Source organism: Tursiops truncatus, chromosome 10, assembly GCF_011762595.2.
Source record: "Tursiops truncatus isolate mTurTru1 chromosome 10, mTurTru1.mat.Y, whole genome shotgun sequence".
Taxonomy (NCBI): Eukaryota; Metazoa; Chordata; class Mammalia; order Artiodactyla; family Delphinidae; genus Tursiops; species Tursiops truncatus.
Window position 1 is genome coordinate 14766903 of NC_047043.1, and position 243793 is coordinate 15010695.

Genomic DNA, 243793 nt, shown 5'->3' on the forward strand with positions numbered 1-243793 from the left:
TTTTCCCATGCTTAATGTTAATTTGGATATCTTTTCTGTGAAGTACCTGTTGAAACATTCTCAACATTTAAAAAAACTTGGTGGCTGGCTCAGTTTTTTGTAGGAGTTCTCTCTGTATTTGGTACTTCATTTCTTTGTCAGTTATATGTGGGGCAAATATTTTCTACTCTGTGGTCTTCTCAGAATGGGGTCTTTTGATAAACTTAGGCTTTTAATTCTAATGTCCCGTTTATCAAGGTTTTTCATTTTGGTTAGTGTTTTTAAAAACTGTCTGTGTAGAAGATGTTATTTTTGAGAATGTTTATTATTTTAACTTTAACTTTTTGATCTATGGACCATCTGGAATTAACTTCTGTACAAGGAGTGGGGTGTAGGTAAAAATTGTTTTTTCCATGTAGATAGCTAATGGGCCCAGTACTATTTATTCAAAGTACCATTTTTTCCTCACTGTTGTATAGTGATATCTCTTTATAAATCAAGTGGCGTTGTGTGTGTGCATCAGTTTCTAGAATCTCTGTGCTTTTCTGTTGGTCTATTTAGCTATTCTTCTGACAGCACCACTCTGCCTGGATTTTAGAATAGGCCTATCAAGTTTCACAAAACTTCAGAGATTTTGATTCCTTTGAATTATAGTTCAATTTAGGAAGAATGGTTATTTTTGAAATACTGTCTTTGAGAGTCTTCCAGTCTGTGAATATGGTGCACTTCATTTGTTTTGGTATTCTTTAGTTTCTCTCAATAATGTTTTGTTGCATACATGATCAAAATCAAAGTTCTTGTTTTGTCGTATAAAACTCTTTGTAATAGGATCTCAAGGCTCTCTCCTGCCCACCTTATTTTCTGCCACTTCTCACCATCCACGTGTTTTTCCAACTTCCTCGAACTTCCTAAAATGTCTAGACTATAAAAGGCTAATTCTTAGCTCCTTGCTTTTGCATATGATTTTTTCCGTATTTCTCAAAAACTTCCTTCTCTTCTATGCCTGGCAGTTTTCTTGCAATAGTTTAAAACAAAGCTCAGCTTCCATCATCTCTGTTAAATTTCCCCTTCCAAAGTAAATTGCATTGCCCTAAATCCATTAGTAACACTTTTTTCTTATCACTCTGTGCCACCAGTACCTAGTACAATTCTCAGCTGAGCAAGAGTTCAGCTATTATTTGCTGACTGATTGGATGTGTCCCCATTTAATCCTAGTCAATTCATGTACCTAGACACACTAAAACAGAGAGAACTCCATATGCCTTCAGGTTTCATAGAGTCTCAAGGCTACCTGGTACCCAAAATAAGCTAAGAGAATAGATAACAAGTATACCTTAAAACCCACCTTTCAAGAAAAATATAAAAAAACTCTTCTTGCTATGTTTCTAAGCCTCTTATAGTTTAGATTAGCAACATTCAGTGTGTACGCCACAGACCAACTACATCAGAATCGTGTGCAGTGATATATCAGGCCCCACCCCCACCCCAGGCCTGAACCCAGACCTGAGTTGGAATAAAAAAGGGGGCTGAGAGTCTGCATTTCTGACAAGTGTCTGAAATGATACTCATGGGCATTAACTTTTGAGACTCATGGACCTAAAAAATGGCCTTTTGGTCATTCTTTCAAATGGCAGCCCTAGATCTTCAAGCAGTTATTCTCTGGGAATTATGGCCTTAGGATCTCTCTCTGACTTCCATTCCCTCTGAGAGGATGTACAGTAATCTGAAACTAAGCTTCTAGAATTAGAGCAGTCTGAAGGATTTAGCAGCAGGCGGTTTCAGTTGGAAACAGAGCATACATACGGATCTGTCACAGATCAGGATAAGGAGAGGCATGAAGGAAACTATGTCTCTACTATGATTGTGGAAATCCTCCCCACTGGATGCCAGCCCAGGTGAAAGGTGGTTGATTATTCAGTTCTTACTCATCCTGCTTAATGACTATGTTTCCACCTGTGTTGCCAATGGACATGGTCCAGAAATTGGCATTGACAGTTGACACTGCAAGAGAAATCAAAGAGCAATCTCTGAGGGTCATGGCTGGCCATTTGTGGTGGTTCATATAAAAGGCAGAGGAAGCAGTGTGTGAATTTCTTCCATCTAGGGCGTGGTGGCCATCTGCATTGTGTGGACATTCTATACTGAGATATGGACACTTTTGTTCTGTATTTTTTCTCAAACCTAGAATGAGAAAACTCATTTTTTGTCCTCTTTCCACCTCAACAATGTGAGCCACTCTGTTGTGCCCCAGAGCTCTGTAATTAGAAAGGCCCCTTGTTGTTTGGCATGTCCGATGAGTTAATGGCAGAGAAGGTCAGTCTGTGACACTAAAATGCTGATCTGCAGGGAAATGATGAGAACTCAGCTGACTTACATGTAAACAAAGTCAGAACAAAGTAAAGCCCCTCCGTAACCCTGAGTAGAATAGAAACCAGAAGAATATTTCAGCCTCACTTAATTTTGATGCGGGGGCTATTTTATTTCTTCATTATAAATACCTCTCCACACTCTTTTTAGCTTCCTGAAGTTTGGATGCTCATAGATGGATGTATGACAGCAAGGGGGCGGGGGAAACTGCTGAATTTGGAACCACAGCGTTGTTGGAATTATTGGGAGAATGTAGTCCCTGGGACATATGCTGAGACAGTAAGGGCTGATCCATTTCCAGATGGAGCTCTCACATCAAAACCACAGAAGGACTGTGATTTTGATTTCACAACTAACAAAGCCTCATTTCACATCCAGCTGCCCAAGGAACCTGTTCCAAAACAGATTTACAAGAGGGCCAACAAAGACCGCGAAATAAAATGTTTCTAGGCAAAGACCATGTAAGAAAATACATAAAAATTCCTCATACTAAAGACTACTCTCATTGTTAACAAGTCAAATGACTCAATAACACTCGAGTGATGCTTCCATTGCTTGTTGAAGATATATACTGAGAAACACAAGGATGGTTCTACTTTAGAGACAGGTAATAGTAAGGTGCCAAGAAAAGATGTAGCTTCCCTGAAAGTTCTCTGAAATTCTGGGCATGATGGAGCTTCAGAAAAATAGTGATAACATAAGTAATATTGACCCCATACTTCCCTATAATATTAAAAGTATTCCCCTGGGGTTGGAAGACACTAAAAAGTGGTGAGTATGAAGGTTATAAAGTTTACCCAAAGCCAACTGCATGGTTCAAAAATCCCTAAACTGTAAGATATCAGTAAGGTCGAGAGAGCCCGATGCTCATGAAATCATGAATTGTCCAAGGCCAAGTCCGGGACAAAATTCGGTCACATGGAATGATATTAATATTTGCTCACAGTAGACTCTTGGTTCTCAAAATATTGTGAAAGCAAATATGTCAGTGGCACTAGAGGCAATTCTCTGATCACTGACAATATTCATCTTAGTAAAGGTATGATGGAACTTGAAATTAATTTGTTAATTCCATATCTGAAACAAAGGTGAGTTGAATGTGAGTCCCAGCTGCTGTGAGCTGGGATATAAAGCTGCATGATGGGTCATTTGATGCCTAATGTACATCATAATCATGACTCACTAGCACAGTGAAGGCACTGGTTCTCAACCCTGCTGGCACATGCTGGGGAACTTTAAAAAGTACCGAATCCTCCCTCATCCCCGGTTCTTATTTAATAGGTCTGGAGTGTGCCTTGGACATCGGCATTAAAGCTCCCCCAGGTGATTCCAATGAACTGCTGAGGCTATAAACCACTAACCCATTGGTGTAGGTCATTATTTCTCATCTTTGGCTACTCATTAAAATTACTTGAGAAACTTTTTAAAAAAGCACAGTGTACCCTGGGCCCCATCCCAGACCAATTAAATTAGAAGAGGGGCACTTCTGAATATAGATATTTCTTAAAGGTTGCCTAAGTCTTTCTATTGTGCAACCAGGATTGAGAATTACGGGTAGAGGGTTAAAGCAGGTTAAATGCACCTTAGTAGTTTTCTAATTTAAAAACCGTATAGTTAATTCTGACCTGTAAAAACAGTCTTTCTTCCTTTTCAGAAATCTAATATATATCATATATATGTATATATAAAGATAAACATATCTTAACTATGGATTAGAACATAGAGGATATAAAAGAAAAATGCACGGTCTTGCCTTCAGAAGTGATAAAGAGGTTGCATTAAACTTGAATGTTTCCATCAGAATTCCAACACCAGAAAAATACTGGCAGAAAAGACAATGGAGGTTTTTTTTTCTAATTTGTAAAACTGGGAAAGATGATTTTCATCTCAGGTTCTGTGAGTAGAAAATCCCTTCTCCAGGAGACACTGTCATTCAGCTCTTCAGATCCTATTGTACTAGAGAAATGCTGATGTGCTAGATAGTTTTTTCCTTTCCAAAGGAGTTGGTTATGAAACATCTAAAATGAAGCATGAAACAAAAGAGAGAGTTAATTTATAATTGCTCTGTTGAAGCATTTTGTGCAACTCTTGGCAGATTGGTGACTCCATTTGCAAATCTCAAAATTTGAAAGTCAGCAATTCTTATGTGCATGGAGTCATTATGCTCAAGGATTGTGTCACTGTATTTGCAAATTCCAAGTAGGTTTTGAATAAATGAAAGAATGAATAAAAGATCTTTTATTTATAGTGTATGGACCAAACACATCATTAGGTGCTTTTGCAATCTTTTCTCCATATGATATAATACTGATAACATTTCTGTGATTCAGAAATTTATTACACATGCTTTAAAAATGAGAAAACAGAAGCTCATAGAAGTTGCGGAACTTTCTCAAAATTATACAACTGTAAGGTATCACAGATTGGTTTGATCTCAAGTCATTCACTCCTTGAAGGGCCAGTTTTCATCAATATCTCTAAAAAAAAAAAGCTTTCCTTCAGCCAGAAATAAAGTCCTTATTGACACTCTCTCTCTACATATGCAACAGTTGGGAATGGCTTTCTATACGTTTATTCAGTTGGTTGTTACTGCACAATATGTTGTTCATTAACACGAGCTCATGGGCCTGTGGCCTTCTGCTGGTGCTGATCCTTTCACTATTCCAGGTTCTGTTGGATCTTCCTAAAATGTGTCACTTAAAATCTTCGTCTTAGTAGGCACAGGATGGGAAATAAGACAGATTTCCACTTTGGTGATTTAGTGCTTTCCAGGACCCATTATCATTGGGAAAATCAGGTGCCATTGTTAAACACTATATTACAGAAAAAGGTCAACTTTTAAAAATCATTTACTAGTTCCTCCCAAGAGCAGTGCTCAGAAATAAGCTAAGCAAGGCATCAAATAAGTGAATAGTATTGCATTGAGGGTCAAAGCCAAGTGTTTAGTTCTATATCCTCAGTACATAGCAACATGCCTTCCATGCAGCAGGCAGTTGGCAAATGTTTGTGGCAATGATAGTGATAGAGATTTGAAGGCTTATAATATTACCTGCCTATACAACCTCTGTTTCTTTTATTCTGTTTTTTATTTTAATCTCTAGATATATGCATGTGCACAGAGATGTGACATTATGGAGGAGAAGAAAAAATTCTGTTGATAACTGTTACCTTGGAAAGAAAACCTCACTGTTCATGACGGGGCTTATATTCAATGACTTTAAAAGGAATCTTTGAGTAAAGGATAAATGTGATCACCTGAGAATAGCCGTGCATTTCTGGAAAATGTCTCTTCTGATCTCTATGCATTCCCACCATATTAGTTTCCTGTTGCTTCTATACCAAATTACCACAAGCAGTGGTGTCAACAACCCACATTTATTATCCTACAGTCTGTGGGTCAGAAGTCCAACATAGGTCTTACTGGACTAAATTCAAGGTGTTGGCAAAACTGTATTTTTTTCTGGAGGCTCCAGAGCAAAATCTGTTTCCTTGCATTTTCCAGCTTCTATAGAATATCTGCATTCTTTGGCTAGTGGCCCCTTCCTGTATCCTCACAGACAGCAACATCACATCTCCCTGACCCTTCTTCCACCATTGTCACATTTCTCTCTGACCACAGCCAAGAGAGGTGGAGGTGGATATTAGGTTGGACATACCTAGATAATTCACGATAATTTCTCCCTCTCAGGGTCCTTAATTAATCACAACCTCAAAGTCCCTTTTGCCATGTGGGTAACATATCCACAGTTCCAAAATGTGGTCATGTATGTGTGTGGGGGGGGAGGGGAGCATTATTCTGCCTACCACACCCACTCCTTCTTCTGTGCTCTCTAGCCCTCTCTCTCTTTAAAAATCTTTTAAAATTTGCTGTGATGCTATGAGGAAAACTAGACATTTGCTGCCGCCAAAAGTGTCATTATTGGTAAAATGAATTCTGAGACTCCTAAGTATCTCTTAGTTATCTAGATTTGGGGACTATGGGAAGTTTGAAGAGTGAGTCCCAAAGATAGATAGATAAATAAATAATAAATAAATAGCGAAAATGAAAGGAAAAATATGATAAATGTTATAAGGGTGATGGTGCAAAGTGCAATGAAAGTATTTCACCAAGGCACTGAGGATAGCTTTCATTTAGTACATTATTATTCATTTAGTATTTCTTTTAGTATTCATTTCAGTAGTATTTGCTTGATCATAGGTTATGGCATATTTTCAAGATTTGGCAAAAATAACAATAAAGGAGATGGAAATAGTCATAGGCAGAGGCTAGAGGAGACAGATATAGATGGCTGATTAATGAGATTTCCTAGTGTTCTCATTGCCCATATGCTAGAGTGACTCATGATTAGTGAAGCTCAGGAGAGAAAACTTCAGATCACAGTAATCTTTCTGAGCTTAGTGGATTTCCTAAAATAAGATCATTTTGCATAGGTAAAGTATATGTAGTAGGTGGATTGTAAAAATGGCTCTAAATTTCCACTGCTTTTTGTATCCAAACCCTTTGCAATATGACTTGCATTTCCTCCTATCAAGAGGTAGGGTCTGTTTCTCTAACCCTTGAATATGGGCTGACCCTATGACTTGTGTTGGCCAAAAGAGTGCAGCAGAAGTTTGTGCCAGTCCAAGAAGCCTTAAATAATTCCATTTGCTCTCTTGGAAAACTGCCACCACCATGAGACCAAATGTAGACCACATGGAATAAAGCTGAACCAATTTAGTTGTCCCAACTGAGGCCCAAGATGGGTGAAAGAATTCAGCTAAGAGCGGCAAAGAAGACCGCCAGACCTGCAGCTGAACACAGTTCAGTAAGTGAGCCACAGCAAGCCCACGCAGATCAACAGAACTGACTGATCAGTCCGTAGACTCATGAGAAAAAAAAAGGTGGTTACTTAAAGGCACAAAACTTTTGGGGTGGTTTGTTACATAGTGGTAAGTAACTAATGCAACATATATAGTAGTCAGTGTTTTTTCCTGAACAAATGGTATGAATTTTAGAGAATAACCTCTGCTTCTCTAAGTGCAAATAGGTGTGAGACTGAAAAACCATACAGTCGACTGACTTATTTTCCATTCAACAAAGATGGAGTAAACTTTGGGGTAAGAAGTGTTTTCTGCCATGCAAAGGTAAACTTTTCCCTCTTAAAACCAAAGAAATTTTAGAGAGATCACTACCCGCTAAGTCTCTTTGGAAAGAGATGTCAGACTTTCTGCCTCCAGCCGTTATGGATTAACAGATTTATCCTCACATCATAAAAGTCTAGAAAAGGGGAACAAAACTAGAAAAATGAACAAGATATATGAAGCAACTGTTTCAGACATTAGACAAAAAATGAAGCAGGATGGTGATCCTGAGAGAAGAAAACAAGCAAGGTGAGCACTATGATCATCCCAGAAAACATAGCAGAAAGCTTGAAGTCACTTTCCAGACCATAATACAGGAAGGTCTACTCTAGATCTAGAGTAAAGATAACTCTAAACCTATCATAACAACATTTAAAAACAAGTTTTGAAAGTATCAAGCTGAACTGCAGGTTACTTCTTGCCATAACTAAGTCCAAATTCTTTAAGAAAAAACAGCAAAATTAGCATTCAACAATGGGAAATTCACCATGTTCAGCATCTAATAAAAACTATTACAAATGTGAGGAAGTAGGAAAATGAGACTAGTGACAGAGAAAAACCAATAAATAGAAATACAAATCACAGAGATTATGGAATTAGTAGACGAAGGATTTTAAATAGCCTTTAATGATATGCTTATGCTCTTTCAATTTAAAGAAAAAACATGAGCAAAACAAGTGATAGAAAAGCACAAACTCTGGTCATGAAAAAATACAATATATACATTTAAAAATATCATTCAGTTGTATTAAAAGTAGATTAGACACTGAAGAAGAAAAAATTAGTGAACTTGAAAATCTAGCATCAGACACTATCCAAACTGACATGAAGGAAAAAAACCACTAAAATAATAAAAAATAAAAGAACTTCAAGTGATCTATAATTGAGCCTAATTGGAAACCACAAAGGAGAGAAGAAGGAAAAATGAGTATACTGTTCTAAGTTTCTTGCATTATTCCTGAGGTGGCACATTATTTGAAAGTTAGCCGTCTTTGAGAAAGAGAAATATTGTATGATATCGCTTATATGCAGAATCTAAAAAGAAATGATACAAATTAACATAATTACAAAACAGAAACAGACTCACAGACTTAGAGAGTGAACTTCTGGTTACCGGGGTGGAAGGGTGGAGGGAAGGGATAGTTAAGGAGTTTGGGGTTGACATGTACACACTGCTGTATTTAAAAAGGATAACCAACAAGGACCTACTGTATAGCACAGGGAACTCTGCTTAATGTTATGTGGCAGCCTGGATGGGAGGGGAGTATGGGGGAGAATGAATACATGTATATGTATGGCTGAGTTGCTTTGCTGTGCATCTGAAACTATCACAACGTTGTTAATCGGCTATACTCCAATATAAAATAAAAAGTTAAAAAAAAAGAAAGTAGGCTGTCATAAGTTAAAGATGCAAATGACAAAAAAATTGAAAAAATAAAATGTTATTAGTGTAGATTAAGTGGAATGGAAAAAACATTCAAGTAATCCAACGGAAATCAGGAAAAGGAGTAAAAAGAAACAAAGAACGAATGAAACAAAAAGAAAAAAATAGGATGGTTGATATAATCCCAATATTGTAGATAATTGCACTGAATGTAAACAGTCTAAACATTCTAATTAAAAAGCATGGACTGTCAGGCTGGATTAAAAAGCAAGATATGGCTATATGCTGTCTATAAGAAAAAACACTTCAAATATAAAGATATAGATAGATTAAAAGTAAAAGATAGAAAACAATATAATATGCAAATACTAATCAAGAGAAAACTGGAATGGCTATACCAACAGTGACCAAAGTACACATCAGGAAAAGAAATATTAGCAGGAATAAAAGGGAGCATTTCATCTAGGAATCAGTTCATCAAAATAATATAAAAACTTTAAATGTTCATGCATTTAAGAGCTTAAAAAAATACCTGAAGAAAAATCTGACCAAACTGAAATTAGCAATAGACAAACTATTATAGCTGGATATTTCAACACTCCTTTCTCAGTAGTTAATTTTTTAAAAGTAGTCATAAAATCAATAGAATATGGAAGACTTATAAAACATAATCATTAAATTAACTGAATCAGCATTGCTGATGGGAATGTAAAACTTTCCAACCATTTTGTTAAACAATTTGGAAGTTTCTTACCAAGTTAAACCTATACTGAATATTTAACCCTCAGTTCCACTGGTAGGTATTTACCCAAGAGAAATGGAGAGAAACATATCCTTCCGAAGATGAGTACCTGAATGTTCTTAGAAGCTTTTTCACTATAACCCCAAACTGGAAGCAAGTCAATCACTAGGTGAATGGATGAACAATTTGGGGTGAATTTCTACAATAGAAAACTACTCAGAGATAAAAAGCAAGATCCATGCAACAGGATGGTTTAATTTCAAAAACTTCATGCTACACAAAAGAAGCTGGATCCGAAGGAGCGCACATGGTATGCTTCCAGTTATGTGAAATTCCAGAAAATGCAAATGACAGAATGCAGATACGTTTTTTCCTTGATATTAAAGAAAGATGAGGCGCCTTAGTGCAAAGGGATATAAGGAAACCTTTTGGTTTTATGGAAATGTTCTATACCTTGATTGTGGAGGTCTTTACACAGATATGTACAATTGTCAAATCTCCTTGAACTATATACTTTAAATAGGTGTGGCTTACTGCATGGGGATCATACTTTAATATAACTGATTTTAAAAAATGATGTCAGTTTCTCATCCCATTCCCATTTAGATGAATATAACAGATACTCAGTGTATTAATTAGGAAATAATCTTTAAGAAAGAGCATTCTGTGGAATTCATGTCTGGCTAGGTGAATTGATGTCCTGAAATTTTTAATTAAAATTGGCACTGCCCTCCTCTTTTCTGAAGTGGGGATGTGAACACAAATGAGTTTCAAATAGAAAGGAAATCCACAGTCATTATAGATCCCTTTCTTGATTAAGAAGATAATGCAACAAGGGACACAGATGAAGCACCCAAATGCAAACTGACTTCTGTTATTCCTGAATGTTTGATGAATGAAGCATTGTGGTTAGCTGGATATCCTTAGCTAAACAGATAGCTAAGCTCTAACTCAGTGCTTTACAACTCTTCTTGTCCATATTGAACAGGAAGAACAAAGAGAGGAAACTATGGGTAATTAATCTAAGTGATGCTTTTAACTGGGTTCCAAAGTAGCAGAGAAGAATATTTTAGCAAAGGGGAGATAATAAATCTAGTTTCAGACATAATGAGTTTGAGATGCCTGTAAAATCTTTAGTTGGAGATATCCAATTAGCAGATGGTAATACAAGCTCGGAGCTTTAATGAAAGTCGTAGGTACTGCTGGGGATATAGATGTGTACAGGGAGATTGGGAGAAGAGCAGAAGAGAGAAGGGCAGGTAAGAGCGGGGAGAGGAGAGAAGAGATGAAGAAAGGAATGGCTAATGTCTATTGTGGACTTGTCTTTCAAGAAGTTACATAGTTAAAGGGAAGAGAAAGAAAGACTTGAGGAGAGCTAGCTAGGAATGAAATATACCAGAATATATTTCTCTGTTTCTCTACATCAATTGGATGGCCAACAATTAAATCCTCTTCTGACACTAGCTGGAGTTAACATCAGCCTCCACAAGTTTAAAGGATCAGTTCCACAAGACTGCCCTAGCTAAATGCACTTCTGTTCAACTTGGCTACAAATTCAAGTGTTCCCCATGGTACCCCCTACCCCTTCAGATTTGATAATTCACTAGAATGCCTCATAGAATGCAGGAAAACATTTAAGTTTACCAGGTTATTACAAAGGATTCAACTCAGGAACGGCCAAATGGAAGAGATGCATAGGGCACGGTATGGTGCGATTGGGGGTGGAGCTTCCATGCCCTCTCTGGGCACACCACCCTCCCACTTCTACATGTTCACCAATCCAGAAGCTCTGAGTCCCATTGTTCAGGAGATTTTATAACCCAATCTCTAGCCCCACTCCCCTTTGCTCCCCTCCCCAGAGTTTAAGGTGGGGTGGGGCTGAGAGTTCCCACCCTCTAATCACATGTTTGGTTTTTCTGGTGATCACCCCATCCTGAGACTCTCTAGGAAACCCACCCTGAATCACCACACTAGCAAAGACTCAGGTGTGTTCTAGAGGGCCTCATTATGAATAACAAAAGACACTCCTATTACTCAGGGAATTCCAAGTGTTTGGGGTGCTCTATGCTAGGAACATGGGTCAAAGTCCAAATATATACTTTTATTGTACCACAGTATCTATTAGCTGAAGAATAGGAACCAGCAAAGAGAAAGAGGTATATGATAGAATAGGAGAAATTAGAATTGTGTGGTCTCCATGGAGATAGAAATGTGATAAAGAGCATGACCCAAGTGGCAATGTTGATTTTGAAAAGAGGAAAGAGAGATACAGATTTGAAGAACACAGAAGACATCTGGTTGGATTCAGATTATCCACCTATCTATCTATCTATCTATACATGCGCACATACACACACATCACTTACACTTGAAGTTTGATGACAAAGATATTGAAGGAGGGGCTTGAGAGAACAGGAAGACTGAAGTCAGTTCAGAGGCTTGCTGTGCAGCTTTAGCTGTCCTATGACACTGAAAGCCGTAAATTTGTAGGGTCCTCATTTTATAACATTCTACAAATTCCCCCAGCAACATTGATGACCCAGAAGCAAGAGGAGGGACGTTGAATGTTCGACTACTGGTTTATTGGGAATTTTATTTTGGATTCACTGTCATACCAATGTAAGGAGAAATTTTCATATGACGTTTTATGTTTGAAACTCGTCAGGTATTTATTGATTAGGATTCTGAAGATTGCAAAGCAAGGTTATAAATTCAGAAGACTTGGTAAGCACCTTTAGATTTAAAAGGAGGAGTATTAACTGATGGGGGCCTCTTCGGAGCTAGAGGAGGACAAAAGGCTATTGAGTTGGAAGAATACTTTTCAAGATAGATGCTCTGGCCAGAGGAAATTTAACTGGAGAAGGGCTTTAAATATGTTTAAGGATGCAGGGCTTTGAAGAGCAGGTTCAGAATGAAGTTTATGTGAAAGAAGGGAATTGTGGATGATAATGGACTGTCAAAATCTTATAAAAGTTTCCTTTTTAGATTTCTATCCCCATTGCACATTTTCAGGGCTACCTCCTCTTTTCCTTCTCACTCAGCACACTGGGACAGTGAAAGAGGCAGAGATGGGAGTGTGGGGAGGGGTTGTCATAATTTCTTTTTTGACCCTAGAGCTCAAAATAAACAACTGGGACAGGATGGAGGAAAGGAAATGGGCTGGAGTGGGAGTGTAAAGGACCCGGCGAAGTGAGATGCTGGGGGTGAGTTCTCAGTCCTAAAAGAGATGAGTCAAAATGGTGATGGTGGCGATTTGTGGTCCAGGCATTCCGAAGTCAGAAATTGCCTTAGGCTGGTTGTGTATGTGTGTATCCCAGACTGACTATTCATTCTTTTTATTTACTCCCGTGGTAAAAATTTATTTAGAGCATTAAAATTTTAATGTCACTGTTTTCAGGACTTAGGTCGGTTAAGTGGTGTAGGGGTTCTGGTCACCACTAAGCTACATTTTTTCACTGATGTACTCTATGGTCACTTCCAGTTTTCCATATTTTGACCTGTCATTTGATAGGAAAAAAATGCTCGTGTGTGTGTGTGTGTGTGTGTGTGTGTGTGTGTGTGTGTGTGAGAGTGACTGCTGAATGAAGCTAATCTTGCGAGGCTGTGATCTGAATTCAGTTTGGTTGTCATTTGAATCGTGTTTTGTATGAGATGTACTTCTGAAGCGAACAGGGCCCTCGGGGTCATATTTTCTTAAAACATTCACTCCCATTACATGCTTTTGTGTCTGAAAATAAAAATACAGGTTATGTGTATGGGAATGAAAACAGTTATAGTGAAATGCATCTTATTCCTGAAGGACTTTTCACAGATATGAACTACTTATTTTGTACAATTCAAGTTGACTTTTTTCGACTCCATGAAACAGTAATAGAGTTTTATGCCTTTCTATAGCCATAATATAATGATGGCCTGAAATAGAACAGAAATTCCCATAAGGTGTTAAATGAATCAAAGCCACTTTCTGAATTGAGGTTCTTATTGTAATCTTTAAAATGTAAATATGAATGTGTAAATAAACAAGAGGCAGACTCTTTGGAGTATCCTCATTTATCCTGCTGCTGTCACAATTATAATCCTTAGCAGCTGATTAATGTGGAGGAAGACATATGTAAATTGAAAAAGTTGTCTTTTACCATACTGTATTAATGTCTCTCTACCTAGTAATTTGGTGAAATAATTTAGTGAAATGCATCCACAGTAAATAGGTTTCTATTCCAACCTAATGCTCTTTTCCATCTTAACTGAGCATAAAATTATATCTTCAAAGATCTGCGAGAAAGGAAGGCTTGATGCCTCTTGAACAGTTCAGTGTGACATATGGTTTTAAATGCAACAATTTTATCTGTAGCACACAGTATCTGTAAATTTGAGCTAATGTTCCTGTGAAAACAAGAAGGGATTTATGCCCAAAAACTAAAGGCAAAGAAGAAAAAATCTTCTTAGCTACCATATGTAGAACACTGAAAACTGTATATAAATAGAAAACAATATTGACATTTATGTATCTATAATTTTTTAGAAACATGTTTTTACATCTAGCTGTTTTATTCAAGCATTAATGGTAACAGGGATCTTAAATACAAATTCTTACAGGAGTCAGGCAGGTCATATATACTAGTAAAGCAGGCTTAGTGAGGATTAAGTGAATCTGAGAGGACTGCCCTGTCTAAAGCACAAAATCCAGTAGGCAGTTGCCTTGGACTACTGCTGGCTAAGGGTAGCTAGATCTCCCAAATTTTCAAGAAATGTCCCATAATTAAATTTTCTGTGAAATCTCACAATCATGTTGGCAACAGGGTTTTTGTAAAAAAAAAAAAAAAAAAAGACGATTTGTTTTAAAATAGTTCTATAGGTCAGATTTGGTATGTGGAGCTGCTGATTTGTTACCCTGATATCTGATGCATGTAGTTAAAAGAATAAAAGTGTAGATGGTGGGAGAGCATAAAGTAAAGGAGGAAGGGAAGGAGGAAGGGGAAAGAAACGGGGGGAAAGTGGAGAGAGGAAAATAAAATTTCCAAAATATACTTAAAGATTTAATCCTATTCTCAATAAACAAGATTACCTAAATTACTAATTCAATACAAATGAAAATAAGGCTTATTAAAAGACATATACATCTGATTAGACTTTAGATCCTTTTCTTTCTGATGAAATGTATACCTGGTAAAGACTGACAGCCTTGGGAAGACTGGAATTGATTTTGTGTATTGTGTGTGATAGGGATCAAGATTTATTTCTTTCAATGTGGTTGTAATATTGACTTAGAACCATGTGTTGAAAAGATCATCCTTTCCACAATGCTCAATCAACCATGTCACCTTTATTGTAAATCAAGTAGATATATAGATTTTTCTGTCTATCATCTATCTATTTCTAGACTCCATATTATATTTCATTGTTTGTTGGAGTATTGTGACAGTACCACAGTGTCATAATTACTGTAGTTTTATAATAAACTTGGTACTGTAAGTCTTTTTACTTTGGTAGGGTTTTTTTCCTAAAATGTCTTGGCTATAATTGACCTTGTATATTAACATATAAGTTTTAAATTGTCTTGTTAATTTCCAAGGTTCGGCTTCCTTAAGCCTGTTTCACTGTGGCCCTCTGCAGGCATTAGACTCCCCTGGAGTGCTCTAAAATGCAGACTCCCAGGCCATGATGCAGGGCTGCTGAATCAGAATCACCTCAGCTAGGGTCCTAGAATCTTCATTTTATATAAATACCATTAGATGATTATGCACAGTGAAGTTTAAAAACCAGGACTCACATTTGGATTTGATTCTAGCTGTTTCCTGTTGCTTACACATCCTGATTCAGGGATACCTCTTCTATACAAGGCTGATACCATTTCTTATCTGGCAGAGCAGTTACTAATATCAGGTACTGTGAAGCAGGGAAGTGGTAGAAGAATTATTTTGTAAATAAAGATACAAGACACACTTGTATTCTCCACAGTAGTCTTCTCTATCTGCACCCCCCACCCTTTTATTCTATACAGCTTCAACTTCAGTCCTTCTGGGTTTTGTTGAAATACTCGACATTTATTCTTGGACACTTAAAGTTTCTTCTCTTTACACCATTAAGCATTTTATTGATTAATTTTCACCTTTGTACTTTCTCCAAATCTATTTTTTCTGTAACTTTCTCATCTTCAGGGTATTTCAGGTCTAAATGTTGACCAAATAATTCACTACACTATAATTTATAAAATATTCCCTCTTGGGTCAGGGAAGTAAGAGGTTTTATTGCAGCTCAGTTCCAAAAATGGTAGACAGAGCCTGGATGTTTAAACAGGGCCTGAAGCAAGGTTTTGCCAACCTTTCGGAGGCTGCATAACAAATATTCTTTATTTGCTTCTTCAGGTGTTGGAGTTAGCTATAGCTTCCCGAAGGTCATCTCTTAGCCTTCACTCCCTGCTACCCACACCAACATTTATGAGTCCCCTGTGAAAATGAAAATCAGCCTAGGAGGCATCATACTAAGCTATAATCAGCTAATACCTCACTTTTCAATTAACACTCTAGCAGGGATTATTTGAAAGTCAGCTGAGAACAGGAACAAGGGGGCAGGTTGGCACTTGTAAAACCTGGTTAGAATAAAATGAGAGAAGCATAAAGAAGAAAGGAAGGAAATCTTTATAATTTTGCTTAAAGCTAGTGAGTGGCCGTGGCACTTCAGATTATTTGGGCTATACCTTAATTTGCCAACCGAGGGTTTAAGGTACCCTGTGTTGAAAATTTGATTTTTAAAAGGAATCGGGGTTTTCCCTAAGACACCCTTGTCCTAGGGGACAAGGAAAGCTACAGATCATTTACTTTCTCACCTCTTGTTACATAATGTTATTATGCCCCTACCAGTGTATGATCACATTATACAGAAAGAGGAAAAATATCTTATAATTTTCATGTTATCTTTTATTTGCCCTGTGCTTATTGCCAATAAATCTCAGAGTAAGGGGTGCTTAGGCCAACAATATTTGTGTGGGGATTGGTATTATAGTGGACTGCCAGGAAGGAAAACATTGGGCAAATTACACTCCATTTTAAGCCTGACTCTTAATACAAAAATATTGAATTTTTTTGTATTTGCATCTCCTCTCCAAAAAAAACAGTGAGTTTGTTGCCCTAATTTATTTTTTTTAAAAATTAATTAATTTATTTTTGGCTATGTTGGGTCTTCGTTGCTGCCCGCGGGCTTTCTCTAGTTGTGGCGAACGGGGGCTACTCTGTTGCGGTACGTGGGCTTCTCATTGCAGTGACTTCTCTTGTTGTGGAGCACAGGCTCTAGGCACGCGAGCTTCAGTAGCTGTGGTGTGCAGGCTCAGTAGTTGTGGTGCACGGGCTTAGTTGCTCTGCAGCATGTGAGATCTTCCCAGACCAGGGCTCAAACCTGTGTTCCCTGCATTGGCAGGTGGATTCTTAACCACTTATTGCCCTAATTTCAAAGTTACTCATGTGGTCATATTGTATAACCCATCCTTACAACTTCTGCCCCGAATAATTTTTTCAGTTTATTTACATTTTAATATAATATTTGGTACAAAATGATATATGACATATATGTATGTATGTAAATATCTATATGCAAGTTATAAAGTCTGATAACGTAATAAACAACTGTAAACCCGTTATACAATCCAAGTGTTCAACAGTGTTCCTCTTTATCTTCACCCACCCTCCACGGTTTTCCTTTTGTCTTACACAAGAGGTAACTAGTACCTTGAATTTTTTTTTTTTACATCTTTATTGGAGTATAATTGCTTTACAATTGTGTGTTAGTTTCTGCTTCATAACAAAGTGAATCAGTTATACATATACATATGTTCCCATATCTCTTCCCTCTTGCGTCTCCCTCCCTCCCACCCTCCCTATCCCACCCCTCCAGGGGGTCACAAAGCACCGAGCTGATCTCCCTGTGCTGTGCGGCTGCTTCCCACTATCTACCTTAGGTTTGGTAGTGTATATATGTCCATGCCACTCTCTCGCTTTGTCACAGCTCACCCTTCCCCCTCCCCATATCCTCAAGTCCATTCTCTAGTAGGTCTGTGTCTTTATTCCTGTCTTACCCCTAGTACCTTGAATTTTATATTATCATTGCCTAGCCTATATTTGTAGTTTAAGCATATGTTTATAGGTATCCCTAAATAACAGATTTTTTAGTTTTTCTTGTTTTTGAATATTACATTAAATATATCACATTGGATATCTTCTTATGAGAGTTACTCTTTTTCCCTTTGCATCACATCACTAAAATCCACTCACGTCATTGTCTATAGCTGTAGTTCAGTCGTATGTATTTCACTGAATAACTATTTCATAGTTGATTTATTTATTCTCTTGTCAAAAGGGAAGTATTACTTCTAGTTTGTGGTAGTTGTTTTGAATATATTCTGTATTTCCTGGTGCACATATGTGCAGGAGTTTCTCTTGTCTATATACCTAGGACAGGGTTCCTTGATGGTGGACCTATTGTCATTTGGGGCCAGATAATTCTTTATTGTACAGAGCTGTCCTTTGCATTGTAGGATGTTTAGCAGCATCCCTGGCTTCTACCCACTAGATGCCAGTAGTGCCTTTCAGTTGAGACAACTGAAAATGTCTCCATACATTGCCAAATATTCTCCAAGGATCAAAATCACTGACCTAGAAATACAACTGTTGGGTGGAGATCGGGTGTGTGAATATTCATCATTACAAATTGCCAAATTGTTTTCCAAAGTAATTGTAACAATCTAGTGTCCCCTGACTTTCTTGTTGATTCACTTCCTCTCCAACACTTGGTGTTGTCAGATCTTCTGATTTGAGACAACTAAATAGGTGTAAAATTGTGCCTCATTATGGTTGTAATTTCTATTTCCTTGATTGTTAACTAGATTGAGAACCTTTTTACTTATATATTGTCCACACTTGTTTCTTTTTCTTAGTGGTCTTTGCCTAGCTTTCTGTTGGGTTTTCTATTTTATTGATTTGTAGATATTATTTATGTGTTCTGAATACTAATACTTTGTTTTTTAAGTGAGTTGTAAATATCTCTCCTAGTTTGCTATTTATTTTTTTTCATTCTCTTTATGAGGCCTTTTGATGAACAGAATTTCTTAATTTTAATATAATTGAACTTACTATTTTTTTCATTCATGGTTAGCCTTTTTTGCCCCAAGATTACAAGTAAATTTGTCCTTGTTTTCATCAAAGATTGGCACATAAATAGAATAGCTTCTGCCTGAATACCTTTCTCTTGGATTGTGCATTCTGGGGGAAACCAGTTACCATGTCTTGAGGACGCTTAGCTGGCCCAAGGGGAGGCTCACATGGAGGAGAACTGAGGCCTCCAACAAGCAACACCAACACCAACATGCCGGCCAAGTCAGTGAGTCCCTTTGGAAGTGGATCCTCGGCCCCAGTCAAGCTTTCAGATGACCACAACATTTTTATTTATTTATTTATTTTTTGCGATACGCGGGCCTCTCACTGTTGTGGCCTCTCCCGTTGCGGAGCACAGGCTCCAGACGCGCAGGCTCAGCGGCCATGGCTCACGGGCCCAGCCGCTCCACGGCATGTGGGATCTTCCTGGACCGGGGCACGAACCCGTGTCCCCTGCATCGGCAGGCGGACTCTCAACCACTGCGCCACCAGGGAAGCCCTGACCACAACTTTCTGAGAGACCCTGAGCCAGGACCCAAATTCCAGATCCTCAAGTTCCTGAACCTCAGAAACTGAGCAATATAATAAATATTTATTGTCATTTAAAGCTAAGTTTTAAGATAATTTGTTACACAGTAACAGGTAACTAATACAGCTCGCCTCTTTGTTTGCTAATCTCTGATTATGAACACATTACTTGATTTCTTTGGTGAGATTTTATAGGTTCAAAATTGAGAAGACTTTCTTTCAGAGTGGGTGTGCTTTCTGCCTGTGGCTTTGGTTGCCCATAGCTGGAAACTTCTGTTTACCTTGAAAGCCTTCAGCCAGTTCACAAATCTTAGACTTGACTTTCCTACTTTGCTTTTGCCCAAGACTCAGTCCCCAGCAGCAGTGCTATGATCCTGATCCATCCTCAGGTCATGCCTGTTCCTTGTGACCCCTGATTACTGTCCCCAGTTATCCACTCTAATTTACATGGCAGGGGTTAAGGAAGGAAGCTGAAAATCTCCACCAACTCAAATGCAAACAGCAGTGTTTTGAAGACTGTGTCCTGGGTAAACTATAGTAGAAGGAGGCCTTCAGAGCACCTGGTCAGCCATAGTGCTAGAAGCAAATAGCCAAAAAGATTGTGCAAAGGCTTTCTCACCTAGAATAAATACATAAATATAAATATATATTTTTTAAAAATAAATATTTATTTAAAAATAAATAAATAAATATATAAATATAAATAGGATTGGAGCAGACTGCTTCTTTCCACTGCAGAGGTGTTCAGTATCATTTCATCAAGGGCTATGTGGCTCCATATGATTAAGTTGAGACTCCTTTTAAGCAACCGTTGACCTGTTGATAGAAATAAACTGGTTGAGTTTGGATATGCCATCAAACATGGGGGTCCTTAAGTTAGACATAGTTCTTCAGCCTTCCCAAATGACATATGATAAATTATTTAACTTTCTAAGTGCCAGAAATTCAGGGCCCTTAAGCAATGTTAGTTTTACCAAGACAAGATTTCTAGAAACTACTGTCCTGGGAATCTGATGATGGGTGGGGATTACCTCTGGCAATGACTCTCTCGCCTCTCTGGGCCTCAGTTTCTAAGTCTATAAAATGTGGAGATGCTTTAAGATGACTGTTAAGATCTTTTCCAGCTCCCATATTTTTGAAAATATCTATGGATAATGTATTTTGGCAGAAGAAAATGGTATATAAAATAGACTCCTCTTGGCCACCAAACTGCTGAGAAGACCAAGAAATAATGAGATTTATTTTCTAATTCCCAGTTACCAAGTTCACATTTCACATTGAATTACTCTCAGCCCTTGAAGACTCTTTCGCTACCAGTAAAAAGGCCTCAGATATGGTAGTAGTTTTGAAATATGTACTTAGTTATTAGTAAGCACATTAGCAGGAAGAAGTTTAAACCTGTCAGAGACAACAGGAATGAGACATTTTGAGATGAGACAGGGAGAAGAAAGGTGGCATTAAGAGAAGTGAGAGGACAGCAAGTTACACTTTGCTAAATCACAGTCTCGTTCAGGGGCCAACTCTGGCTTCAGAAAGGGCTTTTTGCCAATTAAAATATTGGCTCTGTATGTATGCGTGTGTATATATACGTGTGTGTGTGTGTTTCGTGTATGTACGTATGTATTTATAAGTAGTAAGGATTAATAGACAGTTTTGAGGTGGCGTTGTCAGAGGCATTCTTCACTAAAATAATGATTTTCTTTCATCCTTTCTAGGCAGAGTGTTTGCTGCAAAATGAAGATGATGAAGCAACTGGAATTGGTATGTGCCAAGAGAGGCTTTGTCTTTACTTGCTTGGGTACGTCATTCTGTAGCTGGCAGCCCCCGACCATCCTCCTAGCTGTTGCCCCTGAACTGTGAGCCTTTTGCTTTGAGTGCGTTCCTCCAGGTACCTCGCAGGCCTGCTGAAGGGGTCGGTGGCAAACTGGAAGATAACCACGCAGCATTCATGCGCGTGGTCCCCTTTGGCATGTCAGTCATATGCTGAATGCATTCACGATGACTGGTTCAATTAAATACGCCTTCATTTATCTAATACAACCCACAAAGGCCCTTAATTTTGCCACTTCCCACATCAAAACCAGGAAGCTGAAGAAGGAAGATTGTAAAGAAGGTTTCACATTAAGGATTCTGGTGACAACAACCTGGTGATTTTTCAGTCAATCAGGATTTTTTTTTCCTTGGGAGGAAATAGAAAATAGGTGGGTAATTATTTAGTTGAGCTTAAAATGTTTCTTCTGCATGAGTTCCAGAGAAAATGAAGATGCTCTTGTTATTAGCAAGGTAATGAAAGGAGGGCCTGAGGTTTCAGGTAGGTGGGGGAACTTGAGAGGCGGTGGAGGCCAGGGGAAGTTTTTCAATTGCGGTGTTAAGGGAAGGGGAAAATGAAGGAAAGAGAAGGTGAATAAGTGGTTTTTTAAAACAAGACTTACAGCGCTGTGTGGCAAGCAGGCTAAAATTTACTGAAGAAAATCAAGTTTAAAGTTGCCATTAGAAGTAGTGAATTGTAAATGTATCATAATTATGGCAAATTTGATTTGTTCTTCATGTGAAATATTACATAGCCTAACACCATAAAAATAGTCTTTGATCCAATGAAAGATATTCAAGGAACAGAGGAAAAGAAATCCAGTATACCATTAGACTTACATACATCTCATTAGGTATTTCCTTGATGACCAAAAACTGGATTCAGGTTTCTCCTTCTAGGCAAACCCTGGATTCACTGGGGAAGATGCTAGGATTCAGGTATTTGAGGATAGAGAATTTAAAGTTACATATTTGTTGAGATAGATTATCTATCTCTAACATAAAAAGGAGACATTTGTCATATTATGATGACATATATTTCCCCTGAGTCTCTTTTTTAATATTAATGTTAGTGCACAGAATTATGAAATGTTAACATTGAAACAAAGCAGCCCATCTGGTCTCACAGGTTGATTGACTTGCTCTATTTCTGTGTACCTGTCTATACTTAAACTCTTCTGAGTTCTCAGTTCATTTGTAAATTGATGAAGATTAGATTGGATGAAGTCTTAGGTTCTTCCTCAATCTACAATTCTGACTCTTATCTAACATATTTAATTGAGTTTAAGATACACATTTTTTTCACATTTTAATATCTCTAATATTGAAGTGTATCTTACAGTAGAAATTTCCTAAACACTGTATCATAATCAGCAGGTTTTTCTTTTCTTTTTTGAAGGTATGTAAAATAATGGTGCTTATAACAATTAACGTCATGTTAGATTTGATGGAACGTGATGTATAATTGAGGTATAAACCCCGAACATTCCAAAGTCAGCTAATGTCATCATCCATCAGCCAGCCATTCCAAAATCCACTTAGTTCACATTATGGGGCATCTTTGAGAGGTGTATGGAATTTTGATTCCAGAAGAGAATTTAGCTGATGGGTGTTTCACAAAGAAAATCTTCTTTTCTTTTCTTTGGATATTTATTCTAGAATAATCCATTTCTCTTTATATGAAACTATCCTGTTCCTTGGTTTTGTTCAAAAGTCAAGCCCATTTAATTCCTGGCTATGCTGGTATAGGAATGTAAAATAGGTAATGAGACAGTTCTTTTCTATGGCTAAATTTACTTATTTTAACAGTTAATTAATTCAAAAATGATTTGTTGAATTTCCATGTATCATGCTATCTACTAATGATAAAAATAGTAAACAGGATTCAACCTCCAACCCTTCTCCCCTCCCCGGAGGTCATTCGGGGGTGGGACTGAAAGTTCCAACTCTTTATTTAATTCTGTGGTTGCTTGTGTCCAAAAGTCCCCTCATTAGCATAACAAAAGACACATTCCCAGCTCCCATCACTTAGGAAAGTCCAAGGTTTTTAGGAGCTAAAAATTGTCCAGGGATAATGGACAAAGACCAAATATTTATTTCTTATTATAAATCACAATATCACAATAATAAAAGTGCATTAGTAATCAAAATAGTTGAAAACATGTATAACTAGTTATTGAGCAGGGGTACACAGAGAAAATAATTTTATTTTTCTCTAATTTCTGTCTTTTAACATGGCTAGTCATATCTCTAATTTATTCCTATTATTTTTTGAGGTGATTCTTAGTTTCCTAGTCATTTTAGATTTTAAGAATATTTAGGTACATATTGCTCACTTTCAGAAAGTAAAAAATTCTCAACAAGTTTAAATAAAAATTCCAGTCCCTTATCTGATTTGATTTGAGAGTCTTTCTTTTCATGGTTTAGGCTAGACACATGGCTCTGGCCTGCAGTAGGGAACAAGCCATGAACTCAACTTTGGATTTCTTCCTTCCTCTTTCAAGCCTTTATTTAGCTGCTGTTTTTTGTAGTTCTATCTTGGCTGATAGGAAATGGCCAGTGTGTTCTCCATTATAGCAAGCTTCTAAATACTGCTTTCTCGTGTATAACATTTTTTTGAGTTCTTCAGCCAATATCTCCAAACACTGTTCACTGAGATTGTTCCAGATCATTGCTTCATGACATGGGTGATGTACTTTCCAGCTGACCAAGAGTGACGTCCTTTTAGCCTCTGTCCTGAGGGATCCATCCTGTTCGGATCCCCACTTCCCCAGAAGCATTTTTTAAAGTTTGAGTCCATCAAGACAGCTCAAGATCACTTAGTCTAAAAAGAAATTCATTCCTTGTTTTCGTGCCAGACTATGGGTACTCTACTCCCCAAGCCACTCTCTCTTCCTTGTCTTGCCATAAAAGGCAACTGCAGCCAGCCATTTATCTTCTGATTTTTCCAGATGGGCAGCAGGTTCCAATACTTATTTTTATGGACACTGTCAAACTTCAGGAACACACATAAATTCCTCCTAAATGGCAAGCGCTCCCAAGGCCTCCTTCATCAAAATTTGATGCACTGAGTAAGGCTAAGAATCTGCATCTTGAAAGTATCCGATTTGAGGGTGTGATCTGGTTTCTTTTGCAGACATTCAAAGCCTCAGGGAGCCCCTCTTACTTGGTTAGTGGGGAAGACCTTCCTTCCCTTCTTCATATGCATTTTTCCTGGTAACAGCACTTGTTATTAGGTGGATAATTCTCCTTCCACAACTTATCTCCCTCTCCAGGCACTCCTATCTTTTGCTTATATAGAGTGGATGGGGAAGGTGTGAAGGAAAAAAGTTCCCATCTGATCACTTCTTAGGAAACCTTTGAGGTTAACTTTTTGGCTGCTTTTTAGAACATAGAGAGACTTATTGACAGAGATATTCAGATATTCTGGCCATCATGGCAGACCATTGGAATGGATTCAGACCATGGTGTTAAAACATCATTCTGGAAAGGCCTTGATGATCAGGATCCACTATCTATTTGCTGGATCATTAGAAAATCAGGGAGGTTCCAGGGAAGAGGCCAAGGTAGTGGAGTGGTAGAGCTAAGGGAAGTGTCTGTTTACCAACTGCCCAGAAGTATGTCTATATTTTAGCTACTAGGTGAATATCAGCCCTTCCTACGACATATTATCCTTGGGATTGAAGCTTGAGCTATAGTCTCCAAATAATAAGAAAAGTCTTATTTCACATCTCATTACATTTGAGTTATGATGGAGCCAACATCCAAAAACATTTTTTGATAAATGTAACTGAGTTAAGGAATGAGCCTTCGAAAGCAGAACCCATAGAGAAGCAGAAGGCATAAAAGGAGAGGAAAGCAAAACATCGTGATAACCAGAAAATAAGAGCTTTATCTTAAAAGCAGGCCATTTGTAGTGGAGAAGATGAGACTGAACGTGAAGGGAACAACCTTGTGTTGATCGATGACCTTCATAAGAAAATTCCTAGGAGGGTGGTGAAGACGAAAGCGAGAGAAAGGGCATGAGAGAGCAGAGGAGGGGGAACGAGGGGATAAAAGTGGCAGATAGAGACAATGCAAGTGTGGGGTTATAAGGATGGAAAGAAGCTGGATGGTAGTTAGAAGAACATACAGAGCAGGAATGTTTGCTTGGAAATTTGCTGTTGTTGTTGTTAATAACTTCAGCATGTTTGAAGGCAGGAGAGTAGGAGCTGATAGACAGTAAATAGGTGTGATTGTGAAGAAAATGTGGAGCACAGCTCCTCTGCATCTGGAAGGACTTTATCAAGAGCTCACACAGATGGAGGGATTGGCTTTCTGAAAGAGGAAGTTTTTCTGCCCTATAAGACTGGATGATGGGTGTGAATAAAGAATGAGTGTGAGCAAAAGGAGTATTGTAAGCCAGTAGACTGCCATCTTCTGAGTCAAGTAGAAGGCAAGAAGGTCACTGAGAGTGACAGAGTGAAAAGAAAGAGAGAGAAGGTCTAGAATATTCAGCAAAGGGTAGAGGAGAATTTGTAGAACTGAATCATCAGGCTGTGAAGTAGGTTCCAGCTTCAGTTGGACACTGGATTGTTGGTGGGGCTCGTGGCTCTGAACAGACCTATATGTTCTGAGGTTCAGGAAAAGGAATGTAGAGAGATGGTGCATTTGATCCAGGGAAAGGAACTGCCATGTCTGGGTGCTTAGGCATGGCTAGAGTGAGCAAGGAGAGCACAACAGAACGGAGTGTCTATAGCTCAGGCATGGGCGTGAATCCACAGAATGGACAGGCAGAAGCATGAGGTTCCGAGTAAACGGTAGGCTCTGCTTAAGTAGGAAGCAGATCATCTAACTGTTAAATGAGAAGAGGGCTTGACATACTGGTTCTTCTTTTGAAAGGGAAATGGGTTCCACAGGTGTTGAGGACCTGGAACGCCTCTCTGAAATGTAACTGATATGGGAAGTTGGGAGGGAATAAAGTCTTCACTGGTTTGGCTTTTGATCTGAAATAATTTCAGCAGTGCTATATGCTAGGGAAATAAGGAGGAGCAGCCCTGGAATGGACAAGAACAAAGCCACATGGACAGATGCAAATATGTGTGTGTTCACTTGCTTTTGAAAGCAAACATTTTGTTTTCAGCAAACAGCTTGCATCTTGTGCTTCCTTGATTTTTTTTTTTTTTTTAAAGGAAATTACACACACAAAACAGCCTGTCACTGGTGGCTTCCCAGAGAAGGAAGAGAGGCCCTTGAGTGTTTTCCAGTAACCAGCTCCCTAAGCTGGTTCTCACACAAGAAAGAAACTCAGAGTAACAAAAAGTGCCTGTGAAAGGTTCTTTTAGACTAAAATTTGGTGGAGATTAAAAGAGGGCAAAAGTTCAAATGAGAAGGAGCCACTGCCAAGTAAGCAGGAATCTCAGCCAAGGGGAAGGAAAAGGAGACGCTGGTTTAAAATGCAAGTAACCATGGCAAGCCAAGAGTTCAATGCTAGAATCTAGTTAAGAAGTAATATCACACAGAGCCGTGATTGTTTATTCAAAGCAGGCCATGAGAGAACAGTTGTCTCCAATGGGTACTCTCACAGCTTGGATTCAAAATTATAAGTGCATTTTTAAAAGTGTCCAGCGCTTCTCTCTGACCCATTTGGTATTAAGCAAAAAGAAAAGAAAGCACAAAGTTTATTCTCAGTGTCTCTTGTGGGTTTAAGACAGCTTTACATATGGAAAAGCATTTTGGTGTCAGCTGTTGAACTGGTTTCCTGCTATTCTGCTTTCAGTTGCCATTGGAAACTCTGCCTGACCATGTGGTAACATCACCCATTTCCCAAGGTTCAGAAACCAATGCGCCTCTGAAGGGAAGCAGAACGTTTCTTTACACGTACGTGTTGTGCTTTGCTCCTGTTTAAGAGTGAGAAGGGCTTGCAAACAGCTAAAGGACTGTGAGAATAAAGATGAGGTGTTGAAATACAAGATAAAGGTAAGCCTGATGTAATGAAACCTGATAAAGGTAAGCCTGATGTAATGAAAGAGGCTCTGCAATGACCAGAGACTCACCTTCACATTCATGCCCATCCTTCCCATCTAGATGGTCCATTTGCTGTCATTAACACTGTGTTGAGTCAAGCAGAGGCTTCCATCCTTCCTGTGTCAATGAGATGGTTATCAATACAGCAAGGGTTTTCAGAAGCGGGAAGGTACCTGAGCTTCTGAAATTTATGCAAAACTTCGATGTCATTCTGCATGTGTGATTTTCTGGGGGAATCTGTCAGTCATTTTCCTGAGATTATCAAAATGGTCCGTGAACCAAAAAGTATTAAGAATCAATGAACTCAAGTATCACTAAATAAAGTATGTTGGCTGCACTCAAACATATGGAAAGAAAGTAATTAATAGTTTCAATTGTTACAATATAGTAATATGGGCAGTGCACTGGGAAAGCTTTCTCCCTGGTTAATGGATACAAAATGACCAAGGAGAGGAAATTTTCAAGAGGAGATTGACTCACTGCAGGAAGCTGAGAGAACTGGTGTTCCAGTCCTATCCAGGCAGGAGGATCATCTCCCAGCTCTCAGAGAATGTGTCATATCTATATTCTGCTCTTTTGTTAAGTCTTGAGCCATTAGGGAATCTGAGAGCTGCAGGAGAACCTATATTGTCAGGAAAGGAAGACGTGTATTTCAGAGCTCAAATGGAAGGGCAGCCTAATCATGTGGTCTCATCAAGGGAAGTAGTCCAGCAACATGTTCTAGCACTTAAATCATATAATCTGGACTCAGACTGCTTAGGTTTGAAGTCTGGTCCATTAAATATAGTAGATATTATCTAGTAGATAATATCTATAGTAGATAGTAGATATTATCATATTACATATGATCTCTGTGCCTGAATTTCCTCATCCTTAAAGTGGAGTTATAATAGTATAGTTGATCCTCATTGTCTTAGTCTACTCAGCTGTTATTATAAAATACCATAGACTGATTATCTTAAACAAAAGAGATTTACTTTTTTTTTTTTTACAATTCTGGAACCTGTAAGTCCAAGATCAAGGTTCAGGCTGTTTTAGTTTCTGGTGAGAGCTTTCCTCCCGGCTTGCAGACAGCTGCCCTCTCACCATGTCCTCATGTGGCTTCTTCTCAATAGTTATAAGCTGGAGTGGGGAGCTCTGCCATGTTTCTTCTAAGGGCACTAATCTTATCAGATCAGGGCCCCACCCTTATGACCTCATTTAACCTTAATTTACTTTCTTGGATGCCCCACCTCCAAGTCCAGCCACACTGGGGGGTAGAGGTTCAGTATACAAATTCGGGGGGAACACAGGCATTCATCCTGTGCACTCATTATTCACCGATTCCATGTTTGTGAATTTACCTACTCTCGCTACAATTTATTTATGACCCCAAGATCAATACTCATGGCATTTTTGTGGTCATTTGCAAGCATGCAAAGAAAGGTGAAAATTTTGAGTTGCCCAGCATGCACACTCCCAGCTGAGGTTGGACAAGGTGATGCTCTGACTTGTTTCAGCTCTCATACCATAAACAATTGTCCTTTTTATGGTCTATTTAGTGCCACATGTTTAACATATTTGTGCTTTTATTGGTGATTTCACTGTTTAAAATGACCCTAAACATAGTATTAAATGCTATCTGGTGCTTCTAAGTGCAAGAGGGTTGTGATGTGCCTTATGGAGAAAATATATGCATTAGAGAAGCTTTGTTCAGGCATGAGTTGGTCTGAGTGCTATTGGCCATGAGTTCAATGTAAATTAATATCATATATTAAATAAAGTGTCTTTCAACAGAAACACACATAAAACAAGATTATGTATTGACCAGTCAGAGAAAATATTTCAACCAGATGCTTTCAGGAACCTAACCCTTTATTTCTCCTAGAAACATCAGATCAGTATTGTAGAACATAATGACCATGAATAATGAGAATTGGCTGTATATGACTATGAGGATTAAGTAAGTTATATATAAAGTCCTTATGAGACTGCTTAGTTCAGGCTGCTGTAACAAATAGACTGAGTGGCTTAAACAACAAACATTTCTCTCATTTCTGGAGGCTGGGAAGTCCAAAATCTCAGTGCTGGCTGTCTCTGTTCCTGCTCAGGACCCTCTTCTTACTTTGCAGATGAATGCCTTCTTGCTGTATACTCACATGTTGGTGAGAGAGAGATCATCTCTCTCATGTTTCTTCTTATAAAGGCACTGATCCCTGTCACAAGGACTATACCCTCATGACTTAATCATCTCACAAATTTCCCACCTTGAAATACCATCACTTTGGGAACTGGGGCTCAACATATGAATTCGGGGGATACAAACATTTAGTCCGCAACAACTGTCTAACTCATACTGAGTAATCAGTATATGCCCTTTATTATTATTTTCTCAGAACTAGAATAGAAATATTACTCCACAGTTGGAACAACAATTAAGTGTTAATACTTGTTCAAAGTGTTATATCATCAGGATTGATAATACGGCAGAAAGAGAATTTATTAACTGCTGGATTGTCTACCCCACCGTTTCAGCAGAAATATCCAAAGATGCTAAAATTCTAGCTGTAGATATGGCTCAGGTTATGTTACTCATTCTTTCATTTACATCATCTGTCAGACATTTACTCTGCATATTTGTGTAGTGAGGTAAGTGCTGTAAGCGTACCAAAATGAATAAAACTTGTGTATAACTAAGTAAGTAAATAAAGATGTGGTATGAGCAGTGGCTTAATAGGAATGCAAAGAAAACATTAAGGGAATGCAGAGGTGGGATCAATTCCCTGTTAGTTCTCTCAGCATTTTTCTGAGAATTTCCTGGTCTTAACCTAACTCCCAGGGTGATATTTGTGATGCATTAGAAGGGGGGAATTTTCAGCTTCAATAAGGCCCATGGGGTGAGGCTGGGGGGACGAGGACCAAGTTGGCCATCACGGTCTGTTAGAACTCCATCTTCTGCACTGATTAGACTATCACACTGTCATCAACATACTTGGTGGATTAGAGCCCAGATTCTGGAGGAAGACAGCCTGGGTTCAAGTCCTATTTTTCCCACTAGCAGCTCTGTGACCTTGGGCAAGTTACTTAATTTCTCTGGGTTCCAGTTTCCTTAATATATAAAATGAGGATAATGATAGTGCATTCTAGCATTGCTATGAGGATTAAATAAGTAAATATTTGACAAGTACCAGAACAGTGTCTGGCATATAATATACTTTATTTCTATATTTAATAAATAACCAGATCATCATCTCTGAATGTCCTGTACCAGAAATATCCTAGTGGATAAATAAGATGATTAACAATCAGTTGTTGAATGAACGAGTGAAAAGTAAATGACCTTCGGGAAATGCCAGTAGGAAAGAAAATACAAGGAAATGATTTTAAAAAGAGCTAATTTGATAGTTAAGATATTTTCCATTGCTGCTTCCCTATACGAAAGCTTCTAATGTGCCAATTCCATTAAAATAAAGTCCAAATCTTATGGCACGGTATATAAATTTTTAAAAGATAGGGTTTGCAGTAGTAGTATGTAAACCCCTATATCTCAGTGGTTTAGGAAAACAAAAGTGTCTTTCACTAGCAAAGTCTGATGAAAGGGTTCTCATCCAATTATTGAGAAATGCAGGCTTTGTTTATCTTGTGATGCTACTGTCTCATAGCACCATGATGATGAAGGAGAAGAATGGAAAAGGAACATTAACTCTTAAGTGCCATGGTCCAGATGCATGTCATTTCTGCTCACAGCCCAGCACTCAGAACTAGTTGTATGTCCCAAATGCTGCCAATGTGGAGAGGCTGGGAAATGTAGGGGCACATGGATATCCAGTGAGCAGTGTCTGTGCCACAAATGGCATACAAGGCCCTCAGTAGTCTGATCCCAACTATTCCCACCATGTCTTTCGAACGAAATGAGGTCTTGAGGTCTCATAACAGTATCGAATAATCACAGGATGTATACAGTAGACTTTCATCACAAGGAAGTTTGGTCGTGGCCTGAAGAGAGTGTTCTCTAGACTCCTTTTTGGTTTTGCGGGGAAGACAAATATAGAATGGGACTCCTGCTCTCAAGTTGCTTACAATGTAGTTAAGGAAGTATGGAAAGAGAGTTAAGAGGAAAAGGCAGTGTAGGATCAATTGCAACTGAGTGCAAGAGACGCGGTAGCTTGGTTTTGTGGAAGGGCCTTGAGGTTTGGAATCAGACAGTCCTAGGCTCCAAAGTTTACTAATTGTATTATCTTAAGAAAGTCACTTAACTTCTAAAGATATATATCCACATACATACTGTAAGTGTACACACACACGCACACACGTCCTTAGTAACTCAATAAATAGTAGCTATTATTGTTTGTTTTTCTTTTTGTGTAACAAAACATCTTTGATGAGAAATAGATTTTTTTCCCAGGGTATGCAATAACATAGGTTATACTACTTATTCTTTTTTAAACACCTGTTGAACAGCAGCCCCAAAACAAAGGTAATTGAGTCTGAAAGAATTCTTCCACATCTGGTCAGGTTCTAAGCCTAAGCTTAGAAGACCTATCCTGCTACATTTCTGGGGAATGTAAGCCTACAAAAGCTACACTCAGCAAGATTATAGCAGCACTTGGCTGGGGTGCCCTGCAGTGGTAAGCAGCCCTAGAGTTCGTGCCTCACCCCTGCTGTCCACTGGTACCCACACCGCCTGCAGGACCCTCGTGGAGCCATGCAGTGGACTGGGGACATGGGAGGGCATGTAAAATAGGAAAGTAGCCCGTGCACTTTCCATTGCAGCCAGTGCCTCCTCACTTCCCAGCCTACTAATCCTGGGTTATGGGGGACTTCTTTTTCCCAAATCAATTGGCTGAAGCTTTCTGAGTCACAGATTACTGAATTATTTCAAAACTTATGAAATGCAGGGGGGCGGTTATTATCTGCTTGGCTCTCCGGGTCATTCTGATTTCCAAAGTCAATTCTGAATAGCGGATGTCCCATCTCTTTTCCAGAGCCCTGTCCATCATAGACCCTGGGAACTTACAGAGGGTGTTGACAGATATCCCCTATATATCCTGACCCATGAGGAAGGGGCTCTGGCTGAATGGAGCTCACGCTCTCTGGCATCACACTATTGATTGTCACAGACATCAGTGGATCCCTTTTTATTTTGCAAATATCACTACTGTTATGAATAAGAATATCATCTTACCATTTCCCTCAAAGCACAGAAGCAAATAGAAAGGAAAAATCCCATAATTTTAACTGCATAAAGCCGTCTGGGGCTCTGTTCATCAGAGAATTCAATTCTGCTGAATAATTCTCCATAGGCACGAATAATAAAAGAGGGGATTATTACCCATCTGTTTGCCCTCTCGGCTTTTGTCCAGCCCTTATTGTCTCCTCGGGCTGGATCCATCTGATTGCTTTAGTGACGCAGGAAGGCATCACCAAATATGAACACATTCCCAGGCTCTGGGAGCCTCTCATCGCACTGAGGTGGAGTGACACAGAGTGTTTTGCCTTCGAGCATTTCAGCAAACTGGGGCTGCAATAAGATATTTAAGGTCAAGGCCATGACATCTGTGGCTGGGAAAGGGCCAGCAGAGATCATTTTTATCTTCTGTTGCACACATGCAGTCTATTCATCACCAGGCATCAAGATCTTGACAGAGCAGCCAGGGAAAGCACGGGGAGAAGGGCTCTCATCTCAGCTGTCAGGGTTGCTGTTTATATTATTTTGCCTTGTTTTTCCCTACAACCTAACATAAAGCTTTCTCAGGCTTGGGCAAGACTTTGCAGGGCCTTTTTTTTTCTTTCTTTCAGGAAGACAGATTTGAACAGGAGTTGGGCAAAGGAGGAGAAGGACTTTGAAGCATTAATTATTCTTGACCTCCAAGTTGTATAATCCAAAGGCAGTACTTTTAGGGAAATAGGCATGGTTGCCAAATTTTATAAACCTAATAAGAAAATAAAATAATTTTTTATATCAAACCACTTCCACTTGAACCCCATGTGAAAAACCTATCCATCACTCTCTTCTACCCTTTTAGTCTTTTCAATTTGTGCAGAATTATAGATGATGAAATAGATAGTTTCAATTAGAATAAAAACATTTTCGTTGGTGAAAATCACCGTTTACTTGTTTTGTGACTTTTAATGAATCCTGTTAGAGAGTGGAAATAGAAGCTATACTTGAATGCTTTCAACTTACACTCTTAGACCCAACCATACAAATGATGGTAAGAGAACCACTGTGGCGTCAGAGGGCCTTAGTTCAATTCTAGGCTTTGAAACTAACCACCATGTCTTCTTTACATCTTAGGGCTTCATTTTCCTCACCTGTAAAATGATACAGCTGGGTAAGATTGTTTCCAAAGTCCCTTTTTGCTCTCAAAGTCTCTTTTTCTTGAGGGTATTTGCTTCAAGTGGCATTTGCACTAAGTATTAACAGTTTCTCTGTATTGGTTTTATGGCTACTCTATGAAATAGAAACATGCTTATCTTTGTCTTCAGGAGTGTAATAGAGGCTAAAATGGAGAAAGTGACATGACCTTCACCTTTTAAAGCCGTATTATCCTGACCAACTTCTGGGTTGCGCTCCTAATCTACTTTTGATTATGTCTCTTCTTTCACTAAAGACATGGAAATAAGAAATTCAGAAAGAAGATGCCTATTATGATTTCACACACCCTCACTTTTATTTAAAAATGTATTGCTATCATGCACTTACTTTGTAATTTACCGTTAATCTCTGTGACACTACCGTGATCAGGATTTCAGAACATTTTTGAAAGATGCATTGTCTCCTACTGCTTTTGTACAGTGAGCTGCACTTTGCTGCTATCCACTTTCAAGGTTGCTGAAGCACACTCATAATGGGTTATCATGATCCCAGATAAAAGCAGCCCAGCAACACCAGCTTACACATCCAGGCTTTCCTTACAGGGATCTTATTTTACTTTTCATACTCAAAGAACTGGCTGCACCCTGCACTTTTTCAGGGTCCAAGGGAAAAATATAATGAACTATTAAGATCTAGTGTCAGAATTCAGCTCCTCTGAAGTCCTGGGTAGTAATACTACTTTTGCATTTACATTTCTAAGGACAAAGGGGAAGGAGTTGGTAATTGACATTTATTAAGTCCTATCTCTCATATATTCCAGATGCCATGTTAGGTGTGTTGAAAACCTTTTCTCATCTAATCCCTCCCAGCTACCTGTGAGGTAGGAAGTATTCTGGCTGTACTACAGTTGAGACCCTAAGGCTTGGAGATACTTTGGAAATTACTGAATATTAAGTAAGGATATATAGAAGCAAGACTGGAACCCAGATCTGTTTATCAAATCTATATGGTGGGTTTGTGATTTTTCCATCCTTTTAAAAACATTTTTAAACTGTTTGCTTTGTATACATAATACATTTCATAATCAATTCTTTCAGGATCTAATAGATTGTTTTCATTTTCTACCATGCAATCATCAGCAAATAAACAAAAAAACACGTCTTTTGGAGTTTGATGTTCCCCTGTCTGCCACTTAACAAGGAGGGCCAAGATTCTGCAAATATTTTTATAGATCTGACATGGGGTCTTTGCAAGCCAACCATAATGGGGCCTAAAATTCATGAGTCTGAAAGTCCTTCCCTGCTACAAAAGCATCTATTTGCCCTGCCTTTTCATCAAGCAAGGGGATGTAGTTCTTATATACAAGAGGTACTGGTGGCAAATAACCAGGAGAGTCTTGTGAACATGTCTAGTCAGTTGAAGAACTCAATTTTTAAAATCTTCATAAAGAAGGTGAGATTTCAGGATTTTATTCTGTCATGGATAGAGTTACATGCGTGTGTGTATATATGTATATAAATGGAAAATACAGATTGTGAAAAACACCAATTTACTTAGAAACTATGGAAATTTCTTGCAAACTCTAGAGAGAGGAAAGTCAACACCAAAGGCAGTCTGCAAGCTTCACGCAGGTTGAAAATACTGAAGGTCACATGTGGTCACATGTATGTCATTTTACCAGATGTGCACATTAGTGCAAACGTACATCCTAAGCAATCCCTATGGCAGGGTGCCCTGGGGGAGAGAAACTTAGTCTGTATCTAAGGAAACATCCTTAGCTCGTGACAGCAAATGCTGATATTTAATGTTCCTTTTACTTTTATTCAATTACAAGAGACTTTAGTCCTAAAATAGAGAGTCCTGAAAAACACCCCCCTTCTAAAAATTAATAGTTTTAAAATTCTTAACAAGACCTCATATTTCTAGGGAACAAGCAATTCTTTGCAGGTTTTTCATCATGTTATGTTCTAGTGCTGGAGCACTTGTCAGGATCCTGTAGCTTCTTATTGTTGCTAGTCACACTTCAGATACAAGTGACCCTCTAAAACCTGAAGTTATTTAAAGGTTCAGTATCTGGAAACGATTCTTGTGAACTTAATATGTTTAATTTTTCTCCCTAGCACACTCTAGTCGTGTACCTGGGGTTTTTTTAGAATGGAATTATTGGCGTTCACATTCAAGTGAGTATACAAAGGAAATGTTCACTTCTTGCTCTTTTTCTTGGAAAAGATGATAATGAATTGACCAAAAAAAAAAGATATAAAGGAAAAATGCCAGATCTGTTTAAATCCAAATTCCTTTTGATACTGGCATATGCTATTCTTTGTGCTGAAAACAAGAAATCTCAATCTTTAAAATTTTGAAGGTAGTTTTATTAACAGACAGATTATCTCACAGCAGAGGTCCTAGCTCACATATAAGAATATAAAGCCTGCCCAAGAATTCAATACATAACATCTCATCCTTAGTTTCTTTGAACATGCAGTTCAGAGAGAAAGGTGCTCTGTCAGTAGTTCTAAGCCCTTGCTTCACATGAGAATCCCCTAGGGAGGGTTTGAAACCTACCATTGCCCAGGCCCTCCCTGCCCCCAAGGTTTTGGTTCAGTTTTACTGGGGTGAGGCCCAGGCTTTTTATTTCTAAAAGCTGCCCAGGTGAGTCTCATATGCAGCTAGGCTTGAGAACCACTGCAGCTTCACACAGCTCTCATCAGTGGAGCAGAAGACACACACAGGAGCCAGAAATGTCTAATCATCTGGAGGAAGGGGGTAAAAAGGAAAGAAAATGTTAGTTGGGTTTGAGCTAACCAACAATTATTAGAAATAATTATGATTTATTCTTCCTACTCCATGGCAGGGATGTGGCATATTGGGAAGATCCTGACATTGACATTGAGCAAGTGACCGGGATTCCAATGTCAGGGTCATCCCCATATTTCAGATTCAAAGCCTCAAAGACAAACTTAGTAGATTGTTGCTTTAATGATGCTATTTCCCATATCAGTACATGGAACGGTGAGAGTGAGGTCAATTTCAAGCTGGTTAGAGCCGGGATTCAGAAGTAAAATATAAAAATAAAAATTTAAAAAATTCTTAACCCCCTCCTTCCCCTTTATGGCTTACCATCACCACCACTCCCCACTCCCCACCACTGGCCCACAATTGCTGGGTGCCTCCACTTGTGGTTCATCTTCATCTTTTCTTTTTCCTTCTTTTTTCATCTGTAGCCATCCTTTCCTTGTCCTCCTTTAACCTTCTCATCCTGGTTAGGAAAATGGCTGCATTTCTTATCCCATCGTGGATCAGTGTGCTGCTCTCCTTCCTAAGGGTTCTTTTAACCCCAGTTTTAGCTGCCTTAGACTAGTTCCTACTTTTTCTGCTATCCTTTCCTACTTCTAGCTCACAGGGCTAGGTCTCCAGTGTTTCCTCCTATTCAAGGCCTCTGGCCCAGTTGTTAAATTTTCTCATATAATTCTGAGTGAATAACCTGAGGAAACCCAGTATTCTTATCTAGGAGTTTGGGTACCTGGAGAATTAGGGACTCCAAAACAAAACATGTTTGTAAGACCAAATCCTGACCCTGTTTCTTGCAAAATATTAGTAAAGTGGGAATAATATCTGTGTAAAAGCTGTTATAGAGATTACGATGAAATAATACATTCCAAGTAGCCGGCATACATTAACACATTTCAACTGTTGACATCTGTCTCCTCTGTATTCTTTAAGGTCAGGGGACTGTGATATGGATCTCATCCAGATTATTATATTTAGTGTGTCAGGTTTGAAACATATGGGATATATTCCTATAATCTCAAAGAAAGAAGAATGTGAATTTTTTCTTGTTTAAATTATTCAGGATTTTTTTACAAAAATTTTACCTGTATTAGTATAATTATTATTGAAAAAATACTGGGGTTCATGAATTTGGGAATAGACATTTTTATAGGTGGACTGTAGGGCTTCATTTATTTTAATGGAATATAGATTACATTGAGGATGTTAATATTTGTTTCATGAAAGTTCCAGGTTACTTCCTGCTTTTAAATAGATTTATTTTTTAGAGCAATTTTAGGTTCACAGCCAAATCAAGCAGAGAGTACAGAGAGTTGGCATTTACACGCTGTCCCTACACTGCATCACCTCCCCACTGTCACTATCCCACATCACAGTGGTATGTCACTGTGATGAACCTCCACTGACACATTATCATCACCCAGAGTTCATCCTTTACATTAGGGGTCACTTGTCACATTCTGTGGGTTTTGACAAATGTATAATGACATATCCACCGTTATAGTATCATTCAGAGTAGGTTCACTGCCCTAAAAATCCTCTGTGCTCCACATATTCACTCCTCCCTCCCCAAACTCCTAGCAACCATTGAGCTTGTGACTGTCTCTGTAGCGTTGCCTTTTCCAGAATGTCATATATTTGGAATCATACAGTTTGTAGCTTTCTCAGATTGGCTTCTTTCGTTACTAAGATGCATTTAAGTTTCCTTCTTGTCTTTCCATGGCTTGATAGCTCATTTCTTTCTAATGCTGAATAATATTCTATTGTCTGGATGTACCACAGTTTATTAATTCACCTACTGAAGAACATCTGGGTTGCTTGCAAGTTCTGGCAATTGTGAAAAGAACTGACATAAATACCCCTGTGCATATTTTTGGACATAAGTTTTCAACTCATTTGGGTAAACAGCAATGAGCACGATTGCTGGATCATAAAACCTTTATTTTTGTTGTTTGAGAATTTATTGTCACTGTCATTTACAACACGGGAGATTAAATTCACTTTACAATCACAACAGAAGTTTCAATCAGATACATTCAACCCTCAAGTGGGATGCTGCAGTCGACAGTTGGCTAATTAGATCAATACAAATGTCACAATTTCAGAGACTTTTGCTGTATTGAATGGTATGTTTCATGCTATGGAGGGATCCCAGTGAAGAAATTCATTGTTCCAGTTCTCATGTATCATGGTTTTCAAAATGTTATGCCCCAACCCATATCCAATACTATGCCCACTCAATCCCCACTTTAAATGTGAATGATTTGAGCATATCTGCTAAACTAATAGGGCAAGTCCAAAGAAAGGTATTTAGAGTGAGAGACGAGGATAAGAGATCTTGTTTTGGGGAAGAAGGATCCTACGTTAATGAGCTTATTATAATATTTCATTATAAGAGAGGAGAAGTGATTCTGAATACAGCTTGATTGCTGCCTCCCAGATGTGTTTTGCAACCTAGCTCTCTGGATGCATATCAAGGGCAGTGGAGAGCAGAGACTGTATATTAAAGCTGAAATGATTTTGTTTTATTTTTTCTAAGATAATTGCAGAACAATGAAGCATAAACAGTCTTATTTCAGGAACTCTAGACCAGAGTGTAACCAAAGAGGAAAGAACATGCTTCTCTGCTGAGCCACAGATAACCCCATAGACTTATCAAAACAAGCCACCAGTGGGCGGTAGAGCCTGAGAGTGTGTGGGATCTGTGAGTGCCAGTGTTAACCACCTATTGGATGGAAGGATGTAGTGGTTACCAGGTAGAGTGGCAGTGGAGTAGGGCACAGCAAAATTGTTTGAGAGCACATGTGTACTAACATTCGAGAATCCTCAGCTAGTGAGGCTTAGAGGGAAGACAACATTCTAGGCGGCATGTGGAGCAACAAGAGAGAAGGAGCCTGGGTCCCTGGGTCCCTCATGAAGCCACCCCACAATACTGGCCCCAGCCATCTCTGTGCCATTCAGTGAGAAAGAAATAAAGTTCTCTCTCTCTGGCCAGTGTTATTTTGTATCTCTGCTAATTGCAATAGATCTTGCATCCTAGTAATACCCCTCTTTCTTAGGCCACCTCCCCAGAGTACTCTCATGCAACCTCCTGACCTCCCCTGCACATCCTCCTCTGCAAAGCCTATACCCCAGTTATTTCCTAAACCCCCCTTTCCTGTGAAAACGTACATGTAATTTGACAAACTCACTCAGATCTCTGTTTAGGACATTCCTTAAGAAATGTTATAAGTGGTTAATATTATTTACATTTTAACAAAGGTTTTTATTGTATTAGAAAAAGGGTGATGAATGGTAGAGAGGCCAGGCATGGTAACTGAAGTATGGAGGCGATCCTTTCGTGCATTAAGACCTATAGCCATCCTTTAAATAACATTTTGACTCCCTCCTCTCCGCCCTCCAACACACATACCATTTCACTGACATATATGGCTGCCCTTGGGGGAACAAATCCACAGCAGTCTCCCACAAGTACCCTTTATAGCAATCTCAGTATATTTCCTAGAGTATGACTAACCTGAATTGTGTCCACTCTGAAAACTAAATATTTCCCAAGATGTAAGGCTAAAAAACTAAACATAACAAAGGAAAAGGCATTCACAAGGTCAATACTCAGGCGTGTTCAGGTAAATACAGTTACAAATAAGAAGCCATTTAATTTAAACCCAAGTCAAGGTAGAAAGTACATGCCTGCTGGCTGCGTCTTCTTGCTGTTTCCACATGCACTTGGTGAGCCACTGCTCTGAACGACATACGATTCCTTGAACAGTGTCTATCACACACATCATGATTAACAAATATTATTGAATGAGTGATGGATAACTCTGCTATGTGAGCACTATAGTTACTAGGTAAATCTCCTCTTGTTAAGCTTCTTATGCATTTCTAGTCCCGAAGAAACCCTGTGTATAAGACTGGCATGGAAAACATGCCACATGGAAAAAAAAATTAAAAAGGAAAGTTAAGGGAAAAAGGTGGGGGAGAGACCCAGAAAATTATAAGGAAGACGAAATTGATAACTCGCTTTTCTCATTTAGCACTATATTCCTAGAATAACAACTTCTTTACTCAGCAGCAGCGTTTATTTGAAAGCACTAAACCCAGTATGAGGATTCAGAAGGTGGGACAGGGCAACAGTGGGGCCTTGAAAGTATTTATTTCCTCCACAAGCCGGAAAACACAGACACAATTGCCGGAAATTTCTAGCAGCAACTTAGGATGTAGTGGAAAGGATTTCTGAAGGATCACAGGTAACCGTGACAGGCTTCAGGTAGGTGGGATGTAATTTTACATGCTTGCAGTGGGTGCAAACAGGAGGAAGGCGCCAGCTTCAACTTGTAAGGCTCACCAAGCATGCTTGGTTCAAAGGAATGGGTTAATTTTCTCTTGACTGAATTCTGCTTGCCTGATGCATTGTTTATGATTTACTTTCATTTGCTCAACTTCTTCCGGTCGTATCCTCTGGAATTCTCTCAGATGCTATCAGTAGACGGTTCTGACCAGTGAGCAGCCATTTGTTACAGTATCTCAAGGAAAAACATACCTGTACCTACTCTGTGCACACTCACCCTGGCAAAGAGTGTGTCCCTCCTCTCGTGAGAATGTTCTCACGGGGTTCCATCCTCACTGCTTCATGCAACAGCCTATTCTCAACTTGAGTCGTGGCAGCAGATCAGTGAATGTTTAACAACTGGCTCTAAGGTGGAGGGGGGACCCCGATTTGTAGCGTTTGTCAATTTTGTGGTGTAAATACACTTACCATGACCTCTTTCATGTACCCGTAAGAGGCACAGAGCCCAGAGTAGGAAAGAAAAGTGTACAGTCGATTCTCAGGAGTCAGAGCCAGCGGCCCCCGCACACCACTGCAGGTGATGGTTCATCACCTCCCAGGTCCCTCTTGACACCCACTTTCAAACACCAAGATTTCTTTTAAGACTATAGACCTAGTAGGGTCTCCTGGCTGGTCTTCCTCACTATAGAATTCTCACAGTGGTTAATATATATTTGCTAAGCCTTCCAACAACGTTGTCTCTGATCCTGCTATGGAAAGTCACCATTGTAGGCACACTGCCCCTTCCTCTGCTTTCCCTTCTTACTCTTTCCTTCCTCTTTAGCTCTTTTCCACCTCTCCCCACTCTACTGCTGCCTTCCCTCCTACTAGTCCCACAGACATTTCCCAGGAACTCCTGTCTTAGTGTGAACTGTCCTTTATTTTTTCTTCACCAATTCTCCACAATCACCTAGATCTGAAAGTAATCTGTCCCTCCTGATCCCAGCCCTTGTCCAAGGAAATAAGTGGCATTCTTGGTACTCAACTTACAAGGTGAAAAGAAGGATTCAATAAGGGAACTCCTTTGTCCCTACTGCCTTTTCTTGGCTACAGTTACTTAATATTTCTAAAATCTAACTTATTTTTTACAATATCTCTTATTTTTTCATGTCGTTTTTTTTTATCCCTGATGCTTTCATATACTGATTTTCAGGAAAGGCACCGAACTTTCCTGATGAATTAAGCACCAAGTTCACAAGAATTTTTTCCACTCTTCCCTTGTCATTATCCTAATAAGTTTCACCAACCACTTACTTTTTTTAAAAAAAAAACATCTTTATTGGATTATAATTGCTTTACAATGTTCTATTAGTTTCTGCTTTATAACAAAGTGAATCATTTATACATATAAATATGCCCCCATATCTCTTCCCTCTTGCGTCTCCCACCCTCCCACCTTCCCTATCCCACCCCTCTACGTGGTCACAAAGCACCGAGCTGATCTCCCTGTGCTATGTGGCTGCTTCACACTAGCTATCTATTTTATGCTTGGTAGTGTATATATGTCCATGCCACTCTCTCACTTTGTCACAGCTTACCCTTCCCCCTCCCCATATCCTCAAGTCCATTCAATAGTAGGTCTGTGTCTTTATTCCCATCTTGCCCCTAGGTTCTTCATGACATTTCTTTTTTTTTTTTTTTTTTAGATTCCATATATATGTGTTAGCGTACAGTATTTGTTTTTGTATTTCTGACTTACTTCACTCTGTATGACAGACTCTAGGTCCCTCCACCTCACTACAAATAACTCAATTTCGTTTCTTTCTATAGCTGAGTAATATGCCATTGTATATATGTGCCATATCTTCTTTATCCATTCATCTGTTGATGGACACTTAGGTTGCTTCCATGTCCTGGCTATTGTAAATAGAGCTGCAATGAACATTTTGGTACATGACACTTTTTCAATTATGGTTTTCTCAGGGTATATGCCCAGTAGTGGGATTGCTAGATCGTATGGTAGCTCTATTTTTAGTTTTTTAAATACTGTTCTCCAGTGGCTATATCAATTTACATTCCCACCAACAGTGCAAGAGTGTTCCCTTTCCTCCACACCCTCTCTAGCATTTATTGTTTGTAGATTTTTTGATGATGGCCATTCTGACCAGTGTGAGATGATATCTCATTGTAGTTTTGATTTGCATTTCTCTAATGATTAATGATGTTGAGCATTCTTTCATGGGTTTATTGGCAATCTGTATATCTTCTTTGGAGAAAGCTATATTTAGGTCTTGTGCTCATTCTTGGATTGGGTTGTTTGTTTTTTTGATATTGAGCTGCATGAACTGCTTGTCAGTTGCTTCATTTGCAAATATTTTCTCCCATTCTGAGGGTTGTCTTTTCATCTTGTTTATGGTTTCCTTTGCTGTGCAAGAGCTTTTAAGTTTCATTAGGTACCATTTATTTATTTTTGTTTTTATTTCCATTTCTCTAGGAGGTGGGTCAAAAAGGATCTTGCTGTGATTTATGTCATAGAGTGTTCTCCCTGTGTTTTCCTCTAAGAGTTTGATAGTATCTGGCCTTACATTTAGATCTTTAATCTATTTTGAGTTTATTTTTGTGTATGGTGTTAGGGAGTGTTCTAATTTCATTTTTCACATGTAGCTGTCCAGTTTTCCCAGCACCCCTTATTGAAGAGGCTGTCTTTTCTCCATTGTGTATTCCTGCTTCCCTTTGTCAAAGATAACGTGACCGTATGTGCGTGGCTTTATCTCTGGGCTTTCTATCCTGTTCCATTGATCTATCTTTCTGTTTTTGTGCCAGTACCATACTGTCTTGATTACTGCAGCTTTGTAGTATAGTCTGAAGTCAGGGAGCCTGATTCCTCCAGCTCAGTTTTTCTTTCTCAAGATTGCTTTGGCTATTCGGGGTCTTTTGTGTTTCCATGCAAATTGTGAGATTTTTTGTTCTAGTTCTGTGAAAAATGCCAGTGGTAGTTTGATAAGGATGGCATTGAATTTGTAGATTGCTTTGGATAGTATACTCATTTTCACAATGTTGATTCTTCCAATCGAAGAACATGGTATATCTCTCCATCTATTTATATCATCTATAATTTCTTTCATCAGTGTCTTACAATTTTCTGCATACAGATCTTTTGTGTCTGTAGGTAGGTTTATTCCTAGATATTTTATTCTTTCTGTTGCAACGGTAAATGGGACTGTTTTCTTAATTTCACTGTCAGATTTTTCGTCATTAGTGTGTACGAATGCAAGAGATTTCTGGGCATTAATTTTGTATCCTGCTACTTTACCAAATTCATTGATGAGCTCTAGTACTTTTCTGGTAGCATCTTTAGGATTCTCTACATATAGTATCATGTCATCTGCAAACACTGACACCTTAACTTCTTTTCCAATTTGGATTCCTTTTCTTTCTTTTCTTTTTTCTTTTTTTTTTTTTTTGCAGTACATGGGCCTCTCACTGTTGTGGCCCCTCCCATTGCGGAGCACAGGCTCCGGACGTGCAGGCTCGGTGGCCATGGCTCACGGGCCCAGCCACTCCGCGGCGTGTGGGATCTTCCTGGACCGGGGCACGAACCTGTGTCCCCTGCATCGGCAGGTGGACTCTCAACCACTGCACGACCAGAGAAGCCCCCTTTTATTTCTTTTTCTTGTCTGATTGCTGTGGCTAAAACTTCCAAAACTATGTTGAATAATAGTGGTGAGAGTGGGCAACCTTGTCTTCTTCCTGATCTTAGTGGAAAAGGTTTCAGTTTTTCACCATTGAGGATGATGTTGGCTGTGGGTTTGTCATATATGGCTTTTCTTATGTTGAGGAATGTTCCCTCTATGCGTACTTTCTGGAGAGTTTTTATCATAAATAGGTGTTGAATTTTGTCGAAAGCTTTCTCTGCATCTATTTAGAAGATCATATGGTTTTTCTCCTTCAGTTCGTTAATATGGTGTATCATATTGACTGATTTGCATATACTGAAGAATCCTTGCATTCCTGGGATAAACCAGGAATGGTGTATGATCCTTTTAATGTGCTGTTGGATTCTGTTTGCTAGTATTTTGTTGAGGATTTTTGCATCTGTGTTCATCATGATATTGGCCTGTAGTTTTCCTTCTTTGTGACATCTTTGTCTGGTTTTGGTATCAGGGTGATGGTGGCCTCATAGAATGAGTTTGGGAGTGTTCCTCCCTCTGCTATATTTTGGAAGAGTTTGAGAAGGATAGGTGTTAGCTTTTCTCTAAATGTTTGATAGAATTCGCCTGTGAAACCTTCTAGTTCTGGACTTTTGTTTGTTGGAAGATTTTTAATAACAGTTTCAATTTCAGTACTTGTGATTGGTCTGTTTATATTTTCTCTTTCTTCCTGGTTCAGTCTCGGAAGGTTGTGCATGTCTAAGAATTTGTCCATTTCTTCCAGGTTGTCCATTTTATTGGCATAGAGTTGGTTGTAGTAATCTCTCATGATCCTTTGTATTTCTGCAGTGTCAGTTGTTACTTCTCCTTTTTCATTTCTAATTCTATTGATTTGAGTCTTCTCCCTTTTTTTCTTGATGAGTCTGGCTAATGATTTATCAATTTTGCTTATCTTCTCAAAGAACCAGCTTTTACTTTTATTGATCTTTGCTACTGTTTCCTTCATTTCTTTTTTATTTATTTCTGATCTCATATTTATTATTTCTTTCCTTCTGCTAACTTCGGGGGTTTATTGTTCTTTTTTCTCTAATTGCTTTAGGTGTAAGATTAGGTTTTTTATCTGAGATGTTTCTTGTTTCTTAAGGTAGGATTGTATTGCTATATACTTCCCTCTTAGAACTGCTTTTGCTGCATCCCATAGGTTTTGGATCATCGTATTTTCATTGTCATTTGTCTCTAGGTAATTTTTGATTACCTCAGTGATCTCTTGGTTATTAAGTAGTGTATTGTTTAGCCTCCATGTATTTGTATTTTTTATAGATTTTTTCCTGTAATTGATATCTAGTCTCATAGCGTTGTGGTCGGAAACGATACTTGATATGATTTCAATTTTCTTAAATTTACTAAGGCTTGATTTGTGACCCAAGATATGATCTCTCCTGGAGAATGTTCCCTGAGCACTTGAGAAGAAAATGTATTCTGTTGGTTTTGGATGGAATGTCCTATAAATATCAATTAAGTCCATCCTTTTTAATGTGTCATTTAAAGCTTGTGTTTCCTTATTTATTTTCATTTTGGATGATCTGTTCATTGGTGAAAGTGGGGTGTTAAAGTCCCCTACTATGAATGTGTTACTGTCGATTTCCCCTTTTATGGCTGTTAGTATTTGCCTTATGTATTGAGGTGCTCCTATGTTGGGTGCATAAATATTTACAATTGTTTTATCTTCTTCTTGCATTGATCCCTTGATCATTATGTAGTGTCCTTCTTTGTCTGTTGTGATAGTCTGTGTTTTAAAGTCTATTTTTTCTGATATGTGAATTGCTACTCCAGTTTTGTTTTGATTTCCATTTGCATGGAATATCTTTATCCCTCCCCTCACTTTCAGTCTGTGTGTGTCCCTACATCTGATGTGGGTCTCTTATACACAGCATATTGTTTTTGTATCAATTCAGCCAGTCTGTGTCTTTTGGTTGGAGCATTTAATCCATTTACATTTAAGGTAATTATCAATATGTATGTTCCTATTACCAATTTCTTAATTGTTTTGGGTTTGTTATTGTAGGTCTTTTCTTTCTCTAGTGTTTCCTGCCTAGAGAAGTTCCTTTAGCATTTGTTGTAAAGCTGGTTTGGTGGTGCTGAATTCTCTTAGCTTTCGCTTGTCTGTAAAGCTTTTAATGTCTCCATCAAATCTGAATGAGATCCTTGCTGGGTAGAGTAATCTTGGTTGTAGTTTTTTCTCCTTCATCACTTTAAATATGTTTGCCACTCCCTTCTGGCTTGCAGAGTTTCTGCTGAAAGGTCAGCTGTTAACCTTATGGGGATTCCCTTGTGTGTTATTTGTTGTTTCTCCTTTGCTACTTTTAATATTTTTTCTTTGTTTTTAATTTTTGATAGTTCAATTAATACGTGTCTTGGCGTATTTCTCCTTGTATTTATCCTGTATGGGACTCTCTGTGCTTCCTGGACTTGATTAACTATTTCCTTTCCCATATTAGGGAAGTTTTCAACTATAATCTCTTCAAATATTTTCTCAGTCCCTTTTTCTCTTCTTCTGGTCCCCTATAATTCGAATGTTGGCGCGTTTAATGTTGCCCCACAGGTCTCTGAGACTGTCCTCAAGTCTTTTTATTCTTTTTTCTTTATTCTGCTCTGCAGTAGTTATTTCCACTACTTTATCTTCTGTGTCACTTATCTGTTCTTCTTCCTCAGTTATTCTGCTATTGATCCCTTCTAGAGTATTTTTAATTTCATTTATTGTGTTGTTCATCACTGTTTGTTTGCTCTTTAGTTCTTTTAGGTCCTTGTTAAATGTTTCTTGTATTTTCTCCATTCTACTTCCAATATTTTGAGTCATCTTTACTATCATTATTCTGAATTCTTTTTCAGGTAGACTGTCTGTTTCCTCTTCATTTGTTAGATCTGGTGGGTTTTTGCCTTGCTCCTTCATCTGCTGTGTGTTTTTCTGTCTTCTCATTTTGTGTAACTTACTGTGTTTGGGGTCTCCTTTTCGCAGGCTGCAGGTTCGTAGTTCCCGTTGTTTTTGGTGTCTGTCCCCAGTGGCTAAGGTTGGTTCCGTGGGTTGTGTAGGCTTCCTGGTGGAGGGGGCTAGTGCCTGTGTTGTGGTGGATGAGACTCTATCTTGGCTTTCTGGTGGGCAGGTCCATGTCTCGTCTTGTTTTTCGGGGGTGTCTGTGGACTTATTATGATTTTAGGCAGCCTCTCTGCTAATGGATGGGGTTGTGTTCCTGTCTTGCTAGTTGTTTGGCATAGGGTGTCCAGCACTGTAGCTTGCTGGTTGTTGAGTGCAGCTGGGTGCTGGTGTTGAGATGGAGATCTCTGGGAGATTTTTGCCATTTGATATTACATGGAGATGGGAGGTGTCTTGTGGACCAGTGTCCTGAGCTTGACTCTCCTACCTTAGAGGCACAGCACTGATGCCTGGCTGTAGCACCAGGAGCCTGTCATCCACATGGCTCAGAATAAAAGGGGGGAAAAAATTAAGAAAGAAAGGAGAAGATAAAATAAAAAGTGAGGTAAAATAAAATTATTTAAATAAAAAATAATTATTAAAAAATATTTTAACGTAATAAAAAAATTTAAAAAAAGAAAGAAGAGAGCAACGAAACCAAAAAACAAATCCACCAATGATAACAAGTGCTAAAAACTATATTAGAAAAAAAAATACAGAGACAGAACACTAGAACAAATGGTAAAAGCAAAGCTGTACAGACAAAATCTCACACAGAAGCATACACATACACACTCACAGAAAGAGAAAAAGGGGAAATATATATATATATCATTGCTCCCAAAGTCCACCTCCTCAATTTGGCATGATTCGTTGTCTATTCAGGTATTCCACAGATGCAGGTACATCACGTTTATTGTGGAGATTTAATCCACTGCTTCTGAGGCTGCTGGGAGAGATTTCCCTTTCTCTTCTTTGTTCGCACAGCTCCCAGGGTTCCAGCTTTGGATTTGGCCCCGCCTCTGCGTGTAGGTCGCCTGAGGGTGTCTGTTCCTGCTCAGACAGGATGGGGTTAAAGGAGCCGCTGATTCGGGGGCTCTGGCTCACGCAGGCCGGGGGGAGGGAGGGGTACGGATGTGGGGCGAGCCTGCCGCAGCGGAGGCCAATGTGATGTTGCACCAGCCTGAGGCGCGTCGTGTGTTCTCCCAGGGAAGTTGTCCCTGGATCACAGGACCCTGGCAGTGGCGGGCTGCACAGGCTCCCCGGAAGGGAGGTGTGGAGAGTGACCTGTGCTCGCACACAGGCTTCTTGGTGGCAGCAGCAGCAGCCTTAGCGTCTCATGCCTGTCTCTGGGGTTCCTGCTGATAGCCACGGATCACGTCTGTCTCTGGAGCTCCTTTAAGGAGCACTCTTAATCGCCTCTCCTCCCGCACCCCAAAACAAAGAGGCAAGAAAAGAGGGAAGCAAAAGTCTCTTGCCTCTTCGGCAGCCCCAGACTTTTCCCGGAGTCCCTCCCGGCTAGCTGTGGCGCACTAGCCCCTTCAGTCTGTGTTCACACCACCAACCCCAGTCCTCTCCCTGGGATCTGGCCTCTGTAGCCCGAGCCTCAGTTCCCAGCCCTGGCCTGTCCTGACCGGTGAGCATACGAGCCTCTTGGGCCGGTGAGTGCCGGTTGGCACCAGTCCTCCGTGTGAGAACCTCTCCGCTTTGCCCTCCGCAACCCTGTGGCTGTGCTGTCTTACGCAGCTCTGAAGCTTCCCCCTTCCGCCACCCACCCGCCCGCGAAGGGGCTTCCTAGTGTGTGGAAACCTTTCCTCCTTCACAGCTCCCTCCCACTGGTGCAGGTCCCGTCCCTATTCTTTTGTCTCTGTTTTTTCTTTTTTCTTTTGCCCTACCCAGGTACGTGGGGGGTTTCTTGCCTTTCGGGAGGTCTGAGGTCTTCTGCCAGTGTTCAGTAGGTGTTCTGTAGGAGTTGTTCCACGTGTAGATGTATTTCTGATGTATTTGTGGGAGGAAGGTGATCTCTGCGTCTTACTCTTCCTCCATCTTGAAGCTCCCCTCACCACTTACTGTTAGAAGCACACTTCGGGCTTCTCACCCTCATATATTATTTATTCTAGTCAAAATGAATTATTTGTTTTTATCATATACATGCTTTATTCTCTGCCAACTAAGTGGTTATGGTGGTGGTTCTTCATTTGGCCCCTACCCCAATCCACCATCCACCTCAGAGCTGTGATCCAGGGAGCTGTCCCTCCTCACTGTGTAACCTAGCTCCCTTGCTCCCTTGCTTCTTGTTGGAATCTACAGATGGGAGTCACGGCAGGGGACTGAGGAGTAGGAGGAAAGAGATGGAGGTGAGGGGGAGGGGCAGCTTAGGGTATGAGATTAAGAGATACAGACTACCATGTATAGAATAGATCAGCAACAAAGATATATTGCCTAGCACAGAGAATTAGAGGCATTATCTTGTAATAACTTTTAATGGAGTATGATCTGTGCAAATACTGAATCACAATGCTGTTTGCCTGAAACTAATATAATACTATAAAGCAACTATACTTCAATTTAAAAAAAGGGACTGGGGTGTTTTCCCCACCTGCTCCCGTCCTGCTTCAGCATCATGGCTCTTGTAGTGGCTGTATCCCTCCAAGACTACAGCTCTGCCAGGGGGTCCTCTCTCCATGGCTCCAATCTTCAATGATTCTTAGAACACTCTTTCCTAGGTGTGACCTCTCACTGTTGTGTGTCCTTGGGCCCCTCAGCATCCCTCGTTCATCCCTTAATCCTGCTAGCACCTCTATAAACAGTCCCTATAAATAGTGACTCAAGTATTCCCAGATCTCCATCAGATTGTGCTTTAGGCTTCCTACAAGCATCCCCACTACTATAGGACCACAACTAGTATCAATTTCCATCTGGGGTTTTCCCTACCGAATTCTCTCCATATGAATATTTTATCTATCTTTAAGTATTGGAAGAAATGCCAATTACTATGTAAAGTAATATTCCCATGTATCTCCCAGTAAAAAGTATTCAATAATATATCTGCTCTCAGAATTCTCAAGGCATTTAGCCACAGCTCTTAATAGATGTACATAATTAACCAAAATAAAAAACAACACATGTCATATTTCTGTCAAATTTGAGGGTGGAATTTAATTTTCCTTCCTAAAGTATCAGTTCAGTGTCTTTCAATAAGTACCCCTCGAACATTGGTTGATCAATGAACAAATTATTCATGTTACTATCTTTCCTTTCTCTACCCCTTATATTTTGCCTAGAGCATCTTAACTACTATTAAGCATTCCTTTAAAGGTTGACTTTATACTGCATTTTCTATTTATTTCCTCTCTATCTCACAAACTACATTCCACTTTTATAGTTCAGTGATCACTTTTATAAAGTTGATTATTAAATTTCTTACATTTTTCTTTCGTGGCATTAGACTTGTATTTCTAACTGCCAAATTACCGTCACTGTATGTAGGCATCACTACCTTAACATCCCAACATTCCATGCTGAGGTAATGATCCTGTTCTTAAAAGCAGCTCCTTAGCCTGGTTTCTCCACTTCTGAAGGTCATCTGTATCCTCCTGTTACACAAAATCAGAAACTTGGAATCATCTTAGAGTACAATTTCTCCTACTTGATTCTTCCTCTGAAAGTTCCCTTGAATTACAAAAATATTTTCTATAAGTACTCCAATCACCGTAATTCACTCCCTCCATTTATTTTTGCAAAAATTATTACTATATTCTAAAGAGTCTTCATATTTCCCATGTTTTCCTTATCACAATATCCGGATCTCTGCTATGTGAGAGCTAGAATAAATATCAGAACCCAAGTTCACCGCCTTTATTTTACAAAGAGAGCAATGGGGTCAGGAGGGGTCAAATGACTATCTCACGCATCTGGGTACTGTGGAAAAGCTGCGAGCGGAGACTGTCTCATGATAGCTACTGTGGCATTTTTTGCAATATCTCAGGATTCAACTTCTGTCCTCCCACCAGATTAATGTTCATCCTTGCTGACCTATTTGTATCATGCTCTTGTTATTACTACTTGCTTATTGTAACTATTCATGGCTTTCAGTAGTAAGACTTATCTAATTTTATCCATTAGATAAGTCACTCTGGCATTCAGTTGCCTACACTGCAGCTCCACACTCCACTTTTAGTCTTTTTTTCCCACTGCCCCCAATGCACCTGTGTGTGTAAAATTAATGCTTATCGTATAGTTCTTTTCCTACTAAAGTCTCTGCTTTTCTACCTCCATATCTAAAATTTATGACTTTATCCTCTTCCCTAATTATCTCTGAAATACATTATCAGTGCTGTGTTCTCCATTATGCCTTTTGATATTCCCTTAACTGGGAATACTAACTCACCTAAACATTGCGTCTACGATTTGTTATTGAAAGTACTTAATGCTCCTTTGTAGAATAATCGTAAGCATATTTGTGTCTCTTTCCATTTCCCTGTCTCTATTTACTTGCCTTTATGTCTTTCACACCACTAGATCCAAAACTTCATACAAAAGGAACACTCAGTGTTGATAAATTTTAATATTTTTGATAGCCCAAGCCATTGAATTTAAGTGTTTCACATACCTTCTTATTTATTTCAACACATTAGTATTTAATCTACATTTTTAAGATGCATATCTCACAAAAACAGTTGAATATAACTTTGAGTCTGAGGGGTGGTGGCACCATGAAATTGTGGTACAGAATCTCCCACCTTCAATAAACAAAAGCAAAAAATAAACAGCCCTACAGCAAAATTTCCATCAGTAGAAAGAAATATGGAAAATTATAAACTTCAAAAAGTGATGACCAGTGAAAGGAAAGAAGATTCTGGTATAATGACCAAGTTGACAGGATTCCCAACCCTGCTCCTACCTCAGGAAATAGGACTAAGGATATAGGAAGTTACAGAAATCCTGAGGATATTTCTGAATACTCTGACTTGAAAAGAAGTGGGCTAAAGGGATGAGTAGATGTGCCTGAGAAAATCAAGATAAACACTGAGTAAATGCTCTACAGACTACATCTGGACCTTGACAGAAACAGGAAGGCCCCAATTCTCTTGCTCCAGCATATAGTGCTAAGTTGGGGGAGTGAGCCAAAGCCCCAAAGAGTTGAATTCATGCCAAGCTGGGTGGAATGAGTCTAATAAAGGACATCTGGTGGGATCTCAGCAATAAGAGTGAACTTGGGAGCTCAGCAAAGATTGCAGTCAGCCTCAGCTGTGCTTTCCCCTTCTCTACATCCTGCTCTGTATGCCCTCTAGTTCATAAGGGAAGACGAGATCCCAGGTAAAGTGGGAATGATGTCCAGGTAAAACCACAAACACTATTTCAGAGAAAAATTAAGATCTGAACAAAGGTAGAAAAGGAAAGGAAATGGTTTGAGAGCTATGAAATTATTTTAAAACCCACAAAAATCAAAATTTGTAAGTGTAGAAAGGCATTTATTTTGAAAGGTAACATAGATATGACTTCAATATGAAAAAATATGCAATCCAAGGAACCAAGGCAGAGTCTCTGCTGGTGCTTTGTATCCATTGAGTAATCCAATAAGGATATGGATTCAGTAACACAAGGAAAACACAATAATACAGAAAAAGATGAGAATAAGAAGAAAGGGGATGTTGTAAAGAAAAAAAAGTAAGATAAAAAAGAAATAATAAACTAGAAGCAGCAAGAAACAGAAAATTATCATGGAGATAAGCCTTTATTTATTCATAGTAGAAGTAAAGAGATAATAAGTTTAAAATAATTAGAAAGGCAGTAGATATGGAAACTATATCCACCATAGAGGTGATTGATATTGCTGAAGTGAAGACTCCAACCAATAGCACAGATAATAACCAGAGATATAATACAGGAAAATTTACCTGAAGTAAAATCATGACTGAATCTTCCAGTTGGTAGGATGCATCATTACCAAGAAGAGTTGATATAAAGCTAGTAATATAAAAAACATTTAGTTAAGTTATTGAATAACAGAGGACACTTTAAGTTTCCAGAAAGAAAAAGCAAGTAACATATATGTGGGAAAATCTGACTGGTCTCACAATAAATACTCAGTTTCTAAAATAATATAACAAAATCTCCATTATATCAAATCAGTTTTCTCTTCAGATGAAAACAACATAAAACAACATAAAAGTATTTCCACACATGAAATAACATGTTCATTGAAACTCAGCAGCAATGAAATTTTTTTTGAGAAACCTACTTCAAGATTAAATGCAACCAATTAAGAGGTGAATCAAAATAATACAGAAATTAAGAAAACCATGATAATAGGACAGGAGGTCAAATAATTCATTTAATATAACTCTAAGATAAAACCACTGGGTAATTATTATTACCACAGTTATATAATAAACTCTAAATATTATAAAAGCAATAAACTCAGAGGAAAGGAGGCATAGAGGTTACTAATTGTAAAATATGTAAATTAAATCCATATTGACTGTAATTTATTGATGGATTTAATAATGTTTTTCTTAGAGGAATCTTTTAGTATCTATTATCTCATATGATGAAAAAATTCTGAATTTCTACAATTATTTAATTTACCCCAGTTGCTTTTTCTGTCACTAAGGAGAATATATTCATTTGTTATATAAAACTAAACAAAATGAATGAAGTGAGAAGGTATGAAAGATAAACACTACCGTGCTCCATCTTCAATGCTCAGTCCAATCCTCCAGTATATGAAGTCTTCCTAGACCAATACGTCTTTTACTGGTTTGTTGTATCTACTCTCTTACAATCCACACATTACATGCTACATAATGTAGTGCCTATTCATATGTTTAAATGAACCAATTGCAAAAACACTCGCTAAACTGTAAAATACAATACAAACATCACGGCAACATTTTGAGCAGTCTTTTGGCACTGCCAGAGTGAAATTAAGGACAGCAATTCCAAAAACTGGAGGTAAGAGTCAGAAGCTGAAGAAAGCAGGGACTGGAGGCCAAATCTAAACCCTTACAGTAATAGTGATGGCAGAGGTCAAACGGAGATGATATATTCTGGGTTAACATAAAGACCTCACATCTAGTAATTTCTGGGCAAATCAGTTTCAAGCAAGCAGTGTTTGATAAGCAAGTGAGCAATTGTAGTAGGTCCAGAATTCACACAGGAAACCTCCTGCTACTCTTTGAAGAAAAAAAAGCAAAGCAAAAAATAAGACCTAAGACCAAAAACAAGACCAAAAAGACCTAGGTGGATAGGTACAACTCATAATAGTTTTGAAAGCAAAGTTCGTATATAAAATATTGTTTTTATCTCTGCATTCATGTTGTTTCGTATGTGTTAGCCTGAATTCCCCAATTATTTTCAAGATTGCAGTCTACTGAGACTGCTGGATTTAGGAAGAATACTCAGTTTATCCTAAACAGCCAGAGTCTGACTGAACTTTTTAAAAAACCCCTTTTCCTACTAACCTTTACCAATATGATTATGATTAGTATTAATGCTTTACTAATAGCAGATAGCATGTATTAAGGGTGTATGCACTAAGCACTTGATTAAACATTTTAATGTATATTATCTCATTTAATAATCACAATAATCCTATGCAGTACATACTGTAGTCACATTTACTGCACAAATAAGAAAGCTGAGGTTGAGGGGATTTAAACAACTTGGCCATGACCATACAGACCATTAGTGGTGATGATGTGATTCTATTTCAAGCCTCCCTAACTCCCAAATTCATGTTCTTTACCAATATACCATTCTGGCTACACAATATTTAGTATTTGAATGTTATTAAGGATCCTGGATTCCCAGGTTATCCTGCCATGGTAATCTGCTTCTTTAGGTGTGCAGGGAAACATGTCCAGAGGACAAAGCCAGTTAAGGCTTTAGTCTCCAACCTCAGTAAAATACCTAGTGAACTCATAATGGTTCTGCAGATGACTCTTCTTGTAGAGGCTAAGGGTCAAAATAGCCTCCTTCTTCCCTTCTTCCTGAGTCCATCCACTTACTGTACCAAAGCTGAAGACGTGAGAGTCTAGAGGAAATGACCAATTAAGAGCAAGACTGTCAGAAACTCATGTTTTCTCTTCTTGTTCTCCCTCATTTCCCCCTTTTTGCTCTGCTTGTTTGGTGACTGTATTTAATCTGTCTCATTATTAAAGATATCTTCTAGCACATTAAAAAAAGAGCAAAACAGTTTGACTTTAAGATGTCAGTTGTTGATTTTGGCAGAATAACCAGGAAACTTGTTAAGCACAAAAATGCCAACATCAACCTATCGAAGGGTATTCTGCCAACTGTCTATTTCAGGGATCATTAGAAGCCATTTGGTTAGATGATAAGGGAGGAAAACTTCCAGGACTAAGAGAAATGGGAGCAATTTTATCCAACAGGTGAAGGTTCCCGACAGTTACTTATGAACTCATGAACCTCAATGGTCCTGGAAGGCAGGAATAGATTATTTTAATTTTTCTGGAGTTGATGACATTAGGAACATATTGAACATGTGACTAATAATATTTTATAATAGGAAAATGAAAGGGTTCTGTTCATGTATAGCTTGAGAGGGAGATCCAGAATGGCATGACATTCATCTGTGTAGAAAATTCATGTGAGAGATAAAAACTGACTTCTTTGCCTTTATGATTAATAAGAAAAAGATTTTCAAAACACTACTTTTTTTCCCCCAAAAGTGACATAACAAAGAAAGAAATAAGAGAGATGAACAAGGCAAAAGAGAAAAGTTAGGCAACTCCTGAGAAATCAGTTTATTGGACTAAAAATCAGAAATGATGCTAAATAAAGAAAAAAGAAATGAAGTCTCATAAATCAGAAAGGAAATATCACTGTTAGCGAGAAGCATACGAATGAAACCTCTAGTGCACAGAACAATGAATCCCTCACTGTCCATATTTCAAGCAAAACACAAGAGAGTGAGGGGGGGAAATGATAGCAACACTTGCAGCTGAAATAACTCATGAAGGGATAAATTCTTCTCTTTCTCCATGTTGCATTTTCTCATGATATTCCTCTTGGAAGTCAGCAGCTCTTTTAAAAGAAGATACTTGCAAACACTGACCTAGCCTTGCACTGAGATGTGTTTGTCTATCTCCACAGTTCTTCTTGGATATTATTGAACATGCCCATAGATTTCCTTCTTCACTTTTTTATCCACAACTGAAGTGCACCCACCTCTAAGCTTCCAGAAGCCCATTCTTGCATCCATTAGGACAGATCTTCAAAAACATTTCTCAGTGAGTGGGTGACTGACTTATGGGAAGATGATGTAATGTATTTATCTCCTATGCCACTTCTCTGATGATTTTCAAAGATATATTGACATATTAGTAGTAGTCTGTTTAGCATCAGTAGAAGCAAGAGCAGCAAACACTCTGTGTACTCCCCCACGACACCTCATTCTTATGACATGTTTCTGCTATTTGAGTTATGATCCCATTCGTAAGTTAGCCTCAAATAGGAGATTATGGGTTTCTTTTTTTTCTCCTTTTTTCCAGTGGGCTTAAAGCCAGCAGGGAATCTTGATTAAAATTCACCATAAGGCCCATTTGTTTGCCATTTCCCTTCCCCCCAACTTCCACATCCCTCCTACCCTGCTGTGAACTCTTTGCAGTTGCAAAGGAATGACCCCTCACTGCCACGTTGAGGTGCTCAGTCCAGGAAAACATTCCAAGCAGCTGCTGTCTGTCCAATAAAGATGACAGATATTTACCATCTCTGGATACTCCTCCAGGTAGTTTTATACTCATGATTTGTTTTATTCTGTGTTTTAGGAAACAAGGTTTCTTTCCTCACGAACAGGTGCAAATACTGCTGACATTTATAACACTTCTCAGAGACAAGGATAAAGAGAAGGTCTAGGCTTACACAATGTTAGTTCTTACGAGACCAATATCAGAGGATATTTTTTGAGGTGGTTGCTCTTGGTGGTTGCCGCATTTTTCTCTCTGTCCCAGTGAGACATAACTATGCCAGAGTCATACTTCATGTTCATCTATAGGAACATCTGGCCCATGTCTAACATTTAATTTCCGCACCATTAGAGTCAAACAATACATGTACATCAGTAGATAATGTAATGCATTATCACGCAAGGCAGAGAGTAGCAATTTATTAGCCTAATTTAAAATAGCCTTCAGCAAAAAATTGTGCCTCTTAATTCAGAATTCTGAATGAAATGACATGTTTTCCAGTAAAATTCAAAGGTATATACCCAGACATGCTTGGAAAAACTTTCCTGCATATATTATCTTCAGCATTATTCAAGGATCAAACATCAATTCTGTTTTTCATGTTCTAAACCAATTTCATCCATAATAACAAGAGATAACAGCCTTAGGAGAAGAGGAAAAAAGGAATTCTCTGGAACATAAGTAGACCCCAGATCTTTATTTCTTAGAAGACACACCTTGAATGTGTAGGTTACTCAGAATTTCTTTGCATATACTTAAAATCACAGAAAATTGCTTGCTTTGAATGTTGCTTGCATGAATTTTGCTTCTGTTTAAGACATTTTCATTATTATTTTAGGTTTATAGACAATGGATATGTAGAGTCTTAGTTTGTCTTTGTGGAAAAATATTGTAACTTTTATAAGGATTTAGATGATGTAATCTTAGAAAGTAGCTTAAACTATGCAGCCTGAAGAAATTGTTATTATTAAAACAGACATATTCAAATATCTTCTCAGGTCTTATTAATGAAAATCATTGTTTAGTTTCTTAACACGAATATCTGATCTAGAAAGATGTGTAGTACCTGTTAACACCAATGGAAAACATTTCCATTCCTCTAAAGGTTATAAGTGGAAATAATAGTATATACTTATAGCTTGTATATGGCAATGTAAACACTGAATTCTGTGACGCATCCAAAGCATGGTCATAAGGCACATTGCAGGTGACAATTCAGTCTCAAAAGAGATGGGCAAAATTTGTCATCTTGGGGTCCTCAGGTAGTACTTACTCTGGTATTGAATCTTTCACAAATGATGTGCAAGGCCCATGGCCAGTCCCTGTGACAAATGCATATACCCCAAATTTCCATGAGTTCAGAGATTAATGAGGGAAGTAACAAATGCACATACGTAATCAGAGTACATAACATAGCATGCTAAATGCCATAAAATTGGAAAAAGTGCTTTGGGAGATGAAGAAGAGAAGAATTATTTCTGGCTCTGGGCAACAGAAAGCCTTCAAAAAGAGTTAGTTTTGTGAATAGAGAACAGGTTGGCATTTACTAAATATGTTAAATGCCAAGACCCTGGCCCTTCAAGAAAGTTACTTAGACAATAAGTCAGTCATGCTTTACCAGAATTAATATGCACCACCCCGCACCCAAGTTCCCATACCTTACGATCAAGTTTTCTCCTGATAATGCAGCCCCTTAGCTTGGATTCCACAGTTAGATTAAAAGTATTTGCTCTTCCTCAGCTGTTGAGATCTTCTATTTGAAACCTATAATATGACAAATATTTTATTCCCTTTATTCCACTCTGGCATTGTGATACGTGACCAATTTGGCTTGGTACTGCTACCACCTAGCCTATGACTAGTGTGGGGAGAATGCAGGAACCATCCAGGACAGCGATGTTTTGCCCTAATCCCTGACTGCCTGAACTAATAATTCCAGGGAACCTGGACATATTACTGTGTGAACTTCGAAAACCTGGTGTTACCCTTTATAGTCTTTGAATCAGTTTGTGGCTTCATTACTTTACCCCAGAAGGCTTGAATTTATCACAGATCTAGAACATTTGTCAACAACCTCGAATACCTAATCCCATGTGCCTTACCCTAAACCTGACCCCTGACACAGGGGCAGATATGCAAATTGGGTTCCCCAATCTTCTGTCGGGAAGGGGGGAACTTCCTGCCCCCCCTTCCCTTCTTTGGTTCTTTGTGGCTCGTGAAATAAAATGACATGAGACATATTAGCAGAAGAAAATCAAATTTAACTTCGTATGTACAGGCATCCTATATACATGAGAAGATCAGAGGCAGAAAGGTAAAAGGAGGCGTATATGCCATCCTGAGCTAAGGAATGGGCTAAGGGCCTGGGAAATCCAAGGACAGGAGGGTCATTCACAGGATGATAAGAAGAGCAGATGTTTAATAGTTAGATGTTTGTCCTGCCAGATAGATGGGTCCGCTTAGATAAAATTTATCTCTGATCATAATTCTTTTCTGGGAAGTTTCCAATATAAACTTCTCTAAGTAGCTAAGGGAGGGTCAGTAGTTTCTCTTGAGCTTAAAGGGACTCCACTACCTTTAGCTCAAAATAATCCACATGTCAAAGTAGACATCTTGGGGAGGCCTGTTCTGAACCCCTACACTTACAAAGATTTCTAAAGTTGGAAATGTATAATAACCTTGGGTTTCAGCTTTCTGTTACGCACTAGAATAAAGGTAATAGAGTAAAACAAATTTAAAATAAGTGTAAAATTTTAAAAGTTAAAATCCATCTCCCCAATCTCAATTCCCCAACCCCAGACATGTTCCCTAGAGATAATTACATTTATTTTTATTTATTTATTTATTTACATTTCATTTGTGAGTTTAATCTATTTTAACTTGAAAATTTGAAGTAATATTGAAAAGACATAATAACACAGACTTGTACTGCTTTAGCTATTCACTAGCTATTCAGAAGTGCTTATTGTTCTAGCTAATGACAGATCCTAGGAAGGGTTTTTTTTTTTAACATCTTTATTGGAGTATAATTGTTTGACATTGTTGTGTTAGTTTCTGCTGTATAACAAAGTGAATCAGCTATACATACACATATATCCCCATGTCCCCTCCCTCTTGCATCTCCCTCCCACCCTCCCTCTCCCACCCTCCCTCTCCCACCCTCCCTCTCCCACCCTTCTATGTGGTCACAAAGCACCGAGCTGATATCCCTGTGCTATGTGGCTGCTTCCCATCTAGGTATCTATTTTACAGTTGGTAGTGTACATATGTCAATGCTACTCTCTCACTTTGCCCCAGCTTACCCTTCCCCCGACCCCCTGCCGTGTCCTCAAGTCCATTTTCTACGTCTGTGTCTTTATTCCTGTCCTGCCCCTAGGTTCTTAGAATCTTTTTTGTTTTTTTTAGATTCTATATGTATGTGTTAGCATACGGTATTTGTTTTTCCCTTTCTGACTTACTTCACTCTGTATGACAGACTCTAGGTCCATCCACCTCACTACAAATAACTCAATATCATTGCTTTTTATGGCTGAGTAATATTCCATTGTATATATGTGCCACATCTTCTTTATCCATTCATCTGTCGATGGACAATTAGGTTGCTTCCATGCCCTGGCTATTGTAAATAGGGCTGCAGTGAACATTGTGGTACATGACTCTTTTGGGATTATGGTTTTCTCATGGTATATGCCCAGTATTGGGATTGCTGGGTAATACAGTAGTTCTATTTTTACTCTTTTTAAGGACCCTCCGTACTGTTCTTGATAGTGCCTGTATCAGTTTACATTCCCACCAACAGAGGGTGTGGTTCCCTTTTCTCCACACCCTCTCCAGCATGTATTCTTTGTAGATTTTTTGATGATGGCCATTCTGACTGGTGTGAGGTGATACCTCATTGTAGTTTTGATTTGTATTTCTCTAATGATTAGTGTTGTTGAGCATCCCTTCATGTGCTTGTGGACAGTCTGTATATATCTTCTTTGGAGAAATGTCTATTTAGGTCTCTGCCAATTCTTGGATTGGTTTGTTTATTTTTTGGATATTGAGCTCATGAGCTGCTTGTAAATTTTGGAGATTAATCCTTTGTCAGTTGCTTCGTTTACAAATATTTTCTCCCATTCTGAGGGTTGTCTTTTCATCTTGTTTATGGTTTCCTTTGCTGTGCAAAAGCCTTTAAGTTTCATTAGGTCCCATTTGTTTATTTTTGTTTTTATTTCCATTTCTCTCAGAGGTGTGTCAAAAAAGATCTTGCTGTGATTTATGTCATAGAGTGTTCTGCCTAAGATTTCCTCTAAGAGTTTTATGGTGTCTGGTCTTACATTTAGGTCATTAATCCATTTGAGTTTATTTTCGTTGATGGTATTAGGGAGTGTTCTAATTTCATTCTTTTACATGTAGCTGTCCAGTTTTCCCAGCACAACTTATTGAAGAGGCTGTCTTTTCTCCATTGTATATTCTTGCCTCCTTTATCGAAAATAAGGTGACCATATGGGCATGGGTTTATCTCTGGGCTTTCATCCTGTTCCATTGATCTATATTTCTGTTTTTGTGCCAGTACCATACTCTCTTCATTACTGTAGCTTTGTAGTATAGTCTGAAGTCAGGGATCCTGATTCCTCCAGCTCCGTTTCTCTTTCTCAGGATTGTTTTGGATATTCAGGGTCTTTTCTGTTTCCATAAAAATTGTGAAATTTTTTGTTCTAGTTATGTGAAAAATGCCATTGGTAGTTTGATAGGGATTGCATTGCATCTGTGGATTGCTTTGGGTAGTATAGTCATCTTCACAATGTTGATTCTTCTAATCCAAGAGCATGGTATATCCCTCCATCTGTTTGTATCATCTTTAATTACTTTCATCAGTGTCATAGTTTTCTGCATACAGGTGTTTTGTCTCCTTAGGTAGGTTTATTCCTAGGTATTTTATTCTTTTTGTTGCAATGGTAAATGGGACTATTTCCTTAATTTCTCTTTCGGATTTTTCATCATTAGTGTATGGGAAGGCAAGAGATTTCTGTGCATTAATTTTGTATCCTGCTACTCTGCCAGATTCATTGATTAGCTATAATAGTTTGCTGGTAACATATTTAGGATTCTCTACATATAGTATCATGTCATCTGCAAACAATGACAGTTTTACTTCTTCTCTTCTGCTTTCGATTTCTTTTATTTCTTTTACTTGTCTCATTGCTGTGGCTAAAACTTCCAAAACTATGTTGAATAAGAGTGGTGAGAGTGGGCAACCTTGTCTAGTTTCTGATCTTAGTGGAAATGGTTTCAGTTTTTCACCATTGAGAATGATGTTGGCTGTGGGTTTGTCATATATGGCCTTTAATATGTTGGGATAAGTTCCCTCTATGCCTACTTTCTGGAGAGTTTTTATCATAAATGTGTGTTGAATTTTGTTGAAAGCTATTTCTGTATCTATTGAGATGATCATATGGCTTTTATCCTTCAGTTTGTTAATATGGTGTATCACATTGATTGATTTGCATATATTGAAGAATCCTTGCATTCCTGGGATAAACCCCACTTGATCATGGTGTATGATCCTTTTAATGTGCTGCTGGATTCTGTTTGGTACTATTTTGTGGAGGATTTTTGCATCTATGTTCATCAGTGATATTGGCCTGTAGTTTTCTTTTACTGTGAAATCTTTGTCTGGTTTTGGTATCTGGGTGATGGTGGCCTCGTAGAATGAGTTTGGGAGTATTCCTCCCTCTGCTATATTTGGGAATAGTTTGAGAAGGATAGCTGTTAGCTCTTCTCTAAATGTTTGATAGAATTTGCCTGTGAAGCCCTCTGGTCCTGGGCTTTTGTTTGTTGGAAGATTTTAAATCACAGTTTCAATTTCAGTGCTTGTGATTGGTCTGTTTATATTTTCTATTTCTTCCTGATTCAGTCTCGGAAGGTTGTGCTTTTGTAAGAATTTGTTCATTTCTTCCAGGTAATCCATTTTACTGGCATATGGTTGCTTGTAGTAATCTCTCATGATCCTTGGTATTTCTTCAGTGTCAGTTGTTACTTCTTTTTCATTTCTAATTCTGTTGATTTGAGTCTTTTCTCTTTTTCTCGTGATTAGTCTGGCTAATGGTTTATCAATTTTGTTTATCTTCTCAAAGAACCAGCTTTTAGTTTTATTGATCTTTGCTATCGTTTCCTTCATTTCTTTTTCATTTATTTCTGATCTGATCTTTATGGTTTCTGTCCGTTTGCTAACTTTGGGGTTTTTTTGTTCTTCTTTCTCTAATTGCTTTAGGTGTAAGGTTAGGTTGTTTATTTGAGGGTCTTCTTGTTTCTTGAGGTAGGATTTTATTGCTATAAACTTCCCTCTTAGAACTGCTTTTGCTGCATCCCATAGGTTTTGGATCATCGTATTTTCATTGGCATTTTTCTCTAGGCAATTTTTGATTTCCTCTGTGATTTCTTCAGTGACCTCTTGGTTATTTAGTAATGTATTGTTTAGCCTCCATGTGTTTGTGTTTTTTTTTTTTCCCTGTAGTTAATTTCTAATCTCATAGCATCTTGGTTGGAAAAGTTGCTTGATATGATTTCAATTTTCTTAACTTTATCAAGGCTTGATTTGTTACCCAAGATACAATCTATCCTGAAGAATGTTCCATGAGCACTTGAGAAGAAAGTGTATTCTGTTGTTTTTGGTGTTTTGTTTTTGTTTTAATTTTTCTTGCAGTTTTTTATTGAAGTATAGACGATTTCCAATGTTGTGTCAGTTTCAAGTGTGCAGTACACTAAGTTATATATACATATATATATATAATTTTTCAGATAGTTTTCCCTTGTAGGTTATTACAAAATATGGAGTATAGTTCCCTGTGCTATACAGTAAGTCCTTGTCGGTTACCTATTTCATATATATAGTAGTGTGTATATGTTAATCCCAAACTCCTAACTTATCCCTCCCCCCACTCTCACATTTCCCCTTTGGTAACCATAAGTTTGTTTTCTAAGTCTGTGGGTCTATTTCTCTTTTGTAAACAAATTCATTTGTATCATTTTTCAGATTCCTCATATAAGCTATATCATATGATATTTCTCTTTTTCTTTCTGACTTACTTCACTTAGTATGATAATATCTAGGTCCATCTATGTTGCTGCGAATGGCATTATTTTGTTCTCTTTTATGGGTGAGTAGTATTCCATTGTGTCTATATACCACATATTCTTTATCCATTCATCTATCAATGGACATTAAGGTTGTTTCCATGTTTTGCTATTGTAAATAGTGCTGCTATGAGCATAGGGGTGCATGTCTCTTTTTTTTTTTTTTTTTTTTGCATGTATCTTTTTGAATTAGGGTTTTCTCCAGATATATGCCCAGGAATGGGATTGCGTCTCCCTCCCTCTCACCTTCCCTATTCCACCCCTCTAGGTGGTCACAGAGCCCAGAGGTGATCACCCTGTGCTATGCAGCTGCTTCCCACTAGCTATCGGTTTTGTATTTGGTAGTGTATGTCTGTCCATGCCACTCTCTCACTTTGTCCCAGTTTACCCTTCTGCTGCCCCGTGTCCTCAAGTCCATTCTCTAGTAAGTCCATGTCTTTATTCCTGTGCTGCCCCTAGTTTCTTCAAGACAACTTTTTAACTTATTTATTTATTTTTAGATTCCATATGTATGTGTTAGCATATGGTACTTGTTTTTCTCTTTCTGACTTACTTCACTCTGTATGACAGACTCTAGGTCCATCTACCTCACTACAACTAACTCAATTTCGTTGCTTTTTATGGCTGAGTAATATTCCATTATATATATGTGCCACATCTTCTTTATCCATTCATCTGTCAATGGACACTTAGGTTGCTTCCACGTCCTGGCTATTGTAAATAGAGCTGCAATGAACATTGTGGTACATGACTCTTTTTGAATTATGGTTTTATCAGGCTATATGCCCAGTAGTGGGATTGCTGGGTCGTGTGGTAATTCTATTTTTAGTTTTTTAAGGAACCTCCATACTGTTCTCCATACTGGCTGTATCCATTTACATTCCCACTAACAGTAACACAATCATAGTAGGGGACTTTAACGCCCTACTTTCACCAATGGGCAAATCATCCAAAATGAAAATAAATAAGGAAACACAAGCTTTAAATGACACATTACACAAGATGGACTTAATTGATATTTATAGGACATTACAATCCAAAACGAACAAAGTACATTTTCTTCTCAAGTGCTCAGGGAACATTCTCCAAGATAGATAATATCTTGTGTCACAAATCAAGCCTTGGTAAATTTAAGAAAATTGAAATCGTATCAAGTATCTTTTCCAACCACAATGCTATGAGACCAGATATCACTTACAGGAAAAAATGTGTAAAAAGTACAAAAACATGGAGACTAAACAATACACTACTTAATAACCAGGAGATCACTGAAGAAATCAAAGAGAAAATCGAAAAATACCTAGAGACAGATGACAATGAAAATATGATGATCCAAAACCTATGGGATGCAGCAAAAGCAGTTCAAAGAGGGAAGTTTATAGCAATGCAATCCTACCTTAAGAAACAAGAAACATCTCAGATAAAAAACCTAATCTTACATCTAAAGCAATTAGAGAAAAAAGAAAACCCCCCAAATTTAGAAGGAAAGAAATAATAAATATGAGATCAGAAATAAATAAAAAAGAAATAAGGGAAACAATAGCAAAGATGAATAAAAGTAAAAGCTGGTTCTTTGAGAAGGGAAACAAAATTGATAAACCATTAGCCAGACTCATCAAGAAAAAACGGGAGAAGACTAAAATCAATAGAATTAGAAATAAAAAAGGAGAAGTAACAGTTGACACGTCAGAAATACAAAGGATCATGAGAGAATACTGCAAGCTACTGTATTCCAATAAAATGGACAACCTAGAATAAATGGACTAATTCTTAGAAAAGCACAACCTTTTGAGACTGAATCAGGAAGAAATAGAAAATATAAACAGACCAATCACAAGCACTGAAATTGAAACTGTGATTAAAAATCTTCCAGCAAACAGCACCCCAGGACCATATACGACAAACCCACAGCCAACATTGTCCTCAATGGTGAAAAACTGAAACCATTTCCACGAAGATCAGGAACAAGACAAGGTTGCCCACTCTCACCACTATTATTCAACATAGCTTTGGAAGTTTTAGCCACAGCAACCGGGCAAGAAAAAGAAATAAAAGAAATCCAAATCAGAAAAGAAGTAAATCTGTCACTGTTTGCAGATGACATAATACTCTACATAGAGAATCCTAAAGATGCTACCAGAAAACTACTAGAGCTCATCAATTAATTTGGTAAAGTATCAGGATACAAAATTAATGGACAGAAATCTTGCATTCCTATACAGTAATGATGAAAAATCTGAAAGAGAAATTACGGTAAAACTCCGATTTACCACTGCAACAAAAAGAATAAAATACCTAGGTATAAACCTACCTAAGAAGACAAAAGACGTGTATGCAGAAAACTATAAGACACTGATGAAGGAAATTAAATATGATACAAACAGATGGAGGGGATATACCTTGTTCTTGGATTAGATCAATCAACATTTTGAAAATGACTGTACTACCCAAAGCAATCTACAGATGCAGTGCAGTCCCTATCAAACTACCAATGGCAGGCTTCCCTGGTGGCGCAGTGGTTGAGAGTCCACCTGCCGATGCAGGGGACACGGGTTCGTGCCCCAGTCCGGGAAGATCCCACATGCCGCGGAGCGGCTGGGCCTGTGAGCCATGGCCGCTGAGCCTGCGTGTCTGGAGCCTGTGCTCCACAACGGGAGAAGCCACAATGGTGAGAGGCCCACATACCACAAAAAACAAAAAAACAAAAAAACAAAAAAAAACTACCAATGGCATTTTTCACAGAACTAGAACAAAAAATTTCACAATTTGTATGGAAACACAAAAGACCCCGAATAGCTAAAGCAATCTTGAGAAAGAAAAACAGAGCTGGAGGAATCAGACTCCCTGACTTCAGACTATACTACAAAGCTACAGTAATCAAGACAGCATGGTACTGGCACAAAAACAGAAATATAGATCAATGGAACAGGATAGATAGCCCAGAGATAAACCCACGTACATATGGTCACCTTACTTTTGATAAAGGAGGCAAGAATATACAATGGAGAAAGGACAGCCTCTTCGATAAGTTGTGCTGGGAAAACTGGACAGCTACATGTAAAAGAATGCAATTAGAACACTCCCTAACACCATACACAAAAATATTCTGTTTTTTTTGAATGGAATGTTGTATAAATATCAATCAAGTCCATCTTGTTTAATGTGTCATTTAAAGCTTATGTTTCCTTATTTATTTTCGTTTTGATTGATCTGTCCATTGGTGAAAGTGGGGTGTTAAAGTCCCCTACTATTATTGTGTTATTGTTGATTTCCCCTTTTATGGATCTTAGCATTTGCCTTATGTATTGAGGTGCTCTGATGCTGGGTCCATAAATGTTTACAATTGTTTTATCTTCTTCTTTGATTGATCCCTTGATCATTATGTAGTGTCCTTCTTTGTCTCTTGTAATAGTCTTTACTTTAAAGTCTATTTTTTCTGATATGAGAATTGCTACTCCATCTTTCTTTTGATTTCCATTTGCATGAAATATCTTTTTCCATCCTCTCACTTTTTGTCTGTATATGTCCCTAGGTCTGAAGTGGTTCTCTTTTTTTTTTTTTTTTTTTTTTTTTTTGCGGTACGTGAGCCTCTCACTGTTGTGGCCTCTCCCGTTGCGGAGCACAGGCTCCAGATACGCAGGCTCAGCGGCCATGGCTCAGGGGCCCAGCTGCTCCGCGGCATGTGGGATCCTCCCGGACCGGGCCACGAACCCGCGTTCCCACACTCTCAACCACTGTGCCACCAGGGAAGCCCTGAAGTGGTTCTCTTATAGACAGCATATATACAGGTCTTGTTTTTGTGTCCATTCACCCACTCTATGTCTTTTGTTTGGAGCAGTTAATCCATTTACATTTAAGGTAATTATCGATATGTATGTTCTTATTAACAATTTCTTAATTGTTTTGGGTTTGGTATTGTAGGTCTTTTCCTTCTCTTGTGTTTCCTGCCTAGAGAAATTCCTGTAGCATTTGTTGTAAAGCTGGTTTGGTGGTGCTGAATTACCTTAGCTTTTGCTTGTGTTTAAAGAGTTTAATTTCTCCGTCGAATCTGAATGAGATCCTTGCTGGGTAGAGTAATGTTGTTTGTAGGTTTTCCCCTTTCATCATTTTAAATATGTCCTGCCACTCCCTTCTGGCTTGCAGAGTTTCTGCTGAAAGATCAGCTGTTAACCTTATGGGGATTCCCTAGTATGTTATTTGTTGCTTTTCTCTTGCTGATTTTTGTATTTTTTCTTTATATTTAATTTTTGATAATTTGATTAATTTGTTTCTTGGTGTGTTTCTCCTTGGATTTATCCCGTGTGGGATTCTCTGTGCTTTCTGGACTTGATTGACTATTTCCTTTCCCATATTAGGGAAGTTTTCAACTAGAATCTCTTCAAATATTTTCTCAGACCCTTTCTTTTTCTCTTTTTCTTCTGGGACCACTATAATTTGAATGTTGGTACATTTAATGTTATCCCAGAGGTCTCTGAGATTGTCCTCAATTCTTTTCATTCTTTTTTCTCTTTTCTGCTCTGTGGTAGTTATTTCCACTATTTTATCTTCCACGTCATTTATCCGTTCTTCTGCCTCAGTTATTCTGCTATTAATTCCTTCTAGAGAATATTTAATTTCATTTATTGTGTTGTTCATCATTGTTTGCTATTTTGTTCTTCTAGGTCCTTGTTAAATGTTTTTTTATTTTCTCCATTCTATTTCCAAGATTTTGGATCATCTTTACTATCATTACTCTGAATTCTTTTTCAGGTAGACTGCCTGTTTCCTCTTCATTCAATCTGGTGGGTTTTTACAACTTGCTCCTTCATCTGCTGTGTAGTTCTCTGTCTTCTCATTTAGCTTAACTTACTGTGTTTAGCGTCTCCTTTTCACAGGCTGCAGGTTCGTAGTTCCCATTGTTTTTGGTGTCTGCCCGCTGTGGCTAAGGTTGGTTCGGTGGGTTGTGTAGGCTTCCTGGTTTGGGGGGGAGTGGTGCCTGTGTTCTGATGGATGAGGCTGGATCTTGTCTTTCTGGTGGGCAGGAACGCATCTGGTGGTGTGTTTTGGGGTGTCTGTGAACTTAATATGATTTAGGCAGCCTCTCTGATAATGGGTGAGTTTGTGTTCCTGTCTTGCTAGTTGTTTGGCATGGGGTGTCCAGCACTGGAGCTTGCTGGTCGTTGAGTAGAGCTGGGTCTTGGCGTTGAGATGGAGATCTCTGGGAGAGCTCTCGCCGATTGATATATGTGGGGCCGGGAGGTCTCTAGTGGACCAATGTCCTGAACTCAGCTCTCCCACCTCCGAGGCTCAGGCCTGACACCTGGCTGGAGCACCACGACCCTGTCAGCCACACGGTAGAGAAAGGATAAAGTTCTGAAAAAACTCAGCCTTTTCTTCTTTTCAGGAGACCTTGTTCTTCTGTAACTGTGCTTGGGACAGATGACTGGATGTTCTCGACTGCAGGTCCTTTATCCTTTGGGGTTCCAAGTGGGGCTGAAGGTGTAGGCAGGTCTAGCAGAAGGCCCGGGGTCATGCTATCCCACCTCTGCTGGGCCTGGAAAGTTTCGTACCAACTCTTCCAAGCTGCAAAGCCCCATGAGAGGGAAGAAAGTACTTCTAGTGTCACCAACCGTGTCTGTTTGTCTGAGGCACAGCACTTCTGGTCGCTGAGATGAAGTTTGCAGCAAAGAGAGTTTGCATTGGGAGTGTGGGGAAGGGTGATTGGGAAAAGCAGATAATTACATTTAAGTGTTTCTAATTTTAGTTCTTATAGTGATTATAATTATAAGTACTAGGCTTTCAATAGCTTATAAAGACTCCTTTCTAGAAATAAGAGGAAGTTAGTTCACTTACTAGAGTCTTCTCCTATCTGCATTCCAATTTATATTATATTATTATTTTAAGTTCTTCAAGTTATTACCTTCATGATTTTAAATGATACTGGTTCTTCAATTTCAAAATTATCTCCACCATGTACGATTGCTTCTTTTGCTTGATAAATATTTACTGAGTGCCCACATTGACCAGATACTGTGTTAGATTCTGGCAACAAAATGTCTAAAACAGACATAAACCCTGTCATTATGGAAATTACCACCTAACGAAAGGGCAAAAATCAATCATTGATATTGTAAACAAATAAATTGCAGTGATAAGTAGTACCCAGAAGTTAATAAAGTTACTGAGAATTTACATTAAGGAGGTTTCAGATGGCTTCTCAGAAAAGATTACCCTTGATAAGAGATCCGAAGGATGAGTAGGATTTAACTATGTGCAAAAGGGTTAATAGGAGCATTCCAGGCAGAGGAGCAGCTCATGTAAATGCCCTGTGGCAGAAAAGTCATGGAGAGTTTGATATGCAAGAAGTCAGTGGGACTCAGTGGAGAAAGTCAGGAAGAGCAGAGAGTTAAGACAAAAAAGATAAATATAGTCTGGCCATGCAGAGCCTGAAAGCTTTATTAAGGAGTTTTGCCCTTTTCCTAAGAGCAAGGGAAAGGCACTTAATGGTTTTTAAGTAGAGGCAAATCGTTATCAGAATAGAGTTTCAAAAAGTTTACCCGGATTATAGTTTCATGGATATAAATAAATGAGCTGGAGTATTTTTTTTCCATCTAGCTTTTACTTCCGTCAGTCTTAACCTTGCTTTGAAGTTGCCAAGATTTTTGTTATTTGATTTACTTTATTATTGTGAGCCTTCCATGTTTTCCCTATAGGTTCAATATAAATGTTAAAAACAATAAAACTATCTAGTACCCTTTTACCCAACAATCCCACTCCTAGGTATTTGCCTGAACACAAATGAGTACATACAACTACCAAAAACTGTGGAAGATGTTCACAGCAGCTTTATTCATAATAGTCAAAAACCAAAACAAACTCAAACGTCCGAAAGGAGAATGGCTAAATTGTGGTATATAAGTGAAGTAATATATTATATATTACGCATCAATGAAAACAGAATGAACTACTGGCAAACATGATTATAAGAATGACTCGGGCTTCCCTGGTGGCGCAGTGGTTGAGAGTCCGCCTGCCAACGCAGGGGACGCGGGTTCGTGCCCCGGTCCGGGAGGATCCTGTGGGCCTTGGCCTCTGGGCCTGTGCGTCTGGAGCCTGTGCTCTGCAGTGGGAGAGGCCACAAGAGTGAGAGGCCCGCATACCGAAAAAAAAAAAAAAAAAAAAAGAATGACTCTCCCAGCAAAAGAAGCCAAGCACAAAATAATACACACCATAGGACTGTATATAGATGAAGTTCAAGAACTGACAGAACTAATCAATGGTGATAGAAGTGGAAATGGTATTTACCATTTTTGGGGTGGGAGGGGTATGACTGGAAAGGGGCTTAATGTTAACCTTCTGGGGGCACTGGAAATGTTCTGTATTTTAATCTTGGTAGTCATTACTTAGATGTATACACCTTTAAAAATTCATTAAATCTTATAAAGATTAGCCAACTTGATGCTCATTAGTCTATATATATTCTACCTCAACAAAAACGTAAAAAGAAAAACAATAATTGGCATTTATGATGCTGATATTGCAAATACTCCAGATTCAAGCGACCCATTTGGCACATATTCATGTGTATGTCTCTAAGGAGACTTTTCCAAGGGTGAAGGTCAGATTGATTCTTTCTTACCTTATAGTCTATGATTTTCTCCAAATCATGCCATACAGACAGTGTACTTTCAAAGTCCTTGCATGTCAGAAAATGTCTCTATTTCACTCTCTCGTTTTCTTAATTGTTTTTAAATCATTTCCCCTTAGAACACTGAAGGAATTCTTCCATTGTTTTCTAGAATATGGTATTTTTAATAAATATTCAAGTTATTCTGATTTTTATAGCTTTTAAATTTTCTTTTGAAAGCTTTATGGTGCTTTCTTTTACACTTGAAGTTCAGAAATTTTGCAATAATGTGTGTAGATACTGTGTTAGATTTCTATTACTGCTTAACAGATTACCACAAATTTAGCAGTTTAAAATAACACCTGTTTATTACTGCATAATTTCTGTACGTGAGAACTCCAGGAAAGGCTTAGTTAAGTCCTCTGCTCAGCGTCTCACAGGCTAAAATCAAGGTGTTCATTTGGCTGCATTCTCATCTGGAGGCTCGACTAGGGAAGAATTTATTTCCATGGTCCCTCAGGTTGTTGGCAAAATTTATTTCCCTGATGCTGTAGAATTCATGGAAAGTTCCTTCTTCAAACATAGCAACAGAAAAAGTTTCTTCTTCTAGTCTCTAAGCTCAGGGAAGTCCTAAATCCACTTTTAAATAGCTCACTTGATTAGGTCAGGCCTACCTAGGAGACTATTCTAGATATGGATACCTCAACTCAAAGTCAGACTGTTTAGGGACCTTAATTATTATCTGCAAAGTCCCTTCACCTTTATCATACAGTGTAACGTAGCATGGGAGTAAGAGCCATCATAGTTTTAGGTTTTAGTTTCCTCCCCATACTCAAGGGAAGATTATAGGGGGCATGTACAAAAAGGGGTGGGAATCTTGGAGGCCATTTTAAAATACTGCCTACCACAGATTTTTTTTAAATTACTTTTTATTATTTTTGATACTCATTTTTATATCCCCCAAATTTGGAATAACCTGAGCTCAATAACTATTTGCTGAATAAGTAAACAAACAATGAATTAATACACAATTACTTTGTATCCCTTTTCAGATCTAAAGATGTAGTTCTTTCTTCTGCTCAGAGAAATTTTCCTGTTACATCTTCAACAATTTGTTTTACTTTGTCTTTGAACACTTTATAAAACATATTTTATATAAATATTACCCATGTTTCAGTATTTTCTCTCATGTTTTTCATCTCTTTGTGGTTTTGCTTTATGTTTTTAGATATAAGTGCAGAGAGGGATAAACGTTTCAGAATATTTCAGATCAGCAACTTAAATAACTTGTGTCCAAATTATTATTGTTATCCTCTTCAGTGTTTTATTTTAGCAGCCATATGTATCATTTCCAAGAACAGTTTCTAGTGCTTTGATTCTGTTCAATTCTGGATAAGATGGTTTCTCAAATCTCTCTTAGAGTACTGAAATAGTATTTTTTAAGTTCTGTTTCCCTCCTGAATTACCTTTTTCTTTCCAGAATCAATTATTCTTTTCTATAGGCCCTATTCTGTTGATTTTATAAGCCTCATTGTTGTTTGACTCAAATGTCTGGTGACCCATGGTTACCCATTCATATTTATTAGTGAACCACAAAGTAGTTTTGATATAGTGGATGGTCCATGACTTTCATTCTATGTAAGACATTCATAGTCCCAGCATTCACAAACAGCTCCCATCTCTTATTATTCACTGAAAGTCAAAAGCACACAATTTAGAACTTAGCATCAATTGAACATATATTAGCAGGTTACCAGAATGGTTTTCCTCTCTCGCTATGCTGTCTGCTTTCCCATTAGTCTTTCTTGAAAGGGTGGGCTGACTGCAGGCTTTGTGTGCATGGGTAAGGTATGCATTGCAGCATGACTGACTTTAGTTGTACATCAAAAAAATACACACATTGGAGGAGCCAGCCAATATGAATTACTCTGAGGACACATTATCACTTTCCCCTCCTGGTCAGATTTGTCTTTTAAAAGATCTCGTTTGTTGGAAGGTTTAATCTTGGCTTTAATTCTTTTTCATGTACCAGCACCTACACCATGGTCCCTAATTCTCCCCTGACAGACAGTTCAATTTCCTAAGTAGCAGCTCTCTGGATGTATCACAGGATGGACATGATTGTGAGTCATGCTGTATGGGTTTAAGTGGAGCTATGAGTACCAAGACATTACTTGCCCAGTTGTTTAGTAGAGAATATGTTAACTAATTCCTTGGTAACTACCCCACAGCCCACTTCTGCTCTCACTGCTTGATGACTTTGAGCATACAGCATCTCCTTTCTCTGCCAGAACGAAGGCCTTCCATTGCCATTGCAGACTTCTGTGCCTCATCTGTCTCTGTTCTTTGCATTAGTAGTAAGCAAAATTACATTTGCAAAATCCTTTTGCCACGTAACTTAATCAGAGATGTCCTATCATATTCAAGGGCACCTCTCACAATTAAGGGAAGGGAGATATACATGGACATGGGTAGAGAACTTTACCTTTAGGCAAAAAAGATGTAATTGAGGTCTGTTTTTCCTAGGTTAAATGAATGTAATATAGACACTTAGGGAAATAAATTCTTTATTTTTTCTATTATTAACCTAAGGGTCAATCTGAAGACCCTGATTCTCCCACTAGGAAAAGCGAAATGAGTCAAGTTGTATTTATAAAGTGTCTACTATAAGCTAGGCTTCATGCTGTACATATTATATACAAGTTCAATTGTATCATCCTGATATAATTATTATTACATAACTTATAATTTTATAATAGAATTATATCTTTAGTATTTTAGTTTCACGGGAGGCAGGGAGTCCATTGGGGGGAATGTCTAAAAAGGTTCCATAAGAGAGCAATTTAAAAAAATTAAAAGTTGGGAAATAATGGTTTAGGGAAATAGATTGACTGCTCGTTCTTCAGATTATCTTCTTAGATATTATTGCTTGCATTAGTGGATTTGATAGCTGTGGAGCATTAGATTGTCTACTCTGACCAAGAGTACAATTGGCCTGTTACCAATGGAAAACAAATACTTACTATGCCCAAACGGATATCTGTGGAGGGAAACATTTGACATTTCATGTGAAAACTGAATTGTGACCCAAATGCCACTTCTGCTAGAAGGTGACAAAGTCTGTAGACCATGCTAAGATTCTGCTTATGATCGACTCAAAATTACTTTATATCATATAAATACATAGGTGGTCAAGGGTCCAAAATTCTGTTTCAAACAGCATGGCAGAATAATGTTAGTCTAAAAGTTACCTGCCTCATAAGGAGCAGTGGGGGGATCCTCATCCGTTTATAGAACTAATACATACATTTGGGCAGTACTATCCTTTCCCTCTTTTGTATGTGCTTTAAAAGAGTTTTACTTGTTTTTAGAACATCTACTGAGGTAATAGCTTCAGATTTAGAATAATTAAATTATAGTCCACTTTTCTAGCAAGAATCAGGTTACAGTTTGGGTGGTCTATTAATGTCACTCCTAAGAGGATGCAGGGATGAATTAATGCAACTTCTTCCTATCTGGTCTGAAATTTTACTCTACTTGCAAACTGATAAATAAGCCTGTTACTCTTTCATAAATGCTGCGAGAAGACACAAGACTCCTGAGTCAGAGAGAAAGGGCTTCATTACTTACAAGAAAGCAAGAAGCATAAGCACCAGCAAGTTTGCATCCTTTTCCCCTTGGGCCTCATGGCCCACAGGGGTGATGCAGAGAGCCCAGATTGGGAACCTGCTCTTTTATAGCAAGCAGTAAGCAAGACTGCTCTTTGCCTCATTTCCTCTACCAAGGTTGTTCACTGCAAACACAACACTAAAAAATGGTGAGATAAAGAGTGATTAGGGTCTTGAATTCTTTGCATACTCGGAAAGACAGTAGAAGCAAAAGAGACCTATAGGGGAGTATCCCCGATATCTCTCATTTGGACTTCTGCATACCTTCAGCTCAATGAGATGTGTTTCTTCAATAGCTACTATGGATGCATTTCATTATTATACCTAATTCCGTGTTCTATTCCCTTTATTTCCTCTGGGCTTTCTCTAAGTTGGGCAGAGGAACACCCTGCAAAGAATCATTGCCTAAATAGAGATTACATTATTCACTTTGTGAAAAGATGTTAGCAATGTTAAGAAAGAAACCAACTATATTTATGTTGTATCAAAATTTTGGAGCACTGAGAGATTAGATAGAACATGTTTTCAGATTAACATCAGATAATATTGTAAAGAAGATCTCTAATTGCATGGGAAGTTGGACAAGGTAAATTTTAAATTCTCAACTTTGTGTTTCTTTGATATTGTGCAGGGTCAGTCCCCAGTATAATCTTGCAGACAGTTATCTCTCGTCCTTTTCCACTCAGTCTTTTGGAAAATCATAATGTTACTTGGAAGAGAGTATTTGTTGACACCAGATTAAATTATTGGAATTATCGTTTAATCTCATCATGCTACACTTTCTCCCACAAATAGAACAAGTTATGAGCCCTATTTTTCTATAGAGCACTAGAAACTTTTATGTTCAGTTTTGTCTTTAAAGAGATTTACTAACAGCATAAGCATAAATAACTAGAAAAATAACCAGAAAGAATGTCTCTCTAAGAAGCAAAGGAGCGTGGGGAAAGAATTACAATAGGTTTTATGTAACCCCATGCAACATCTGTGCACTAAGGCATAGATATTTTGTGAGGTGTGTGTTTGAGTGAGAAAGGAAAATAGGGCTCTTTGGATCCACTGGAGAATTTCTGTTTAAACTAAAATACGTGAGCTTGTTGCTCAAGACTTATATTGACCCAATACTCTTTATGGCTTTTGCATTTCTAGGATGATTTTTTTGCACTGTGCCACGTGTGTATAAGTTCTGGTGAAGTCAGGTGATCAAATACTGTGGTTTTATTCAGGTTGATTTTTGTAGACATGGCCTCATATAGAAGTGTGCATTTGTTCTTGCAATTCAAATTTTGTCTTCTTTCCATGATTTTATAACTACACTGAGCTCCTGTTTAGAAATTCTCTGTGGTCAACAACCCAAGGGTTAAGTTCCAAGGCACATCAGACTCATAAAACAGGTATAGCCAAACACCTGAATCTTGTAGATTGAAAAAATAAAGACAAAGAGAAGGTGGTTAAGTTAAACCCACCTTGAGGCACCAGAAAGTTATGGGTTGGTGGATTTTATAAGACTACTTACAATGCTCTTCAATTAGAAAAAGAGAGAAAGCAGTTACCATAGCGACACCACGTCTAATGGTGCTTATGCTATCTCTGAGATACAAAATATCTTCTTCCAGGGACACACTGACCAATACAGCCTGTTATAAGAAGTTTTATGCCTAAGATTAGGCTTGCAGGAGTAAAAAAGTTTTTCAGTGATATGAGGAACATACACACACATGCATCCACACATCCACATCCACAAACATATGTAATCTTAATTTTCAGTATTCATTTATTATAGCACAGATTTTACTCATTTTCTTTCTTCTCCAATATTTTTAAAGACCAAATTGTTTTGCTGAAATTCAGGGAAAATAAAATCCATTTACGAATAGCAAATAGGGCAGACAGCAGAAGCAGGAAGAACTACAGTCTTGCAGCCTGTGTAACAAAAACCACATTCACAGAAAGATAGACAAGATGAAAAGGCAGAGGGCTATCTACCAGATGAACGAACAAGATAAAATCCCAGAAAAGCAACTAAATGAAGTGGAGATAGGCAACCTTCCAGAAAAAGAATTCAGAATAATGATAGTGAAGATGATCCAGGACCTCGGAAAAAGAATGGAGGCAAAGATTGAGAAGATGCAAGAAATGTTTCACAAAGACCTAGAAAAACTAAAGAAGAAACCAACAAAGATGAACAATACAATAACTGAAATGAAAACTACACTAGAAGGAATCAATAGCAGAATAACTGAGGCAGAAGAACGGATAAGTGACCTGGTAGACAGAATGGTGGAATTCACTGCTGTGGAACAGAATAAAGAAAAAAGAATGAAAAGAAATGAAGACAGCCTAAGAGACCTCTGGGACAACATTAAATGCAACAACATTTGCATTATAAGGGTCCCAGAAGCAGAAGAGAGAGAGAAAGGACCTGAGAAAATATTTGAAGAGATTATAGTCGAAAAATTCCCTAACATGGGAAAGGAAATACCCACCCAAGTCCAGGAAGCACAGTGAGTCCCATACAGGATAAACCCAAGGAGAAACACGCTGAGACACATAGTAATAAAATTGGTAAAAATTAAAGACAAAGAAAAATTATTGAAAGCAGCAAGGGAAAAATGACAAATAACATGCAAGGGAACTCCTATAAGGTTAACAGCTGATTTCTCAGCAGAAACTCTACAAGCCAGAAGGGACTGGCATGATATACTTAAAGTGATGAAAGGGAATAACCTACAACCAAGATTATTTTACCCAGCAAGGATCCCATTCAGATTAGATGGAGAAATCAAAAGCTTTACAGACAAGCAAAAGCTAAGAGAATTCAGCACCACCAAACCAGCTCTACAACAAATGCTGAAGGAACTGCTCTAAATGGGAAACACAAGAGAAGAAAATGACCTACAAAAACAAACCCCAAACAATTAAGAACATGGTCATAGGAACATACATATCGATAAGTGCCTTAAATGTGAAAGGATTAAATGCTCCAACCAAAAGACACAGGCTTGCTGAATGGATACAAAAACAAGACCCATATATATGCTGTCTACAACAGACCCACTTCAGACCTAGGGACACATACAGACTGAAAGTGAGGGGTTGGAAAAAGATACTCCATGCAAATGGAAATCAAAAGAAAGCTGGAGAAGCAATACTCATATCAGATAAAATGGGCTTTAAAATAAAGAATGTTACAAGAGACAAGGAAGGACACTATGTAATGATCAAGGGATAAATCCAAGAAGAAGATATAACAATTATATATGCACCCAACATAGGAGCACCTCAATACATAAGGCAACTGCTAACAGCTATAAATGTGGAAATCGACAGTAACACAATAGTAGTGGAGGACTTTAACAACTCAATTACACCAATGGACGTATCATCCAAAATGAAAATAAATAAGGGAACAGAAACTTTAAATGACACAATAGTCCAGATAGATTTAATTGATATTTATTGGACATTCCATCCAAAACAGCAGGTTACACTTTCTTCTCAAGTGCTCATGGAACATTCTCCAGGATAGATCGTATCTTGGGTCACAAATCAAGCCTCAGTAAATTTAAGAAAATTGACATCATATCAAGCATCTTTTCTGACCACAACACTATGCAAATAGAAATGAATTACAGGGAAAAAAATGTAAAAAACACAAACACATGGAGGCTAAAGAATACATTACTAAATAACCAAGAGATCACTGAAGAAATCAAAGAGGAAATCAAAAAATACCTAGAGACAAATTACAATGAAAACACGATCCAAAACCTATGGGGTGCAGCAAAAGCAGTTCTAAGAGGGAAGTTTATAGCTATACAAGCCTACCTCAAGAAACAAGAAAAATCTCAAATAAACAATCTAACCTTACACCTAAAGGAACTAGAGAAAGAAGAAGAAACAAAACCCAAGGTAGCAGAAGGAAAGAAATCATCATGATCACAGCAGAAATAAATGAAATAGAAACAAAGAAAACAATAGCAAAGATCAATAAAACTAAAATCTGGTTCTTTGCGAAGGTAAACAAAATTGATAAAACATTAGCCAGATTCATCAAGAAAAAGAGGGAGAGGACTCAAATCAATAAAACTGAAATGAAAAAGGAGAAGTTACAACAGACACCACAGAAATACAAAGCATCCCAAGAGAATATTACAAGCAACTCTTTGCCAATAAAATTGACAACCTAGAAGAAATGGACAAATTCTTAGAAAGGTATAACTTTCCAAGACTGAATCAGGGAGAAATAGAAAATATAAACAGACCAATCACAAGTAATGAAATTGAAACTGATTAAAAATCTTCCAACAAACAAAAGTCCAGGACCAGATGGCATCACAGGTGAATTCTATCAAACATTTAGAGAAGAGCTAACACCCATCCTTCTCAAACTCTTCCAAAAAATTGCAAAGGAAGGAACACTCCCAAACTCATTCTATGAGGCCATCATCACCCTGATGCCAAAACCAGACAAAGATACTACAAAATAAGAAAATTACAGAGCAATATCACTGATGAATATAGATGCAAAAATCCTCAACAAAATACTAGCAAAGAGAATCCAACAAGACATTAAAAGGATCATACACCATGATCAAGTGGGATTTATCCCAGGGATGCAAGGATTCTTCAATATATGCAAATCAAACAATGTGATACACCATATTAACAAACTGAAGAATAAAAATCATATGATCATCTCAACAGATGCAGAAAAAGCTTTTGACAAAATTCAACACCCGTGTATGATAAAAACTCTCCAGAAAGTGGGCTCAGAGGGAACCTACCTCAACATAATAAAGGCCATATACGACAAACCCACAGCAAACATTATTCTCAATGGTGAAAAACTGAAAGCATTTCCTCTAAGATCAGGAACAAGACAAGGATGTCCACTCTCGCTACTACTATTCAACATAGTTTTGGAAGGCCTAGCCACAGCAATTGGAGAAGAAAAAGAAATAAAAGGAATACAAATTGGTAAAGAAGAAGTAAAACTGTCACTGTTTGCAGATGACATGATACTATATGTAGAGAATCCTAAAGATGCCACCAGAAAACGACTAGAGCTAATCAATGAATTTAGTAAAGGTGCAGGATACAAAATTATGCACAGAAATCTCTTGCATTCCTATACACTAATGATGAAAAATCTGAAAGAGAAATTAAGGAAACACTCCCATTTACCATTGCAACAAAAAGAATAAAATACCTAGGAATATACCTACCTAGGGAGACAAAACACCTGTATGCAGAAAACTATAAGACACTGATGAAAGAAATTAAAGATGATACCAACAGATGGAGAGATAAACCATGTTCTTGGATTGGAAGAATCAATATCTTGAAAATGACTATACTATCCCAAGCAATCTACAGAGTCAATGGAATCCCTATCAAATTACCAATGGCATGTTTTATGGAACTAGAATAAAAAATCTTAAAATTTGTGTGGAGACACAAAAGACCCCCAATAGCCAAAGCAGCCTTGAGGGAAAAAAATGGAGCTGGAGGAATCAGACTCCCTGACTTCAGACTATACTACAAAGCTACAGTAATCAAGACAATATGGTACTGGCACAAAAACAGAAACATAGATCAATGGAACAAGATAGAAAGCCCAGAGATAAACCCACACACCTATGGTCAACTAATATGACAAAGGAGGCAAGGATATACAATGGAGAAAAGACAGTCTCTTCAATAAGTGGTGCTGGGAAAACTGGACAGCTACATGTAAAAGAATGAAGTTAGAACACTCCCTAACACCATACACAAAAATAAACTCAATGGATTAGAAACCTAAATGTAATACTGGACACTATAAAACTCTTAGAGGAAAACATAGGAAGAACACTCTTTGACATAAATCACAGCAAGATCTTTTTTGATCCACCTCCTAGAGTAATGGAAATAAAAACAAACAAATGGGACCTAATGAAACTTCAAAGCTTTAGCACAGCAAAGGAAACCATAAACAAGATCAAAAGACAACCCTCAGATTGGGAGAAAATATTTGCAAACAAATCAATGGACAAAGGATTAATCTCCAGAATATATAAACAGCTCATGCAGCTGAATATCACAAAAACAAACAACCCAATCCAAAAATGGGCAGAAGACCTAAATAGACATTTCTCCAAAGAAGACATACACATGGCCAAGAAGCACATGAAAAACCGCTCAACATCACTAATTATTAGAGAAATGCAGATCAAAACTACAATGAGGTATCACCTCACACCAGTTAGAATGGGCATCATCAGAAAATCTACAAACAAGCAATGCTGGAGAGGGTGTGGAGAAAAGGGAACCTTCTTGCACTGTTGGTGGGAATGTAAATTGATACAGCCACTGTGGAGAACAGTATGGAGGTTCCTTAAAAAACTAAAAATAGAATTACCATATGACCCAGCAATCACACTACTGGGCATATGCCCAGAGAAAAACATAATTCAAAAAGACACATGCACCCCAATGTTCATTGCAGCACTATTTACAATAGCAGATCATGGAAGCAACCTAAATGCCCATTGACAGATGAATGGCTAAAGAAGACGTGGTACATATATACAATGGAATATTACTCAGCCATAAAAAGGAATGAAATTGGGTCATTTTTTGAGACATGGATGGACCTAGAGACTGTCCTACAGAGTGAAGTAAGTCAGAAAGAGAAAAACAAATATCGTATATTAACGCATGTATGTGGAATCTAGAAAAATGGTACAGATGAATCGGTTTGCAGGTCAGAAGTTGAGACACAGATGTAGAGAACAAACGTATGGATGCCAAGGGGGGAAAGCCGCGGGAGCTGGGTATGGTTGTGTGATGAATTGAGCGATTGGGATCGACATGTATACACTGATGTGTATAAAATTGATGACTAATAAGAACCTGCTGTATAAAAAATTAAAGTAAATTAAATTTAAAAATTAAAAAAAAGAATATCGAATATATTTATGCACAGCAAAGGAAACCATTAACAAAATGAAAAGGCAACCTACTGAATAGGGGAAAATAATTGCAAATCATATATCTGATAAGGAGTTAATATCCAAAGATATATAAAGAACTCATTCAATTTAATACCAAAAAAAAAACCCCCAAAAACCTCCCAACAATCTAAGTAAAAAAATGGACAGAGAAACTGAATGGACATTTTTCTAAACAAGCCATACAGATGACCAACAGATACATGTAAAGATGCTCAACGTCACTAATATTCAGGGAAATGCCCATCAAAACCACAAATATATAGGTGTGAGATATAACCTCACACCTATTAGAATAGCTGTTATCAAAAAGATAGGAGATAACAAGTGTTGGCAAAGATGTGCAGTAAAGGTTGGTGGGAATGTAAGTTGGTGCAGACACTATGGAACACAGTATGGAGATTCCTCAAAAAATTAAAAATAGTACTACCATATAATCCAGCAATTCCACTTCTGGTTATTTATCCAAAGAAAACAAAAACACTGAATCGAAGAGATATATACGTCCCCATGTTCATTGCAGCATTATTTATAATAGTCAAGATATGGAAACAACCTAAGTGTCCACTGAAAGGTGAATGGATAAAGAAAATATGATACACATACACAAACAATTGAATATTACTCAGCTATAAAAAAGAATGAAATCTTGCCATTTGCAATTACGTGAATGGATCTTGAGGGCATTGTGCTAAGTGAAATAAGTCAGACAGAGAAAGATAAATGCCATATGACCTCCTTATATGTGGAATAAAAAAAATTGCTTGTAGGTACAGAAAACAGATTGGTGGTTGCCAGAAGCAGGGAGTGAAGGGGATGAAAACATACAGACTTCCTGTTATAAAATACGTAAGTCATGGGGCTATAATGTACAGCATGGCAACGATAGCTAATAGTGTATTGCATATTGGAAGTTCCTGAAAGAGTAAATCTCAAAAGTTCTCATCACAAGAGAAACAAATTCTGTACCTATGTATGGTGATGTATGTTAACTAGGCTTATTGTGGTGATCATTTCATAATATATACCAATATCAAATCATTAGACATGTTGTACATCTGAAACTAATACAATGTTGTATGTCAGTTATACCTCAATTAAAAAAAAAGAATAACAAGTATAAATTGAGTTCTGCTGATATATGGACATGGAGGTATTTTTAATTCTTCCCTGAGAGTCATTAAATTTATATAATTTTTATTGAAAGAACACTTTGTGTGTGAGTATTAATACAGAAATTAGAATATTATCTGTTTTGAGTGAATTAGATTTTAATTCCTGTCCAGGAAAAGACATTAAATTCTTGTTCATGTAAAAAAAATATAAATAAAACTCTTATTTATATAAAGTAATTATTTAAGGAAGTAAAAAAAGTTGGGCTAAATAGTACAGAATACAGCCCTCTATTAATCTCATAAACTAGTTAAATATATATCAAAGACAAACATGAATACAAAACAAAAACAAACATGATTATAGAAGAGAATGCCTTCTCTACATCTTCTTTCAGATGAATTTTAAGAAACTGAACAGGATTTAACCCTAAAGATTTTTGGAATGACCACCAAACCTGTACCAATAAATATCTTCTTTTTTAATGATATTTTTACATTGTCTATAGCACAGAGATCCATTTAAGGACTATCTTTCTGATCAGATTATTTCATTCAAATCCAATGTCAGAAGCAGAATGTACTTAACACAAGGCTGGAGTTGTATATCGTATACCTTCCTTGTTTCTTAAAAGAATTCTATTTACCTGTTTGCTCTTTACATCATCCCTGCTTCTGAAAACAGGGCTTAATGTGGTTGCTGCATGGATATTCAGATGTTCATAGGGAAACTTGCTTTCTGACCCAAAGATATAATGAATACTCAGAACTCAGTATGTACTGTCATAAATGTAAAAATTACTTTTGAACTCAAAGTTTGTTGGAAGTAAAATTTTTGTTACTTGGACCACGGACCACATTTTCATACAAAAACAATGTAATAAATATAGTTTAGGCTCCCTTGAAGGCTCATAAAACCTCTTGGATCTAGGATATAACAGAGCTGCTTTAGACTTGCAGTAAAATATAATTGGCTGTACTATATATAAAATCAGAACAGAGAGCTGAAGAATAAGTCATTTTATTACAAATGCTAGTACCTGAGAAATTACATTTTATTTCAGCAAAATATAGATTAATTAGAACTTTTTGGAACTTTGGAGGAAACTTTAGAGCCCTTCCAAAAATTTATTTACTCAGTAATTATTCAGGGATCCCGTACTCTGAGCCAGCTATTATTCTAAGGACAGAAGGAGCAAACATGATAGATAAGGTTCCTAAAACTTTATTACAGTGGCAAAAATAAACAATATACAATAAATAACAACAGAAACAAAAAAAAAAGAATCTTACATTGTTACATAAATAGGAAAGTCAGTAAGCTATGTGGCATGATGGAGTATAACTAGGGTCACGTAAGACAGAGCAGAAAAATGATTGCTGAACTGATGCTTGAAAGATGAAATGGAAGAGATAAGCAATACGAATTATAAAGAGAAGGGATAATAAGGTAAAGGACCAGAAGTGAAAGGCCAGTGTGGCTGTGGCTGAGTGAGAGGGGAATGGTTTGGGATAACAGGCAGATCAAGCAGGTGTGCATAGGCCGTGGTGAATATTTTGTGTTGAGAGCAATGAGAAGCTACTAAAGCTAAGGTATAAAGCCCTTAATCAAGGCAGTAATGCCATCAGACTACAAGACCACTTCTTACAGCAAACCACTTACTGGTCAGGCCCCTTACTTATGAAAAAATGTGGTGCTTGGATTACTTTTTTATGTATTTTTCTCAAGCTATAGTCCCTATTCTCAGCTCTCATTTATAATCTTTACATTTAAAAAATGTTAATGTTGGAGCCATATAGAGAAAAAAAACAAAAAACTGAGGTTAAGAGGCTCTTAACCTCAATCTAAGAAAGATAATGGTGTATTGGGGTGCAGGGTGGCAGTGGGAATGGAAAGAAATAAATGAGAGGATTCAACATACATTTCCTGGGTAGCTGGAAGGGTAGAACCTAACAATGACTCCCAGATTTATTTCTCTAGCAACTAGGTGGATGCTAGTGCCATTTATAGTGGCTGAGGATTCAGGAGGAGGACTAGTTTAAGGAGATGGGGTAGGGAGGACAAAAATTCTGTTTGGGGGATATTATTAATAATTATGAGATGGCTATTAGACTTTATAGAGCAAATGTCAGGTAGGCAGTTGGATAAATTAGTCTGCAGCTCAGTATAAAATTTTCATATTTTGGTTCAGCTAGGATTGAGATCTTGCTGAGTGTGAATGGCTACTGATAGCAATATATAGTAATTTTAGGGTAAAAGGGTGCTACTAGTGTACTAAGGGACAGATGACAAAAACTAGGACTATATGTTCAACTGTTGATGGAGAGAGAAAAATTATTGAACATATTTGAAGTGAAATGCTTCTAGTGATGAATAGGAAACCTAAAGAGAAGTGAAGCAAAGGATCATGACAGAAAGTTTAAAAGTGGTAAAAATATTGGATTTGATATCTGGGTCGGTTGCTTAGGGACTGAGGGCATATGGAAAAGAATAATCGTAGAGTAGGAATGATGGCTTTCTTTTTTAAGTTTATTCAACATTTATGGCTATTCCTTTTTAAAATTTTTTTGGTGTATATATCATCAATATCAATCCTATGCTTACTTCCATAATTAGATCATATTTTATTTACTAAAAGAATGAAGAACATAAGGAAAATGAGGGAAGTGGTGGAAAGATATAGAGAAGAGAAAATAAAAATAGATAAAATACAGATATTTTAAAAATGGGTTTCTGCCCCAAAACAAAAAAGTTCGTGTCAGGGAATAAAACTCCTAGAGAACAACAGATAAAAATAGGATAAGAGAATACATATTTAACAAGACAGCTATTTGAAAACAGTAGAGATCAACTAATGCTAACAGATTTTATGGGCTAAGATCTTAGAGAAAAGAAGATGTCACTCAGTTGAATCCTGTACTCAACAAAGATTTTCCAGTTGGTTCACGTATGTGGAGAAACCTAGCCTAAGTAGAAATCCTCGTGTCTATGGTAGGCTCACTAGACTGGAGAGACAAAAATAGGTCCCCATGTTCAGGAAATCAAAGATCCTGGGGGAAGAAGAAGCACAGAGGAATTAGCTCTATGTTCTGTGTTCAGTTTTCTCTCAAGAAATTTGCCAGTTCCTAAGCTCTCTAGACCTGGGGCAAGAGGTCAAGGAATTGAGCAAAACCAGCTGATAAGAAGCAGATTGAAGATTTACCTGACTTACAGTTCTGAAGAACAAAACTTGGAATTGAAATCTGTTCATGACCGTTTCAGTGGAACCTCAGGCTTTCTGCTGAGACCTCTGGAGGGCTGCACTATAGCAGTAGGAGTAAATTAGGAAGAGCAAAACATCAGAAAGCTGAAATCTCAGTGCCTGGTTGTATTCAAATGGTTTTCTCATACCTACTTGCTGCCAGAAGGTGACTAACTTCTCTCTGGAGGAAGATAACTTCAACAAGAGCACCTATAATTTTTCATATACAATGTCTGGCAGACAATCTGAAATTACCAGGCTTGCCAGTAAATGAGACCAAATGACAGAAAGCCAACAGAAAATTTGCACAATAAAACAGATCTATGATGATGCAGATGCTGCAGTTTTTATTCAAACCAGACTTTCAAATAACTATGATTAATATATTCAATGATAGCAGTTTTGGAAGTACAGTAACTATCACAAGAGAATTGGAATATATAATAAAGATTCAAATGGAAAGTCCAGAACTAAAAACATACAATAACCTAAAATTGATAATTCAGTATATGTGTTTAACAGAAGAGAGAAAGAGAGAGCATTAGTGAATTGGAAGATAGAACAATAGGAAATATCCAGATTGCAGTATTGAGAGAAAAAAACTTAAAACACAGAAAATGTCATGAGACATATGGAAGTTGGTAAATAGGACTAACATAATGTGTATTTGGAATCCCATATGGAAGTGAGAGAGAGAGAGAGAAATGTGGAAAATATTATTAGAAAAGTTATTTCAAAGAATATTTCTAAACCTATGAAATACATCATCACAGGTCAAAGAAACATGGGACCCAAAGAGGATATATGCAAAGAAAACCACATGTAGGCACGTTAGAGTCAAACTGTTGAAAACCAAAGGCAAAAGGAAAATCTTAAAACAGAGAAAGACGATACAACACCCTCAAAGTACTAACATTGACACCCTTTTCAACAGAAATAAGAGAGGTCAGAAAAAAAGATTGTATTCATTTACCTGGGTTACAGTTACAAAGTACCACAAACTGGCTGACTTAAACAGAAATTTGTTGTCTCACAGTTCTGAGAGCTAGAAGTCTGGAATTAAGGTGTTACCAGGATCATGTTCCCTCTGAAACTTGCCGACGTGTCCTTTCTTGACTCTTCCTAGCTTATGGTGGCTGGCTGGCAGGCAATCTGGCATTCCAGGGATTAAACAGATGGATCACTACAGTCTTCCATGTTCATATAGCATTCTCCCTGTGTTTCTTCACATCATCTTCCCCACATGTGGGTCTGTCTCTATGTCCAAGTTTCCCTTTTTTATAAGAACACCAGTCGTGTTGCAGTAGAGCTCATCCTAATGATCTTATTTTAATTTGACTAGCTCTATAAAAACACTATTTCCAAAATAAGGTCACATTCTGAGGTACTGTGAGTTAGGTCTTTACATATATTTTGGGGGGACACAACCCATAACAGCAATAAAATGCCCTATTTGAATGATAAACCACAAGATCATCCTAATCCTTGCGTAACTGTGGGTATGTTTGATTCACCTGAGGGAGAAGTAGTGCTATAGAGTAATTTTAGATCAGACACTTTTCTAGGGTGCATTCCAGAGTAAATTGTTGAAAGCAAACTTGATGGGATCAAGGACTGGAACAAAAACAAGAAACACATAAGCAACAGAACAGAAAAAAGAACAACACATAAACAGTAACAACAAACCCGTATGTGAACTCTCTTCGTCTATAAGGGATAATTATACATGTGATGAATCATGACTCAGAAAGTACTGGGAGGTGAAATTTTCCAAATAATACTAATCCGCTATTTAAAAAGTAGAAAATGCATCTTATGCCGATGTTTGAAAATAGTCCCAGGTGACTTTGTAGATGCCGGTTCCTGCTCTTCAAGAATCCTTCTCTCTGATCTTCTTCATTCTTTGTACTTAGATACTTTAAAGGGTCTTTCTCTATGTAAATACCTCATTTCCAAAACCAAGAAATACATTATTTACAAGATCATTTGTGGGGACCTTGTAAATATCCCTGTGCCTTTCCAGTTGTTCTAGAAAATAAAGCACAACATTTCTTACTTTTCCTATTTCAGTAACTTTTCATACCCAGAAATGCACTATTCATTTTAAACAAAATATGAGTAACTTTCTTAATTCTATATTTTACTTAAACAAAACAATTTGGATGCTTTTCCATGGGTGAAACTATGCATATGTCTGAAGTGTCACATTTTATCTGAGAATATTAACAAAAATGAAAATTTCTTACGTTGCATATTTAAAAATTTGATGACAATCTAAAATTATTTGCATTAATTTATTCCATAATGTGAATTATTAAATGAATCACATGTATATAACAAAAGGCAATCTGAAGTACATGCTTTAGCCTTAAGCATTTTGAGTCATTTTCTTCATCCTATTTTGAACACTACTAAATATGTGAAAGATTGTTTTTCTAATTAGAACAATATATACATTATATATATACATATACATTATACTTATATTTTAAAAAACATTTTCATTCTTTCCTATGTGATCAACATTAGAAAATATAATTCAGAAAATCCAGGATTTTCAGTATGTGTGAAATCTTCTTACTGTAGTGTCTCCTTATTTTTGAACCCTATTTGAAAAAAGTACTTTTCACGAGTCAGCGTCCCATTCCTGGTGGTCACAGGAGAGGGTCTGGCCCAAGAACAGACTAAATCCCTCTGGGCAGTGATGGCTTGTTTGCCAGGTATCTTCCAGGAAAAGTGTCTGGAATCTTTCCAGAAGCATCCAGGAGCCATCCCCCCAACCCCTACCCAGTCATCCAACTAGATAGAAAGACCACTTCTTCCTCTCTCACAAAACAGATAATTAATTAAAAATGCCTCTGATATCAAATTTCCTTAAGGTAAGGAAAAAAGAGAAAACAGAATGCCATTTTGTCTACTATTCCCTAGGTGAGCACTGTGGGAAAAGTCAAAGCTAGGAGAGAGAAAAGAAACTAGAATTGAGTACTAGAATTGAGTACCTTTGTACTACATTCAGAAGGAACTATTCTATAAATGAGCCTATATTGAAGGAGAAGAACAAAGTTGCAGGACTGACACTACTCAACTTCAAGATTTACTAGAAAGTCTTGGTATTGGTGAAAGAATAGACAAATAGATCGATGGAACAGACTAGAGAGACCAAATAGCCCCACATAAATATAGTCAACCGATCTTTTACAAAGGAGCAAAGGCAACACAATGGAAAAAAGATATTCTTTTCAAAGATGGTGCTAAAACAACTGGACGTACGAGTGTAAAATAAGGAATCTAGACACAGATCTTAACACTGTTTGCAAAATTTAACACAAAGCGAGTCATAGACCTAAATGTGAAATAGGTAAATGCAAAATCAAAAATCTCCTAGAAGGTAACATAGGAGAAAATCTAGATGACCTCGAGTTTGGTAATGACATTTTAGATACAACCTCAAAGGCGTGATCCATGAAAGAAATAATTGATAAGTCGGATTTTAAAAATAAAAAATTCTGATCTGGGAAAGACTGTCAAGAGAATGGGAAGACAAGCTAGACACTGGGAGAAAATATTTGCAGAAGACATATCTGATAAAGGACTGTTATCCAAAATATAAACAGATCTCTTAAAGCTGTACTAGGAAAAAACAAACAACCAAATTAAAAAATGGGCAAAAGATCTGAACAGACACCCCACCAAAAAAGATGTACAGATGGCAAATAAGCATAGGAAAAGATGCTCCGTATCATATGCCATTAGCGAACTGCACAGTAAAACACATTATGACTACAGACCTATTCCAGCAGTGAAAATCCAAAACACTGATAACACCAGATGCTGCCAAGGAAACTCTCATTCATTGTTGGTGGGAATACAAAATGGTACAGCCACTTTTGAAGACAATTTGGCAGTTTTTTCTAATAAAACTAAACATACTCTTACCATATGATCCAGCAAGTGTGCTCCTTGGTATTTACCCAAATGAGTTGAAAAATTATGTCCACACAAAACCCCGCACACAGATGTTTATAGCAGCTTTATTCATTGTTGCCCAAACCTGAAAGCAACCAAGATGTCCTTCAGCAGATGAATGGATAAATAACTGTGGTGCATCCAAAAAAATGGAATATTATTCAGTGCTAAGAAGACATGAGCTTTCAAGCCTTGAAAAAACTTGCAGACAATTTAAGTGTATATTTTGAAGTGAAAGAAGCCAATCTGAAAAGGCTACAGACTGTATGATTCCAACTATATGACATTGTGGAAAAGGCAAAACTATGGAGACAGTAGAAACATCCGTGGTTGCCAAGTATTAGAGGAGAAGTAGAGATGAATAGGCGGAGCACAGAGTTTTCGGAGCAGTGAAGCTACTCCGTATGGTATTATAATGGTAGATACATGTCCTTATGTATCTGTCAGAACCCATAGAATGTACAGCAGGATGAGTGAACGCTAATGTAAACTAGGGACTTCGAGTGATAATGACGTGTCAGTGTAGGTTCATGGATTTTAACAAATCCATTACTGTGGTGCCCTATCGTGGTAGTGAGGGAGGCGGTGGGGAGGCGGGGCAGGAAGCACATGGGGACACTGTGTACTTTGTACACAGTTTTGCTGTGAACCTAAAACTGTTCTGAAAAATCAAGTCTATTAGAAAAAACCAGCCTTTAGTTTTGTCATCTACATTTAACTTCACCCAGCAATCAAAAGAGTCAAGCTTGTTTCTGAAGCCCAGGTACCCGAGAAGGGAAGCAACAGGCTGCTGTTGCTGGTCACGAGCTTTCAGATAGTGTGTCCTCCAAAGTCAGCTTTGTCCTCTGTTCATCAGCAAGCAGTGCCGCCGTCTGTACTGGGCTTGGTAAAACTGTGTCTGAGACTGCACTGACTCCTCTCACAGCCCTGCCATGTCAATTCTCTGTTTGTATTTGTGGGTTTCATTTTTGCTTGTTCTTAAGCCTTTTCTAGATAACTTGTGGTTTATTCTGGTCTGTAGCTTTTATTCCTTTTATAAGGTGGACCAAAGGCAGAAATCAATAGGAAGAAATAAACAAAAGCATGGAGGGATCTCTTTGGAATTATTTTTTTCATACATGAATTTCAAAAACATGGCATTGTGCCGTACTCCAGATGATGACGTTGTTTCCCATGTGGTGTGGGTTAGCAATGCTGGTGCCGTTATACGTGTGCACTGGAATTGACAATGAAATAAATGGTTGGCAGATGGTAGAAGCCAGGTTTCTCACTGTAGGAGTGGGAGTTAATAGGTAAACAAGGGAAAGAGGCTAGAATGATCCATGAAGAAATGGGTTAGAGTTGGCGACATCATTACGGACTCATGTAAAGCTTAATATTGATATAGATGGCTACATGAAGAAATGTTTATAGATATGTCTATATCCAAGGGCTAGTGTACAAACATATTCCTGGCATGAGGGGGCCTAAAAGCAACCAGTAGCAACAAGCACAGTTAGCACCCAGATCTTGGTTTTTAATACTGTTCTCCAGTAAAAGGAACCACGGCTCCTTGAAGAAATGGTTATTTCTAGGCCTGGGGACACAGGATGAGATGATGAGCCTGGAGCATCTTATAGTGCCAGAAAGCAAAGTAGTGCTAAAAGCAAAACAAAGAAACAAAAAGTACCTCACAACAATGAGGGTGTGTCGAAGGGACAGAGGAGGCAACGGAAAGAGCTCTCAGTGACCAAAGCTGGAACACTTGGAGCGACACAATAAATAAGTAGCATTGGCTCATAACCCAAAGACAATATCCATGAAGCCAGGCTGATATCAATAAATGGTTCAATAAATAGATAGATGGAGAAGAAGAGAGAAATTACCCGTGCAGAAGAATTCCACTTAAGTTATGTAAATACTCTACCCTAAATGAAGGAGTGCATAACTCACCAGTCCTTACGTTTAGCGGGGAAAGTGTAGTGACTTTCTTCCAAAGAGCAGAGAATAGAAAGAAGGAAGAAGGAGTAACTTTACCCAAGCCAGGCAGTCAAGGTCAACGTCAGCAGTGATAAGTCATGTTGATGGTACGTGCATTTGGTCTGATGTGTTACAAATGGCTCTTTACCTCTGTGGTCTTCCATCCAAAACCCCATAACCCCAGTCTAAGCGTAGCAAAAGCGCCAGCAAGTCCCAGTTGAGGGACAGCTTTCAACAGACCTGAGCAGTCTCCTCAAAAATCGTCAAGGGCGTCAAAAACAAAGTAAGTGTGAGAAACTGCCAGTCTAGAGGAACCTAAGGAGACAACTAAATTTAACGTGGTGTCCTGGTTGGGATCTTAGAACAGAAAAAGGGGTCTTAGAACAGAATAATGTATGGACTTTAGTTAATTAAAATGTACTTCTGTTGGTTCATTAATATAACAAAGGTACCATACTAGTGTTAGATGTCAATAAAAGAAGAAACTGAAGGTGGGTATACAGGAACTCTCTGTACTATCTTCACAGTTTTTCTGTACACATAAAACTGTTCTAAAATAAAAGTGTATTTTAAAAAAAATGGGATTTTGTTGTGCTAGGAAAAAATGGTATATGAAGGAAGTGTGTATTAATGTATCTCTGTAATATACTTACATAAAGGTCAGCATGCTTTGGGACTTGAAAGTGGCTCTTGCAATAGAGTGGTTTTAAATAAAACCACAAAGCATGCCCACAAGAAAATGGTCAAGAATGGCTATTTGGCAAATAAACGTTTGTATTTGAGACTGTCTGTGACATATCACAACAGAAATTCTTAGAAATGGTTCAAATTCTCAGGAAGCCTGAGCATAAACACATGATAAATCATTCACATGCTAACCTTGGCTTCCCCATGGTGAAGAAATTGCCTTGGAAAAAGAACTACATTTAAAATCCATCTACGTAGGATGAATGAAAATCTGTTTGCCCATATTACTGAGCAGTTTTTCACCAAACACTGCTGATGAGAGTGATATTTCAGAGGATGGGACAGGAAAGAGAATAGTTGAGATTCCCAGGAAATATTCAGCAGTAGATGGTGAAACTAATCCAGACTTAGGTGATCAGGCAGATGAGGAACAGAGTTTTGCAGCAAGGAGCATGTCTGAAGTGTGTTAGCATAGAACGTCTGAGATGAGAAGGATTAATATCTGGGGGTCTACCAGGGGAGGGCAAGTCGTTGGAGTTCCAGAAGTAATCGAATTTAAGAACACAGGGTCATGACTTATAGACCTGGACCCATTTTCGGTTTCTATCCCTCTCCAGCTATGTGACTTCAGATGAGTTACAGCAGCTTTCCTAAGCCTTAATCTCATTGCCTGACAAATGGGAATAATAAGGGTACTTACCTCATAAGGTTGTTGTGAGTATTAGATAACATATGGTTTTAAGTGTTTCGCATGGTTCTTGGCTCATATTTAATAAAGGACAGCTGCAATTATTATAAATATGTTATTACTCATGTCATTTCAGGGGTGCCTGCAGAGGCCCATGGTATGTGAGCGAAGCACCTAAGACAATGTCTGGCACAGACTAGGGACAAGGTGTATGTTCTTGGGTGCCTCTTCCTCAAATGTGATGGCTTGCGCATGTGATGTGGCCCATTGGGCTTTTAGTCAGTTTATTTTCTTTGATGTCTGCTCCTGGTTATCTGCGTGGTATTTGCATATCCATTAGAGAGTTTTTCATTTACTTTCAGTTCATTTCTTTTCTTTTTTTCTCTCCATTAATATGTAAGTTCAGCACTAATAATCACAGTTAACCACAGACTTTTAAACCCACAACCATAGCAGTCCAAGTCTGCACTTAAGGCCACAATCTATTCTTTTTCTATAGAATCAGCTCTGCTAAAAAAACATTTAAAAAGCAATATACACATAGATACCACATGTGCTTGTAAGTTTTCTGGACAATGGGTATTTAATTTTTTATTAGGAAAAGAAGTCATAGTAACCAGCAAAAATTCTTTGTTTTTAATTCTACTTCTAGGTGTGATGTGTCTTAGATAATAAAATGAGAATCTGATGATTCACTGCAGTGCTGTCACTCACTGGGATGGAGGATTACAGAGATGCATTTTAAACTTCTAGAGCTAAAGTCCAAAGATTTGGGTCTGGTCCTAAATTAATAGCTATGAACTGAGACCATGTCTTATGAGAGGTAGCTGAGGTAGTTTCCTGAGGGATGTAATGGTAAAGAGCAAGTGTACAGGGCAGAGGGAATGAAATAGGAAAGAAGAAAAAGTCAATATAAGGAAGTGTTATCAAGTTGGCTACCAGAAAGGGTGACTAGAATTTCATCCCATTAGCATCACAAGAGCATTATGAAATGGGTCTTAAACTGCCCATCCAAGTACAGAAGAGTGAAGCCTTCAACCACTGGCACCTGATACCCATACTTGGTAACTCCTCTGCCCTTCTGGCTTGCACTGTATGAGTGTGAAGTGGGTTCCCATGAGATATTTCCTTCTTTGATATCAGAGAAGTCCCAGGACAGGAAGAGATACAGTCCAGGCCTAAGGCAGGGCTTTGCCTGTTGTACCTGCGTAAGTCTGGACAAAGCCAGCATGGAAGTGGTCACTGAAGCAATGGATGCCCTGGAGTGATGGATAAGAGGTGCCAAATCCACTCTATAAAGGTCACTCCGTCATTCAACTTTTCCAGGCCTCAGTGTTCTGACCAATTAAACGCAACTTTACTTAACCCAGCAGCTGCACATGGAAATCCATTGTTCAGCAAGCACTGTTTTAGATGGTTGAACAAGATCTAGGTTTTCAAGCACAGATTCCACTTTTGCAATCTTAGGCAGCCCTCTTTTTTAAAAGATAGTTGAAAGTGAAGCTGCATAGATTGAAGAAAGACATGAAGCCCCAGCTCAGTCTCCCTTATCAGCCCCAAACCTAACATGTGAGGGACGCTGGAACTCAGAGGATCCCAATTTATATATACTGAACCAAGTGCCCACTCAGTTTACTCCATGGTCTACGTGTTATGTGACTCTGTGTGACCAGGATAATTAGCTCCCAAAGGGCGTGGAGGGCAAGTAGTTCTGGGACAGTCACCAGTTACCATGGAGGCTGACACATCCTTCTCATCATCTAACACAGGAAGCACTGAGAGGCAGCCATGATTCAAGGTACGATCTACCAAATTCAGGTATGTTTCCTGAATGGTATGGTCCTTGAACCAGAATATCAAAGAGGAAAAACAGAAGTTCACCTCTTTAAGAGCGTGCTAAGCGAGCCACAGAGAGGGAGAGTATATTTGCAATACATGTATTTGACTAAGGACTTAATATCAAAATATGTAAAGAATTCCAACAAATCAAACTGAAAAAGTAAACAATCTCATGGGGAAAAGTCTTGAATGCCACAAAAAAGATATGCAAATGACCAGTTATGAAAAGATGTTCAACATCATTGCTCTCAGAGGAAAGCAAATTCAAACCCCAATGTGATTCTACTTCATACCACCAGAATGTTACAAACAAAAAAGATTGACAATACCAACTTTTTTTTTTTTTTTCCGGTATGCGGGCCTCTCACTGTTGTGGCCTCTCCTGTTGCGGAGCACAGGCTCCGACGTGCAGGCTCAGTGGCCATGGCTCACGGGCCCAGCCGCTCCGCGGCCTGTGGGATCTTCCCGGACCGGGGCAACGAACCCGTGTCCCCTGCATCGGCAGGCGGACTCTCAACCACTGTGCCACCAGGGAAGCCCAACAATACCAACTTTTGTTTATTTATTATTTATTTATTTATTTTACATCTTTATTGGAGTATAATTGCTTTACAATGGTGTGTTAGTTTCTGCTTTATAACAAAGTGAATCAGTTATACATATACATATGTTCCCATATCTCTTCCCTCTTGCATCTCCCTCCCTTCCACCCTCCCTATCCCACCCCTCCAGGGGGTCACAGAGCACCGAGCTGATCTCCCTGTGCTATGCGGCTGCTTCCCACTAGCTATCTGCCTTACATTTGGTAGTGTATATATGTCCATGCCTCTCTCTCGCTTTGTCACAGCTTACCCTTCCCTCTGCCCATATCCTCAAGTCCATTCTCTAGTAGGTCTGTATCTTTATTCCTGTCTTACCCCTAGGTTCTTCATGACGTTTTTTTTTCTTAAATTCCATATATATGTGTTAGCATACGGTATTTATCTTTCTCTTTCTGACTTACTTCACTTTGTATGACAGACTCTAGGTCTATCCACCTCATTACAAATAGCTCAATTTCGTTTCTTTTTATGGCTGAGTAATATTCCATTGTATATATGTGCCACATCTTTATCCATTCACCTGTCAATGGACACTTAGGTTGCTTCCATGTCCTGGCTATTGTAAATAGAGCTGCAATGAACATTTTGGTACATGACTCTTTTTGAATTATGGTTTTCTCAGGGTATATGCCCAGTAGTGGGATTGCTGGGTCATATGGTAGTTCTATTTGTAGTTTTTTAAGGAACCTCCATACTGTTCTCCACAGTGGCTGTATCAATTTACATTCCCACCAACAGTGCAAGAGTGTTCCCTTTTCTCCACACCCTCTCCAGCACTTATTGTTTCTAGATTTTTTGATGATGGCCATTCTGACTGGTGTGAGATGATATCTCATTGTAGTTTTGATTTGCATTTCTCTAATGATTAATGATGTTGAGCATTCTTTCATGTGTTCCAACAATACCAACTTTTGATGAGGCTGAGGAATAACTGGCATTCCCATACACTGCAGTTGAGAGTATAAATTGATACCACCATTTTGTAAGATACTTACAAGCATCCTCTAAAGCTTAATATGCACATGTCTTGTGACCCAAACAATTCTATTCCTGGATATTATACCATATTAAATGTGTTTGCCAAAAGAACATGAATGTTCATAGCAACACTACACACTATAGTACCAACATGGAAACAGCCAAAATGTCCATGCATTGTAAAATGAATACACCAACTATGGAATATTAATGCAGTAGATTCTAATCATCAGTGAGAGTGAAAAAGAACTAGAGCTACACACGACGACGTGGATGATTCTTACAAATAAAATGTTGGACAGACATGAAAGAGTATATATTTTATTATTCCACCTACATAAAATTTTAAAACAGGAAAAAGTAATCTATAATCTATATTAGAAGTCAAGATAATGGTTACACTTGGGGAGGTAGTGACTGGAAGGGGCCATGAGGGGACTTCTGCAGAAGTGCCAATTTTCTGTTTCTTCATTTGGGAAGTGGTTGCATGTATGCCCTCACTTTATGAAAATTCATCAAATGGTCCACCTGTGATTTTTGAACTTTTATTTGTCTTTTACACCTTAATAGAATTTATGCACAAACACATATGCACACACAGAAACCAGTTCCTCAAGTAGAAGATCTTTATTGAGGAGTTAAGTGCAAATCTTAAAGTTACTGAGGGAGGGGGGGGACCTCACTGTTTCTCAAATTAAAAATCTGCCTCTGGACAAAAATTTACAGAAGAGTTCTGAGAAATACAGATTTGATGGTTTGAGATACTATAGTGTCATAATTTGTTGATATAGTTAATTCATTCAGTCATAGCAAGCAATAAATACTGATCTATTCAGCTTTTCCTTTCTGTAAGGCATGATACTAGATACTTGGTTAAAAATGAAACAAGGAAAATCCCTGTCTTCCCAGAGCTTGCAGAGCTGTTGGGGAGGTAAGAAATGCATGCTATGAAGTAGATTTCAGGTGCTCTCAAAACAGAAAGTAACTGTGTGAGATGACGTTACTTAGCTTGACTGTAGTAATCGTTTCACTATGTATATGTGCATCCTATCATGATGTTGTATGCCTTAAATGTATACAATTTTATTTTAAAAATAAAATTAAAGAAGAATATCAGGGCTTCCCTGGTGGCGCAGTGGTTGAGAGTCCGCCTGCCGGTGCAGGGGACACGGGTTCGTGCCCAGGTCTGGGAAGATCCCACGTGTCGTGGAGCGGCTGGGCCCCTGAGCCATGGCCGCTGAGCATGCGCGTCCGGAGCCTGTGCTCTGCAGTGGGAGAGGCCACAGCAGTGAGAGGCCCGCGTACCGCGAAAAAAAAAGAATATCATATTTAGTATCATAAAAGAGGTACAAAGAAAATATTGCAGGAGTTTAGAAGTAGAAGAGGTCATTCATATCTAAGAGACTCAAGGAAGGTTTCAGGGTGGAGGGAGCATTTTGAGTTACACTTCTGCCAAAGTAGGTTAAATTTAACTTTGTGGAGACTGGTGAGTAGGACCAGCTAAGGAACACATCAAGACAGGAAAATGGCTGAACTGGGGACAGTGAGTCACTTGGTCCAGAGTCACGGAGTTTTGGAGTGAGTAGATCTGTTTATTTGTTTAATGTGAGTAGTTTCATTTATTTGTTAGTTAATTCAACAAATGTATATTAAACTCCTCCCATGGTCCAGGATTGGGAATATAACTGTAAATAGGTTTTCTATTCTTTCTGCCCTTGTGGACTTCATAAAGCCTAAGGGAAGATAAACAAGTAAATGAATCTTTAAAATACAGTATGATGCAGGGCACATTCGGGGGAACAGGTGCTGTGAAAGCTCAGAGCAGAGCTACACAACCCGCTTGTGGGCTTAGGGAAGAACTCTCAGAAGAAATGTCATGCCAAGTAAGATCCGAATAATGATGTAGGGTCACAGCAATATTGGAATCTTGGGTGCCAGGCTGAGAAATATGAACAGTGTAGAATAAGTTAGGTTGTTTGCATTGAAATTTGAACAAAGAAATGATATGATCCAAACAGTTCTTTATGACGTCTGATCTTGCTGCTACATAGGATGAATATGAGTAAGGGAGAAACTGAGTTGGGGAGATCAGTTAGCACACTTTTGGTAAGAAGTAGTAAGTGTTTGAACAATTTTGTCCAGAAAAATTTAGAGAAATGGATAGATCTTAGATGTACTGCAGTTACAGACCCGGGAGAATTTGTCAACCAATTTTATTTTAGATGGGAAAAAGAAAAGAATGAAAAGATTGTGAGCCTAAGTAACGTGCAATTTGCAAAGAGGAAATTTAAGGCAGGAGGATGCTTGGAATAGAGGGAGGTTGAGATGTGTGTCTGTGCTCTGGAGAGAGAGCTGGGGAGACCAGCTTGGATGCATTGCATTTGAGATGCCAGAAGGATATCTTGACAGGAAGTTTCAGATAGACAGAGTTTTAAAGTTTGGGACAGAGAGAATGCCAGAGCTGGAAGTAAAGATCTGGAAGTCTTATACCACGTGGAAATATTGATCACACACATGAAACCAGATGAGATTGACAAATGACACGACATATAGAGAAAAACAAGAAAAAGCAAGCCAGTAGTGAGACCTGGGGGCAGGGACAACATTTAGAGGGGTAGGAGAGCAGGTGGAAAAGACAGGAGCAGAGAGGAGCAGGTAAAGAGAGGGAAGAAGAAGGTGCCAGAAAGTCATTAGAGCAAAGTTTCAGGAAAAATGGGCAATGGGTCCACTGTGTCAGATGCGATCAGAGGTTCCAGTATTGGAGCTATGCTTGAGAGTTGTGCTACTGTTATGTGTGTACCACCTTGGGACAGGCAATGTGTGGGGAGAGAATAGCTAGAATTGATACTGCTTTCTTTGATATTTCCCCCCAACGTCAGCTTCCTGTGTACTGGGATAACTAACATTTTAAGTCAGGTGCCGTAAGCACATTTTTGTTAGAGCCAAGACTTTGAAAACCAAACCAAACCATTTGAAAATGGTCATTTGGGTGCAAAGATTCTGTGGTTCTGCCTTAGTGTCTCTATATAAAACAACTTATTTTAATGGCAACCTGAGCTAGAAAATGTATATTAAAGTATTAGATAAATACTTTAAAAGCAAAATGTTCTTGATTTAAAAAAAAAAATGCTTGGGACAGCACAAAATGAAACTAAGAAAAAGGTGTTGAAAACTAGGCAGAGGCAAACAGATGCCCACTTTTTAAGCAGGTGTTCATCTCAAGCAGATGAGAGGAAGCTGCCTGTCTGGGGGTAGTGGCCTCTCTTTTGAAAATTTTCCTACTAAAATCTGCGTTGAGTTGATAGGTAGTCATATCCAACCGGATCCAGATTTGTCATTTCATCTCTCAGGCAAGTGTCCATCTCATATCAACTTCCTTCTTCAGTAGTATGGTCATATACCCCTTTTGCCCTGTTGTCCTGGTGTAATTACCAATAGCACCTCCTTTCACTTTCAAATATGTCCCAGAGAGGATGTTAAATTATATGTTCATTCTGCTCCTAGGTCCCTCATACACTCAGTGGAAAAATAATAGTGAAGTTTGAGGGTTCTGAAATTCAAATGGACTGGAATTTGAATCCACATTCTGTCATTTTCGAGCTTGGTTTTGGCAAGATTTGCTCTTTAACCTCTCTGGACTTCAGTTACCTCAAATGATAAATGAGAATAATTATAGAACTTACTGTATAGGGTTATTGTAATGAGTTAATGTCCATAAAGGGTTGAAACACTTTGCCTGGAACATATAGAAACACTTGATAAATGTTACCAGTTATTATTATCATGATTATTATTGTCATCCCCCATCCAGAGCACTTCCACAGACTGGGGTTTATTTGAAGCTATGTTTTTTTTTCAGCTTACAAGGGAAGTGCCCCTCTCTCTATGCCAAAAACTCCGCTGCAGATGACATTTCCCCTGGTGTTAGGTGCAGTTAGGAAACCCCTTAATCATTTTTCACCTGTATGGGTTTATTCCAACATTATGCTTGCTATTGGCTCCATGGTAATCAGTCATAGCTCCTGGACCCACTCTGAAGTGAGGATAGAAATAGAAGCAACAATTGTAAACATGCTCAATAAGCTACGTAACCTGCATTCTGAGTTCACATCATATACATTTATCAGGCATTTCCTTATCTTCACATGTATTGTTACATGTATAACGATATGAATCTTGGAAGAATAAAGTCTTTTTCTTACAGTTCTGTGAAATATCTTCTCGGACCTGAAATCCAAGTCCTCTAATTCTTTGTTTGCTGCCACTGTAAGGGATCAAGTTAGCTGCAAATATCTAAAAACTGAACCAAATAACTCTGTGGATTTTTTCACTATCTCAGAAGTCTGAAAACATGCAAGCTATTCATTGCCGTATACAGATTCCACTATCAGTTTAGGCCACAGGTCTGTGTCTCAAAAATTGTATGACACACATAATGTAATAGGACTAGCATCACTCTTGCCTTTTTAAGCCTTTTTCTGCAGAAGGTCTTATTAGCAGATCCTCTTTAGTGCATGAGAGAATTAGATCATTAGAGTCACACTTACTGAAAGTGTATGTTGCTTCAGCATCACCAGTTGCCAGTGTCATGTCTGATTTTAAGAACTGTAGGATTGCTGATACCGTTATACGTCATGGAGTGCAAGGTATTTTTAAGATTTCTACATGTATGCTTCGAATTTCTCTTACATCTCGTCTGCATGGATGTTGTTAATGTTTGTGGACATTTGTGATCACCTATGCGAAAGGGAGTGAGTCAACCCAGGGGTGTTTCCTTTCTGTTAGGATTACCCCGTTTCTGTTTGGTTTCAGTTAGGGGCAGATGGGGGGCAATGTGTGAGTCCCTGGGGTGCTGGCCATACTCATCAGAGGCCTGCAGTCCTCCGGCAAATACCAATTTCCATTGTGCTTCCAGATAGTCTCTGCTGCTGCACTCTGTTCCCCCCACCCCCTTCCACACTTAAAGCGTCATCTGGACAAGAAGTGGATCACAGCAAGAAGCAAAAATCCCTCTTAAATTTCAGGTTCTATATGTATTTGCCCAACAATATATTATTCTCTGTTCAGGAGACTATAGCAACTCACTCTTCTGACTGATAATCTCATCTTCTGGTTGCCTGAGTCTTGCCCACCACAGACAAAGAGTGCATCATTTTCCCAAAATACTCGTAAGCAGGGGAGTGATTAAGAATCCATTCTTTCACCAAGAGGGACCTAAGGGTGAATGTTATGTTTGCCACTGATGAATTGGAAAACTTCAGGTATGTCCCTGAATTTCCTCATCTTCAAACCTGTGGTCATAATAGTAGCCACTACCAACAGCTGCAACAAAGGTTACACGAGATAAGACAAGCACTTCATCCAGGGTCCGGCACGCAAGTGTTCAATTACTGCTGGCTGGTACAATATATTAACCTATCATTTAAGTGGAAAGTTTTCGTTCTCATAACAATAGGTTGTAGCCTAGACTGAGACCTGCCATTAGGGTGAACCGTTCTTCCCCATCACAGCAGGCCAGACTTGGTCGAGAATATAATTCAGACCCTCTTCAGCTCTCTGTCTTCAGAAATACCATCGCTCTGAAGATAGCGAGTAGAGAAGAGCTGATGACAAGTTACTGAGCTGGAAATAAAGGGGTAAAAAGAATGCATTTATGAACACATGAGTTTTCAAAAACCTCTCAGCATGTCTATGGGACTTTATTTGGTATCAGTGCCATCTGTTTGCCGGATGTCTCTGACAGAAATGTGTCCATGAATTTGGACTCTTCTTTTTTTCCCCCCTCAGCTGTGCACTGTAGCCAGATGTTCTTGTGTTTCAGAAGCAGCCACGTCCGTCAAGCTCTTTGCGAGACCGGATCATTCATGCTTGTGTAACTTCATTTCTCCAGCAGTGACACTAGTGGGCTTGTTTATCTACTTTTTCCCCCTGATTTTTTTCTCACGTTGCTTCAAATTAAATTAAAAGCCAACACAGTCACTGATTAACCAAGGGTGGCACATTTGTAAACTTGGATTTGCCAGGTTGCCAGTTGAGAAAAATCCCTCTACACTCTTTGCCAACACTGTGTCTACCAGGCACCATTGGTGTCTTGGCAGTGCTGCTTGGGTTTTGTCAGAACATAATGTAGCTGTGTAAAAGATGTCCTTCAGAGATGTTAGCTGACTTGCGTTGTTCCCAGACTTAAATATGCTGTGAACTAATTAACACCAGTGTGAGAGTAAATACTCAAATATCGTTACCTTGCAAATAACAGCACACAAATTTCTGTGCACGGGTTTCTGTCTCCTAAAAAGAGAATGATGATGATTATTATCACAGGAAGAGAAAATATTGGGACAGTAAAGCATTGGCGTCTGCTAACAGGCAATCTCTCATTCCAGTTCCTAACAAGCTTGCAAAGTCCAGGGTAGAGACATATTATCAGAAGTGCATGTTAAAAATACTGCAGGGCTTCCCTGGTGGCGCAGTGGTTGAGAGTCCGCCTGCTGATGCAGGGGACATGGGTTCGTGCCCCGGTCTGGGAAGATCCCTCATGCCGCGGAGCAGCTGGGCCAGTGAGCCATGGCCGCTGAGCCTGTGCATCCGAAGCCTGTGCTCCGCAATGGGAGAGGCCACGACAGTGAGAGGCCCGCGTACAAAAAAAAAAAAAAAAAAAAAACAAAAACCTGCTACAGCTAATCAATGAATTTGGTAAAGTTGAAGGATACAAAATTAATGCACAGAAATCTCTTATATTCCTATACACTAATGATGAAAAATCTGAAAGAGAAATTAAGGAAACACTCCAATTTACCATTGCAACCAAAAGAATAAAATACTTAGGAATAAACCTACCTAGGGAGACAAAAGACCTGTATGCAGAAAATTATAAGACACTGATGAAATAAATTAAAGATGATACCAACAAACGGAGAGATATACCATGTTCTTGGATTGGAAGAATCAATATTGTGAAAATGACTATACTGCCCAAAGCAATCTACAGATTCAATGGAATCCCTATCAAATTACCAATGGCATTTTTTACACAACTAGAACAAAGAATCTTAAAATTTGTATGGAGACACGAAAGACTCCGAATAGCCAAAGCAGTCTTGAGGGAGAAAAAAACGGAGCTGGAGGAATCAGACTCCCTGACTTCAGACTACACTACAAAGCTACAGTAATGAAGACAGTATGGTAGTGGGACAAAAGCAGAAATATAGATCAATGGAACAGGATAGAAAGCCCAGAAATCAACCCACGTATCTGTGATCAACTAATCTATGACAAAGGAGGCAAGGATATACAATGGAGAAAAGACAGTCTCTTCAGTAAGTGGTGCTGGAAAACTGGACAGCTACATGTAAAAGAATGAAATTAGAACACTCCTTAACACCACACACAAAAATAAACTCAAAATGGTTTAAAGACCTAAATGTAAGACCAGACACTATAAAACTCTTAGAGGAAAACAGGAAGAACACTCTTTGACATAGGTCACAGCAAGATCCTTTTTTGACCCACCTCCTAGAGTAATGGAAATAAAAACAAAAATAAACAAATGGGACCTAATGAAACTTCAAAGCTTTTGCACAGCAAAAGAAACCACAAACAGGATGAAAAGACAACCCTCAGAAAGGGAGAAAATATTTGCAAATGAAGCAACTGACAAAGGATTAATCTCCAAAATATGTAAACAGCTCATGCAGCTCAATATCACAAAAACAAACAACCCAATCCAAAAATGGGCAGAAGACCTAAATAGACATTTCTCCAAAGAAAACATACAGATGGCCAAGAGGCACATGAAAAGCTGCTCAGCATCACTAATTATTAGAGAAATGCAAATCAAAACTACAATGAGGTATCACCTCATACCGGTTAGAATGGGCATCATCAGAAAATTTACAAACAACAAATGCTGGAGAGGGTGTGGAGAAAAGGGGACCCTCTTGCACTGTTGGTGGGAATGTAAACTGATACAGCCACTGTGGAGAACAGTATGGAGTTTCCTTAAAAAACTAAAAATAGAATTTCCATATGATCCAGCAATCCCACTACTGAGCATATACCCAGAGAAAACCATAATTCAGAAAGACTCATGCACTCCAGTGTTCACTGCAGCACTATTTACAGTAGCCAGATCATGGAAGCAACCTTAATGCCCATTGACAGATGAATGGATAAAGAAGATGTGGTACATATATTCAATGGAATGTTACTCAGCCATGAAAAAGAATGAAATTGGGTCATTTGTAGAGATGTGGATGGACCTAGAGACTGTCCTACAGAGTGAAGTAAGTCAGAAAGAGAAAAACAAATATCGTATATTAATGCATATATGTGGAATCTAGAAAAATGGTACAGATGAACCGGATAGCAAGGCAGAAATAGAGACAGATGTAGAGAACAAACGTATGGACGCCAAGGGGGGAAAGTGGGGATGGTGGTGGTGGTAGTGGTGGTGGGATGAATTGGGAGATTGGGATTGACATGCATACCCTAATATATGTAAAATAGATAACTAATAGATCCTGCTGTATAAAAAAATTAAACTAAAATGAAGCCTTTTTAAAAACAAGCTGTAAACGAGACTGTTACGTGTATATGATTTAGCTTCCATGTGTTAAGCCAAGTACAGCATTAGGAACCTGGGACCAGAGGCTCTTCATTTCCCACTCAGTGGAATAGCTTATTTTGTCTAATCACTCCATGAAATCTAGAGTCAGCAACGCTTCATTTACAAAAACATGAAAATGAAAGCTATAGCTAAGTTTTCTGGTTTATCAATAGAACTGATTATTTGCAAATATAGATTCATAAAGTCATGCACTTGATTAAAATTTTACATGCCAGATACAAGATGTAACAGTGCATTACTTTCTAAATGCTTTATTCATTGAATGGAACACAATGAATGCCCATTCATCTTGGTTAAAGTACTCACGCAAAGGTACTCATGCACACCTGCATATCACAAAGTATCAGCACTGGAAAGAGCTGCCGTCTAAAAACTTTCCAGTATTGCCAAATTGGTTACAGGGAGGCATGAATCAATAGCAGCATATCTCAATGTTTCATTGAGAAAGTTGCAGAATATGGTTTAAGCCTTGTTATAACCATTCCCTTTGCAGCAAGGGTGTGTTTCATATTAATAGCTTAACACACTTGTGCCTCTTTCCATACCATAATTATCACTGTGCCATGTGATCAAACACTGTCATGGTGAGGGTAAGGGGAGGGGCATTTATTAGTGTTAGAACATACAGTGATATACATTAGAGCAAGTCAGCATGCTGCATTTGTTTGAAAAGACTGTGGATAGAAAAAAATGCTATGATTCCAAACAGAAAACTAATTCAGGGAAAGTGGACGTCTCTCCAGAAAGCATATAGAACAGAAGAATCAGCTGTTGTCTCTTAAGAGATGGTGAAAATTGCTTTGTCAGTAAGTAAGGCTAAGTTAGTGATATGAGTTTTCTAGTGAGGCTATTCATTGTATTAAAAAGTGCAATTTTAGCCACAAAAATTTTTAGAATATAAAGTTATATTTTTTATGAACAGCCCTTCTGTGGAATGTCCTTTTACTAAATAGATTTATTTTCTTACTTTCAGACAACTCCAGTTTATTGCTTGCTAAATTAGAGAAGTATAATTCCAGTCACCTACAATGAGGAATTTGATCACAGTAAATTTAACATGGCCTCATTAGTATCTACCCACATCTCTAGGAAACTGAAGTTTTCTAAAGGCACACATTGAACTATAGTAGAGCAAACATCCTTAAGTTAAATGACCAGTGAATCCATTTATTCGCTTCTTATCACCTATTCAGAGAATCCTGGTTACAACAAGATGTCATCATTCTGTTTCCTTAGGATTAGCTTAAGTATGGTTTTTCGCCCTCTCATCTCTCACTCCCACCAGTTTTATATTTCCTTACCTAGAAATTTCAAGTTAACACTAAAAATGCCCCCAAATGATTTTATTTCTGTTCTTCCTTTGGGGATATTGCTTCAAGGTGGCCCTGTCTTTATATTTTGATGACCAAGTATAAAGTGAGGGCAACAAAACAAGAGAAACCAGAGAGGAATACAGTCACAATCAGATTAACTATTGTAGGTGATGCATCTGAATGAACCAAGCTTCACGTAGTATTTAAACTGAGGAGAGTATCATTTGGAAATTAAGAATGAGGACTTTTAATCAGCAATGATCATACATTAAAACTTTTACATAAAAACATTCACTTTTGCTGGCCTGCAGGACGATAGCAGAGTCTTTTCTCTCTCCCTCATCAATCCTCCCATGAGACTCTGTTTTGTTTAATTTACGTGGCTGGCTTGCAAATCTGAACTAACTGAGAAAAGGGCTGTTTCTAAGGTAGTAAATCAAAATAACATCACAGTCACTTCAAACAATGTTTTTGAACTTCAACTTCAGAACAAGTAGTTCAGACTACAAATACTTTTAGCTTCACACCGGCTTTCCTTCTGAACTACGTGTTCGGTGACCTTCTGCAAAGCAACTACAAGGGCAATTTCATTTCCATAGGTTACATTGACCTTGCAGAAGTGAAGAATCAAAAAAAAAAAAAAAAAGAATGAAAAGAAAGAATAAAACAAGCCTTTTTGGTTTGGGCCTGGAAACTAAATAAGCACCAGATAAAAATCACAGTACAAGTGAGTGTCATTGAAATAAAGTGACTTGTTTTTATCACAAGTCTAGTTTCAGTGAAGTCCACTCTCATTCTTATCTTTATTCATTCTACAGGTTGTAGATAATGCATGACCGTATTAAAATTCTCTTCTTGATCTGAATCTCTGTATCTCTGGTAGACAAGCTGGGTCCTAACAGCTTGATTGTATGTGTGTTGATTTTTAAAAGACAACAACATGAAACCTTTAAAGCTGGAATTTCCTGATTATTTCAGGCCAAGTTCTATATACTACACAAATCTTGCACAGCAGTTTTAGAGAGCAACAGTAATTGAATTAAATGATTTAGAGTGAATAGTAGAAGTAAGGGAATTAGGGGATCTGGGCTGTTTTTCCGTAAACTATTACTGAAGTGTAATACACATACAGAAAAGTACAAAAATGTTAACTACTCAGTGTGATGAATTTATACAAAGTCAACACAGTCTCCTAACTTCACTATCAACCAGATGAAGAAATAGGACATTAACCATCACCCAAGAAGCCTCCCCGCATTCCCTGCCCATACATGCAACTTCCCCGAAGTAATCACTTCTCATGACTTCTATCACCATAGTTTTGTTTAGCCAGTGTTTGAAATCGATAGAAACAGAATTATTCAATGCGTAATTTTTTGTGTCTGGCTTCTTTCACTATATAGTATGTTCACAGAGATTCACTCTGGTTGTTGCCTGTGATAGTAGGTTGCTATTCTCTTTGCTGTACAGTATCCTGTTGTAAATATCTACAATATGTCAACTGTCCATTAATATCTGGACTCTTACAAGTAGTGTTATGATCATCTCTGTATTGGCACAGATACAAGGGCATTTCTGTTGAGCATATACTCTGGGGTCATAAAGTGTGCATATTGTACACATTAGTAGATACTGCCAAAGTGTTTCTCAGAGCAGCTTCACTAGTTCACACACCCATCAGAAGTGCATGAGGCTTCCAGTTGCCCCATGTACTCACAATCTCTTGGTATTGCTGGTCTTTGCTATTTAAGCCAATTGATGGGTGTGTAGGAGGTTCACATTTTCGTTTTAATTAGAATTTCCCTGACAACTAATGAAGGTGGACAATTTTCACATGCCTATAGGTCATTTGGAACTGCTTGTTAAAATCTTAAATCTCAGTTTTCTACTGTCATGTCTTTTTGTTATTGATATGTAGCTCTTTATGTGTTTCCAGTATGTTTTTGTTATATATATGCATTGCCAATGTCTCTGTAGCCTGCCTTGTCACTTAATGGTGTCTTTTAATAAGCATACATTTTAATTTAAATTTTGTCCATTTTACCAAAATTTATCTTATGGTTAGTAATTTTGGGGGTCCTATTTAAGAAATCATTTTCTACCCAAATTTCATGAAAATGTTCTGTTACATTCTCGGGGCCCTAAGGTTTTTACTTTTTTCATTTAGATCTATAAGCCACCTTGAAATATGAATTATATTGATTTTTCCTCTATAAATATATGTCTCACTCAACATCATTCATTAACAATACAATCTGTTCCCTCACTGCATTGCAGTGACATCTTTGCTATACTTCAGTATACCAGTCTATTTTTGGATTCTCGATGCTATTCTGTTGGCCTATTTGTCTATCATTAGGCCAGTACCACACTATCTTAATTATAAAGTTTTACAATAAGTTTTGGTATCTGGTATTGTAAGTTCTCCAACTTTGTTTTTCCTCAAGATAGCCTTTCATTTACATATACGTTTTTGAATAAGCTTGTCTCCCCCCTCCCCCCACAGCAACAATGCAACAAAATCCTGAGATTTTGATAGGAATTGTGGTAACTATATGAATTAGTTTGGGGAAAATTGAAAACTTGAAAATATTGAGTCTTCAATCTGTAAACATGGAATATGCTTGTATTTATTTAGATGTTCTTTAATTTCTCTCATTAGTGTTTCTGATTTTCACTGCAGAAGTCTTGCACATCTTTCCTAGGCATTTGACAGTTTTTAATTTTTGAGCTATTGTAAACAGTATATATTATTTTTAAATTTAAATTTTGTAATCATTTGTTTCATTTGATCCATTTTTCCCATAGCTCATCACTGAAAAGTTTAGTCTACTATAAAACATCTTAACTGAAAGTGAGACTTAGATTAGAAGTGGCTATATTAACAGGATTAGTTTTGTACATATGAAAAGAGAAAGTTGCTCTGCAGAAACACATTATATTGCCCTATAGTGATCCTAAAGATAATTATGGGAGAGAAAGTGAGGGATTTTTGCTCAGGTCTGGGAATCTCTTTTACCATTAGACTATGTGGGCATTCACAGCAAAACTCAAAGTAAAGAGTGAAGTGGACTAAATCAGTGGCTACAAATGAGGGTGCAGTAAATGGGTATGTAACTACCCCACCATGCAAAACTCCTTCAGTGTAAATAAGCCAACTGCTAGTTATTTATCTGCTGCTCTGTCATTATCCTGTGTGCATCCACCTCTAATAGGGACTGTCAGAATCATATATGGTTTGTGTTGTGAGGTGCTGGATCTCTCCTAAGTAGCTCCTGTCAGTTGTGAAACTAACTGCTCAGGGGACAAGAACAAGGAAAAAATAGTACCTTGATTGAAGGGATTAGAATGGGGTGACGGAATGTGGGGAGTGGAGAGAAATGGAGGGGAGACAACATAGAAGCATAAGGAATTGAAAAGTGTGCACTATGTGGTTGATTCCATCTGTTTTGTAGCTTGAGTGGTAAGTCACACATTTAAATAATAGAAAGCTTATTATTATTTTCTTCCCAGCTAATACACATGGAATTTGTGTAACAAAGCCTGCAAAATAAACTCCAGCCCAGGGCACAATCTTCTTGAAGCCCACAAAAAGTAAATTTGATATGTAAATAAAATTTCCACACACTTTATATATACTTCCAACAATAAAAGCAAATATATGAGTTGTGCAGAACAAGTGTAACTCTCATCTGATGGGGAAACTGACACTCAAGGAAATTAATGACCAATGCCTTGATAAAAAGCTGGATTCCAGGACTTTGGGATTCTGCTTTAAAATTCTTTTATTAAAACCATACTGATATTTTTATTTTATTCCTTCTAGGAATGCCTCTTGGCATTTCAAAACATAAAAGTAGTGATCTTAGAATATTTCTGAAGTGCATCAAATACCTACTCTTCTTCTTACATTGTAAGCATTTGTCTACTTTTGAATATTTCATCAACATTTTCACAGGAACTCCCTCTGGGTAGTATCTTTTCTAAGCCTAGTATTTTGACTTTTGCTGTCTCTCGGAGGGCAGAAAAATGAACAGCAACCCAACTACATGGAAGACAGAATGGGGCCCTTCTTTGATGATGGAGCATAATTAGTGACATAAGCAAATGGCTAATTAGATCCAAAGCAACTTCTAAAATGTTAGAAAGAAACGATTGAAACATAATCAGAGTGCAAACAATCATAATTGACAAACATGCACTAGACTCTTGAAGCACTGAAAATATAGCTGAAAAACTGAGGGCTATTTCAGGCAAACCCTAAATCAGATTAATATTATTTATTGTTCCAGCAGCCATGAGAAAGCTAAGACAAGAAGCAATATAAACAAATAGGGGTGAAACTACTGAGCTGTGAGTCTAGCGATGTGATTTCTCAGTCCCCACTCTACTAATGACTGTGTGACCTCAAATCAAGACCAGCCACATACTCATCTCTAAAATGCGAGTGTTTGGTTTGATGTCATCTAGTATCCTGGCCAGCTCAAAGGTTCCTATGATCTCGTGACCCAGTGGGGAGAAGAGAGACAGAGGCATAACGATATTTGATGATGACTCTAAAAGAGCTTCTGACTGTTTGCCTCATTTGGATGTATTTTCCCATTTGCAAAGCCTGGCAATGAGGTTTAAAGGCCACATGCTGAAAGGATTTGGGGGAAAATACTTGGAATATTTATATAAACTCTTTGAGATATTATGTGGAATATAAAAATGTCTGTGACACAGTCCATGTCACAGAGGAGTGTTCACTCTCCATGGGAAAGACGTTCTGTACAAATACACAATAATGTTGTAAAAATCCAAATAAGCCTGAATGAAGTGCTAACATTACAGAAGTATAAATATCGGCTGCTATAGGGATTCAGAGATACATGATCTACAACTGGAGGAGCCCTGAAGTTGATCTTGAAGGAGAGGCTTGGAGAACAGACATCAGGATGGACAGATGTATAGAATATAGTACAGACTTTTGATGGGAACAATATTATCATCAAGGGAGTGAATCCATAGAAATGAAGGTGACATCTCCCAGGACTAGTGAGAAGAAAGGCCTCTTGGATTAGAGAGACTGTTAACAGCACTAGTGGGAGGTAGGTTGGAAGAATCAGGGAGCATCCATACATTATACACGTTCAGGCTGAAGAAGATGGACTTTTCTTGATAGTTAGTGGGGAACGAGCAATGGGAAAGGATTATAGAAGACAACTTAATATTTAGAAAGCTCAAACAAGGGCCAATTGGAAGAACTGATTAAATGAGACAAAGACAGGTGGCAAGAGTCAAGGTAGACATGTATTGCAATTGTCGTGTATAGGTGAAGACCTCAAGCATTAGAAATGGAAAAAATCCAATATTGAAGGAGCTTCCTCACTAACTCTCTCTTCTTCTTTCCTCTTTCCCTTCCTGGTCTGAATAAGCCTCTGGGTAATGAGGTAATATAGATAAAAATATGTTTTCACTCACCAAGCCAAATAAATTACCCCAGCACCTAGTGGTGGTCTTCGGTTGGATGAGATAGAAATGTAGAATTGATTTTGTAGCTTGTCTCATGGGGGCCTCTGGGAAAATAATTCGTTGGGGTGACCTTTTGTTTTCACATGATTATGGAGATATGACCCAAATCCCCACCCTGAGTTCAAAAAGAAAACAAATTCTCTTCATTACTTTGTTGGCTCTCCTCACTTCTTGATCTCAGCCAACTTTTTCCAGGGTCTCCTTCTATCTGCTCTCCTCCCACGATAATAGTCTTGTATGTTTTGTTCCCTTGGAGCCAAAGACACACTCTTTATGTGGTGAAAAAGAGTAGATTCACCAAAGTCACTCTGGACTAGCTGTCCATAGCCCAGTGATAATAGTTCCACTATCTAAAAGAAAAATGTGAATTTTAACACAAACACTCCCATGATGATTCAGCCTTAACTCTTGCCAGAGGGAGGGCTGCGCCATTTTTTTCCCTCTCCCCAGCACGCAGGCTGCTGTGAAGAAGCATCTGCTGTCTAATTCTTTTCTATATTAGGATAAAATGTTTTTCGGCTTGCTGATTTCAAGCCCTGAGGAAAAGGGGGGAAAAAGAGTTTCTCATAAAGTGTTCATTGCACAACCAATCGGTCTGTGTCCTGGGAACCCCAGGCATGTATTCAGGGACTAAGCCCCAAGAGCAACACCTCAGAGATGATGGGGTCAGGAGCTGGACAGGACGTGCTCACTCCGGGGGTACAGATGGTATCTGTTCAGCTAGAATTCTTCCGCTGTGATTGCTTTAACACCCAGATCATTTTAACCAGCTTCTTATCACAGTTGGGAGGGCCAGCATACTTTTCTTAAAGATTAACCAGACACAGTTTTTAATTTTCACAGTTCAAATAAGGGATTGGGAGAGCCAGCTGAAAAGAGTGGGGTCTAGGAATAAAAATACTCATTCAAAGATGGACATGTCCTTGAGAATACATCTAAAAAGCAAGCTGAGGGAGAAAGTATTGGGGCAGTATTTCCCTATCGGTTCCTTCTGTACCCCGCCCTCATCCCCAAACCCAGGGCTGCTTTTGATGAGAATAAGGGCACGACACCCACAATAAGATTCCTGGCCCAGAGCAGAGGCTGGAGACCGAAGGAGGTGAGAATGCTCAGGACACATCGACATGCTGAAGGCTATTGGCCTTTCTGTCTCGTGAGAAGACTCCATAGGAAAACTTGGGGAAAAACGGATTGTATTTTGCTCTTTCCCTCTCATCCTTCAGCTTTCTGTGTGCCAGTGACCTGGCTCACAGCAAGTGCTGGCGAGCGGCAGTGCACCCCTGGGTGTCATTGAGAAGTGAACCGGGAGCTATCCCACTGCCCAAAATATCTCCTGGGAAACAATCCCATCTGCAGGGCTGTGAGCCAAGTTCTTGGTTTTGAGTTTGTAATATAGTAATAGTAATAATAACAATTCTCATTGTTGTGGTTGCTATGATTTTGTCAAACGGCTCCATTTGATATATTTCCTATCACACTGTGAATGCCCTCGTGGACATGGGAATATAGCTGCTGAACGTGCTTTAAACTAGCAAATCTCATACATCTCACTGCTTGCAATTATTACTTAAGGACCAGAGAGAATGCAGCCTACTTTTTTGTTCAATAAGATAGATTTTTTAAAAAAAATTTAAAAAATAAGATAGACTTTAAAGCCAAAGTGAGGCATATCACAATCAAGAGGACTTTTTTTTTTTTTTTAAGTCAAGGTAATGGAGGAAGAAGATGTTTATTAAGTGATAAAGTCTGGACTTCTTTACAAAGCCCAGACTCTATGCTTCCAGTCAGAACATACCAGTTCTCAGAGGTTTTACAATGCAGCTCTCAAAAGACTTCCCTTTTGGTTGTGGGCAATGCACAGATTTCAGCTTCTTGCTCCCTGGTTAGGGTTGATGGGCCAGGGAACAATTTTTATTAGGTTTCAACGCATCTGTGGTACTTAAATACGAGACTGAAATAGGCACTTGTTCCGTGCTGTAGGGTGATAAGTTGCATTAATTTTTATTTTAGTCTGTCTCCAAACATGGCTTTTATAGACTAATAAAAAAGCAATTTTTATAAGTTCACAAAAAACAATGAACACAGTCGAGCATAAATATCTTACAACCATGGCCAGAGGAAAATTATGAACTAAAAAATCTGCTGAAAGTGACACAAAAGGACAATACCTAGATGCTTCCTTCTCAAGGTAGATTAAACTCTCACCTAAATGGAAGATTCTGTAATGTGAATTTCCACTAGTGATTCCTCCCTGCTCTCATCCCACGACAGCTGGAACTCTGTCGCCCTACCCTTCACTAATTTATGCCGTCATACTCTTTAAGATCAGCCTCAAAAATTCAGCTCTTTAGGAGTAATATCACCCATTAATACAAGTCCTCACGTTTCCATATAAGCATAAGTATATTCAGAATATACTGGAAAACACTAAAACCTTAATAGGAAATCTTTCAGGACTCCATTGTCATATCTCTGGAGAGATATTTTATAAATGTGTGGGCAGAGTCTCTCAGACAATAAAACATGTAAAGTAGACTCGAATAACCCTCTTATCAAAGCTCTCCCTGATGGCTTTTATATAGTGGTAGCTACTACAATGTTATATAATTATAATGCTATGTGAAAGATATGGTCTCAATTAACATTTAACATTATGTACTGAATTTCCCCAAAAGTTAAAAAAAAATCAGTGACTCATCCAAATCTTTTGTTTACTTAGTGCCAAACATGTGAACATTTGGAAACTTCCAGATGACTGACAATGATGTTGACTTTTGATTCTGCCAATCTGGGCTCATGAGGTTACCCTTTAAGTTTGAAGCATAAATCCTTGCTTTCACTACTTCCGTAAATTTTATGTTTCAGCCACACGATTAAGGCTGATTTTCCATTGCTTCAATACTCCATGCAAAAGGAAAAGAAGCGTGTCAGCAAACAGAGTATTCAAGAATATCAATTTTAATATACAACTTTCACCTTAGACAAAGCATGTTGACTTTCTTAGGCCTTAAGTTGGTTAACGTTTCCTAACCTCATTGTCAAGGTGTTTTGTTTTTTAGAAAAATAGAAGTAGTACCTAGAATTCAGTTAGCGATCTTACCTTTGGTAGGATCACAGTATACCGTTGTATTTGACATTTTCTCAACTCTGTACCCCTTAGTGGAAGCATGAGGGGTGGGGGGTATTGGAAGCTATTCCACAATTTCTATACAGGAGAGACTTGAGTTCAGGAGTACTTGCCTGAAAGCCGGCTTTTCTAGCAAGTACATCACTTCACGTCAGTTGCATGTTTATTTTGAGAAGCTTTGGAGGACTTTCTGGAGATTATGAGGAAAATTGTCTCTATTACTTAAGGTGATACTAGCAGCTAAAATTCCCAAATCTCAATGGCTTAATACAATAAAAGTTTACTTTTTACTCATATAACAGCCGAATGCGTATTTCTGACGAGTGGCTTTTCCTCAAGTACTAATTCCTGGCTCAGGCTCCTTCTATCCTAGAGCTTCAGCATCTTTAACAAACGGCTTCTAAGGACACCAAGCTTTCAGCATCAGGCTGTGAAAGGGGAAGAGGAAGGAGGGGTTTCCTTTTGAATAGATCAGCCTAAAAGTGGTGTATCCCCTTGGCTGGGACTCATTAACATGGCTGGGAAGTGTAGTCTAGCTGTGTGTCCAAGAATAATTTTTTTTTTTTTTTTTTTTTTTTTTTTGCGGTACGCAGGCCTCTCACTGTTGTGGCCTCTCCCGTTGCGGAGCACAGGTTTGGGCGTGCAGGCTCAACGGCCATGGTTCACGGGCCCAGCCGCTCCGCGGCAAGTGGGATCTTCCCGGACCAGGGCACGAACCCGCATCCCCTGCATCGGCAGGTGGACTCCCAACCACTGCGCCACCAGGGAAGCCCCAAGAATAATTTCAGATGGGTTTGGTGATCAGCCAGCAATCTCAGCTACAAACTTCAGCTCCAGCCTCCAGGTCTTGATCATTCCACTGAAAGGAATGTGAGGCATAAACGTTAGCATCAAGCTTCTGTCTCCCAAGTACCCACCTTAGACGTATCTGTGAAGGCCATGAAATTCCCCAAAAGCCCAGCAGCCTTGAAGAGGCCTTTCCCCTGAGTGTCTCCTGTCCACCATGCTTTACTGCACTTCCTGATTCATAAGTCCATGCCTCTGTAGGGATCACCGGCCACCAGGGATGACATTTAAAAGATTGGACTCATTGTACACAGGGAGTTATATTTCAGATCCCCAAAACTGAGTCTTCTCATTTCCTTTTTCTCCTGACTTGGCATTGATTTTCTTCATGCTTGAATGAGCTTTATAATTCTGCCAAGGTGGAAGTTCATATTTGCAACTTTTTTCTTTTTCATTTCAACACAAAACGAAAGCTAAAACAGTCTGATTAATTTTCAAGAGCTCGAAAAGGTTAGTTTTTTCCACCCCCATATAATACAAAAATGGATGTGCTAATTTAGCTGAAATGTTATGAAATATGTACTACTGGGTTGAAACCAAGTATGGAAATTCCATGAACGTTTCCCACTGTGATATCTCTTCAAAGACACCTGTTCACATCCTACCAAACAGATTTCTATTCCAATAATTAAAATGTAAATACATCCAACATCAGTAAAAGAAATTCAGCTACCAATGTTGGGATATCTTAGCTCTCTGAGCAGGTTTGATTCTTTCCAACAACATCATGCATGACTCTAGTAATGGAGCAATATACTGTACATTTATACATGAAAATTAGCAATAACTGTCAGGTTCTATTATTGTTATCGTCAACTAAAAATTTTAACCTACAGTTACAATTTCACTAGAGTTCAAATGTTCTCCCATGAAAACTTTTCAGCAGCCCACTAGCCTTATGAACATTTTGACTCTTAATGAAATGATTAGTGAAAGGACAGTTGCATGTCAGATGTTGTATAACTCCTTGGAAGCCAGTTTCCCACAGCATTTCAAGTTCTTAGAATTCCATTGATGATGTTCTCACACTATGTATGCTCAAAAATTCACTGGCAACACACATCTGTGTTTACCCTTTTAATAATGACAATGTCCACAATAATTTTCATATTCCTAAAGGATTGAGTAATACCTTCAGAACCTTAGAAGGCAAACATGACTTATGTTGGACCTGGAATCATCCTACCATCCATAATAAGAAGAGTCTAAAATTGGAAATCACTTACAAACCGGAAGCAGAAGATTGTCTAAACTGCATATTTCTGGCAAATTAATATAATGGAAGAATCTGCAAAGTTGTGAAAGGAAAGACATAGCCCTGGGTATATAAACTTTTTCTGTGTTTATCCAATTTCAATTCAATCAATTCTATTTGAATTAGGGATTTTTTTTCAATATACAGTATATACTGTGTGCATCTTGACACTTTTTTTTTTTAACAACAATAAATACAGATGGGAGGAATCACAGGATGGGAGAGGACCGTCAGTCTTTGCATGTTGTATAGAGAGGAAAAAAATGTTTGACTCTTGATTATCCTTTCTAAAAGGGTCTTAGGAAAGAAATATAGGTACCATAAAGTAAATTTCCTATAACTCTGCAGTATAATCAGAATCGAAGAACCAGAAAGCATTTGAAACCACACATGTTCAATACAACTACCACCACTCTGCTTCCCACTCTCTTGGCCAATCTTGTTAATTGATCACATTAGCCCACTGGGCCCAGATATGAGTACAGAATTGTTCTCAACATAAAGCTTTAGGTATCTATTCCCAACTGACAGTTGACCTAATTTGTAACTCAATATAAAAATCTACTTGTCATTCCTGACATAGGAGATCCCTGGGTAAGAATCTGAGGGAAAGAAAAGTTACAGTCATGATCTTGGAAACTTCTCTGTAGATTCAAGTGGTCATCTCTACAATAGAAGCTGCCCTTTACATTCTGAGGTTATTTTCTTCTGATTTGACTTTGCCTCAAGAAGCTTTGATGCCTTCCTGGCAGACACATCTGTGATAATCACATGAAAAATAAAGAGCATGACAGAGAAATAAGTTTAACTCTCATTGTCTGTAGCATACACTTTTCCCTATGTTGAAGTCTCACCAGTTATCAAACTGGGATATACAGGCTGTCAAATGCAGTAACCTCATCAAAACAGACTGGGCCACCAACCGTTACAGTGGCGCCCAAGATAGGGTTTCCAGGAGCAAGCGTTCAGGGCTGCTTTCTCTCTTCTGGGTCTTTGAAAAGTGAAAATCTCTGCTGGCCCATAGCTTTTTGGTCAACTGCTTACTGACTGTAAATTAATTCTGAGTCAGACAAAACCAGCACATATACAAAACCATGCGGGCAGCAGCCTTTGTGCTGACATCAAATGTCTTATCTTTCTTACTCTTATTTGCCTTGATACCCTCACTAAGTCATTTTTAATTTTAAAAAATCATGTAAATATTGTTCTTAGACATCTTAAATCCTTTTTGGCACAAGGAAAGATGTAAATACATAAAAATGAATTAACATATAAATAAATCAAAATTACCACCACTAGCCTTCTTACATTTCACAGTCCACAAATCTACCACAGAAGGTTACTATCTTCTGAAAATCGTTTAATTATTTTACTATTGTGTCTGTTAGCCAAAGAGGTCTGTTTTCCAATGTATTCAAGAGAAATGTGTTAAAGGCATGCTAATATACCTAAGAATAACACCACTGATATTATCAGTCTTACAGTTACATTTATAGAGGTGCAATGTCCTTCTTTGTACCTTTAAGATATCGTTGGGTCTTTTTTTCCACATGGAGAAGTTAAAGTTATTAAAGGTATTCTATGATTTAACCAATGTCTCAGAAAACACTAGAGGGGCAAGAAGCTATAAGGAATTGGCTCATGTCTTCAGGGGTTAATATTCCCTTGAGAGAAGACATTATTCCCTCCCTTTCTTTATATTTGTGAAATCTTGCTTTTGACTTGACCAGGCCAAAGAAAATAATGTCTCTCAGGTAACTGATAGACTGTGAAATTAAGTTCAAGAAATCAGATCTCTTGAAGGAGCAATCCTTATCCCTGAAACCACCCTGCCATCACAGACTCAAAGAAATCTGATTTTGAACTCATCCATCAGTTTTGTTTCCTCTCTATTTGTTTTTGCAGTTGGTGCAAGAAACTGGTGGTTTTGAGATCAGCAGGAAAACGTTCAAGTGAAAACAAAACTTTCTTGCAGGCATTTTTGCTGGCAATAGTGTCCTTTTCTCCTTTGGGTCCTCAATGCATTTCTCAGTTTTACAGATATTTTCCTTTTGAAGTCTTCTCACCAAAGCTGTCAGTAGGATTCGTGACATGTGCAACTTGTTGCAGACAAAAGCACTTTCTTTATTCCACACCTGCCAAATATATTGCTTTTTTTACCTGGGTATTTGTAACCACTGGTGGTTCCAACTTTAATGCTGAAATGAACAGGGTTCCATGTTAAAGGAAGCTGCCTATAGTCTGGTTGACAGAGGTGGCCTCTTATCATCTTACATAATAAAATTAAACTTGCTATTTATTGTGCACACTGTGTGTCAGGTGCTTGGTCACTGTGTGTCACATTTTTAGTTCGGAGTCAGACAAAAATAAGATGGAGTTATTATTATCATCATTATTAAATAGCTTCAAAAACAATGTCAGAGTAATTAAAAAGTAATTAAATAGGTGATCAAAAACCATATAGAGAATTAGAATTTAAACTCAAGAAAATCTGAATTCAAAATCAGTATTCTATACCATTCCCCTCCTACCATAAATTCTCTGAATATGTTTCACTCAGCCTTCAACTTTTCAAAATACAAAGTGTACACTAATCACATGTTGCAGATCTCTTGACCTTATAGTCTTTACATTCAAGGAGAATTGAAAACGTGAAAACACATGGAACTTTACAGTGTTATACTTGATTTTATCAGTTTTGCAGGGAGCTGCATTTGGGATCTTTAATCATTTGAAGTGTTCAAATTCAGTGCTACCATTCAGGAACCAGTGAAAATAAATCAGCAAGTCTTATAGCAGGACTTGCATACGTTATTTTCAAAGCACTGCCTAATATGATTGGCATATTAATCAGATTAGGAACTTCATTTGGACTTAAGTGATTCTAAGTATTTTCTCTTTAATATTTTGTGGAATTTTTAGAGATATTTGAGGGAGTTTTGCCTTCCATGCTTGATTTTAATTTAAATAATTTTGTCATGTCTACCTCCATTTTCTTTTATATTCCATTTTCTTCTTCCTTGTTCTTTTTTTTTCTTTTTTGCATCTGTGAACTATAGTTTGATCCAATAAGAGTGATATGGAGCTTATTAAATAAGAAAGTGTCTGTCAACTGGAATCAACACTTGCCCAATGTAGTTTTCTTTTTACTTGTCTTTGAACATCCTGGACCTTGGGTACTCGCACAGGACTATAAAGAGATCTGTATTCTATTTTAGGAATATTTTATTTCTGCTGACTTCTCTTACCCTTTTCCATGCATATACAGCAAACAAGTCAAATTTTCTGATTTCTGAGCATTGTCACCTTTCAGTCCATGTTGCAATTGTTCATTCATTTAACTGAGAGCTATTTTTGAGTGCCTTTTGTGTGTGTGCCAAGTACGTGCAATGATAGGCAACGGGACTGTGGCAGTGAAATAGATAACGTCATTTGGGTCCTCTAGAAATCACAGGGCAGGGAGGAAGACAGAGAGAACCTGAAATTACCAATATGGCGAGGGTTACAGAAGGCGAAAGATGCCATTTGTTGAACCAGTGACAAAGGTCTTAATTTAGTTTGGAGGATTGGAAGATCAGCAGCATCTTCCCTGAGGAAGTGACATTTGTGCTGAGAAATAAAGGGATTGGCCAGATGGGAAATGGAGAAGGAGGGATAGTCAGGCTTTCTAGGCACCATGAGCCACTTTTTGGAGGGAATGTAAAGTGATGTACGAGGCAGCTTCTTTTCTTGCCTAGAGTTCATTGCCAGTATTCTGGACGTACTTTAAAGTCCTTTTTGCCAATTGTCTAAATTCAGACTTTAAGGAAAAGCACTTTTGCTGCTGTATTTCCCACTTCCTATATTTTGGTTATTTTTTAACTCTTGAATAAGATAAGAATAAATGGGGATGAAAAACCAGAAGAGGTTTCTGCAGTATTAGCAAGAAGGTATTTCAAGGGAACTTTAAGGGATGAGGAATCATTTATTATTCTTTACTACAAGCATTGTGATAAGTTCTCCTTTTAATTTAATACTTAATTTAACTCTCTGAAATCAATATTGTTCCTGTCTTTACAGTGGTGGAAACTCATGCTTGGGGAGGGTAAGTTATTCATACTGTGTGAAGTAGGGCCAGAATCTGAAACTAGGTATTGCTGACTCAAAAGCCCATGTTTAATGTCTCTACAAAGTAGCAAAGACACAGAAGTGGCTTAGGAAGAGGATGTTTGCTAACAGTGGTAGTCCAGTTTCACTGAAGATAAGGAAAGCACACAGAAGGTAAAGTTGGAAGGTGAAACATGACAACAGAAGTGTACAAACAGATGTAATGGAAATTGTTGGCCATCCACTCAAAACCCAGTTCCTTTCCAAACAGGTGTCTTCCTAACATCATCACCTCATGTAGGGAAATCTGACCATTTTCAGCAAAAGGGGTTTTGTATTTCTAAGGATAATTTCAGTTCCCTTGTCAATAATTGGTTCAGGAACATAGACCACAGCCAATCAGCACTCATCATTCCCCAGCCCACTGGGATGTTTTTAGCAATGGCATATGACCCACCTCAATAGGCATATGATCCAATGAGATGGCAGGAGGGAATTTAAAAGGTCATTTGAGAAAAAGATTATTGATTTAAAAAAAAAAAACTACTGCAATATATGTGAGGTGCAGAACTCCCATAATGATTTACCACCAGCTTGGAGAACACCACTGAGGTGAAGAGTTATAACTTTCAGAGGGAAACATAAAGTCAATGTCACAAGGTGGTTCAGACCTCCATTTATTGAATCATCTCGTACCTTCTAATCCTGGCTCTGCCTTATACTAGCTGGTAACCATGAACAAATTATTTAACTTTAAGCTGCTGTGGTCTGATCTGTTAAATGGGGATATTAATAATACCACCTCACAGGGTTTTGGGGAGGAATAACTGGATATACATCTCCTAGCATATGACACACAATAAATGGTAGTTTTATTATTATAACTTAAGCCACAGTGAAACCTTTATATTTCTGATAAAGGAGGAAAATTAGTGGCTATATTTGAGTTTAAAGATTTTAACGAACATTATCAAATATTTTTCTTATTTACTAAGACCCAGAGTCAGTAAATTTACCATTTCTCCAGATTTTGGGTAAGGAAGAGAATCAGCTGTGAAACTGATCATAGTATGTAAAATTGCTAACCTGCATCAACTGGAAATTGATATACAGCTCAAGTTTTATACTTCACAGCACCTCTGAACCAAAAGGAAAAGAGGGCTTTCCATGAAATCAGATTAAATAAGAACTTGGGCCTTAGCCCCTTTCTGATTCTGAAGGTCTGCTATCAGTATCATAAATCACCCAGGTCTGAAGCAATCAGAGTAACTAAGGCTAATATATGGAACAGTGTGCTTCTCTTGATTGTCAACTGGATCCAAGAACAAGGTACTCAATGCCACGTGCAGAAATTGAAAAAGCAGGAGGAATGCATTTCACGGACTTCTACCAGCAAAGGACGTTTGCATATTTATTCTCTGATTTAGCAGTTGAGGTTTTTCTGTCACAGAAAGACAGTCATTAGAGGAAAAGGGGCAAACTACAAATGTGTAATACTTTGGTTTTTTTGTTGTTGTTCTTGTTTGTTTGTTTTTCATCTATAATTGCTTTGTTTGTTTTTCACTATAATTGCTTTATAATACTTTTGAATCTGGTATGAATTTACTGATGGTTCTTCATCTTGGCCCTGAAGAATGGTTTTATAACAATGAATCTATGTATTTTCAAGTTTTTAATGGGGATAATATAATAATAAGAACATATAAAATTTTGTTTTTAATTTTCTTACCATAACTTTTCATTTACTTTTTATATTTCTAGTAGTGGCAGGAGTAAGAATAAAGGAAGCAATCATGATTATTACTATAAATTTTTATTAGTGTTAGTAATAGTTACTATAAAACCAGCGATTAAACCTGTTTTTCATTTAGGCTAGGATGCATAGGAGAGGTCAGTGCCCATTGTAGCCACAGGCCAACTCAAGTCATTGATAGATAAGAAGTGAGGGTGGCAGATGTGGGGAGTACAAAATGTAGAAGAGAGAAGTCAGAAATAGAAAAGGCAAGGAAAGAAAGGTCAAGGTCAAGTGGCCAGCCAGAAGCATAATTAACTATTTTTAGGCATGAGTCAGGGATATAACAGCCTGCGAAGGCTCCATCTCTGCGCAAAATGAGGGCTGCCCATTCCGTGGTAATCAGAGCTACCTGTACTGATAAATTCAGTCTACTTTGCAGAGAGTGATTTTTTTATCTTGCCAAATGCAATTCTAAATATGTAATTATAGGTCCCCTACCGCCACCCCCAACCAGGGCCTAGCATTCAAGGGATTTCCTGAACTCCCTGCTGTTAGCATCAAGCCATAGGAACCTTTGGGTTACCCTCAGCCTATTCTTGTTTTCCTAGTGATGAAATAGGGCAGAACCAAGAAGCTTGTCAAACTTGGACCCAGTTTCATTGTAAAAAGGAGCTGTAGTCTGTGTGAGATAACCACTAAGCCCCTCAACAGCTCCTGCCTCACTCCTCATATTGTCTTTAAAGCAGTGATCTTCAAGGTGGGATCCTGCACCACAGGAATCAGATTCAACTGGCTTGATATGAAAAGTGAGGATTCCTGGATTCTAATACACCAGGGATGGCACGCACTTGCCTGCACTTTCGACAAACACTTCAATTAATATGTGAAATAAAGCTTTCTTTAAGTCCTAGTTCTTCCACCCAACTACCCTTCCCAAATTTGCTCTTAGGTGGCTGTCAATCAGTCTTTGCAGAGGTGTTAAAAATAATCACATTGTTCACAGATACTGCTTAAAAGAGTAGATCCCCCCCAAAAGTATTTGCATTTTTGAAGTGGTTTCCAAGAAGGTACAATTTCTTGATGAGAAGAAAAATATAGTATTAGAAGAAGTTAGTTTGTCAATGTGTGATATGCAAATGTTCAAATAATAAGATAATAATTATAACCAAGAATTATGGAACATTGATTTATAAGCATTATTGCTAATTCTTATTACAAATCATAGGAGAAGAAATATCCCATTTTCACTGAAGAAAAACCTGGGGTCCAAGTGGTAAAATGCTTTGTTCCAAGACCATACATTTGGCATATGCCTAATCAGAATTTTAATTTTATATTGTTTTGGCCATATATATAGTTCAGTCTCTTTCCATTTAGACCATACTACTTTCTGAAAAAATATCCTTTCAATGACAAAGTACACATTAGACATCATCCTTAGAGAATTCCTGTGACATCCATTTGGCTAAAGTTGCTGAGAACCATAATTATTTTTATGAACGATTAAAGCATTTTACATGTTTCTAGACATTTCTTTAATAAGGTTTAGCACTGCCGTGTTGAAAATGTGTCATTTTCATTACTGCACTGAGACTCTTTTTGCCCCCAACTCTTTATTTCTGCTACCTTGGTTTCATTTCTATCACCTTTCAAAGAGCTGCCTGTCTGAAATTATTTATTTTTTTAGGTTATTTGCATTATTATGAATTAACTCCGAAGAAAGGTTATAGCTTTTCAGAGATCTGTAGGAAGTGTGGGGATTTATTTGTGTAATTTTAACTTAAAATTTATTAGAGAATGAGTTCCCAGGGTTTATCAACTTGTTCTGTCGGTTTGACATTTAGTTGAAAGTATTTGCCACTCTGATTCTCAAGGAACACAATCTCTTTCCTATGTTCATCTCTAAGACATTTTTGGAGAAGACCTTCTACGTGCTAAATCTAAATGCACTTACCCAACTACTTTAGTGATAGTTTGTTTTATTTTGTTTTTCTTCAGAAAGGACAGAAATCTAAACATTGAGTGGATTAGATGTGATTTGAAACCTTAGGTAGCAATTTGGTTAAACTGAACATTACTTTTATTCAGACATGACTGGAAGGATTTGGAATCCTTTTGAACTGGCAAGTGTTCTTTAAACAGCTATGTGGAGAGAGGACATCACTTTGCATTGAGTAAGTTAAATCAGTGCAGTATATAAATCATGATGCTCTCTTCCTTGGTACATTCATCACTTTTGCTGCTTTCCTCAGATGCATTCCTCTTCACTCTCCTGTCCTCTGTAGCATCAGGGGAAGAGCAGGTGTTAAGCATTTTCCAGTCAGTCTGGCGTCCACCCTTTGGCTGTGTTTGATCAATGGCAGGCAGAGAAAGGGCCTTGTGGGAGGTGAAGAGGGAAAATAAGCCAATTATTTTTATCCCTTCTTTGCTTTGGGCAGGTTCTTGGGTGTTGGCTTCATACATTCCACATCATTAGCTCCTACCAGACATATCTGCTATGATTCCAGTTTCCATCAAGTGATGCTGGTCCATGGGCTCAGGGAACACCATCTCCTCACTTTGTCTCTCCAGCCTAGGACTGGGAGTGACTTCCTGCTGTGAGAATCTCTTGGGTTACCTGACTATCTCTTCTTCAGTATACTTGTATAACCATCACTTGTATAACCTAGTCCCTGAGTGTAGATATCTGAACTTGGTTTTGTTTTTCTGGTTAAACCTTGACCTCTACACCTCTATGCACATAACATTTATCATTAGCACTAATAACATGTTTAGGGTTATTTTAGTGCCTTCTAATAACAACCTAGAGGAGTATTGGGAAAATTGCAACAAACCTAACTATTGTCATGATGTTGAGCTATAATTAATTATGGAGTATTTGCTATCATGTATTTTTTTCTTAAAGGAACACTTATTTAGTTATTTATTTATTTTGGCTGTGTTGGGTCTTTGTTGTTGCACGTGGGCTTTCTCTAGTTTCAGCAAGCAGGGGCTACTCTTCGTTGCAGTGTACGGGCTTCTCATTGCGGTGGCTTCTCTTGTTGCGGAGCACAGGCTGTAGGTGCTTGGGCTTTAGTAGTTGTGGCATGTGGGCTCAGTAGTTGTGGCTTGCAGGCTCTAGAGTGCAGGCTCAGTAGTTGTGGCGCACGGGCTTAGTTGCTCCGCAGCATGTGGGATCTTCCCGGACCAGGGATCAAACCCGTGTCCCCTGCCTTGGCAGGCTGATTCTTAACCACTGTACCACCAGGGAAGTCCTATCATGCATTTTTGAGACAGTAGAAGAAAATATATCTTGCTGAAATGAGTTTTTGGAAGAAAATAACACACCGGCTTGGGTTTGTTTTTGTTTTTTTTGTTTGTTTTTTTTGCCTGTTTGTTTTTTATAGTGTTCAAGGTTAGTAAATCATCCAATAAAAAAAATCCATCCCAGGTACATTCCAAATTGTAATTTCCCATGAAAATCTCTTAAATTTCTAAGCCAGCACAAATATAGACACCTATCAAATGTTTTCATAGCATCAACTATATAGATTTGAACTAGTACATAAAAACCTCTTCATGTACACTGAAAAAAATTAATTAATAGTAAATTTTGTGTATTTGTACTAAGTGCAAAAGGGAGTCAAAATTACTTTTACCACATAACAATTTGTAAGAAAACTAACCAGAGACTTCTACAGTTTGGCTGGATACTCCCCTCTATTCAGCCAGGGGTACTACGGGGGGGGAATAATTCCTAGCTCTGGTCCCTAACTGTTACACAGACAAAACTGGTTTTCTTTAAACCCTGTTCTTTTTATTCCTGTTTGCACAAGTAAGCCATATTTATAGCTCTCATTGCAGATAGATGAGATCATGTGTCTGAGTTCTGGCCAATGGAATGTGGGAGAAAGTGATGGATATCCCTTTCAGTCCTGATTCTTAGAAACTTCCTAATATATTCTCCACTTGTGCTTGATTTTATTTCACTTTGCCAAAAGCAATTGATGTAATTTAAGACTATGAAATTCTTAAAGGTGGCAAGCTATAAGCTGGGTTCCTGAATGACCATGTGGAGCAGAGTGGCCCATGTTTCCCAAGGGCTGATATGCATTGGGCTGTGGTGTGTGGGAAGATTTGCTTTTACTGTGTTAAGTCGCTGAAATTTCAAGGTTAGAGTAGCAAGTGTTTACCTTGATTAGTACACAGATTAATTAAGCACTGACAGAACAAAATTTCAGAAATACACTATTAATCTGATACCTAAATTCTTCCATTTGGATTCTTTTTAGTACTGCATTCATCCTTTCCTCTCCTTTTCCTCCTTCTAATTTCCATATGTTCATTTTAATATGGAAAAGTGGGCTCTGTTGAAATATAAATGAATGAAGGCATGCTGCCAAAGGCTTGTCTTGTGGTGTGCCTTGAGGATTTAACTTGTATTTTATTTTTCATAGCTATAGCAAGCAACCTTTTTGTTGGTCTTTTGAGGGGTGAAGCATTGGGAGCAAATAACAGGGACTTGCTCCATCTCCTTGCCAAGCTGGACGTAAGACTTGGTTTGTGTTTATAGAAATTGGGCCTTTCTAAATGTGCTATCAATCTCTTCTAGGAGAGTTAATCTGCTCTTTTGCAAGAGGAAAGTCATGAAGGAGCTCTTTTTGTGAGGATCTTAAAATAATCAAGGGTTGACAGGACACTGAGGACAGACTAGGAAAAAGAAATAGGTTCAGGATGTTTAATGATATTCTAAGGCCAGGGGCATGCTGAAGCCAATGGACCAAATGAAGTATGCAGGAACGTCCCCTTATAAGTGCTTAGGACCAGTGGCTGGGCTAGAGGACCTATCTCATACTTATACCTATGATTCCTTAATAGTTAATGAACCACCATGTAGGGGCTTATCTCTGATGTCCAAAGTCCACTACATACCAAATGGAGCAGTGGAGGAGCAAAAACCCCAGGATTTTGAGAGTTGGAGTGATCTATGCTAGTTATTCATGAAACTGGATCCTCTACTGCTTGACAGTTTTGTGGAACTGTATCCTAGGCATGGATGTGTGATATCTTTACTGATGTCCACTCTTCAGTATTCTTAGCTTATATGTCTTTGCATAGCTTATCCCAAATAAAGTAGGGAGCTCAGGGCTCTAATGATGCAGTTTCCCATTTGTATCAAATATTCTGTACAATGAGCATAAGTTCACCTTCTCTTGTGTGAGGTTCCTTCTACTACTAGCTTATGCTGACTTTAGAATCTCATCCTGCACAGCAGAAAAGACGACATCTTTGAAGTAAAAAAAAAAAAAAAAAAAAAAATCTCTGTTTGGCTATTGGGAAATCAACTTAGCCTCTTCTGACTTATTTCCTGTCTGGGCTACCTGTATTATGGAAGTGTGAGCAGGATGAATGAGGTAACACATACAGATGTGCCTAGCATGTTGCCTGGCACATGGCAGGCGCTCTGTAAATCTGTAGGTCCTGTGCAATGATATCTTCTAAAAATAAATGGACCTTGGTGTTTCCGTATCCAGGGAGACTCAGGGAGAACATCTGTTGTTCCAGATACAGGTGTAGCCCTGATATTTTTCTCATATCTATTCAAGCATTTAACTTTCTCCTCTTCACAGCTCCTGTAGGGCTGAAAGCTCCAGTGGTCAGCTTGGAACGTAGACTATAGGAATAAAGGCTGTCACGTCCTCTGGTATTATGAGTGTTCCGCACTTCACACCTTGTCCTGAAACTAGCCCCCAAATAACAAGGATTTAATTTTCCAAACTCTGATCCAAGAATAGCCACTATCTCTTGAATCTTTACAATAGCCTCAAGGAAAAGATGTATGATCTTGTTTTGTGTTGGTGTCAGACTATCAGTAGTGATGCTATGACTAGAAATGCCTGGGAACACTCACCTGGGCCCATACTACTTGTGGTGAGTCCCCACAGGGAGTTCCCTGCTTGGACTGGAGCCAGTGTTGTGGCTGGACTGGGCCTTGTGGTTCTTATTATGATTGCAAGATGCACCTCAGAAACAACCACCTGGGAACTCTGAAAAACAAGATCGATTCCTCGCAGTTCTTGGATGGTACATAGCACAGCTGGGGCCACACAGGGAGGTCCTGGGTAGAGAGAGAGAGTGTGAACCTGGGTTCTCCCTTTATTGGGATCTAGGGTGGGGTGCCTAAGGTTTCATAGGTTTACTCTTTACTGGAGAATTTAAAGCATAAGAGTGGGAATTAGGGCATGGGAAGGGAAAAGCAGGGTCACTCAAGAGGTCAGTTATCTAGGTTGCCAGGCGCTTTCTAAAAGGGGAACTTCATGGGTAGAGTGACCTGGCTATTTGTCTAGTTGTGTAGCTGGCAATATGTTTATTGGATATGGATGTCTTTGAAATGGGTGCACTGGGAATCAGAAGCTTAATGTTAGGCACCCACACTGCAATCAGAAAAGCTTCTTGTCAAGCACTTACACCTGTGGATCTTCATTTGATGGTTGAAGAATCTGAGAGAAAGTAACTTGACCAACACCTTGTAGCAAGTCAGAGCTTTATCTGGAGTTTACAATCAGGACTTCTTTTATCATATGATGTATATTTGATGGGAATAGACATCATTTTCCAAAATACTCTTCCTCTGTTCCAGAAAAGGCAAGAAGAAAGGGGTAAACTTTCTTCCTTTTTCTTTCCTTCCCCCCTCCTTCCTCCCTCCCTCCTTCCGCCCTCCCTCCCTCCCTTCCTTCCTTCTTCTTTTCAGTCTTTATATCACTGGCAACAAACAAACTAAAAAACCCAGAACATTATCTTTGTGTCTCTGGACTATTTGCAACTCTCTGATACACCCTGACGACAATGCTCATTTTCCTTATCCTGGTCCAAAAACTCATCCTCAGAGCTGTTCACTACCACTGGGCATCATAGTTCCTCTGCCTCTACAGAGAATGACCTCTCATCACAGTTACCCTTATCCCAAAGCACTACAGTAATTTCCACTTAGAACAGTGAATTATGACTTTGGTATTGTGACTCAAAGGCCAATACAGTTTTTGAACACAAGGCTGTTGCATGTAAGCTATTGGGTGAAAAGGTACAAAGATGTAGAAATCAAAATTTTAGTTCATGAGGACAGCATGTATATAATAATACAAGGTAGTGTATAAGTAGTTGTCAGAGGAGAGGCATGAACAGGAAGGGAGAGATCAAGGTGTGATGAGGTGATGGAGAAGTCTTCCTGGAGGAAGGGAACTTTGAAAGGTGATTAGGATTTGAAAGCATAAGAAGGGTTAAGGAAGACTGATCTACACCTGGGAGAAGAGCATATCCAAAAGCACAGAGGAAAAATCCGTGCAAGGAATGCTATAGAAATTAAGAAAATAAACCTCACCAGAGTGAGAATCAATTTGGGCAGAAAGGAGAAATAAGTTCTTAAGTTAGGTCAGAAATTTGTACAATATGGAATGTTAAAAAACGTTGTAGGACAATTGGACTTCATCCAGATGGCAGTGAAGAAACTCTGGGGATTTGAAATAAGGGGCCATGATGAAACGGTTGTTCAAGAAAGACTAAAAGGTCAAAGGAGATGGATATTTGAGGCAGAAAAATTTGTCAGGAATTATTTCAGTTTTCCAGGAGGAGATATTGAGTATCTGAAAAAGCAAAAGGAATGGAAGAGGTTAAAGAAACACCACAACAAAAAAACCCCAGCACAGTTGGACCTAAAACAGTAGGAAGAAACATCACTTGGAGTTAATGGCTGAAGAATTATGGCTGTGGACCTCAAATCCGAGCATGAATCAGAATCTTCTGCTGGGCTTGTTAAAACCCAGATTTCTGGTCCCAATGCAGAGTTCAGGGGCCAAGAAGTCCTCTCAGTTCCATAGAAGGCAGGATTATGTGTCTAACAATGTCAAGCACCACACTGCATTTCCTGTGATTAGCGTAGATGTATAGTAAAGTCAGGGGATATTGTATTCACACTTATTAAATCTCACATGTCATTTGAACATATAATACTGTAAACATATTTCTTTTCCCAAACACCAATTGCTGCACCCACAGTCTCTTTCTGAGGTCAGAGCAGCGATTTAACCGTCCCATTGCCCAGCAGTGATGTACTATGTACTTTCCAAAATTAACCAAAATGAGAACTCATGGGGTACATAACTCAGCTGTCTCCTTCCAACATGTGCATGGTTTCCTTAATCTCCTATAATGCCCTTTGGACCCGTAGTCATGCAAATAGCACCAGCGAACAGCTGCATTCTGCAAGCCAGATGGTCACATGTGGGAACAGAGATGGGATGGAGACAACAGAAGTAATAGCCTATAAAGTAGGTTAGCACTACTGAAATTCTACTTTTTTCTATTAATACCAAGTAAAAGGTTAATTATTTCCATCCGTGTTCACTTAATGGAGAGAATTAATCTTGAAGGCATAGTAAGAAATTTTCAGCAAAATTTCACCACTGCTTATTCCAAAATAGTACAGAAGGGTGATTGAGAGTGTGCTAGAAAGCTTAATGGAAACAATGAAGAGGCTTACGTAAAACTCTGTTTGCTCAACATGAAAGACTAAGTTTGTAGGTGTTTGGGAGGAGAGTAAAGAAAGAATATGCTCCATCTTCTTTCTCAGTATTGAACCCTGATGTAACCAAAGAGAGTTGTTTGGTTCCTGGATATTGTTCTCTGAAATCCAAAATATTTGAAATTAAGATATAAACTCCTTTCCTCTGTGCACAGCATGAATCATGTTTAACATGGGTTATTTAAAGATCTTGTGTACACTCATATTATGTACGTATACTCAAGATATCCGATATTTAAAATAATCCATGCTCCTTTAATAAAATGTAACATATATTATTCTTTTTCCCATAATATTCAAAGTTCTTTTTAAGCACTATTATTAGTCTTGGAATGTCATATGTTTAATTATTTCTCTATTGAAAGTCATATATATTGATACTAAATTTTGGTGCCACTAATAATGACGTGATAAACTTATTTCCTATTTTTGGATTCTTACTAAGTTCTGGCGCTCTGATGAGGACATAAATTTAGCTAGCAACTAATCAGAGCTAGGAATTTAATTGATTTTATAGAGGACAGACAAGCCAAGGATTCATTCATTCAAGTATTTTTTTAATAACTGCTCTTTTTAGGCATGGTTCTAATGGGGATACATCAGTGGACGAAACTTCTGACTATCCCTGGCTTCATGTAACTTGGGTCCCAGCATCCTCATTTATTAAGATAGAGAAAAGAAGAATAGAAACAATGTTTTGTAAGGATTTTTTTTTTTTGAGGGGGAAGTGGGAAGAAGTTGAGTATAATTCTGCTATGAACATGTTGGGTTTGAGGTACCAGTGAGGTATCTGAGTAGAGATTTATTGAAGGAGCGCAAGAAAAAGTCTGGGCTGGAGACATTGATTTGGGCCTCATCAGCATACAGGTGGGAGTTAACACCATGGAGTGGATATAATTACCCAGAGCAAAAGGCTGACTGAGAATTACTGATAGTGTAAGACTTACACCTAAGGAACTCCAGCATTTTAAAAAGAGGATATGGAAAGAGAAAAGTAGGAAAGAAACCTCTTAAAATTGTAGAGCCATGGAGCCAAGGGGAGTATATTGCCAGAAAAAGGAAATAGACAATGATAATCCTTCTGAGAAATCAAAGACTGAAAAATGCACATTGCTTTTGAAAACATGAAGTTCATTACTAACACATATTAGAAATACAACCCCACTCTGAGGCTCCACACTTCTTTGATCTTATTTCCATTGTCCCCACTTCATCTTAGCTACTCCCTTCCGTGGCCCCACCTCATAATTTGTTATGACTTGTTACTGTGTTACTCCTGAAATGATAAACTCAGTCAATACACTGTGACTGTAAACATCATTTCTCCCATCTCATGCAATCAAATGTTTCCACTGCACTAAACTATTTGATATTAAGCCCTTCTATAAATTGACTCCTTTTCTTTCTATCCATTACTCCTTTCCATTCCACAGTTCAACACTCTCCCAAGAACCTTGGACTACTTAGACCTAGGAAAAGAGGAACATTTTGAAGACACTGGTCATGTGACAATGTACCTCTACTTGTGAACCAATGGAAATGTTAGACTCTAAATGAAAGCATGGTGCCACCTCTTCTTACAAGCTTTTTTTTAACAAGTGAGGGATGAGTTCTAGCAATCTCCTTAACTGCAAAACACATCAGGAGGCACATCTGTGGTTCCATAGTAGACGGTATAACATTTCCAAATTAATTTAACTAAATTTTTAAATTAATTTAAAAACCTTCAAGCCCTTTGTGATATCCATGAAAAAAAAAACCCCACTCACTTGCCTAAAATTGCCTCTTATCCAATAAGTCCATTTAGACAGCTCCTAGAGAGAGGTGAGATCTGAACCCATGGAAGCCAGAGTGGTTGGGATAGATGGCTGTTGTTTTAGTTTGAGTGCCACCCAAATCTTGAGATAGGGATTCAAGTCTAATTGGCTTTTTTTTTTTTTAAAGAAGATGTTGGGGGTAGAGTTTATTAATTAATTAATTTATTTTTGCTGTGTTGGGTCTTCGTTTCTGTGCGAGGGCTTTCTCTAGTTGTAGCAAGCGGGGGCCACTCTTCATCGCAGTGCACGGGCCTCTCACTATCGCAGCCTCTCTTGTTGCGGAGCACAGGCTCCAGACGCGCAGGCTCAGTAGTTGTGGCTCACGGGCCCAGCTGCTCTGCGGCATGTGGGATCTTCCCAGACCAGGGCTCGAACCCATGTCCCGTGCATTAGCAGGCAGATTCTCAACAACTGTGCCCCTAAGTGGCTTTTTGGGTGTGATACCAGGAAATAACAATTGAGGGGAAAAGGGGTGAGACAGAGAAAGGAAAGCATCCAGTAAAGGATATGTTATTTTATCAGTGAACCCATTGAATAGCTGGAACTTAATCCTACTGGGAAACTCAGGGATTCAGCATAGACCCTAGACATCAGCGTAGACTCTGATGACTCAGAGTTATCCCCACTTTCCCCTTGCCCCCAGAAGAAGCTGGAGTATTTACATTGATACGTGCTAATAATAATCCTCAGCTAGCATTGCCCCCAGGTGGTAATGAGCAGGAATGGGAAGGGAGAGGGGAGCCAGACAAAGCCTCAGGAAGGACATTAGACATCATGCGTTACAGTGAGAAGTCAGCCTCTGCTCCAGCCAATCCAGAGGTCTAACATTTTAATCTCCAAGGTATAGGATTCTGTACAATTGTATAGGCTTCTATACAATTGTATAGGCTTCTATTTTGGGAAAGTATTCTGTTTAAAAATTATTTGGATTTGAAGAGTTCAGGATTAATGACGTTGAAATTGTTCCCATTTATGTTAATCAGTAGACCCCTTTTCTGCTGAATTTCATTCAAATAAACCAGTACAGGGACTGCTGGTTTTATCTGCCAGTATGACACAGTAGAAAGAGATGGCTGCACACAAGCAGATGGTTGAATAAGATCTAATATTAGAGTTTGATCTTGTTCTCATAATTTTGTTGTCCTTGCCTGCTACCTTAATCAACATAGGCTAGCTTTATTCCAGCATAAAAATTAACTCCCAAATCCCAATGACTTAACACACCAAAGGGTTATTTTTCAATCACAACATGTCCATCATGGCACCACAAGCTTCTCTGCTCAGCATATTCAAGGACTCAGACTGACAAGGGGTCCATAACCTTATAGCTGCACCCTGTGCAAGAGGCAGCTTCTTTTGTCACAGTAGCAAGGGAAGAAACTATGAAGAATCACACATGAGTTTCCTTTGTCTCAACTCAGAGGTGATGAATCATTTCTGCCCATGTTAGCCAGATCATGCACATTGCAATACTTAACTCAAGGGGTTGAGGTATGTAAGGGAGCAAAGAATACGTGATGATCATTATTGTTTTGTCCATGCCTACTAGATAGAAGACACCTTAAAGATCATCTGGGCCAGGGGTTTTCCAACTGTGCATTTCAGGACCTCTACTGCTCCCAGCATCCATAAGGAACTCTTGAAGGTGAAACAGTTATTCTCCCCACGCTCCCATGTTAGCCAGAAAAGCTTTTCTTCAATATTTTCTCCATCTTGATGCTTCTTGTAAGATTTTATTTGAAGAAAGGATTCTGCAACTTTAAAAATAGTTGGAATATGACAAATGTGATCCAACTTTTTCATTTTAAAGATAAGAAAAATCAAGCCCCAATGATACTGAGTTTCCAAAGAGATGCAGCTGGTTAGTGGAAGGTCTTGAACCCTTCTAAGACACCATACAGTTTGACATCATGCCCTGACAGACTCCTCATTGTTGGGAAAACCTTTTCCCTAAGATGTTTGTCAGGAATATCTGGAAAAACTTAAGCCAGAAGTAATTTGAGAAAAGAAAAATCAAAGGATAAATGAAAGAATAAAAAAAAATCAGTAGAGGCAGATAGAAAAAAAAAAGTTGGCAAAGTGAAAAAGTAAAGTGAGAGAGCTAGAGAGAGAGGTGCAGGAGGTGTGAAGGGTCTGTGAGCCCAAATGAGAGAGCCACTCAGTCTAGACTCCAGATGGAGTGCATGGCTTCAGTGAGTTCAGTACTGGTCTCTGCAAATACTTGAGCCAGATGTCATGGCTGAGCTACAAACCCTTGGAGGCGTGACGGAATTGGCTGTTGTTCTGTCCAGTGTTTTCTTCTTAGTGTGTGACTGATCACTCTGCTGGCTGCTCTGCGGTTATGACACCAGATAAGGGGACACCTTCTTTTAATACTGAAGTCAGATTTTTGGCAAACCGCAAAGAAATAAAGTCCTTTTGAGGGTCCAAAGGTAGGTTGGTAGACCTCAGACTAGTAGGTGTGACCACCTTCCCAAATGGAGATCAATCTGACCCCAAGAGAGGGAAAACTGTGGAGAGACACAGAATAAATAAAACAAAAAGAGGCTACTGCTTGTTAGCAGCAGGATCTTGGTTAAATTGCCTTATCTTTCTGGGACTACGTTTTCTCTGGGGGATTTCATTAAATGGTCTCTAAGTTCCATTTGAACATTGACACCCCATAATCCTATGAAATGGCATAATGAAGGAAGGATAAGTAAGAAAGCCGTGTCCCTACCAAGCTGATAGGATAAAACAGCAAAATGCAAACGTTCTGCTTTGTTAAATAAACAAGGTAAATGCTTGTATTTGCTCCCTGCAGTTGAGCAACTTGCAGAATCTGGCAGTGAGCTTTACACATGGGAACTAAGATGGGACAGCTCTGAGGACAAGGAATCGTTCTAGAAAAAGGAAAATTTGAAAGGGCCAGCCCAAGGCAATAATTCAGAAGTCAACAGACTTTGTGTTTCTTATTCTCCTAACACTCTTCCATTCTTTAAACCAATACTTAGTGTCTGCTACATGCTATGGCCTAGGAATTTGATGGCAAGGAAAGTAGTCTTTACCTTCATATACAAATAATGGTGGATGCAGACAATTTAACAAAGTTTAATGCAATAAGGATAATCATAGCGGAAGAGATATGGGTGATGGGGATGGGAGAGACATTCAGACCAGACTTGAAAAACCAGAGATCATGGAGGAAGTGCATTTTAAGCTGAGTCCTGACAGAAAGATAAGAAAGGGATAGTCAGACAAAGAAGTGGAGAAGGAAATTTCTAGAAACCACTTGAGGCATGTTCAGGAAACTGAAAATAATGCATTATGACTCTGTCACTTATTGCCTAGTTGAGCATGAGCATGTTACTTAAGCTCTCTGAGCTTCAGTGTTCTCATCTGAAAAATGGAACAGTAACAGGTTGCAAAGATGGTTGTTCTTAACATTAAATGAGATAGTTTAATATATATATCTGTCACCTACTACATAGCCTGACATATAGGAGGTGATAAGGAGGTACTCAATAAATGATAGCAAATTATAATATTACAGTGCAGGACTTGGAAAGGACAACACAGGAGTCAGACTGTTGCCCAAGTTTCTGGCTTTGGAAATTCAATCTGGACATACTGTTGGAGGCATATATACAATCAGCAGGTGGAGTGTCTGGTTGGTAGTTTAATATACATATATCTGGAGTAAAGGAGTGAGATCTGGGGAAGATATACTTTCAAATTCACACAAATATGATACTAAAATAATGCCCCGTCTTCTCTTTTCATCGTCCCATGTTGTCCTTTTGAAAAACTCCTTTTCTTCAGTCCATATTTCTATCACCCAAGCTGTCAAACCCTAAATTATTAGCTGATAAGGAATTGTATTTTAATAGTGAGGGACTGGAAATGTTAAGAAAACTGAAATTCTTTCAAGACTCTAAGAAACAAAGCACCAGTGGACAAGTTTGTGAAATCTGACCATCAGCTAAGGTTGAACTATTGGGCCAAGTTGAACAGGCTACACAGATAGCCATAGGCTTTTTTTCCCCCTATGCATATAGTATTTTCTGAAAAGAAAATAGCGGTGGGTTAAATAAGAGGCATCAGACATATCTGCTGAACTGAATACTTAAGATTTTCTTGACATTCCCTTCTATCCCGTAAATCAAATTAGCTACAAAACATCATCAATGTAGCAAATCTGCCTGCCCCTTCTTTCTGTTTTGCATTTCAAATTAATATCAGATGAAACAATGCCTTTCAGATCATTTTCCAGATCAAAAGCAGACACATAATCACATGACAAAATTGGCATTTAAAGAGGAAAAAAACCCAACATTATTTAACATAAAACTTATTGAAAAATTCAAAGGCTGCCAACTGGACAGGAAATTAAGGTAAGGTCTCTGAAAAGACTCTGCTCCTCAATAGCAGGGAACAGCAGGAGGCCTGGCTGTGGTTCTCTACATGTTTTCAATGTGAAGTCCTTGTTTAGTGAGGCTATAAACTGTCCTAGATATTATCTCCTTCCCTCCCACTGAATATAAAACTCTATCAAGCCTCTGCTCTAGAATTAAATTCTCATCCTAGTAGGGCTTTTTCTGTTGCCTTCTATCACTTCAGAACTTTTGGAACACCAATTTCTGGTTTGCAATCTACCTTCATTTAGCCCCTGAGTTCTCTGTCCTCGGTGCTGTGAAAGCAGTGGCTGGAGAAAGCTCAGGCTTAGAGAAAAAAATTTTTTCTCAAATGGGGCTCGGGGTGAGAGATGCAAGGCTCTCTGAGGAGTATTTAATTAATAAGTGTTTATTCATCATAAATCTGATATGTAACCAGCACTCTAAGTGAACTCCCCCACTGCTCACAAAGTAACACTTACATTGAAGCTGCAGCTGCTGTTTATGCTTTAAAAAGCACAAGATTTTCTGTTAGAAAAGTGGAACATGTATCCTGGTTCTATCTTTAATACCTGTTTGAAACTGGGCAAGTCATTATCAATAGCTTGAAATTCAGTTCTACCCTCGAAAAAAATGGAGCACCAGATTTTCTCTCTGTATCATTTTATTCATACCTTTATTTCGTAAATTTTCACCTTTAATTGTAATCATTATTTGCATGTAACTTAGATCATGGACTACATCTTAAGTCACTTCTGTATTCCCAGGATTTAGAACACTGCACATTGTAGATGTTCCGTGAGGTTTTGTAAAAGGAATTAAAAATATCCCTGCCTCACAAAGTTGTCAAATACATTAAAAGCAAGCTCAGTTGCTGGAATGTGCACCTGCTTTCTCCTTCAAACACTTAGAAATACAGGATATAACAAAATGATGCTTTTAGTATAACAAAGCTCAAAATAGAGGAACGGAAAATCCTCATGCTGTTAAAATAAATAGGGAAATCAAAGCCAGAGTTTGAACTTGGCTAATGCTAAGGACACCTAAGGGACATTAAATGAGAACATACATCAAACAGCTAACTAAAAAGGGTTATAATGCCCAGGCTGGAGAAAATAAATGTGGCCTTGAACCCATGAAAGGTGAAGACCTATAACTGAAACCTCTCTGTAAAGATGGGTCCCTGGAAGAGTTGCTCCTTCTATATGGAAACTAGACTAGAAAAAGTACACCTTGAGATTGTGGTGGAAGAAAGGGTCTGAATTTCTGCTACCAATTCAAGAATCACAAGTGATACATTAATGCATAAAAATTGATCTTAAATTGAAGATATCCCAGACACCATAAGAGAAAAAAGTATAACTCTCCTATGAGGACACAACCCAGGGTGAATGAGGCTACCACAGAAGAACAAGCTCCATGGAAGATAAGTTTAAAAAATCAGTCACCCAAGGAAATGGTCAGCCATGAAAAAGAGTCAGCAAAAACAAAAAGGAAAATTAGAACTTCTGATAGTAGGATATCTAAAATAGATGACACAGTAAGTACACTGAACATGATAAAGGGACAAAAGAGAACATAAAAACCATAATAAAAATATGATTCCATTGGGAAAGCAGATTTGTAAAATATCCAAGTAGAAATATTAGTCATTGAAATAAAACTCAACATGCAGGTTAAACAGCTGGGAAAAACACAATTGCAGAGAGAGTTAGAGAGATGGATGATAGATATGAGGAAATTACACAGAATACTACAGCAAATAATAAGAATGATAGCAAAGAGTGGTCAACATTTATAGATGACAAAATGAGAATGATCAAAATACAAATGGTAGGCTTTCCAGAAAAATAAGTTGGATAGAATAAGACATGAAGCACTATTCAAAATAATGATGGCTGAGATTTTTCTGGCATTGAAGAAAGTAATGAGTTCTCAGATTGAAGAAGCACACTGAGAAAGGTTAAAAAACAATTCTGCATCTAAACATATGTGATGACACTCAAGGAACTGAAATCTTACAAAATCTTAAAAGCAACCAGAGAGATGAAGCAGATTACTTACAACAAAAAAAAATTAGTAACAAAGAAGTCAAAAGACAAAGAAATGAGACTTCCCAAAGGACTGAGAGAAAATAACTATGAACTTAAGATTTCCAAACTATTCCAAAACATAAAAGTGAGATAATGATAATTTTAGAAAAAAAATACTGGGAGAATTTACCATTCACAAACCCTTGCTGTAAAAACTGCAGAAGAATGAACATCAGTAGGAGAGGAATTCAACCTGAAGGAAGAAACAAAAGTTCAAGAATCAAGTGATATGAAGCAAAAGTGAACAAAGAAACTGATGGGTAAAACTAAGGAAGTATCAGTTCCAAACAGTCAATAATAAAAATAAATAATTTGGTGGTGTTTGTGAACGAAGTAGAAATAAACACAAATTAGTAATAACAAAATGGAAATTTTGAAGTATTTTTAGGTCCTTATTTTTGTGAGAGTATAGTAGAGAAATTGCCTAACTTTAGGCATTGTTGAATTAAGAATGCCATAAGAAAATAGAAATCAAGTCAATAAATGTATACATTTCAATCCGGATATAAAGAGAAAAAAGGAAGGGAGGGAGGGAGGAAGAGAGAGGAAAGAGTTAAGTTTGGTCAATCCAATATAAGATAGGAAAGGAGAAGAGTAAAGCAAAGAAAAGCATAGTTGCAGAAACAAACAAAAAAAGATTCCAAATGTATAAGTAATCTCAATAAAAGTGGAGAGATTTAAATTGCCTCTTATTTTTTCTCAGTGACCAAAATATAGAATGAAATCTAGCTGTATGTTATTTATGAGATATCCAAATTGTAAGTACACAAAAGGCTTGAAAATTAGAGGATGAAAAATATATCTGACAGAATAATGTCAAAAATAAAGCTTGTTTAGCTATGGTAATAGCAGATAAAATAGAATTCCAGGAAAAAGTTATTAAAGACAAAAAAGGCTCATTAAGGGCAAAGAGGATTATTATAATAATAGAAGGAAATAGTAAGATTTACATAGCTATGCTAAATTATTTTGGCAGTTACTTTAATTTTAGTTACATAATTGTATGTTATATAAACATATAGATTGACAGAATTGCAATAAGAAACTGAAAAAAGCAAAGTTAAAAATGTTGACCAAACTCACAAAAACCAAATCATCAAGCAAATAAAACTTCAAAAGTCTTAGATAAAGCATATAAAAGAAAAAAGTCAGAATATATAAAATTTGAACAACAAAATTAACTATGTCTAATAGACGTATATTGAACTCTATAATCAACGATTAGAGACTATACGATCTTACCAACCAACATTTTTAAATTGATCATTTTTAAATTGACCATCTATTGGGTCACAAAAGACTCAAGAAATAACAACAAAAAATTTTATAAGAAAGACTATGCTTTCCAATTTTAAAGCAAGAAAACTGTTAGTCAATTATGAAAGATAATCATAAAGTTACAAATTTGAAAACTCAGAAATTCATATTTAAATAATCCTTGGGTCAAAGAAATGGTAATTGAACATGCAAAGTATTTAGAACTAAACAATGAAATATCACATAGCCAAACTTTGTAATGCAGCTAAAATATTATTGGCATGTAAATTTATGGCTGACCTGTATAAATTTATGTAAATGGGTTCCAATGCCCTCTGGCTTCATAACGGAGCTACAGCAGGGGACCAGACTGAGTTAGGAAATTGATGTTAAGAGAGTATTCTTCTGGCATTCAGCCCAAGAGGTAGGCTGGCTATATCCCACAAGTTTACTACTCCTCTCACAGGAGGAGACTCTACTTAACTCTCTCTTCTTCTGGGTCCCAGTAAGTGTTCCCTCCCCTTATTTCTATAGAACTGGAGGTTAACTACCCAGCTGCTATTAGTCCTGGGTTACTTTGCTGTCTCTTGTGGTTTCCCTTATACCCATATCTTTGTAAACAGTCCTGTTGTAAATAAACCCTCCTCAAATTATACTGTTTTGAGAGCGCCATCTGTTTCCTGTTGGACCATGACTGAATCAGTGATACAGATTTAATTTAGAAGACCTGTGCACTCTTGGAGATAGGGAGAGAGTAAGGTAAGGGCAGAAATGGTGTTGCTTTCCTGATATAACTACAATCTGGACATCGGTGCCAACTGGATCTGGCACATGCTCCATTACTGCCCTTTCTTTCACAGGGCATATTTATGGATTCTTCAGAAACTCCCCAACCCTGGATATCTCTCACCTGTAGTTACCTTGGCATGATCATGGCACCTCTCCTGCTGGCCCCCATTTGGTCAGCTTTGACTCCCCAGTCAGATGCTGTGCTTCTGACAGATGGACAGCACCTCTGTTCTTCAGGTGAATCGTGAGAAAGGGGAGAGGAAACATAATTGGATGTGTGAAGAGGTAGTATTTCAACTGAGTGTGTAAGATTTTATTTCTACATTAAAAAAGAAAGGTCTTTGTCAAAGTCACAAAACATTAGCATTAATACTTACCTGTATTAATGTTAACCTGTGTTGAATTTGGGTGGTGAGTACAGTGATGTTATATTATTTTCTGTATGTTTGAAAATATTTAATACTTAGGAAAATAATTTTTCAAGAGTAAAGTGACAAGGTATGTAAGAATCTCTCACACAGGATCTGACACACAGGCATTTAGCACATTTCTGGGACATCCTATTCCCACGCAATCCCACAGCTCCACTTCTGTGGCCATGCTGATTTCAGATTGCAGTACATTCTGCCCACTGCATCCCAAAGTTCCCATGCCAATTTGTCCAACGAGATCTTTCCAAGTTTTTTGTGATAGGGTTAGGTTGGGGAGGAAGGACAGGAAGGTGAGAAAGGATTACACGATTTCTTAGAGTTTGAACCACAGATTTTTTTCCCCAATTATTTATTTATTAACATCTTTATTGGAGTAGCTTTACAATGTTGTGTTAGTTTCTGCTGTATAACAAACGGAATCAGCTATACGTATACACATATCCCCATACTTCCTCCCTCTTGCGTCTCCCTCCCACCCTCCTTATCCCACCCTTCTAGGTGGTCACAAAGCACCAAGCTGATCTCCCTGTGCTATGTGGCTGCTTCCCACTAGTTATCTATTTTACATTTGGTAGTGTATATATGTCCATGCCACTCTCTTTGTCCCAGCATACCCTTCCCTGTCCCCGTGTCCTCAAGTCCATTCTCTACGTCTGTGTCTTTATTCCTGTCCTGCCCCTAGGTTCTTCAGAACCTTTTTTTTTTTTTAGATTCCATATATATGTGTTAGCATACAGTATTTGTTTTTCTCTTTCTGACTTCACTCTGTATGACAGTCTCTAGGTCCATCCACCTCACTACAAATAACTCAATTTCGTTTCTTTTTATGGCTGAGTAATATTCCATTCTGTATGTGTGTCACATCTTCTTTATCCATTCATCTGTCTATGGACACTTAGGTTGCTTCCATGTCGTGGCTATTGTAAATAGAGCTGCAGTGAACATTGTGGTACATGACTCTTTTTGAATTATGGTTTTCTCAGGGTATATGCCTAGTAGTGGGATTGCTGGGTCATATGATAGCTCTATTTTTAGTTTTTCAAGGAACCTCCATCCTATTCTCCATAGTGGCTTTATCAATTTACATTCCCAACAACAGTGCAAGAGGGTTCCCTTTTCTCCATATGCTCTCCAGCATTTATTGTTTGTAGATTTTTTGATGATGGCTATTCTGACTGGTGTGAGGTGATATCTCACTGTAGTTTTGATTTCCATTTCTCTAATGATTAGTGATGTTGAGCATCCTTTCATGTGTTTGATGGCAATCTGTATACCTTCTTTGGAGAAATTTCTGTTTAGGTCTGCTGCCCATTTTTGGATTGGGTAGTTTGTTTTTTTGGTATTGAGCTGCATAAGCTCTTTCTAAATTTTGGAGACTAATCCTTTGTCAGTTGCTTCATTTGCAAATATTTTCTCCCATTCTGAGGGTTGGCTGTTCATCTTGTTTAGGCTTCCTTTGCTGTGCAAAAGCTTTTAAGTTTCTTTAGGTTCCATTTGTTTATTTTCGTTTTTATATCCATTTCTCTAGGAGTTCAGTCAAAAAGGATCTTGCTGTGATTTATGTCATAGAGTGTTCTGGCTATGTTTTGCTCTAAGAGTTTTATACTGTCTGGCCTTACATTTAGGTCTTTAATCCATTTTGACTTTATTTTTGTGTATGGTGTTAGGGAGTGTTCTGATTTCATTCTTTTACATGTAGCTGTCTAGTTTTCCCAGTATCACTTCTTGAAGAGGCTGTCTTTTCTGCATTGTAAACTTTTGCCTCCTTTATCAAAGATAAGGTGACCATATGTGTGTGGGTTTATCTCTGGGCTTTCTATCCTGTTCCGTTGATCTATATTTCTGTTATTGTGCCAGTACTGTACCTTTGTAGTATAGTCTGAAGTCAGGGAGCCTGATTCCTCCAGTTCCATTTTTCTTTCTCAAGATTGCTTTGGCTATTCGGGGTCCTTTGTGTTTCCAGAGAAATTGTGAAATTTTTTGTCCTAGTTCTGTAAAAAATGCCATTGGTAGTTTGATAGGGATTGCGCTGAATCTGTAGATTGCTTTGGGTAGTATAGTCATTTTCACAATGTTGATTCTTCCAATCCAAGAACATGGTATATCTCTCCATCTGTTTGTTTCATCTTTAATTTCCTTCATCAGTGTCTTATAGTTTTCTGCATACAGGTCTTTTGTCTCCTTAGGTAGGTTTATTCCTAGGTATTTTCTTTTTGTTGCACTGGTAAATGGGAGTGTTTCCTTAATTTCTCTTTCGAATTTTTCATCATTAGTGTATGGGAATGCAAAAGATTTCTGTGCATTAATTTTGTATCCTGCTACTTTACCAAATTCATTGATTAGCTCTAGTAGTTTTCTGGTAGCATCTTTAGGATTCTCTATGTATAGTTTCATGTCATCTGCAAACAGTGACAGATTTACTTCTTTTCTGATTTGGATTCCTTTTATTTCTTTTTCTTCTCTAATTGCTGTGACTAAAACTTCTAAAACAATGTTGAATAACAGTGGTGAGAGTGGGCAACCTCATCTTGTTCCTGGTCTTAGAGGAAATGGTTTCAGTTTTTCTCCATTGAGAACTTTGTTGGCTGTGGGTTTGTCATATATGGCCTTTATTATGTTGAGGTAAGTTCCCTACTTTCTGAAGGGTTTTTATCATAAATCGTAGTTGAATTTTGTCAAAAGCTTTTTATGCATCTATTGAGATGATCATATGGTTTTTCTCCTTCAATTTATTAATATGGTTTATCACATTGATTGATTTGCATATTTTGAGGAATCCTTGCATTCCTGGGATAAACCCCATTTTATCATGGTGTATGATCCTTTTAATGTGCTGTAGGATTCTGTTTGCTAGTATTTTGTTGAGGAGTTTTGCATCTATGTTCATCAGTGATATTGGCCTGTAGTTTTCTCTTTCTGTGAAATCTTTGTCTGGTTTTGGTATCAAGGAGATAGTGGTCTCATAGAATGAGTTTGGGAGTGTTCCTCCCTCTGCTATATTTGGGAAAAGTTGAGAAGGATAGGTGTTAGCTCTTCTCTAAATGTTGGATAGACTTTGCCTGTGAAGCCTCTGGTCCTGGGCTTTTGTTTGTTGGAAGATTTTTCATCACAGTTTCAATTTGAGTGCTTGTGATTGGTCTGTTTATATTTTCTATTTCTTCCTGGTTCAGTCTCGGAAGGTTGTGATTTTGTAAGAATTTGTCCATTTCTTCCAGGTTGTCCATTTTACTGGCATATGGTTGCTTGTAGTAATCTCTCATGATCCTTGGTATTTCTTCAGTGTCAGTTGTTACTTCTTTTTCATTTCTAATTCTGTTGATTTGAGTCTTCTCCCTTTTTTTTTCATGAGTCTGGCTAATAGTTTATCAATTCTGTTTATCTTCTCAAAGAACCAGCTTTTAGTTTTATTGATCTTTGCTATTATTTCCTTCATTTCTTTTTTATTTATTTCTGATCTGATCTTTATGATTTCTTTCCTTCTGCTAACTTTGGGGTTTCCTTGTTCTTCTTTCTCTAATTGCTTTAGGTGTAAGGTTAGGTGGTTTATTTGAGATGTTTCTTGTTTCTTAAGGTAGGATTGTACTGCTATAAACTTCCCTCTTAAAACTGCTTTTGCTGTATCCCATAGGTTTTGGGTTGTCGTGTTTCCATTGTCATTTGTTTCTAGGTATTTTTTGATTTCCTCTTTGATTTCTTCAGTGATCTCTTGGTTATTAAGTAGTGTATTGTTTGGCCTCCATGTGTTTGTATTTTTTACAGACGTTTTCCTGTAATTGTTATCTAGTCTCATAGTGTTGTTGTTGGAAAACATACTTGATATGATTCCAGTTTTCTTAAATTTACCAAGGCTTGATTTGTGACCCAAGATATGATCTATCCTGGAGAATGTTCCATGAGCACTTGAGAAGAAAGTGTATTCTGTTGGTTTTGGATGGAATGTCCTATAAATATCAATTAAGTCCACCTTATTTAATGTACCATTTAAAGCTCGTGTTTCGTTGTTTATTTTCATTTTGGATGATCTGTCCATAGGTGAAAGTAGGGTGTTAAAAGTCCCCTACTATGATTGTGTTACTGTCGATTTCCCCTTTTATGGCTGTTATAATTTGCGTTATATATTGAGATGCTCCTATGTGGGGTGCATAAATATTTACAATACAATTGTTATATCTTCTTGGATTGTTCCCTTGGTCATTATGTAGTGTCCTTCTTTGTCTCCTGCAATAGTCCTTATTTTAAAGTCTGTTTTGTCTGATATAAGAATTGCTACTCCAGTTTTCTTTTGATTTCCATTTGCATGGAATACCTTTTTCCATCCCCTCACTTGCCGTCTGTGTCCCTGGGTCTGAAGTGGTTCTCTTGTAGACAGCATATATACGGCTCTTGTTTTTGTATCCATTCAGCCAGTCTGTGTCTTTGGGTTGGAGCATTAATCCATTTACATTTAAGGTAATTATCGATATGTATGTTACTACTATTTTCTTAATTGTTTTGGGTTCATTATTGTAGGTCTTTTCCTTCTCTTGTGTTTCCTGCCTAGAGAAGTTTCTTTAGCATTTGTTGTAAAGCTGGTTTGGTGGTGCTGAATTCTCTTCGCTTTTGCTTGTCTGTAAAGCAGAAATTAATTTTGCTTAATTTCTCTGTTGAATCGGAATGAGATCCTTGCTGGGTAGAGTTATCTTTGTTGTAGTTTTTTCTCTTTCATTCCTTTAAATATGTCCTAACACTCTCTTCTGGCTTGCAGAGTTTCTGTTGAGAAATCAGTTGTTAACCTTATGGGGATTCCCTTATATGTTATTTGTTGCTTTTCCCTTGTTGCTTTTAATATTTTTTCTTTGTTTTTAATTTGTGATTGATTAATATGTGTCTTGGCATTTTCTCCTTGGAGTTATGCTGTATGGGATTCTCTGTGCTTCCTGGACTTGATTCACTATTTCCTTTCCTATATTAGGGAAATTTTCAACTATCATCTCTTCAAATATTTTCTCAGTCCCCTTCTTTTTCCCTTCTTCATGTGGGACCCCTATAATTCAAATGTTGGTGCATTTAATGTTGTCCCAGAGGTCTCTCTCAATTCTTTTCATTGTTTTTTCTTTATTCTGCTCTGTGGTAGTTATTTCTCCTGTTTTATCTTCCAGGTCACTTATCCATTCTTCTGCCTCATTACTCTGTTATTGATTCCTTCTAGAGAATTTTTAATTTGATTCATTGGGTTGTTCATCATTGTTTGTTTGCTCTTTAGTTCTTCTAAGTCCTTGTTAAAGGTTTCTTGTATTTTCTCCATTCTATTTCCAAGATTTGGGATCCTCTTTACTATCATTACTGGAATTCTTTTTCAGGTAGACTGCCCATTTCCTCTTCAGTTGTTTGATCTGGCTGGGTTTTTTCTTTCCTCCTTCATCTGTGTATTTCTCTGTCTTCTCATTTTGTTTAACTTGCTGTGTTTGGGGTCTCCTTTTTGCAGGCTGCAGATTTGTAGTTCCCGGTTTTTTTTTGGTGTCTGCCCCCAGTGGGTAAGGTTGGTTCAGTGGGTTGTGTGGGCTTCCTGGTTGAGGGGACTGGTGCCTGTGTTCTGGTGGATGAGGCTGGGTCTTGTCTTTCTGGTGGGCAGAATCATGCCTGGTGGTGTGTTTTGGGGTGTCTGTGAACTTATTATTTTAGGCAGCCTCTCTGCTAATGGGTGGGGTTGTGTTCCTGTCTTGCTAGTTGTTTGGCATGGGGTGTCCAGCAGTGTAGCTTGCTGGTCCTTGAGTGGAGCTGGGTCTTAGCATTGAGATGGAGATCTCTGGGAGAGCTTTCACTGTTTGGTAATATATTGTGCCGGGAGGTCTCTGGTGGACCAGTGTTGTGAATTTGGCTCTCCCACTTAAGAGGCTCAGGCCTGACACCCAGCCAGTCCACTAAGACCCTGTCAGCCACACGGCTCAGAGGAAAAGGGAGAAGAAAAAAAAGGAAAATATATAAAATACATAAAGTTATTAAAATAATTATTAAATATAAAAGTTTAAAAAAATAAAGAAGAGAGCAACCAAACCAATAAACAAATCCATTAATGTAACAAGCCCTAAAAACTATAAAAACAAAACAAAAAAACGGACAGACAGAACCCTAGGATAAATGATAAAAGCAAAGCTATACAGACAAAATCACACAAAGAAGAATGCACATACACACTCAGAAAAAGAGAAACAGGAGAAATATATATATATATAAAGGAAGAAAGCAACCAAATCAATAAACAAATCTACCAATGATAATAAGTTCCAAACACTAAAGTAAGATAAACATAAAACCAGAAACAAATTAAATGCAGAGAGCAAACCCCAAGTCTACGGTTGCTCCCAAATTCCACCCCCTCTATTTGGGATGATTCGTTGTCTATTCAGGTATTCCACAGATGCAGGGTACATCAAGTTGATTGTGGAGATTTAATCCGCTGCTCCTGAGGCTTCTGGGAGAGATTTCCCTTTCTCTTCTTTGTTCACACAGCTCCCAGGGTTCAGCTTTGGATTTGGCCCCGCCTCTGCGTGTAGGTCACCTGAGGGCATCTGTTCTTCGCTCAGACAGCACAGGGTTAAAGTAGCAGCTTATTAGGGGTCTCTTACTCAGGCCGGGGGGGAGGGGTGGGCAGGGAGGGAGGGATACGGAATGCAGGGCGAATCTGTGGCAGCAGAGGCCAGCATCACGTTGCAACAGCCTGAGGCGCACTGTGTGTTCTCTTGGGGAAGTTGTCCCTGGATCACGGGACCCTGGCAGTGGCGGGCGGCACAGGCTCCCAGGTGGGCAGTGTGGATAGTTACCTGTACTTGCACACAGGCTTCTTGGTGGCGGCAGCAGCAGCCTTAGCATCTCATGCCCGTCTCTGGGGTCCACGCTGATAGCCACGGCTCGCGCCCATCTCTGGAGCTCGTTTAGGTGGCGCTCTGAATCCCCTCTCCTCACGCACTCCAAAACAATGGTCTCTTGCCTCTTAGGCAGGTCCAGGCTTTTTCCCAGACTCCCTCACGGCTAGCTGTGGCGCACTAGCCCCCTTCAGGCTGTGTTCACGCAGCCAACCCCAGTCTTCTCCCCGGGATCTGACCTCCAAAACCCGAGCCTCAGCTCCCAGCCCCTGGCGGGGAGAGCAGACAAGCCTCTCGGGCTGGTGAGTGCTGGTCAGCACCCATCCTCTGTGCAGGAATCTCTCCACTTTGCCCTCAGCACCCCTGCTGCTGCACTCTCCTCTGTGGCTCCAAAGCTTCCCCCCACCCACCCCCAGTCTCCACCAGTGAAGGGGCTTCCTAGTTTGTAGATACTTTTCCTCCTTCACAGCTCCCTCCCAGAGGTGCAGGTCCCATTCTTTTGTCTGTGTTTTTCCTTCTTTCTTTTGTCCTACCCAGGTACCTGGGGGTTTTCTTGCCTTTTTGGAAGTCTGAGGTATTCTGCCAGCATCCAGTAGGTGTTCTGTAGGAGTTGTTCCACATGTAGATGTATTTCTGATGTATTTGTGGGGAGGAAGGTGATCTCCACGTCTTACTCCTAGGCCATCTTGAAGGTCCTCCTGAGCCACAGATTTAAACGCTCTCCAATCCCATAAGCATGCTTCCAGCTGCAGCTGCTTCTCTTCTGATTTCTTTTTCCTTAATTGGATCATCTTCACCAGAGCAGCCATTGCTTCTCTTTGGGGGACTCAAGTCCTTATCTCTACAAAACCACCCCACTTCTCTGTAATTTGGGAGACCTAGGAGCAGTGGGGGAGGTACAAGGTTTGCCTTGAGGACCCAGTAACAGAACATAGAGGATTTACTGGGAATGTTCAAAGGTTGAATACAAGGCCCCTATCAGTATTTAAACAAGAAAGCCTGGTAACACTTTTTAAAAATATAATTAGCTCCAAATTTCTTCTGCATTAAAGAGATGGTCATGAACTTGAATCACACCTTTAAACATGGCACCCACACCTGGCCTGTGCCACTGGCAGACTCCACGATTTTCCTTTATCAACCAGGATCTATTTGTTTGTATGTATTTGTATACAGTTGTATGGTATACAGCAGAACAGAATGTTCAAGCTAACTGTTTTAATTTAGTGATAAAGAAATTGAAGTTTCATCATTTGTTAGTGGCAGACTTAGGTTTCTCTCTGACTGCACGTGCAGTGCTTTTGCCATTGTTGGATAGGTAGATAACTGTAAAAGCATATAAGGGTTTTCTCAGTTCATAAGTATAATACCCTTTTTTTTTTTTTTTTTTTTTTTTGCTGTACGCGGGCCTCTCACTGTTGTGGCCTCTCCCGTTGCGGAGCACAGGCTCCAGACGCGCAGGCTCAGCAGCCATGGCTCACAGGCCTAGCCGCTCTGTGGCATGTGGGATCTTCCTGGACCGGGGCACGAACCTGTGTCCCCTGCATCGGCAGGCGGACTCCCAACCACTGTGCCACCAGGGAAGCCCCTATAATACCCTTTTAAATTAAGTCCGGGAAATGTGAAATTACTCACCCAAGTTATACAAACATTTACTAATGTATCAAAAATTGTTGAGGACCTATTATATACCAGGCATTCGTGTCCATATGGGTCATACAGCTCTGTAAATGAGCCATGGTACATCTTTCCAAGATATATGGGCTTAAACAGCAGAAGTGGTTATTTTAGGTACTGCCTATAAATTTAACTTAATGCATTTACTTTTTATGAGCACATCATAATGTTATCCCACCCTCTTGGAGGACAACGTTTGTTGAAAATCTTGGTACTCTGATGCTATCCAGGACACTTTTCAGTTGATATTCTGATAGTAAATTCTTGAAGAGTTGGCCTTGGTTTCTAAAGTCCTTTTGCTAAAGTGGTCAAATACTTTCCTGCATCCAGGTTTGGCATTTTTGAAAACCATCCCTGTGTGTCACCCTTTCTAGTCACCCTTAGTTACCCTTAGTTAGAGCATCAAAAGTAAGATGGTGCCTGATAGCAGTGTGCTGACCATTACGTAGAGAAGTAATGTTTTCAATCAGTCACCATTCCTTCCTAATGATGTACTGAAGTAGGGATGAAACAACAAAACAAACAAAAAATAAACAAAAAAAATTATTGTATATCCCTAGCAGAGGCACCTGGCTAATCTGAGGCTAATCATGAACAAATTTATGTGTAAAGACAAGAGCAGAAAGGAGAATCAGAAACTAAAGCAGAAGATGCTGAATAAGGAACACAAGCCTTTCCTCTACCTCTGGGAGAAACACTCATCTACCCCTTGCCCTCAAAACTCTCCCGTATTAAGTGGCTTCTCTTTGCATAACACGTTTACTTTCCAAGGCACTTGCCAGCATATTGTTGCCATCTGGTCCTCCAGAAATCACATAGCATTGGCCAAGAAACTGAGGCTTGCCAAAGACATATAAGTCTCAGTGATAAGTCCCAGAAGCTTTTAGAACAAGGCAGGTAGAAGGTGAGAAAGTTTGGAAGGAAAGTGAAAGGAAAGACGAGAGTTGTCCTACTCTTGGTACAGTGCTGTTTGCATGGAGCCATAATATTCCAGTTTTGGCCTAGGTTGTGGCATGAGGCAGATGCAGTTGATTCTGGAAAGTAATTCTGAAGACTGAATGAGAAGTATTGGATTACTAATGATTACCTAAGGTAGTCATGAAAAGTAATAAAATTTGGCCCTGATAATGACTCAAAAAATATTCAAGTGCATTGCTTCCATTGATTAATCAACTGGGAGCTGCTTTTTGAAATGGCTCTAATGAGATGAACTTCTCAGGCATTGGAACTTCCCAATAGACTGGCCAAAGCATAAAGTTTTCAATTTTTTTACTTTACTAAGCATTCAATCTCTGTGTCCTAAAAAAAAAATACTCCCCAAGAGCCCATCTTGCTCAGATTTCTGGCCGTTAGATCCACAGACTTTGATTATTTGTCCAGAAAGTCTCTGGGGCTTTCCTGGACTTCAAACCCTTAAAGTCAAGCCATATTCTAGGACATTCTGACTCTTCCCTATTACTATTTTCGTATCTCCCATATCTCCCCTAGCCCTCATACCCTGATCCCAACTGTGGCGATTAATACCCTGTGAGTCATGGTAAATGGCCCAGTCAACGCTTTCTGCCTGGACTGTAGACTCTAAACGACCCCTCTTCCTTGGGAACTTTTGGTGAGGACTCCCAGAGAAAAGAGGAAGGGGATTAAAAGGTATCACTGTTCAACCAGGACCTGGATTAGATACTTGTTACATTTGATCCTATCAGCAGTTGCTGAGTTGCCTGTTTATAGTATTTTGCATATGAGGAGTCTAAGCTTCAGATTGGTTAGTAACTTGTCCTGTCACACAGCTAATCATCCTAGGTGGGCTGGCCTCACAAAGGTCAAACCATTGCAGTTTGATCATATAAACATAATTTAATCACAAACAACTATTTCATACCCACAAGTGCTTTAAGTTTTGGCAGAAGTATAACGGCAGAAAGGTAGGATTCTTTCACATCTTCGGGTTAGAATGAACACATAATGACGTTTATATGAACAAATTGATCTCAGAAGCCTCACCTTTCATTTCAATGCTAACTTCAACCTTCTTTTCCTAAGAGTTCCTGGATTCAGTGCCCTCTGACCCACCTTACTTAGTACTTAGATTAATACGATCAGAACTCTGAGGTTTTACTTTAGTTACAATAAATTTCCCCCTGCCTTGACACATTTTTATATTTCTCCTAAATAGAATTTTACTAAGGATTTTGAGATAACAATGTAACCTATACATTTTCAGATCCTCTCAAGGCTTTTAAATATTTTTAAATGTAATGAATATATTGGCTTACGCCCCTATCCTATGTAAAATGGGAAACCCAGCATCTTATCCACTATTGTTAAGGATTCTTTAGGGAACAATATTTCTCCTAATTACTTGGCTTTATATCCTGCTTCTGTTCTCAGTCTCCACACTCAATATCTTGAATGTACTCTTTCTTTCAACATTCTATCTTATCACTGGAAAAGCCAGGATGGCTTCAATTCCCAGAGTACCACTGGCCTAAAGGTAAGTGTACAGCAGATATCGCTGAAGGCCTGGGGCTACACAGGGCTGTTATAGTGCAGAACAATTATGAAAGCTACTTGTCCTTTTTTAACTTTGCCAATCCCACCCTCTTGCCTCTAGAAAATGTCCCCTATTGTCCTCATCTTCTTGGATTCAGTGTCCACCATGGTGTTGGGCTCCCCCTTCCCTCCTATGAGTTTCTGCTCTCTTCTATTTTTCTGATGGTGATTTTCCCACGACCAAAATGTCCCCGTTTACATTAATGTAGAGAGCCCTTGTGCTCTGTCCTTAAAGAATCCAGAAACACATTTCAAGTATCATGATATGGTTTGTCAGATGACATAAATAAGACATGACTATTTAAATAGGTAGATATCACAGTGTAAAATAAACTCTGTTACCAGAAAGAGTTAAGAAGTTATATATCATGAATAATCAAATATCTGATAAAGGCAATTCCCAAATGTAACATATATGGATGAACATCTTTTTAAAATATTAGAGTATGACTAAAATACAGTTTCTACTAAAATTACACTGAATAGAATCTGTTTATTCTTGAAAAGCTAGGGGATATTTTGGCATTGTGTACTACACTTTTGTTTTATATATGTTGGGCTTTGTACTAGAAGAGTACAAGAAGTGTTAACTAATAACTATGTTAAGATGTTAAAGCTCTGATAACAGAAAATATACAAAGCAACTGATAAATTTGTGGCTTAAAATGTGTATGCAAATGTCCACGGATGACAGTCAGCCTATAACTGAATAGTTGCAACGCTAGATAGCTGGATAGACAGTCGAAGATCCACACAATGTTGCCTTCACATTGGTAGCTAAGTCCATGAAGCATTTGCCATGGGCTTTAGTACAAGGACTGACCTTAGAATTGCCAGGGAATGTGGACATTAGCTGGGGAGGAGCCGTTAACCCTGCATAATGAATTCTCAGGCAAAATATGTGGCAAAGACTATCCCCACACTGTACAATAAGGTCACCACAGGCTTTATAGCACGCTTGACTTTTTGAAGTTTCTTTTGAAAAATAAAGCCCTGATACCACATTTAAAATTGAACAGGGCCAAGCTTTGCATGGACTTTTTTTCCCTTCCCAAATGAAGCCCCTTCCCACAGTTGTTACTATTTCTCCTTCCACATTTATTTTTGTTATATTGTATTGTTTCAAATCATTTCAAAATGTTTTTAATGTGATATATCTTATTAAAAAATAGTTCTGAATTCACAAGCAATCCCTACGGCATGTCCTTGGCATTGGCTGTAAAATTCCAAAGTACCTAATTTATGTGGTTGATTGATTTTTCAATGTTTTAAAGGGTACCAAGCCCAACAGCATATAATTTTTCTCTTACCAAATGGAATATGAATGAATAAAAGATAATTGCATTTTTTTGTATTCAGCCTGCTGTCTTTGTGAACTTTTTTTTTCTTTCCTACAGTTCTGAAGTGAATGAGAAAGCATGTTTTTCTTTTTATAGCCATAAGAGCTCACCCTGTTACTCCTCAACAAGGTTCATGTGTGTCCAGCCCTGAACTCTGCTGTTGTGTTACCTCAACCAGGATGCTGCGAATTACCTGTGATACAGTGAACACAGCCCAGACTAGGGAGGGACTGGGGCTTATATGGACCTTTCCTGTTTGGTCCAGGAGAAAAGCCTTCCTCTAAATCCTTTTCTGGTCGGAAGATACATCTCCATTCTCTTAAGTTTGCGGACCTAAACACAATGCAAAGAGATTAAATTTCATTTTCCCAAGGAAGCAGGTGGATACAGCCTGTAACTTAGATAACGGCTTGTATAGCATGGCCTTGAAGAAGCAACTCTTTTCTTATCTCTTCTTCTCTCACTTCCATCAGTCTTCAGTGTGGTTAACAGTATGGGACTGGCCAAAAGAATTGCATTCCCTTATCTTGCTGACCACAGCAATCGCTCTTTGTAATCCCAGAAGAAGAGTGTCAGGTGGTTATGAAGGGGCTAGAAGGCTGAAGGACAGGAGAGAGCGCTGCTAAAACTCCCTTCACCAGCACTAATATCCCGCACTCTAGTGCCTACCATGCACAAAGCTGTCCTTTCCACAGCTCTGGAAATCCATTACGTAAGAAGAAAGTAGGACAAAGACTGAATTTTAAGAGCACTTTCTAGAGATGATACTAAACGCTTCATTTATCTTTGAAACCTAGAAAGAACTTCAGCGAATTATTTGCAATTTTTCATTGTGTTAGTCTGTTTTGGAGGGGAATGGTGATGGTCAGGGCAAAAGAATTCTCTTTGTAAATCTATTTCAGGTTTCATACCTGATTATAAACACCTTCTTAAATTTGGCTTGTTACATATATAAAATCAAAACAAAATGTGAAGTTTTCATTCCAAGAATAATAAATTGGTTGGTTTTCATTTCTCTAAACTTAAAAGAAAAGCACACTAGGGTGAAGTTAAGGGAAATGATCCTCTTATTTGTTTTTGCCATAGGTCTTTGTAAGCTTCCAGAAGGAAAATCAATCAATTATGAAGTATAGACTGAGTGCCTACAATATGAACTGTTACACCAGCGGTCTCCAACATAACCTTCAGGGCTCCCAAATTTTCTACAGGATTAACCTTCAAGGCTCAGCACCTCCCACAAGGTCTTCATGCAGATCAACCCGTGACCTCTAGCTTTGTGACAGGACTATATTTATGTGGCCTTTTCAAACTTTACTGCATTACAACTATGGGAAAGTACAGCTGCACGAAAAGGTTTGGCTATGTTAGATTTGACCCAATGCTGGAAGCCAGAAGCACTTTGTCAGTGGTCATGTCAAAACAACAGCAGTAGAATATATCTGAGAAAGCATCTGGCTAATGTGTTTATGTAGTGAACTGAGCATAAGGTGAGGACAACTTCCTAGAGTAAAGAACTACTCAGACTGTATTCATTATCCCCAATAAGTATCAGCACAACGAAGCATATTCCTCAGAGTGCCATTCTAAATTTCACCAGAAATCATTTTTTATGATTTCCCCCACCATACACACTTCATGTACTAGAGTGAATGAATAGATTTGTTAGGGAGAATTTTTCATGTTGGGTTCAAAGACTTGTTGAGGAAAGATACTTTATAATTAGAGTTCATGGTTTGCACCTGAAATAACTGCATGGCTCATTCTATTTTGTCTTTGTATTTCAAAGAGTCAGGCGCCCACAGATGGGAGAACAGGATCCAGGGCAATGATGGTGTTCTGAGTGTAGTAATGCAGAAATCCCTTATATTGACCCATTATGAAAGGATGATCCAACGTCATAAAATGTCAGGGAATAAAAACCATGGAAAGAAATTCAGGAACTTGGCAAAAGTACAATGCAAATGAGCATGGCTCCAATAATTACTACCCTCGCCCACAAATGTTGCACTGATGAGTCAACCCAAACTTCAGCATTCTCCCCAACACCCACAAGTATGAGAGATCCATTCTGAGAAGATACCCTTATCTGGGATTTCCTTCCTCCTCCTGGGAAGTAGTGGCAGTAGCTGCTAGGGAGAAATGAATGAAATGGGAAAGGTCCAAAGGGACTGACTCAGAAGGATGTCAAAACCTTATATCACTTGGGGGAGATATCTAGACCCTAAGACTATCCCTCTGTGGGAATGCGGCATGCCTCCTTATTAGATGGGGTGAACCCTGGCATTGTACATTTAATGGAACCTAGTAAGTGCCAGAGACCGGGTATTCTAAGATAGATTGCAAATTACCTCAGAGAATTAACATTATGCAATCATATATATATATCTTTTGTTCTGTTAAAAAAGCTTCCCAAGAACACAGGTTTAATATATCGAGAATGAAGAGAGATCATAGGCTTAAGCAAACAAATTAAGGATGAAAATAACATCATTAGACAACTAACAAATAAATTAGAAACAGCAAGAACCACAACACACATAATTGATAATTACAATGAGGAAAAGTTTAAGGTAAGCAAAGGGAAGGCTCATGAAAAAATACAGAGATTAAAGCAACAGACAAAAGCTAATAGAAATGGAAAACAGATAAGAATGATCCTACGTATGCCTACTGGGCATCCATAAATTTAAAAACTCAGCAAATTGAAAAGAAAAAGCATTCAAAGTCATGAAGAGAATTTCCCTTGAATTGATCATGCTTTTGGCTTATATGTAAAAGTTCATCACTGAATCCAAAGTCACTAGATTTTCTCCTGTGTTATATTCTAGAAGTGTTATAGTTCTTCATTTTATATATAGGCCTATAGCCCATTTTGAGTTATTTTTGTTAAAAGTGTAGGATCTGTGTTTAGATTATTTTGTTGTTCCATATGGATGTCCAATAGTTCCAGCACCATTTGTTGAAAAGACTATTCTTTCTCCATTGAATTGTCTATTTTCCTTTATCAAAGATCATTTAACTATATTTGTGTGGTTCTATTTTTGGTTCTCTATTCTGTTCCATTGATCTATGTATCTGTTGCTAACACCACACTCTTGATCACTGTAGCTTTATAGTAAGGAAGTCAGATAATGTCAGCTCTCCAACTTTGTTCTTCTTCTTCAGTATTATGTTGGCTATTAATTCTTTTTTTGTTTTTCCAGAATAGTTTTGTTGATATCCACAAAATACTTTCTGGGATTTTGACTGGGATTTTATTGAATCTATAGGTTACACTGAGAGGACTTGATATCTTAACAGTATTTAGTCTGCCTATCCATGAACTTGGAATAACACTCCATTCATTTACATCATCTTAGATTTCTTTCATCAGAATTCTATAGTTTTCCTCATATAGATCCCATAAAGTGCCACTTCAGGACATCATATCAAGGATATGTAATAATGATGACTCTTCTTTCATTTGTGATATCAGTAATTTGTGTTTTTTCTTCTTATCCTCATTGCTGTAAAGGTAAGATATTTTCTCCCCTCTGGCTTCTTTCAAATTTTTCTCTTTGTGTTTGATTTTCTGCAGTTTAAATGATATACCTAGGAGTATATTTTTTAGTACTCACCATGCTTGGTGTTTTCTGAGCTTCCTGGATATGTCTGTTGTTAATTTTGGAAAATTTTTGGCCATTATTAATTCAAATATTTCCTCTGTTACATTCTGTCTTCTACTCTGTTATCCCAATTACTGTATGATATACTATTTGTAATCATCTCATAGACTTAGGTATTCTAGTCTTTTTTTTTTTTTCATCTTTTTTTCTTTTGCATTTCAGTTTGGGAAGTTTCTACTGATATATCTTCAAGCTTATCAATTCTTTCATTGGCCATACCCAGTCTCTTGATGAGCCCATCAAAAGAATTCTTCATTCCTGTTACTCTGTTTTTGATACCTAGCATTTCCTTTTGATTATTATTTAGAATTTTATCTCTGCTTACAGTAGCTGCACTTTCATATTATCTACCTTTTCATTAGAACTCAACATATTACTAATAATTAAGTTCTCTATCTGATAATTCCATATTTGTGTCACATCTGGGTTTGGATTTGAGGCTTGCTTTGTTTCTCCAGACTGTGGTTTTTCTTTGCCTTTTAGCATGTTTTGTAATTTTTTTGTTGAAGTCCTAACATAACGTATTAAGTAATAAGAATGGTAAATGTAAAGGTAAGTTGGCCTTTGATGTGAAGTTTTATGTTAATCTGCCTAGGAGTTGGGCTATGTGTGATGTTTGCTGCAGCTGCAGTTGCCAGAGGCTTCAGTTTCCTCTAGTATTTTTGTTGTTGTTCTCTCTGACGTCTTTGGTTTTCCCTAAGAATTCCTTCTTAAATAGGGCTTCTATCGTGCAACTCTATCGGTTGTAAATTACTGCTGTTTTACTGGAGCCCTACTGACGTGGTGGTAAGGTGTCAGGAAGGGAAAATATCCAATAATCTTATGTTTATATCTCAGTCTTTTTCTGGGCCTGTGTCCCTGAATCATGACCTTGAGAAGTTTCTTGGCCCTTTTTCTTCCCTGTGTAATATAGGAAGCCTAGACAGGGCTGGAGGTAGCTAACTGACCTTTTATGAGGTAGATGAGGCTCTGGTTTCCCTTGGAGAGTAGGTGTTTCTTATGAAAAAACACTCCAGGTATGTGTCTAAATGTTTACTTTTCACCATCCCTGCCCAAGACACAAGGGGATTTTTCTTGGATCTTCAACTTTTGAGACCTTGGTGGGATTCCTGGAGGTGAAACTGTGGTGGCCTAAGACTGGGTCCCTAGGAGTTTCTCATTCTCAAGCTAATCCACACTCAGCCTCCAGCAATTCATTTAAACTACCATTTAAGTGTTTCTACCAGTTTATGGCTCTAGCATCTTCTGCCACAGGTAAACTTACCTTAGCTGTGATACTCTTTATTCAGTAGTCTCTGTAGATTTCAAGGTGGCAGTTTACCCTGTGACCTCAATTCTGTGATGAATCTAAGTCAGTGATTTTCTGATTAGTCAGTTATTTTCTTGTTCTAAGAATGGGAGTAATGACTTCCAAGCTTTTTACATGATAAAGCTGAAAACAGATGTCTCTAAACCTAGATTTTTTAGAAACCAATGCCAGTGCTCTTAACTACCATGCTATACTGCTTTCTATCCCCTCTAATGGTCTTTCCATTCTATTGATTAAATTTTTACAGCTTCAAAACATACCAATACCTAATATCCCATTCTTATGTCTTCTCTATTCATGTTTTTTCTAATGTATACAAAATTTTATTTTTCAGGAAGGCTTTTTTTTTTTTTTTTTTTTTTTTTTTTTGCGGTACACGGGCCTCTCACTGTTGTGGCCTCTCCCGTTGCGGAGCACAGGCTCCAGATGCGCAGGCTCAGCGGCCATGGCTCACAGGCCCAGCTGCTCCGCAGCATGTGGGATCTTCCCGGACCAGGGCACGGACCCGTGTCCCCTGCATCGGCAGGCGGACTCTCAACCACTGCGCCACCAGGGAAGCCCTTCAGGAAGGCTTTTAATTATTTTGTCAAAACCCCAGAATTAAATATATTTAATTGGTACTTGGAACAATATTTAGACCTGTAAATTTAATATATAAGAATTGATATCTTTATAACAGTCACTCTTACAAGAACATGTGACTCATTATTGATTAACCTTTCCTGATATCTTTCATAAATTTTATAGTTTTTTCTTTGTATGGTTCTTATGGGCTATCATGTTGAATTTATTAATTGTATTACAATCCAAATGCTCAATTTCCTTGTTTAGTTTTCAGATACTTAGGTTGATAAAGTTTGAGTGTGTTAAGTTACCCCATTAAAGTTTTTACATCTTGCAATTTGGATTTTAAATATGTTATGGTGTTTTAAACTACCTTGTAGGTTTTTTTATAAAACCAACTAGCTCTCTTTAATTTAATCCATTATTCACCTTAACATTTTTTTATGAATTTCTGTTCTTATTTCATAGACACTTTTTCCTCTATTATACAAGAACATGAACAGATAAGAGAACATGTTACAGAATAATTTTCCACTCATTTTGTGAATTACACTTTTTTTGTGAATTTTCAGAATAATACTTCCTTTCTCTAATGAATTTTCTTCTTGTTCTTTAAATTTTTTAAATTCATATATTTGTTCACTTAACAAACATGTGATGAGATTTTTAAATTATGTTTCAGCCTCTGAAATATGTGCTCCAGTCATGAAGCAGAGAATATTACAGTGAAGACAGGGAATTAAATGAGTGAGTACAATATGATAAATACTGTGATTGAGGTACGCCACAAAGTTGCTGTTAAATCTTGATTATGTGATCTTTCTAAATGTCCACTTCCTTGTGTTGTTAAAATGGGAATAAGAACAACACCTGTCTCTTAGAATTATTGTTAAAAGCAAATGAGGTCAAACATTTGAGATGTCCATCAGGTTGCCTGGCCCAGAGCAGTTGTTTAAATATTGTTAGCTGTTATTTTTGTCATGAGCAGCTCATCATGAGCCCCTTATCTAAAATTCTACCATCAGTCATTTTCTGCCACGATGCCCTGTGTTATTTCTTCAAAGTACTTATTACTATATGACATTCTCTTATTTGTTTATTTACTGATTTATTGATCTTTCTTCCCATAAGAATGAAACTTCAAGCAGGCAGAGGCTCTGTTTTTATTGCAAATGCTTGCTTTTGCCCAGGGTCTGGAAAAACAGTGTTTAATCAATAATGGATAAATAATTAAAATATTTATTTCTCTAATAACTTAACTTTCTCAATTATATGGAAACTACAGAACTGTATTTTTAAAATCTCATCTTTGAACATTTGAGAAAAAAATGCTTTGAGCATTTCAGTGAATTTTCTTCCTGGGTTTTCCTATGCATACACCAGTTAGGTCATATTGTTCTTACAGTGCTGTATCCTGCTTTTTCCTCACTTAACTTTCCAACCCATGTGTTTTCCTTATATTTCAAAACTCCTTTTCTCACGGATTCAAAATATTATAGTATATGCTCACCTACTGAAAGCTTAATTATTGTGTATGAAGTATTATACAATTTTTCCAGCAACCTACAAGTATAAGAATAGCATAATTTTAGTTATTTATTCAAAAATAATAATTAAATCTCTATTATATTCTAGAAATGTGTAGAAGAACAAGAAAACATTGTCTTTGCCCTCATGGAGCTAACATTCTATGGAGAAGACACAGTTTATAACAATCTCTCAATTTCTTCTACCATAATAATGATAAGTTATACAAAGGACATATATAAAGTTTTAAGAGTCTATAAAATCTGGGGGTGGGGAAGGTGCTATCAGAAAAAAATGAAGGGAAATGACATTCAAAGTGAGAGCTGATTGTTGATTAGAAATTTGGCCGGTGAAAAGAGGAAGGGTAATAAAGGGAGTGGAAGGAAGAGAATATTTGGACCTGAAGGAAAAACAGGAGTGAAGGCCTTGATGTGGAAATGAGCACTGGATGAAGAAAAGCAAACAGTAGAATATGAGAGCATAGGAGAGTGAGGGTGTTACCTGTGTACCTGGGTCAATTTGATGTATTCTACATACCTACATAACACCCAGAATAGTACCAAGTAGAGGTATGAGAAATAAGTAACAAAGTATAAACTATAGATCCACAAAACATGGAGCTCACATTCTGAGTTGTTTTTTCTAGTAGTGATCATGTGCACAGACTCATCACCCAGCCCTTTGGTGACCAGAACATGTACATACAAGCCTGGTCCCCATGATCAAGAGAGCTGGTCCCCATGATCAAGAGAGCTGCTCATGGTCATAGAACCAATCCCTTGTGTGTGAATCTGTGGGCTTAGCCTTAGGGATCCCAAGCTCTCATCAGCTAAATGAACCTATCTCAATGAGATAGATGATAGATAGATAGGCAAATAGATAGATAGATAGATAGATAGATAGATAGGATAGAATTGCTCTTTGTTGAGAGTAATTCTTACTCAAAATGGTGTCATCTCTTTGGCTATTTCTTTTTTGTAGGTTTCAAAGAAAACTGATGAATAGCCTCAAAATGTTTCTTAAAGCTTTGAGAAAGATGGAGTGTGAATTTTGTCCTTCATAACACTGCAGTTGTGCTAGTAAATAAAAATTGAATTTTATGGTGCAACTCTAATGAACATTTATCACTTGGAAATTAAGATCAATAGGAAAAATACTGAGAGGAAGGAGTCATGTAACATTTGTATTTGATACTTAAACATTGACAAATTCCTCCAGAAAAAATTGACCTAGAAAGAAACATTAATTAAATTCATCTTTCCATCCATTCCTTGTGGGAATTATCCACATCAAAGCCACATGGAAAAATAGCAAATTCCAATTATTTTATGAATTACATCCTATATTAAACAATATAAATCTGTACTAAGTTATAACACCAAGTAGTATATTCCTTTAAATATATGAGTTATCAAGAAGGACTTTCTCAAGAAACTGTTAATATATCCATCAAGCATTTATTAGAAATCTTATATATGGAAATCATTACCTAAGCACTGATAGAAATACAAATATGAATAAGTCACAGTCTTTGCTTTCCAGGAATGTACACCATCTGCTATAGAATTGGTGGTTGTAGAAAAATGGTGACTTTTTGTTTAATAGAATCCAACTTGAACATAATACAAAATAAAAATAATCCATTTTGAGTGTTTATGTGTGGTACTACAACAAGTTCTACTCAGTGTTATCCTGTCATATGATTTAGATAAGGGGCAAACCTATATACCCAAGAATATATGGTTTTTCATGGCTCCATGATACCCTTTCTCTCTGACATGAAATCCCTCCAATAGAGTTCCTTAAAAAAAGAAACAGTAAGGACAGGGAATAGAGTTAAGAAACCCAAGTTATAACTTACTTTTATAAAAAGCATTTGGTTGAAAAGATGACATTTAAGCTGCCTTTCACTCCAAGGTTACTGATGTCACTACAGTTAACAATGCTTAATTTATCCAATTAGTTAGTTCTGCAAGCCCATCTAGATTATCATTTTTGCCTCAAGACAAGAAGTAGAACTTTAAAGGTGCTGTGATGAATGCCTACTAAAGGGTATACCCAGGCTCTGAAAACACTTTTTAAAATTTTCTTACATTCTGACTGGGATACATGAAATGAAACTTTTAACTGACTTTCTTACTCAATTTTTATACCTATACTTATAAAGACAGCATGTAATACCTACACTATGAGATGTTATTATCCCTATTACAAAACTGGTAAAATTGAAATCCAGATATATATGTATTTCTAGTGATAGATGTGCATATACACGTTTCTAATGATACATAGCTATATACTATGCATCTCTATCATTGGGGTACAAATCTTTTACCATGTTATGAAATTTGTTATAAATTCCCAGATATATTTTTGATCAGTTTATATCATGACAGATGGTCTATCCACTGATACATTTAATAATCTGAGGCTTGTATTGGTACAGTAGATTATTTAATTTTATGTTCATTAGCGATAACTTTCATCACTGGGGTCTCCCCATGGACTTGGAACAGATTGAAACTGAAAAAAAGTAGCACCTCATACCCCAGAAGTCCATATATTAGATAGCCAGGACTCCAGAGATGTGGCTAGGGCAGCAGCGTTCTACTTAATGGCTCTCAAAGAAGTTGTCATCATGGACTGTACATCTATTTTGATGTACTCCACTCAAACAGCAGGGAGGCAGCTTAAGAATATCTGCCTTTTGGCAAATTGTATAAAAACCTTTTACCAGAAGGTCTGGAGACAGCAAGAGCAGTAGCAAACAAGATGGTTACACTTCTGAACTTAATTTGAATTACTATTATTATAGTAAAATAAAATTTACCAAATGAACATTTAATGGTATTGGGGCAAGGGAAAGAAGCAAAGCTTTCATCAGTAAAATCTGGGACAGCTGCAGCCCTCACAAGATTCTCTCCTGTGAATTGTAAGGCTTTTATAACATGCGACCTTGTACTATTTAGAAAAAAAGAGAGTATTCCTCTAAGAGCCAAGATCTAAAACATAAAACACAATTGATGTTTCATAGAGTTTGGAGACGGTATAATGAACCTCTGAAGTTAGAAAATGATACCAATTTTGACCTTTAAGCCCTGGAATAGAATCTGGCGATGGATGAGATGGAAGTTTTCCAAAAAATTAACCTCAGCCTTCCCTTCAATGTAAATATTAGGCATTAGTTCTGGGAATGTCTTTGGGTTGCAACTTTTCTCTCCTTATTTACTGTGTGCTAGATGTCTCTGAGGTGGGTCATGATGACATAGTAGAAGAGAAACATAAAAGCACCTATTTAATCAGCATCTACTATTATTTGCCTTGCACCGTGCAAGCAGCATCTGCTTACTGTCACAACACCCCTCTGAGCTTGGCATTCCGCTGACTGGGGTGAGGAAACTGAGATAGAGAAGATGTAAGTAATTTGTGGAGCTGGGACATGATCTCTAGTTAGCTGATCCTCAGGCTCAGGTTTAGTCACTGCACTGTACTAATTCGGAGACAATCTGTCACCTTCAGACTTACTTTTAGTTGTCCTTTGAATAAAAACTAAAATGTCAGAAAACTAGTTTGGTGGCTGCTCTCCATGTTAACTTAAAAAACAGCAGGCTGTACACAGTCCTTCTGTAGGGCACAGTGGAGGGTAAAGAAGAAATATACGGTAGAACTCATAGGATAAGACATTATTGACAATTACAAGAGCTGAATAACAAAAAGAATAACTAACACTTGTGGAGACTCTTTTAAGTGGTGCACACTCTCCTGGGCATGTTAGATGTATTTTTAACTCTTATAAGCACTCAGGAGGTAGGTAATACTATGATCTCTCTTTTTCTGATGAAGCAATCTTAATCTGATAGCACAATAAGAAAGTTTCTAAAGGTAGAATCTAAACTCCTGCCCAACAGACTCTCCCAGAGTCTGGGATCTCCACACTCCATTGCCTTAGAATAATGATTTGACTCGACTTTCTATCCAAAGGAATTGATTCTAGCTTTCCTTAAAAGTAAAGACTACCACCAATATGTAGCTGCTTTGAACCTGTTTGAGGGAAAGCAAATAGCTCAGAAAGGAGACCACTCTTTCATTTCCTTAAAACATCAGAGCAGAGTGTGCCATTACCAGCAGTATGGGGAAAAAAATGTTTAGGAGGACATTTACCACTTCCTGACCACGATATGCCCTGAGGGATTCAATGTATATTCCTCTGCATATGAAATTTTATATAACAGGTTTCCTCATTAATTCTACCACTTTTCCTAATTCCTAGTTTTGGAGACAGATAAGGCTGCATTGTTTTCATTTTAATAGTTTTGATATGGCAATACATTTACATTATTCAAAATTAAAAACATTACAAAATATAGAAATATGTACAGTGAAATGTTTTCCTCCTACCTCTGATCCCCATTTCTCTCCCGCAGTCCTCAACCTGCATTGCCTGACCCCAGGAAAGCACTGTCTACTATGTATTCTTCCACAGCTTCTTAATACATATGTAAGCAAATATGAATATGTATTATTTCTCTGTTTTTAGACAGAAGTTAGCATTCTGTATACATTGTTCTGCACACTCCTTTTTTTCCGATTAATAATTTACTCAGATTTTTCTATATCAGTATATGGTTTCACTGTCTGTTAGTGTCACTGCCTAGTGTCCCATTGTTTGAGTGATTATAATTTATCTAATCCCCAGTAAATTCTTGATGGACATTTGGATTGCTTCCAATGTTTTACTGTTACAAATACTGATACACTGAATAACCTTGAATATATTTCATTGAACACATCTGCAGGTATATCTATAGGATTAATTCCCAAACTGAAAATGCGTCAAAAGTTACACAAATTTATAATTTTTAATAGATATAACCAAATTGCTATCTGTAGCAGTTGTACTATTTCAGGGCTTCCCAAGCTTTTTCCCATCGTAACAGTCAAAGTGTATAAACTGGAAACGATTTGAAGCCTTTTAAAGATTGCCTGTGGCCAAAGGGAATAAGCCTACTAGTTCTAACTGACCAGGATCTATCCAGCCGCCATAGGCCCGAGATCAGTATCTCCCAGAACCTGGGCTGGAAAGTTCTGTGGCTACATGTTTGTCAGCAGTGCATGATGCCTTCTTCCACTTAGCTTCACCATATGAAGAGTTATAAACTTTGGAATTTGAGTTAACCCAATAGGTTAAAATAATGGTATATCTGTTTTCCATATGTTTCAGTGTTTTTATAAGCTTTTTGACTGTGAACTGTGCAATCTATTTTTTTTCTATTCAACTGTTTGTCTTTTATTATTGATTTTAAGAAGCTATTTGTATATTAAGAAATCTCTGTGCCTATGATATGAATTACAACTATTTTCCCCCAATTTATATTTGTCTCGACTTTATTCATGGTATTTTGTTTTGTTACTTTTGCTTGCAGAAGTTTCTTTTCTGTTTTCTTATGTTGTCTTTTCTTATGTTTGTTTGGATTTTGAGTTGTTGGTTAAAAAAGACTTTCCCCACTTCAGATTTACAAATGAATTTTTCCACTTTTTCCTACTGTTTTTAAGACTTGACTTCTTCAAAAACAAATTCGATTTGGAATTGTTCCTGATGTTTGGTGTGAAGTACAGATTCAACATTTCGTTTTACCCCAGACGGGTTATACTACAACACCATTTATTGAAAAATCCATCTTTGCCTTCACATTTGCTTTAATTTTTCTTCACGTGGGTTTGTACACTTTTAAAAAGTATTTTTATTTATTTTATTTTATTTTTTTGGCTGCATCGTGTCTTAGTTGCTGCATGTGGGATCTTCATTGAGGCATGAAGGATCTTCCATTGGGACAAGTGTGCTTCTCTCTAGTTGTGGAGCACAGGCTCCAGGGTGCATGGGCTCTGTAGTTGTGGCATGTGGGCTCCACAGCGCATGGGCTCTGTAGTTTTGCAGCACGTGGGCTCTCGCGTTGAGGCACAAGAGCTCAGTAGTTGTGGTGCATGGGCTTAGTTGCCCGATCAGGGATCAAACTCGTGTCCCCTGCATTGGAAGGCGGATTATTTACCACTGGACCACCAGGGAAGTCCCAGGTTTGTACACTTTTTTAAAGTTTATTTCTAGAGATATTGTTTTGCTTGTTTTTGCTGTTTTAAACGTTTTTCCCATTATGTGTTCTAACTGCTTGCTTTTTGTACATAATAAATTTATTGCTTTCTATTTATTAATGTTTATATCCTATTACTTCCCTGAATTCTGTTACTCTTTGTAGTGTTTTAGTTGATTCTCTTGGATTTTCAAACGTACCATCATGTCATTTCCACATAGTTACAGTTTATAATGTTTATTCTTCTTGTTTTCCTCTGTCTTGTCTAACTGTATTAACTAGTAATGCCAGTACTTTGTGGGAAAATAGAGGTGATGGTCTGCATTCTTGTCTTGATCTTGATTTTAATAGGAATGCCTCTAGTCTATCTCCACTGAGCCTGATGCTGACTTCTGGATTGAGATAAATATATGTTCACTGTGTGAAAAAGGTGTCCATCTATCCTTATTTAACTGACTGTTTGAAGAATGGCTCTTGTATTTTGCCAAATGACTTATCATATATGAAAATGATCATAATTTTTCTCTAACATTATAAACTCTATACATTTCCTAATAATGAACCATCCTTGTACTTCTGGAATAAATTCCTCTGTCATAATTATTCTTTTTATATGCTTTTGGATTGCATTTGCTAACATTTTCTTTGGAATGGTTTTATAACTGGGATTTTTTTTATAACTGAGAATAATCTATAATTTTATTTGTGTATAAAACATTTTTGTCACGTTTTATTATCAATTTTATACCATTTTTTCCCAAAAATAATGTTAAGGAATTCTTTTGTCTACTATTATCTAGAAAAGTTGAAATAGCCTTGGTTTTATTTGCTTTTAAATTCCCCTGTGAACGTGTCTAAACCTGTAGTTTTGCTGGGAATAACCTTTTGATCATTTTATCTTTTGCTTCTATTGAAATAGTTCTGTTTAGATTCTTATTTCTTGATGTCATTTAGTGTAAATCATATTTTCCTTAAAAAATCTATTTCATCCAAGTTTTTCAATTTAGTCTCTTAAGATTCTTTAATTTCCTTAGTTCCTTTGTGGCTAAGTCTCCCTTTACTGTTTAGTTTTGTTTCTTTGTTTTTATTTGCAGTTTTCTCTTTCCTGATTAAGTTAGCTAATGATTTTCTGTTTTTCTAAACAACCAGATTTTGTCTTTATAGATTAGATCTACCATTTTTCTAATTCACTAGCATTAGAAAACATAGGCCATAGGGTCTCTGTCATAATTAATCAACTCTGTCATTTTAACACAAAAGCAGCCCTAGGCAATATGTAGATGAATAAGTATGTCTGTGGTCCAATAAAACTTTTTTATGGATACTGAATTTTGAATTTCATACAATTTTCACATGTGAACTATTATTGTTCCTTTTTTTCCAACCATCACATAAGCTGTAAGTGCCATTCTTATTTTGTATGCCGTACAAAAACAGGCATTGGCCCATAAGCTGTGATTTGCTGGTCTCTACCTAATATATCTTTAGATACATATTTATTTACATAGTATCTATTAGTTCCCTAATATGAATAATAATGACAATTTTCCTGTGTTTTCTTCCTATACCCGTCCTTTCTCCATCTTATTTTCTTTATCAAGATTTTCTTCCTCATTTTACTTTGTTATTAAATAAGCCTATATTTCCGTTATGGGAGTTATGAGCATTGATAATCTTTGACCCTGAGCTATCACAGAGGAGTTAACCCAAAAATGTACCCACCTTCTTTCACCTCTCCAGTTTTTTTGATATGTAACATCTACATTGTCAGATGATGCAATAATAATTATTATTATTTTTTGCCACATTCTACCAACATTTGTTCTATCCTCAATTTGGGGAGGGGGCAGTAAATAAACTCAATGCTGACCACCAGTTTTATTGTCATATATTTCCCACTCACCTCTGAGTTGGCTAAAGATTATCCTCTAGTATTTTCCTTAAAAGGAGCTTAGATTTTATATGTTTAAAACTTAAATCTTGAAGATAATTTTACCTGGTTATAAGATATGGGTCTCTTCCTTTCTTTTACTGAATACCTTTTATACGTTGCTGTACTGACTTCTGACCTTGTTTGTGGCTGTAGTGAAACATGCAGACAGCCTGGTTGTTTTATTTTATCCTTATATATAGTGTAATCTTTTTTCTTGATCACTAAAATGATCCTTTTGTTTAAATCTTGAAGTTTCAATAACATTATTAACATTATTAGCATAGTTATGGTGTTGCTCGATCTGTTTCTTTGATCTGTTAGTATTCCCTAGTATGTTGTCCTCCCAATGTAAAAATTCAAGACATATTAACTTTGGAGATGTTTTCTTGAATTATTTCTTTAAATTATTTTCCATTTTGTTGCTTTTTTTTCAGAGATTCCAATTATATGTACGTTGGATTTTTTATTTTTGCTTGTTTTCTGATCTCATTTTATCTCTACCCTTTTTCAGTCATCTTGTTATTTCTAATTCATTTTGTTTACTCTTCTCATTTCTATCATCTATTTCCTTTACTATATTTGCCATGGTGTATATCCTGGATAGAGCTCCTCGCATTTTCCTCTTTATCTATGTGCTGATTTTGGTTTTTCTTCACTTTTTCCTGAGTTCTACCAGTTCAACTTTCATCTCCTCCTGTTGTAATTCCCTCTCTTCTCTGAATTCTAGCTAGTGCTCTAAATTTATAAGGGGTACTGCTTAATTTTTGTACTTACTGGTAAATTTTGAGGTCAAATATTTAGTCCCTGTGTCACCATTTTTCTTGTGAGTATTCATTTTGGAGTGAGTTTTGATGCTGTTTTTCACAGTAGTTTTCATGTAAGAATTTTGTATGGTTGCTGTGCTGGTTCTTTTCATATTATTTGTCATTGAATGAGTTGGATTTTCTTGGATTAGTATCTCTACAGAGTTGATGGAAAAGAGAGGAAGCTGCTGCCGGAGTAACCATTGAATTTTTACTACAAAAAGGATCTTAATTTGCTGCCACAAAGGTAGAGAGTTCTCTATACAAGTTTGGCTCAACTGTGTGTGAATGTGTTGTACCCCTAATCCCTCTGATTCTCTGAGTCAAACTGTGAAGGGTGGGGTTCTGTCAAAAGCCTGTTGACTGCAGTTCCAGCAGAATTTTTTTTCCAAAAAAGATTATAAATTTTAAATTCAAGGTGAACCCCTTGCCTTCAAGAACTATAATTTTGCTATTATCGTCCGAGCTCTACTTCTGTTGGGCCCCTTCAGAATATGAAACTTTTGATGTTTCATATTTTCACTGCCTCCCAAGAGAATCCTAACAATTTTTTACAATTCCAAAATCCCTTGCTTTTTTTGGATTATACCTGTCTTCCAGGTTTGATAAAAAATTAGAGCTCTAGAGGATTTTTGCTATCGTTCTTCTGTTGCTATTGTATGATGTCCAGGAGCAAAGAGGTACTATGATGACTTTCTCAGCCATGTTTATACAGGGATTCTATAACGTTGTGCTTTGAAAGAGTTAAGCAAGAAAGGGAACCTATGTCTAGCTTCCAACAGATGGAGTATAAACTCTAAAAAGCGAATACAAAACTGTGATGAGACCATGAAAATTTGAAATCTCCAAGAATAATCCTAGAGTAAAAATAAAGAATCAGCATAAATTATAGAAGCTGTAAGAACCACAGGAATTCAGATAAAGATAAAATTGTGTCGACAGGAGCAATGATTGAAGGGGTTATATGGGAACAGATTAAAAGGATTCATTGGAGGCTTGAGCGAAGTTCACTTGTGTTCTTCCCTGTAACTCTGGTCTAAGAACTTTGGAAAATTCGTTCTCACTTACCATTCTATGTTACTGGTTGCTTTCCATCTATCTCATGATATCTCAAACGGTGAAGAAAATGGAAAGAGATAGAACTAGTTTAGGGGGAGGAAGAAGGTTTCAGAATAAAAAAATACATTTTTTCTCTCTAAGTCCCCAGAGTCTATGCCAGTTCCCCAGAACCAAGCCAGGCTCTCAGAGGCATTCTGGACCATGGGTTCTTGGCACAGACAAAATTTCCAAAAGACAGCAGTGCCTTTGAGCCATATCCTGGAGCCTGAAACCAAGCCCAAACAGCTTGGACAGTGAGAGAAGTGAAGCCGCTTCAGAACATTTTGTGTCACATATTTGTTTCTGGCATCTTTGCTTTATAATCTTTTTAAAAATTGTATTTTCCTCCTGGATATTTTAGTCTGTTTTTATTAGTCATTTCAAGGAGGATCACATAAAGGCTTAGGGAAGGCTGGACCCTCATTCCTCTCCATGGCCTCTGGTGCAGCACTCTGCCTTTGCTCTCTGCACCACTGTTTACTTATAAGCTTGATTTTGGCAGCCAGTAAGTTTATTTTACATTTTACTGAAGTGTGAGGGGAAATACTGATAGAAAAACTAAACAAAATCCCTCATGAAATGGTATCACCAAATGAGCAAAGTACCTGAAAAAGTCAAACATCCGGGTGCCCAGAACTCAAAGGCTGATTTTTCTTCCCTATAAGGCACCCTCAGAACCTCTTTCTGCACTGGCTGGTGATAAGATCATCTGAAAATTAATCACTAGTGGAGAGACAGCTGTATTCATTGTCAACCTACCCTGCAAGTATGAGTCCCTGCCTCCCCAAGTTTCTTGTCTGTATCACCATAAGCTTTTCAGAACAGGGTGCACAAACTTCTTTGTTGTTGCCTTAAAGGAATGGGAATGCTAGATCTTCTATCTAATTAAAGTGTAATTTTTCCTACTACTGCCTCAGCTACTGGTGATTATTGAAAAATAACAAAATAATTTCTCCCTTATATATAATCATGTATCTCACCATAAACATATTTTTTTAAAAGGAAAATTACAGTGGCCATATATATAACTAAAAGTTTTAGAAGTTCGGAAAACATAATTGTACATGGTTTTTCACAGCAATTCTGTACGAGTAGACATTAAGTGCATATGGGGGGTAATATATCTATGTATCTATATCTCCAAACAAACATGTCTCTCATTAAATGTGTGAATGGTTGAATGACATACATCACCATAATCATTTTGGAGTAATATGGCAATTTAAAACAGGAGAAGAGTATAACTTATAAGAGCAAACACATTAGCCTAAAAGGGTTATTCCCAAAGGATGTAAGAAAGGATACTATTTGTTACATGTGTTAAATGGAGAAGGAAGAGCAGGAACTTGGAGAGATTTGTGAAAATAAAAATACAAGCCGAGAGACACTACATTTAAAGGAAACCTAGTTACCCTTGGTAAGATATTTGTACAAAGTAGACACCAGCTCTATTTCCAACTTCCTACATCCCTGAGTAAAACTTCCAATCTTCATGCAAATGCTAATGTGTCATTTTTACAATAAGAATACTATCGATTGTTGGTAAAATATGTAATTCGAGAGCTGGGTCTTCCACATTCAGGGGTAGCCCAGATGTTGGCTGAAATGTAGATAGTACTGCTGAAGTTAATTTCCCTGAAACATGCAGCAGTATTGGTTGGAATAGCTAGATAATGGTGAGGTAAAAAAACTCACCTAAAATATTAGTGGCTTATAACAACAAAAGATTCTTCCTTGTTTACATTACATGTTTATTACAAATTGACTGTGGGATCCATTTCACACGTCTTCACTCTAGGTGCCAGGCTGGAAGCCCTGTCACTACCTAGAGTATAACAGTTTCCTCTGATGGTAAGGAGACGAGAGTATGCAGAATTTCAAACTCTTAACACTTCTACTCAATTTCCAATGGCCAAAGCAAGGAAAGTAACATACCCAACTTCATGGGGGTGGGAAAATGCAAACTCACAGTGTGACTGAAATGGAAAGAACTGAGTTATCACTGAACAGTCCTAATGACTACCAGAAATGAACACATTTGCTAATATTTCATTGTATTTCTGTTCTATGTTACTGATAGAGAAATGAAAAGGACTTCTCCATAGCTTTTTAAGATTTAATTTGACCTCTCAATAAAAAAAAATTTAAAACCTCATAGGATATATTTTACATGTAGTGGTAATAATAGTACTTTCCTAAAAGAAGATAGGAAAAATATTCTGAAAGGGTTTGGAGTAGTGAGAGAACTTTACCAAGACCCTTCTTCCCTATCTTCTGTATAGAACAAAAGGCTTGATTCTCAAGGGAGAAGGACAACAAACACTATTGTCTGTTGCAAATAGAGGAAAGGAATGGAAAAGTAACCTCTGCCTCTAGAGAAAGAGCAGGAATACATACTGGGCTCAGGACTACAAGATGCGAGAGAAAGGAACATATGCTTAAGTATAAGTCTAGGCCTAATGTCGACAGAAGCTTAGGCAATAGAGAAGACCCCAAACCTCTAGGCCAGGCTAATCAGCTCTGGGTAAGAAGTAACCTATAAGAGACAGACCCTCTTTGAGGCACTGCACAAAAGGAAGATTAAAAGCTGAGGGTTGAGAAGACATTAGGAAAAAGCAAAAACCTTCTGACAGAACGGTCCCCACTCACTAAAAAAATATGTAGTGCACAGAGCATAACCATAGCAACAACAAATCTCAAATCCAGCTCAGTTTCTAATTAGATTAACTGTAACTCCCACAGTAAAGTCCCAGCAGAAAAAATGGTGTACCCATTTCTAGGCATAAACACTATATACCTCAGTCTTTATTGTAGTACACAAGATATCTTATCTTTATAAAAATTACAAAGCATTAAAAAAGAAAGGAAAAAATTCCCAAGAAACAAAGCAGTTCTTAAAAGCAAACTCAGATATGGCACAAACGTTGGAACTATCTGGCAAGGAACTTCAAATAACTATGATTAATATGCAAAAGCACTAATTGAAAAGATAGATAACATGCAATATCAGTTAGGTTATTTCAGGAGAGAAAAGCAAACTATAAGAAATTATCAAATAGAAGTGTTAGAAATGAAGAACAAAGTAATGGAGATAAAAAGTACCTCTGACAGACTTATTAGTAGACTTGGCAGGGCCAAGCTGTCATGGTTTGCTAGGGCTGCCCTACCAGAGTATCATGGATCGGGTGACTTAGACAACATAATTTTTCTCATAAATTGGCAGTCTAGAAGACTGAGATCAAGAAGTTGGCAGGGCTGGTTTCTTCTGAGGCCTCTCTCCTTGGCTTGTGGATGGTCATCTTCTCCCTGTGTCTTCCTATGAACTTCCCTCTGTGTCTATATGTCCTCATCTCCTCTCTTCTTGAAAGGACACCAGCAATATTAGATTAGGACCCAGCTAATGACTTCATTTTAACCTAGTATTTTAAAGAGGTCACCAAAAGAGACCCTATATCCAAAACAGTCATATTCTGAAATGCTGGGATTAGGACTTCAAAATATAACTTTCCTTTTGAGAGAGAACAACATAACTTAGCCTATAACACAAGGAAAGTTTCAGTGAACTTGATAAGTCTATAGATATTACACAAACTGAAACTGAAATAAAAAATGAGGGGAAGGAAAACCCAACAGAAGAGATCACCAAGAGCTGTGAAACAATATCAAATGGTTTAACATACATGTTATTAAGATCTCAGAAGGTGAAGAGACAGAGTAGAGAAAAAAATTAAAGACATAAAAGTGAAGAATCTTTAAAAATTTATGACAGACATCAAACCTCAGATATGAGAAGCTCAGGGACCACCAAGCAGGAAAAATACCAAACACATACCAACACATATTCACACACACACACTATATCACACCTAAGTATATCATATTCAAACTGTTAAAAACAAAAGGTAAAGAAAATCTTGAAGGAAATCAGAGGAAGAGACACTTTACCTACACAAGATTGAGGATAACAGTTAGGGCAGACTTCTTACAAGAAGCAATGCAAACTAGAAAATAATGGTGTAACATCTTTAAACTTTTGAAAGAAAAATAATTGTCAGTCCAGAATTTTCTACTCAGCAAAAATGTATTTTAAAAATTTTTTTAGATTAAAAAAAGTAAATCCTGGGAATCTGACAGAAGACCTAATAAACAGGAAATATTGGGTGAAGTTCTTTGGGCAGAAGGAATACAACAATATAAAGAAACTTAGCTCTACACAAAAAAGAAGAGCATTAGAAATGGAAGTAAAATGAAATTGCTTTATTTTTAATTATAACACAACTGATTATATAAATCAAAGATAGTAGGAATATATACTGTATTTATAGCATATAGAAAAGTGCAACATATGATAACAGCACTATGAATGAAAAGGGGGAATTGGAAATATAGTGTTATAAGCTTCTTACATTACATAAAGAGACATAACCCTGTTTAAGTGTAAACCAGTTAGAAGTTTAAGAGAAAAAATGAGGAAAACCTCTTGGGGTCAGAGAAAGCCTCAATGACTGGCTTCAAAGACTAGTCCTACAAAGGGTATAATTTAAACTGGATCAGACTGTGGAGGAATTTGTGCCCCAGGTCATTGTTGTAAACAGTAGTGCAGTAAGTGGAGGCTAACAGCCTGGGTGTGGTATCAGTCTAGGCAGACCAGCTAGAAGCTTAACAGGGAGAACAGAGAAAGAGAGTTAAAGTGAGACTAGCTAAAACCACTGTTGTCTTTGGGCATTGGGGGCAGGGTGCTCAGGGTGACTGTGTGCATGCTGAAAGCTGTGTTCCTTGAGGTGCAACGTCAGAGAATGCACATGGTCGGAGAAGTATACTTCAGTTAAATATCTAGTCAAGTCACTAAATAAACAAGCAGGCAATAACAAAAAATACAAAACCCAGGAAGGGGTAAATGAAATCTGTATCTGGAGGTGCAACGATATATTATTTACATGCCCCCAAATCAATAAAATGTACAAGACATGCAAACCTATAGGAAACTGTGATTGATAGGCAGCAGGAGAAAAACAGGTAAAAGAAACTCCTCTGAGAAGGCCCATGTGTTATATATAACACACAAATTCTTCAAAATAGCTAAGATGAATATGTTCAAAAACAAATGGAAACCAACTTAAAGAAATAAAAGTGTGGTAGCGAGAGGGGCAAGATGGCAGAAGAGTAAGACGCAGAGATCACCTTCCTCCCCACAGATACATCAGAAATACATCTACACGTGCAACAACAACTACAGAACACCTACTGAACGCTGGCATAAGACCTCAGACCTTTCAAAAGGCAAGAAACTCCACAAGTACCTGGGTAGGGCAAAAGAAAAAAGAATAAACAGAGACAAAAGAATACGGACGTGACCTGCACCAGTGGGAGGGAGCTATGAAGGAGGAAAGGTTTCCACACACTAGGAAGCCCCGTCGCGGGCGGAGACTGCGGGTGGCGGGCGGGGGGAAGTTTCGGAGCCGTGGAGGAGAGCGCAGACACAGGGGTGCGGAGGGCAAAGCGGTATGATTCCCGCACAGAGGATTGGTGCCGACCAGCACTCACCAGCCCGAGAGGCTGGTCTGCTCACCCGCCGGGGTGGGCGGGGGCTGGGAGCTGAGGCTCGGGCTTCGCTTGGAGCGCAGGGAGAGGACTGGGGTTGGTGGCTTGAACACAGCCTGCAGGGGGTTAGTGTGCCACGGGTAGCCGTGAGGGAGTCCAGGGAAAAGTCTGGACCTGCCGAAGAGGCAAGAGACTTTTTCTTCCCTCTTTGTTTCCTGCTGCACGAGGAGAGGGGATTAAGAGTGCTGCTTAAAGGAGCTCCAGAGACGGGTGCAAGCCGCGGCTAAGCGCGGACCCCAGAGTCAGGAATGAGACGCTGAGGCTGCTGCTGCCGTCACCAAGAAGCCTGTGTGCGAGAACAGGTCACTATCCACACCTCCCTTCCGGGGAGCCTGTGCAGCCTGCCACTGCCAGGTCCCGGGATCCAAGGACAACTTCCCCGGGAGGACGCACGGTGCACCTCAGGCTGGTGCAACGTCCCACTGGCCTCTGCCGCCACAGGCTCGCCCCGCATCCGTACCCCTCCCTCCCCCCGGCCTGAGTGAGCCAGAGCCGCCAAAGCAGCTGCTCCTTTAACCCCGTCCTGTCTGAGCAAAGAACAGACGCCCTCTGGCGACCTACACGCAGAGGGGGGGCCAAATCCAAAGCTGAGCCCCTGGGAGCTGTGTGAACAAAGAAGAGAAAGGGAAATCTCTCCCAGCAGCCTCAGGAGCAGCGGATTAAATCTCCACAATCAACTAGATGTATCCTGCATCTGTGGAATACCTGAATAGACAAGGAACCATCCCAAATTAAGGAGGTGGACTTTGAGAGCAAGATTTATGATTTTTTCCCCTTTTCCTCTTTTTGTGTGTATGTATATGCTTCTGTGTGAGATTCTGTCTCTATAGCTTTGCTTTCACCATTTGTCCTAGGGTTCTATCCGTCCATTTTATTGTTGTTGTTTTTTAATTTTTTCTTAATAATTATTTTTTATTTTAATACCTTTATTTTATTTCATCTTACTTTATTTTATTTTACCCTCTTTCTTCCTTTCTTTCTCTCTCTCTCTCTCTCCCTCCCTCTCTCCCTCTCTCCCTCTCTCTCTCTCTCTCTCTCTCTCTCTTTCTCTCTTTCTACTTTTTCTCCCTTTTATTCTGAGCCGTGTGGATGAAAGGCTCTTGGTTCTGTAACCAGGAGTCAGTGCTGTGCCTCTGTGGTGGAAGAGCCAACTTCAGGACACTGGTCCACAAGAGACCTCCCAGCTCCACATAATATCAAATGGCGAAAATCTCCCAGAGATGTCCATCTCAACACCAGCACCCAGCTTCACTCAACGACCAGCAAGCTACAGTGCTGGACACCCTATGCCAAACAACTAGCAAGACAGGAACACAAACCCATCCATTAGCAGAGAGGCTGCCTAAAATCATAATAAGGCCACAGACACCCCAAAACACACCACCAGACGTGGACCTGCCCACCAGAAAGACAAAATCCAGCCTCATCCACCAGAACACAGGCACTAGTCCCCTCCACCAGGAAACCTACACAACCCACTGAACCACCCTTAGCCACTAGGGACAGACACCAAAAACAAGGGGAACTACGAACGTGCAGCCTGCAAAAAGGAGACCCCAAACACAGTAAGATAAGCAAAATGAGAAGACAGAAAAACACACCGCACATGAAGGAGCAAGATAAAAACCCACCAGACCTAACAAATGAAGAGGAAATAGGCAGTCTACCTGAAAAAAGAATTCAGAATAATGACAGTAAAGATGATCCAAAATCTTGGAAATAGAATGGACAAAATGCAAGAAACATTTAACAAGGACCTAGAAGAACTAAAGATGAAACAAACAACAATGAACAACACAAAAAATGAAATGAAAAATACTCTAGATGGGATCAATAGCAGAATAACTGAGGCAGAAGAATGGATAAGTGACCTGGAGGATAAAATAGTGGAAATAACTACTGCAGAGCAGAATAAAGAAAAAGGAATGAAAAGAACTGAGGAGACTCAGAGACATCTGGGACAACATTAAACGTACCAACATTCGAATTATAGGGGTTCCAGAAGAAGAAGAGAAAAAGAAAGGGACTGAGAAAATATTTGAAGAGATTATAGTTGAAAGCTTCCCTAATATGGGAAAGGAAATAGTTAATCAGGTCCAGGAAGCACAGAGAGTCCCATACAGGGTAAATCCAAGGAGAAATACGCCAAGACACATATTAATCAAACTGTCCAAAATTAAATACAAAGAAAGCATATTAAAAGCAGCAAGGGAAAAATAACAAATAACACACAAGGGAATCCCCATAAGGTTAACAGCTGATCTTTCAGCAGAAACTCTGCAAGCCAGAAGGGACTGGCAGGACATATTTAAAGTGAAGAAGGAGAAAAACCTGCAACCAAGATTACTCTACCCAGCAAGGATCTCATTCAGATTTGATAGAGAAATTAAAACCTTTACAGACAAGCAAAAGCTGAGAGAGTTCAGCACCACCAAACCAGCTTTACAACAAATGCTAAAGGAAATTCTCTAGGCGAGAATCATAAGAGAAGGAAAAGACCTATAATAACGAACCGAAAACTATTTAGAAAATGGGAATAGGAATATACATATCGATAACTACCTTAAATGTAAATGAACTAAATGCTCCCACCAAAAGACAGAGATTGGCTGAATGGATACAAAAACAAGACCCATATATATGCTGTCTACAAGAGACCCACTTCAGACCTAGAGACACATACAGACTGAAACTAAGGGGATGGAAAAGATATTCCATGCAAATGGAAACCAAAAGAAAGCCGGAGTAGCAATTCTCATATCAGACAAAACAGACTTTAAAATAAAGACTATTAGAAGAGACAAAGAAGGACACTACATAATGATCAAGGGATCGACCCAAGAAGATATAACAATTGTAAATATTTATGCACCCAACATAGGAGCACCTCAATACATCAGGCAAATACTAAGCCATAAAAGGTGAAATCGACAGTAACATATTCATAGTAGGGGACTTTAACACCCCACTTTCACCAATGGACAGATGATCCAAAATGAAAATAAATAAGGAAACACAAGCTTCAAATGACACATTAAACAAGATGGATTTAATTGATATTTATAGGACACTCCATCCAAAAACAACAGAATTCACATTTTTCTCAAGTGGTCATGGAACATTCTCCAGGATAGATCATATCTTGGATCACAAATCAAGGCTTGGTAAATTTAAGAAAAGTGAAATTGTATCAAATATCTTTTCCGACCACAATGCTATGAGACTAGATATCAATTACAGGAAAAGATCTGTTAAAAAAAAAAAAAAAAAAACCACATGTAGGCTAAACAATACACTACTTAATAACGAAGTGATCACTGAAGAAATCAAAGAGGAAATAAAAAAAAAACCTAGAAACAAATGACAGTGGAGACACGACGACCCAAAACCTAAGGGATGCAGCAAAAGCAGTTCTAAGAGGGAAGTTTATAGCAATAAAATCCTACCTTAAGAAACAGGAAACATCTCGAATGAACAACCTAACCTTGCACCTCAAGCAATTAGAGAAAGAAGAACAAAGAAACCCCAAAGTTAGCAGAAGGAAACATATCATAAAGATCAGATCAGAAATACATGAAAAAGAAATGAAGGAAATGATAGCAAAGATCAATAAAACTAAAAGCTGGTTCTTTGAGAAGATAAACAGAATTGATAAACCATTAGCCAGACTCATCAAGAAATAAAGGGAGAAGACTCAAATCAACAGAATTAGAAATGAAAAAGAAGTAACAACTGACACTGCAGAAATACAAGAGATCATAAGAGATTACTACAAGCAACTCTATGCCAATAAAATGGACAACCTGGAGGAAATGGACAAATTCTTAGAAATGCACACCCTGCCAAGACTGAATCAGGAAGAAATAGAAAATATGAACAGACCAATCACAAGCACTGAAATTGAAACTGTGATTAAAAATCTTCCAACAAACAAAACCCCAGGACCACATGGCTTCACAGGCGAATTCTATCAAACATTTAGAGAAGAGCTAACACCTATCCTTCTCAAACTCTTCCAAAATATAGCAGAGGGAGGAACACTCCCTAACTCCTTCTACGAGGCCACCATCACCTTGATACCAAAACCAGACAAGGATGTCACAAAGAAAGAAAACTACAGGCCAATATCACTGATGAACACAGATGCAAAAATCCTCAACAAAATACTAGCAAACAGAATCCAACAGCACATTAAAAGGATCATACACCATGATCAAGTGGGGTTTATTTGAGGAATGCAAGGATTCTTCAATATATGCAAATCAATCAACGTGATACACCATATTAACAAATTGAAGGAGAAACACCATACGATCATCTCAATATTCAAAACCCATTTATGATAAAAAAAAAAAAACCTCCAGAAAGTAGGCATAGAGGGAACTTTCCTCAACATAATAAAGGCCATATATGACAAACCCACAGCCAACATCGTCCTCAATGGTGAAAAACTGAAAGCATTTCCAGTAAGATCAGGAACAAGACAAGGTTGCCCACTCTCGCCACTCTTATTCAACATAGTTTTGGAAGTTTTAGCCACAGCGATCAGAGAGGAAAAGGAAATAAAAGGAATCCAAATCGGAAAAGAAGAAGTAAAGCTGCCACTGTTTGCAGATGACATGATACTATACATAGAGAATCCTAAAGATGCTATCAGAAAACTACTAGAGCTAATCAATGAAACTGGTAAAGTTGCAGGATACAAAATTAATGCACAGAAATCTCTGGCATTCCTATTCACTAATGATGAAAAATCTGAAAGTGAAATCAAGAAAATACTCCCATTTACCATTGCAACAAAAAGAATAAAATATCTAGGAATAAACCTACCTAAAGAGACAAAAGACCTGTATGCAGAAAATTATAAGACACTGATGAAAGAAATTAAAGGTGATACAAATAGATGGAGAGATATACCATGTTCTTGGATTGGAAGAATCAACATTGTGAAAATGACTATACCACCCAAAGCAATCTACAGATTCAATGCAATCCCTATCAAACCACTGCTGGGATTTTTCACAGAACTAGAACAAAAAATTTCACAATTTGTATGGAAACACAAAAGACCCCGAATAGCCAAAGCAATCTTGAGAACGAAAAACGGAGCGGGAGGAATCAGGCTCCCTGACTTCAGACTATACTACAAAGCTACAGTAATCAAGACAGTATGGTACTGGCACAAAAACAGAAAGATAGATCAATGGAACAGGATAGAAAGCCCAGAGATAAACCCACACACATATAGTCACCTTATCTTTGATAAAGGAGGCAGGAATGTACAGTGGAGAAAAGACAGCCTCTTCAATAAGTGGTGATGGGAAAACTGGACAGGTACATGTAAAAGTCTGAGATTAGAACTCTCCCTAACACCATACACAAAAATAAGCTCAAAATGGATTAAAGACCTAAATGTAAGGCCCGAAACTATCAAACTCTTAGAGGAAAACATAGGCAGAACACTTTATGACATAAATCACAGCAAGATCCTTTTTGTCCCACCTCCTAGAGAAATGGAAATAAAAACAAATATAAACAAATGGGACCTAATGAAACTACAAAGCTTTTGCAAGACAACCCTCAGAATGGGAGAAAATATTTGCAAATGAAGCAAGTGAGAAAGGATTAATCTCCAAAATTTATAAGCAGCTCATGCAGCTCAATAACAAAAAAAACAACCCAATCCAAAAACGGGCAGAAGACCTAAATAGACATTTCTCCAAAGAAGATATACAGATTGCCAACAAACACATGAAAGAATGCTCAACATCATTAATCATTAGAGAAATGCAATTCAAAACTACAATGAGATATCATCTCACACCGGTCAGAATGGCCATCATCAAAAAATCTAGAAACAATAAGTGCTGAAGAGGGTGTGGAGAAAAGTGAACACTCTTGCACTCCTGGTGGGAAAGTGAATTGGTACAGCCATTATGGAGAACAGTATGGAGGTTCCTTAAAAAAATACAAATAGAACTACCATATGACCCAGCAATCCCACTACTGGGCATATACCCTGAGAAAACCATAATTCAAAAAGAGTCATGTACTAAAATAAAATGTTCACTGCAGCTCTATTTACAATAGCCAAGACATGGAAGCAACCTAAGTGTCCATCGACAGATGAATGGGTAAAGAAGATGTGGCACATATATACAATGGAATATTACTCAGCCATAAAAAGAAACGAAATTGAGTTATTTTTAGTGAGGTGGATGCACCTAGAGTCTGTCATACAGAGTGAAGTAAGTCAGAAAGAGAAAGACAAATACCGTATGCTAACACATATATATGGAGTATAAGAAAAAAAAAATGTCATGAAGAACCTAGGGGTAAGATGGGAATAAAGACACAGACCTACTAGAGAATGGACTTGAGGATATGGGGAGGGGGAAGGGTAAGCTGTGACAAAGTGAGAGAGTGGCATGGACATATATACACTATCAAACGTAAAATAGGTAGTGGGAATCAGCCGCATAGCATAGGGAGATCAGCTCAGTGCTTTGTGACCACCTGGATGGGTGGGATAGGGAGGGTGAGAGGGAGGAAGACACCAGAGGGAGGAACTGGGAACATATGTATATGTATAACTGATTCACTTTGTTATACAGCAGAAAGTAACACACTATTGTAAAGCAATTATACTCCAATAAAGATGTAAAAAAAAAAAAAAACCTCTATACCATTTACATTTGCACCCCCCAAAATGAAATACTTGGTATAAACCTATCAAAATATGTACAGTATCTATATGAGGAAAACTATAAAACTATGATAAATGAAATCCAAATTAAAAAGCAGCAGTGACACGGGCTTTCCTCAATGGCGCAGTGGTTGAGAGTCCGCCTGCCAATGCAGGGGACACGGGTTCGTGCTCCGGTCTGGGAATATTCCACATTCCGCGGAACGGCTAGGCCTGTGAGCGGTGGCCACTGAGCCTGCGCGTCCAGAGCCTGTGCTCCGCAATGGGAGAGGCCACAACAGTGAGAGGCCCGCATACCACAAAAAAAAAATGTAAAAAAAGAAAGGACAAGTGACAGTGGAAAAATAGATAATTTGGACTTCATCAAAATTAGAAACTTTTATGCAGCAAATGATACTATCAGTTAAGTGAAAACAATCCACAGAACTGGAGAGAATATTTACAAATTGTGTATCTGGCAAGGGACTTTTAACTCAATAGTGGGACAAACAATTCAATTAAGAATGGAAAAGGCTAAAGGCAAACAGTGTGGTATAGTTGGTAGATCTGTCACATGTTTAGCAAATATAGTTGTATGTTGTGTGCAAAGAGTAGTCTATGGTGCTGGACTAGACCAGAAATATCAGGATAAATTTATGATTAGATAGATGATAGATATAGGTAGATAAATAGATAGATGATAGGTAGATAGATAGGTATGATTACAGATGCATCGATACACCTGAATGGATGGATACATACATACATGGATAAATTTCCTACTGCTGTCTAGTGAGAAGGCATAGAAACAGTGACACTTCAGTAACAATGAACACTCCTAGTGCCCAGCTCTTGACTTCTAAATACCATTATCCAATAAAAGGAACCAGGGCTCCTTCGATAAGTGGTTGATCCCAGGGATGGAACAAGCAAATACAAGTTGAGCCTTGAGCATTACATTAAGAAAATGCTTTAAAAAAAAAAATGAAAAGATGGCAGCATGTTTAAAGGATAAAAAGTAAATCTGAAAATGCTCCCAATGGCCAAAACTGGAACAATTTGAACAATAATATTAGTGTTAGATTATAAGCCAAAGGATAAAATAAATATTCATAAGCACTTATTTTATGAACTTATTTTTAAGTTCCTTAAAAATTTGAAAACTAGTTTCTAAAGTATTATCAGGTCCTGGAACCTTTAGTAGGTCTTGGTTTTTGGTTTATTTTGGTTTTTCAATAGTTTAGGTAAAAGGATGAATTTGTGATTTTTTTCTAGAAAGTCATGAATTGCATCAAAACATAAATTTAAAAGTTTAAAGGTATAAAAATATTATTTTTGTATTTTTCTCTCTGTAGTTATATACTTTTTCTTTCCTAATTTTGAACATTTACATTTTCTCTAGACTTCCCAAAGTGTTTTCCATTTTATTAAATTTTTCAAAGAACCACTGCTTGGATATATATGCTAAACATTAATTGTCAACTTTCATTTCTAAAACTTTTCTTATTTTCATTAGACTTGCTTTGTTGTACATATTTAATTTATATCATCAAATATTTTAGTTATATATTTTTATTCTTTCTAGTATAATGTTGGCATTGAAGGATCTAAATTGGTGTTTGACTCTATCTTTAGCCACATATAATAATATTTTTAAATCACAGTAGGATTATTTCCTAAATATTCTAAAATTGAAAATATCAGTATTTCATTTTTTATTAATTATAAAATTTCAAGTACTACAGAAATAGATAACTATGAATAAATAAATTTTCTCTTCTAAATTACCTCAAACCAACTTTTCTAGGTACCAACTGCTAATAGTCTTTATTCTTTCAAATATTCTTTTATTCATATAAATATACGTTACATTAAAAAGGCTGTAAATGTCCACTCTTGTGCGCATGTCATTGCATGTATAAATATTTCTCTACAGTAGATTCTAGGGAGTGCGTTTCCTAGGTCAAAGGGCATGTACATGTTTAATTTTGATAGGCACTCTCACACTGCACTCCACAAAAGGTTGTATCAGTTTGTACAACAATAGTATATATTCATGCCCATTTTCCTACACTGGTCAATCTTAATATATAACCAGCATTTTAATTTGTAATTTGATCTCAGTGGTATTTAGCAGATACTTTTTAATTTCTAAGAAGCTGGATTTTTTCTATTGTTGCTGGTGATTCCTTAAGCTTTTATTATTGTTGTTCCAAAAATGTTTGGCAACAATTCAATATGAGAATGTGATCAGTTAAAATTTTATCTTTTAAAATTTACTGAAGTTTCCTCTGGAGCTTTATAGGTACAATATGCAATGAATACCTTTAAAAATGAAGCATCTTCTCTCTGTAGAATACAAATTAACATGTGTTCTATAGTAATATATTATTATTATATTTGGGGGGGTTCTCTATACCTATACTTTGCATCTTTAAAATTTTTACTACTATGTTAATTTCTTATAGTGCTCACAATAGTCTTTATTTAGTTAAAATTTCTGTGTATTTCTGACATTAAATTATAGATTCCTACTTTGGCCAAGAAACAAGTCAACATACTTATAGTTTACATATAAATGATACAGTATATATATATATATTTCTTGTGAACAAGTGGTATTTGTTAGAAGAGGTCATTTGCACAATATTTCTTTCTGTCTCTTCATACAGATTATTACATCTTCTTTCCTCTAATAGACTTCCATTGTTAATACAATTTGACCATAAGAGTGCACTGGAGAGAACTAAAATTCACTCTACCTGCGAATTAAATTAGCACATGTATGATTCTTTAAACGCCTACTAGAAATATCTCTCTAAATAATTCACTGTTTCATATTACTCTTATTCAAAAAAAGTCATGCTGTTCCATAATGATTATACTCATAGCCTAATTTCCACAGTAATTATCCAAGCTTGTTTCCTCTGTGACATCTGTATTGTCCTGTAGTCATACTAAAATAATCATCATCCAATATAGTATGATATAGTAGGTATTTATAAGCAAATAACAAGTCCAGGCTTCTGGCTTCCTCCCTTCAACTCAAATTTGGAGATACCACTGCAACTAACAAAAAGTTTGACTAAACACCTAGAGGAGAAAAAAAGTGAATGAGTCCCAATGTGTGGGAAACAGCTTCCAGTGGGAGAGCTCCAGGGTGCACATATATGGCCTGGCCTAGGGAGAGCTTTCTAGGCGTTCCCCTTTCTCTTGTTGCTTGCACATTTGCTTCACTGGGCAGCCAATAGTAATAAATGTCAGCATGGTCCAGACCATTTTCTCCCCACTCCCTGATGCAGGCAGTATTCTCAGAGGGTAGCTACTCTTGGGTTAAAACACAGCTTGGTCAGAGGCACTGGGTGATTATTTCTACAGTCAAGAGATGCCTGGGGAGGTAAAGAGACACGGAGTAACAGTAAAATTTCTGTCTCTTAATTTCTGTAGTCATATTTATTATAGGAAAAAACACAAAGATGTGAACAAATAAAACCACCCATAAATCTGGTCAAACATTGTTTTATATTTCATTCTTTCTTTCCTTATTGATTTATATAACTGAAATTATATTTACAAAATTTTATGTCATGTTTCTATTATTTAATATTATAATATTGGGATTTATATGTTATTTAAATCTTTACATACGTCATTTAATATTCCATTGCATGGCTATACCATCACTTGCTTATTCTTTCTCTTATTATTTCTCTTATATTTGGTCATTATATCAATAATTGCTTCCATATTTATTCTGTTATAAACATTGCAATGTGTATTTCTGCATACGTATATGTTTTAAGAAGTTTTGCTTAATATAATTTCTATGTCAAATGATACAAATAATATTTATATACATAGGTAACATTTATTGAGGCATCACTATGTACCAGTGTTCTACATGCTTCACATATATTGACTCATTTAATCCTCACATCTGTCTGTTGAAATACGTACTCTTATCATCCCTACACTATAGAGGCAGAATCTGAGGCACAGTGAAGAGGTTAAATAATGTCCTGATGGCTAGATGGGAGGTGGCAGAGTTGGAGTTCAAATACAGGCTCCAAAGATGTAGAAGCACCTGTGAACAGGTATACCAGCACTGAGTGTCAGTATAGTCTTTTCAGGATAATGCATGGGGCATGCTATCACATCAATTCTCCATTAAAATGGTAGTGTGGCACCTTCATAGCAGAGAAAGAATTGGTATCTACTTTAGGTAAAAGAGCATACATGCAGCATTTTTGTTTAGAAGCAATTGATTCAATCTATGAGATATCTAAACTATTCAGGCAGTCTGCAATTCATATGCCTACATTCCCTGCGTGATGGATAGAAAAGAATTTATAAGGATCACAAAAGACACCCTAGGTCTCACTGCAGACATTATTTCTGGGCAAATATAAAATTTTTTTTTAATGTATTACTTTGTGTTTTTAGTTTTCTTTGTTAATTTGTTATTTTTAATAACCTAAAATTATGTCATTTAAGTAAGAAGCCACTCTCAGAAGAAATTATATATTAACTGCCATAGAAAGTATTTTTTCTCTTTGACATAAATCACAGCAAGATCTTTTTTGATCCACCTCCTAGAGTAATGGAAATAAAAACAAAAATAAACAAATGGGACCTAATGAAACTACAAAGCTTTTGCAAAGCAAAGGAAACTACAAACAAGACGAAAAGACAACCCTCAGAATGGGAGAAAATATTTGCAAATAAATCAACAAAGGATTAATCTCCAAAATATATAAACAGCCCATGCAGCTCAATATTTAAAAAACAAACAACCCAATCAAAAAATGGGCAGAAGACCTAAGTAGACATTTCTCCAAAGAAGAGACAGAGATGGCCAAGAAGCACATGGAAAGCTACTTAACATCACTAATTATTAGAGAAATGCAAATCAAAACTACAGTGAGGTATCACCTCACACCAGTTAGAATGGGCATCATCAGAAAATCTACAAACAACAAATGCTGGAGAGGGTGTGGAGAAAAGGGGACCCTCTTGCACTGTTGGTGGGAATGTAAATTGATACAGCCACTATGGAGAACAGTATGCAGGTTCTTTGAAAAAATAGAATTACCATATGACCCAGCAATCCCACTACTGGGCATATACCCAGAGAAAACCATAGCTCAAAAAGACACATGCACCCCAATGTTCATTGCAGCACTATTTACAATAGCCAAGTCATGGAAGCAACCTAAATACCCACTGACAGACGAATGGCTAAAGAAGACGTGGTACATATATACAATGGAATATTACTCAGCCATAAAAAGGAATGAAATTGGGTCATTTGTAGAGACGTGGATGGATCTAGAGACTGTTATACAGAGTGAAGTCAGAAAGAGAAAAACAAATATCATATATTAACGCATATATGTGGAACCTAGAAAAATGGTACAGATGAACCAGTTTGCAGGGCAGAAATATAGACACAGATGTAGAGAACAAATGTATGGACACCAAGGGGGGAAAGTGGCAGTGTGGGGAGTGGTGTGATGAATTGGGAGGTTGGGGGTGACATATATACACTAATATGTATAAAATGGATAACTAATAAGAACCTGCTGTATAAAAAATAAAATAAAATTCAAAAATTCAGAACAAAAAAAAGAAATGAGGCCCTAGGAAATGGTTGGACAAGTGCACAATAATAGCACCACAAACATAGTCATCCCAGCTCAGCACTGTTTATCACAGGGAAAAATGGGAATCTGCCTAAATTCTAAGCATCTAGAAAAATGATAATGTAGATTTGTATTTATGATCATAAACATAACATATAAATTGACAAAAACAGGTTTCCAAAGTTATGGTATGATCGTAGTTTTGTGAATATATATTTATTCATATGTATAGGCATATGAGAAAATCTAGAAGGATGAAAATCAAAATGAGGGTATATCATGGAATGATATTAGATGTAAATTTTTCTAACCATTTGCATTTGCTCATTTTTCCATGAGAATATGTATTGGTTATACAATAAATAAATGAATATAAATGCCATTTAAAAAAATTTTTTTAAATTTTTTGTAATAAATTTAAAAAAAGCAAGTATTTTTTTCTTCCTCTTTAATTTCTTTTGGTGTGAATGACATGGTCAGGAGGTAAGGCATGGTAAGCACTTAAATTCACGTGGACCTAGTAGTACCAAATGTAGTTGCAGGTTGGCTTAAGCAAAACTCCATGGTATCATTTTTATACTTAGGTTTAGTATTTAATTAGTTAAGCTTTCATACACATTGCCTATTTTTCTACTGAACCCTGCCAAAAACATTCTGACAGATGGTAAAATAATAAAATTGCTGGCTCTAAAATCCAAAATCTTGGAGATAATTAGAAGACTTGATACAGGTAACATTTATTAGTCATGAAGAGCTTGACAGCAAGGAGAATTTTTCAACCCACACAATTTTGAAAGGGGAAAAATTCTCTTTTTGAACACTGATAAAATTATGTTTCTATGAAAAGAAGGGAGAAATACACTTTATAGAATTTTGCTGGACAAAATTTAAGCACAACCTAAACAGAGAGAAGGAAAGAACGCTTTTATAAAGGTGATCCCATTTACAGAACAACAGGGGCAAATATAAACCATCTTTTGAAATTTTGCTCTTTTCTAGTTAAACAAATTGCAAGTTCATTAGGTAGAAGTGAGCACCAAGAATAATCTTGGTAATCATTAGAATAGCTGTAAATTAAATAAAATGTTCTTAATTATCAGTGTTCCTTCTTTCTTAGCATAAGCATCATTCTTGGGCTGGGAAGGAACCCTCTGCAGGGGCATTTGCTGGTTGTAGAAGCTTAAGGTTTAAGATTTTACCATTTAGCTATTTCACACCCACTGTTACACACATAAGCTACAGTGGTTACCCCATCCATGTTTCACCAAAGTCAAGTATAACTTATAGGTATAGGAAATTCAAGAAATCCTGCTATTAACACTATAGAATGGGGACAAATAGCATTGCTATCCTGCTTTGGGGTTCAGAACTCAGTGTAGTTCAGGCTGTTGTGGCTTGATCATAGACATATGCCATCTTCCTACAGTCAAAGTGTTTCCAAACTGAAAGGAACTTTCGAGATCTCCAGTTGCATTTCTCATCTTTTAGAGGGAAAAAAAATGATGCTTTGTGAAATTAAGTGACTTGCACAGGCTATACTCTGGAAAGCTTCAGTCTTGGTCATGGATGTCCTAACTCCCTGTATCCTGCTCTTTCCAGTGCATTATGGCTGCAAGTTTGCATGATAAAGTATCTGCCAGATTCACCAAACCTAGTGACCACAATCACATTCTGTGAATACAGAGGAGTGAAAAACAAGACCAAATAAAATTGCAATGTGTAAATTTTTTAAAGTTAGATTTAAGAGTGGATAATACATTGAAAGCCTTGAAAAGGAAGGAATCAAGGAAGGAAGGAAGAGAAGCATTTTTTTTCCATTTTTCTAGTTGAAATATAATGACCTTTAAAAGAGAATTATAGAAAAGAATGGCTGATTCTATATATGTTATCAAAAATTAGGATTAATTCTTCTAGCTTACGAAAATGGAATGATAAATTGGCAAGGAATGAAATACAGCTATGCAGATCAGGAAAGATATTTTTCACAAAAAATTTATCAACTAGATATCTCTGGAGAGGGGGCAGTTAAGCTCTAAAACCAAGTATTATAACTGATAACAGATACATTTTAAAATAACAATAATAGATAGCTTTAAATAAACACAGTCTACAAGGTGGTAAGAAACAATTCCTTAAAAGTAGAAATCACGATAGAATATGATAATAATAGTCATTGACATTTATTGAGTATTTTGTATGTGCAGACACTGTTCTAAGTACTTTATACACATGAACTCATTGATTTCCTACAGCATGTCTGTAAAGTAGTTATGTTTATTGCCCTCACTTTATAGATGTGAGACCAAGGCATTTCTAGATTAAATTACTTATCTAAGGTTACAACACTACTAATAATATAATTAGAAACTGAACCCAGGAAATCTGATTTCAGAATCCATGGTCTTAACTTCTATGCTATGTGACCTTATCCTAGTACAAAGATAATAAAATAAATAGAAAATGTATCTTTAGAAAGTAGGAAAAATCTCTCATATAGCACGAGACCATTACAAAGGTGCAGCTGTACTATAATAGTGGAAGGGTGTTGTTCAAAGGAAATTGATCTTAGAGTAAGCTGTAACAGCTTTACATTTAAAGAAGGTATGTCATGAGGTAACTAAAAGAAGGAAGAAAGGAAGGAGGGAAGAAAGGAGGATGGAAATGAATCAGATATGTGTATGGCAATGCAATAACATAAAGACAAAAACATACCAGAGAGCACCTTTGATGGCAAAGAAAAGATATAAAACCTATAGAACCTATTGTGGACTTTCAGATTATAGTTCCAATGATAGCCATTGTTAACATTTTAGGACTCTGTGTGTGTGTGTATGAATACATATATAACAGAAATGTTTGTGTCCCCCCAAAATTCTTATGTTGAAGCCTTTGTCACCAATGTGATGGTGTCTGGACATGGGGCCTTTAAGAGGTAATTAGGGTTAGATGAGGTCAGGAGAGTGGGGCCCTCAGGATGCAATTAGTGCCCTTATAAGTAAAGACACCAGAGATCGAGCAAGTCTCTCTCTTTCTCTCTCTCTCTTCTCCCTCTCTCCCTCTCTCTCAATCTCCAGCCTTCTACCTTTCTCATTCTCTCAATCTCCAGCCTTCTACAAGCCAGGAAGAGAATCCTCATTTCTCACCACTTTGTCCTTCAGCCATACCTCAATTCTCAATTCTATATTTATGTTTAATATATTGTGCTTTATCCTCTAGGTCTTTACCCCTGTATCAAATTCACTTCGGCAGGAACACGTTTCCCTTTTCTCTTTCATCTGGCTTAATTCTTCTGATCCTTCAACTCTCAGCTTAGATGTCATTTCCTCAAATCTCTACAGCCATTGTTATTATCATTAGCATCTTTAATATCACTATTATTAGTCCTACCAAAGACCTTGAGAGAGGTTCCCCAGTTTATTAGCCATTTGCTAGCAGTTCCTAACAAATCATAGGATATTTTGCTTAGTCCACACTTTTTGGAAGGAGGGAGACAGAGCCCCTTTTTAAGTAGCTAAATTCCACCTCTTGTTTAAGTGCTCTCTTTAGAGAACCCCTATCTGGAAGGCATGGGGTTGGTTCCTTCTTTGCCTGGTTATTGCCATTGCTTCTCCATTTGTTTTGTTTTCTTTTATAGGGACAATTATTATATATAGATTGAATCTTCATTCTTTGCTCAATGCTCATGAGATAGTGGTTAAGGATTCTTCAATGATCCACTATGCTATCTGCCTGGGAAAATGCAATCCATTGCATTTTTATCAGATCTTAGTTATCGAGTAGCAAACAAACCACTGCTCTGGGTTGAAAGACTTCCAGGTGTAAAGTAAAAAGCTAGTGAAAAAGATATACCTCTCATGAAAATTTTACACTTGTAACGTTGAAAGCAGGAGATTTCGATGGCCACGTTTTCTGAAATGGGCCAGGGAAAGAGAGAATATCAGTCTGCAGAGTTAGAGATAAGTCTTCATGGAGAGGGGAGCAAAGGTGGGACCAGGAGTGAGTTCCAAAGGTGTCTGGCTCTCCAGTTCTAATCTTCAGGCCCCACTGCACTGTTGCCCTTGAGTCTCATGAGACTCTCCACTATTATTTCAATATGAAGGCAACCTACAGTTGATTTTTGTCACTTGTGTCCAGGAAAGTGTGATTTTATTTCAGGATTTATTTAAATATGACCTAGGTTTTTTGTTTTGTTTTGTTTTTTGCTATTATGCTTACAGTTTTCTTTGCATTTATATTTGAAATATATTGTAACTTTAAAATTCTTCTGTATGAAAAAAGAGAAATTTAACATAATTTTACTTTGATTCACCTCTACTTCCCCTTTCTGATCATGATGAATAAAATCTGTTGGTAACAGCCAAGAATGCTGACATTATTGAATTAATTTGGCTTTTAAAAATTAAATATTCTCTTTCAAAAATCACTTTTTTCTTTTGAATTTACATTTGTTACCACGTTCACTGGTAATTAGATACATTTCTGTGTTTACTGCTTTTTCTCCTTTCTTGCATTTTAACATAGTCCATCAAATTAATAGCTAGAATATACTCTGAGTAAATTTTTCAAGAATTGTACATGGTGGTATGTAATTTGAATCTTTAAATAATTTGAAATGACATATTAATGATACCGGAGAATTTTAAAGTTACTGTGTATTTCCAACATGCTCTAGACGCTTTCCAACTGTCAGGGTCTGCATCTCTGTGCCCAAGGGATTTTTCCCAATCCATAGAAGGCTATTCTTCCCTTGCCTAGAAGTGCCAGGGAATTAACAGCCCCAGAGAGAAGCTCTGACAGATTGACATGAGATAGGATATGATATATATTTGTATACATTTTGAAATGATCACAATAAGTTTAGTTAACATCCATCACCATACACAATTACAGAATTTTGTTTTCTTGTGATAACTTTTAAGATCCACTCTCTTAACAACTTTCAACTTTCAAATATGCAATACAGTATTATTAACTATAGTTGCCATGTTGTGTATTACAACCTCATGACTTATTTTGTACCTGAAAGTATGTACCTCCTTTTGACTCCCTTCACATATTTCACCCACCCCCACCCCCATCTCTGGCAACCAACAATTTGGTCTATGTATCTATGTTTGTTATTTGTTTTTAGATTCCACACATACATGACAAAATATTGTTTTTGTCTTTCTCTAACTAATTTCACTTAGCATAATGTCCTTAAGGTCCATCATAAATGGCAAGACTTCCTTTTTTTATAGCCGAATAATATCCCATTATATATACTCTGTATTTTCTTTATCCATTCATCTGTTGATGGACACTTAGGTTGTTTCCATATCTTGACTATTGTAAATAGTACAGTAATGAACATGAGGTGCATCTATCTTTTTGAGTCAGTGTTTTCATTTTCTTTGGATAAATATTCAGAAGTGGAATTTCTGGATCATATGGTAGTTCTACTTTTAATTTTTTGAGGAACTCACATACTGTTCTCCACAGTACCTGCACCAATTTACATTCCTATCAACAGTGCACCATGAGGGTTCTCTTTTCTCCACATCCTCACCAATACTTGTTATTTCTTATCTTTTTGAAAATAGCCATCCTAACAGATGTGAGGTGATATCTCATCGTGGTTTTGATTTGCATTTCCCTGATGAGTAGTATATAGAGTATCCTTCCACGTACCTGTCAGCCATCTGTATGTCTTCTTTGGAAAATGTCTATCCAGATCCTCTGCCCATTTTTAAATCAGATTATTTGTTTTTTGCTATTGAGTTGTATGAGTTATTTATATATTTTGGATATTAACTCCTTATAAGATATATGATTTGCAAATATTTGTTCCCATTCAGTGGGGTTGCCTTTTCATTTTGTTGATGGGTTCCTTTCCATGCAGAAGCTTTCAGTTTGACATAGTCCCACTTGTTTACTTTTGTTTTTGTTGCCTTTGCTTTTGTTATCAAATCTAAAAAATCATTGCCAAGACTAATGTCAAGGAGCTTACTGCCTATATTTTATTCTAGGAGTTTTATGGTTTCAGCTCTTACGTCCAAGTCTTTAATCCATTCTGAGTTCACTTTTGTGTATGGTGTAAGACAAGAGGTTCAGTTTCATTCTTTTGCATGTGGCTGTCCAGTTTTCCCAATACAATTTATTGAGGAAATTGTCCTTTCCTCATTGTAATTCTTGGCTCCTTTGTCATAAATTAATTGACCATATATATGTGGGTTTCTTTCTGGGCTCTCTATTCTGGTCCATTGATCTACGTGTTGTTTTTATGCCAATTCCACACTGTTTTACTATAGCTCTGTAATACGGGAGTGATGCCTCCAGCTTTGTTCTTCTTTCTCAGGGTTGCTTTGGCTATTCAGGGTTCCAGAAGTCTGTCCAAGAACCAATTTTGTATTCTTGGTTGTTGTTATTTTCAGCTACTTTCACTCCTTTTCATGCCCTTTTAGGGTTATATCAATGAGAAGTTGAAAAGAATTATATCCCCCAAGTTGAAAAGCAAAACTAAAAGGCTACATATGAAACTATGTGTTTGCATGTCTGTGTCTGGAAGACAGTGGGGGGTGGATAATTTGAGAGGACTTAAATAGAGTTCAGTTTAGTCACGCTGCTTTTTCCTCATAAGATTTGAAGATCATGGGTAGAGGGTGATAACATGGTGCCCCAGCCCAAGGGAAGAAGACAATAAAGTAAAGAAGAAGGAACCTAAGAGCAGCTAAACATGCCTAAAACAGGAATTTTTCTAGCTTGTTCCTTCTCCCCTCCTAACTATTGAAAACAGCTGGCTGTTTCTTTAATCCTTTGTTATCTTGGATTCAACAAAGCAAATTCTATTTAAAGGAGTCTTTTACATTTTCAAAGGAGAAAATAATGGGGTAAGGGTGGCATATTACATGAGGAAACTTTAAGAATCTTCACAAAACATGTACATGGGAAGAGAAAAGTGTGAGGGGGGAAAAGCAAATGAGCCAAGGGGGTCCTTATTTTCTACACAGACAACTTGACCTGAGTTCTAATCTGAAAGCACTGCCACATAACTTGGCAAGTCACTTCATTTGTTTGGGTTGAAGGTGATCATGATCTTCTGGAATTCCTCCTGGAGTATTTTAATGTTCACATCTTCCACTCGGAATTTCCTCCTGTGACCTGGCCAAATTCCCAAATAACACGGGAGAGTTCTTCACACTGCATTTGGTTCTGCAGGACCACCATCATGGGCATAGATTTAGATTTGTGGTCTTAGTATTTCATCTAATCCAGATGCTTCATTTTGTCTGCTTTCTCAGCATAAGTGAGGTGGAGACTTGGACTGAGATGAACTGGCTTCATCCCAATCTGGACACAACAAATACACCCTGGCAAGAGCAAATATCTAGAATAGACAGTCTGACTGCCCCTTCTATTGAAAGCACATGTCTTGATTTAGCTGGTAAACATTTAGGCCTTAAGGTTTTGAATTTATATTAAGAGCACTGGAAGAGACATCAAGAACACATCTCTTGTGCTCCTTTGACTCTTTTTTTTTAATTAATTAATTAATTTTGGCTGCATTGGGTCTTCATTGCTGTACGCGGGCTTTCTCTAGTTGTGGCGAGCAGGAGCTACTCTTCGTTGCAGTGGGCAGGCTTCACATTGCAGTGGCTTCTCTTGTTGCGAAGCAGGGCTCTAGGCACGCAGGCTTCAGTAGCTGTAGCACGTGGGCTCAGTAGTTGTGGCTCGCGGGCTCTAGCGCGTAGGCTCAGTAGTTGTGGCACATGGGCTTAGTGCATGTGGGATCTTCCCAGACCAGGGCTCGAAACCATGTCCCCTGCATTGGCAGGTGGATTCCTAACCACTGCGCCACCAGGGAAGTCCCCTTTTGACTCTTATAGCAAAAGTCCACTATCCCAGATAAATAGGTATATAGCCATCCTTTGGTTAGCCATATAATTGCAAGCATCCCTTGGCATAAATGACCCACATCAGCAAAAAAACAATGAATTAAATATATTGGGCCTTAAGATACATTATATTATTTTGTCCCCATCAATTTATCTCTCTGCTTAGGTGAGGAGAAAAACTGCAGATTTCATTGATCGAAAGATGCTAGTTTTTTCCACATTTTAATAGGTCTCAAACTAGGATGCATTTTACAATTGATGCTGTGTCATAATCTTTACTGAAAGTTCTGTTTGGGGAGATTTTATTAAAATATTAAAAATAATTGCATCTTAAAATGGATGGTGTCTTAGATTACATGAAATACAGAAGTTGGAATTCCTTGGAAAGTTTTGTTTTGGTAGTTCTAGGAATGGGGAGGTAATAGGAAGTAAACTTAGGAAGTGAACTCAGGAGTATTAGAGATAAAAGTTTTATCAAACAACTTTAATGATATACGTTTGGTTCTCTTGACTCTTGTCAGTTCTTTTGAGTGCAGAGATTAAATGTACACTTTACTTATTCAATACAATACCTAATCTATTGTGAATATTTGTTAACTACATCATCATAACACAAGTAGTCATTCATTATGAGGGGATAAAATCACTGAAAAGAAAAAGAGGAATCCAGCATTCAAATTCCAACTTACCACTTTTTACTGACCAATTCCATATAATAGCATTATTTTACATTATCTTCTGCAAGAATTTCCCTGTATAAACCTAAATAGTGAATTATGAAAATGCCATTAAGTTCCTCCAGAATCAAGAATTTCTTATACCAGTGATTCTCAAATGTGGCTGCACATTAAAACCACCTAGGAAGCTTTTAGAAAATACTGATATCCAAACCCCATCTCACACTAAATTAAAGCAGGACATCTGGAGTAGGGCATCGGCACTTTTTAAAAAGCTTCCCCAACAATAGAGAAAATCAACAGAACCAAGAAGTGGTTTTTCAGAAAAATCAACAAAATTGACAAACCTTTAGCTATATTGACTAAAAAAAAAAGACGACTCAAAATCAGAAGTAAAAAAAGGGTGCATTGCTACCTATTTTACAGAAGCAAGAAGGATTGTAAGAGAGTACTATGAACAATTATATGTAAACAAATTGGATAAGCTAGATGAAATGAACCAATTCCTAGAAACACACAACCTTCCATGATTGAATTATGGAAAAAGTGGGAAATCTGAATAGGATTGAAAGCAGGGACTCAGATATTTGTACACTCATGTTCACGGCAGCATTATTAACAATAGCCGAAAGATGGAAGCAAGACAAATGTCCATCAGATGATGAGTGGATAAACAAAATATGATATATACATACAATGGAATATTATTCAGCCTTTAAAAAAAAGGAAATTAAGGAAATTCTGCCACATGCTACAACATGGATGAACCTTGAAGACATTATGCTACGTAAGTAAGCCAGTCACAAAAGGATAAATATTGTGTAATTCCACTTATATGAGGTGATTAAAATAGTCAAATTTACAGAGACAGAAAGTAGAATGGTGGTTGCCAGGGGTCGGGGTGAGGAAGAAAGGCCAGTTTGACAAGATTAAAAGGCTCTGAAGATGGTTGGTGGTGATGGTAGCACAACAGTGTGAATACACTTAATACCACTGAATTGTACACCAAAAAAAATGTTTAAAATGGTAAGTTTTATGTTATATATATTTTCCACTATTAAGAAAAAAGTGTAGAGCCTTCCCAGCTGTTTCAGTAGAGCTAAATCTGAGATCCATGGATTTAGACCAAAGGATAGTCTCAAGTATTCTGATCACACTCCAGTTGAGTCCTCTAGATAGAAACACAAACATTTTTTTTCTTTCTGTGTCCTCAGCTCCAGAGCTTGCCATATAATATCAGTAATCCTATTTGCTTTTTATTGACCCCAATTATGAGTCAGAAATTATGCTAGGCCAGTCGTTTTCAAACTTTAGAGTGCATCAGAATCCCCTGATGGCTTGATAAAACTCAGATTGCTGGACTCCACCTGCAGAGTTAGGCATGAGGTATTACATTTCTAGTAAGTTTCCTAATGAGGCTCGGCTGGGGACCACAGGCCTAGCACCGCTGTGCAAAGCACTTTGCACATTATCACAGGATATACAACAACCTTTGGGGCAGGTATCATAGTTAGGCTCAGAGACATGAAATGACTTGTCCAAAATCACGCACCACGAGATGTTAGAGATGGGATTACATTCCAGGTCTTTCTGACTCCACAACCATGCCATTTCACTATGCTCTGGAAGATGGCCATTAAATGGATGAATTTTCTTAACAGATTCTTAGTAGACGTCAATGGAAAACTAAAATTTGACTAAAATTTTTAAAAAATGGTTTAAAAACACAATCAGTGGAGGGGATGGTTTTTTACAGTTTCTCAGTTATGGTCCAAGGCAGTGTTCTGAAATGCCACCACTTACTCATATGCAATCAGATGCCATTTGAATCTAGGCTCTAAGTAGTGACATTTCACTTGTTATCAGTTTAGCTAACAACACCTTCCCCCTGTCAAAATCTTTCTAAGCATGCCCTTTCTTGGTATAAGACATGTCCTCTCTCTCTTTTTCATGCATTTTTTTCAATTTATTCATTTAATTTAGCACCATCCCCAAATAAACCATTTTCCTTGCCCATAGACTGACTTTTGTCTCAATCCTTTCTTTAATCCCTCATTGCTACTTATAAGTAGATCTGAACAACTTTTTTTTTCCCAAAGAGTTCAAACTTGATGTTATAAAAATACTCTTCCAAGAAGATCTTTCCCCTTCATAATATCCACAGGAAAGAGAAAAGAAGAAAGAGAGAGAAAAGAAAAACAATATATGAATAGAAAATAAGAAATGGCAAATAAGTTGGAATTCTCAGTGCTAGTTAAGGCTCCTCGTTCAAATGTTTTTAATTAATAATAGTGACTGTTGCCACTGACTGGTTGTATATTAAGTGTCAAACACTGTACTAAGAAGCTGAGGAATATCATCTGTTTTAGTCCTGATTTAAAAAAATATCTGAGGTGACTATTTTTATCACCGTTTTCTAGATGGGAAAATATGCATAGATAAAATTAGATAACTTACCAAATGTTTATTGCTTGCTGGTGTGTCTGGCTCCAAAAGTTCATGTTTTCACCCTCTGCAGTCTTCTTTGCTAAAAAAAAGAGAGAGAGAGAGAGAGAGAGAGATACAAGTTTACTCGGGTGGTCTTGCTACTCAGGGAGAACCTTCGTGGGATCTTTCCTACTTTTTGAAGCTAATTTCAAAATAGAAACCCTGGTATCGATGGTTTGATCTTCTCCGGTCACTAAGGCCATCTTTATTTATAAAGTACATATAAGGAGGGTGTGTCATATATGGCTTGAGAAAGGTCTTCAGAGTTAGACCGTCTCAGTTTGAACTCTAATTCTACCATAATGTCTGTATAACAGAACAAGATGCTTAATCTCTCTGTGCTTCAGTTTCCTTAGTGGTGCAATGCAGTGATAACTGTGCTTAACTCTTAGAAATGCTGTGATGATTAAGTGATAGAAACCATGTATAGCTCTTTGAACAGTGCTTGGAACATTAAACACTCTACAAGTAGCTATTATTATCATTATCAATTTTTAAATATTGGCCCTGTTTTATGATTATAATCTTTTTTATAGCAAGATTTGGAGTGCTTTTATCAATTTCTAGGTTGTGTTTTTCCATTTACTATCTTGTTGTAAAATGATACCATTAACGTTGTTTGTTAGGTGGCAAAACATAAGATGAGCTCTTTTTCCCATTTATTTTTCTGTAAGGAGTTAAGTCCGAATTCTCCTGGAGGCTATAGTTGTGAAAGAACAACTCAGGTTATCCGCACCACCAAAACTGATCCTGCAATTTCATGCAAAGTGATTTCACATAAGAAAAAAATGTCTTCCTAAGATATGTGCATAAGCTATTGTAATATTTGTGGTTGCAAAATGAAAGCTATTCCTTCCTTTTGCTACACCCTTCAATATTTGCTCAGGTGCAATTTGATTTCCACATGAATTGATTTGGAAAACTTACTGGGGAGTTACAGAGCAGTTGTCATTCCAGCCTCTAGTAACTTCTCAAACAAAATCATATTCCCGAAAAATGGTTACATAAAGTACCTCTAATAAATCTCTCCACGTGTTTATACCTTAGTATAAACCCCATTGGCAATCTGCCTTTAAGCATGAGCACATTTTTAATCAAGCGGTAAAGCATTCAGAGTATAAAGGTCACCAAAGCTGAAGCTGCAGTGAACTGTTTTGTTCCCCTGGTGAAGGAGCTTGGCTGGAGAGGTTGCTGCAGTTGCCCCAAAGTTCTGCTCCCTGTAAGCCTGACTGCACTTCCCAAGTGACAGCAAAGAACACACTTAAAGGAGATACTGTTGATTTATTTGTACCAGGGCCCTTAATTCCAGATGGATAGGTTTTTTTCTTAATGAAGGAAATGTTCAGAAAGTCTATGTGCCAAAGATATCTTTCTTCAAGGGCCACCTGAGTAATAAAATAATAAGTAATAGGATAATGCTAAGTTAACACCAGAAGTAGATTTTATATTTACAAAAGTAAAAAAAAAAAAAAAAAAAGGAAATAGAAGTAGATAAATTTCACAGTGGAGCTTGGAACTCATGCCATTCAGCTTGGGGCCACTGTCATCAGATTCCTATTGGATGCATGATCATCAATAACTCCTCCACAAAAGCAATGGCAACTGAACTTGAATGAGTCCACTGGCAATGTTATGTCTATTTGTTTGCTGATTTATTCTTAAGTCAACCACATGCATTCTCTCAAACTGTAGTTGGCAATGTTTTATAGACTTTTTACAAGCCTGCATGTAATAACTTAACACAAATAGGAATAAAGAGTAAAGTAACCTAAATGTGCCCTTTCACTGGCTTTAACTGGGATGTGACTAATAGGTGAAGCAAAATCATTTTTAAAAATAAACACATGGACTTGAGGATATGGGGAGGGGGAAGGGTGAGCTGTGACACAGCGAGAGAGAGGCATGGACATATATACACTACCAAACGTAAGGTAGATAGCTAGGAGACGCAAGAGGGAAGAGATATGGGAACATATGTGTATGTATAACTGATTCACTTTGTTATAAAGCAGAAACTGACACACCATTGTAAAGCAATTATACCCCAATAAAGATGTTAAAAAAAAACACATTTTCAAGTACATATTATTTTATTTCCAAAATATGAGATAATTATATTTCCGTCTCTATCTGTGTGTATATATGTGCATGTATTTACATATATTTCTATATTTATCTCCACACCACGACCCCAAAATAAATATTTAGACAGAATTTACTGTTAGCAGGTCAATGAGACATGTAAAGCAGTCTGCAAACTCAAAAGACAGTGTAGGACTCTGCAAATTTGGGTAGTATTCCAAGTATAATAATGAGTCATCAGCGATCTAGAATTGATGGTGATGTTACTTTGAGGTGATGTGTAAATGATGAGCTTAGAGAGACAAATTAAGAAACGAAAAAAAAGAGCTAGGGGAGGCTGGCTGTTACACATTGTTTAACCATAACATTTCTATTATGATTGAGTATCTTGGTCCAAATGCTTGGTATTATGCTGACTTTTATAGGAAAAATACAGATGAAACTAGTTTTTGATCCAATATCTTAAACTCATATCTAAGTCAAAAAAATGTAAAGTACGGGCTTCCCTGGTGGCACAGTGGTTGAGAGTCCGCCTGCCGATGCAGGGGACACAGGTTCGTGCCCCAGTCCGGGAAGATCCCACGTGCCGCGGAGCGGCTGGGCCCGTGAGCCATGGCCGCTGAGACTGCGCGTCCGGAGCCTGTGCTCCGCAATGGGAGAGGCCGCAACAGTGAGAGGCCCGCGTACCGCAAAAAAAAAAGTAAAGTAGATGCCACTAATAACTGCTGTTTGTGTCTTAACTTGGCCATTGGGACATGCTTCCCAAAGGAGCGTGGTTTCCCCATTCCCATCTTTCCCGAATGCTCTGTCCAAGGTTATTCAACTGTCTTGTCCTGCAGGACTCCTAGAACCAGTGTTCTACATCATTGCCTCACCCAAGTTTTTCTCCCTTTCACAGAGCTTAATACATCTCATCGTCTTCCACTTTCTGTTTCTATTTCATTTTTGCCGAGTACAGGCTCTAGACACACAGGCTCAGCGGCCATGGCTCACGGGCCCAACCGCTCCGCGGCATGTGGGATCCTCCCGGACCGGGGCACGAACCTGTGTCCACTGCATCAGCAGGCGGACTCTCAACCACTGCGCCACCAGGGAAGCCCCCTCCACATATTTTCTAGGTTGTCCAGATTCATGAGTATCTCCTTCATGTTCTTTCTCTCTGTGGATTTATGCTTTGTTCATAGCACAGACAAAAATCATTCCATGAGTACCCACCCCCACCTCTCTCCCAACCTTACAAAAAGCACACAGCTACATCTTGTGCAATAATACTTTTTAAAATGGGGCCCAAGATTATTATTAATTTTGAATGTCAAAAGTGAAGTTTTTTTCTCCAGTAACAATTTTTAAGTAAAGCCACTAAATTGAAGCACTTTTGTTTTTACAGCCGGAAGGAGTCTTAGTGACTATTTAGTTCCACACCTTCACTTAATAAAAGCAACACCTGAAGCCCAGAGAGGCAAAGTGTCTTATCTCTGCGGGGCAGCGGCAAACTCCCAGGCAGGCTGTTCCCAGTGCCCCATCGAGCCCCTCTGAACCTGGCGGCCAACTGATGAAAACTCCGTGCTGAATCACTCGAGAGGAATACTAAAGTTCCCTGTTCTTATCTGTGTTCGAACACTATATGGTTACAACTATGAGGAAGTCACTCAAACTTTCCATGTCTCATTCTTCGCATTTGAAAAAAAAAATACATAATCCTTCATTTCTTGTCAGTCCATTTAGAGACAGAAATACACATACACACACACACACACACACACACACAGAGGGCCTTTTAAAACAAGTAGAACTTTTGAAGGCATCATTTAGAAATTGAGTTCTCCTCAACCACCAATAGCATGATCAAGAGAGAAAATAAATTGCCTTCAGTCTTTAAACCATCAAGAAGACTCTATCTCTTATCCATCAAGAGCATCATTTAATTACCTACAGTGATACCAACTCAATGGACCACCTATCCCAATTAAGCAGCAGTGCATGCTAATTATCATTAGACTTAATTGGTTTCCCAATTCAGCAACTTCCCCGATCAAGTCTGCCCCAGTTAAGTGGCATTTATTGAACCACCTGCATCTTGCTTAAAAGAAACAAAGGAAAATTTCTCATCTCAAGTTCAGCGAATATAACCTAGTCTCACCAAGTCACGCTAGCCAGTTTCTAATTAATTTCGCAAAGCATATGCTGAGGTTGCGTCCAGTATGCGTATCTTCTCCAATTAGACTGAATATTTTATTAAAATCAAGTAACATTAAGCAAAACATTTCAAACAACAATCAGTAAATGTGTGAAAATTAACAAATATTTACTAGCATTTCCTCTTTTCTTCTTGTACACATTTTTGGACCAAGATGCTATGATTATTTCATCTTTTCAGATTTTCTACCCTTGAAATGTACTTTTTTTGGTAATAACACATATTCTGAAGAGTAGGTAAGCATAAAGAAAGGTGAAATTATGCTTGTGGGCTCAACCTTCCCAGATAAATTTATGTGCATGATGGTTCCTTTGCTTAAATTACATCAGTGAACTAGATGAATGTAAAATCTGGCACTTGAGAACTGCTTAGGACAAGGAGAGATGCTGGCTGAATGGGATGCATAATCTGCACAGGTCTGGAAGGTCAGGGCTGAGCATAGATTGGAAAGAGAAGCCTCTCCTTCTGGAAAGCTGAGCATTTGGGGTGGCGAATAACATAAGCACACACGTGTTGGTGTGCAAAGTAATTGTTCCAAGTCCGCTCAGAGACAGCTCGAATGCGCTCTCGGGATTCAAGAAGACAGATGAGCATTTCTGAACCCTTCCTCCAGGAGAGCTAGAATTCTCACCTTAGACTCTTCCTGCCCATGTGAGAGCACAGCCCCAAAGAGAAAACATAACTCCAAGACTCCCGCTTTCCTCAGTTCCCCCAAGAAAAAGATGGACAAGAGGGAAGGTGGGAAGAGCTAGCAGAACCAGGTTGTGTCCAGGGACCACATTTCTTCCGAGGGCAGTAAAACTATTCAGGATTTCTCTGAGAAAGAGCCCAGAGGTCAGAGTGGTCTTGCTGAAGGTGGAGGTGGGGATGGCAGTAGAGCCTGCCCCTGGTAGCACATGTATGGCACTGGCAGTGGAATCACCCAGCAGGGGGAGGGGGCACGCTGTGCCCTGGGCATGGTTTTTGGTCAGCACACTGGGTAGGCAAGGATTTGAGATCAACAGTGAAATAATAAAAAGGACCAGTGACACACTGAGTGGGAGAGAAGGGTGACGGATGACAGTACAAGGGCAAGGGCATGTGGAGAGAGCTACTTGGGATGGAGAACTTTCACACTTTCCCTGACAAGTGTAGTCCCATCTCAGATGGCCTGGGAAAGGTCCACCAAGGAATTCAAGGCTAGTCAGCAAGAATAACTCATCTTCTGAAGTTGCGGATTGTCTAGAAGATGCATCCTCAGGATCAAGGAAAGGGTGGACATTCCTCAGAAATTTCCCTTTATTTTGGCATTCTAATGATGTTGCAGCAGAGGAGTTTCTTATGCCACCAATAGAGAATAACAACCACAGTAATAATAATAGAGAATAATATTGTCATATTTGATCTCCGTTTTCTTTGGACTGGCTTAAAAACTTCAAACTTGGGCTCAGGGTTCCAAAAAGAGAATATATATAACAAAATGCTTTACCTTTTCTCAAGAAACTAGCGCACGTTTAGATTATATGAGTTGATGGAGCCTATTACTATAGTAGAGCCCTTTATTGGCAACACCAAAACACAGAGAGTAGCCTACATCTCCAGGATTCTACTTAACTGAAATCAGGATTCCTAGTAGTATATGAAATCACCTCAGATACAATTCTATATGTCTGCTCATAATTGAATTAAACTATTCTGGCCTGAAGCAAAATTGTAAGGTAGAATTATTGAAGGTAGAGCTAGAAAGAATCTTAGAGATCAGTTATTCCCAGGTACTGTTTTTGCATTTAAGGAAACAAAGCTTTAACCATTAAAGGATTTGGCCAAAGAAGAACCAAATTTCCAGATTATTATCTAGTGCAGTTTCTGTTACACAGGATGGAAACCTCTTATGAACTTTCACTATGATTCTGGTTTCTCCTTTCTTACCAAAATTGGAAAGATCTGGAATCAGTTATTTGTTGCTGCGCTTTCTGAAAGCCTTGCCTCCAGATCTGAGTCAGATAGCAATAGGTCCTGAGACTCTGACATGTTCTAGTTGCCACTGGCTACTTCTCTGAGGAGATGAGGGGGGTGAGAGAGGGGGTCATTTCTGAACTCCATCAGGTAGGTGGAGAAGAACAGAGGAACCATGGGCTACTCCACTTCTTGGGGAATCATTCCAGTACTTGTCAGCAAATATATGATTAAGGGTCAACCGTTTGTAAGAAGGGTGAAAAAAAAGCCTCTGAACATTGATGCTTGTTCTTAAACTAGTTAATTCACAACGGAAAAGATTATAAGCTATAAAGATCTGTCAAAAAGTAGTACTAATTACAGTTATTTATGTGGACTACTAAACTATTGGCCTGAAATGTCATGGAACAACACATATCATTAAATATGTGTCAGATTAACTTTGTTGTAAATCGTATTTCATTCATTTTCTGTCATCAGCAATTATTGAACACCTGCTATACACAAGATTTCTATTTTTTTCTTTCTTTTCCCACTGATCTCCAACTTTCCCCTTTTAGTGTTTCCCTGTCTTTCTCCTTGTCCCTTGCCATCACGAGATGGCTCTAACGGACTTTATTGGTTGCCTGCTGGAACTATGCCCCACTCCCCACTTTTGATAAAGAAACAAAATTTTGTTCTGATACCCACATTTTTTCCATGCAGTGTGTCCTTGAGGAAAGGACAGCTCTAGCTCCAATAAATTTTGATTTGTCTAAATCAATTGTGGTAATTTAATTTCCTTTATCAATGATCTATTTAGAAAGGGCCATATGACCCAGCTCTGGCTAATGAAATATGAGGGAGAGTTTTAGAGAAATGCTTCTTAAAAAGTGTCCAGAAAAAATATGAGCTTTTCGTACCGTATTTTGACATTGAAATATAAGAATGGGATGCCTAAAGCTATAGCAGCCATCTCAAGACCATGAGGAGACTCCACATATCCACTGAGAATAACAAGTAAGAGAGACGGAAAGAATTTCTGTTCTCTGTAATATTGCTGAGCTACTGAATATCTGATGATACAGCCACCCTACTTGTGATCACATGTTGTATGAGATAATACAATTTTCTTATTATTTAAGCCACTTCGGGTTAGATTTCCTGTTAAATGTTGCTAAGTGCATTTTCTGACACTGTAGTGAATTGGTTAAGTGAAAAGATTTTGGAGTCGGGCAAACACAGGTTTGAGGGCTTGCTCTACCACTTACTATCTTTGCAACTCTCTGTTTTTTATCCATAAAAAATAAAATGAATAATATGGTGTTGTATGCATAGTATTTGCTCAAAGAAAGTTTGTTAGTAGTTAAATAGTGGTTCTGGGTGGTATCAAAAATTAACAAAGTAAAAAAGGATATTTAGAAGAAACATCAGAAACAGTATCAAGAGGTATAAAGCAGGCAACTCTAATCTAGAGTACTTTTTAAAATTCCAAATTCACTTTCTCACAGCATTGAGTCCGAACTGATAAGCTTCCCAAAACTACACCAGAGTTCTGAATGTGTCTAGGTCTGACACACAGAAAAATAGTAATTGAAGGAAATTTTTATTGACCATCTTTCAACATGTTGCTATGTCCTTCAGGTTATGCAAAAAATAAATAAGACACCTAAACAAAAGTGAACTTTGAGAAAATAAAGCTTATAGAACTTTAATTAAAAACATAATCATGTTTAAGTGGCACAAATTTATTTCAAAATTCAAAAAGATCTTACTGTCAAATCACTAACTTCCTTGCCATCTAAGGTATTTGTTAGTATATAAAAGTGTGTGTGTGTCTGTGTGTGATGCAGCGTACTTATCTCCTCCCTTCATATTAAAAATAGAGTAAGTCAGATTATACATGGGACAAAATAAAAACTGGACAAAACAAAAAGAGACACACATTAAAATATTTACTGTAGCTAATCTAAACCTTAGACTACCCTACTAGTCTTTAAATTATTATATTCTCAAAGTATCTTAATTTCTCAGAATATTATATTCAAATGTTGTCTTTTTGAAACGGATGTTCAGACTCAAGAAATAGTACTTTGAGGTGATTTTATTTGAATTCCATTCCACACAAATTCCTAACATACTGATTTACAAAGAAGACCTGATAAAGCTTTTCAGAATATTGCTCAAGAAAAGCGGAAATGGAGAAACAGGCTACACTCAACAGTACCACCTTTGCTGCTGTTCATTGTCTGTTTGAAAGTTTTCTGCCAGTAAGGTATGACTTCACATATTAATGCCTAAGGGAAAAGGTTTATGCTTTGTCAGGTTTAGGAATGCACAAAAGTGACACTGATACCCTTTCTCCTTATTTTTCCTTCTTCAAATCCTTCCCTTAAAAATGCCTTCTGTAGTAGACTTATGTTAAAAAATGCAATGTGACTGAAAGTGATTTGAAGTCAAATAGCCCAGAAATGGTGGAGGAAGAAGGCAACCTGTAAGAGCAAATTAGGGTGGGTAAATATCTTAGAGGAATAACTGCTAATTAGGCCAGAGTACTTATCCAAAAACAGAGTGGAAAGAAATGCTATAAGAACGGGGATTCATTCAGCAAATATTGAATGATTACTATGTGCCAGGCAGTATGATGGGTGTTGGGGACATGTCTGTTCTCTCAAAACTCTCAGTAAAGTTTACCGTTTGACAACTCACACCACACATGTATGTGGCTGATGTTCATTTCCAAGGTAAAATATTAAAAATGAAAACAACGATTATATTTCAGAGTTGTTTAAAATATTTATATTGGTTATATCCCAAGGAGAATTTTATATTTTGATGCATTTTGTCTTATTTTTAATGAAGAAGGTATTGTTAAAGGAGAATCCCTACCAACAGTTGCTGAAAAAGAAACTGGTTCTGGGATATTCCAGAGGTCTCTGGCAGAGGGGCATTCTGGGCTACAAAGTGGCAGTTGGATTTTCTTTCCCACACCTGGAGGGGCTCAGCACACAGCAGCTCACAGGTGTCACCCAAGTCTGGCTGAGGCTGGCTCCACTGAGTCTAGCCAGGATCTGGCTTAACTATTCTGCTGCCTGCCTCCTGTGAGCTTGGGCTGGAGTGCATGTATGTGGGTGGCTGAGAGTATATAACACTCCCTCTTATAACTCTCCATCCCTTCAGCATCTAAATAGTAGTCAAGCACTTAAAATAACATTAAGACACGTTCCACCTTGCCCTGCCAGTCAAAGGGAAAAGGGAAAAAAATTGAAACCCTGCATTTCAGAACCTGCAAGAAGGGCTTGCTGATTTGTTAGGTTTAGTGGCTCAGAGGATTAAAAAGGCAGATATATTAGGAAGAAAAAAGAAAGAGGCAGCATACCCATTGAAGCAAATCTAATGGGCTGCTGGGGCCCAGAAGGGTCTACTACCTGAGCAAATCTTATTTATTATTCTTGTTTCACAATTAAAAAAATTTTTTTAAATAATAATTTCCTAGACATTTTTCTTTTTTTGCTATGCTAGTCACATTTCCCAAATCCTTTATCAGCGCTGCTCTGCATATGAATGGGCTGTAATTGAACTGTCACATTCATGAAGGTCAGTAACCTTTCATTAGGAAGAATGTGTTTTCTTGATAAATTATAAAGTCCCTGAGGATTTGAAAGCATATTAAAAGAAAAAAAATCTCTCTACTATACCTTGAAAAACAAAATACAGATTTTTCTTTGTTATTTTGTGTGGGGTGTAGGAGAGAGTGATTGCTTGTATTTCTGTTTAATTTGCTTTATGTGTTTTTTTTTTTTGCAAGGGGTGGGGAATCCTCTCTACACCCCACCAACTCTAACTTTTTTGGTTTTTGTCAGCAGCCCTATGCAAAATTGTCTAATGTAACCTTTCCCTGAGTCCTTCTTAAAAGCAAAATGGAAAACTTGAATTCCTTCTCTAAAGAAATTATAGCCATTCTGTCTGCTATTTAAAAAAAAAAAGTAATTATGGACGTTTTCTTTCTCATAGTACACTTCAGCATTTGCTATGGGAAAGACCAAAGTCATTAGGTGCAAATGAAGACCCACCTGAGTTATGCATATTCTGCTAATCCTACCCAATGATTTAAGCAGTAATTAACACAGACAAGCACTCAGCCATCCCACCTTTGTGTTTAAGATAGCTGACCCCAGAGTGTTTCAAGTCCTGCCAGGGATGTCTGCTTCTGCTTCCATGTAATTTAACTTGAGACCCCTCTGGGGATTTTCAACCAAAGCTTCAGACTTAACCAATACTCACTCCCTGCTGCCCTTTAATTCAACTGATCTTTGGTCAAAAACTACAAGTTATGTATGCCTTTTAATATGTGCCAGTATTTTAAATGGAAAGTATGGGAGATATCTGTCAATTTTGAACACAGTTTCTTTATTTGGCTTTTTCAATTTTAAGTTAAATTCAAAAGATTCTTCTAGCATTCTTGGTATTGAAAAGCACTTAAAACATTTAACATGAAATTTGAAAGACATTGGTGCAAAAACTAAGGCCACACGAGGTACTCAATGCATTATTTTTTCTGCCATATTGATAGTCTGCATGCTTATCTGATACACTTAGGACTTCAAGTCCTCACTACCCAAACATGTGGACAAGCATCAATGCAAAACATAGTCTGCAGGAGAAATATTTAAATTTTCTATAAAAGAAACAAAGAAAAACAGAAGTCAATTTAGTACAAGATGGTTCCACTTTCAAAGAATGTTATTATCATTTGTAGTTCTGTTGGTAGCATGGTGGGTATATCAAAAGAACATCCTATTAAAGCAACTAGTATTTCCCTATAGTATTCATCAGGTTCCAACTCAGAAAACAAACCTATGTCAGATAATTCAAAAGGGGGAATGTAATAGTAGACAATGTTTTCAATGTTTTTACAAGAGCTGAAGGACAACCAGAGGAGGAAGGTGAGTAGAAACCATAGTGAGCTGCTACCACCCATAGGGCTAGAGGGACAACGAGAGGGGATGACGTTACTGGGACCTTAGTGCTGATTGCAGCTGCCCACACATGTGCATTGGGATGTTGCAGCTGAGAGCCACGGGTGCTCTTATAAAATATGATTTCAAAGAAATCAAACTAATTATTCAACCAAGTATGTCAGATTTTGCACCCAAACAGTTCAGCCAGTGGCAGCTGAAATTGCAGCATGTCTGCCTGGTAGGAGGTGGGAACATGAAGGGAGGAACTGACTAGTGGGAACTGAAGCCACTGATAAGACACAAAAGAGACCCTTCCTGGCAGAGAGAAACAGGGAAATAATCTGATGTCTCCTTCCCTCTGATCCTCCAATCTCCCACTAGGGCCTCCTGTTGTTAGGACTTAGCTGGAAGCAAGTTGGCCAGGAAGTCAGGAAATGTTGATGAAGGATTCAGCCCCAGTGATACAGGGAAAAGGCATGGGATACATTTGAGAGCAAAGAGGCAAATGACCTGCAGTAAGTTCCTATAAGAACATGCAATCTGGGGCAAACACTAGTGTTAAGTTCTACAAATAGGATACATAGGCAGGAGAATAACAGCATTAAATTATGACGTTAAAATAGACAGTGTTATTTGGTTCACTGTAGTGGTCAACCAAAACAGTTCCTTAGAGATTTCTCAAGAAGTGAAAAAGAAAAAAAAAAAGAAAATTTTCATAAAGGAGACCCATTTTGCCAGTTAATGGCTAAAACTAGCCATTTCCAATGCTCTGGTGTGAAGAGCATTGGCCTTCCCGATTTCCCGGGGTGGCCTTGTTTCAGATTCCTGTGGGCTTCGTTGGTGCTCAGTGCAGTCGCCAGGCCATGTGCTTTGGGATGCTGAGAGCCATGCCTGCAGTTCTAAAACATGATTTCAAACTAGAACTATTTTTTTCAAACAATTTACATCCAACTAGTTTTTCTTTTTACGTTCCTTTGACAAATTTAAACATTAAAAAAATCAAACAAAAAATCTTCCCAATAGTGCACATGAAGGATAGAATATTTGTTGACGTACATAAGAGTCTATTCGGGATTCTTATATTCCTTCTTTTTTAAAGAAATTCTTAATTATGGAATTCTGTGTTGTTTTGCTTTGTTTTATTTTTCTGGGCCGGGAACTTCCTACCCATTATTCTGGGTTACTTCTCCTTGCACAGACAAGGAAGAGTTTATATGACAGACTAAAGGTACAGAAGAATGTGGCAAAAGAGTCTTTGATGTAAGCTCAGAATTTCTAAGCCTTTAGAGAAGGTAATTACTCAGACTTCACACCTACTTGATTTCTTGGGTTGATGTCGCCCTTGCTCTGACAGTGGTTTCAAGCTAGAATCCTAGAAGCTCCTAGAAAGTACAAAGTAGTGTTTGAAGGGTAAAGATAAATGAGAGGCAGGGGTGAGCAAGGGGGAGGAGTGACTGTGCCTTCCACTCCCACCTCAATAGTGGCGTCGTTAATTAGGGTGTGGATATCGTGCTTGACTTCCTAAACCATTCATCCCATTTTCTACTGGTCTCTCATTCTGCACTATGAGAAACTGATGCTAGTTCCCGATTAGTCCTCCAGCCAATCACATAATCTCAAAGTCCCTTTTACTAACTGGTTCAGGGGCTCAGGCAGAAGCCAATCAGTGGATGCCATTCCCTGCAGGTATGTGAACGTGGGTGGCTCACTGAGACGAAAGGGAAAGAAACTAATTCCATGTTAAGAGAGAAATTCTCTCTCCCACCAGCTGTGAACAAGGAAAATACTGTAGCCTGGTGCATAGTAGCCATCTGATGACTACTGAGGGATCATTTCTGGGATTAAATAACACTGGCATTGTTAGGGTAGACAGAAGGCAAGAACTGGGTTTTTTATGAAATTATTAAACAACTGACTCAACTAACCCTAAAGCTCACTCTGACATCTGGGTGTCTTTTTACATAAGGTAATAATGTCCCTCTCATTTAAGCCTGTTTGTTGAGTTGCATCTTCAGTTACCTACAGCAGACACCATCACGACTGATATGTTCCACCTTGAAAAACACTGCCTTAGAGAATCTTCTACAAAACTTCACATTTCAGATAGACATTTTGACTAAATGTTTTTACTTTTCTAATTCTAAATAAGAATTCTAATTTTTATGGATTTTAATATACTGAGTTTTCATGTTTAGAAGTCCTTCTCTTGTTTCAAAGGGACCATCTTACTCCAAAGTGTATGGCTGTACAAGTGATCTCTAAAACAAAACTGTGTAGCCGAGAAAGGGTTTCGTTATTGTTTTCCATTTTTACATCTTCTATTTCCTTTTCCCCTCTGTGACACCCCCACTCCTTCCCTTCAGTCCATCATCGCCCTCACTTTGTCCCTGGGCCACCGACGATCCTGGCCAGGTCCTACCTAGGTCTGTGCTCTTTAGATATGTATCTTGCTAATCCTGTACCTTAATCTTCACTATCCATTTAGTCACCCTGTGTTGCACCTGTCAAGTTGGTTGACTGGAATCATTGATGAAATAGTTCATGCTAAGTTCTTCATGGCCAATAATGGCAATAGAAATTTTAATTTGGGACCAAGGTGCCTTGCCTACAACAGAAGATCTGGCTCAGTAAAACGGTTAGTGAAATAAATATGTGATTCCATCCCTAGTATATTTATGGTGGAAGAGGGAGGTTTTAAAATGTTACATCATAACCCTTACAGATGAATCTATAATAGAATCACAGACCCAGTGACCAGACACTGGACATTTTTGAGCCCCCTTTCTCAGGGCTATTTGAATCATAGCATTTACTTAACCATGTACTTCACCTAGCACTAAACCAACCAACCTAGGTGGCAAAGTGTTCATAATTTTTTTAAAAAGGCCTGAGCGCTGGGGACAGGTGTTGGGGAAGCCAACTGTAACGTAGCATGAACACCATCCAACATTCAAAGTGCTGCACACGCATCTCTGCTGGGGCCTGGCAGCCGGCCCTTCCCACCCTCTTTCCACTCTGGGCTGCCTCATGTTTACACAGTGAAAATGAAACTGATGCCAGTGTTAATACAGCATAATTTATAAGCTGAGAAGAGAACTCAGCATGCATTCCCTTTTCAAGTGAAACAGACTGTTATTTTCAGAACCAACTGAAGGGTGGAGACATTTCTTGGAAACCAAGGCAACTGCTGAATTCCCAGATCCTTTCTGCCTCATAGGATTCACCTCTCATGAGGCAGGTAGGACCACCTCACAGAAATGCTCAGTCTGACAAACCTCCTCCTTGAATTACAGGAGGCAGATCTATCTGATAAGGCCAATCTGTCTAGGCTTCAAAAAGTCACTTAGACCTGCAGGACAGCAAAGGGGCTTAGGGGACTTGAGATCCGCGACCTTGCTTATGAGAGAAGGCCCATAGCACAGAATCTATGTCTTACCATTAGGTGTGACTTCAGGAATACCACAAAGCCAGACTGTATCTCAGAAGCTGGACACAGGGCATAGGACACTAACCCCCATATCTATGCCTTTCGATTCTATAGAAGTTGCCTGAATCCCTATCATAACAATTGTCCTTTGTTTCTAATATAGAAACTGAGATTGTTTAACTGAAAACACATACACATTTCCAAATTTTGGGAGCAATCTCAAGGAGGGAAGGAGGGAGGTTGGTAACCAGTGTCAAATCTATCTTGCTGGTACCATCCTAGATTTGGTGCTTAGACCTCTTCAAAACTGGGTCTCTATCTTTTCTCTAGGTCCCACAGTGATTTTACCCTTTTATCCAGTCTCCTAATTCCTGAGTTTATTAAACCTCTTTTAGGCATCTGCCATCTCAGATTTTTCCTATGGGCCTTCCGTGGCTCTCCTTTTGCCTGATTACTGGCTTCTCCAGATCCTAGACTTGAGCTGGACTTTGTACAAAGATATCTTCCTTTCCTCCATACCTTGAAATTGTAGGCTTGCTTTTAAGCTCATATTCCTATTTGCCTGCCATTGGAATCATGTGCTGCCATGTTTAGATGCTCAGCTCTTGCCTAGCCCCACGCTATCTGTCTGAATGACAACTAAACACCAGTTTTAATAAGAGTATTGAGCCCTAGATCCCCCTTGCGACATGATGGCCAGGGTCAGAATGGGTCAATTATGCTGATTATCCTACTAATCCCCACCACTGGTATTCAATGTAGTGTGAGGATAGGCACTCAGGAATAAAGCAGGAAGGTCCCTAATGCCTGGGAGGAGTATGATAATGACCAACATCACATCCCACTTTGACGGCTTCAATCTTCACAGCTTGAACACACACATATCACCCTATATGATGAACTTGGCCTTGGACACAGATCCAAACTTACATAATTGTTTCTCTACATTTGCATTGCTAAACCACACATACTTCTTTAGAGTACAACATTATATCTCCTATAGACCTGCTAAAGTTTTGAAAGTCTGGAGATAGAAACTGCCAATCCGTTGTTAGTCCATCAGTACCTTATTGGAAATGCTTCATTCAATAATTATTTACTGCTATTATTTCCCAGTGTAATACCAGGATGAGAAAGAATGATACATTTTTACTGTGGAAGAGAAATAAGTAATAAAGAAACAGATTTCTCAGTTAGAGTTTTCTGTTGGTGGAGAGGGTAAGACAAGAAGCTTATATGGAATGAAGGGCTAGGTGTGTGCCTCTGAGATTCACTCAGCTGTAGCATTGCCAGGAAACAAAATAATCCCAAACAGATAAAGGTAAACATAGAGAGTGAAGTCCCAACACTTTGGGGCAAGTGACCATCTCCATATTCCCTATATTTGCCAAATACCCAGCTCCTCCCAACCTCCTTTCTACAAGGAAATCTGTTACCCCAAACCAACATAAGCATGAAGACGTTTGTGTCACGAGTCTTGAAATTAATCCCAGAATCCTATAAAATGTTGTAGTTAGTTAAAGAGAACTATATGAAAACTATCTTGATTTCCCAGGAGACACCAAGTGGAATTAAGGTAATCCCTCTTTTCCATGAGATTTCCAAGAAGAGGCATAGAAAGATTGACAATGTAAGTTCAAAACACATGTAAAATAAAACCACTCCAGGTAATCCATGGCTTAGTTAAGCAAACCTTGTTAAAATAAATAAATTTTTAAAACAAAAACAAAAACACAGAAAGACATGCAGGTACATAATCCTTGTAAATAGCTCTGTTCATATTCTCTTTCGCTCTTAACATCTTACTTCTCCAGCAGTTTTCCTCTGAATCCACCCTTCATTAAGCAAGGGCATCCTGATAGTTCAGGAACTATCCTCCTTGCTTGTCTCCCAGCCACATGGGTTTCCCTGGCTCACTGTTTTGGTGTTACTTCATGATCTCAATGTCCCAAAGGCTCACAATTTTTTGTTTATAAGCCATATGGTGGCAAGAGTCCACAGGCTCTTGTCTAAAATGCTGGACACCACAGGCAGGGGTCCTTTAAGGTAATACTTTAGGTACATGGTGGGTGAATTTAAAAATAAAAGGAGTTTTTGCTTTTTTGTTAAATGGTCCAGTTGACAGACCTCAGCAAGACCTCTCTCATCAGCTAAATGAAAAAAATTTGAACAAAACATTTTTCTCTTGGTACCCAACACAAACATAAACTTCAAAATGTCAGACTTCATCTAACAAGTATTCTAGGCCAACACTCTTCTATCGTTACTTAAACCATGGGTACCAAGATCAGAATAACCTTGTCCACTACCTTATAATAGGCAGGTCTGTGTTCTGGCTGCTGTGTATACTTGCCCTTCAAAAAAGCCAAACTTAAAGTTTTTATCCTCTTTTTGGATGGTTTTTAGAAATGTCTATTTGGCCTTTTTAAAGACCTAAGTGAGCATTTAAGTAGAATGATATTTCCGACTCTTCAAAATTATAAATAATATTATATACAAAACCAATACATCTTTACATGACAACAGAATTCTGCTGCATCCAGATACCTTACTAGCCTTAACCATTCAAAACAAATAACTAGGAACCATCTTGCATTCTCACTGGTTTGAGTTTGGGCACACTAATAGAGAGATAATACTTGTTAAGTGCTCTCATGTAGATTATGTGGTCCTAGGCAACAGTCAACAAATCAGAGACAGTTTTCTCTGTCTGGATGTCTTATGCCCTAGATGCCCCCATGTTCACTTCCTTCACATACAAATGAGAAATGTCCTGACTTTTGGGAGTTTTACAAGATTTAACTAGTGAACGTTCAAAAATAAATTTAGACTTACATTAGAAAGAGCCAACTGTAAGTCCCTGCCGGGATGAAAGGCAAACCTGCCCTTCTTTCAGGAACAGTTCCAAAGGCAGAAGTGAAAAGTTTCTCTAATGTGTGACTCATTTATCGGAATTAGTTAATGGCTCATCATTCTTGCTCTTTGCAAATATCTCAGAAGATATTTGGATGCCAAACAGAAGGTTCTAGATATTATCGACTCCCGAACTATCTCTGCTAACAACAATGTAAACATTTATGAGTCCATGATGACACTAGATTCAGAAACAATCATCATCCTCTTTCTCACCATCTCAGAGATTAAATTACATATTTGCAAGACCTTCACCCCAAAACAGCTGGGTGGCATCAAAGACAAAAAGGGTCAGGAGTCTAAAGGAGACTAAAGAGAAATGAGAAGGAAATGTCATGCTTAGTCCCTTACTAGATTTTCTAAAATAAATAAATAGATATATAGATATAGATATAGATGGCGGCATATGTTGATATGATTGGGGAAAACTGAATACGGATTGTTTATTAGCTAATCATGTATAAATGTTTTATTCCTGAGTATGATCATTGCATTTGGTTATGAAGGAGAACGTTCTTGTTTTTAGATAGATGCTGAAGTAGTAACAGATAAAGTGTCATCATGTAGGCAACTAATTTCAAATGACTCAAGAAAAAAAGTACAGATATATGATAGATAGATAGAGAGACAGATATAAAGAAAAGGTGGCAAAATGTTAACAATTGGTGATTTCCAAGACAAGTGTGAAGGTAATGACAAATGGTTGCTCTTAACACTTTTCTTGGAAATTTCTCTGTAGGTTTGAACTTTTTAAAATAAAAAGAGTTAGGGGGAAATTGAAAAACAACCCAGGATGGGAGAGGCAATGTGTGAAGTAGAGATGAAAAAATATTTGTCATTTGTCAATGATTGACTATGGCGATTTATGGGAAGTTCATCGAACTAGTCTTTCTTCCACTTCCATATATTTTAGAGGTTTCTATAATAATTTTTTTTTTAAATAGAGCAGGAATATTCCCTCTTCACCCCATCTCTTAGTTTTCCCCCATGCTCTGTTTGGATCAGAGCCCCTCTCCACTTTAAATAGCCGGAAAACCAACAACAATTATAGCCTCATTTTTGTGACAGGGCAGTGGACTCTAAATTGAGGTGATACTTGTGTTGATAGCAACTAAATAATGTCTACAAAAAAGGGCACTGGCTTAACATGATGCTAGGACAGGACAGATGTGAGAACAGCATAATTTAAAAGAAAGCCTTGGTGGAAATAACCCAATGTCCATGGATGGATGGATGAGTGGATAAACAAAATATGGTACATCCATACAATGGAATATTGTTCAGCCTTAAAAAGGAAAGAAATCCTGACACATGCCACAACAAGGATCAACCTTGAAAATGTGCTGAGTGAAATAAGCCAGTCACAAAAGGACAAATACCATACGGTTCTACTTATATGAGGTACTTAGAATAATCAAATTCACGGAGACAGAAAGTAGAAGGGTGGTTGCCAGGGTCTGGGAGTAAGAGGAATGGGGAATTATTGTTTAATGAGATAGAATTTCAGTTTGGGAAGACAAAAAGAGGTCTGGAGATGGACGATGGTGATGGCTACACAGCGATGTGAATGCATTTAAGGCCACTTAGAAATGGTTAAAATGGTAAACATTTTATGTTACATACAGTTTACCACAATAGGAAAGAAGGAAGGAAGGGAGGGAGAGAGGGAGGGAGGGAGGGAGGAAGGAAGGGAGAAAGGAAGACAGGCACCAGGTCTCTGTCGTTCTGATCTTTGAATGTTGAAGCATCCTTCAATACTTGCAATGTCCATGGGTAACAATGTTGTGTTTCCCATGACTGTGTAAATTTCAGCTACTGGTAGGAATTCTCACATTAACACAGACCCAAACCTGGGTGCCATGAGGATGAGTTTCCTGACAACAGAAGCCTTTCTGAACGTCTGCCCTGAGGGCAGACCCTGCTGTGTAGCCCCACAAAAACCTAGTTCACAGTAGTTGACTTGGGGTGAGGGGAGAGGGGAAGATTTCCTGGTAGTGCTTCTTGTAATGCCTTGTTAGTGCTTGTAATCAACATGGCTAGGATGAAAGAATTCTGGCTTCAGAACAGAAACATCGTGCTTTAAATTAAATCAGACCCCGCTGTGAGCCACTTACTCCCTTTCCTCCCCACAGCCAGGGGAACAATTCAGAGGCTTCTCTGCAGGGTCAGCAGCATGAGTAACCTTCAGTCTTTCCACTTAAAATCGATTCAAGACGATCACACTGGCTTAAATAAAAGTCTCCATCCACTCGTCTTCCCACTCTCTCCATCTCTCTTACCTTCTCCGTTTCTGTCTTGGTCTCTTTCTCACACACACAGACACACATACCCTCACGTTTACTTCTCTTCTGTGTATGTGCCCAAGAGCTGCTAAACCCACCTCCACAGGCATCGCCTCGCCCTTCCACCTGGCTCAGAACTGACAGAGATTTTTCACCTCGTCGCTCGGCTTGCTGCTCTCTGATGAACAGTGAACCAGATGGCCATTCCCCAGTCTCCCAGCATGAGTTTGACTGACAGGGGCCTTTGATAAACCTCTGAAGAATGAAGTCATCTCCAGGTCAGCGCTGCAGCCTGGCCTTTAACACCCCACACAGACCACCATTATCTGCTGAATAGGAGACAAAGGAAATTAGCCCTGCTTCCCTATCATCCCCATTATTTCCAGGCTGATTTAAACAAGGAAGCAATGAGATGCCCTCCACTCCTCCAAAAGGTACAAATGTCAGCTGTTAAAAAATGCAAACAAAAGGCTTTCCTATGTTAATGGCTGGGTTTCTTTGTTAAAGCTGACGAGTGGAAAGTGTATTTAATTCACCGCCTTTGAGAAAAGACTTAACAAGCTTCTAAACAACTTCCTCAACTACCCCTACCTCAGTCTAGCCCATAGGTATTCTTAAGCCTTCAGGTTTCAGCTGGAAAGGAAAGATGGAAGTGAGGCTTCATTTCCAAACACTTTAACAGCAGATAATGAAAGAACCTGGAGAGGTAAGTGAAAGGAGTTTCCTATCATTGTAATCCTACAATTGAAAAAATAGGAAAAGGATCATTCCCCCTTTTCCCAAAACATTTTTCCCCAGCAACTAAATGTTTAAGTGTCTGCAGAGCTAACAATGAGGTGTGGGTACCATGTGCCCCTCTCTATTTGACACTCAGGGAGATTGTTTCTCGTTGCCCCCTGCCACATTGCAAAGGGCAGGTGTGTGTGTGTACTCTAGTTGTTTCTTGCTATGGGTGAGTACCCCAGCTTTAGCTGGAAAATGGAAAATGATGACAGAAGGGCTCATTATTGGGAGGAAATCTGTCTCACAATTCCATAGCTGTTTGCGAATATTAAGGATCATAGCACATTTTCTTTAGGTGACAGCCTGTACTTCTAAGCAGGCAATGCTTGCTGTTGTTATCATCCAGGCTATACTACTTTAAAACTGTTGGTTCTGCAAAAACAGCCAGAAGATTGTAATAAAAGAGCAGGTATCAGAGAAGTCATGACAATCCAGATAAATTAATGACTCAATCAACAGACACTTGTTAGACATCAGAGCCAGACAGTGCATTAGGTCCCTCATGTGATACTAATTTGGAGGCATAGTCCCCACAAGGAGTTTACGATCTAGATAAGGAAACACAAGTGAGACGAGACCTCATTCCTAAAGGCCAGGTAGGACCTAGGTAAGTGAAAATATGCAAGAAGCCCCTCCCAGAAAGGAACAGAAGCCTAGAAAAGAAAGAACAAAATGTTGAGGGGTTTCTTTGGAATAGGGAGCACTTCTATGAATGAGGTTGAAAGTAAGAATCAAATTGTTGATGGGCTAGATTGTCTGGATGAAGAATTGACACTTCCTTCCTGTTAGCTAGGGCTGCCATAACAAAACACGGCAGAATGGGTGACTTAAACAACAGAAATTTATTTCTCACAGTTCTGGAGGCTGGAAGCCTACGATCAAGGTGTTTGTAGGTTTGGTTTCTCCTGAGGACTCTCTCCTTGGCCTGCAGATGGCTGCCTTTTCACTGTGACCTCACATGGCCTTTCCTCTGTGTGTGCATCCCTGGTGTCTCTTTCTCTTCTTGTAAGGACCGCAGTCATATTAGATCAGGACCCTACCCTTATGACATCATTTAGTCTTAATGACCGTCTTAAAGGTCCCATCTCTAAGTACCGTCACATCAGGGGGTAGGGCTTCAACATATGAATTAGGGGCAGGGGTTACATAATTCAGTCCATAACACTTTCTTTGCAACAAGAAAACAAGGAAGTGATGAAACAGGGGGATCCACAAGATGAAAAGTTGCTTTAGAACTGCAACTGAATTAGTGAAGAGAGAGAAAAACTAAGAGACAATTTAGGAGGCTATTTCAATAGGCAACAGGTAAAATGTACAGGGCCTGAATTTGATGTTGGCAGTAAAAAGAACTGGAAGCAAAATAAAAGCATTAAGGAAAAATTAATAGGATTTGATGACTGATTAGATATGGAGAGCGAGAGAGAAAAGAGATGACTTCAGGTTATTAATTCTGAGAGATTGGGGAAATGGTGACCTATGAAATGAGTATGTAGAGGACACTTGTACCACCAAATAGATTGGAAAGACCCTAAGTTCTGCAGTCACACATACTACTTTAAACATGTAAACTTTGTCACATTTTAAATGTATAACTTTAGCAATTCATTTATCCTTCCTGGGCCTCAATTTCCTCTTGTATGAAGTTGGGGTGATAACACCAACTTCACTGGGTGGTTTACATTTTATGGATGAAAGGATATCACCTAATTCAACTACGACATAGAATTCAAAATTACTCTGGTAGATTACAGAAGCTTAAATCTGGAACATAGGTATCTTTTGATTTTCATCTTAGTTGGAAGTCTTCTCCCTGACATAAAGAAGCAAATTGAATACAATGTAGTTGGAAGGGCAGGTCAGCCCCTTGATAACATTCAGGCTGTGACCCAGTTCTTTGCAGAATTATAAACAACTGTCACTGTCTTATAAGTCAATTCTTTACAAACCAGAAATGTGGCTCTAAGAGCAATTCAGTGCCCACCTAGCTTTACCAATCCCCAAACCTCACCTATTCATCTCAAAATGCTTGCAGATACTGTAAAAGCCCAGGATATTGGAAAGAGAACTGCCCTGCACTTAAGAGAAAAACGGAAAATTTTAAATAATAATTACACTACATTTCAGATATTAATGTACCTGACACATGGCTAAAATTTTAAAACAAAAACTATAAGGTCTCTGTTTGCAACTGTCTATATATTTTTATATAGATATAATATATAGATATAATTTGTGATATTTTTCTACCTCTAAATGGTATTACCAAATTAATTTATTAAATCCCTTAAAGGAGTTCAAGTTGGCTTAGATATAAATGAGCACTCAGGTAAATTAAGGATTCCTAAAACTCTCAGAAATATAGAATCTAACCCAAATGTGTGTGTGTTTGTTTGTTTTTGCGGTACGCGGGCCTCTCACTGTTGTGGCCTCTCCCGTTGCGGAGCACAGGCTCCGGAAGCGCAGGCTCATTGGCCATGGCTCACGGGCCCAGCCGCTCCACAGCATGTGGGATCTTCCCGGCCGGCATGTCCCCTGCATCGGCAGGTGGACTCTCAACCACTGCGCCACCAGGGAAGCCCCCAAATGTGTTTTGAAGTTCACACGAACTAGGATACTCTTTGATAAATAAAGCTAGTTTTAAAATGGTTGGTAAAATTAAAATAGGTATTTCTTCAGCATCATCAGCATTATATATAAGGCATAGATACAATTTTTATCTACCTAGGTTTGCCTCTCAAATAAGCTTATGCTATCTCTACTAGATATTTAAAATTAGAAAACTATAAATCCAACCTAAGAACCAAATGTACAATAAAAATGAACTGCTTGATGCACGTCAAGCACAGCAGTTTAAAAAAAAAAAAGGAAGGGAAGAACCATATGCTTAACTTTCTAGAGTCTTTCTTCAGTGATATTTTGATACTTGCCTGCTTTGTCAACAAGAAAAATAACTTAAAATGATGGCTAGCTTTGTTTTGTGTCTCATGAAATTTTCATCAGCAATTCTAGTATAGTTAAGAACATTAAGAACATGTGCATTAAATAGACGTCTGTGGGAGAAAAGTTTATAAGTGAACTTTTCAACAATAATTATGTTTTATAGTACATTTACTTAAAAATAATTTCAAAAATCTTTCTGATAACTTAAAACCTTAAAGCTATACAAAGTAAAATGATGAATATTCATTAAATGTATAGATTATTTCCAAATGAGATAAAACATGAAGAGCTGAACAAAAGTTTATTTATCTACTTTTGGCATCTTGTTTTTATGTGGTATAGAGAACGTAAATATATTGGGTCAGTAATGAACATGAGAAATTGTACTATGAAAATACATATGCCTCTAGAAATTATGAAAGGATGTATTTCCAATTTACTACAGAATTACAGTATGTGGAAGACAGTTCCCAATTGCTTACTTCTTAGTTTTCACTGAGAAGAAAGATTATTGATGGTTAAAAAACTCTAATCCATACATATAAATAAAACTATGACAAATAATAAGGATAAAAAAATGGCCCATGTAGGAAAGGAAGATGTATTTTTGCTAAGGAAAGTTATTAAAGACATATTTAAAGGAAAGAGAATAATTTTGTCCTAAAGTAGAAGGATTGATTGTTGCAGAATGAGGAGAAAACGTATATGACAAAAACTGGATAGATTAAAAACATATAGACAGTTGTGGAAAAGAAATTTTATTTGTGAGTAAGCTAAGATTAAACAGATTTATTTATAGGTTTTTTAAAAATGAACCTAAATATCAAAAATACATTGGTACAAAACTAGAATTTGGCTTTCTCTTCGGCTAAAACAACCAACTTTTTTTAGGTTATTGGTCTGCTCTTGATGAGAAACTATTTTAAAAAGTAGGGGGCAGGGGGGTCTTTACCTTTTAAGTAATTTGTGTGGGAAACCAATGTTTCTTGTCTTAAGATAATTTGCTGCTCTTCATATTGTCTTTATCAGGCCTTTGATTACTTGAGAAAACCAAATCTTCTCAACATTAAAGAGCTAAGGGATTTTTGTTTTTAAAAATCATGTAACCTTCTATATTTATCTTTTAAAGTCTTTTATTGTCACTTTGGTTAAATAGGTAATTAAGTATTGTTTTATAATAATCTGTGATTCTATTTAGTCAAATGTCCATACTTTTTCTTTTCTTTTTAACATCTTTATTGTGTATAATTGCTTTACACTGGTGTGTTAGTTTCTGCTTTATAACAAAGTGAATCAGTTATACATATACATATGTCCCCATATCTCTTCCCTCTTGCGTATCCCTCCCTCTCACCCTCCCTATCCCACCCCTCTAGGTGGTCACAAAGTACCGAGCTGATCTCCCTGTGCTATGTGGCTGCTTCCCACTAGCTATCTATTTTGCGTTTGGTAGCGTATATATGTCCATGCCACTCTCTCACTTTGTCCCAGATTAGCCTTCGCCCTCCCTGTATCCTCAAGTCCATTCTCTAGTAGGTCTGTGTCTTTATTCCTGTCTTGCCCCTAGGTTCTTCATGACCATTTTTTTTTTTTTTTTAGATTCCATTTATATGTGTTAGCATAAGGTATTTGTTTTTCTCTTTCTGACTTGATGAGTCTGGCTAATGGTTTATCAATTTTATCTTCTCAAAGTACCAGCTTTTAGTTTTATTGATCTTTGCTATCGTTCCCTTCATTTCTTTTTTATTTATTTCTGATCTGATCTTTATGATTTCTTTCCTTCTGCTAACTTTGGGGTTTTCTTGTTCTTCTTTCTCTAACACTGCTTTAGGTGCAAGGTTAGGTTGTTTGAGATGTTTCCTGTTTCTTAAGGTAGGATTGTTTTGCTATAAACTTCCCTCTTAGAATTGCTTTTGCTGCATCCCATAGGTTTTGGGTCATCGTGTTTTCATTGTCATTTGTTTCTAGGTATTTTTTGATTTCCTCCTTAATTCCTTCAGTGATTTCTTGGTTATTAAGTAGTGTATTGTTTAGCCTCCATGTATTTGTATTTTTTACAGATTTTTTCCTGTAATTGATATCTAGTCTCATAGCGTTGTGGTCAGAAAAGATACTTGATGTGATTTCAATTTTCTTAAATTTACCAAGGCTTGATTTGTGACCCAAGATATGATCTCTCCTGGAGAATGTTCCATGAGCACTTGAGAAGAAAGTGTATTCTGTTGTTTTGGGATGGAATGTCCTATAAATATCAATTAAGTCCATCTTGTTTAATGTATCATTTAAAGCTTGTGTTTCCTTGTTTATTTTCATTTTGGATGATCTGTCCATTGATGAAAGTGGGGTGTTAAAGTCCCCTACTATGATTGTGTTACTTTCAATTTCCCATTTTATTGCTGTTAGTATTTGCCTTATGTCCAGCACTGTAGCTCGCTGGTCGTTGAGTGAAGCTGGGTCATGGTGTTGAAATGGAGATCTCTGGGAGATCTCTGCTGTTTGATATTACGTGGAGCTGGGAGGTCTCTTGTGGACCAGTGTCCTGAACTTGGCTCTCCCACCTCAGTGGCACAGCCCTGACGCCGGGCTAGAGCAGCAAGAGCCTGTCATCCACATGGCTCAGAATAAAAGGGATTAAAAAAAGAAAGAAAGAAAGAAAGAAGATAAAATAATGAAAATAAAAAATAATTATTAAAAAAAATTTTTAATAAAAGAAAACAACCAAACCAGAAAACAAATCCACCAATGATATCAACTGCTAAAAACTATACTAAAGAAAAAAATAAATAAAAACCAGAGAGACAGAACCCTATGACAAATGGTAAAAGCAAAACTATACAGACAAAATCACACACAGAAGCATATGCATACACACTCACAAAAAGAGGAAAGGGAAAAATATATATTTATCGTTGTTCCCAAAGTCCACCTCCTCAATTTGGGATGATTCGTTGTCTATTCAGGTATTCCACAGATGCAGGTACATCAAGTTGATTGTGGAGCTTTAATCCGCTGCTCCTGAGGCTGCTGGGAGAGATTTCCCTTTCTCTTCTTTGTTCGCACAGCTCCCGGGGTTCTGCTTTGGATCTGGCCCCGCCTCTGCGTGTAGGTCGCCTGAGGGCGTCTGTTCTTCGCTCAGACAGGACGGGGTTAAAGGAGCCGCTGACTCGGGGGCTCTGGCTCACTCCGGCCGGGAGGAGGGAGGGGCACGGAGTGCGGGGCGGGCCTGCGGCGGCAGAGGCCGGTGGGACGTTGCACCAGCCTGAGGCGCTATGTTTTCTCCCGGGAAAGCTGTCCCTGGATCCCGGCACCCTGGCAGTGGCGGGCTGCACAGGCTCCCGGGAGGGGAGGTGTGGAGAGTGACCTGTGCTCGCCCACAGGCTTCTTGGTGGCGGCAGCAGCGGCCTTAGCGTCTCATGCCCATCTCTGGGGTCCGCGCTGATAGCCGTGGCTCGCGCCCGTCTCTGGAGTTCCTTTAAGCAGCGCTCTTAATCCCCTCTCCTCGTGCACCAGGAAACAAAGAGGGAAGAAAAAGTCCCTTTCCTCTTCGGCAGCTCCAGAGTTTTCCCGGACTCCCGGCTAGCCGCGGTGCACTAACCCCTTCAGGCTGTGTTCACGCCGCGATTCCGGTTCAGACCAAAGCCCGAGCCTCAGCTCCCAGCCCCCGCCCGCCCCGGCGGGTGAGCAGACAAGCCCCTCGAGCTGGTGAGTGCTGGTCGGCACCGATCCTCCGTGCGGGAATCTCTCCGCTTTGTCCTCCGCACCCCTGTGGCTGCGCTCTCCTCCGCTGCTCCAAAGCTTCCCCCCTCCGCCACCCGCAGTCTCCGCCCGCGAAGGGGCTTCCTAGTGTGTGGAAAGCTTTCCTCCTTCACGGCTCCCTCCCACTGGTGCAGGTCCCGTCCCTATTCTTTTGTCTCTGTTTTTCTTGTGCCCTACCCAGGTACTGGGGAGTTTCTTACCTTTTGGGAGGTCTGAAGTCTTCTGCCAGCGTTCAGTAGGTGTTCTGTAGGAGTTGTTCCACGTGTAGATGTATTTCTGATGTATCGGTGGGGAGGAAAGTGACCTCCGCGTCTTACTATTCCGCCATCTTGAAGCCCCTCTTCCTGACAGGAAGCTCCTCTTCCTGCCTTTTATCTCTCCCGTTGCGGAGCACAGGCTCCGGATGCGCAGGCGCAGTGGCCATGGCTCACGGGCCCACCTGCTCCGCGGCACGAACCCGCGTCCCCTGAATCGGTAGGCGGACTCTCAACCACTGCGCCACCAGGGAAGCCCATTTCCATACTTTTTGGCATTTTTGACAACTTCCCCAAATTAAATTCTAAATGAAGTCTTTCTGACCGCGCCTGACTTTGAGATTTCCCAGAGGGCCCCTGGAAAATCTCAAAGAATTTGTCTCTTACCTTGTGAAAAAGAGGTGTAAAACTAATTAGGTTTGGAGGCTTCCCTGGTGGCGCAGTGGTTGAGAGTCCGCCTGCCAATGCAGGGGACAAGGGTTCGTGCCCCGGTCCGGGAAGATCCCACATGCTGCGGAACGGCTGGGCCCGTGAGCCATGGCTGCTGAGCCTGCGCGTCCGGAGCCTGTGCTCCGCAACGGGAGAGGCCACAGCTGGGACAGGCCCGCGTACCGAAAAAAAAAAAAAAAAGCTAACTAGGTTTATTGGGGATGTTAAATTACATGGGAAGCATTGTCAAATAAGAAGTGATGGTAAACTTTCTTAGGTCATATGTGTATGACTATTCTGGAAATTGTATAAAGTTCGTAGAAATTTGTCAATACCCTCATCATCTGGTTACCATGTTAGAATGTTGTAGTCACAGAAATACCTGAATTTCCTTATCAAATGAACTTTCATCAGATCTTTAACCATGGCCATCTTTAACCATTCACAGGCAGTTACTGGTTTACTCTGATTCTTCCTGGAAAGCATTTACAATCAGCTACAGGTGAGAATGCTCCACGATGGCGTCACCTGAATAACATTGAGACCCTTCCACTGGACTGAGCAAGAGATTCCAGAATTAATGAAAAAACGGATGGATTCATAAAACTGCTAATTCAAGATCAAGCAGAATAAGGATTAATTACATGGAACTGAATGAATTAATGAAGATGACTAATTTTTAAATGACTTTGTGTGAAACATGACTGGTTCCTTAATGGATTGTTTTCCACATTTAAGGAAATCTTTTTTCTCTTAAGCTACGTGCAACTTAGAGCAATTTGATAAAGTATGCCTTTGTGAACAAAAATGAAACAATTGCTTTTTCTCCCTATTTGATCCCTCCAGAATTCAAAAACTCTTACCGTATATTCTTATTTTTATGGCAGTATAGTTATTTGCATACGCTCAATAAGAATCTATTGTCCTGGTAACAGAATACAAAGGAAACACTGGTTATTTTACCAAGGCTTTGACTGGAATGTCATATTTGGGAATTTGGATATTTAGGAACTCGGGTTGACTTTTTTGAGCCAATAAAGCCCCTTGAAGAAATTTCTCATACTTTTCCAGGTACCAATCCCTGGTAAGGGATTCCAGCCTTACCAGGTAAGTAAGGAAGGTCACTTCCTGGTAGGGCTCACAATGTAAGGATATTTTGGGGACCTTGAGAAGAGAGGAATTTACCCAAATCCATAGGTAATACAGGCAAAGTCTGATGGTGAGTTCTTAGCTTAGCTTCCCAGTCTCTAGAGGCTTTCCAAAGTCCAAACTGAGATTCTTTATGAAAAGTTCCAGCAAAGCAGATTTCACGATTCTGATTATGTAAATAATCAGGCCAAGTTTCATAACGCTTGGCTTATACTGCAAAGAAATTAGTGTTACTTCAATTATCTTTGATAGAAATGGAGGTGACTAGACAAAAAAAATTATATTTTGATGGAAAACTATAGCACACTCTTGTGGGTATTAAATTCTAGTCCTATTCATGGTCTTTCAGGTCTTGTTACCTACTTGTACACTAGCATGGATCCTGAATTCTAGTTTCTTCCAATATCTAGCTACCTCTCTCCAAAACTATTATTTCCAATTTTTCTCTCACCCTTCTGAGTTGAAATCACTAAAAATTAAAACTGCCCTTTTTCCTGCAGCCCTGCAAGCTGAAGTTGGACAACTTGATATAAACTTCAGAGAAATCACAACAGCTCATGTTTGGACAATTTTTACAGCTGTTGTTGTGTGGGCCACTCAGAAAGTTTACCAGAATAATCAACAACATTCCCAGAGACATTCAAACTCCAAACCAGGAAAATCTGTAAGATTGCCACTGCTTGCCCTCACTCCTGAAGACATACTTTGAGCCTAACATCTAGAAATGCCCTCAGGACTCAAAAGCTGAATTTATAGTAGTTTGTTCTAGCCATTAACCTTTGTTTTTCTTTTGTTTCCATGGAAATGCCCAGCCCTAAGAGATTAGTTCAACTGATTATGAGACAATTTACTAACTCAGTTTCTGGACTGTGAAACTTCTTAGGGAAGTTTCAGATGGAGGAATGTTCGTGCTCAGGACACACTACCCCGAAACATGGAACCTTGGCATATTGAATATTTTAAGCTAAAGGACTTCTGAGAAAATGGCAGAAGCAGGAAGGTCACTCTGCCCTTCTCCTCTGAAACAGATCATAAAACCCTCATGTGAGAGGTGCCTTCTCTATACCTGGAGGAAAGAAAGATCCTTATCTCTGAAGTCAAAGGGACACCAAGTAGAAGCCAAACAAAAAAATCTTGCTAAGTTTCCCCCAGTTTACTGCGCTTATACCCTTTGTCCTATCATATTCCTCATGAATGTCCACTCTTCATCAAACCTAGCATAAAATATAAGGTCTGTTTTTTCAGGTCTTCATTTCCTTATGAAGACTCCCATGTCACATAAAACACATAAAAAGAGAGAGAATCATACACACACACAGAGAGAGAGAAAATGCAGTACTCAACATGAGTTGACTGGTCAGCAGATTCCTTGGTTTGGAGAATATGCTCCCACCAAATATATATCAGCATATATTACTATAGCATCTCCCTGCTCTGTCATCATCGAGAAGAGACTGAACAAAATTTGGAGCAAGATCTTGTCAAACCCTCACTTAACATTTTGATTTCATGACTACAGCTCTCACTGTTGCCAGTTCAGAAAGCTTTCCTTTCGTCTTGTACTCAATGTGACTTTTAAATAATTTTAGCTATGTTCAGCATCACAGAAGCTGGTTTTATGGAATCCCAAAATTGCAGAATACAAAGGGGCCCTAGAGAATATGGTTTAAATTTATTATGTTGCTTTATTGGGTCAATTCTCATAGTTTTGCTGTAATCCTCAGGTCCCTTGAGATTCAATGCAGTTTTTAAGAGTGGTGATTATTTCATTTCTTATACTTGGAACTGGATTCTTTGAAATTAATTATGCAAAAAAAAACATAAGGAAAATTTATAGAAGTAAAGCATCTTGGTACTGTATGAAAACTTAAAGATCTTCTAGTCAAATTCTAACTACCCCCCCCCCCCCCGCAAAAAAAGAGGCACCAACCTCTTATTATTAGGGCTTCCCTGGTGGTGCAGTGGTTGAGAGTCCGCCTGCCGATGCAGGGGACGCGGGTTCGTGCCCCAGTCCGAGAAGATCCCACATGCCACGGAGGGGCTGGACCCATGAGCCATGGCCGCTGAGCCTGCGCGTCCGGAGCCTGTGCTCCGCAATGGGAGAGGCCACAACAGTGAGGCCCGCGTACCGCAAAAAAAAAAAAAAAATTCTTAACCCGACACGTGAACGCTTTCGACACGTGTCACCCACCTGCTAATTAAACACTTCCAATCATCAGAAAGTCACTTTCAGGAGGCTGCCCCTATCATCAACCTGAGCTGGAGTCGGTCTCCTTGTGCCTTTCACTGGCTGATAGAAGTTTACAGCAGTTGTTATTTTAATCTGACCTGAATCCTCCCTCCCACACACACACCCCGCCGCACCTCACCCCTCACCTTGTCCATGACCCAAGCACACTGGGGTAGAGTCTTTTCCAAGTATTTTTCTGGTTGAGTCGACAGTGAAGAAGCTCCTTTTCTCTCTGGTTTTCTAAGCTTGATGGATGGGAGTTCAGATCACCCGGCAGCAGTAGGAGAATATGAAGTCTGTTCCAAAAGCAGGGATCAGAGTAAGAGCGGCGAGAAGGAGACAGAGAAAGAGAACACCTTGGTTCCAGGGCCCTCTCTGGCTAGCCCTGCTTCTGCCTTTCCCACAATTTAGTTACGTGAGCCCTTAAACCCTCCTGTTTGCTTAAGATACTGATATTTCAAGTTACCTTGCTGTCACACACAAACATGAGACTTGGTTGAGTAACAAGTCTAATTCATCCTCTTTCAGATAGCTCTTAAAAGCCATCATTAGAGAGATCATATTTTAGTTGTCCAAACTGGGGCAATTTTGAGAGTGAAATTCAACACAACTTGCGATTATGCGGGAACAACAGCCATAAACTTGGACCGTTCCAGTGAACTTATCGTTAGCCATCCCACCCCTATTCTTTCTAGTCCACGCATCCCTGATTCCTTCACGCTTTGTTACAAATCCCCTTGCCACCCTGATAGGTATTCTGTGAATATTTGGCAATTTGTCAGTGTCTCTCTTAGAATGTGGAAGCCAGAATTGAATCCAGTGCTCAAGCTGTGGTTGACAAGGGCAGCACATTACTTGGTTTGGAGAATACACTCCCATTGATCCCACTGATGCAAACTCAAATTGAATCTCACTCTAGCTCTGGGTCTCTCTCTTGAATAGCACTTTACATTGTGCCTGGCAGGTGGTTGGCGCTTAAGGACCAATGAATACATGGCTCATTTTGAGCTGGAGGTCAGCTATAATCCATTTTGCTTTTGAGGATTCAAATATGGGACCTCTTGTTTCTCTGTGTTAAAGTTCATCTTGTTACTTTCAATCTACTATATCAGTTTATATCTCACAGTATCATCATTTCTCCCAACTTCTGTTCTTCTATGAATTTAATAAGCATATCATCTATGTATCATTATTATTGATATTAGCTAACAGTGCTTCTTTTATGCCAGTCATTGTTTTAAGCATTTTAAACTCACTTAATATTCACAATAAAATTATGAAATGGATATTATGATTATTCTCATTTTACAGATGAAGAAATTGAGGTACAAAAAGATTAAGTAAACTCCTAAGGTCACAGAGCTAGTAAGTGACAGAGACAGTATTCAAAACCAGACATCTGGCTCCAGAATCGGTGCTCTTCCACGCCTTTCTATTCTCATCAAATTCATTGATTGCTAAGACATGGAACAGAACAGGGCCAAGGAGAGAGACCATGGGTCTCTCTCTCTCATCCCACCAGAGCCTGGGTACACAGCAAGCATTCACTGTGTATTTCTTGTTCCATCAATTACTACTCTACCTAACTGTATGATGATAAACATATAAAAAGAAAACGTCATACGTTTTGCTGAAGCCCAGATACACTCTTCTAACTTAAGTGTTTTAAGTACTTGCAAAGCATCACTTTATTAATCCGATCTAGAATTCTTTCTTGGACCAATGTCAAACTCATAGTTTTTGTCCTGTAGAATCAACCTCCCTTCCTTCCTTCCTCCTTCCATCTCTCCCTCCTTCCCCTCTTCTTTCCTCCTTCCCTCCTTCCCACCCTTCCTTCCTTCCTTCCCTACTACATCCCTCCTTCCCTTCCTCCCCTCTTTCCTTTTTTTTTACTCTCTCTCTTTTTCTCTCATCCTCTTTCTTTTTCTCTCCCTCCTTTCTCTTCCTTACTTTCTCTCTTAAAGAGAATTGTATTTGCCTGACTCTAGTCTACTCTCCCCTGCTCCATGATTTCTTAAAGATCATAACATTTCCCTAGAAGTTCTCTCCTAGCCCAAGACTCTAATTTCCTTGGACAGAAATTTGAATTTATTTACAGATGCTAGATAATCTATAGCTTCCTCACCTGAGAAATTACAGTGCCCATCAAAAACTGCAAACCAACCAATGACCTGGACTAATTTAAAAGTCCTTCTTCTTTTGGTGAACATAATTTCACTTGGACAAATTTGTATCTCAACCTGGCCATTGTAAGAACAAGTCAAAACACAACGCAATGATACTGACCAATATGACGGGCACACAGAAAATGTACAGTGGTTACAAGGTTAATGGTTTCAAAGATAACAAGACAATTATTTGAATAACTCCAAATTTAAATATAAAAAGTGAGAAATAAGTGTAAAACACTCTGAGATATACCTGATGCTATGGCCATCCTAGATCCAAGTCCTTTTGGAGGAAGAGTATAGCAAAGTCATTTATGGAGGAGTAGCCACGGAAATTAGTTTACACAGACACAGGGCCTCAAATTGATTTGGACAATCCTGAAAGAGTTAAAAAGAACCAATATATAAATAAAAATGAAAAACATCACTCTTGACCAGCCTGTCTATTGGATGCCCAACACCCCGCCATGGGGAAGGACAGAGCAAAGTGACAAATATCGCCAGCTCGGAGAGGAGTTTTTTCACCTCTCCTCAAGGCTGAATAGAAGGAATTTAATTTGCCTGCTTGGCTCTTATGCAATGCCAGGTAACCGTAGAATAAAGAGGGCTTTGAGGGAGAAAGCCAGACTTCCCAAACACACTGCTGCAATCATATCCTCCTCTTGTCAGATGCCTGCAGACACAGCGACCAACGTGTCCCAGACTGCTTACTGCTATCACTCAGATGCATAAGGCTCTGTCTCCCATAGAGAAGGATGGGAGATATAAAGGCTCCAACCTCTCTCCTTGTGAAAACTCCACAGTGAAATTCCATCAGACAGAAGCCAGTTCTCTGCTGAGTGAATTGAGCCTTTTATCAGTCAGATTTGTATACATTATAGAAAGAGCCAAAGAAGGGAGTCACTGTACACCTCGAATATTTTTAGTTCCCCAGGATTAGTTGCTATTGGACTTAATGTGAGGGGAAGAAAAGAAAAAAACCAACTTCAGTCTTCTGTGTATATTGGTGGCTTTTTGAGGTCTCTAAGTTTTGCTGGACTTGCCTGCTTCCTTTTCAGATATACTCTGGTAGCACAAAGAGCATGCTATCTGTTTCATGTTCCAAATTTGACCCCGATTTCATTTTCATTTATTTTTCAAATAATTTACTGATGAGAGCGTGTGAGTGTGTGTGAATACATGCATGTGCACAAACTTACATTGACCTGATTTCAGTTTTGAGACTCATTCTGTTTACCAAAACAGCACAATAAAGGCATTTCAGTTGGCAGAATCAGCTGGGAAACTTTTGCAAGTCCCTCACTTTCTTCATTGACTTTAGTTATTGCTGAAGCAATTCCCTTGGGAAAAGAAACATGAAAACAAGCCAATGCATAAAATATGTGGATGCAGAGATAGAGCTAGTATTGATGTCACTAGATTTATAATAATAATTTAAAAAACCCGACTTTTTATACTTGGTGTCTTGCAGAGTTTGGGGAATAGAAATAATCCTTCTACCGTGGTATTCACTCCTATAATTATTTTAAATGTCAGTCTTACTACTTCCCCTACAACCGCCTTTCAATCATTCAACAAGTATTTATTGAGCACCTATTATGTGGCGGGCATGTACTGGGTGCTGAGGATATGACAGTGTATAAGACAGGCACGGTTCCCACCCTCCTAGCCTAGAGGATTTTCAATTAAAGAGATGATACAAGAGTCGTTACCATAAAATCCCTCGATCTAAGTTGTAGACACTAAAACTAGGGCACAATGCCATGTCTCTGGGGAAAGGAGAGGTGGTAAGGGGATAAATATCCTCCAAATAGAGTAATCTGTTCAGGAAGACATTTCTAGAAGCACTGTCTATATTACTCTCAGAGCCTGTGCGTAGAAGAGGAAGTCTTTCTTCCACGCTCCTTTCGTTCTTCCCTAAGAGGAGGTGATATTAACAGATGAATCTGATTCCAAACTTGAGGTTGGTTTACATGTACCCCTAATCCACTTTGTATACTCTCTTCCAGTTTTTATTTTGATGCTGCTGTACCAATAAACTTCATCACAGTCTACTTCTTTGAGGTACATTTTCAGGGTACTAAAGTGAACATCCAATCTCTTTAGACCTAAATGGCTTTCTGGGCATACAATCTGTTCACTCACACAGGGCCCCAAGCTCAAAAAGGTCCTGGGCTTTGTTTAACTTTCTACTGTTGCTGTCTTGAAATTCTTGATACTTTTTGGACAAGGGACCCTACGTTGTCATTTTGCACTGAACTTGCAAATTATGTAGCCAGTTCTGTTTTTAGAATTAGTAGGCAACTGGTGGAAAGATTTGGACATGGTGTGGGTAGGTGGGTGGAGAGACTGCTGGGGTGCCAATTCTAAGCTCTTACCCCCCCCCACCACTTAAGTTTACTAGAGACCCAAATTTTGGAGATGATGGCACTCAGTCATAGATGCTCAAGAAATAATTCATTAAGCAATTACTTTTCTAGTATTTATTTATTCAACAAAAATTTACTGAGCAAAAGTCTTGAAGATGGACCAAATAAAGCTTAAAGGTTTACCTCATTAATTGCATTTGAGCTCTTTGGCAGTATTACTCTAAAGGAGCAATGGAGAATACCTTACACATGATTATTAAATTATGTCTAACAATTTTATGTAGAAGGCAATGTTAAATATTAAACTTGGAATCAGAAAACCTGGTTTCCTATGCAGGATTTTTGTCTTATATGATCTTGTCTGGCTACTTAAGCATTTGAGGTCTCTGTTATCTTTCTATTAAAAAAAGATAATAATACTACACTGCTGCTTGTTGAAAGGATTAAACAATATAGGTTAAAGTGCCTCTCAGAGTCTGTCTCTCAGAGTCTCTGTCTCTCAGACAGTCTCTGTCTCTCAGAGCCATATAGTAGGCACTCAATAAGTCATTGTGTTGGTTTGATGTACTTATAGGCCTTTCCTTAGAGATAGAAATAGAACTGCACTGTCTGAATCCACTGAGGAAAAAAGTGAGGTATTATTAACATATTAGAGGTTAAAAGATTATAATTTCTTGAATAAAAAGATTATAATTGTACTTAAAATATTTTATCTCTCCTTTATTCTTCTTCTCAACACTAACCAACATTACTACCATTGGATTCTTCTCTTTATTACTACAACAGGATTCTTCCATTTAAATAGCACTTAAATTCTCTATACATCCAAAGATAGAAATTCTGACACAAATTTCACTCACATTCCAGGAATTTTGTTTCTGTGGTGTGTGTATGTGCACAGCCATGCACAATTAATGAGAGTTTTCAAAGTAGAATCAAGTGAACTCGGCACCACCAGTTCCCCCAAATTACTACCATCGCTCTTTCTAGAACTCAACCAGTTAAGAATTTGGGGTTTCATCTCACGCTCTTCTCAGTCCAGTGCAAATCATTCCTACATCAGAAAACAAATAATCATTATTTGCTTTAACCAGTGTCCTATTAGCCAACCCAGAACATAGATTTTTTTACTTTTTTAATTTAAAAAGCAAAATTCAATCCATTAAATTGGATTTGGTATAATTCTAAGAGGGAACGCTATCATTATATTCAATTCCCTAGTTACTTTCCTTCTGACTTTGAAATGTATACATGAGGGTATCACTGTTTTGATGAGTAACAGAAAATAAGATCTCTGTCAGATATTACAGATGACTCCTGGTTCATGGAAAGCATTAATGATAGTCTCAAGAGAAAGGGCAGTTTAGGCAACTCCAAAGTAATAGTCATGGTTATCCAAGAGCTTCTATTCAGTGTTGCTGAGAGCACATTTGATCATAACCATAGACCATAGTGACTGCTCATGAAGTAAATTTCATAAATTGTAGAAGTTCTTTAAATATTTATTATAAAATATTTGGAAGGATTTTACGGAAGGGGAAGCTGAGGTTTAGAGAATTTGAGCAACTTGCCCAGAGTTACATTTGGACCTAGAAGAACCAAGCCTAAAACCCAAGTATGTCAGACAACAAAAGTGGTGCTCTTAACTCAGAGTATTATCACCATGCCTCCCATTTTGCCATTTACCATCCGGCTCTATATCCCTGTTGACTTTCCTTCCCTAGAACTGAGAACGTAGGTAAGTGAGCTCACCTGCAAGGTTTACCACAGGCAGAAGAGCACCTGGACTGAAACTAGTTACCTAAATATTATATTCTCAACCTTGACGTTCAGATGAGATGTTTTCTAGACATCCCGACCCCTAGACCTAGCCCCATGCAGTAGTATATCACTAAAAACAGATTACTGCACATGCATACACATGCAAGCACAATCTCCTAATTTTCTTCTTAGAAATGAGAATAAGCTTTAGTTTAGACAATAAATACTTCCAAGGTACAGAAACTTTTAAACATGTAGCATCATCTTGCTATTTAAACAAATCAGTAATTTAGGAGTAAAAGTCAATGATCATCATGGAACTATCTTTGAAAATCAATTTATATTTTTCACATTCTATACTTCTAAATAAACCATTTGCAGTCAGGTTTGGCAAACATTCTTATACTCAATTTCATTCGAAGCACGTGTTCCACGTGTGAAGGATTCTTAGTTTACATGTTGATGTCAGCCAAGTTAAAACCTCCTTTGCCATCTGAATTATGTGAGAGCTTTCAAATCTAATGTGGAGTTTGCACCTTGCAGAAGGGAAAGACATTTTAATAAGCCTTATTGTATCCGCTGAAGGAAAATGAAATGAAATTTGCAGAGATATTTACTTTTTAACAAGGCTGGTGAGAAAGCTATACAGAAAGATAGATAGAACACCAAAAAGAGAACTCACTTGGATTTTGCCTTTTTTTCTCATATCTTGTTTTTCTCTCACCTCCTTTTCTCTGTCAACTTCTGCCCAGGCTGAAAGATATAAGTCCTTTTGTATTTTTTCATGCCCATTCCCACAGCTTTTGCTTCTTTCTAGGAAGTAAAAAGAGGTCAAGACAGAAGACAGCAGAACACACTGGTTACTATGCCACACACACCAGAAAATCCCCAAGAAAACATTCAAGGCTCTATCCAAATTCCCACTGAAAGAGAGAAGAGGGTCAGGCCTGTGGTTATTTAAACTGGGCATCTCTGAATCAAAATAACTTCCTAACCCTTTTACTACCTTATGCTAGCTCACCCCTTTCAAAAATCTATAAAATTAGTTTCCTGGATTCAATAGGTCACTTCGTTTAAGCTTCTGTTCAAATGTCACACCTCAGGGTGGCCTTTGCAAAACACACTCTCCTTGATCCCACACCCTCGATCCCATTTTCTTAATAACAATGATCACTACCTGACATTTTACAATATGTTTCCTGATCATTTATTTGTTGTTTACTTCTCCTTCTGGAATGTAGGCATTGTGAGGGTAGATTTCTCTAACTGACCACCATACGTCCAACGCCTGGAACAGTACCCACGCGTGATAGGAACTCACTAAATATTTGTTGAATTAATGAAGTACCTGTGAAAACAAGCTGGACCGTATGGAGCTGGCAGAAGTATACTGACACATTGGTTTCTGATGTCATTTCTTCTCACATAATTCCGCCTGAAGGAAACCTTTTCAGGAAGGCAATCTCGAGTCCAAGTTTCTTCCACGTCTTTCTTCTGTTCTCTGTGTAGTCAGCCCAAAGGATATTTGAGTTCAATTTGCAGAGAAATGCTATAGATAGAAATGATAATGTCCCCTCAACTTAAAAGAGCTGAGCACGTTTTGAAAGCGTTTTATGAACTGGAAACCTTTCTATGAGGTATTTCACTACAGCCCCATGAAACCTGACAGCCTGCTGGAATTTCATCCTGTTAAATCTGGCAGTGTTTCCTTCCTCATGTAATGAGTTCATGTTTTCATTTAAGTTCATACCCAGATACAAATCAGTGTCACTGCCACAGGCAACGATTCACAGAATTCCCAAGTACTTGGGGCTGAGGGACTCAGGGTTTAGAAGCACAGATGCCAAATTCTCCTCTTCACATGGGGGCTCTGTGGCATTGACTGTCTTCTGCCCGCCTCGGTGCCAGGTCCCGGGGAGGCCATTGGCTAAGTGGGCTTCTGGCTTCTATCTCAATGCAAGCTAGTCCTCTCAAGCCTCTCTGGATTTCCTGTGGTGATCCCTCTTTGCATCCCTCTGAGAAAGAAACAATAATCACGATTTTTTTTGTCTCCAGGAGGAGAGTTCAAGAGCACAAGTGGTTTTAGTTAGGGATTCAATAAACACTTTGGCAGGAATGAGGAAAGCAGTGTACAAAAGACCTAGTTTTTCTTCCAGTTCTAGTTTAAGGTGGATATTTTCACGTGAGGCAAATTGGGCATCGTCGATACGATGAGGGACCACCTCTGTCCTTGGCTGATACACTAGGTAACTAAAATCTAATCCCTAGTCAAAGGCTATTTCTTCAAGTGCCATTAGCGATAAATGATGGTTATTGCAGCAAAGATGGTAACAATGACAGGGAAAGCACCCAGTGTATGAAAGTTCTGTCCTGCCAGTGGGGAACTTGTCCCGATTTGCACTGACTTCATGACTTCCTGCAGGCAAACACCTGGAGACTCTTTCCTAGAGGTACTGCTGAGCACAGGACAGTGCCATCAGGGTGTCTTCACCACTTAGAGGGGTGGGATAGGGAGGGTGGGAGGGACATGCAAGAGGCAGGGGATAGGAGGATATATGTATATGTATAGCTGTTTCACTCTGTTATAAAGCAGAAACTAGTACACTACTGTAAAGCAATTATACTCCAATAAAGATGTTAAAAAAAAAAAAGCAATACAGCCAGCTCTCCCCTTTCCCAAGCCGAGTACTCAGACCGCTAGGAGCTGATTTGGAGGAGACGAGGTTGAAAAATAAAAGGATAGTTAGAAGAAAGTTTAAAAAAGAATCCATTTTTCTTCTTTGTGTTCAAGAGAGCAAGCTAATTTATACACTCACATTCATATTTCACTAGTTTTTTTGCCCAGCACTAAATTTGTAACTCTGAACTTTCCTTATCACAGGATTGAAGCTGTACTATTAGGAACCCCAAATTTCAATACTGATAATCCCATCACTGTTCTTGATTCAAGGAGAGGCAGACACAGAGCCCACCCTGAGCCAAGGGTTTACATCCCTCTCTGAGCTCTGTCCTTGGGACCCCTCCAGTAGATAGATGGCTGCATTGTGGCTTGGGCCATATTTTCTTTGTCTGCACCATTTATTTAGATGCCTAGTGATGACTGACAAAACTTGCTCTATAAAACAACAGTTATTTTTCTACTCTCCCTTTAGGGAATTCTTATAAATTCGAATTTGGCTTCACTACCTAGAGATCAATATGCCACAATTCTTGTCTAAAACTGCATGCTTTCCAGATTGTCCCATAACAAGCTAAAATATATACACATATATTCCTTTTAATCTGACAGCTTTGTATCAATGTGATTCATTTATTAATCAATTAATGCGTTCATTCAACAATTATTTTATTGAACACCTACTAATTCCAGGCATTGCACTAGAAGCTGGACACCGCGACAAAGCATAAATAATACAAGTTCTTTGGTGTGTATTAAAAATCCGGGGCTAATATGGGAAATAATCAGTCGTTAAAGTAAACTGGACATAATGCAGGAGAAAATATATGAAAAAGCCACTGCAGACCCTAAGGCATGTGGTTTAAGGCATATTCTCTATGTTACAGATTCTATTTTGCTTATTCAAATAATTCTTGGAATTTTGAAGGGTTACATTTAAGTTGTCCTATCTCAACCCAACATTCAGGTAGTGGGTCCCTTTTTTAAAACTGTGTTTTATCAGGAGTTTTGATCTGGTGTGACATCAGTGTGCCTGTCACAAGAAACTCTTTTAAGTCCAAAGAGATAAACTATTGTCTCCATTAACAAGGTCACACCTACAGAGACACTGGGTTTTCCCTTGGGGCATTGGAAGGTGTTAAGTTCACAACCCACAACCTGGGGCTTCAGTTGAACAAACTGAATAGTGGATTCAGACAGCTGCAGAAATGGAAAAGAACCCATCACCCTGTGGAGAGCCACGACAGAAACCACAGAATTTTCTCCTGCAACCTTCCAGACTGTTCAGATAGGCACTCAGTGATTTCAAGAAAGAATATGAGAGGGAAGACTGGGATAGATCTTAGCATGAGCTGTGAGGGGAACCACACCAAGGGAGGGAACGGCTGATGCCCAGTTGTCAGTAGAAAAGGAGGGTGACGCTCTTACAGAGCTAGAAGAGGTCAATAAATCACTACCCTTATCTTGTGAACAGAGCCTGTGACTTCAAAAATTAGCTCATTTATTCTGCACAATTAAATTTATTGAAGTGTGACAGAAAAGTTTAGCAGCCAGTGGAGCATAAAGCCGCCAACAGCCGAGGCGAGCATCTGAGTGAATGACACAATTAGTTGATTTTCATTTTATTTATCAATATAATTATTGAATTGTATTTATCCTTTTTCACAGATTTCTACAATTATTACCGCTTGGGCCTCTAGGGAAAGAATTAGTCCAAATTTTCAGTTCAAGTTAATGTGATTATGGAGCTGCTAATAAAAGGAAAGTTCTCTAAAGTGCTACACAATCTTGTATTCAATGTCACTCCCATCATCGGGCTTAGAAATTCAGTCCCCTTTCATAAGAATGTGGTAAATTGAATTTAAATTTGTGAATGTGACAGATTCCCTAGGTGGGGACTGAACTGGGGATGGCCAGTGCCCGCCCTCAGGAGAGGGGCTTTAAAGCAGCTAGAGGTTTGTCTTGTATTGAAAATTGGAGATTACAACACATTTTTTTTTTTTTTTGGTTTTGAAAATGATGAAAAAAGGAATCCTGGAATTATTTTCAGCCTTAATGAGGTTTGGGAAAGAAAGAAGACTAGATGGGAATGC

At 38.2% G+C, this 243793-nt stretch overlaps 2 long non-coding RNA genes across 3 annotated transcripts; one reads left to right on the forward strand and one right to left on the reverse strand.

Annotated features, from left to right (window-relative positions):
* Positions 1 to 26841: 26841 nt before the first annotated feature.
* LOC141279690 (uncharacterized) lies at positions 26842 to 173339 on the forward strand. Of its 2 annotated transcripts, XR_012334355.1 has the most exons (6): positions 26842 to 27031; positions 161678 to 161742; positions 166947 to 167020; positions 168076 to 168594; positions 171497 to 171591; positions 173108 to 173339. It is a non-coding gene; the product is annotated as an uncharacterized lncRNA (long non-coding RNA). The 2 variants fall into 2 exon arrangements; XR_012334356.1 differs by lacking the exon at positions 166947 to 167020.
* On the reverse strand, positions 129947 to 239832 carry LOC141279691 (uncharacterized). The gene is made up of 7 exons (XR_012334357.1): positions 239706 to 239832; positions 238123 to 238316; positions 235147 to 235271; positions 232872 to 233021; positions 201379 to 201448; positions 142739 to 142848; positions 129947 to 130341 (listed from the first exon to the last, which is right to left on the reverse strand). It is a non-coding gene; the product is annotated as an uncharacterized lncRNA (long non-coding RNA).
* Positions 239833 to 243793: the final 3961 nt, after the last annotated feature.